Source organism: Ambystoma mexicanum, chromosome 12 (genome assembly GCF_040938575.1).
Source record: "Ambystoma mexicanum isolate Mex_15411 chromosome 12, UKY_AmexF1_1, whole genome shotgun sequence".
Taxonomy (NCBI): Eukaryota; Metazoa; Chordata; class Amphibia; order Caudata; family Ambystomatidae; genus Ambystoma; species Ambystoma mexicanum.
The window spans coordinates 307277719-307566076 of NC_090936.1; positions in this window are offsets into that span (position 1 = coordinate 307277719).

Consider the following 288358-nt stretch of genomic DNA (forward strand, 5'->3'; position numbering starts at 1 on the left):
GGCAACGTGCTCGACCTTGGAAGCAAAACGACACGAAGCAACACAGGTTCGATCCCCGGGTCGCCCTTAGAAACCTCTGGGTATTTAAGCATGTTATACATATGCAACTAAGACAACAACAAAAATCTGTAACAGCGCCTTGATGCCCCAGGGCTGTGTGAGCGCTGTAAAAATATAAATAAATAATAAACAAGTGCACTGAGGAGGATGCTAGACGATGGATAGGTCAAGGGATATGGCATTGTAGGATGTTTTGTTGCTGCAGGTTGACACTGGTAATACTAGGCACATCTAGTAGAATTATTGTGAACTAGCAAACAATGGTTTCATCATAAACCGCTAACATACATTGAGCAGGAAGCTAGATTATTTAATTTGACAGGTGACTGTGCTCTCACTCTGTAAGTGAGTGACCGAACGTCCTCCCTCTAACGTGGCTGCACTGAATCGAAACTTGATTCAGGTTTCTGTGAATATATTACTGCGTCACAACTTTTGCAAATGGGAATGGAACAATGATCATGCAAAGCTCATGCAAAACCGCCCGATTCTATTTTTTTACGTACCTTTCTAATAATGCCTAATTATTACATTTTAAAAAGGTATTTGTATGCGCTCAGAAGCCTTTCAACAATCACAGAGAAAACCATGGGAGAGGAAATGTTTGAGACGGCACGTAATCTTCCACTGCCACTCTCTCGGAGTGCAGGTGTGAATGGCACACTTAACGAAACAGGAGTGTCCGATAAACCTCCAACGGAGAAGATGAAAGAAGTAAAGATTACAGCCATCTTCAACTCTGCAGCCAAAGTGAAGGCTGCAGCCCAGGTTTTAAAAGGCACTATCTGCAAAAAGCTCCGCCTTGGGTACAACTCAAACAGTCTGTCACAAAAGTAACAGATTGCCATCTGCGATTGTGGGCGACTTTTTCATCGGTGCCTTCGACAAGTTATGCCCATCCTGCCCCTTATTGCCTTGCCCTAGACCTGTAAGCATTTCCGCTACTACACCTGCGTAGACGGCAGGTGAGGGGCAGAGCACTACAGGAAGAAACAGCAGTAGAACCACCCTCCACATTTACCTGGGAAGGGACACCCAGCCCTCCTCCAGCAACCCTCCTCTTCATGCCTCAGCAGTCATGCTCACTGTTTACATTCTCTGACACATAAAACGGTCGGGAGGAAACCCAATGGGCTGCGGCTGACATTTACACAGAGGCTTGCAGTGAGGGTGCTCACCTAGCTGTCTCCTGCAACCTGGGAGAATTCAGCAAGGGAGGTGGATTCGCACATGCACAGCACACCAGGCGTCAATTGCAAGGTGCCAGGTTCAAGTTCACCTTCACCACAGATGGGGACTTGCCTTTCCTGTGGCCAGCGGTTGGCCTCTTACAGAGGTGTCATGCACGTGACCACTACAAGGATAATTATCATTGAGGGCCTGTATTTTCAAGTACATGTCCCTCATGTCCTTACTAACATCAAAACTTGGGTGAAATGTCTAAATGTAATTAAGACATCTGTGTCAATCTTGCTTTATTTAAAAAAGTGAGGCTTGTTGGAAATGTGAGATCATGCATTTTTAATGATTTTTTATCTTTTGTAGCATATTAAATGTATGAAGATTAAAATATGTTTATCTTTATGAGCATTGTTCGTCTGTCTAAATTGATAAATGACAGTTTTTGATCGATGGTAAGTGTGGATTTTCACACCTGGCGTTTATGAAGGAGGCTAGCTGTTCTGTGGAACCCTCTCTATATACAGCAAATAACAGGAAAAAAGTGGTTGTTTCCAAAAATTAGAGAACTCCCGTCCCCTGCACACTGTCTGATATCTGTAAATACAGACCAATAATTATACCAGATAGTAAAGAGATTTTGCTAATAATTTGCAAAGCATTTTACAAATAGTAATTAATAACAGTAGGTCAATTTAAATGACAATTTCACAAGAAAATGTTATATCAAAAATTCAATGTATTATTATTAATGTGTATAGTACAACCCAACGCGTTTCGTGTTTTTCACTCTTCTTCAGGGGTAATAGCAAATTTCACCAAGTTTCTACAAAAACAAAGAAATATATATATATATATATATATGTTAGCATATTAAATACAAACATCTGTTGCAAATTTACACAAATAACTCAAAACATTCTTCAGTGATCAATAATTCAAATTCTAGAGTCTGAGTCCTATAAAGACAAGTATCTTATCAAAAATGACATCGATCCTACATGTCAGTGTTTCATTGAACAAAAAGTACTCAATAACTCATTTGTTGTCTAATACATCAAAAAGTACTCAATAACTCATTTGTTGTCTAATACATCCTTTTCAATAAAGGTTTTGGTGGTTTTATTAGAGTGTATGGTCTGGGAATGGTCCTACAGTAGATACGTTGGTTGAAAGATATTGCTGCACTCAGTAGGGGCAATATAGCACAGGGGTAAGAAGATAACTTACCATCCACGGTAGGATGATGAGAAAAATAATGAAGTAGGAAGAGGTTGTAGTAATTCCCAGTGTGCGGGCCATCCAAGAATCTTCATTCTCTAGGGCAAAGCTAAAAAGTTCAAAAATTACAGATAGTAAGGAAGGGATACCAGCAAAAGATGTTAGTTTAAAGGAGTATCTCTATTAACAAGAAGCAACTTACATGTAAAAAAATATAGTTACACTTCGAATCGCAGGTAATAGCCACCCCAGTTGAGGGATCCAGTTAGTGGGCATCTTCGGAAATACTATTTAGTAAAAAAGGTGCATGGTTGAACAGAATTCAACTAGAAGATCAAAAGAAGAAAAGAAAGTAATAAATTAAATGAATTAGTAGAGAAATGTTCATCTAAAGTTTCATAAATGGGTAGAATGACTTACTTGTGGATCTAGGTCCGAAGACTCGAGGGCGTCACGGTGGATCGCATCCACCAAACAAAGGATGTGATGCCACCATGGTGCCCTTCTGTTTAAGTACTGGCTGCACAGTGACACGAAAGCATGCATGCGCAGCAGTATCCGGAAGTGGTGCGCCTGTGTACCATTCTTAGGATGACCCTGTCTGGTTAGCGTCATACTCATGATGTAAGCAATGTACATGCGCGGTTAACGTCAAAACAGATGACGTATGAACGCGCATGCGCTATTTAAAGAAAGTAGCATATACTGATAAGTAAATGTCAATCTTTTGAAAAAAGGAATGGATGAAGTAAATTAGATGACGTATGACTGCGCATGCGCTGTTTAGAGAAAGTAGCGTATACTGATTAGTAAATGTAGATCTTTTGAAAAAAGGAATAGATGAAGTAAATTAGATGATAATAAATGGCTGAAGACGTGCCCGACAATCTTGTATAGTACAGACTAAGGTACAGATAGAGACTTGTACTGAGATGGTGAAGTAAATACTAAAAAATTAGATGTTCTTTAAACTCTACTTTAAACATACTGGGAAGAGTAAATATAATTAGTTACATAGCCTTCCTGTCCTGTTACAATCTGAATACATGCTCCAAATGTACATACAATACATTGGTGCAATCTGTCACATAGTCATCATTTCCTGTTCCATTCTGGATGCACACTCTAATTTTAAACAGAATTTATTTCACAAAACGCATGTTAAAATCGTATATGGTCAGTGTCATAACAATCAGAATACTTCTCAAATGAATGATATGTAGTAATATATCTTGTGGATCAGGCTATTAAAGCAAGAGGGAGCATGGAAAAGTGGAAATTAAAAAAAGTGATGAAGAGTGTTAGCAAAGAGTACAGCTTAACTGTGATGATGTCGGCTCTTGAGTACCCTAGGTAGGCCAAGTATGTAAAATCAATTTGAGATAAGCTGGATATTTCCTCAGAAGGTGAAAAAAGAAGATTTTGTAAAAAGGGGCCCAAGTAAAAATCTTCGTTCATCCCAAGGGGAGAAAGCGAGTAAAGGCAATGAATCCAAAAAAGTTCTCTTTGTGAAAGGATTTTCTGCAGATCCCCGCCTCTTGGGAGTGGGTGCACCACTTCTAGTAATACAACTCTCATTTGTGCCACCGTATGTTGATGATCTCGAAAATGTCTATAAACTGGTGATTTGATATTTTTGGTACCGATCACTGTGATGCTGGAAATGCATTGGAGGGACAGGGCCTCCGTATCCTTGTCCTTTACTGCTTTTTATCGTGTTCTGTCGTGTGCAGGAGTTCATGTGGGGCTCCTGGCGGTGCAGTTCTCTCTCTTGGTTTGGTGAACACACCCATGGGATACCCTTACGGCACCCATGGTTAGGGGTGCAACCCTGTGCCCCTAGTTTATGTTTTTGGGCACCTATGTGTGACCCACAGAGCAGGGTACGGGCTGGTGGCAGCTCCGTGCTGAATTGACTGGTGCCCTGAGCGTCCTCCATTTTGGGATGCTCAGGCCCTGTCATTGGAGTTGGTAGATTTCTGATAGAGACAAAATGGCCCCTATTGCCTTCCATCGCCTGTTACCTTGATCTTCCCGAAGTCCCGGGAAGCCCTGACTCTGTCCCGACAGGCTGTTGGGTGGAAGTTCCATATATGGTGTGTGGGGAAGTGCTGACCAGACTGGCTGGAGCCTTCCCAATGACCGCATGTTGTGGGTACGCCTGTGGGTGGGACCTGGGTGAATGGGGTGTGTGACGAATACGCATTCTGTGTTGTGGGTGTCTAGTATCTGGTGGTTGACACAATGACTGAGACAGCCCTGCCCAAAACTGGGATAAATGCAGTATGAAGTGTTGAATGGCTCGGTACTTGTCCCAATACACATAACTTGTTGTGAGTGTCTGCAGGGAAGTGAATGGCCTGAATGCACTGTGTGCCTGATTGGTTGCCTGCCTGCATGAATGCCCTTCATAGTGATTGGATGCTTCAGTGTGACCCAGCGGAATGAATGGGAGATCAACAGTATATCTGGGGACCTCTCACTGCTAGGAAGTTGACAGAAGTGTTCAGAGCTGAAGTCCAACTATGAAGAGTAACTGGAGTGAAACTGATGCTTGACCTTGCAGCCTTGCTGGAAGAGATGAATTGCTGTCACTCTCCTTCGCAATCTGAAAGCTGCAGTGTCTCCAAGGACTGACCCAGAGAGGACCTGGTAAGGCACCCTCTTCCCGAGCTACGAAGGACCGTTGTGCACCAGCTGACCTTTGCCAAAGCTCCCTGGTAGACAGACCTTCGACAGGCTGCCGACCCGATACAGGGACTGCTGCGGAACTCCAGAGAGAAGCACTCGGACTGTTGTCCGCCACTGTCGACGGCCGCCCTCGCCGACCGGAGCCGCCGTGCGCCCATTTGCCTAAGAACTTCATTGATCCAAGGACGCTCTCATCCGCATCGTCGCTGCTGTATCCTGCCAGAGAAGGCCTGACCGTCGACGCGCGGAGGAGTATCCGCCGTGGGTTTCCCGCCACCCAAAGACCACAGAAACGCCGACGACTCAACGTCCTTGCTGGGCCACAGTTCTTCAAACTCTTTGCAGTCCAGAACGATCAACACCGATGTGCCCCGCACGCCTCTTCCTTGCAGAAGGTTTACGCTTCCCCTTCAACGAGCACCGCTAGGAACGATGCAGCCACTTCACCGTCATAGCTCGACCAGTTCTCCATCGGACGTTCGACGACCCGTGACTCCTGCCTGAAAGGGAGGACACTCAAGATTGGCCATCGATTCCCCGACGACGAACGCTACAACACCAGGTACTTTGGGGTTGCAGAACTATTGGGAAGTCTAGTGTGAACAATATATGGACTGGGCTTGTATCTTTCTTCTACAGGTTACCCAGGTGGGGGATCTCCACACAGAACTTTGTCTAGGTATCGGGACCAGTATTCTGCCAATTGTTCAACCATCCTGCTTTCCTTCCTCTCTCTACTGCTGGTTTCCTCTTTATTTTGATCTGTGTGTCATTCTGACCGTATACTCTTTAATGAGATCTGATAACGTTAGTGGTACCACTCTAGAACTGTATATATTTACCATTGTTGATTTTTGGAGTACAAAGTGAGTTATCGTGATATTGTATATACCTTTGAATATTAATGATATAAAGACTGTGTTTTAACCAATACAGTGTGCGGACATTCCTTTGTGGGTGCTTGGGGACTACACTGTACTTAAGAACCAGCCTGCATCACCTACTGAGAATCTAGGCCTTGATTGCTGGACCACGTACCAATAATAGAGAATCTTGGCAGGTCCTCTGTGCCTCTCCTCTACCATATACAGAGCAGAAGTACAGACGGCCCCCACCTGCAGTCTTTACAATCACTGAAGAATGTTTTGAGTTATGTGTGTAAATTTGCAACAGATGTTTGTATTCAATATGCCAAGATATATTTATATTACTATCTGGTATAATTATTGAACTGTATTTACAGATATCAGACAGTGTACAGGGGACTGGAGTTCCCTAATTTTTGGGAACAATCACTTTTTTCCTGTTATGTATCCAACCTAGATGCCAAGGTTGAGTTCCCCCCCCGCACCTCATATGAACTTCAAAGTGCCTACATTTCTATACTACTTGACTAAATAATTAGCCTTGATTTTTATTGAATATAGGTGTGCCCCTGGGTTCTACACATTTTTCTTGGAATAGCAAAAAAGCCATGCAGAGAGTCACAAAGGCAGGCTTGAGTTGACCCTACGCAATATTTGAGGATTCAGTAGAATGCAGGCATTAAACGCAGCAGTAAAACATAAACATTAACTCCTCAGTGTTCGCAAAGCAGAAACCATACTGCTTGAGACCTCAAGCTCTTAGCGTATCCCTTAGACCTTGATTCGGGGGATTTGTACCTGCTTATTTCTTCTTCAGACACTAGATGCTCAGTTGACCTCACACACTATCAGAGTCGGGCTGGGGCCTCTCCTTGTCTCTTGTGTGAGTCGGCTGTCCTGTCAGAGGAACTCACACTGCCTCCTGCCTCCCTCTCTCAGTCTCTATGATGCATTGGAGATCACTTTAATTAGCAGCTGCCTAGATTCCGATCCGGGTGCCAAACCCTTGGGCCCGGCAGACCACCCCAGGCAACAGGAAACAAAACCGAATGTAGTGCCAAATGGCCTGCTCTGCTCTCTGCCTGGAGACCACATGGGTGCCAATGTGGAGGGGCCAGGCCATAGGAGACTGCCGGAGCAGATCAATTGGTGCAGTGGGGACGGACAATTGGTATGGGCCAGCCTGTTGTTATTTAGTTACCAGTAACAAAATAACAACAGGGCAGGCAGCCCCTTATTAGACAATAAGTAAAAAAAAAAGTTAAGACAGAGACAACGGATACACACCACAGCATGTGGTGGCAGGCAGCTGAGCCCTGCCATCACACCAAGCACATGACATCTCACATCTGCTGAATGTCACAGGTTTTGTTGCGTTAGATCTGTTCAAATTAACTGCACCTTAACTAAAGTTTTTTCAGTCAATTTCAAGGCTTTTGTTATATCATAGTTTTTCTACAGGCCGTGTTATCCCAATATGTTCTTTTAGAACCACTAGGTGGCCATGGCCTTTGGCCATGGCCACTATACATGCATTTTGGGTCTACCAACCAGGGTCTTAGGCCCTGGGCAGTGAGCATGGCCTTCAGCCATGCCCGCTGTATATTTTAAAACACTGCCGGGCCACTAGCCACGTCCTTCAGCCATATCCACTGTACATGTTCCCCCAAAATGTTTCTTTTTGACCCATTAGGTGGCCACAGCCTTTGGTCATGGACATTATATATGTCTTTTGGACCCACTAGCCAGGGTCTTAAGCCCTGGCCAGTGAGGATGGCCTTCAGCTGTGCCCACTGTTTATTCAAACTCACAACCGAGCCACTAGCCATAGCTTTCATCTATGGCCAGTAGCAACAGCCTTTGGTCATGAACGCTATAAATGTTCTCCAATATGTTTTTTCTGGACCCAATAGGTGGCCACAGTGTTCGGCCGTGAACACTATACATGTCTTTAGGGGCCAACAGGTCAGGGACAAAGTCTCTGGCCAGTAGGCACGGCTTTCGGCTGTTCATACTTTGTATTTTAAAACACCACCAGGTCACTAGTTGTGGACCTCCAGCTCACTGTTGCTGTAAAAATCAATTTCTTGTGTGTATTATTCCAATTTCTTTATCTATTCTTTTCAAAAAACATTTTTCCCGTAACCGTGGTTATAGTGGCAGTGTACTACAAATAACTGCGGCTATCTGTACACGCAAAGAACCACGGTTATCCGTAAAAAGCATGCAAAATCCTAAACTCTTCCCTGCCCTCACCAAGTGCCCCCTTCCTCTTGGCATTCTCCCCCACTCCAATCTTGTCCTGTTTCCCTCACTAACCCTCTCCCATTCCCCCCAAATACTCATCCTTTTTCACTTTCATTCCGGATCTAATTTTCTATCATACCCGCGATCTATACATAAGCAAGTATCGTGGAAGAGATGTTGTCTATTTTGAAAATGTGGAATGGGTTTAGCTAATAATAATAATCTGCTTACAGTATTGGCAAACTATTTAATGCAATCAGAGCATCCATTCCCATCTAAATGGAGAGCTGCTGTCTTATCAGATATGTCTGAAGCAAACATTTCGTTAGATCTCTTGCTTAGCAATCCAACTAAAGCTAAACTTAAATTATACCAATTGGATTGGCATCTTACTCAACAGAGTTGTTTACAATTGAAAGATTTTGATACAGCACTCTTTGGTCATAAAAAATTTCGACAAGCAGTTGACTATTTATTGAAATGCCCGTCATTCAATCTAAGAAATCAGATACTAAGGTTTTGTCTGAATTTATGGCCTACAAACCAAATCTTATTGAGAAGAGGTCTCATTGTAGTGGAAACATAGTATTGCCGTTTTTGTAAAGTTGCAAAAACCAAAAAAACACTAAAACATATATTAATTGAGTGTGTTGCTTTAGAAAAACAAAGAGAAGATATCATCAATAAATTAACACGATCACATCACATAATGCGCTCAAATGATGAATTATGGCATGAGCTATTTGCCACACCTAAAATATCACTAAGAATAGCTACTATTCAATTTTTAAACACAGTACTGTACACAATGTGCCCTGACAATTAGGTTGTTTGGTTGCTGTTGTAGTAATTTTATTTTTTGAAATTTTTAGATATTTTAAGTATTGAATGTTGCAAGGAAGTTGTGTGTGGCTCCTAACAAACCGAATGATTCAGTCAAATAACTCAGACAATGTCATTGTAACATATTTCATTTTTTTTCTTTCTTTAGTCTGCTGATCTATATATGTATTAATGCTATGACTTAATGCTTAAATATGTCTTTTTTCTTCCATATACACATTTTTGTTTTGAAAGGTTAATTAATTAACCAACCAAAATAAAAAAATAAAAAAATAAATCATACTCGCTTTTACCTGCAGGATAACCCTGCTTATCTGAAAACTTTCTAGCCCTGAACTTGGTCCTCAGCCCCCCCAAATCCCCAATTTCACATGGTGTCCTCTTCCCCACTCCCCACCTCTAGCCTGGTACAATTTCATCATTTTTCCTGCTCCAAATGACACTGTTTCCACTTTTCTTTTTTGACTTACTCTGATTATACCTGTTAAAACCACGATTATCTCTCACATCGAGCAAACAAAAAAATGGCAGCTTCCTGAAAAGCCCTGCTGATGCTTTGTGGGACACATTTCTGGCTATCATTTTGGGCGAAGGGGGCACCCTTGTCTCCGTCAAATATATTTAACAACTGCTGGATGGAATAACCCCAAACCCTCTCAGCCTCTCTGCTGCAAAGCTCTTAGAACAATATAAGGGTCTTAAGGAAATGAGGGCACCCTGTTCTCTGTCAAATCTTTTGAAAATGACTGGATGGATTTACCCCAAACTAGTCAAGGAAATTATGTGAACACTTTTTCTCTATGGGAAAATGAATGCGAATAGGATGAAACCAGCGTGTTTATCTTTTCGTAATAACATTTTCATTTTCTAAAGAATTGTTCGCTTAATTTCCATTTAAGTGGGGTTCTTGTCAAACTCTTTGTTTAGAAAATGTCATCTAAATCCATTCAGCAAGTCAAAATGTATTAGCCTCTCTCAGCCTCTCTTCTGTAAAAAGCATCAAGGCTGATATAAAGTTTTTTATGGAACAGCGGGCCCCTCCTTCTCTGTCAATTTTTTAAAAGGCTACAGGATGGATCTACCCCAAACCAGTCAAGAAATGAAAGTCAACACTTTGTGCCCAATTTGTTTCTTATTTGGTCCAAATCTGCCATGCTTTTTGCACACTATAGCTGTTCAAAAACTGCACTTTTTCTCTATGGAAAAATGAATGGGCTGAAAACTGTGGTGCTGTGTTTTCTTAATGAAGTTTTCATTTTATAACGCATTGTTCCAAAAATGTGCAGTCTGTGGGGTGGGGGGGCTTAACAAAGCTTTTGTTTCTAGAATTTCATCCAAATCTACCCAGCAAGTCAAAAGTTGTTGTTAGCAATAGAAATTTGGAACAAATGGCTGCTTTTTCATTTCTGAAAACCCTGTCAGCCTCTCTGCCGCAAAGCACCATGGGAGATATAGCTATAATTTTGGAAGAAAGGGGCACCCCGTCTCCGTCAAATATTTTAAAAACTACTGGATTGAATAACCCCAGCAATCCCTTCACCCCCTGGAAATCGAGTCATCGCTTTGTGCCCAACCTGTGTCCTGGGCGGGCAGGGAACAGTTTTTGATTTTGTACGTTTTTTATGGATAACTTCAGGGATCTGTAGTACATTGATAACCGCGGTTATGGGGAGAAAAGTGTAGCTTCTATTCCTCTCACTGGTTTGAATCTATGCTGTGACTCGTAGAGAATGTTTTCAATTTTTACATATTCCCCCAGCTGTTGGTAGATTAATTTCTCAAATATTTTCCCAATACAAGGTCTGTTGAAATGTGGACAGTAGTTAGCTTGGTCGTTTGAGTCAGGCGTTGTTTTTTTTAAGAAGAGATTTGATGAAGGCTGATTTGAAGGTAAGAATCATGGTTTCCTGCTTGATGGATGTATTAAGAAGGCATTGAAAGGAAGGATTAAGCCCCAGTTTCTTAGTTATCATTGTATAGATGTTGGGGTGTATATATCTTGCAGTGGCATTGTAGCCTAGGGATGGAGCACACAAGTGCTACCGTGATTGTGCCTTATTTGGGCATCACAAGATACCCAAAAATGTAATTGGTCATGCAGTCTGTTTTATAGTAGCCCCATTAGAGATCACTATCTAAACCATTTTTTGGGGGTGGCGTCCCCCCATTACCTCCATTATCACTTTGATTTGCTTTGCTCAAATAGCCCCTTTCCAAGCTACTTGCTTCTCTGACCCTATTATTTATCTTGGTAAAGTGACCCCTTGGTAAACTGCCTCATTATTTTAAGATAGGCAGCGCTTTTCTGTGATATTGTCTCTGGAGGATCATTCATGGGCAACGTGTTTGCCTTGGAAGCAAGATGAAAGGAGCAACAGAAGTTCGATCCCCGGGTCCGCACTTAGAAATCTCTGGGTATTAAGCACGTTATAAATAACATATCATATCATATTGCCACCTGTGGAACCAGTTCATTTGATTCAAGCATGTACTGCAAGGGTGGGACTCCAGTGGCAAATGTATAAATGTGCACCCAGGCAGCTGGCAATCCAGCTGTGTGATCTTTATATAATTGCTGTAGACCAAGGTTACATCCCTAAGCATTCATGATTTTCACAGATTTTCTTAAAACAGGAATGCATTGTTGTCAATGATGACACAAAGTGCTCCTACACCCAAAACGTAGTGATACGTAATGGTTCAGAAGTGCACCTAGAAAGCAAGCTGTTGTTGGGACATCGATTCTTATCAGCTTAATAGATATATTCCAACACCGTAGGGACATTTCTGGTGGCTCTATAGTTTCTGACTAACCTGATGAACCTGCCTCTGTGATTGTTTTATCTAATGCCATGTATTTCACATATGGTATGACTGGTAGCGTACACTCTTAATCACATATGTTATGACCTGTAGGAGATACTCTGTTGAGAACTGCTTCTACAACAAAGTGGACAGTAATGGTTGGGCCATTTCAGTCTTCCAGACACAAGCCCAACTGTGCTTTGAATGCACCACTATGGAACAAATGGCAACACTGGCAGAAATGGCAACAGACTGTGAGTGCTTGGATGAGGCAAACTTACGTTATATGCAACGTCATCTTTTCTCCAACCACTCCACCTTGAGTAGCAGTTTTCTGGTGTAATCCTTTGATATTTGGTGTATTGCCGTTGGAACAACACGTACACACTTGTGTCTCAATGATTGCACTACGGTGGCCCTGGGGAAAAGTTATCCCTTTATTCACACTCGTTTAGAGAAGGAAAAGGACAAAGGAGTAAACACATCCAGCCCTTCACATCCAGCCCTTGAAATACCTTGCTTTACCAGAAATGAGACTCAAAAAATGCATGCAGTGATATATCTCATTTAAAGCGGGGCTTAGACTACAGTTTAACCCAAAAGGCTCATGGCACTTTCATTAAATCTATAAAGCTGTGTTGCACTTTAATCCTCTAACATGGCTTGTTAGTTCACAGGACCTACACCTGTTATTGTAAGTGAAAGGTATCTTGCTTATTCAATAAATGGAAATACACATGTTTCTGGATGTGCACGCACAGTCAGCATTCTGGACAGATCAATAAAGGGATTCAGAAAAAGAATCGCACTTTGGGGTACAGCAGATGACAGAGGGATCGCCTACACACAACATTTCAGAAATGTTTTTATGTAAATGTTGATCCAAACAAAGAAATAGTTGGTAGCGACCAAGACTGCACTGCACATAACTATTAAGGGAGGATAACTTTAGATTAAGTGCTAATAGTGCTAATTACATGAAGAGGATCCTAGTCACTGACATTTGCCATAGTTTCGCCTTGCGTTTTACGCCCCTAGCAAAAAACAAGCAGTAATGCTAGCCACACTATACCTGCATTACAATAAATCCCAATGATTCTGCCAGGAGTTTATAGGTGTAAAGTATAGGTGGAATCCATAGCGATTCAAGAAAGCTTCTAGGAAGTGTTTCGCTACAGACAGACGTGTCCTGGAGCCAAATAAGTCAGTGTAGTGTCCTATGATTTCATCCACACGAATTTTTAATTCTGCTTCATTTAATTTTCTTTTTCGATTTTTGGTAACCATGGCAAAAAAATAACTAAATGCACCTGGGTATGAACACAAGCCGATTCTTCTCAGGTGATGCTGGAACACATTTAACCCAAAAAGGGGTACGAAGTTTGCATGCACTACAAAAAGCACAAACGTGCAAATAACTGACGTTCTTGGTGTTATTTCCAGGGAATAGGTCAAACTCTCCATGGAAACTCTGAGCTGAAAAAGTGCTCCTTGGACGCATTTATAGTTGCTGGTCGGGGGTCAGTATAGTATTGAGAATAGTCTACATTCCATGAAAAATTACTCAGACATAGCAGAGCAGTGTAGGTATCAGAAATGTGAGTTGGAGCGCCTGCTTGGAATCTGCACCTTCGTTAAATGAATAACAAGTGATCATGACAGACCCTTTTCTTCCTCAGTGTACCCCTCCACAGGGTGGGGGCCTTACTACTAGGATTACCTATGGCCAGTCTTAAAGACAATTCCCCTCATCCTCTTTAGGCTTCACTGGCATTGCAGGTTTGTGAGGGGTTTTGAACCTGTAGAGGAGGAGCCAAATGCCTCTACCAGAAGTTGTGACATGCACAACGCCAATAATGGTACCTATCCCACGAAGGATTCTCGAAACAAGGTGTCCATTGAGAAAGCCCTCCACGATGTACCCCTGGTGCCTGAAGAAGTGAAGCAGTGAAGGCAAAAGACTGGTGATGTCACATAAAACAGAGATGACACACCAAGAAGAGATGCCAAGGAAGAAAGTATATAAAACGTATAGAATCTGATTGCGAAGTAAAGAATTGAGAAACATTTCATGTGCGGAATGAAGTTTGCACGTGCAGAGTGCACTGAAGAAAATGCAAGCCGTTTTTTATAAATGTACAGATGCTGAAAGCAAGTAGACTAAGTAACCATGAAGGCTGGCTATACATAGTGAATAGACTGCAGGCAGTGTCACTATTATATATATATGTATGTAGAATCTGGATGTTCTACGTCGCATTTTAGAAAACTTGGACCTCAGTTGCAGAAAAGCTCAAAGTGTGCCTCAGTAGAGAAAGACAGCTGACAATGAAGGAAGATTCGAGAAGGATTGTCTGGCCCAGTATCAAGGGTCGGGGCAGCCAAGAAACTGATTATCTATTTGAGAAGATACAATGAACATGAGAAGCAAGGCAAGCTCCTGTTGAGGTGCAATGGATGCCGGATGCCGGAAACACGATGCCGGAAACACGATGCCGGAATCAGAGTATCTGAAACTCAAGAATAAACCTAGACTAAGGAAAGTGCAAGTGGCCATTTATGCCTACGGAGCCAAGGAACCACTTCTGTGCCTTAGCGCTTTCAAAACCTCACAAGGACAAGCATGATCGCATAATAATCCATGTTCTGGCTAGCGCGTCCTAAGTTTCAAGTCTGTTGACACACTACCAGATCATGGCGAGCACGTACATTTCACTGGCTGCCAAGGTCGCAACCAGTTTTCCGTGTTTTGTTCAAAGGGATTGGGAACTCAAGGAACGTAAAATCCGGCAACACATTGATCCAACCGTGAAACCCATTGCACAGCACATCAGAGGGATCCCGTTCAACATCCAACATCAAGTAGAGAAAGAATTAATTGCTCTAGTAAAGGCAGTCATAATCAAACCAGCATCGGGACCAATACCATGGGTCTCGCCAGTGGTCCCAGTACTAAAAGCGGAGCCCAGAAGGACAAATAAGACTGTGTGTGGACATGCAGGCACCCAACCAAACCAGCCATCAGTCACTGTGCATCACTGACATGATGCACCTACTCAATGGGGCCACAGTTTTTTCCTGTCTGTACTTGAACAAAGGCTATCACCAAATTGAACTCAGTGAAGAGCCACAGTATATCATGACATTCACCACTCATCTAGGTCTTTGTCACTTTTTTTTCAGGAAGCACTATGCAGGATCATCTGTCACATACCACACTGCATAAATCACAGTGATAATATTCTGATTTTGGTCATTCCCAGGAAGCTCACAAGGCCACCCTGATGAAGGCCTGCACAGCACTCAACAACGCCAACCTAACTCTGAACAAAGAAAAATGCAACTTTAATAAAAGCACACTTAAGTTTTTCGGCCACATTTCTTCTCAAAAGGGTATTCAACCTGACCCAGACAAGATCTGAGCACTGATAGAGGCTCCCCGCCCTGTGAACATGGCACAAGTGAGGTCATTCTTGGGATTGGCAAGCTACTGCACCAGGTACCTACCAGATTTTGCCATCACGATTGCACCCATCCTGGCACTCATGAAATAGGATAGACTTTTTTTTTTAATGGGGTTTGTCCCAGCAGGAGGCATTCGACAAAATAAGAAGGGACATGGCCACAGCTGTGTGCATGTCATATTTTGACCGCAACCTACACACAAAGTTACAGAGGACACCAGCCCGGATGGACTCAGGGCAGTCCTGGCCCAGCACTCTGGCAGTGAACACACAAAGGGAGGTAGAATCCTAAACCAGCAAGAGTCTCACGGAAGCAGAGCAGAAATATTCACAGACAGAGAAAGAGGCATTAGTGGTTGTATTGGCGTGTGTATGTGAATATTTCCACCTGTTCCTTTACGGAAAACCCCTCACAATCATTACGGACCACCAGACTCTCGTTACCATCTATGGGAATCCGACCGTACAAATGCCACATAGGATAATCAGATGGGGACTGCACCTACAGGAGTACAAATACAACATCCTACACAAACCAGGGAATGAAGAAAATCCAGCAGTCTTGCTTTCTCGCCATCCACTTGCCGGGTCCCAGTTGTCGGGCAGCAGACAGATGGTTACATAAACTACGTCATCCACCATGCATTGCCAGCAGCCAACTCCATAGTGGAGTTCACAAAATGCATGGCGGGAGACGTAATACTCTCACTCGCAACATCTTGCATCAGGAATGGTCAATGGAATTCTGCACCTACAGGAGTACAAATACAACATCCTACACAAACCAGGGAATGAAGAAAATCCAGCAGTCTTGCTTTCTCGCCATCCACTTGCCGGGTCCCAGTTGTCGGGCAGCAGACAGATGGTTACATAAACTACGTCATCCACCATGCATTGCCAGCAGCCAACTCCATAGTGGAGTTGACAAAATGCATGGCGGGAGACGTAATACTCTCACTCCACTCGCAACATCTTCCATCAGGAATGGTCAATGGAATTCTGCACCTACAGGAGCACAAATACAACATCCTACACACACCAGGGAATGAAGAAAATCCAGCAGTCTTGCTTTCTCGCCATCCACTTGCCGGGTCCCAGTCATCGGGCAGCAGACAGATGGTTACATAAACTACGTCATCCACCATGCAGTGCCAGCAGCTAACTCCATAGTGGAGTTGACAAAATGCATGGCGGGAGACGTAACACTCTCACTCGCAACATCTTGCATCAGGAATGGTCAATGGAATTCTGCTGAAGACTCTTTCCGAGCTAACCAGGCTATGGAGGACAATTATTCAAAACGCTCACCAAGGCCAAAGACAAGCTGTCCATATCACCCTTCTGTCCAGTACTAAAAGGAGACCATATTGTAGTACTGGGAACTCTCCATTAATGCATAGTAGACATTGCACATGAATGTCACTGTAGTATAGTATCCACAAAACATATCCTCTGGAGAAAAGTATGGTGCCCAGAAATGGACAAGATAATTGAGACAACACTGAAGTCATGGCATTTACTGTTGGATCTCCCTGGTGTGTAGTTGTGTTTGTGTCGACTGCCAGCGCTGTGCCCCCATACATGCATCCTTCCCAAGGTTGATACATCACAGTGTTAAGCCACCCTTTTTAATCTATCCTATCCTCTCAGTGCTTTGCCTCTGAACAGGTTTCTATCTCGCTCTGGATATCCTTCGGTTCCATCGGTCTTATTCTGGTTTTTACAACTTCCACAACACATGTTGTTATCACTTCCTCCTTCTTAAAGTTAATACCTCTACCGGACAGTAACGCTATAGCAATTCCTCTCTGAACAAGAGTACCAACAGCAACCCCATACACGTGTTTCAGCCTTGTTGGGCCTTGTCAGTGAGGTGAAGCTGTGCCTCTCTGAGCACAGTGAGCAGGGAGTCCATGTCTGGTTGCCCCCAGGTAACTCAGGGTGACCAATCCCAAGTTCCTTGCAAATATTTCAAAAAAGGTAGCAGGCGCTCCTCTCCAGAAAGAACATGGCATGATAACCTGTTCTGAGATGAGAGTTTGCAGCACACGCTTTTCTATACTGTACCTTTCACAGATGGGAAATAACCATTTGCATATCAATCTTTGTCCCGCCCACATGGGCAGTCCAGTACCGAAATGCTATGGCAATTCCTCTATATGAACAAGAGTACCAACAGAAACCCCATAAAAAAAGAATATCCTCTATTCTGGAACTACCTTCCTCAAAAGTATTCACCTCCTTCCTATTACAGGACTCTTAGCTCCCTCTTCTCTATTCTCTCCAGGTTTCTCTACCACTCCAGCTCCTGCTTTGCTCCAAAGTCCCATACGGATTGAAAGGTTGTCAGCATGTTATAGTGCTGTGGAACCTCTCCGGGGACGGGCTTTAAACAAGGGTCTGCAGCTGGGAGTTACATTTGTTGTAGGACCATGGTTGGTTAAGGTTTCCAGCTGCACTTATTTCCTAATTTTCCAAAGCAATCACGATCTTTATGAGTGGGTCCGCAAACTCAAGGGAATTTATGGGGATGTAATTTGCAGACCCACAGTATCCTGCAGGGTCTCTGAACTGCTTCATACCATATTTTGTACACGTGAACACTTCATTTTCATATCCCAGGTTGTTAGTGAGGATTGTTGGTGTGTCTGATTGCGGGAGGGAAACTGGTGGATTTTGAGTGACTTCCGCTGCTAAAGGATGGGCATCAAGGGAATATGACTAGGGGATACTCTCCATACGGCCCAGGGCTTATCATCCACTGACTGAGGACGAAACTGGCCACCTTAATCCCTTACCAGACCCAGTCAGGGTTTGCTTGGGGACATCATCACATAAACATAAACAGCATCCAGCCATATGTGTGGCATCCCAATCAGGTAAAACAGACAGGATTAGGAATGATGGGTTGTGTACTTCAAATCCAGGTGCAGGTAATCTAACACTTTTGTTAAATTAAAAGGGGTGGCGCTGTTGCCTGTTTCCTCGACATTGCTCTCCCTCCTAGGTTAAGGACTAGAATTATCTAAAGGTTTCAGGTGATATTGTAGTCAATTTTATCTCCATGGCATCAATTTCTCTTCCAAAGCAGTTCCTTTACCTAAATACTACTGGACAGACTTTCTATTTTCATCTGCTCTTGCGAAGCTTTCATTCAGCTCCAAAAACAGAACGTAAAGGGGGTATGTGTACGAAGTCTGTAAGTAAGGAGGTCATCTTTTGCAGCAGACTTGTAGTGACTTGATTGACACTATACTGGTGACTCTGAATCAGCAATAGCGTTGCTTAGATAGTGCAGTGCGTGCATTGATGAAGGCTGAGGGTCTGTCCAGAGCAGTGGATCCCCAGGTGATATGATATGATATGATATGATATGGCATTTGTAACGCGCCTATACACAGGTGTTTCAAGGTGTCCATGAACTGTCATGTACTTGATCTTAAATTATCAGTTCCGAAAAAAACATATACTCAAATTTCACGCCACAAACCGTGCAGATCAATATCTGCACTCAGGACTCTGGTATTTCAAGCCTGCACTCCTCGGTATCCGAGGTTTCATACCTGCCTCCTCCTTCACCCTACTAACAATCCACACTGTTGCTTTTTTGTACCACTGCAGGCCTGGAGGTTGCCAAATATGGTAGGTGCGGTCTATACTAGGCCTCTTTACATGGCATAACATTACATTACTTTGTAATTAAGTGTGTGGGAGTGTGCTGCCCATCGGTATGGGGATGTGTCCTTTTATTTTGCCTGTGGGCCAGCCCAGTTGCTGCAGGTGGAAGCAGGTCAGTGAGGTATCCTCGTGGCCTTCTTAAAGGAGCCACCTTATTGTCTTGATGTGCAGTAGAGTGCGAGATTGACAACGCACCAAGGCTGGAAGTGACCTCACCTTTAAAAGGTCATGGCAATTTCCATGACAGCTGAAGACACCCTCCTTTACAATATAAGATATTTAACGTTGTATAAAACAGAAATTCAACTTCAGAACTATTTCTAAAATTACAATTACACCTCGTTAATGTCTTTTCAGTGTGAACATGTGTAACATTTCAAAATATTTGTTTCCATAGATATTTTAAAAGGGTGTGCTACTTTTTCTGAAGAATTGTTCCTTGTTTTGCAAGAGAAGGTTAACAATGAACTCACTTAGAATAAGCGCTATACAGAAAAGGAGAAATTGTACGTGTGACCCATGAAAACCTTTTGAGGGGGAAAAAACGGAAAAAGAGCTGCCGAAAAGCCACCATGTAAGGAAGCGAGAGCCACGTGCTTTCAAAGCACACTATAAACATATTTGCTGCAGCGATAATCTGTGTCTGGAACACTTCACTTTCCAACAAGCATTTGCATTACTCACTCACGCAAAAACATTGTTTTAAAGTGGCTTACTTGCCAAGTCTTCGAAGACTGTATTTCTTCCTACGGGTCTTTTGTGCTCTTTTTGACTTGCAGTTTAGAAGGGAAAAAATACATTGCAAAAAGTGTTAAAGCAGGAGTCACAAGAGCAGAACTAGAATTGGTCACATCCTTCTATCAGATTGTCCGACACCGAAAGATAATAAACGTGTTAAACCCAAAACTGTTTTACCAGAAACAATATGCTATTTTTGTGTAACTAACTTTTTTGGGTCGTGTCTGCGTAACAGTTGTGGGAAATGCCAGTGTGTAGCGGTTGTCTGAAGTGAGCCTGCCCTTTTAAATGTAATTTCCTTTTTTTTTTACTAACAAACATACATTATAGATGTCGCCTTTTAAGGACATTCTCGTGTAAGACAAAAGACACAGGCATGTTTTCAGAACACGAGAAAGGGCCTGCCCATGTCTGTGTTTTTATAATGAAACACAAACTTAGAGATTGTAGGCCTGATTCAAGGAATTTTGAGCACGGTGCAAAGTGACTTTGCACTGCAAATGGGGTGCCCCGGCGGGAACTAGAAGCGTTTCCCCCCAGGGTGATTGTGGGCGCTGCGCAGGTACGCATAGAGCGCCCCTGGAGTTTATAAGGGGGCAGGGAAGGTTTGGGAGCAAACGACAGTTGGGACGAGCGTTTGTCCTGGGTCGCTGCTCCATAGCCTCCCTGCGTTGGGCCAGTTAGCTCCTGTGAGGCAGGGAGTGAGTATATATTGAGTGAGTTCAACGGGCGGGGAGTTAGAGAGTTTACTTTAAAAAAAAAAAGATATGTTACACGTGCATAGCCAGGGGTGCTGTAGATATAGCACCGCCCTTACCTTGTCTAGAGCCGCATCTCGGATCAGGCATTCACCGCGCACGCGTTAGGAAGGGTATCAGCATCGGGGTTGCTGAAGGGATTTCGGCGGCGAAGGTCTGTGGTTGCCGGAGCTCTGTACGGTTAAAGGAGCGCAGTTTTCCTCCGCGCAGACAGGGCGCAGTGCGACCGCCGTAAAGGGCCAGGACATTTCAGGATAATTTCAGGACCGTTTGGCGTGGAGGGAGAGGGGACTAAGGGCTCAGCTAGCACTATCCCCGGCAGCCTGCTCCGTGAGGCTGTTGCATGAAGTGTGTGCAGTGGCCACCAGGAGGCAGTGCAGAGCCCTTAAAGGGCAGCACTCGTATTAGAGAAGTGTCGTGAGGGGGCTGAGCTGGCAATGCACAGGCCAGCCAGCAGGGGCACATAGTGTTTTACCTTGGCAGGGGCATTTAGCAGAGTTCGCGGTTAGAGGTAAAAAAACAAAAAAATAAAAATAAAAATTGTGCAACATTTTTCGGGGCAGGGATTTATTGGATAAGTGTGTGGGGGGCCATGTCCCACTTCCATTTCCCTGTTGGTGAAGTAGCATTTGCTGGGTATTAAGGAGGTCAGTGCCTCCAGGCCATAGGGGCTCATTATACTACAGGGGAGCTTGCAAGTTGCAGGAGGGAGTCTGATATTGCTTCAACCGTTATATTTAGTTAGGCCCTGCATGGATTTCTATCAAGGCTCGGGGGGGGGCAGGTAGTTGGGAGGGCGGTAAGGGGCATCAGCACTAATTGGAAATAGATTTAGGGCCAATCATGGCAAGAAAGGGATCTGGAAAGAAGGGCTTGGTGGACGCCCAGGCATTGAGGGAGGCTCTGGATATTATTAACAGGGCAACAAAGCCCAGCTGGAAAGAGCAGTGGGGAAATTACGGGGGAAAAGGGGGCCACAGAGGTTAGGTCTCACACAGAGCGGCGGATGGGGCCCTTGCCTCAGTGGTGGCTTGTAGCCCTTCAGCAGGTAGCGGAGGGAGTATGGGAGAAAGAGGCCAGGATGAGCAGGGGGGAGGTACCCAGGAGAGCGTCCAAGAGTGCAGAGGAGGTAAATGAAGGATCAGGCAGTGGGTCGGGAGCCAAAGATCTGGTGGAGGCATCTAATGGAGTGGGGTTAGTAATGGGCACAAACCAGGCTAGAGGCGAGGTAAGGGGTGTCTCGGACCAGAGAGGAGCGGCGGCGTGGAGGGGCAGAGGGGGGAAAATACCTGCAAAAGAGTGCAGTTGGGAGGAGGAGGGAGAAATCCCCATTTGTTAGTGAGGAAAGGGGAAGGTGCAGAACGACCTCCCCATCTAGGAGAACTTCAGGCGGAGGGCATAGTGCAGCCCCTGTCGTTCCTGAGGAGGCGGTAGTAGAGGGCTTGAGAATGGCTCCTCCTGAAGAAGGCAGGGAGCAGGCTAGAGGGTGCAGCACGGCCCCTGGCATGGAGGAGCAGAGGGTGGAGGAGAGAACCCCTTGATCAAGAAGACATCAGAGGAGCAGCGGGGGGATGCCCCAGGCTCACCCGAAGAGGAGCTGCCTGGCCTGAGCATGCGCTCGCAACAACAATGGTATTTCAGTGGGGATGATGAATGGGAGGAGGAGAATGCTGGACAGTGGGAAGAGGAAGAGCACACTGGGTTACAAGGAAGGGAAAAGGGTGAGAAGGGGTTTAAGGTTTGATGGGTAAGGTCAGGTTGGGGGGGCAGAAATGCAGGAGGATGGCGGGAAAATTGGTTAGGGGAGTCTGCTGTTTTTTGTCCCCGCAGCAGGAGCCCAGGGAGAAAAGAGATGAGGAGTGTTGGAGTGGAAGCCAGGATGCCGTGGCTAGATGACGGCTGGGCAGAAAGAGGTGAGCTGGAACAGGAGTGGTAAGCAGCTTGGCAAAGGTTGGACACAAGGTGGGGGACAGGCAGGGAGGAAGCTGGGGCACGGGGGAGAGATGGGGAAGCAGGGTTTCGGGCCATTGGGGTCCTGGAGAGGGAGAAGAGGGTATCCTCTGTGGAGGTACAAACTGACGAGGTGGAGGAGCCTGTTGCTCCAGAGGTAATGCAGGTTCCAAAGGAGAAGGAGACAGAAGGTACGGGGAAGGACAAAAGGATGCCTTATATGGGCATTACTAAGCCGCTGGCCGCACATTTGATGGGGGTGACAAAAGAAAAAATATGGGCTGGGGAATTTGTGGATGTATTTAAACTACTGCACAGGGAGGTGAGGGTAAAAGAAGGGTCTAAGGAGGAGGAGAGGGAGTTGGCCACAAGACCAAATTGTGCTGGTCACGATTGACAATTGGACATCAGGTTTTATTATATATGCAAGTGTTTACTGCGAGAAGTTTCAAGAGAGGTGTGTAGCGCTGTTAAAATACATGGATGTAATAAGGAAGACGTTTATGAGTTTTGGGGGTTTCACTTGAGTGAGATACAATGAGGAGTTTAGGGTCAGGATGGGAGGATAGCAGGCAGTGTGGGGAGAGATTGACATGGATCTCTGGCTACAATGAATGGCGCCTACGAGGCCAGCACCAATGTTGCATACAGCGAGTGGTTTACCTGTGCCTTACCGGCCCTTTCATGGTCACCCTCCCCCGGAGGGGGTTAGGGGAGGAGGCAGGGTTCAGCCCTCAGCAGCATGTTGGGCTTTCAATAAAGAAGGCTGCACAAGGATGGCGGGAAAGGTCAAACACGAGTGGACGCACGAGACGGCATTCGATTACGCAATGTTTCCGATTAGGAGACAGAGGGAGAGGGCGGGGAACAGGGCAAAGAGTTGGGGGGAAGGCCCATACTCCAGTTAGAGTTGCGGTTTTGGAGGAGTGGTTCAGTTTGCCTGGACAGGGTGGGGCCCAAACATTTTGGGGAAAGGTTTTCGCAAGGGTTTAAGTGAGTTATCAAGGGCCAGGGGGCAGGGCGGGCGGATGCAGTTCAAACGCCAAAATTAAGGGGACAAAGTGTTACAGGGGCTGGACATTTTCATGTGCATGGGGGAACTTTAGCGGGTCGTGTAGAGGGTTTTCTTACAGTTTCAGTTGTGTAAGAGGGTGCATTGGCTTGACGATTTTCAGTGGGGTGGGCAGAGAATAGGAATGTCGGAGGTCGTGGAGGTTTTGTCAGACATTAATGCAGAAGTGGGGAGTGCCATGGGTGGTAGGTTATAACTGAAGAGCCGGTGGGGGTGTTGACTTTGCTACGGAGGTAGTTGGATGTGGTGGCCGTGTTCTCACGCTTGCCGCTTGACAAGGTGAGCAACCTTGTCAGGGTTGCTTGATAAGGTGATAGTGGCCCAGAATACAATAATGAGAGACATACAGAGGTTAAGGGGGTATCTCATTTAGAGTGTCTGGTAGTCGCCCTGGTATGCTTTTGGTGGAAAACATGGCTGAAGATGTGGCGGGTGCTAAGTACCCACATCACTAGGTGAGGGCGGCAGGAGCGGCCCTGGAGGATTGCGAGTTGGGATAGGAGTATTTGAAGCATGTACTGGGGTAAAAAAAGGGGTGTATCAGAGTTTTGTACTCGGGTGAGGGAGCAGTAGAAGAGCAGCACACAAAGGGATAAGGGGGCAGAGATGCTATGTGAAGTGTCTGGTTATATGGATTGGACTGTTACGTTGGATTGGAAGACGGGCCAGCAACATTTAGCTCATGCCCAGGACCGACAGAATACCACTTCCGCTGTGCGAAGCGCACTCAAAGCGGGAGTTAGGTATCCGTGTTTGGACTGGTGTATGGTACCTTTGCTACAAGCTTTGGCCTTTTTGCAGTGAAGTTTTGTGTTTAATTACTGGCGGACGACCATGGGAGCATTGCTGTGCAGCTGACAAGCTATGTTTTTTCACTCGGAGCAGTATTGGAAGACGGCCCTGCAACATTTGCATCATACCCAGGGCCAACTGAAAACCACTTCCACTGCACAAAGCGTGCACGAAGTATGAGTTAAGTGTCGGTGTCAGTGGCAGAGGCAGTTTGGCGCATTTCGATTCTCCAGGGTAAAACATTGGAATAGCTGTAAGGGTGAAAAAGGAGTATAGTTGACATTGTGGTGTTGCAGGTAAGCTGCACAGAAGCGGAGTAACCTTCCGCTCCCAAGCAGCCAAGTTCCAGAGCAGTGGTATACCTCAGTGAGCAATTCCATGTATCAGCTTTTCAATTGCTCTTGTGGATGTATAATTTATGAAGCACGATGACCCCCAGGCAATTGAAATTGACTATGTGAGAAATCCTGGGAGGGTGGTCAGACCAACCAAATGCACAGGGGCACTTTCAATCCTGTCCAGTCTGCAGAGCACTCTGATGAACCACTGTGGCAATGCCGTGAATGTATCATCTAGTCCTTGTAAGGACATGGTGGGGGTTGAGGGGAAGAATCTGTACAACCACCTTAAACGATTACACATTGTCATCTACAAGGATTAAGAAGAACAAAATTCGTTATTTTTTCTTTTTTAAAGGCAGAAGTGTTAGCTTGGGAGATTATCGTGATTCAACTACGCCTTTAGCATGTTTGGTAAATCTTGATACAGAGATACAGGCCCTGTTCACCCAGGTCTCCCTCATCAAGGGACACAATTATCGTATGCTTATCCAGTGAGTGATACGTCTTTGTCAGTCATCTCAGCAACCCCAGCTATCTTTGATATGCAGGAACAAGCTGGGGACGCAGTTGGCGACATATTTGAACCTGTTGACTCTTCGTCATCCATTCATACTGGGCATGTTACACAACATCAGACAAAGGAAGCTTGAAGTGAGCGCACCTTGTTAGCCTTAACATTTGTTATTAACCCACTGGTAAACGTTTTTGAACTTTTGAAGAGTGAGGTTTATGTCCATGCTGGTATACTCCTGAAAATGACGAAAGAACTTTGCAGCAGTGATTCCACATTAGTTGCTTTAGTTGACACTATTATTTAGGAGATATTAAATAATTGTGTCCTTGGAGAAATAGCAGGGATGAAGAAGGAATTGGCATACCATTCGTCCTTATTGGTCGACATCCATGATGAGGTAAAATTAGGTAGAGCACAGCTATAGCTTTGGTAAGTGCTTTCCAGACCCCTGTTGATCATAATGTATACTAAATCACCGACCGAGGTGTTGAGGGGGACCAAAGTATATTGAATGAAAGTTTTGGAAGAATGTTCCCAACTGGCAAGACTGCTTTGTGTATATCATGAAGAGGAACCTCTTTCTGACACTGTGAAAATGCTAATTAAAATTAAGAGAATGAAGTGAAGGCGAGGCAAAAAATGGAAGGGCGGAAGTGAGCAGGAGCAAAAATCGGATGGCCCCAGTAAAATTGCTGGTGACAAAACGAGCAAATTAACCTTGGCGCGAAGAAATGCTCTAAAGATATCCAAGTGGAACAGTCGTTTAATAAGATTGACAATACACAACATCTGATGGACGTGAAAGTAGCATGTCAAAGTGAGCTACTGTTGGAGCATCCGGTTGAAAATCAGTTTGACTCTCTCCAATCGAAGGAAACAGAGAGAGTACCCACAAATAAAAAATGTGTTTCATTTGTGAAAACCCTGCTGTATGTCATCTCAGACGCTGAATTAGAAGAATCCTGAAATGGAAATGGCTGGTTTAATACCGAGATTAAGGGACAATGTGCCTCATTACGACCCTGGCAGCCGTGGTATGAACAGTGCCGGTAAATTACAGGCACCATTCATACCAGGCTGGCACATTACAAGTGTGCTCGCGGGTGGCGGAATGCACATCTGGTCTGGCCAGACGTGCATACCGGCACCCGGGAGCAGACCAGGATGCTAACAACAGACCCGTCATGAATGGGTCATGTTGCCAAGCACTCAGGGGTTAAGGAGTGCTACCCCCACCGTTGTGGGGGCGGAGCGATGACACGGCGGGAGGAGGAAGGGAGAACGGGGTTTATGGGAAAAGGCGAGCTGAGCGCCAGTTAGAGTTTACGTTCGGAGAATAAAGGAAGCAAGTTTACAAGTCTCCGTGTGTGCGCGTCCTCCTTTACAAGGCCTCTACGAGGCAACACTGGCGACGAGGTTTATCCCCGTGCGCCCACAGAGTCCTCCGTGGCAATCCGCCGCTCCTCCTTTGGCTTTCCGCCACTCGCCGCGCCGCAAGCGCGTACAAGGCATCCGCATTGGCAGTCCGCCAATTTTCTCGCCCTGAATGCCCGGGCCTCCTCCTCCTACATCCTGATTTCCCACACGAGCGGGAGCCCTCTTCCTCCTCGCAGTACTTTCCTCAAGACGCCCTGAATGCCCCCAGGCCTCCTCCTCTTACATCCGGACATCCTCCTTCCTCAACACCTCCAGAAGGTCGTCGGTGGATCATAGGAGCCTGCGTGACCACCACACGCCCCTGGCACAGCACAGCACAGCGCAGGAAAGCGTTTGGACATCTGCTGCGACACCCCACACGTCGGAGGCCGGTGAGTCTGCCCGGGCCAAGCTCCGCTAGCCTACCCAAATCAGGCACTAAGTACATATTTTTCCGGCATCATGAGCACGCCAGCCTCCGTGTCAGGGTCCAACCCAGGGTCGCCTACGCCGGCTCACGTGGTGCAACCGATTCAACTGCGGCTACCACCCCCTTTCACCATGACCCCACAAGCCACGAAAGGACCCAGATGGACTGATTGGATGGAAGATTTCCAGCATTACGTCAGGGGATCTGGGGATGGAAATTCCCCCAACATCAGAGACATTTTCCTTAATCTGGTGGGGGGCGAGATAAAGACTGTGGTCAAGACCATCCCTGCAGCTGCACAGAACACTTTCAAGGACTTAATAAAGGCCCTAGACAAACTCCTCATCATAGAAGTCAATCGCGACTATGAACGCTACCTTTTCAACAAGTGCACTCGAATGCCACAGGAAACAGTTGATGAATTCATAACCCGCCTGAGAGTAAAAGGTGCAAATTGCCAATTCGACGCATTTTCTCTGGAAGAAGCCATAAGATTAAGGGTCATTGAAGGTTGCTTATCCCCTGCCCTCAAGAAACAGCTCTTGAAGAAACCCCTCTCCATCCAGAAAGTGAGCGAGCTCGCTCGCATACATGAGAGGGTCGATGCCCAAGCTACATCCATGGCCAGTCCAAGCAACCCCAAACACGACGCAGCGGAACTAAACGCAACCATACAACCATCTCGTCCAGGAAAAAGGGGGCCACAGCCATACAGAACTCAAAACATCCAAACACCCCGCCTACAGAGACAATGCTATCGCTGTGGGATGTCTTTTCCGCACGCAGGATCTTGCCCCGCTCTATCTCAACGATGCACAAACTGCGGAAGAGAAGGCCATTTCCACTCGGTGTGCAGGGAAGGCGTACCATTTCCTCCCGCGAGACCCCAAACGCCAGTCAGGACATTTGTCCGTCCGCCACCTCCTAGACACTTTCAACCCCGATACTACCAACAAAGCCAAGGACAGAGACGGCACGTCAGAGCCATTGACGAATACCACACGCCGCGATACCCACCACAGCCAGAGCAGTCTGATCGGACCAGATACTTCACTGATGAATAAGACCATCCACCAGAAGAATATGGGCCTGAAACTCTCTACCAGGAGGTGCAGGGAGCTGCATATGACATACCATATGACTCATACGACCAAGATGAGTTTGTCAACCTCATACTCGACACTGAAGAGGCCAGAGAAGCCCCGAAAATCCCCATCAAAATGGGAAATAGACAATTCCAATTCATGATTGACTCAGGCGCTACTGTTAACATTATGGGCGAACAGGACTATGCCATGCTACCGAACCCACCTGCACTTCAACAGTCCCGCTCAAGGATATTTCAGTGGGGCACCACCACCCCCCTACCGACAGTAGGATGTTTCACACAACGCCTTCTCCTGAATGCCCGGAAAGTAGACACAACAATACACATCATCCGGTCACTTGCTAGAAGCCGATGCCTGCTCAGTTATCACACGGCGTCGCGTTTGGGTTTAATCGAAATACACGTGAAGGCGGGAGACTCCATCACAGCAACCTCCGAGAGCATGAACGCGAGAGATACAGTTGGCGCCATCGCATGCTACCAGATGCAGAACCTGGTCACACAGGCTGACATCACAAGAGACTTCCCCAACCTCTGCAAGGGGCTGGGCAAACTCAAGGCCCCTCCCATCCGACTACACATTGACACATCGGTGAGGCCGGTACCGCAACATCCCCGGAGAGTGGGTTTCCACCTGCAGGTGGCAGTATCAGACGCACTCCAACAACTGTTGTCTGATGGTATCATTGAACCAGCCACAGGTCCGACACCATGGGTTTCCCCACTCGTGGTTGTACCAAAAGAGGGAGGAAAGATCCGTTTGTGTGTGGACATGAGGGTGGCAAACACTGCCATTCAGCGCGAGAGGCATCCGGGCCCTTGCATCGAGGACATGATCGTGCAACTGAACAACGCCCAGATGTTCTCCAAACTCGACCTCAACCAAGGATACCATCAGCTGGAGCTGCATCCGGAATCCAGACCCATCACGACGTTCGCGACCCATGACGGTCTATACAGATATCGGCGCCTGAACTTCGGCATCTCATCAGCCGCAGAAATCTTCCAAGAGGCCATCAGGCAGGTGATCAGACCCATCAAAGGCACACTGAATTACAGTGACGACATCCTCGTCTTTGGATCATCGAAAGAGGCTCACGACCAGGCTCTGCTCGCTACATGCGCAGCACTCCAAGAAGCAGGCCTCACCCTCAATATTGCAAAATGCCGTTTCAGCAAGACCAAGCTAAAATTTTTTGGACACATCTTTTCCAGCGAGGGTATGTTGCCTGATCCTGATAAGGTTGACACTATCACCAACCTGGAGGAACCGCGAGAGGTTGCTGACGTCCGCTCGTTTCTCGGCATGGCTGGCTACTGTGCGCGGTATATACCGCACTACGCGTCCCTCACCAACCCTCTACGGAAACTCCTCCAGAAAGAAACGGTGTTTGAGTGGACCCCTGCATGCCTCCAGGCTTTCTCCGACATTAAGCGGGCCCTGATGGAAGCACACCGCCTGGCATACTTCAATCCCGCATGGCACACTGAAATCGTGGTGGACGCGAGCCCGGTGGGCCTTGGTGCCATCCTAGCCCAAACCAGCGGGGCGGATGTCCACCCGAGACACGTTGTTGCATACGCGAGTAGGGCCCTGTCCACCCCAGAACTGGCCTACTCCCAGGCGGAAAAAGAGAGCTTAGCTGCCGTCTGGGCGTGCGAACATTTCCATGACTTCATCATTGGGAAAAAGTTTACTTTAATAACGGACCACCAAGCCCTGCTATCACTTTTTGGCAACCCGCAAACCAAGATGCCTCCGAGAATCGAGCGGTGGGGAATCCGTTTACAGGAATATGACTATGACATTGTGCATCGTCCCGGGGGTGACCTTAACCCCGCTGACTACCTGTCACGTCACCCAGTTGGGGCCCCACTGACCCGTGAGGGAGACATCGCCTATGTACAGTACATAGCGTCGAACTCGCTACCACCGGCGTTGTCCCTGGAGAGAGTTGCTGCCGCATCAGCTGCTGACCCCACCATGGCACTCGCCATCAGCCTCACTGTGAGAGAACGGGCCTCAATGACCGGTGGGGGGTGTCTGTACTCCCACTCCCTATATGGTGGAGGAGAGGCACAGGAGACCCCAGCCAAGATTCTCTATTCGGTAGCAATGGTCGAGCAATCAAGGCCTAGCTTCTCAGGAGGTGATGCAGGCTGGTTCTTAAGTACAGTGTATCCCCAAGCCCCCACAAAGGAATATCCACACTCTGTATTGGTTAGAACACAGTCTTTATATAATCAATAGTTAAGGTTATGTACATTTATCATAGTAACTCACTTTGTACTCTGGCAAAATCTACAATGGCAAATATTTACAATCCTAAAGTGGTACCACCCTAGATCTCATTGAAGTGTATGAACAATACTGTACAATGTCACACAGACCAATAGAGGGAAACCAGCAATAGAGAGAGGAGAGAAAATAAGAGGGTTGAGCAATAGGCAGAATACTGACCCCTACCACTAGGCACAGTTCTGTGTGGAGATCCCCCCCACCTGGGCAACCTGTAAAGAAGGATATAACACAAGCCCAGTCCATATATTGCTCTGTAAGTCTTATTCTCCCCTATAATGTTTTTACCCCCCCAATGTACCTGGTGGAGTCGAGTTGTCGAAAAGGCGTCGACAAACGTTGAGGGACTCGGTGTTCGGCGACGGGGAATCGACGGCCCTTCTTGAATGCCTTCCCTTTCAAGCGGGAGGCACGGGGCGTCGAACATCCGTCGACGAACGAGGTAGAACGATGTCGAAGAGGCGGCAGCTTCGTCCGAGCGGTGCTCGTCGGCGTCGGGGCGTCGGCGTCCTGCAAGGCGGAGGTGTGCGGGGCACCTCGATGACAATAGTTCTGGACCGCAAAGATTGTAGAGACGGGAGCCCAGCAAGGGCGTCGAGTCGTCCGAGTCTTTGAGGTCGTCGGGTGGCGGGAAACCCACCGGCAGGTTTCTCCTCGGCGCGTTGGTCGTCCTCGACTTTCTCCGGCAGGATAAGCGGTCGACGAAGCGGTCGAGAGAGTCCTTCAATTGAATGTTCTTAGGCAAAGGAGCGGACGGCTCCGGTCGTCGGCGGCACGGCGTCAAGTGGTTCCCACGGCTGGGCAACACAACTTCGACGGGCCTCCAGCAGTTTCACAAACCTCCGAACCCTGGTCGACGGCAATGGACTTCGATGGCGTCGATGTCCGGGTGCTTCACTTCGATCTCCTCGGCGGTCCCGTCTCGGGTCGGCAGCCTTTCGAGGGTCTGACTTCCAGGGCGCTTCGGCGAAGATTCAGCGGTGCTCGATGGTCCCTCGGAGCACGGGAAGAGGGCGCCTTACCAGGTCCTCTCTCGGATCAGTCCTCGACGAATTCGGCAACCTTCAGATCTGTCGAAGCAAATGCAGCAGCAAGTCTTCTTCTTCCAGCTGGACGTCGAGGATCAGCAGTTCCAGTTACTCTTGAGTGGAGACTCAGCTTCTGAACGCTTCTGAACAATTTCCAGTGGTGAGAGGTCCCCAGATATACTATTCTGTCTCTCATCCACACTGCTGGCACACACACAGCAGCCAATCACACAGAAGGGCATTCATGCAGTCAGTCAGCCAATCAGGCACACAGTGCATTCAGGCCACACTCCTCCCTTTCAGACACTCACAACAAGGAATGTGGATTGGGACAAGTACCCAGCCATTCAACACTACACACTGCATTCAGGGCAGTTTCGGGCAGGGCTGTCTCAGTCTTTGTCTCACATGCCAGAAACCAGACAACCACAACAAGGAGTGCATATTGGTCACCCACTCCATTCACCCAGGTCCCACCCACAGGAGGTACCCATAACATACAGTCACTGGGAAGGCTCCAGTCAGTCTAGCTGGGCCTTCACAACAACACCATATATGGAACTTCCACCCAACAGCCAGTCAGGGGGAAGGGACAGAGTCAGGGCTTCCCAGGACTTTGGGAAAAACAAGACAACAGGCAATAGAAAGCAAGAGGCCACAGGGGCCAACTCATTTCTATCAGGAATCAACTGATCCCAATGGCAGGGCCTGGGTATCCCAAAATGGAGGACACCCAGAGCACCTGTCACATTCAGCATGGAGCTGCCACCAGCCCATACCCTGCTCTGTGGGCCACCCACAGGTGCCCAAAAACATACACTAGGGGCACAGGGTTGTACCCCTACCCATGGGTGCCATAAGGGTATCCCATGGGTCTGTTCACCAAACCAAAAGAGAGCTGCACTGCCAGGAGTCCCACATGGACTCCTGGGCAGATAACATGACAGAACACACGATAAAAAGCAGTAATAGGACAAGGATTCAGAGGCCCTGTCCCTCAGATGCATTTCCAGCATCACAGTCGCCCCCCCCCAGACTGAGGTGGAGGGTGTCTAATCTCCCACGGGATAGACACCCTCATCCAGACGGTCAACATACCTTCTGGAAAGGCCATCTGCATTATCGTGACTCTTCCCTGGTCTGTGCTCTATGGTGAAGTCTAGCCCTTGCAGGCTAATGGACCACCTGAGCAATTTCGGATTTTCACCCTTCATCTGCATAAGCCACTTCAGGGGCTTATGATCTGTTTGGACCTTGAAGGTAGACCCGGTAAGGTAGGGCCTAAAACGCCTAAGGCTCCAAACTATGCTAAAACACTCCTTTTCAACAGTAGCCCACCTAAGTTCTCTACCCTTGAGTTGTCTACTGATGAATATGATAGGATGTTCTCTCCCTTTGTCATCTAACTGGGACAAGACAGCTCCAATTCCGGTGTCGCAGGCATCCGTCTGGACGATAAAGGGTCGGCTGTAGTCAGGCGCACTCAACACAGGTGCCCTACACAGACTTTCTTTCAAGCCATCAAAGGCCCTCTGACAGTCTTCAGTCCAATTAACCTTCCTAGGCTGTTTGGGTGAAGTTAGAGCTGTCAGGGGTGCAGCTATGGTTCCATAGTCTGCCATGAAATTGCGATAGTACCCAGTGAGGCCCAAAAAGGCTCTCACCTGGGTTTGAGTAGTGGGAGTCTCCCAGTTCTGTACATCCTGTACTTTACTGGAGACCCCCTCCTACCTCATGACCAAGATAGGTAACTTTCCCCTGAGCTATCTGGCACTTGGTGGCCTTGATAGTGAGGTTAGCCCTTTTCAAGGCCTGCAACACCTTATCCAGATGTGTCAAATGCTCTTCCCAGGTGGAACTGTAGACGGCAATGTCGTCTAAGTAAGCCACACAAAAGGCTTCCAGCCCACTGAGCGCATGGTTGACCAATCTCTGGAAGGTGGCAGGGGCATTCTTCAACCCAAAAGGCATGACCCTAAACTGTTAGAGTCCCTCAGGGGTGGAGGATGCCGTCTTTTCCTTGGCATGGTCCGTCAGAGCTATTTGCCAATAGCCTGAGGTGAGGTCAAAGGTGCTCACAAATTTGGCAGCACCTATGGTGTCCTAGAGCTCATCAGCCCGGGGCAATGGGTGCGCGTCAGTTTTGGTGACGGCATTGACTCCTCGGTAGTCCACACAGAACCTCCAATCCTTGGTACCCGCCTGGGAACTTGCCTTGGGGACAAGGACCACTGGACTGGACCAGGGACTGGTTGAGGGTTCAATAACACCCAGATCCAACATCTTGGCGACCTCAGCCTGGATGTGGTTCTTGACGGTATCTGACATACGGTAGCACCTGCTTTTGACAGGCACACTGTCACCAGTGTCAATTTCATGCTTACACCACGGTGTAAGGCCTGGCTTCAGTGAAAACAGAGAGGCGTACTGTTGGAGCAAAGCCCTACAGGCCCTCTGTTGCTCTGTTGTCAAATCTGGAGAGAGATGTACTCCCTCCACTGAGCCATCCTGAGGGTTGCTATGCAGCAAATCAGGAAGGGGCTCACTCTCATCCTCTTCTTGCCCTGAAGCTAGCAAGAGACATGAGACCTCTGCTCGCCTGTGGAAAGGCTTGAGCCTGTTGACATGGAATACCTGAGGGGCTGCCCCAGAGGCACCCATGTCAACCAGATAATTGACTTCGCCCATCTTGGAGATTATCCTGAAGGGTCCAGTCCACTTGTCTGCCAAAGCTCTAGGCTTGGTAGGCTCCATCACAAGGATTTCCTGTCCCGGAGTCCAATCCACTTGCGAAGCTTTAAGGTCATGCCAGTACTTATTCAATTCCTGGCTGGCCTTGAGATTTGCTGTTGCCTGACCCATCATTTGTGTCATCCTCCGCCTGAGGCCTAACACATAGTCCCCCACTTGCTTGGCGGGACCTGGAGGGGTGGCTTCCAAGCCTTCTCGGATCAAGGCGAGGGGCCCCCTCACGGAATGTCCAAAGAGTAACTCAAAGGGGCTGAAACCAACACCCTCTTGAGGTACCTCTCTGTAAGCAAACAGCAGGCATGGCAGGAGGAGATCCCATTTCCTCCTTAGGGGCTCCTCCAAAGCACCTAGCATGCCCTTGAGAGTTTTATTAAATCTCTCAAACAGACCATTGGTCTGGGGGTGGTAAGAGGTGGAGAACTTGTAGGTTACCCCGCACTCTTTCCACATGGTTTTCATGTAACTCGACATGAAGTTGGACCCTCTGTCAGAGACAACCTCCTTGGGGAATCCAACACGGGTGAAAATGCCCAGGAGAGCCCTGGCAACCACCTTGGCAGTAATAGTCCGAAGGGGTATAGCCTCAGGGTACCTGGTGGCATGATCAACCAAGACCAGGATGAACCGATGTCCACCTGAGGTGGGAGGATCAAGGGGACCGACGATGTCGATGCCCACCCTTTCAAATGGGGTGCCAACCACTGGCAACGGCTGCAGTGGGGCAATGACACTGCCTCCAGTCTTGCCAGACAACTGACAAGTTGGGCAGGTCCTGCAGTGGGACTCCACTTCTACTCCCATCTGTGGCCAGTAGAAATGGGCAGAGAGCCTCTGCTTAGTCTTCTTGGTCCCAAGATGACCAGCCAAGGGCACCTCATGCGCCAACTGCAGTAGGAAGGGCCTGTAAACCTGGGGTACCACCAACCTCTTGCGGGCACCAGGTTCAGGCTTAGTGGGCTCACTAACAAGGAGCTCACCCTCCCAATAAATCCGGAAATTCCTAGGCACCTCTCCTTGTGCCTGGGCCAGGGCCTGTTTCCTCAGTCCCTCGAGAGAGTGGCACTCTCTCTGTCCCTTACAGAAGTCCGCCCGGGAGGGTCCCCCTTCAGCTAACAAGCATTGAAGGTCGGGATGATCCTCCGGGTTGAGAACCTCTCCCACAGGAGAGTCTTCTGCCTCTTCTCCCAAAGGAGTTGAGTTTGGGTTTTCCACTGGACCCAGCCCGTCCGGAGCATGGATCCCAATGGGTGCTGTCGGAACAGCAGGAAGAGAAGGTGCTCCCTCCACAGAGGTGGCCTTCTTGGTCTTCCTTCTTCTTGCCTTAGGCCTCGCCTTTGGCTCGGGTATCTGACCCACAGCCAGACCCGGTGTCACCTGTGATCTAGTGACTGCAGCAGCAGTCATGGGAAGACCATCCGAGATCAACCCCAACTCTACTAGATCATTCCCTAACAAAATGTTAGCAGGGACATTGTCCTGAACCAGGACAGGAAGCTTCGCTGTCTTGTCGCCAATCATGAGTGTGACTAAGGCTACAGGTGATAATTTGGGAGGCCCACCAGCTAACCTGGTGGTTTGCAGAGGAGCACCTTCATAGTCCTCTGGCCTGAGCAGGGTCCTGTCCACCACTGTCATGCTTGCCCCAGTGTCTCTCAAACCAGTAGAAGGCTGGCCATTCAAGAGGACACTTCTCAAAAACCTACGGGTGTTCTGTGGGATAGTCGCCAGTACTTCTGCATACTGGTCCCAGGCCCCAAGGGACACTAAGGAAATCTCCACCGGAGCACCAAATGTGATCCCGGCAGAGGAGGGGAGGACAGTGGCCTCCACCTCAGACACGGGGTAAGGGTAGGTCAGGCTGACAGCCTGTACTCCAAGTGCCTTACCTTTACACTTGGGGTCACCCCTTCTGTGATCCAGAGCCCCACAGCCCCAACAAGCGCCAGGAGTGCGGGGTACGGTACTGGAACCACTGGGAGCCTGCTTTGCAGCAGGTGGACCACTACTCTTATTCCCACCCCCAGATGACTTATCCCCACTAGATTTTTGGGTCTTAGGAGAGGAAGGTTTTGGTTTACCCGACTGTGACTGCTTGGGGGACTCCTCAGCTTTCTGAGAGGCCCCCTTCTCTTTGTCCTTGTCCTTCCCACTGGAGTCCTTAGGGGACACCCGGTGGGAGACCCACTTGTCAGCCAACCTAGCCAGCTTAAAGGGGTCCAAAATGTTCTGGTCAGCCACATACTGACGCAGCTCTGGTGAACAGGCTTCAGAGAAATGCTCAAAAAACAAGAGGTGGGACAATTCAACAAAAATCTTAACCTTGTATCCATCGATCCACCCCATCATGTTCATGTGCGCTGCACTCACCCAGTCAACCCAAGACATATTCTCCTTTTTCTTAAAATCCCTGAACCTTCTAAGGTATTGGGTAGGTGTCTTGCCGAACTTGGCAATCAAAGCAGACTTCATACACTCGTACTGACCCCTTTCTTCCACACTCAGCTTCAGAATACAGTCATACCCGGTTTGAGGCACTCTGCTTAACAAACACTTCGCCCAATCTCTTTTATCCACATCATGAATCTCACAAGCCATTTCAAACGCTTCAATCCATTGGAGGATATCCGAACCCTCCACAAATACACCAACCAAATCTTTCATAAACTTGGTGGCGGGGGACCTGACACTCTCACTGGTTCTAGCTGAAGTCTCCACTCTAGCTTTCTCTAGCTGGATCCTCTGACATTCAGTGTCCTGGCTCTTGAGTTCAAGGTCCTTATTTTTGAGTTCAAGATCCCTATTCTTGAGCTCCACTTGTTGAGCCAACTCCTCTTTCTTAAGCTCAGCATCTATTTCCAACTTGCGGTATTCAAAGGCCAATTTCATCCTTAATAACTCAAGCTCTAAGGAATTGCTGGAGTTTGGAATAGAGGCAGCAGGAATGGCGGCATTCCCAGAAACAGATCCAGCAGAAACCCCAGGGGCAGAGTCCTCATTGGTTGCATTCCCCCCTTCATCAAGAGTTTCACTATCAGTCTGGTAGTCCACCAGGGCAGCTATCAGCTCAGCCCTAGACTTCTCCACAAAGTCTAACTCCCTAGCTTCACAAGCACTCTGGAGAGCCTCCAAGCTCATCCGAGTTAATTTGCCATTCGCAATAGACTCCATTGTTTGTAATGCAGTTACCTTGTACACAACTAAACCTTAATTTAATAAAGGGCAAATATCCTTTGTAAGTGGCACGGTTATACACTGATTCTTAAAACCATAAGCATCCCACCGCTTGCCACCAGTGTGAGAGAACGGGCCTCAACGACCGGTGGGGGGTGTCTGTACTCCCACTCCCTATATGGTGGAGGAGAGGCACAGGAGACCCCAGCCAAGTTCTCTATTCGGTAGCAATGGTCGAGCAATCAAGGCCTAGCTTCTCAGGAGGTGATGCAGGCTGGTTCTTAAGTACAGTGTATCCCCAAGACCCCACAAAGGAATATCCACACTCTGTATTGGTTAGAACACAGTCTTTATATAATCAATAGTTAAGGTTATGTACATTTATCATAGTAACTCACTTTGTACTCTGGCAAAATCTACAATGGCAAATATTTACAATCCTAAAGTGGTACCACCCTAGATCTCTTTGAAGTGTATGAACAATACTGTACAATGTCACACAGACCAATAGAGGGAAACCAGCAATAGAGAGAGGAGAGAAAATAAGAGGGTTGAGCAATAGGCAGAATACTGACCCCTACCACTAGGCACAGTTCTGTGTGGAGATCCCCCCACCTGGGCAACCTGTAAAGAAGGATATAACACAAGCCCAGTCCATATATTGCTCTGTAAGTCTTATTCTCCCCTATAATGTTTTTACCCCCCCAATGTACCTGGTGGAGTCGAGTTCCTCGAAAAGGCGTCGACAAAAGTCGAGGGACTCGGTGTTCGGCGACGGGGAATCGACGGCCCATCTTGAATGCCTTCCCTTTCAAGCGGGAGGCACGGGGCGTCGAACGTCCGTCGACGAACGAGGTAGAACGATGTCGAAGAGGCGGCAGCTTCGTCCGAGCGGTGCTCGTCGGCGTCGGGGCGTCGGCGTCCTGCAAGGCAGAGGTGTGCGGGGCACCTCGATGACAATAGTTCTGGACCGCAAAGATTGTAGAGACGGGAGCCCAGCAAGGGCGTCGAGTCGTCCGAGTCTTTGAGGTCGTCGGGTGGCGGGAAACCCACCGGCAGGTTTCTCCTCGGCGCGTTGGTCGTCCTCGACTTTCTCCGGCAGGATAAGCGGTCGAAGAAGCGGTCGATAGAGTCCTTCAATTGAATGTTCTTAGGCAAAGGAGCGGACGGCTCCGGTCGTCGGCGGCACGGCGTCAAGTGGTTCCCACGGCTGGGCAACACAACTTCGACGGGCCTCCAGCGGTTTCACAAACCTGCGAACCCTGGTCGACGGCAATGGACTTCGACGGCGTCGATGTCCGGGTGCTTCACTTCGATCTCCTCGGCGGTCCCGTCTCGGGTCGGCAGCCTTTCGAGGGTCTGACTTCCAGGGCGCTTCGGCGAAGATTCAGCGGTGCTCGATGGTCCCTCGGAGCACGGGAAGAGGGCGCCTTACCAGGTCCTCTCTCGGATCAGTCCTCGACGAATTCGGCAACCTTCAGATCTGTCGAAGCAAATGCAGCAGCAAGTCTTCTTCTTCCAGCTGGACGTCGAGGATCAGCAGTTCCAGTTACTCTTGAGTGGAGACTCAGCTTCTGAACGCTTCTGAACAATTTCCAGTGGTGAGAGGTCCCCAGATATACTATTCTGTCTCTCATCCACACTGCTGGCACACACACAGCAGCCAATCACACAGAAGGGCATTCATGCAGTCAGTCAGCCAATCAGGCACACAGTGCATTCAGGCCACACTCCTCCCTTTCAGACACTCACAACAAGGAATGTGGATTGGGACAAGTACCCAGCCATTCAACACTACACACTGCATTCAGGGCAGTTTCGGGCAGGGCTGTCTCAGTCTTTGTCTCACATGCCAGAAACCAGACAACCACAACAAGGAGTGCATATTGGTCACCCACTCCATTCACCCAGGTCCCACCCACAGGAGGTACCCATAACATACAGTCACTGGGAAGGCTCCAGTCAGTCTAGCTGGGCCTTCACAACAACACCATATATGGAACTTCCACCCAACAGCCAGTCAGGGGGAAGGGACAGAGTCAGGGCTTCCCAGGACTTTGGGAAAAACAAGACAACAGGCAATAGAAAGCAAGAGGCCACAGGGGCCATCTTGTTTCTATCAGGAATCAACTGATCCCAATGGCAGGGCCTGGGTATCCCAAAATGGAGGACACCCAGAGCACCTGTCACATTCAGCATGGAGCTGCCACCAGCCCATACCCTGCTCTGTGGGCCACCCACTGGTGCCCAAAAACATACACTAGGGGCACAGGGTAGTACCCCTACCCATGGGTGCCATAAGGGTATCCCATGGGTCTGTTCACCAAACCAAAAGAGAGCTGCACTACCAGGAGTCCCACATGGACTCCTGGGCAGAAAACATGACAGAACACACGATAAAAAGCAGTAATAGGACAAGGATTCAGAGGCCCTGTCCCTCAGATGCATTTCCAGCATCACACTCACATTGTCCAGCAAATGGAGAGATCACCATAGAGCAACGCTGGCACACCCAGGAGCGTGCAAACAAGAAATTGAAAGGTTGGCCAGGGTACACAGCGAATTGGCCGTCAAGGACAACGACATCCTCCTCAGAGGGTGCAAAATCGTCATCCCCGCCACGCTCAGGAATGAAGTGGTAAGCACGGCCCATGAGGGTCATAGAGGAGCAGAAAACACCAAGAGGCAGCTGAGACGCCATGTCCGGTTCCCGTTTCTGGACGAGGCAGTAGAAGAATGGGTGAAGAACTGCCACGCCTGTCAGTCCACAGCCCCTGCGGAACATCCACCCCCGCTCCAACACACACAGATACCCGAACGACCATGGGAACGTGTAGCCATGGACTTCTATGGACCCACGGAAGAGGGTGACTACCTTTTTCTCATAATAGATGAACACTCACGTTTCCCAATAGTCAAAACGGTCACCACCACTGCATTCCCCCAAGTAGCAGCGACAATAGAAGAAGTGTTCAGCGAGTGGGGGATCCCCAAGATAGTCAAATCCGACAATGGGCCCCCGTTCAGTGGACATGAATTTGGAACACTAGCAGAACATCTAGGGTTTGTACATACGAAGGTAACTCCTCGCCACCCTCAAGCGAATGGGATGGCTGAACGATTCATGGCATCAATCAAAAAAACGACACAAAGAGCCAGAGTAGAAGCGGTCGACCCACACCAGGCGCTGTGCCGACTCCTACGGGACTACAGAAACACTCCTCACGAAGCCACCAACAAGACACCTGCCGAGCTCATGTTTTGCTACAAAGTACGAACCCGCATACCGTACAACCCATCTGATGAGGAGCCGCTTGACATGGACGTGCTCCGAAGGGATGCAGAAGCCAAGGAGAGAGCGAGACGAGAGACAGACGCCCGCCGTCATGCAGTGATGCAAGACTTCCACATTGGAGACGAAGTACTCGTCCAGCAACCAACGCCCAGAAAGACAGATCCGCAGTTCCCATGAGAGTAACCGCAGTGAAAGGCACGATGGTGACAGCCGAGGATCAAAGTAGAGCTGTCACCAGGAACTGTCAACAATTCAGATACTACTCCAGACGAGAAGGAACAGAGCCGCTATATCGATCGGACTCTCCAGAGCCGCGAGACGACTTGTGGGTCCCACCAGGAGGAGACCCAGGAGGGACAAGCAGAGAAGTGAGGACCACAGAACTGCAAGAGGCAGGTGACCAAGAGGAGAGGCCACGGAGAACTATAAGAAAACCTATGAGACTTGTTGAAGAATGTTGATCTCGATGTTTGAATATATTGTTTGGGGGTGATGTTGCCAAGCACTCAGGGGTTAAGGAGTGCTGCCCCCACCGTTGTGGGGGCGGAGCGATGACACGGCGGGAGGAGGAAGGGAGAACGGGATTTATGGGAAAAGGCACGCTGAGCGCCAGTTAGAGTTTACGTTCGGAGAATAAAGGAAGCAAGTTTACAAATCTCCGTGTGTGCGCGTCCTCCTTTACAAGGCCTCTACGAGGCAACAGGTCAGTTGTTAGAATCCTCCGCATTCCCATTGAGCCCTATGGGGACTCAAATGGGAATGGGGATGTACCGGGTCCCGAAAAAGGGAATTACTGGGCCTGCAAAAGTCAGAATGGCCCGGTAATTCCCTTTTTTCAGGACCCGGACACGAGTTTGGAGGTTGCCATGCCGGTAATGACGGCATGGCTACCTCCAAACTCGTAATGAGGCCCAATGTAATAAAGCCACTTTGACTAGAAATTCTCTAGACCATGTACATTCTAAAGACTCACTGCCTCATCACGAGTTTGGCGGTAACCCTTAAATGCAGCGGTAACACTCTAACCGTTGCATTTAAGGTTCCGCCAAATCACAGGCTTGGCGGATTTAGCCCCAGCTCTGAGCTGGGGGCAAATCCACTGCCATTTAGCCGATTTTCGGCGCTATTACCAGCGGCGTAATACCGCGGCAGTAATAGCACCAAACATTCCCCATTGGGCCCAATGGGGAATGTGAAATTCCTGAATGCGCCCAATGGGGAATGGGGACTTACCGTTCCGCCAAACCCGTGATTCGGCGCTTATAGCGCCGGGGGGTTTGGCGGTAGGGGTGATAGCCCCAGCAGTAATACCGCCGTGTGAGCTGCAATCGATGCATCATAGAGGCAGTATTCCCTTGCAAGGATGATTTTCGAAGAACCATTTTTACATTACTCTATCACATTCCGGCCTTGAGGATAATTTCAACTAAAGACATATCACAAGTGGAACTTATCTCAAATGCAAGATTGGATATTGTTATTATTGACATCCTTTCCCACTTGGTTCAACACCACTTATTGTCCAATGCGGATATGTTTAGACACAGAGGCATAGATTTACGTCCCTGTGTAGCATTACAAAGGTTAGGGCCTCATCACGAGTTGGGCAGTATCCTGGCGGTATTACCGCCGGGATACTACCAGGGCTAATAGTGTTACTGACAACCCCCTTGGATCACGGGTTTGGCAGAATGGCGGTATTACTGCATGGTAATTGCGCCAAAAATCTGCAAATTCCTGGCGCATTTACATGCTGCCAAACCCGTGATTTGGCTGACCCTTAAATAGCATTACTGCCGCATTTAAGGGTTACTGCCAAACTTGTGATGCGGCTGTATGTGTTAAATCTTCATCCATAGGGCCTCATCACGAGTTGGGTGAGTTCGCCCTAAATGAGGCGGTAACGTAATAATTTAAGGCTCCACCCAAAGATGAGTCTGGCAGCATTTACCCCCAGCTCCAAGCTGGGGTAAATGTGCCGGAAAAATGCCCAATTTTGGGCGCAATTGGTGCAACGCTATTAGCACACGCTAATTGCGCCGAAAATGCCCCATTGGGTCCATTGTGTCTCGAGAGGATAGCTCAGGGCAACGTGCTCGACTTAGAAGCAAGATGACACGGAGCACCATAGGTTCGATCCCCAGGTCCGTGCTTAGAAACCTCTGGGTATTAAGCGTATTATAAATAAAGTATCATATCATATCATAGCAATGTACTCATTGGGGATTGGGGAATACCCATTACCGCCCAACCCTTGATCTGGCGCTAATAGCACCGGATCGGGTGGTGGTAATGCGATTAGCGCGGGTGGGATCCCGGTGGTAATATCGCCGGGATACCGCCCAACTTGTGATGAGGTCCATAATGTGTATTGGGAATAACAATCGGTCCCGCAATCTAATGAGTAACTTAAATCTTCTGAGCCCTATGGTGATGCGTTATGGGCCTTGAGATCTGGAAATACTTGGAGGAAAAAATGTAAATCCCCAAGATTAAGGCAGGGTTTTTAGTATTGTGTGCTGGAATACCCAGGGCTTTTCCATCTAGCTAATGAAGTTAATGCCGTTTCCAATGTTGGTGAGGTAGAGCTATTGCTATTCCAAGAAACCTTTTTGTCAGATGAAGTAAATATGGATGGTTTCTTGGTATGTGTCGTAGTCTGGCACGCGTGGTATGTTGGTCCGCTTCATGGAGCAACATTCCAGGCGTGTCAGTTTGTTTTCCACTGAAGCCCGCTGGCTGCTGCTGTGGCGGGGTCCAGAATAAAGCTGTTACTTCACCACTGCCTAAACTGGATTATATCATTGATGACAAGGACTTCTGGACCCTGCTCCCTTCCTCCATGCGTGCAGGGAAATCCACATTGGGAAGTGTCAGTCCGCATTGGGAGGTGTCGGCATTGCCTGGGGTGCCCAGGCCCCTGCCATCCGCCTTTCGACCGATTCTACCGGCACACGGCTTGTGCTTGCTGAGGTGAGGTGCATCACCTTCTTCTGCGGCTTGGGGCAGAGAGGGGCGATGCTACGATGTGTCCCAGCAGCGCCTGTAACTGATGGCTCTCTGATTGGATACCAGGCGTTTCAGCAGTTCCTGGAAGACTTATTGTCCAACCCACTCGGTGGGAGGTGCGGGCGTGGTCGTGATTCGTAGGAGCCCCGATGGGTGGCTGGAGGGTGTGGTTGCATGGGTCTTCAGAGCTGTTGGACCATTACAGGGCCTACATCAACACAGCTGTAGCAGCAGCCGGTGTGTGTTTTATCTCCAAGTCACAGCTGTCAACAGTAAGGATTTATGCCTAGTGTGCAACTCATCACAGCGAGAGGTGCACTGCACACACAGGACTGCAAGCTGTGCTGCATGGCAGGTACTGGTGCGATTTTAATCTTAAGCTAAATGTGCCCCGCGCTAAGTGTTTGGGTGCTTAGGGGCAAACCGCGGACTGGTTCTACCACCTGAAGCACTGCTCAGCGGAGCGATACACTGGGCACGTAGGTATTATAAGCTTCGCTAGGGTGAGTACTGTTTGATTTTAAACTAGCGTATCATTCCTGTGCAATTTATCAGGAGCATTGACAATCAGAAGTGGAAGGGGCTCATTTTTAAGGCGTTTAGGGACAATTGCTTGTTGGCGCTATTATCGAAAGCACTGACACCGCATAAAGCGGGGTGGCACGCACTAAGGACAGTTTCGATGTTCGTTGTCTATTCATTATTTGCTGCCATGCTGCACACTGCTGCCAGGCCTCCACCAGCGTTCTTGCCCTCGCCCGGTGAGCCTGCATCTCCATGGGATCAATCGATTGATGCTTTCAAAGTATATTTGAGAGCTGCTGGTGGTGCAAATTTTAGTGATGATGAGAAAGAGGCTGCGCTTCTGAATTGCATTGGCATGGAAGGCCCGCGCATATTCCGTCATTTACCAGGTGAAGATGTGTATATTCCTGGAGGTGCGGAAGGGGACAGAGTAGTCAGCGCTTATGAGACTGCTTTAAAAAAAACTGGAGGGGCAATTTGGCAGAAGGATTATTGTGGTGTTGGAGCGTTATCAGTTCTTTTCAAGAGCACAAGGTGTGGGAGAGTCCATTGATTCTTATGTCAGGGCATTACGTACATTGATGGTTACTTGCAACTTTACTGGTATCCTGGATGAATACATATGGAATCAGGTCATGATGAAAACCAGCAGCCAAAAAATTAGAGAGAGACTTTGGATTGAGAGAGATCCACCTGTAGAGAAAGTTGTGGAGATCGTTAGGGCTATTGAAGCATCGAGGGCCAGTGTGCAAATCATCACAGAGAAGGAGTGCTCAAAGGATACTGTACAAGTGGTATTACCCCAAAGTAGGAGGGGCAGTGCAGATGTAAAAAGTAGACCTGAAAAAGGGCACAACCAGGGTTGGAAATTGACTATGGCTAGAGCACCATGTAAAAAATGTGGTTGGTTCAGTCAGCAGACTGGTGCAAAAGAGTGGCCAGCTATCAGTATTGAGTGCCAGCAATGCAAATGTAAGGGACACTACGCACACATGTGCAAGGTTAATAGTTATGTGCAGTCGAAAGGCGCAGTGAGTATGGTAGTGTCTGATGGTAATGTGGTGTGCCAGGATGCCGGAGCATTTGATAAACTCAATCAAGGCGTGATATTACATGTGGATGGTACAACATGAAAGGGGCCGTGGGAGACTGTGTTAGTCAATGGTCAACCCTTGGAGATGTTGGTGGATTCTGGTTCACTGTATACCATGGTATCACCTGAGACATATATGGAGAAATTTCAAAGGAGCAATCTAGTCTGTGTCCCTCTGACATAAGCCCCAGCGCTTATGGCCAAGCACCCATTAAAGTATTAAGTTATGAGCAGGCTCACATCAAATTCAAAGGGTGGCACACTGTGGGGAAGCTTTACGGAGCCCTCAAAGGGGCTAGTGTTTTAGGGTAGAATGAGCAAGCTGCTCTCAATATTGTGATTCAACCGGGAAAGGAGGACTCATGTGAAGAAGGGAGTGGGCTAACCGCTGAGGCTTTGCAGTACACAAATCCAGATATATTCTCAGATAAGCTGGGGAAACTCAAAGGTTTTGCTCATCGCATTGTCCTTAAGAAGGGAGTGATACCAAAGGTGCACAAAGTTAGGAGCGTTCCGGTTCTTGCCAGAGAAGGTCTGAAGTGTGAGTTGGAGAAGCTTGAAGCAAAGGGAGTCATTGAGGAAATAGAGTGCTCTGAATGGTTGTTCCCAGTGGTGTTAGTGAGGAAAAGTGATGGGGGTTTGAGTGTGTGTGTCGAGCTCCCGGATTTGAATTCCAGCATATGGGTGGATTGCCACCCTTTGCCAAATATCAACGAGTTTTTGTTGACCATGGGTAGAGAAAAATGGTTTTCAACGTTTGACTTATCTGCAGCATACCATCAAATTGATCTACATGTAGATTTGCGGCCCTTGACTTATTTCATAACTCCATTTGGGGCTCACCATTTTTGCCGCATGCCTTTTGGCTGGGCATCGGCATCTGCGTTATTTCAGCATCTTATGCAGGAATTGTTTAGTGGTGTTACAGGTATGAGTTACTTCCAGGATGACATTCTGGTTTGGGGCAGTAGCCGTAAAGAGCATGATGAGAGGGTGCAAGAGGTTATGAAGGTGTTAAGCCAGAAAGGACTCACTGTGAAACTGTTGAAGTGCAAAGTTGGCCTGTCTAGTGTGTCATATTTTGGGCATATGCTCAGTGCTGGCGGTGTCAATCCCAAACCAGAACTGGTCAAAGTCATGAGGGAGACGCCTGCTCCCACAAAAAAAGATCAGTTAAGGTCATTCTTAGGGTTAACAGAATATTATGTGAAATGTATTCACAACTATGCAGAAAAAACAGCATCCATGAGAGTTCTGCTCAAGAAGTGTGCCAGGTTTGATTGGTCCAGTAGGTGTCAGAAGGAGTTTGATGTGGTAAAGAATGAGGTGGATTGTGCCCCGTGTCTGAGATCTTTTGATCCCAAATGTAAAACAGTGCTCACTGTGAATTCCAGTGAGGTGGGACTTGGTGCTGTGTTGGAGCAGCGGTGTGGTGGTGAAAATAGTCCTGTTGCGTTTGCTTCCAGAGCCTTGCGGAATGCCGAGGTAAGGTATTCAGTGATTGAAAGAGGGGCCCTAACAGTGACGTGGGCCTCCAAACATTTCAGAACATTCTTATGGGGTATTCCTTATGTGGTTAAGACAGACCACAAGCCGTTGGTACAAGTATTTTCCACCAGGGGCACCGCATCAGTTTCTCCGAGAATATCCAGACGGGTAGTGGAGTTACAAGAGTACAACTTTACCATGGAGTATGTGACCGGAAGGAAGAATGTTGTTGCTGACTGCTTATCTCGTTTACTGGCGTCAGGGTCCAATAGTGAACAGGAATTCTGTGAGGTGGGTGCGCAGGTTGCGACCAATAGTGAACAGGAATTCTGTGAGGTGGGTGTGAAGGTTGTGAGTATTCTTTCTGCGGTGGACAATGATGAGTGGATGGTCGAAAGTGATTAGGACGCCGAGCTAGGTTGGATCAAGGAAGGTTTGCTCAAGGGCTGGGATGCTGTCATAGGTAGAGCAGAAGGGAAAGGCTACACCCAGGTGCTGGATGACTTAGCCGTTGGGCCATGGGGTGTGTCTAGGGGTGACAGATTAATTCCACCTGTGAGTGTAAGGAGTAAGTTGGTGGCATTGGCACATGAAGATCATTTAGGTCGTTCATTAACTAAGAGAAGGTTGCGGGATGAATATTGGCGGCCAGCCATGGATCGGGAGGTCGAGATTATTGTCAAAGATTGTGGCGCGTGTGCACTTAGAAATAAAAGCAAGGTGGTGCATTTGCAACCAATTTATCCAGTGGAAGTTCCCAAAGAAGTATGGTCAAAGGTGGCACTGGACATTATGGGTCCATTTGAGTGTTTACAACCTGAGTATAGGTTTTTGCTGGTGTTAGTCGATTATACCTCCCGGTGGGTGGAGGTTGCAGTTTATGGTAGGGTGACTACAGAGTCTGTCATTGCCTTTCTAAAGAACATTTTTGACAGGGAGGGTGTGCCTGCCAGTATAGTAACGGATAATGGTGTTCAATTTGTTTCCAAACAAATGAGGGACTTTTTAGAGCGGTTTGGTGTGGAGCATCATCGCACTGTGTTTTACAACCCGAGCGCAAATGATCTAGTAGAGAGAGTTAATGGTGTAATCAAGAGTGCCATCCAGCTTGCACTAGCCAATGGTCTAGAATGGCAAGAAGTGGTTACAGAATATTTGTCTGCATATCGGAGGACCCCATCCGTTTTCACAGGGAGGACACCTTTTGAGTTAATGAGAGGAAGGAAGGCGGGGTCAAGGTTAAGGTCTATGGCATTGGGTGGAGGTGGCCCATGTAGCATGGATCTCAGTGGTTTGCAGCAAAGGCATTAGAGTGCCAGGAAGCTGTAAGATTGAATCAAACCAGTAAGAGGAAGTTACAAGTGAGTGTGGGTGATGTGGTTTGTGTCAGGAATCCCAGGTTTGTGCCGAAGAGTAGGAGTGTATTTTTGCCTCCATTGAGAGTTGTGAAGTGTGGGGAAGGGCATGTACAATTGGAGGATGGTTCAAGGTGGAGTATAAAACGTGTGGTGGTGCTGGATGGCATCAAAGATGGTGTTTTGAAGGGTAACCATTGGGAATATGATCCTGAGGGGCCTGCTTTGGATTTCCATCTGGTGTTGCAGGGGGGTGTCAGGTGAACGTTCCTGTGGAGAATATTGTGGGATAGTGTTTCCATTGATTTGGGTGATGAAAGGTGCGATGACAATGGGTGGTTTGATCAGGCAGTACATGAGGGTAATGGACTGCTCAATGATGTAGCACAGAGTGACACCAGTCGTCCTGTGAGGAGGTGTGGTCCTACCTTCAAGTTCAGAGATTCTGGGCCTCATTACCAGGTGGGCGGTAAGGGTTAACGGGCACCGGTAGGAGTCTGGTGCCAGTAAACGCTTACCACCCTATTCTGAGGGAGCGGCTAAGGGACCAGGGAGCTAATAACGGGCCCGCTATTAGCAGGCCCGTTATTAGCTCCATCCCCATTCCCATTGAGCCCTATAGGGGCTTGAATAGGAATGGGGAATGGTTCTCAGAATGGGGCATTACCTGGTCCTCCAAGGTTGGAATGACCCGGTAAGTCCATATTTCGAGAACCCGGACCTGGAATGCAGTAAGAGGGTAGCCATGGTGCTAATACCACCATGGCTACCTCCTACCTCGTAATGAGGCCCTATGTGTTTTAACTATATTGCAGAGGTCTTAATTTCCTTTAATGCCAACAACTGTATGTTATTTTTACTAGGTAACCATTTTGTTCGTGGTAGTGTATTGCTGTGTTCTTTTAATATTTTACTTCAAACCTAGTTGTTTCACATGCCATGTTATGTTGTTGTATAAAGTTATGTTATGCTGTGTTGAGGGTTAAGGGGGGAAGATTTGTCGTAGTCTGGCACGCGTGGAATGTTGGTCCGCTTCATGGAGCAACATTCCAGGCGTGTCAGTTTGTTTTCCACTGAAGCCTGCCGGATGCTGCTGTGTCGGGGTCCAAAATACTTCACCACTGCCTAAATTGGATTATATCAGTATGCCAACAAAGGGCATTGAGGAAGTTTAAAGGGCAGACGTCAAGCAGGATTGATTATCGCAGCCAAGAGTGATTGGCGGAATACATTTATTTAACATATAGCGTTCTGTCATGTATTTTGGCTGTGAAGGTTAAAACCTGCTGTGGTTTTAAGGTCTTAATGATTATTAACTTATAATTATCAGGCAAAGAGTCAGTATGAATTGTTGGGTCACTCGGAATAAATACTTTGGCTCTGCAAGGGACATGTAATATTGAAAATGTGGTACTTGCAGGTGATTTTAATATGAACTGCTTGGGAATTTGGAATCTGGGGTAGCTGAAACTCAGTGGAGCAATCCAACAAGTAGTAGGGGAATGAAGTGGGATCGCATTTTTAGGCAGTGGGAATGTGTTCCCATATATGGGTGTGTGATGGGAAATGTGGAGGGCAAAACTACTTTGCAAAGATGTAGGCCATGATAAACGTTCTCTTCGTAACTAGAAAAATGTTATGGTCTTGAAGAGCATCATTAGCCAAACGAGTATGATTTCGATTTCATAGAGGGTTTGTTCTGGAAAGGTACTTTTGGACTTTCAAAAGAAGTGCCAATAATAACCATACATGATATGATATACACAAGTGTTTCAAAGCGCAACAAGGCAGGAGAGTGGAACATGAAGGGGGGGACAAAACAATGATCTTACTAGGCCCAGTGATATTGAGATTGCGCAAGTGCAGGGGAGAGGAAAGGGGAACAGTGCAGAGGGGAGGAGGAGCAAGTGCAGGACATAGGATCTAAACATCATGAAACAAGAAGTGTGGCCAGCAGGTGGCAGTACAATGTTAAGTGCTGAACAGCAAGTGATAGATATTGTGGGTAGGGGGACTGTAGGGTTACAGATACAGCCCCAAGTGCAGGGTTGCCAGGAGGCAGTGCAGGTGTGCAGCTGAGAGGGCAGGGACCTGGGCCCATGTTTCAGAGGATAACCAGTAACCAGTGCAGTATCAGACAGGAGATCAGCAGGGAAGAGCAAGAGAGAAGGCAGAAGCAAATAGGAAAGTCTTGAGCTGTCTCCAGAACTGGAGATGGTTTCGCTCAAGTTTCAAAGAGGCATTGAGCCTGTTCCAGAGGGAGGTGCCTGCCAAAGAGAGAGCTCTGCTCCCAGCTCGTTGCTTGGAAAAGCACCTGAACCTCAAGGAGTTGGATTTGGAGAAGCAAAGGGTTTGAGTAGGAAGATACTTCAGAAGAGAAATCTGGAAATATTTTGGTCCCAGGCCCCAAAAGTCCTTGTGGACAATGTAAAGGGTCTGGAATTTGATCCTTTTAGCCACTGGGAGCCAATGAATGGATTTTCAGTGCTGGAGAGATATGATCCCTGGGCTTGAGGCCAAGGACAAGTCTTGCAGTCCTGTCCTGGATGAGCTGCAGAAGACGGAGAGTAGCGGTAGGCAGATTTAAAAAGAGGCTGTTACAGTAGTCAAGCCGGGAGAGAACCAGAGCTCTAGAAACAGTGAGCTTCTGGGGGAAGGAGAGGATAGGGAGGATACCTCTGAGAGGTGCAGTTGGTAGTTTGACTTCTTAGAGATGTCATAGATGTAAGGAGAGAAGGAGAGTGTGGAGTCCAAGATAACCCCGATTTTCCTAGCCTTGCATGTGGGGGCAGGAGGAGGGCCAAGGGAGGCCAGCCAGAGACTGAGGGGAAAGAGGGGCGCAGGTGTGCCCAATGAGGAGCATCTCTGTCTTGCTGGCATTCAGGCAGAGATCATTGGTGGTGCACCAATCTTGGATTGCTGAGAGACAATCCGGGATGGGAGTAGTAGAGGCAGCAGTGGGGAGCCTGGAAGTGAGGGGGGTGTCATCTGCATAGCATTGGAATTTGGTGTAGAAAGCAGAAATGCAGTGGGAGAGAGGTGCCAGGTATTGGTTGAACAACCAGGGAGAAAGGTTAGACCCCTGAGGAACACCGCAGGTGGAGGGAGAGATAGAGGAGAGGAAGTACCCAAGTTGGACCTGGGATGGTCGGTTAGAGAGGAAAGAAGTTAACCGGGCCAGAGCCTGACCAGTTTCACGCAGCCAGTTGAGCAGGATGGCATGGTTAACCATGTCAAAGGCAGAGGAGACATCAAGTAGGACGAGATTTGAATCAAGGTTAGGGAGCAGGTCTTCATGGATGTTCAGGAGAGCAGTTTCCGTGCTTCTGGCTGCTCTGAAACCAGACTGGTGGTCATGGAGACAACCCACAGATTCAGTGTGAAGATTAAGCTGGGAGATGGCCAGCTTTTCCAGGAGTTTATCCAGGAAAGCAGTGATAGATATCAGGCGATAATTAGCCGGAAGTGAGGAATTGGCTCAAGGGTTCTTGAGAAGAGGGTGCCCAAGAGAGTGCTTCAGTGGGGAGGGGAAGGTACCGGAGGTGAAGAAGTGGTTGCAGAAGTCAGCCAAGGCAGGGGCGAGGGTGTCAATGTGGTCCTTGATGGTTTTGAAAGAACAGGGAAGAACCTGTTTAGATGAGGTTTTCATAGATCAGACTTGTCTAGAAACCTCATCGGGGGAGATGAGAGGAAGAGAGGAAAGGCAGAGAAGGGGGGTTGGTGCAGGGGGGGTGGTGGGAGATGAGAGTATGGGGGAGAAGCAGGAGAAGCCGAGAGGGTGAACAGGATGTCCTGAGTTTTAGAGATGAAGTGAGAAGCTAGGGACACACAGGGGACCTGGGAATGGACAGGAGAGGTAGAGACTGCAGGAGGATAGTTCAGCCAAGTTGTTAGATGCAACAAAAATGCTGGCTTGGATATGAGCTCTCTTCTTAGTGAGGGCAAAAAGTTGGTATTGCCTTTGGAGCAGTCGACAGACCAGTTTGTCAGAGGGTGTAGTTGCCAACCCTTTCCTCTCAGCCACCTTACACTTGCGTTTAAGAGTGACGAGGTCTGAGTCGTACCAGGAGTTGCACTTGACTTTAGGCTTCATGCAGATCCTGATAACAGGGGCAAGTAAATCGATTGTATCAGAGATAGCAGAGTGGAGTATGGAAAGGGCTGTGTCAGGGCGTGAGACAAAGGCGCAGCAGGGGGAGAGAAAGATGCAACCAAAGCCTCAGCTGAAACACACTTCATGGGATGAATGACTTGGAAGGGGGGTGGCAGTGTGGGGGTAGGATTGCCCTGAGGAGTAGAGAGAGATGAGCGGAGAGGAGAAGGAGGTCACTAAAGGAGAGAGGATTGGTGTGAGGGAAAGAGAGGGGCAGGTGTGAGGAGATCAAAACATCCAGGTGGTGCCCAGCAGAGTGAGTCAGGCCAGAGGGAAAAATATAGAGAATGAGTCACACAGGTTGTCGAAGAGTCCTGTGGCATCACAGGAAGCATACAGGTGGATGTTGAAGTCTCCAAGGAGGAGGAGTTCAATGGTTGAGGCCAGGAGGGATTAAGAGAGGTCCGCCCACTCAGAGAGGAAGGAGGTGATCAGACAAGGTGGCTGGTAGATAGTAGCCACTATGAGGGAGTGGCAGGAGAGAGAGAGACTGCACACCAGGCATTCAAAAGAGGAGTAGGCCTGCATAGGAATGATAGAGGCACAAATCCACTCAGGGAAGATCAAGGCTACACCCCCACCATGAACGGTTGGATCTGGGGGTGGAGAGGATCTTGTAGCCATCAGGAAGGAGAGTGTCAAAGCTTGTGACAGAGGTGGCCGTGAACCATGTCTCGGTGAGACCACATACTTCAAGGTCGAATTCTTACAGGAGACGGCGATGTCAGAGGAATGTTTGATGGCTGAGCGAGAGTTAAGAGTGGCAAGGTTGTAGAGGTGGAGCCAAGTACCCCCACACAAAGCTCCTCCGCCATGTTGCATATATTTTGGGAGCCAGAGTGTGAGACACGTGCAATGCCAGTGAGAATACCTATACCAAAGAGAATCCTGGAAGAAAGATTCCCATTGAGGAAACCATGCATGCATACACGACAATATGATGGCCATTTGAATGAAATCCCATTAGAAGTGTGAAAAGCAAGCAAGGAAGCAGACTGGTGACGTCATACAGAGCAGAGATGACACACATATGAAGCGATTGAAGAATATATGCATTGTATAGAAAAAAAGGAGGATACCAACCATGCGCAACATTTTGTGCTTGGGATGAAGATGCTCATGCTACAAAAATAATGAAGAAGTTATCAAGTAATTTTATAATTGAAAAGTTGCAGCAATGCAACTAGACAAAGTATTTGTAAAGGCTAACTATGTAGTAAATAGACTGCGGCGATGCACCAACGTATATGTATAGGAAACCTATGGACTTTGGAGGATTCCACAACGCACTTTAGCAGAGCTAGATCCAGTGAAAGGAAAGTTTTTCAGTGTCACAGTTAGAAATTGGAAGCTGAACCATGGAAGTGAATCAAAGAAGGGGTTTGGCTGTCTTCACACCAAGAAGTCAAGGCCACCTTAGGCTGAATGTGCGCACAATGGTTACAGAACATGTGAAAGAAAAGAACTCCTGTCTTAAGTGAGGAGCGAGCACATTGAAGACCTCAGAGGTTCATCATTTAATAGTATTTTAAATGCAGCAAGACTCAAAAACATGGACTGCAGTCATGTGGTTGGATGATAATAGATACTAAGACAAGCTGTATCAAAACCGAGGAGACAGAGTATGCTATACTCCCTCATATTCTTCAGCACAGAGAACATTTTCTAAGCTTAGTTCAAAGCGTTAATTGACAGACAGACTGTAAGGGTGATGAAAGATGACAGGGCGAATTGCTGGGAAGCTATGGTTATGACCAGCCCACTAGCACCTGGATGATAGCCTGCATGCTGCTTGCATAGCTGGAATATTACAGAGGGGCACAAGGGTGCCACCCAATCATAGAGGGCCATGTAAAAGAGAGCCCTATAGTTTGTATAGTTTGTATAACCAATGGGACGTTGTGTATTTGATGACATTCGAAGAAACCTGCCCTAAGGGAAGGCTTAGTTTCCCCAGCAAAAGTTAGAGGCCCAATCACTTTCCTGACTAGTATGGAACATATACCTAGATGTTCCTTGTAAGGCTATCATCATTCCAAATAGGGTTTTGTAGTTTGCAAAGTAGGTAGACATCAATGATGACGTGATTTCATTATAAAAGTTGTTTTTAAGTGTTGCATTGAGTGTGAAGATCGAGTGAATGTGTTGATGTTAGTTGTAACTCCCTGTTTTAGATAATTGATATTAAAACAGTCGCACTTTGCCAATTTTCTTTCCTGACACAGTTTGGTTATTGATGTTTGAGTATATTCTGCATCTCCATCCCTCTCTAAGTATTGCTATCTCGTCTTAAAGGACTGGGTCGGATACCCCAGTTCATGTGGTAGCAGAGCTTATGGTTAAAAACCCATCGATTTAGTAAACTTTGGGGTCCCGGAAATATCAGACATCCTCCACCATTTAACTGAAAGGACATGAGTCTTCCTGTAGATAGCAGATATTAGTATAAACAACTTGCAAGTAAAGGTGGGATGAGTCCCTCGTTTTCAAACAGATCCCGTCCCGATTTCTACAGGAAGATGAGCGGACGGAAGGTTGAAGTGGCTGTGTAAAGGAGAAGCACTGAGTGGGAAAGAGTGATAATGGGTATAGAGTAACAGAGGGTTGGTTGATTGGGGCATTTTATTTTTTGGGTTAAGACGATGAGCGTCATAGTGTGAGAAGATGAACATCACAGTTTACGGTATATAGACGATGAGCGATTTATATAGTAAGCCCAGAGACCTACGTAAAGGACGTTTAGAAGAAGCTTGCCCTAAAGTCCAAGTGGACATATAGAGGCTAAGAACAATCAAGGCATCATTAAAGAGGAAAGCTCATACGCCATCAGAGTCATTTTTAGGGGCAGAAATAGTCACAAGGAGTGTGAACTAAAGTATATGTGGACCAGCCAGTCTGTCAATTTGTTTGTCTGCCTATATGTTGTATCAGATATATGTGGTAAAGAAAAGGAATATTGAGAAACAAGGAAGAAATACACTGGTGGAAAAATTTAGATTTGAAAAAAATGGATTATTGTCGAGCAATGGTTTTTATTGAATAAATAGATTGAAGTTAAAGTGAAATAAGAGGCTTGAAGCTGTGATGATTGGGGCATGCTCATATTGTATTATGTTTCTGGAAAGCATTTATTTTGTGTGAAATAAGATAAAATAAAAAAGGTGACAATTAATTGTGACCCAAGTTATGACGGAGGACATTACTCCGCTTATACATTTGTGCAGACAGCTGCCAAAATACGCACCCAAACTTAAGCAGTACAGTGCAGAATGGGTTAAGGGTACGGCAGATAAAATGTTCATGCCATGGTCACAATCGCTGTCTACCGAAGTTTTGCAACATATGATGACATATTTGCATGCAGCATTTACGGGGAAAACGTTAGAAGAAAGGTTAGTGAGCTTAGAGCTCTGGAAAATGTACCAGGAGGAAAGGGAAGACCCGCCTCTTGAGGACTGGATGCTTAACCAGTGCAAAGAGGTGAGTGAAGAGCCTTCTCTTCCCCCTACCACACCTGAAGTAAATGACGATAGTACAAAAGATGAAGGATTATATCCTTTAGGAGAGCTTAAAGCAGCGACAGGGTATAGTAACCCGACGTATAAGTCGCCTGCATGCAGCAGCGACAAGAGTTCTTAAAAGACTCCAGAAAGAGATGTGATTCCTAAAGTCCCAGGGGACAAGGAAAGAAGTGACCGACTAGGTATGTCTCTAGATATAGAGAGAGAAATAAAAAGATGGAAAGGAGAGAAAGATAAAGCTGACGAGATAGCGCTCATATGGAACGAATGGGCGGGCGGTCAGATATTGCTCAAACTTGATGGAAAGGGCATTGAAGAAGTAAGGCAAGAGGAAGATAAGGATGAACAGGATAAAAAAGACAGGGAACAAGAGAAACGATTGAAAGAGGATGAGGCGAAAAGAAAGAGTAGACAAAGACAGGAACAACTGTATCAAGATGAACAGTTGAAAAAAAGGGAAAGCGCAGAAGAGCAAAGGAAGTATGATAACAGGCAAAGAGCAATCGAAGAACGAGACAGGATAGAAAGGAAAAGAGAGGAAGAACATAAATTAAGGGAGAAAAGAATACAAAGACGTAAAGATGATGAAGTGCATAGAGCAAATGAGAGAAGAGAGGTGAAAAGACAGGAAGAACAAAGGGTTAGGGACGAAGCAAGGAAAACTAAGAGAGCTTGACGAGGAAATAGAACTCAAGAGAAGACAGAGGGCATGCGACATTGACCTCGTAGAAAAGAGTTAATGGAACCTAGCCAGTAGTAGCATGGGAGGACAAAGAAGAGTTCTTCCTGACACATGAACAAATACCAGGCCTCTCTAGAGTAGATTTAGAGGATCAGTTTGATATAAGACACATTGGAGAAAAAATCGATAAGGTTTATTATGACATGAGGACCAAAAAAGAATTGAAAGGTAAGGGAAAGAATGATCGATTTGAAGGTGCACAGCCACAAGGCAAAGAGGGATGTTTGTTTAGCCTCAAGCATAGAACTTTGTCTTTGGACAAGCTGAATCTGAATAGAGATGAGAAAGAGGGAAGCCACACTAGCTGGGGACAGGATATGTCAGACGAAGATAGAGAAACCTTCCGTGGGGAGGAGGGAAATGATGCATATGGTTTTGAAGAGTGTTCTCTGATAGACAGAAAAGTAAGATGGTCAGAACTAGACCTAGCTTAACCAAGGATGCCAGAACCACTGGCGCAGCTAGATCGACCTAAAGGACGATCCGATAGTGTGAGGGGGGGACTCACCACTGTTAAGGATTTCAATCAGGCAATACACCCGGTCTCAGCCTAGCATGATATGATATGATATGATAGTTTATTTATATAGCGCCTAAACAAAATGTGTTTCAAAGCGCTTCAAGGCAAGGGAGGGAACAAGGGAAAGTACAATGACATGAACCGAAAGGATGTGAAATTAACTATCGTACTCGGCCTGGCGACATTTCAGATAGTGCAAGAGCTAAGGCATAGATAAGGAAGGGAGGGGGAGAGTGGGAAGGAAATTGAAACAGACAGGCGAATACCGTACTAGGCCTGAAGACATTTCTGGTAGAGCCGGAGAAAAACAAGAGGTGAGGGAGAATGGGTGCATAAAGTTAGGGGAGGAACACAAACAAGCGACTATCATACTAGGCCTGATGACATTTTTGATAGTGCTGGAGGGGTGTGGGGAGGAATAAACCAGTAAGGGGAGGGGGAGGAGACAGAGGAGGTTGCTATCAAACTAGGTCCAGGGACAATTCTGATAGAGTAAGTGCATAGTAGAAAGTAAGGGGAGGAGATAGGAAAAGGGAGAAGGGAAAGGAGGAGAGAACAGAGAGTTTAGCAGTCAAAAGAGTGGAGAAGCAAGAGGGGAGAGTGATAACAATTGCAGAAGTCAGTAGTAACACATAATGTTGCAATCCAGGATACAAAATGAAGATGGGAACAGCATGATTCAGGGCCACCATGAGTACAAGATGCAAAGGAAGACCAGCATGAGAGTTGAGAAAGGGTGACGCACTGTGAATAAATAAAGTCCATAAAAGTCAAATCCGGCATTGGGCACAAGACGGTGATGATGAAACCAGAATTCATCAGGACAGACTCATGCGTAGGTTTGAGGGGGGCAAAGGAGGGAGCAGGGTAGAAAAATCAAGCAAAACAAGCAACACCTGTGTGCGAGAATGGTAGGGGCACAAGGGAACATCACGGGGGGACCAGAGGGGATGGGGATGGCCTGTGGGGACAGAGGGAGTAACAGATGTTGGTGTATGCTTACCTGCTGCTAGTTAAGAGCAGGAAGGAAGAGGCAAAGCTAAGAAGGTGGGTGGTGGTTAGGCCAGGTGACCTAGATCCACTTGCACCTGATCCCCATCAGGGCATGCAGTGCACAAATGAAATACCTATTTATGGTGTCTATAGGTTCAATATTCTGAGTGATATACCACTCATATTACACCCCTCCTCAAAATACCCCCAGGTCACAATGGACCAGGAATCAGGCTGGTTGGTAAAGGTAATATTTATTTATTTAGTTAAAATTCAAATCAAATATAAGTTTTAATATATGGGACAGCAATCACCAATGTGGTGACAATTTCTATGGGAGCAAAACCACAAAGATCCAAACAAACATAAGCTATAATATGAGCAACAGTACACACTTTAAATCAGAATGAAGTTTTGGAAATACTTTGAATGGGAAAACACACGTGTAAAACATTTACAAAATTGCGAATTCCCTCCTAAATTTCACTATGCGATTTTTAATATAAATGGGCCTAATATACTATTTCGGTATGGTTGTGGGTGTAGCTAACCGTCTTAGGTTTAACTCAGAGTTCAAATTAAGTCTCTGGCTATAAAATTGAGCAAGGTATGCAAGTTTTAACATGAGGCATTTTTGAAAAATAAAGGCGTGAAATTAAAAACAGAAATCAATTTTTACAATGACAATTATGCTCTAAACTAGGGTATTCGGGATAGTTACCAGTTTGAAACACAGTAAACTCCAGAGTGGTCCGTGGAAACCAACCCAAGCACCTCCGTGTCTGCCTTGGAGGACTCAGTCGGATTACCCGTGGGATGATTTTAAGGGTTCAGGATTTCACAAGACAAAAGGATTTTAAAGAAATTATCACTAGCACAAGGAATCAAAGCAAGGTTTCAAGACTGGTGCAACAATATTACCAGATCTTAAGTTAAAGAGAGAATGGGTTATAGATTGGGATGGGACAAGGCAAATATACTGTGGGTTACTAGGATTCCTATTGATACTTTCAGTCCACTGTAATTTAAGATTGGACCGTCAGGTTCTGGTCATCAAGGATCAGGTCTACAGGCAGCAGGGCACCTCTGGCGGAATTGGATCAGCTGGGTGGTTCTGGTCAATTGGACTGGCACCTCAGACTGGACTGGACTGGATTGGATTGACCCTTCTGGTTTCTGGACACCGTAGATCAGTGGGATGGCGAGTTTCAGCGGACAAGCATTAATGGTAGCAAGCCAGACTGGATCAGAATTATTTCCCTTAAATTTTGGGACGGTTTCAGGATTTGGGCCTAGCTGAAAAAGAGTTCAGCAAATGCCGAGTCCTCGGTTTTGCAAAGTAGTCTGGATCAGGACAAGATGAAGAAGTCAGGAACAGAGTGTCGTGCAGAAATCAGGAGGGAGTCAGGAATCAGTGTGTCCTGTGTGTTGTGAGGTTCCCTTATTTATCATGCCAGTGGCATCACTAAGTTTATGGTAGGGGCAGACGTACAACCCACACCCACAAGGCTAGGAGTGGTCAAAGGCACAATTGCCACCTTGCTTTTTGCTGGTTGGATGATTGCAAGAGTTGTCACATTTTATGATGTGACTTGGGAAACTCCCACAGTTATTTGGACCAAAATTTAACTTCCCCACAAATACATATTAATACACTGATGCCCTCTAATAAAATCAGACACATACATTACATATGTTGTGGGTTACATTTACATCCAACTCCCACGTCAGTGAGACCTGGTCTTGTCTTTCTATTGAAATTTCGCAATTTTAATAATAAAGGTTTGGCCTAACAATTCCTTACTTGCTACATATTTGTGCAATCACCCCTGGGACATGGATACACAATATTAGATTTGCAGCATTAATAGTCTCTGCGTAATTAGCGTTTTTGCATAACTTTTGTTCCTTATGCAGTAAGAAATCCTACCAAGTTTTCAACTGGCTAGCAAGAGTTCAAATTTATATGTATGCACTTTTCACTTATTTACTTATTCTTCCCACCAAGTTAAATGTCATGAAGTTCTGTGGCAAAATAAGCAATTTAAATTCAAAATCCATGTCAGTTTTTTTTTTCTTGCTTCACAAGTGTGAGCAACTGGCAAGTCCTTTGAAGTTCTATGAGAAGGTTCCTCCCGGAGAATGGAACATCCTGCCCCTTCCCTGTAGGGATGAGAGTTCAAGCCTGCCATTGTCTTTGCCTGGGGCCCAGACGAAAGTCTGATGCGGTCCTTTGTCATGAGTATTCGCTGCCTCCCCCCAGCAATTAGTCCTTCCCGTCAGCAGTGAAGTGTCAATCTGAAGTGTCAACCTTTCCCAGGCTGAGGACTGTCAAAGCCGAATTGTAATAGTTAATTCAACTCACGACTAGGTTTTAACTTTAAGTTAGCTACATCTTTCATTAAAACACATCAAAATGAACTTAGTTTATAGGGAATTCTTTACATTAGCAATCCTTTGACATTTCTTCAATAATTAGGCCTTTCAACAAAAACATTGCACTTTCTTCCTGGAAAAACACATTTAACTGAGTTCTTTTAAATCCGCTTTTCCTATGGAGCACATACATTTTATTCAGCACCCGTTCTTCCCTTGAGTGCTGGGATTTATTTGCAGTCTGGATACATGTATCCAGCCTTTGTTTAAAGTTTCTGACTACACAGCTGAAATTGTTACATGTTGCAATTTTAGCCGCATGTTTCCCTGTGGAACTGAAAACAAATGCTCCTGGGCTGCCTTTTCCTTAGATACACTTCAGGACTGCTGTCAATCAATGAGGCCCGGTTCCTCTGGCCACACTAAATGATCCTGACATTTCAGTACCCTTCTTAATCTCAATGATTCAATGGAAAATAAATGGATTTAGCACCAAAACAGCACTTTTGAAGCTTGCAGAGCTACATTTTCAAAGGCATTTTCGGTTTTCAGCACAATCCTGCTGCTCTGTTCCTTGTTGAATGTGGCAAAGCCCACTGGCATGCTCCTGCAGTGATAACTCTGTTTTCACCCCCACTTTGACTGTCCTTGACAACACAGTGAGCATCCAGATGTATGATGATATTCACAAGGTACAGACGTTGATCTTTTCCTATTTGCTGAAAGTTCATCGTCATTTTGTTTGGTGCGGAACAGCGCCTTTGTCTTTATCCGGAATCCAGTTGATCGTCCTGCAATCAGCCAGCAGCTTGTGGAAAAGATTTGACAGTTGCCAGAATATTGTATGAGACTGCCCAATTAAAGTTTGGTTTTTCCTTCCTTAAAAGTAATCATAAGCATTATGGGCAATATTGATAGCAATAACAATATGGCAAAAAACAAGAGACTACCATGACGTACAAGAGGCTATTGTTGCATATGTTGGACCTATTGGTATATAATATATGCATGCATTATGTTCATTATCATTCTACTTTCTCTTACAGTATGTACTATTATGTAGATTCAAATAAGGCAGTAGTTTCTGTGTATCTTCCTATGCAGCAGGAGGGTTCAGATGTGGCAAGTACAAGACCACTGAGGCCTTATGTGATTGTGCCTACTCCAGGGTGCACATGAAAGCCCATAGTCCTGTGACAGATAGGTCTAAGTTTCCTTTTGGGGGGAGGTCAGCATTGTAAGTTATTCATGATTCTTGATTAACTTCATATTATGCCAATAGAAAGAGACCTTATGTGACTGATACTACATAGTAGTGCATGTAAAGACACTGATTTCACTGATAAATGTCTCTATGATCCCCCCAGTAAGAAGGAACTATGAAGATATACTTCAGGAGATTATTATACAAGCTCATGAGGCAAGGAGACCTAAGAGAAATAAAAGGGAAGATGATCATGACTTGAATGATTATCTAGATAGCATAGCCCATCTGGGAAACAACATATGGTATCAACACATGAAAGAGGTAGAAAGAACGACCTCAGAGGAGGAATGCTATGTGTGTGCACTCCTGCCTTATAGCATGGGGAAGTTGAAGATATTGATATTCATAGCTATTGAAATAGATGTTCAGACAGCACACTGCCTATCTCAAATTGTACTCTGCTGAACAAGAGGTCAATTTATGGGCCGAACAGCCTATTTAGCATGGCCAACTGAATGGACAGAACCAGGCGAAGATGATTATGTTCAAGACACAAAAACAAGAGCAAGAGCCCATACTAAAAATCATGTGATAAGATACGAACAGCCTGGAGTGAAAGGGGCGGTCATCAGTTGGGAAGTAAACAGAAGACTTGAGAGTCCAGGAAAATAAGCAGAAGATATTCGAAGATGGAAAAACAGAGGCCAAATGCAGATTTGGGGATCTGTGCTTTTTTCAGATGGATGGGAAGAAGGAGCACTCATCTGCAGAGCGTGGGTAGTAATAGGACGTTACAAGCCAACTATTGACATTGTAGAGAATGGATGCAAACCTCTATGCCAAAGACTTGCTAGACTACTGACATGGGTCGAAGAAAAGGAAGGCCCTTACAGATAATGCCTTTAGATAGTGCAAAGCTATGTTTCAGAAATAATGGCACAAGAAAATTTGGAGAAAACAAGAAATGTGGTTGAATCTTTGAAGTGCAGGAATGAGCATTGGAACAGCAGTGATAATGGATCACTACCGGGTGTGTGGATCCAGAGCTTACATGAAACTACCCAAGGATTGGGGAGGACTATGTTCTATAATGAATGGTCATGTTCCAGCATTGGTGATTCCTAAAGGTGACCTGGATATTGGTGAATTTCCCAAAGCAGATGTTCACCTGAGAAAGAAGAGATCTGCTGAGCTCCTGAATCGAATGAAGAGAGAGAACTATTTCTCAGCCAAATCAATAGAAGCCTTTGATTGTATCCCATATGAGCACAGATTGTTCAGTAAGACTTCATCGATATTCACGATAATCTTCATGCCCAGGATCCAGACAGATGCAAATACTAAGTGGTTGAAAATAACCAGATGGGAACTTTTGCGGACAATCAACATGACCTTAAAGGGATTCAATGCTATCAAGGAAGAGCTGAGAGCCATACGACTGATGGCTCTTCAGAATAGGTACATCCTGGACATGATCACAGCTATGGATGGTGGTATTTGTGCCAAAATTGGACAATCATCTTGCACATTTATACCTTCTCATGACAACGAGAATGGCACCTTGATGTAGGCCATATCGATGCTGATGAAGTTACACGGCCAGATGATAGACAAAGTGGAAGACATTGCTGATGGTAGTTGGTTTGGATCACTCTTTTCGTGGGTTCCACATCGGATGGCAGACATAGTCAAGTTTCTTGGAGCCCTGATAGTAATGTTATTGCTTGGATTCTGTGTGATCAGGATGATAATCTCACATTGCAAGAAGACTGCAAAGAAAGTTGTAGGAATGAAGATCATGATTGATGTCTAATCAGGATGGAAGTCTAAAGAGTTGACAGAGGAAGAAATTAGAGATTATGTTAAGGCCAGCATCCATACTCCTGACTGAACAAAGTTTTTGTACCCGAAGAACCACAAGAAGTATGTGGGGAAGCAGATTTACTGCAGTCCAAGTGGACAATGCATGCTCATGTCATGGAATAAAGATGAGCATGTGAAAGCAGCAGGATGCCTGAAAGGAGTCATAAAGATATGGCTCCCAAAGAAGTATTTCTTCAGACGAGGATGTCTTGATGTAAAGACTGATGGGAAAGTGGTCATCAGTCGCTCTCTGAAACACTTGTGTATGAGCGTGATCGAAATAAAATATCAATATCAATACCAATGAATCGCCAGAGGGGGAGTGTAGAGGTGGAGCCAAGAACCCCCACCCAAAGCTCCTCCCCCAGGTTGCCTATATGTTGGGAGTAAGATTCCCATTGATGAAGCCATACATGCATACATGACAATATGATGGCCATTTTAATGAAATCCCAGAGGAAGTGGGAAAAGCAAGCGAGGAAGCAGACTGATGACATCATACAGAGCAGAGTTGACACACACATGAGAAGAGATTGAAGAATATACGTATTCTATTGAAACAAAGGAGGAGATGCCAAGCATGAGCAACATTTCGGGCTTGGGATGAAGATGCTCATGCAACAATAATAATGAAGAAGTTATCAAGGCATTTTATAATTGTACAGTTGCAGCAAAGCAAGTAGACAAAGTATTCATAAATGCTAGCTATGTAGTAAATAGATTGTGGCGATGCGCCAGCGTATATGTATAGGAAACCTATGGACTTTGGATGATTCCACAACGCACTTTAGCAGAGCTAGATCCAGTGAAAGGAAAGGTTTTCAGTCTGTTGCAGTTAGAAATTGGAAGCTGAACCATGAAGTTAATCAAAGAAGGGGTTTGGCTGGCTCAACGCCAAGAAGGCCTGAATGTACATATAATGGTTACAGAACGTGTGAAAGAACAGAACCTCTGTGTTAAGTGGAGAGCGAGAACATTGAAGACGTCAGAGGTTCATCATTTAATAGTATTTTAAATTCAGCAGGACTCGAAAACATGGTCTGCAGTCACGTGGTTGGATGAGAATAGATAGTAAGACAAGCTGTATCGAAACAGAGGCACAGAGTATGCTGTACTCCCTCATATTCTTCAGCACAGAGAACATTTTCAAGGCTGAGTTCAAAGCCTTAATTGACTGGCAGACTGCAAGCGTGATGATAGGGCTAAATGGTGGGAAGCTATGGTTATGACCAGCCCACTAGCACCTGGAAGATAGCCTGCGTTCCGCTTGCGTAGGTGGAATATTACAGAGGCGTACAAGGGTGCCAACCAATTATAGAGGGCCACATAATAGAGAGCCCTATAGTTTGTATAACCAATGGGACATCCTGTATTTGATGATATTCGAAGAAACCTGCACTAAGGGAAGGCTTAGTTGCCCCACCTGATGTTAGCAGCCCAATCACTTTCCTGACTACTATGGAACATATACCTAGATGTTCCTTGTAAGCCTATCACCATTCCAAATAGGGTCCAAAGTCAGAGGGTAGCCAGGTGACCAATGCAGTATCAGACAGGAAACTGCAGGCTAGAGGGAGAGAGAAGGCAGAAGCAAAGAGGAGATGGTTCTCCTCAAGATTCAGAGAGAAAGGAAGGCTGTTCCAGATGGAGGCCCCAGCCTAAGAAACAGATCTAACCCCAACTCGTTGCTTGGAGAAGTGACTGCCCCTTAAGGAGCAGTGGAGCAGTGAATAGCTTGAGTAGGAAGGTATTTACGAAGAGAGAGGTGAAGGTATTGAGGTCCCAGGCCCCAGAAGGCCTTGTGGACAATGCAGTGGGTCTTGAACTTAATCCTCACAGCCACTGGGAGCCAACACAGAGATTTCAGTACTGGAGAGATATGATCCCGGGGCTTGAGGCCAAGGACAAGTCTTGCAGTCCTGTTCTGGATGAGTTGCAGATGGCGGAGAGTAGAAGCAGGCAGATTTAGAAAGAGGCTGTTGCAGTAGTCCAGCCTAGAGAGAACCAGAGCTCTAGAGACAGTGAGCCTCTGGAGGAAGGAGAGGAAAAGAAGAATACCTCTGAGGAGGTGCAGTTGGTAGTTTGACTTCTTAGAGATGTCATAGATGTGAGGAGGAAAGGAGAGTGTGGACTCAAAGATGACCCAGAGGTTCTTAGCCTCACAGGTGGGAGCAGGAAGAGGGCCAAGGGAGGCTGGCCAGAGAGTGACAGGAAAGTAGTGTGCAGGTGTGCTGATGAGGAGAATCTCCATGTTACTGGCATTAAGGCAGAGATGGTTGGCAGCACACTTCTCCTGGATAACAGACAGAAAGGCAGAAATGAGAGAAGGAGAAGAGGTGGCAGAAGAGAGCCTAAAAATGATCTGAGTGTCATCCGCATAGCACTGAAAGTTGGAGCAGAAAGTGGCAATGCAGTGGGCGAGAGGTGCCAGGTATTGGTTGAACAGCCAGGGAGAGAGGTTAGGCTCCTGGGGTACACCACAGCTAGAGAGTGAGATAGAGGAAAGGAAGGACCCAAGTTGGACCTGTGAGGGTTGATCAGAGAGGAAATATGTCAGCCTGGCCAGGGCCAGGGCCTGATCGGTGATACCCAGGAGATATCCAGATGCATTAGAGTGGTTTTGTGCAGTCTCAATGGCCATGGCTAGGGTAGGTCGATTTAACTGAAGGAAGGATTTTTTCAAAAAAGGGGGTAAGGAATTTGTAAGTTGTTCTAAGGTAATCATCTCTGTAAATTCTTCTAAGGACTTGTCATTAGTCAATAGATAGGGCCACTATGTTTTTGACACGTTCACCCAGCTCTAAAGGAGTTTCTCCCGGATATAACCTAATGGCCCGTAATTTCTGCCGATAAAAATTGCAGGTCTGCCCCACTCTTTTTTTATACTCTTTTTATTGCTTTTTCGTAAACAGACAATCAAAAAAAAAAGGAAAACTGCAACCTTCACATTGAATATATGTGTGAAGCAAACACACAAAAGGAAGCTTGATTATGCTAGGTACAGCGGGGGAAGCATTGCAGTGTAATAATAGACTTTACATTATGTTGTATCGGTATCTCAAGTCCAGTGGAATCATCTCACCATCAGGCCTTCTCTACCCCCCTTTGTGAATGTTCAAATTAAGGGCATACGATCAGTTTGCCCTCATGTCAATTATATGGCTGTCGCTCATGTTCTGGGTGCTTGGTCGGATTATGAGTGTGAGCGTCCCTTCTCTCTTTGTTGTGATGTGTGGTGTGTTCACTAGTTGTAAGGGTAATTACTTTCTATGGTTCTTGGGTTTCCCACTCATCTTGACTCAGCAGGTAATGGATGTATGGGTCACATATATTGGATGGTGCTGAGCGATAAGATGTTAAGCCCCTGAACCCTGTCTCCATATCATTGCACCTTGTTACATCAGCTTGCCATTCTTCTATTTTGGGGAACATTGGGCTCCTCCAGTGTATTGCCACCCTTCTTTTTGCCAGCAGCAGTAGTAGCCCAGTTAGTCGTCTCCTACTCTTGGGGATAGATTTGGTGCATCCCAGGAGAGCAGTCATAGTATTAAGTTCTAGTTCCTCGCCAATAATTTCCGCTATGGTTTTATATACCGCCTTTCAGAAGGTATGTACTGTAGGACATCCCCATGCCATGTGCAGGAAATCTGCTTGTGAATCATTGCATCTGATGCAATTGGTGCCTGCCCCAGGGAAGTAGCTATGAATCTGGACAGGGGTGTAGGAAAATTAGTGTAGGTATTTCCAGTGTATTAGTTTATATCTGTTTAGAACCCACACAGCAGTATTTCTTATTTTTATTTTTATTTTATTTTAATGTGATATAGTTTTATAAACAAAAACTTTACACATGATTTCATAAAATTAACCAATTACATAATACAATAAATACCTTCATCATATACAATTATCAAATTACACATTTCATTTTCATCTATTCTTTCGCATAACTTCATCAGATAACTCAATTCACTTTTCATACTATTAGATACAATATAAAAGTGTTCACTACCTTTAATTTCACATAAACCTGTATTAAATAAAATAATAGATAGAAAAAAACATTTTTAACCGTAAAAATGTAATTTATCAATCCATCCATTGATCCGATGTTCATTAATCAGTCCCTCCCTTAATTGTTCTTGAATACTGGCTCTCTCCCAAAGCCTTATAGTCTCCACCCCTATAGAAAAGGGTTACTAAGCATCGATCACCAATCACCAATAATTCTTTAGCAGACTTTGAGTGGGGGAATATCTATTCTTCGAGTTTTCCCTTAACCATATGCCATACTCTGTATAGAGTCAGATGTAGACTTGCATTCAAGGTATTAATACACATATACCAAAAATCTTTCGACTTGATGTGATCTAAATTATGGACATAACTACTATAGTGTTTTATATAATTTGGACTCAATATGGGGCATGGCATAAGGACGTGTCTCGCTGTTTCGGGTGAGATTTCATTCTTACACATCCTACAAAATCTTGTTTGGGAATGGCCCGTACAGGTCCTATCACAGTCAACACAGGTAGATGGTTAATACGCAAGAGTAATATAAAGCGTCTTAAATTATCCGAAGGGCATAGGTTTAGATATCCTTGTGCCCTTCTATAGGTGTAAAGTAAATGGGATATAAACCCATAACTGTGTAGGCTTTCCAGATGTTTAAAGTTGTTTTGCCAGTCCCAAATATTTAATCGTTCCCCCGTTTGGGCTTTCAAGTATTCAAAGTTATTACCCCAGTTGGGTGTCCCCTCGATCATCTCAAATAGAGTGGTCATTTCTCTCACAAGCTTAACCTGTTTGTTCCCAGTTATGTCCTCTTTCACAGTCATCAAAAGTTGATTAGTACTGTTCATATGCATCTTAATGAAGAGGTCAGCTCTTTTCTTTAAGACCAATGCTTTTAGCGAGAGTAGGCCTAATTCTAATCTCAGTATCGCCATCGGTACTCCCTGTGGTAAACCTAAAAGCTTGCGCCAGAATTTACATCCAATATTTGGAGCCAATCAAGGTTAAGATCGACCAAGGCTTCCAGTCCATATATCACCATAGGAACCAAACATTGGATGTAGAGTTGGCGAGCCGCCCAGATAGAGTAACCACTCTGAATGCGAGAAAACGTACAAATCAGAGCGGTTAGTTGGGCCGCTTTTATTTTACGGTTTTGCACACACGATTGAAATTCCCACTAGAGTCACATTCCATGGCTCACCTTACCCTGACTAGACAGTATCAATTCTGTTTTCATACAGTTAATAATGAGTTCATTCACTTTTGCATATTCCCAAAGCCTCTCAGCCGAGCGGAGGATTCCACTAAACGTGTGGTCAAAGATGACCACATCATCCGCATAGGCCATAACTAAGCAATGTTGGCTGCCAACTTTCGGGGGACAATTACGTACCGTGCGTAAATATTCAGGGATATCAGAGACGAACAAATTATACAGTGTGGGAGCAGTTACGCATCCCTGCTTCACCCCTCTGATTTGTTTAATTGCCCTGGTGATCGATCCACCTCCATCAAGCCTCAGCTGAACAGAAGTATTCTGATGCAAGAGTTGTAGGTAATGGAGCAATCCTTCAGGGCATGCCATTCCCCTCAGCTTCATCCACAATTGTTCTCTATTAACTGTGTCCAAAGCCGCCTTAAAATCAATATATAAGGCATACAAAGGAGGGTTATTAGCTGACAGGGCTTTATCTCTGAGACTATTCATAATTAATAAATCATGCGTAGTGGAGTATCCCGTTCTAAATCCGCTTTGAAAGCGCTCAGGATACCTGAATTTTCTGCCCAAGTCTGCAATCTCTGTAAGAGTAAAGATGCGAATAATTTACCTGAACAATCTAGCATCGAGAGCAGACAGTAGTTTCCCGGATCGGATCTATTTCCTTTTTTAAATACGGGTACTAGAATTGCTTTTTGCCAGGTCTCCGGTATTTTCCCCTCTTGTAGCATTTTTTCGAAAAGTATTTTTAAGAGGTTTGCCCAGAATACTGGGTTTTTGTTCATAAGGAGATTAGAAAGCCCATTCGGGCCAGGTGCCCTTGAGGCTTTGAGTTTAGAGATCTTATCTATGAGCTCTTCTAAATTCACCTGAAAGGGCATCGGAGCTTGTATAGGTATACCAGCTGTTTCAAGATTAGCAACCCTAGTCCCATTACGTTTCTCAAGGAAATTAACTCATTCCTCTGCATCAATCGGGTTTATTTGCGGAGTTACCCTACTACCCCTCGCGTCCCCCAGAAGTGCCCAAATATTACGGGAATTTCTTGAGCAAATAATCCTCACAGTCTTTTGCCAACATGCCAGTTTTTTCGCCCTTTTCCGTTGTTTCAACCATGATCTATACCTGTTTTTTATCTCTTTAGTCCTAGCATGAATAGTAATAATGGATTTTGTGGTAGCTCTGATTTTACGTATCTCCCTTCTAAGTATGCATTTAGCATCTCTTATTGTCTTATCTTAGGTCTCAGTCACACCCTGTTCTCTAATAACCAATAATGATTGTTTGGTTCTATATTTACCAGTAAAGTTATAGATCCACCCTTCCAAATCCTCCATAGATAATTTAACAAACATATTATGATGATTATTATCCCAATCACCACAATCCCGGCAAGCTCTAGAAATGTTTTTCTCTGACCATATTAGTCGAGAGATAGCGTGATTGACAAATAGACTTCCCGTCATCATTTTAGGGGGTGATTCAATATAACTATTCATGGTTAAACTGAGACCGTTATGATCACTCCAATCATTCTCAACCACTCTCATATCATTAACCAGGGATGCCACCTCTGCACTAGTAAAACAATAGTCCAGGGTACGATGCGCCACACCCTCTCCCCATGTGAAGTGACCCGGATGGTCACTCATGGTTCTTCCATTTAGGCATTCCAAATCCCAACTCTTCATGAAACATAGCCACTTCTTTCCTTCCTCATCACTGTTGTTATGCTGCATAAGAGGGTACGGGTATAGAAATGTATTATTGGTCGTACCTCCTTCTCCCTTGATAAGACAATTAAAATCACCTGCAATGACAATGAGATTGCTTTTACATTCACTCTTCCAATAACTCAGCAAATCATGCAACCTATCTTGAATTTGGTCACTCACAGATGCATCATGGGTGTTATAGAGTTTAATCAGCAATAACTTAACCCAGTGGTTCTTAATTAATATGACCACCTCCACCGCATTAATGTTATCCTCTAGTTTGGTGGGTATTTCTCTTGATGTTATGGTCTTGGCTACCCCAATCATCAGTCCACCAAATGGTCTTCGCATTTGCCCTTTTTTGGCAGGAGTGTGGTATAGTTTAAAGCCATCTATCACAATCGGAGCAATCAGCCAGGCTTCTTGTAACATAAAAAAAGAATAGTTCATAATAAAAGGTAGTGACCCATTAGTTGCAGTAAAATGTTTAAAACCCCTAGTGTTCCAGGACAACAATGAGCAAGTTCATGGTTTGTGTATAGCCATGGGCAGAGCCTCGGCTAACCATTTAAGTGTGTTCTGAATGTCACTCATTTGTACTTGCTTACCGGTAATTAGGGGAAGTTTGATTTTATCATTAATTTTTGTAGACTTAGATTTATCCTTAATCAACGGATCTTCATCCTTAGGATTAACATTCCCCCCCAGCCGCCCCTGCGCTAGGTTGTCTCTATATTTACGAATCAGCTGTGCGGAAGCCAAAACCGTACAATGCAGCGCCATTACATTTGGATTGGTGCTACACAGTGGTTCCACAAATGAGAAATCCTCTGACCTAATAACTCTTAATTGAGGTATTAAGTGAAGTTTTTCAAGCATAGACTCTCGTGGTAACCACTTGCCGCCACATTGCTGATTCAAGTTCTTCATGATGCAGATCCTGTTTTCTTCTTTAATTTCATCTCTGGCTGGGATTGGGCGTACCTTCTCCGAGTTCGTGCTTTCATAAGTACTGTTTAGACTATTCCTTTGCGCAATGGAAAATTGGTTATTCATAGCAATAGGACTATCTATAAGAATAGAGTCTTGGCTATCATTACTCACTGCTGATATTTCTTTGGACTTCTCCGGCAATATCCAGCTCGTGAGTGTTCCCGGGCCCTTACCTTGGAGTTTCTTCCTTTTCAGAGCCCTTTTTTTTGCCTTTTTAGATTTCTGCTGGGGATTCGCTGTATTGGGAAGTGGTGAAGCCACCTCCACTGGAACGTTTCTTAGAGCCGCTCTCTTAGCCATTCTGCGCTGTTTTTTGGTCAAGTGGATATGATCTTCTTTTATAGGGGGCTATCCCCCCTCTGTATTAGTTGGAATTATCAATATATCAGGCTCCTTAATTCCTTCAGACTCCTCTTCCTGGGATGAACCTGGACCAGCTAAATTCAGCTGCAAAACTGTATTTACATGTATTTTCCCACATAGTTTTAAGAGGATTTTTAACGCAAATTGCAAGGAAGATAAAGACGCCTGCAAAACGGCAATCGCGGCAGAGTTCAGCAGCGATAATTAATTAGATTGATCAGCATCGTGTTTCCCAGGCTGATCAGTATCAATCAAAAGATTAGGTGATTCAGACAATCGGCCCGAGCAGAGAGACCCCAAGGCGGTATTTTCTGGCTGCAATACCTGAGCCTCAATTGTCATACTTGCAGCCCTCGGAGTGAGTCCCTTCCCCAGCACATCAGTGTTTGTGGGGGGGGGCATTGATTTCTGTATGGACAGACACAAGTCTAGTAATGAATTATTATCTATGTCATCAAAATTTGTCAGATCCAGGGGACGACTGCCATTGTGGAAAATAGGGTGCGTCTCCTCAGTATGTTCTGTGGGGCGTACTTGTGGGATTTTTTCGAATAATGCCGGAATGGTGCCTCTAGCCTTGGCTGGGGAGTTCAAACTGTCCCCTCCAGGCACTTATTAACAGGCATCTTTGAATTATTTGTCTTACCTTTCCTCAGATTGTAAGACATTTTAGCACTGCTCACTTTTGGTGGCATAATAACTCAGAGAGAGTGGGTTCTAGAGTAAGCTAGTGGGATCAAAGGAGATTTTACTCCCCCGCAGTCTCCCCTAGCTTGTGCGTATATTAAGATATAATAACAGCACAACCAGGCTAGACCCACCACAGGGGTCATGATGCAGGGCTTCTTATCTTCTTATAAGCTACTGATAATGCCCCACTTTAGGCTATAAGCATTAGAGGGTATGTAGCACCCGCCAATATCTCCACTCCAGCAATGTCAACCCTCCACGCTCCGTGCCAGCATTCAAACTCACCCGAAGATTTATATATCAGGCCGGGTCAGGCAGGGTCGAGGGGGCACGTATCTTCCTAAAGCTGCACCGTACCTCCGTAAATAGAGTGGAATCCCGTTACTGGCAGAGACAGTCAGGAGGCCGCAGTGGCAGCGGGAGGCTGGCGGCTCCGAGGCCAGTGTCGGCAGGGAGCAGGTAGCGGGAGCGGGAGGTCGATGTCAAGCGCTGGCGCTGACTCGCTTTGCTTCCTGCGTCCTTCAGACGCTGGCTCGTAGTTCCTCTGCTCTCTCACACCATGCACCACGCAGTAGAGGAAAGGACCTCACGGTTCTCACGGACTAGCACGTCAAGCCACACCACGTTCAAAGCTCACAATCCCGTATACAGAGCTGAGAACTGGCTGCTTCCGACGTTCAATATTGCTTGCTACAGCAGTATTTCCATTCCCCATCAGACATTTTGTGTCCCAGTGAGTGCTCCCACTCCACTCAGGTGACATGACTATTGGCTTGGATTCCTGACACATAGCGTACATGACCGAGACCACCCTCTCGTGTTGCCCCCCTGTGTGTGATCATCCTATCAAGTATTGGTGCCACTATTGCCTGTTCTGGAAAGGTTATTAACATCTTCTGGAGGGTTGTTTTCAGCCTAAAGTATAATAACACATCCAGTGGGTTGAGGCTCCCCCTTGTCTTCAGCTCTTTTAATATTGAATCTCCTCTAGGGGAACAGGTCACAATATTTGTGTACTTCCAGACTCCGCAGAAGATAACAAAACCTTTCTCTGCGGTGAGTGGGATACCTGGGGAAACACGACCGGCAGTTCCAGGGTGTAGAGTACCTCCGTCCTTGATTTGTGGTCTATGCGTTCCCAAGCGGAGCATGTGAGCTCCACCATATTTCTAGCTCCACATCCCCTGTTGGGGGCAGTGACAATACTGGATCGTAATAGAAATGGAGCCGCCAGTGTCCTTTCTATCTCTATGTGTCAACTCTCTTTTTGAGCTCCGAACCAATAAAGGGCATACTCTAGGAAGCAGGACCATTTTAACTAGGGAGACCTTGCCATATAGATTACGTGGCAGATTCTTCCACCTAGTAACTGCCTCCTTTGCCTGGTTACGTACTTTTTGGTAGTTACTTTCAAATATTGTGGCCGTGTCTCGGGCTACTGTGATCCCCAGGTAGCGGGTTTGTGTGATATTCCATTGGAAGCCTCATCTATCAACATACTCTTCCACACCTTCTGTTAGCAGAAAAAGGATTGAATTGGTTGCGTTAATCATGAGACCAGAGAAGAACCTAAATCTGGCTACCTCCTCCATCATAGGGTCCAGGTTCCGCTCCGGGTCCCTGATGAATAGTAGCATGTCGTTAGCATATAACGAGATGACCACCATGTGTTTGAAGAGCTAGATGCCCCTGTGGATGTGAGACTCCCTTACCCTACCCACAAGGGGCTCAATCGCCAGGGTGAACAAAAGCCGAGAGAGAGGACACCCCTGCCTCGTACGCCTGCTAAGACTTATTCCAAGGGAGAGTCGGCCATTCACTTTTACTTTGGCTGTTGGCGACTGGTAAAGTAACTCCACCATAGCAACATAATGCTCTCCTAACCCCATTCTGCACAGGACTGTTAACAAGAAGGGCCACTCCACTGAATCAAATGCTTTGGTGGCATCTAGTAATGCAGCTACTGCACAGTCCTTCTCATCGACTGCAGAGATCAACCCAAACAGCTTCCTTATCCCAAAAGACGTGCAGCGGCCCGAGATAAATAGAGCCTGGTCAGCTCTTACAATTTTAGTCATTAGGGGTGCTAGTCTAGAGGCCAGTACCTTAGCTAATATCTTGTTAATATCTTGTTATCCAAGTTAATGAGGGAAATCGGTCTGTATGATGCACAATCATTAAGTGGTTTGCATGGCGTGGTTAGCACTTTTAGTAGAGCCTCCCGTAGAGATTCTGGAAGTCTCCCCTCCCGAATACTTTGATGGTAGATATGCTGGAGATGTTTGCCCATCTTGGACGCATAGTACTGATAGAATTCAGCTACAAAACTGTCCAGTCCAGGGGCTTTCCCGGACCGCAGAGATTTAATGGCTGACAGCACCTCTTTCAATGTTATAGGACAGTTTAGTCCCGCCCTGTCTTCGTTCGTACACCAATACAGCGCTGTCTGGTCTAGGTACTCCTCTAGTTCTTCTTGGGAGGCCCTTCAATGGGATGAATACAGGTCTGCATAGAACCGACTGAACTCCTGGGTTATACCAGCGTCATCGAATCTCTCTACCCCATGTTCGTCTATAATGGATGTGACTCATCCCTTGTGTGTTTCCAAACTCGCAGCTCTTGCCAGTAACCTGCCTGGTTTTTGCCCCTCTCCATATTGCCTCACGGCTGCTCCCCATCACAACAACTTTGCCTCCCTGCATGCCTGCATCGTGAACTGCTCCATGAGCTGCTTAATTTCGGCCTGTTGCCCGCGGGTCACTGGGGTCCCAGCCACCTGTAATGTGCTTAAGCGAGACTCGACTGAGCCCAGCTCTCGCCTAATCTGTCGAAGCATGCTGACCTCTTTAGCGATACATTCCCCCAGATCACACATTTCAAACTTTTCCAGAGTGTCCCCGTTGACTCCACCAAGCCCACGTTAATCTCAAAGAAGGTATTGATAGCCTTTGCAACATCATTGTGGAATAGTATATCTGTCAGGGCATCTCCCTTGAATCTCCATGGTTCTCTCTCCCTCTGCCAGACAGTTCCACATCCAATAGCACCTGGGGCGTGATCGGAGAGGGTGCGGGCCAAGATGGCGACTACCTTAATCTACCCCATTAGTGCCTGAGATATCAAGAGGAAATCCAGACGTGATGCCGAGCCATGGACCGGGGAGTAGAAGGTGTATTGTCGCACCCCCCTGTTCTTAAGTATCCACAACTCTTCTAACTCCCTCTGACCATTCTTGCCATCTCATTCTGGCTCTTTGTCGGGGATCGGACCAGGCCTGACGTGCGATCCAGTATTGGGTCCATAACCTCATTAAAATCACCTGCCCAGATTATGTCTCCTGCTGGAGCTTCGCCCAGTTGTCGGGTGAGCTATTCTAGAGTTCTGACTACGTCTTGAGTAGGCCCATAATAGTTAACCAGGCTATAAATGTGGCCCTGTATCGTGCCCCGTACTGTAGGACCCCTCCCCTCGTCATACCTGATTATGGAGATTAGGTTGAATCCTACCGTGCTATGAATGAAAGTGCACACCCCTCTTGCGTAGGAGGAGTAGGAATAAAAGTATCTGTGACTTCCCCAGTATTTTCCAATATTCACTTTGCCAGCTGATGTGAGATGCGTCTCCTGCAGGAACGCAATTCCTACAAAAGTCTCTTGCCTTAGAGGGCTGGCTAGAGGGCTAGCTGTACAAAAGAAAACTATTAAGGCATTCTTTTGATGTTAGGCGACTGCTCTTTGTCTCTTGGATCCCCCTCAGCTGGGTTCTGATCCTTCTTTCAACGTTAGCCTCCCTCAATCGGGTTCACTATGGACTTTCACCCAAAATGTATCATTTAACAGTCTTATTGTTCTTTCCACCAACTATCCATTGCAGACATCCCTCAGGCATTGTTCACACTTGTCATCACAATGTTCTTGGGTATATCACTAGTTACTCTTAATTCACAGGCATCTCTCGGTCGGGTTCACATTTGCCAGCATTGTATACATCTCTCAGCCGGGTTCACATTTGTCATCGCAGAGTCTCTTAGGTTCTTCTCTCTTTTTAAGCTTGGGTCTTAGTCCCCAGTCAGGCTTCCCTTAAAGTCCCTAGTCAGGCTTCTCATAAAGACCCAGCTAGACTTCTAATAGTTCTATTAATCTCTGGTTTTCGGGTGTGCCCTTGTTGCCCTGATTTGAAGTCATCAGGTTTACATTTGCCCCTTTCACAGGTCAATCCATTTTCTCTCATGTGTCAAAGACTTTTGAGTGTACAAGGGGTTTTTCTTGACCCTTGTAGGACCACTTTGACAGTTTACACTAGCATCTCCTAAGGCCTCTTGCTGTTTGCAGTTTCGACAGAACAACAAAACCCCAAAAAGGCTTCGAATGAGCGCCCCTGCAATGCCTGACCCCATCTGCTTCTGAACCTTTTGATAGGGTTCCTTTAAAGTTCAATTACACAGTTTCTTTGTTCCACAAGGTTGCTGCCGGCAGCCTTGGGCCAAGCACAGTTCGGTTTTATTATCTGTCTTCTCTGACTCACATGCTGTGCTGAACTGTTGGTGTTTCTTGTCTCGGGAATCAAGAATAGCACCACAGTGGCATTTGCTTTTCCCTGCTTTGACTATCAGCGCAGGAGGGTTCTGTGTGCCATTGACATCTGTCACACCACACACCAGATGGACTTCTTGGTCTTATGATTTCCCTTTCAGAGGTTTTGTGGGTCTGTGGTGAAAAGGGCAAGGATAGCTCCCTCCTCATCATCCCTCCAGGTCTCTCCACTTTCCTCCTCCATTTGAACTGCCGGTCCGGACTAGCTGTTTCCCTGTGTGTACAGCCTTGCTGGAAGTGTGCTTTCGTGCTCTGCCTTTTATCCCTGTCGGGAAGGGAAAGGGCAATCAGGTGTGCATAGTTATGGTTAATTGCCTGACTCTGCCTGACCCTTGCATTGTGACATGTCAGGTAAACGGCTCTGGTTTCTCACAGAAGTTACCGACTAAGCAGCTCCACTTCATGTTTGCATGTGTTCGCCTGGGATTCCCGAAGCAGGCAACCTACAGTGACTTATAAGGTAAGGGTGGTGTGGGTGAGGAGTGCAGCCATCACTGCACCAGTAAACCCCCCACTTGTATTGCCTAATTATCCAATACCTATTTTCATATAGCCTAACTGTGTAACTGGTATTTCATTATAATGCCACACTGTTGAATCTAAGTGAGTTTTGAATCTAGGTGCTTTTCCCCACTACTGTATATTTTAAATATAGGTACATTTTCCTACTGCTGTATATTTTGAATCCAGGTGCTTTTTCCCATTGCTATGACATTTGAATCTATGGTGCATTTCCTCACTACTGTGAGTTTTAAATCCAGGTACATTTTCTTCCACGCCTGTGCATACTAAAAAAACCTCTGAATGTTTGATTAGATGGATTGTTGCAGTTTGGAAAAATGGTGCATATAGTTGGACTTTTGGGGGTAGGAAATTTGCTGTATTCAGATGGATTGTGGGGGTCGGAAATGTGTTACACTTAGATGGATTGCTCGAGCAGGAATATGATCACACTCAGATGTACTGATGGGACAGGAGAAGCGTTACACTTAGATGGATTGTCGGAAGAATGTGCCATACATAGATTTTATGTGAGGGATTGGAATTATGTTACACCTATATAGGTAACTGAGGTAGGAAATGTGTTATACGTATTTATGAAAGACAGGCAATGAGTTACACTAAGATGGATTGTAATAGGATTGTTATAGGAAATGGGTTACTCTTGAAGAATTGTGAAGTTTAGCACATGCTTGCATTTGCAGCAACAGTTTAGTTTTAGTAGGCTCATTTCCCTTTTTAATCCCTCCATTACACTTAAAGATCCTACCTCAGCCTTGGCATCCTAATATTGCAGTTAGTAGACAACTGTTAGGAGCGTACATGGAACCAGCAAGATATCTAGTAAGACTGTAAAGGTAGCCTGCCCATGGTGTCTACTATTCTAAATGCTATGATAGCCACCTGGAAGAAACACTTTTCCTTTGTATAGATGCCTTTTTTCCACAGACTTTCGGATGATAAAGCAACCTCAAAGATAAGTTCCATCAGTGTTCTTGGTACCTATAAATGCATGACTTTTGTGGATGTTCTGCCGCCGTAGGCACAGCTATCCATCCACTCACAGTAGAATAAAGCTACGACCTACGATAAAATTCAGGCTTGCTGGACACTTAGGGGCCGATTCAGGGAACAAATGTGTGACGAAAATCTCAGCGCATGCTGGCGCACACGTGCAATTCAAGGAAGGGCCTGCACGTGTTTTTCCCTGGATGTGCACCAAATCCGTGTGTGGCGCACACGGGGGCACACGTCATTGCAACATCCCGAACGCCATGTGCGATGTGCACAGGGAAAGCGCACAATGTTTGTGCACACACCAAAAAGGGGGCAAGGACACGGGGCGTAACACGTGGAATGGGAAACAACGCATTAAAAAGAAGGCGTAACTGGGGAAGTACTGCAGGGAAATAGATGGAACGGCCAAATGCACGTGAACAACACGTATTCATGGAATCGAATACGGGAAACATACGCACGCTAAAAAACACACACAGGCGTCAACACGTCCACCACAGGAAGGCAGGCGTAAGCGCCCCCGCGCACAGTATAAAAGTGCGCGCAAACAACAAACACGTATATACAGCTACAATGAATGCACCATTTGTCGCAGCACTGATCGTTGGACACCGCAGGAGGAGGAGAATAGCCAGGGCTATGTGTCTGGGGTGTACGAGGCCAGATGGATGAAACTACGTTGATGTGTGTGCATGTGATCAGTATGAGCCATGATGCATGTGAGTTTCGAACCACCATCGTATGTTTCAACAGTTCTTTAGACATGAATGCAATTGTTCTTTGCATGCGCCATGCCTGTTGCTGCATGTGTGTTGCCTGCACTGACCCATGTGTTGTGGAGGTACATGATGGAAGTGATGTTTGACAGTGCCACTCATGTGCTATTGCTTCTTGTCTAGGGGACTATTGTACAGTACCCTGATGCTTGTGTTCTATGTCTCCCTCTACACAGCGGCGAGTGAAGAAGAGGGCGGAAACAGAGCTGTGGAGCAAAGCGGCAGGGATTCCTCCACCGGCCGGCGACGCAAGGCCCAGTCACCCTTCCAGGAATTACCATCATCCGGGAGCGAGGGGACTGGTGCTGCCTCTGCCATTACGGCTGCAGCGGAAGGGGTGGGTGAGCCCCCACAGGGGCTTGCAATGGCGGAAGACGGTGTGGAGCCATCTAGGTTGGTGGTTTCCACAGAGGAGGAGGAGGCCGCTACTGAGCCGCGCATGGGTCCTGGTGGGGGTGGTACCACTGGTGCAAGTGGTGCAGTCCAGGGGCAGGGGCAGGAGTCAGCACAGATCACCGTGGAGGGGCCTGTGCATGTCACTGTCCCTGACACTGTGACTGCACCACCATGCACCAGCAGGAATGCCCCATCCCAGGCCCATCCACAGAAAGTGGGGAGGTCCACGTCATCTGACACTCCTCTACCTGCAGACAAGGGGACCCATGACCGTATGGATACCGTCCTGATTGGTGTTGCGTTGCGCACGTGTGACATTCGTGATGATGTGCATGCTTTCTGGGGGGAGCACGCATATCATCAAAAAGAGCTGCGTGCCAACATGGCCCAGTTGGGAGGGTCCTTGGTCGGGAGATTCGTACGTGTGTCGAGCACTCTGGCGACCCTATCCTCCTCTGTGGAGACTATGTGCCAGTCGTTCCCCATGCTGTCTTCTAGCCCAGATGCCACCAGGGCCTCCTGTGGACCTGCCTTGACCAAGGCAGCCAGCTCGGTGGAGATTCCATCCCTGCCACATTCAGGAGTCAGAGGTCCAGCAGGGGTGGATACCCCAGCAACTGGACCCCAGCAGTTGGAGGATGTGATTGCAGCATCGGGAGAGCACGTGCCCTACGGCGCCGGTGGATTCCATCAGCCTGGATGTTGTCATGCTGGCAGAGGCAGTTGCATCAGAGGCAGCGGCATGGTGACATGTGGGCTGGCTGGGGGGCATGTCCAGGGTGGATGGGCTACCTGCGGGACATGGCCAGGGTGGATGGGTTGCCTGCGGCGCATGGCCAGGGGTGCAGGGTAGTCCCCTGTGGTGTGGGCTGCCTGCAGGGCCTGGGGAGGTGGGGAGGGCACACCTGGGAGGACCCACACTGCCAATTCGTGTGAGAAACTCCCCACGCACCCCTAGGAATACATCTACCCCTCTCGCTCTAGAGTAATGGCGCCTGGAACTCCCTGCGCACCCCTCAAAATACACGTGCCCCGCTCGCCCAGCAAAATCACGTGTTAAACTCCCCGCACAGCCCCACAAATACACGACCCCGCTCGCCCAGCGAAATCGCATGTGAAACTCCCCGCACACCCCCAGAAATACACGTACAACGCTCGCCCAGCGAAATCATGTGTGAAACTCCCCGCGCACCCCTCAGAATACACGTGCCCCGCTCGCCCAGCGAAATCACGTGTTAAACTCCCCGCACAGCCCCAGAAATACACGACCCCGCTCGCCCAGCGAAATCGCATGTGAAACTCCCCGCGCACCCCTCAGAATACACATACCCCGCTTGCCCAGCGAAATCACGTGTGAAGCTCCCCATGCACCCCAGGAATACACGCATGCAGCCCATCCACCCCCAACATTCCCCACAGGCAGCCCATTACCCCAGTACATGCCCCACTGGCTGCCCACACCACAGGGTGGATTTTTACACGTGATTTTGCTAACGCGAGAGGGGTACGTGTATTCTGAGGAGTGTGCAGGGAGTTTTACACGCGTTTTCGTGGTTGGGGGGCTGTATGCTGGTCCACTGGCCTTTGCACCATGTACTGGATTTGTGCGCTGTTCATGGCGCATGGGGCGGGGTTGAGGGCGTAACTGGCACGGCTGCAGGGTCGCTGCGCCACTCTGCGCCATGGCTGGTTTTGGATGTTAAAATCCATGAATACGCTGTGTGCTGAAATGGGTTTTGCCGCACGCGGCTGGCGCAGACTGCCGCACGCGCACACTGTGCGCCAGCTGCATGCGCCACTTGTGCACCGAATTCTATGAATTACTCCCAATATGTTTTGAGGCCTGCATACACCAAACTATGCCTGAAGAGCTTTAAATTAGTACCTATGACAAAATTGTGCACAAGGGACACTTGGCGAATCTCTAGCTCTCACACCATCACCTGACCTCTCTCAGCACCCATCCACTTGCCTGATCTTCTTTGGTTGTTTCTACTGGAGCTTGGCCTGCTCGCTAAGATTTATCATGCCCAAATGAACACACACATTCTAATCCTACTCCATGATCTCCAACACTCTAACTTCGGTCCACCGAGGGCACTCCCACTACCAGTGCTTTGAGACTATAAAAATGGAAAAAGGTGGTATATAAATGACAATATAATACAATACAATACTATAGTTACTTTCACCCCCTCCGAGTTAATAGCATTAATGGCAGCTTTGATGTCCGCCCAGATCTTCTGATGTCCACACATCCCAATCTGCTTATGCAGATCAAGGAAGGCATCATAAAGGGCCAGAACATGCTCACCCAGAATGCCAACTTCTGCAGCAGTGAGATTGACAGTCCTCAGCCTCGCATTGGGGGTGCTGTTCTATGTTCCAGACATGGTGCGCCTGAGGCTGGTGTGGTGAAGCTGGGGCCTGACAATGTGTGCTGTGGAGCTGTGTTGGTGGTTTCAAGGTGTGGAAGTCCTAATATGGCAGATGAGGTGGTCACAGAGCCTGACATGATAGCCATAGGAAAACGATATATGGCGGGAATACCATGAACTCCAAGGCAGTGATAGTGGTCATTAGCCAGTGAAACACTACCAAGAAGCAGGGGATGTTGAATATGGCACAAGACAGGAGTAAGACAAATGAACATGTGTCTCCCGTTCATGCAAGAGGCAGCAGTGTGAAAATCAGAGGAAAGGCCCACACTCCTTTTTCAATCAAGACACAGATAGCCTGAGTAAATGCCTGCATGCAGAGATGTTGGCCTCAAGTGAATTCTGCTGTCAAGACACAGATTCCTTGATGCAATCTCTGCATGATGAAGGGATATCCACCACCATTAGCTAGATTCCTTAAGGTAATATCTCAACATGCATTTGAAGACATCAAGGGTCAGCATGCAAAATGACTCTTTGGTTAGTCGGGACATCCATCACCCTGACATTGTAGCAATTGGGGGCCTCATACACACACCCTTCTCATGAGTGGCATTAGACAATGAGGACCAGGCAACACCATTGTGTGTTCAGAGTGCACCATCCTAGGATCCACCACAGAATGGGGGTGGGCCATGCCTCCACACACCCCTATGCTCTTGCCACCACCACCCCTTGTTTACCACCCTCCCCCTCCTCCACGGTAGTCAATTTTTCTTTGCCCTTACCAAAGTGGACTGGTTCATTTTTATTTGTATTCATTCAAAATGGGCTGTGTTATTCTTTTTTTGTCCTTGTCTAGGGTGGACTGTGTAATTCTTTTTTGTCCTCATCCAGGGTGGACTGTATTCTTTTTTTTTGTTGGTCCTCATATCTAGGCCATTGTGCTCTCCAGGCCAGTGAGTCACAGAGTGCAACAGCCTCCAACATATAGGTGAACAGTCCATTCCACATTGACGTGTAAATGTGCTTTCTGTCAGACTGACTCCTTTAGCTGGCCCAAATATACATCCAATGTAATTTCAGGTGTCTGATGCAATCAGATATGTAATCAGTGATGTTGTATATGATGTCCTCAGTGATGTAATCAGTGAAGTAATCTGTGATGTCATCACTGTGGTCATGAGCTGGGCAAAGAGGGTGCAATGTTAAGGTGGCTTTTCCTGAATTGTCTGCTGAATTTCTGAGGGTTTGTTGTCTCAAACATTCATGTTAACAACCGTGCAAATAATGTTTTCCACTGAATTTCTAAGGTTTTGTTACAATGTATTGCTCACCTTTGGCCGTGACCACTATACATGTTTTCCGGGCCCACTAGCCTTCGACCCTGGCCAGTGAGCACGGCCTTTGGTCATGCCCAATGTATATTTGAAAACACTACTGGGCCAGTAGCCATGGCCTTTGGTATATGTTGCCCCGATATGTTTCTTTTGGACCCACTATGCATGTCTTTCAGGCCCACTGGCCAGGGATTTTGGCCATGTCCTCTGTACATGTTACCCCGATATGTTTCTTTTGGACCTACTAGGTGGCAACAAACTACACATACAATGGCATTGAACTACCCATGCCTATGCAATTTACCCGGCATTAAAATCCCCAACTCTTCCCTGTCCTCACAGGCAGTCACCAAGTGCCCCCTTCTCTTTCCATGGTCCCCCCACTACCCTCAATTTCTTATTTCTTTCCTGACATTCTCCTTGCCATTACCCCGTATCATGGTTTGCTGTGTGTGCCGCATTTCTGTTCTCCGAGGTGTAAGGTCAATATATATAAAGGTTGTAAGGAGCAGAGGGGCACTGCCATGTCTCTGTCGAATATTTTAAAAACTATTGGGTGGAATTCATCCAGACCAGTCAAGAAAATTCAGTCAATGCTCTATGCCCAAATAGTTTCTTATTTGGTCCAAATCTGTCCAGCGGTTTCCAAGCTACTGCTGTTCACAAACAGCACTTTTTCTCTATGGTAAAATTAATGTGAGTAGGTTGAAAACAGCACTTTTATGTTTTCTTTATCACTTTCATTTTAAATAAATTGTTCCTAAAATGTCCATTATGGGGCTGCCCTTGACAAAACTTTGGTTTAGAAAATGTCATCCAAATCCATCCAGCAAGTCAAAAGTTATTAGCCTCTCTCAACCACCTCTATGCTGCAAAGCACCAAGACCGATATAAAGGTTTTAAGGAGCAGGGGGCACCCTGTTCTGTCAAATATTTTAGAAACCACTGGATGGAATTACCCCAAACTAGTCAAGGAAATTAGGTCAACACGTTGTGACCAAATTGCTTTTTATTTGGTACAAATCTGCCCATTAGTTTTCGTGCTACGCCTGTTCAAAAAGTGCACTTTTTCTCTATGGAAAAATGAATGGGCTAAAAACTATGAAATTGGGGGACTTTGTTTTCTTAATATTTTTTTATTTTATTATTGTTAGTTCCCGAAATGTGCAGTTTTGAGTGGCTCTTGACAAACATTTGGTTTTGAAAATGTCATCCAAATCCATCCAGCAAGTCAAAATGTATTAGCAAGGAATTCTTTCACAAAATGGCTCCTTTTTCATTCTGAAATGCACCTCAGCCTATATGCTGCAAAGGACCATGGAAGGTATAGCTATTTTTTGGGGAGAAGGGGGAACCTTCTTTGTCAAATATTTAAAAGTAAAGGATGTAATAACCACAAACCACAAATAAAATGTGTGTCAATGCTTCCTGCCCAAGTTATTTCAAACCATTCCAAATCTATCCAGTGTCTGTGAGGTTGAGAAAAGATTTACATTTTTTGGATATGCGAAAATGAAAGGGGAGTAGGGAAAAAGTGTTTTTCTCTTTTTTCTCAATAGCATTTTGATTTTGTGACATCTTTCCCAAACTTTCCAATCTGTGGGGGCGTAAACAATTGTCTGCAAACTTTCAGCCAAATCTGTTGAACAAGTCAAAATCTATTACCAATAAATGTTTGCATTTCCTATTGTACTCCGACTCACCTTAACTATAGGGCAGCTACCACCGCCCTATAACAATATGCCCTAATATGGTTTAAATTAAAGAGCTGGTATTTTCTCAGTGCTCTCTGAGAGACCATTTGTTTGCCTTTTGCTGAACTGCATTCTGGTATTTGTATTCTCCCAGTCAAGATGGGGGGAATAATACCACAATTGTACACTTTTTGCCTAACATAGTTCTATAAGGATTTATATATTTGAGTCAGAATATGGTAGTGGTACTTTTCAAAGAATCTTCATAAAGCAGAGTATTGTTGAAAGCCAGACATAGACATGGAGGAGAGGAGAGAAAGTGATGAGAGGGCAAGTAAGTTATGAGTATTTGCCCAGGATGTGGCAAGAGAGGCTGCATTCCTGGACACTGGTGCAGTTATTTGCTGGCTATTGGCCGTTCAAGAATAGTATAACAAAATTAATTTCATTGTGAGAGCAAGGAGTGGATGTACCTGAGATGAACGCTGAGCCTCTTCTCAGCCTGTACTCACGGCATTGCGAGCGTAGCTCACGCTGACCCGCGACCTGCATCCTGGAGGAGGGTGACTTCCCTGGGCCATGTGACGGATCACGTGACAACTTCCTGCACTTAACGGGAAGCGAACCACCCTTGCGGCATTAAGCCCGTCGGGGTCAAGGCCACTGGCTGTTGTGCGGATGTTAGGCGCTGTGGGGCACCCTCAGAAAAAAGAAAACCACGAGGTGTCCCGAGTGGAAGGGTGCCACCCCAAGACTCTGGTACAACAAATCACGGTAAGATTCATTAACTGTGTAATAGATACATCGCGAAAGAAAGAGTTCTTGTATACACTGAAGAAAAAACAATCGAGTTACCCTCAATCCACTTATGGCCACCAGCCCCCCTACCAGGCATTGTATGGAGGAAGAAGACGGGCGCTGCTTACGCAGCTCCAAAAAAGGGGGTGGGGAACCCATTCATGGTGTGACGGCCACAACTAAAGGTTATGGTTTACAAACTACCAGGACGCTTAACTCATGTCCGAAGCGAGCAGACCTTAGCCACAATCTTGCAGGTTGCCCGCGACCTAGGCAACGTATTGCAAAATAACAACTTGACGACATCCCCAGAAAGTCTTGCGTCACTGCCAAAAGAAGTCAACAGAGAGGCACAGTCGCCGAATGTCTCCTCGATAAACACCGTTTCCTCCGTCGCGCCGCAGCTTCCCAGAGGGGAGACGGGGCGGGGCAGAGCCGATGCTGTTGAGAAAGTCACGGCGTTGCGTGCCGGCAGCAAAGAAATATGCCCCGGAACAAAACAGAAAGAGACATCGGTCGATTTTTGCCGACCAGGAATAGTGTTAAGAACGAGTGTGAGGGAAGTGGCTCCGGAATGTGGTCGCAAGCAGGAGCCCACAACCGCAACAGAAAATCCCGGGGCATGCGGACACAAGAAAGATCAGGCTGAAGCAAAGTCAACGAGTTTGACGGTGCCAACTGGCGACCAAATAGCCAGGGAGACCAATGAAAAAACCAAGTGGAAGCCGAGCATGCTAAGCAAATAGACTCAACATAAGAAACAAAACAGCCTACGAACCAAAATAAATGCCCCCAACAAGAATGTGCAACAGTCAACTAAAGGTGGATCAAAGAACAGCACAGGCCCAGCAGCCGCTAGAAAAATCAACACTATGCGAATGCTGACAGACTTCTTTGAAATTCAGCTCTCAACAAAATCCAAAAGATTCAGTGAACTTTCAGACGCCGAAATGCTTGCGGTGGTAAATGACACCATGCCACATGCAAAACAACGGAAACTTGACCATATAATAGAGATATGGCCAGATCCAGAAACAGACACTGAAGCACAGAGCCAAGAAATAGTGTCAGAACCAGTGCCAAATGAGCCAAACTCACCCAAGGAAAATGTCGCCAGTAATAACAGGGGAGCCACAAATGACAATCTGACAAAGGAAGCTCAACGTGGTGAAACACAGGCAAAGACAAAGGAACCAGAGGCTCAACACGAGCCACTCCCATAACAAAGAGAAGCATCTGCCAGTCCCACATTACAAGGTCAGGACCCATTGTCTCAGTCCCCAAAGATAGGAGGAAGCAAGACGGCAGGACCGGAAAGTCATGAGGAAACAGAAAAATCAGCAAGCCCAAACTTGGCAAATACAACACCAAGTAACCAGCAGGGCATGATAGAACAGGAAGCACAATGCAAGCAGAATAAAAATAAGTCACATCGAATATTCTCAGAGGACTATGTATCACCATCGAAAACACAGAAAGCTACCTGCTTGCTGCATACTACTAGAAGGAGATATAGTGACTTTCCGCATACATATGGTAGAAGTACGGCTTCGCAAACACCCAGCACATCACAGGATCCTGCATCGAAGAAAACTGACCTGCTAAGCATAGTGTCAGCCATAACCATCGCCCTCAATCCCTTCTGCAAAATGAGGCAATAAATAACACATCGAAAGATCAACAAGTCATTTTTGCCATGATTTTGACAAAAGTTCTGCACTTAGAAGGGTATATAACAGCAAATGAGAACAATCAAAACAATAAAGAAGCGATGGACCAGCTTACCAACAATCTGATGGCCAAAATCGCAACTATATGTAATGGGTCAGTACAGTCTGAGCCGAAAGACAAGAGAAATAACAGCAATGAAGTCGGAACACAGACAAAAACAATTATCGATTTAACAGCGGAACAGAAGTCGCCAAAAAGTGTTGAAGTACAGACTCAATCAAGAGATACAATGGACACATATAGTACCAATGATAAAGCAACCACGGGCAAAGTAAAACAGGCTGCAAAGGTGGTCCTGGTATTAAACAAAGCAAATGCAAACAAGTGTGACAATGAAATCGCAGAATCAATTTACGGAATTTTTGACCTAATCAAGCCTAAGGACAAAGGCGACGCTGGCACCGCAAGAACCTTAATAACCGACAACCTAGATTCATCAAAGAACATGCACAATAAACACAATGTAGAAACAGTGGCGAGGATGAGCACACGGAAAGGAGCCACTTTACCGCCAACAGACAAATTATGGCAGAGGACTCCCCAAAACACAGTGTCGGACAGAGAAAATCAGAAAAAAGAAAAAAAAAACAAAGAAAAGCCAGTGCCAGTAAGCCAATCAGAGGCGGCAGATCCTGAAGACACCCTAATGAATTTGAAGACGCCAGAACAATTCAAGCAAACAACAGAGAAGAGCCACAGATCAGTTTTTGAACCATCCTCAATTGTGAAAGACAACAACAACAAAGTTCGCAAAAATCGCGACTTTGAAACTCTTGAGGAGAAACGAAACCGTTTGATCTATCACTTGCAAACGACTGAGACGAACAAGCCATATGAACAAAAACATAGCTCAGAAAGAAACATAAATACAAAATCGAAAGATCTGAATAAACATAAAAGCAGCAGTGTGGAAGCGAACAAACACGTAAATCAGAAGCAAGGAAGAAGAGAAAGCACAGAGGGGAAATCGAGGGCTAACCGCCGATTACAAGAAAACTCACAAGTACCCCAACACGAAACAAAAAGAAAACAGCAAAGGGAAACCTTTGAGAGGCAAGCACCAGTGCAAAAAAAAACAGCAGCATGGCACAGATTGCTACAACCAAAGATTGTCCCGCTACACAAGCCACACGAGGGGCAAAGAAGAGTGAGACAAGTCTGGCAAATCAAATAAAAAGAAATATTTTAGGTAGACACTTAAAATGACACAAAGGAACAGCAATAAAGAAGACCTCATACTAAAGAGGAGAACTGTCCTGGCCATACTGTACCAAATTCCTAGCTTGAAAGGGCTATAAACGGAAGACATAAAAATAGTGGAACCATGGCATAATCGAAAGGGGGCAGTGGCATTGCTAAATCTTGATTCCACCACGGTGTACAAAATGATACAGAAATATCAAGATGACATCTATAAACATGGATACCACATAGAAGAAGCATTGGCACGAAAACATCAAGAAAATACGGAAGGAATCACAAGACACCAGGAAATTGCAATTAGAGACAGAAAAGCAAAATCAGATGATAAGGCATACTACGAGCAACAGAAAAAGGAAAGTCCACAAAAAGAACACAAAAGAACAAAGGTGTATAAACCAACACAGAGTCATCACAGAGCAGAGGATGCAACACGAAACATCGAGCGCCCAACAATTAAAAATGGTTTATCCCAAGGCAGAACACGCGAGGAAAAGCAAACGACAAAAGAGCAGCGGATTTACAACAATGAGAGTGTGACGACAAGAACAATCATACAAAAAGTAGACAATAGCCCGATAGGACAAAATCAAAATGCTTCACAAAGTAGCAAAACGGGGTTATGGGACTGGCTCCTGAAAGCACTTGCACTGCACCGTAAGAAATACCCATGCTTGCGGGCAGAGACGGCGACAAGCGACCTGACTGAAGAACGACCAAAAGAAGTAAATCTATGCTCTTGGAATACACAAGGGCATTCACATTTGACGGTGCCAGGGGGACCAAATCTTGGAGAATTTGATATCATATGTCTCCAGGAGACATGGCTGCAACAAACCTCAACGATGGAAGGCTATCAGATCATTCTAGCACCAGCCGCCAGAGGCTGCAAAGGGCGACCAACCTCAGGGCTGATGACGGCATGTCGAAACGGATGTGGAGTATCAATTGAAAAAACAATAACCGCAAATCAATCAATTTTGCCAGTAATACTTTCCTGGCAAGATGCAAGGAAGCAAAAAGCAGAGATCACAAAAGCCATTTTAGTCAACACCTATTGGAATCCTGCAACAATAAGTGCAAAAAAATTAATTGCAATGTGCGAGGAGGCAATTGACGTTGCCACATCTGAACATCTAGTGACAACAATCCTCGTATGCAGAGATTTAAACGCAACCTGTAAGGCAACAAAAAATACAAGATCAACCGTAGCCCCTCATGATATAGAGCAGCGAGGCAAAGAATGGCTCAAGTTTACCAGCTCGCGTGGGCTGCATAATCTGGACGATGCATTTCCGGACGCAAACACATTACCCACGTGGGAGCGTGCATTCTCTGCATCTACGATTGATTACATCTTCGTCTCACAGCCGTTACTACATATTACGAATGACTTCAATGTCTGGCGCACATCAGCAAGTGACCACAATCTGCTAGAAACATCGTGGCACTTAGTAACCAATAATAACACTCAAACAAGATTCCAAGTCGAGCCTGACGCCCAAGATATTCAAATTAAAATAAGCGCCAAGGATATCATCAAAGTGACAACAAAATATAAAGCAGCCTTACACGCAGAATCAGAGAATGCAGTTGATTACCACACAAGTGGCGCAAAAAAAGAAGTGGCAATGCAACAAAATGGGACACAAAACATGTATATAATAAAGAGTTAATTGAAAGAAGGCGTGAATATAGAAGAGCGTTACGAGGTGCATATGAGAACACACTAGCAGAAGTGCCCAAAATCATCATAGGCATTAAGACAAGGTACAAAGCATGGGTGAGGGCGCATAGACATAAACTGTACCAGGCTGATGCAGAACAAATCACAAAAGCACTCATCACGAACAATAGCAGAGACTTTTGGACCCTGCTAAGAGACACAGGAAAAACGTTAGACAACCAAATTCTGAATAACATCAGTCAACATATGTGCGAACAGCATTTTGAAACAGTCTTCAAAGCAGCGACAATGGACAACAGTAGTGAGCAACAAATGGAAGCAGCAGTTTGGGTCAACCTAGGAAGTAAAGAAGACATTCTGGACGTAATTAAGAAGCTAAAAAATTCAAGAGCCCCAGGCCTAGATAGCATCTCCAACGCCGAATTGAAAGCATATCCAATGGAATGGGCCAGCCTCATTAGTGCCATCTTTCGCTGCTGCACCGAATCTAGAGCAATACCCAAGTCGTGGACAAAAGCAATAATCATACAGATTTACAAAAAAGGCAATTTAACGGATCCAATGAACATTCGTCCTATAGCCCTATTGGACGTCATAGGCAAGGTATACGCTGCACTATTAATGAAGAGATTTCAAGTGTGGGCCATTTCGGCAGAATGTAACGACGATTTCCAAGCTGGTTTAAAAAAAAAATGCAGGCACGACATGTAACATCTTGGCCTGCAGCATATTAAAAAGTAAAGCCCTGCAAAATAGGTGCAGTCTGTTCGTGGTCTTCATTGACTTCACTCAAGCTTTTGACCGAGTAGAGAGACCACTCTTATGGAAAAAGCTAAATGAGTGGAATTGCCCCGATGACATCCTGGCTCCGATACAAGCTCTTCACCGCAACACCACAATGAGAGTGCGACTCAGTCGTGAAGGCGAACTGTCAGACGAAATTAACAGCACACGTGGAGTGAAACAAGGGTGTCCGCTGGCTTCCGCTCTTTTTTTTGATCTACATCGGCGATATGCAAGAAATTGCAAAAACAGTAAGAGCTTTTCCACCGAAACTTGGAACGATGGAAATTGGGCACCTTCTGTATGCTGATGGCCTCACCATATTCGATCAGACGTAAATAGGGCTACAACGCAAACTCAACGCTTTAGAACAATATGCTATGGGCAACTACTTAGAAATCAATATAAGCAAAACAAAAATCATGATCCTCCAAAATCATAATAAAAAACCTTGAACTGGCAGCTGGGTCAAACAAAAATTGAGACTGTGAACACGTTTAAATATCTTGGAGTACTCCTGGACAGTTCATGTGAAGAAGACACAATGCAATCCGAATTATACGCGAAGATGAACAAACTAGCGTCACAAGCAAAGGCCATCGACAGCAAATTCAGAAAGTACTCACTCGTGCCAGCACTAAACTTCTATGAAATGAAGGTTGTGCCGGCTGTTACATATGGGTCTGAAGCAATGCCCGCGATCCCTAAGCGAATGTGGGCAAAACTGGAGGCCTTGTTCTGGCGTAAAATACTGAAACTACCCAACTCTACACCAGGGGCAGCCATTCGTCGGGAACTAAGTCTCCCGTCATTGGAATGCATAGTGACCTGCAATACCATCATGCTTTTCAGAAAGACCAGAATGGACAGCAGCAACAAGATAGTCAACATGATAAAACTTGAAATGGACACCAAAAGTTGTGTCATGATGATGGCATGGCAAGAGGAAAATCTTGCGGTGCTACACGAAATTGCATCTGGCGAAGAAGAACTTATCGGTAACCCATGTAAAGTGCTACGAAAAATTAAAGATGCAGATTGGGCAAGGACAATAGATATGTCTGCCAAATTACAGCTTACCTCTCATTTGCCACCCAACACGCTGAAAAGAAATGAGCTGCAATATTTCATAAAGCAATTTCCGAACAGACAGGCTCGAAACCTAATCTTACGAGCACGACTTAATCTACTAAAAACAAATGAGATATTACATATCAAAGGACAAGCCCAAACAAACGGCTGTAGATTCTGCGACAACACCATATATCCCATAAAAGAGACTATAAGACATTTACTCTTGGTATGTCGAACTACTGCAACCAGCAGACAGCATTACTTACGGCAATTGGGTGGTTTTGACATCCTACATGAAGAAAACACATGGTGGTGCACACTCATTATTGGAGGCGATAAAACTACCTGGCAAATTGCTTTGGCTAAAATGTTAGAATTCATTGAGCGAAACCTACTCAACGGCAATGCCTGTGAACAAGCAACAAGTCAAGTGTAAAAAATAAAAACTGCTAATGAAACTGCAACACTAAGATAAGCACTGACTCACTGTCAGGAATCGCCAAGAAAGTATTGTATTGTAAAAATCTATTTTGATTAAACAATTAAAAAATAAAAAATAAAAAATAACAAAATTCTTGGTATGGAAAACATTATGGTATAACAACTTTATTTAAAACAAAATTTCGTTTCAGGGACATTAAGGTGAAAATGTAATGCAACAAAACCCCTGAAATTCAGCTAAAGCCACCTTAACTTCACATCTCCTGTTGGGCAGCCTATGACCACAATGTAGACATCACAGATGGCATCCCTGATGACATCACAGATTACATTACTGGTGACATCACTAAATACCTCATCTACAACAACACGAATGCCATCACTGATGGAATCACTGATGACATCACTGGTGACATCACTGATTACATCATATCTGGCACCACTGATTACATCTGTGATGGCATCAGACATAATATCATTTAAAGCTTTCGTGAACTAAATAAATATTTAGGCTGTGGCGTTAGTGTTTGAAAATATACAGTGAGAACGGCCAAATGCCATAGATAGTGGCCCCTTAATGTGTTAAAATAAACAGTGGGCATGGTCGAATTCCATGACAACTGGCTATGGCTGAAGGCCATGGCTAGTGGCCAGTTAGTGTTGTAAAATATACAGTGGACAGGGCCGAAGGCCATGGATAGATGTCTGTTAGTGTTTACAAATATACAGTGAGCACGGCCGAAGGCTGTGGCCACTGGCCATGGCTGAAGGCCACGGCTACGGCCCCTTAATGTGTTAAAATATACAGGTGGTTTGGGGGGTGGCTGAAGGGCGTGGCCACTGGCCTTGGATGAAGGCCATGTCTAGTGGCCCCTTATGAGTTAAAATATATTCAGTCGGCATGGCTGAAGGCAATGGCTAGTGTCGGGTTAGTGTTGTAAAATATACATTCCATTGTAAAATAGGCCATGGCTAGTGGCCCCTTAATGCTTTAAAATATACAGTGGGAACAACCAAAGGCCATGCCCACTGACCATGGCCGGTTAGGGTTGTAATCAGCTAGGCCATCAGTGATGTAATGTCATAGATTATGTAATTAGTGATGTCAAAAACGACAACTACTCAGCGCACCAGCAAAATAATACATTTACTCACATGAATGCCCAAAAATTTTGGCACTCAACTGGTAAGGTGCAAATAAAATCTTTATTATTTAAGTCCATTAAAATATAAACTTGCCATTTGTCAATTCAAGGAGAGGCCATACAAAACATCACTTGTTATACCCTAACGAGGGCTATGTCAGGCAAAATTACAACATGTATAAACTAGCATTCAATTTCAAAACATAGAGAGCCCAGAGCACATCACACGATTTCCAAAGTGCAAACAACATTGAAAAAGGACAGTAATACAGAGTGAATTTCTTTATTTACAAATCCATCCTCTCACAAGGAACACCCATTGAATACTACAGTAACGTCTTCAACCAATCAATCTCAACAGAGAAAGTGCCACAATCCTTCAAATCAGTATACATCAAGCCGCTCGTCAAGGATACAGCAGGAAGGAAATGTCGCTGAATTAACATCTTCTGGCACAAATGTTTAATAAGCTATCTGGAGTCCTCAACCATACCGTACCAATGGACCCTAAAATACTCCTATTGGGCATGCCTGATGAGAACACTGCTAACAAATGGGAGGGGTTAATTCTGTTGACCGCTGCCACCCTGATAAAGCACAATATTGGCCAAAAAGGGGGTGTCCCTGAATGTCCGGCCTTTGACCAATGGATCGCCGATATGGACATGTGTGCCGCCACGGAACATAGAGTATATGCGGCTAGAGGCTGCCCAATAAAAGCCGAGAAAATTTGGGGAAAATGGGATTGGATGGACGAATAAGGGACTGAACAGAATGATGATGTAAAGTGCCCACGTGAGGTGTATACTGTTGATTGATCACAGGGTGATATCCTATAAGACCAATATGTGCGATGTTAGATTTGTAACCAAATGTATGGTCTGTATTTGTGCTTTTGTTTCTTGTTATTATTAAAACAATAAAACATTTTATTAAAAAATGGATACAGCAGGAAACATGGAGGACCTCTCCAACTACAGACCTATCTCAAACATCCCATACCCAGCTAAACTGCTGGAAACACAAATATCTAGAACCAAGAATTCATAGAGGAGCACCGCCTATTAGACCCGGCACAAGAAGGCTTTAGACCAATGAGAGGAAAGGAAACAGCACTTCTCTCAATCTGGGATTACCTAAAGGGAAATGCAGACTCAGAAAACAGTGCCACTTTGATACTTCTAGACCTCTCCGCAGCATTTGACACAGTTAACCACACCAGCCTCATCATGGGATTGGATGAAATTGGAATCACTGACAGCGCCTTACTATGGATTGAATCCTTCCTAACAAAGAGAACAGAAACGATATGGATCAAACCTTTCAAATCCAAGAGAATCCTCATGCAGAGTACCACAAGGATCATCCTTCTCCCCATTATTATTCAACAGCTACCTGTCTCAACTAATCAAGATCATTGAAAGACACGGCCTGACCTGCTACAATTACGCTGAAGACACACAAATAGTCTACAAAATACAAGACACACAAGAAGAAAACACAACATTACAGAACTGCCTTTGTGAAATATACAACTGGATGAACTCAAACTACCTCAAACTCAACCCAGGCAAAACAGAAATAATGATCATCGCAAAAAACTAAGAAGACAACCACTACATCCCATGGCCAACAGAACTTGATACAACCCCAGCCCCAACGTCGATTGTAAAAAACCTGAGAGTGCTGATGGACAATTAACTTACTCTAGAGCCACAAGTAAACGCTCTAACTAAGAAATGCTTCTTTCTCCTGTGAGTAGTAAATAGGATCCTACCATTCCTGTCATTCACAAACAAAACACTCACAGTCATCGCTCTCAGCATTTCCAGAGAAGACTATGCCAATAGCCTATATTAGAGCATGCCTGAACGATTTCTGAATAAACTCCAGCGCACATAAAATGCGGCGGCCAGACTGCTCCTCAAGCTACCTTAAAGAGGACACATCACATCAGCGCTGAAAACACTACACTGGCTACCAATAAAACAGCGAATCAAGTTCAAATCAATGTGCCTAACACACAGTGCAATCCATGACCAAGGCGCAGAGTTCCTAAGGAAAAAGATAGATGTACATCGCACAGCAAGACCACTCAGATCCTGCAGCAACATCCATTTGGAACCAAAACAGTACAACAAAAATAATTTGGAGGATCCTCTTTCTCCCACTTCGCCCCAAAAACCTGGAAGGAGCTACCAAAGAACATATGTAACACAAGAGATCGCCTCCTATTCAGAAAACTCCTCAAATCTTGGCTCTTCACCCCTAAACTAGATAGAATGTCTAAAGGGGCACAAACACAGCTGAAACAATGCTGAGAGAGGAAACAGATCCTCCTTTCCCCCTAAGATATTGCCCATCAACAGAAGGGAAGAACAATCTACGGCACACCATCTTACCAATCAAAAGATAGATAAGCTAGAATCATACCAAAGAATGATCACGAGTGATCGGAATAGAAGGGTAAGGATTACTTATCGATAACACCTTGGCCTACACAGTAAATACAGGCAGCTATGGACCATCGACAGGAAATAGAAAGGAAGTGAGCGGGAGATTGTAAAAGCACAGCACCAATACCAGAGTAGGGGGACAATACTCACCCAAGCAGGTGCATTAAGGTCAAAACCAACACAGCTGGGAGCTTGCCATAGACAGGAAAGAAAAAGAGAAAGAATATGCCTACCCCATAGAACAAGAATTACAAGACTAAGGGCCTCATTACACGGTAGGCGGTAGGGGTTTACCGGTACTGGTAAGGGCACCGGTACGGTAAACCCCTACCGCCTTACTACGAGTTCTCTTTGCGGGACCCGACTTTAACGGCTGGTTTTACCAGCCGTTAAAGTAGGGTGCCGCAAAGGGACCTCGGAGCTAATTACGGTACCGCAATTTGCAGTACCGTAATTAGCACCTTCCCCATTCCCATTATGCCCTATGGGGGCAAAAATGTGAATGGGGAATTACCGCCCCCGCTCACCTTGGAGGAGGGCGGTAATTTCACCATCCACCAAGGCGGACACGGTAAAATACCGGCGGCAACCATGGCGCTAATAGCGCCATGGTTACCGCCTACCGTGTAATGAGGCCTTAAGACACATATAAGCCACTAACCCAAAAGCTCAAATTTCTGAATACTTAACTCACGCAAAAACCCACACAACCACTCCCTCACATATCAAACTGCACACACTTCAGCATACCATCAAACAAACAACACATAAGTCGCACCAACAGCACACAGGACTCACATCAATCCGATAGTCACACCCAACCTCAGCACACAGTGAAAACCGAACTGAAGTTGCCAACAGGACACACCTTTCTCACTTTCCTACTGCCTCTTCACCCTACTATCCCACCCCCGCCTTCTTTTTTGCAGATCCGCCTGAGTGCCAAGGGACCAATTCCGTTGGTGACAGTGCACGGTACAAATACCTTTAACATTAACATTATGTTGCCGGTGCAGAGTGCTATCTTGTAACACATTTCTTACACAGAGAACAATAATCTCAATTATATAAAACCATCCACATTTGTGTGCATAAGTAGCATCAGATGTGCAAATTCTTCTCACATTATAAAAAAAAAGAATCACGCTTAAGAATCATTGTGATTGAGCAAGGCTACATACTCTAATAATTTGGCTGGGGTACCTCCGCAAATCAAAAAAAGATCATCAATAAATCGCAAGCAAATCATGACATCATCCACAAACTCATCAAATTGTGGAGTCCAGGCTACACATTCCTTCCTGTAATGGACATTTTGCCTGGCTCGTATTTAATGAGGACATGAATTTCTTGATTTTTTTGGTTTGTGCATTAAGCACTTTAAGCGTGATTCATTTTTTTTACAATGCGAGAAGAAAACCACCGGCCCTACATATGTCAGTGAACAAAAAAAGAATGAGCCAGACATGTGATGTCATCAATTAAATTTGTGATGTCATCTTTGATGTCATCAGTGTTAGTCTTAGCAGTGCACAGTGGTGGTGTGAGTTATGGTTGCTTAGCTTATCATAACTGGCGAATTTCTGGGGTTTTTCGGTTTTTCTTGCAATCACAGAATGGATAGGTTGTTGTAAGTGCAAAGTAACTGTAACTTTCCTGTAACAAATGTTTTTGCACTGAAGTTGCTGGGTTGTTCTTAGGGCAACTGAAGCATATTGTCCCTTCAGCAACGTTTTTTCACTGAATTTGATAGGTTTTTAGTAGGCCACTGTAACCAGAACCTTCCATTAGCATAGTTTTTTCAGTAAAGGGGATATGTTTGTAGTAGTGCAACTTAACCATAACGTCCCTTTAACAATGTTCTTTGTTAGTGAATTTCATAGGTTTTTAGTAGGGCACTGTAACCGGAACGTTGCTTTAGCATAGTGTTTTCTGTAAAGATTATAGGTTTTTGGTACTGCAACTGAACCATAACTTCCCGTTAACAACGGTTTGTCACTGCTTCCTTGGCTGCCCTCATGATGAACTTGTGAAAAGGCCAAATTCTCTGGTGTATGTATCCATTTGTGCTACCCCTTCCTTTTCCTAATAGTGTTGGTGTATCTTAGCAATTACAGATGTACATGTTAAGTGTTGGTGACATTGCACAGTGAATTTGTGCCGCACAGTACTGGCGGAGATGACTGCAGGTGGGCAATATGGACGTTTCCATGGGAGACTGCACCTAGTTGGAGTATATGCAATCACACTGCAGGCATCCGTAGGACTCCATTAGTGGCGGCATGGCTGCATCTTCTAATGCACTTCTAATTAGTTGTCTGAGCGCACTTGTATCCATTGTACAGCTATACCCATGCGTAGGGATAACCTCTGTGTGCTGGTAACACCGCCCCTGTCACCAGCCCTCAGGATTAATATGGTAGAATACCGCATTTAAAGTACTCCTGCCAACTACATGGGTAGCTGAGCAAACCTACCAATGTATAGCTGCAACACGACTGGCTGTAATAGGCCCACTGGTAAACAGGGAACAGCAACCTCCAGTGTAACGTGGGTGTTTTAAATGTCACATTAATTTGATTGATGTGCTGCTTGCCTTTCCATGACCCGTGTAACAGACACACCGTCTCTGCACTGAACACAGTGATGAAAAGTGTCAAGAAGTCACCTGCTGGTCGTACAGTTGAAGAAAACATGTAACTGCAGGTGTGACAATTTGTAGTGAGTCTGCAAAATGGCAAAGCTGGTGTGGCTTGGTCACGCACATACTAGTTCATGTGAAGGCAAGTAAGCGAACAGCAGAATCTTCACAGCGCTAACAAAGTCAGTGGTGGTTAGAAAAATACTGTAGCCGCATGGGTCGCACTGAATAATTATCTTCCTGCTACACGTAATGAAGCTGTGTTTCGCGATGTTGTAAGCATTCTTGTATTTCAGAATGTATGCATCTCTGTGAATGCTAGTCCTACGGCTAATGGCGTAGCATGAAGTGTTTGTACTGCATGTGACAACAACTGAAATGGAAACTCAAGGGACCAGTGGGCAGGGTACTGCCCTTCCAACAATGCAGTAGGGTTATTTCATGTACAGCATTTTCCACATCTGCTGCGGCTAACAACAGGGGCACTCCTGTAGGGCAGCAGAGCTCTAAAACATACTTGCAGACCATAAACCGCGCTACAGACCCTTAGTCGGCAAAGGACATTGTATTGTGCATGTACTGCAACGTGCTACTCTAGAGAGGGAAGGTATTTGCAAGTGTGTGTGTGAAGAGTCCATCCGGAACATGACAATGACTGGCGTCTATGTAGGTGAGGGCCACCCAATATTCCCTCTCTCTGCACGTCCCCTATGTTATCCATGCAGGTGCTGCCCCTTCCGTACCGGGACTTGCCTGCCGTTCCTTCTGTGGCATGTGTTAGAAGACCAAAATAAATACAAATGAACAGGGCAAGGAAAAAAGGGAAATAAAGAAAGCTCTTTTCAGAGTTGAACAATGGAATTGCCAATGAACGGATTCAGGGTGCGGCGCACCGTATACTCTCCACACAATGGCGCAAAATAAAGGGAGACATGGCACTGTGCAAAACTCTGTAGTGGAATCGGGTAGAAAGGAGTTCTCAAAACCCCCAAAAGGAGCACTCATTACCTTTCCTGAAGCTGTGTCAAGCCAGGGAACTCTGCCAGCTGATGTTCACACATCAAGAGCTGCCTACACTTTAATGCTCGAGGCCGAGTCTGCTTGCTCAGATCAGAGAAAGCGGGGTCAATATGAGGTACCATGCAATGCACTAAAAATCAAGATAAATATCAAAGAGCCTTTTCACATTTGATGTGGCCTGTGACATTCAATCAGGAGAATTCAAAACCACTTTATTTTATGGCTTGGCGAGAGGTGGTCACTAGAGACCGAAGCTTAGAGTGGATTCTCGAGCAGGAAACTAAAATATATGAAGTAAACTCTCTTGAGAAAAAGGAGGGTAGGGGGGTGTGGCCAGGCAGCCATGGAGTAGGCTGCATCTTCACGGAGCTCCGCGATCCGTTCAGATGATCCTGGAAACGCGAACTAAATGGCGGAGGGCCGTCACACCAAAACAACTGTATGGACGAGTGAAGGAGCAGGGAGGAAGGTGTGCGCATCAATTAGTAAATCGCGCCACGCAAAAAGAAGATCTGCCGTGTGGATCCCAGCAGCGTGAAGAACAGCAACAAATGCAAGATGGCGGCGGCGCCGCAACAAAGGGCCCTGAATCAGCAACGGAACGAATACTAGCGGGGCTGCGAACGGAAGCTCAATACGCTCACGGAAGTAGGCAGCCGTGCGGCTGAGGGACCGAGATATCACGGCGCATGAGCTGGGAATCAGACACTGGTGGCAAGCCCGACCTCCTGAGGCGTACGGAGGAGTTTGTAAGCGGGATCGCACAGCACGACGAGCAAAGCGAGGTGGCTCGTTGTCGTGCGTGCACCAGGAAGGCTGCCGTCCCGGCACCCAAGGAGATCGGGAGGCGCGGGAGTGCATCACGGGTGCCCCTCCCAGAGCACGAGCGGCAGCGTGTGTACGCGCTGGGAGAGCGTTGCTGGCAGAGGGACACCCGCAGGTGACAACTGTAAATGAGGTGAGGTGCACTCACAAGGGGGCTCCAGTGCACGCACAAACAGACCAAGGGGAGGGAGAGCTGGAAGCTGCCTGGAATCTGTGATTGCAGCTTACGATCCCCGGAAGAGGGGGGCAAACAAAACCCCACACACCACGTGACATATTTAAGTGATCACTGCTGTAAATTAATAACACTTAACCAAAGCCTGAAGACAGGCTAACCTACCAAGTAGTGGGAAACCGCCCCTGAATACAGGTGGACAATAACGGCTGTAATTGGTGGTGTACTCCCCCCTGCCGTGCTCGGCCAAGGAAGAGAACTCCTGGTAGAGTGGACAGTGTGGCGCAGGGCCCCGTCTCCGGGACGCTGAGAACAGCGAAAAGATCAGTCATGGTGACCCTATGATGCATAAACTGGCCATTGGAACGTATTAACTAGGGAACTGAATGAATAGGCCCCAATGGAAGCGCCATTGCGCCTATGGTAACATTGAGGAACGAATAAGGGGAGCCGTTGGTACCATGGAGAGCTAAGATGACCAGGGGGCCTATGAGAAGAACAAGAAGTGAACAGTGGCCATCACTAAGCAAAGTAGGGCACGCACAGCGGGCTTGAGCGGCCGGGGACATAGTCGGTGGTGCATTGCACATAAGGAGAATGGAGGCTAGGAGACTATACCAAGGGGGAGCGTGGTCTCTAGGATGCAGTGAGACGTTCTATACGTCGGAGGGCACAACCCACTCTGAACTTGGAGCTTAGCAAACATAAGCTAATGCCAGTGCTCCTCTAAGACGGCTAGCCCATACCTGGGGAGGTACATTGGTGCCGTGCCTATACAGAAAAGTAGGATTGCACATCTGTGGCCAGTCAACCTCGAGGGCATAACTGAGGCTGCAAGATGACAGGGCGAGGGGCTGTGAGTAAAAACAAGAATAAGCAACCCACGATGGAGGCATTCGCCAAAGCGCAACAATCTCCAGCGGCCATAACGTTTAAAGTCTTGATAGCACCAGGGGAGAGCGCTGCAGCGACTGACAATCATCAGATAGTAGCGGCCATAACGGAGCTGCGAGATTCATGGAGGACAGCGATGTCGGAGCTGCACACTTCTCTGGAGGCTAAAATAGACGCAGTAGGCATAGAGGTTACCCTGCTGAGGCAAGACGTCAGGGGGCTGGTGGAAAGAACGAGCAGCCTGTTAAGTGTGGTGAAAATTAACACGGACACCAGTACCAGCAACGTAAATGAGATCCACGTACTCAAACAACAGGTAGCTAATCTCGAGACTCGGGCGGAGGAGGCAGAAGGGAGAGCGAGGAGAAACAATATCCGTGTGGTGGGACTGCTGGAGGGAGCGGAGTGACAGTACCCGACAGACTACATTGAGAATCTGCTCTTACAGGAAATAGGGGCTGAAAAACTCTCGCAGCGGTTTGCGGTGGAGTGCGCACACAGAGCCCTCATGAGGAAGACTAGGCCCGGGGCCCCTCCCCGAGCGATCATCGCCAAAATACTGAATTATAAAGATCGCAAGAAGATACTGGAGTACTTTCGAAAAGGAGGGACAATTGAAAGGAGGCTTCGTGCGGCTGGCATAAAGTACATGCTTCTGTACCCTGCAAGATTGAAGGTGGTGCACAAGAGCAAAATGCTTTTTTTTGATTCTCCAGAAGAAGCAACAACATGGCTGGACCTGCAGGGTTGCCCAGATCAAGACTTGGAGCAGGCGCAAGAGGAACACGATAAATGACTGGTACACTGTATGCATGCTTATAAGACGCGAGCACCTTAGTTGTGCATAGACGAAGATGGATACTGTTGGGTGTGACCAAATATGGCTAACATATAGTTAAGATACTATTGTCCCGAACAAACTTTAAGGACTGGAATAGAGCAATAAGTAAACATACGTAAACTGGGTAGCTATGCGTATTTAACCTGAAGCGAATAGGAGCGGTAACGTGAAGCACCCTACCCCCGATTTATAGTTGTAGTAGTAGTAGGCTAGCTACTAGGGCGGTCTCACCCTGCGGAGCTTCGAGTACAGGCAAAGGCCGGAAAGGGCTAGATGCGGGGGAGCCTGAGATCCAGGGATGGAGCTGGGCAACCGTTAAGGGGAGTGAAGTTGGGGCAGGGATGGGAGGCGGGAGGGGGGGGATGTGGGGAGTTTGGGGTGTTTTTGGTTAAGGGGAGTTCAAAATTGAGTAACGAGTCTATGCGGACTGGAATGGAATTTAGTGGCAGACTGCACCTGTGGGAGGTGGAATGGAATTCGAACAAGCCATGGGAGACCTTAAAATAGTCAAATTGAATGTACGGGGGCTCAACAGCTACTTAAAGAGGAACAAAGTTATGTTGTACTTGCGTAGGCAAAAATAGATATTGCATTGTTGCAGGAAACCCACCTCACACGAGAAATAATGGATAATATAGCTGGGAAATGGAAGGGAGTGATGGTGGGCTCATCATACTCTGCTTATGCGAGAGGAGTGCTTATTTGGGTGGTGCCACATGTCCCTTTCCAGCGATTGCAAGTGATAGCTGAGATGGACGGTAGATTGGTCAGACTGAGGGGACTGGTGAAAATAGGGAGATAAGTATAGTCAATATGTACACCCCGAACCAGAACACAGCGGCGTACTTTAGAACATTATGTAATAATTTGAGCGCATGTATGGGAACCACGATGATCTGGGGAGGGCACTTCAACTGTGTGGTGAACCCAAGACTGGACAGATCGGATGGGAAGATGGATAGACCGGCCCCTGCGGCCAAGGCGCTACAGGCATTGCTGACGGACTTTGGCCTGGAAGATGCATGGAGAGTGAACCACCTCCAGGAGAGACAATACTCACACTATTCTACCCCACAGCAGTTATCCATGAGATTAGACTATGGGCCTCATTACAAATCAGGCGGTCCGGAAATAATGGTGACGGTAAACCCGCCGCCACCGTTGTTTCCGGACCGCCTGATCCCGACTCCTGCAGGCAGGAGGTGATGTTCCCGCCGGGTTTGACCTGGCGGGTTTAACACCACCCGCCTGCAGTCGGACGAGGAAACACTGGCAGCATCACGAGATGCTGCCGGTGTTTCCATGATCCCCATTCCAATTGAGTCCCATAGGACTCAATGGGAATGGGGATTTACACCATTCCGCCTCCGTGATTCCAGGAAAACCGGGATTGTAATGCCCCGGTAATTCCGGGAATCACGGAGGCGGAATGGTAATACGAGTCCGGCGGTAACCAGGCGGTTTTACCGCCTCAGTTACAGCCGGACTCGTAATGAGGCCCTATGTCTTTACCTCGCCTGAAATGATAGCGGAGATCACGCAAATAGAGTACAAGGCTAGGGTCCTTTCGGACCACTCGCCCCTGATTCTTGCATGGCAATACTGCCCCCCAAGAGCGAGGATCCTGACATGGCGTCTACGAGCGGAAGCGCTGAGAGACCCCTTCTTTAGGGAGGACTTGAGGGAGGAGATTGTGAATTATTTTGAAACAAACACGGGGAGTGTGGACTCGGCGGGTACACTATGGGAGGCCTTTAAAGTAGTGATAAGGGGAGTAGCCATAGCAAAATCCAAGGGCCTACAAGGTGGGATTCTAGCGGACCTACGGGAGACGTAGGGGAAACTGGAGGAGGCTTTGAGGGGTGGGGATGATACTGCAGAGAAGGCGGAATTGACACTCAAGCTACAGCAAAAATGCGCAGAATACTGGGACAGATTATGTAACCTCAATTATAAAAAATATGTAGAGAGACAGCATGCGGGTGGTGATAAGCCGGGAAGACTTTTGGCGTGGCTATACAAGAGCAAAACTCCCAGAGTCATAATCAGGACCATAGAGAGAGAGGATGGTAGCGTAGCAGACACCCAAGAGGAGGTCAATCAAACATTTATGGACCATTATAGGGTATTATATGGAGAAGATGGCGGATGTAGTCGTGCCACGATAAGAGAAGCGTTGGAGGACATAGGATTGCCAAAGATAAGTGAGGAAGAAAGAGAAGAACTAGATGCACCAATTACCTTAGAAGAGCTAGGGGAGGTGGTGAGGCAGCTGCCCACTAGCAAGACCCCGGGGACTGATGGACTCCCGAGTGAGTTTTATGAAGTGTACAAGGAGGAGGTCCTTCACCCATTGCTAGAAATGCTAAACGAAGCATTTGAGACGGGATGTTTGCCCGAATCATTGAGAGAGGCCGTCATAATACCGCTCCCCAAGCCCAACAAACCCGGGCACAGTTGCGGCTCCTACAGACCCATGTCAATGCTGAATCAAGACAGCAAGATACTGACAGCTGTCCTAGCAAATAGACCAAAGAAGGTCATTAGCAAACTAATACACCCAGATCAGACGGGCTATGTCCCAAACAGAAATATTACCAATAATCATAGGCGGCTCCATAGAATTGTCGAGAGTGGTGGTGAAAACGATGAGGATTTGGCGATTGTGTCTTTGGACGTAATAAAGGGCTTTGATTCAGTTAAATGGCCATGGTTGCTGGCGGCCCTGGAGTGTTTTGGGTTAGGGCCCGGATATGTAAGGTGGGCAAAGATATTGTATAGTGAACCATTGGCTAGGGTTAAAGCAGGATCTGTGATTTTGGGAAGATGGCAGCTCAACAGGGGCACCAGACAGGGATGTCCGTGGTCCCCAATGCTCTACATATTGGCCCTGGAACCTCTTGCAATATACTTGAGACAGCAATATGACATCATAGGCATTGAGGTAGAGGGGGAGAGACACCTGATTTTCCTGTACGCTGATGACATGTTGCTGTATTTGCGATACCCAGAAGAGAATCTCCAGTACATCTTGGAAGTGATGGAGAGATTTACTGGGTTGCCTGCTATAGCGGTGAACCCCCAGAAGTCCAGCATGTTCCCTTTGGGGAGGTACATAGGGATCCCAGCAGAGCGATTGCCTGTATTACAGGTACCATGGGCGGTCAGCACATTTCAGTACCTGGGGATCAACATATACCATAATGTGGAAGAGGAGCATAGGTGTAACACAGAAGTAGTTATTACAAAAATTTAGAAGTGCATGCAATTCTGGGCCAGGTTACCCTTAGCAATGATGGGCCGGGGAGTAATGCTAAAGATGGTGGTTCTGCCAAGGCTTTTACACTATTTTGGGAATATACCGTACATGATCCCTAAGAAGTTCTTCACCAAACTTAATAGCATGTGTAGGGATTTTTTGTGGCATGGCACGTGAAATAGAGTGGCGTTATGGAAGCTACAGAACTTCCATGACAAAGGTGGGATAAAACTGCCCAATTATGAGGTGTATTATGTGGCAAGTCAATTGCAATACATTGCCAAATGGCTTTCTGATGAGGAAATCTCAGAATCTAGGCTGTTTGGGCAAGATTGTGTACCATTTTACTTGAAAGAAATGATGTGGGCGCCCAGGGCGGAAATGACGGGGCGCCCTAAAATGCTGCTATTAGGGTGGAAGATATGGCGCAGGGCATGCCAGATGATGGAGAACCCGTCCCCATGCTCTCCGCAGGTGCCACTGGTTGTATTAATGGGGGCAGATGTGCAGCTAAGAATGACAATCAGGAGCCACTGGGAACCGGTCGGGGTGGCAACAATGGGAGACATCTAGGCGGGAGGGCTCTAGTATTACCTTCAAGGAGCTGCAAGAAGAAACTGGGTTGCACGAGGGCCAGTACATAACATATTACAGAATGTTGCAGCGAATTAAGAACATATGGCCTGAAACAGTGTTGGAAGAGGAACCAGATGCCACCATAGATACGATATATGACATAGCAGAAGGGGGTCATGATATTTCCAGAATATATGAAATGTTGATGTCTAAAGTGGGGAAGGAAGTCACGCAGTTGAGGAGGGGCTGGAAAATAGAAGTTGGTGCCCCGATGACGGATGGGATGTGGGAAAGGGTGCAGGGGTATCATAAGAAAGTGTCTATGAATGTGAAACTGAAACAGTTACAACTATATGTTACGCATAGGGCATACATGACACCTGGGAGGATATCGAGGTTTGAGAACGCAGGACGGCAGGCATGCCCCAAATGTGATGAAGAGAACGCGGGCATGGTTCATATGTTCTGGTCATGCCCGGTCATTGAACGCTTCTCGAGTGCAGTAAAAGAGAAGCTGGAGAAAAAGGGGGTTAAGATCGTAGTGGACACAGTGTGGGCCTGTTTGTTGGGGGAGTTCCCAAGATCACGGAAGGTCAAGCATGTGAGCCAACTGAAGGACCTGGCTTATGTGCTTGCAAAAAGGAGAATTGCCATGGGCTGGAAGTCCTGCCATATGCCAAATGTGGAGATGTGGTGGAGGGAATTACAAAAATGGGCCGAGGCAGAAACCATGGTGTGGCAAGAGGCTAGTAGCACAGGGGGGGGGGAGACTGAGTCCCTGATGGCCTGGAAACTATTGATAGCCGAGTTGTTTGGGTCAATTGAGGACCTGGCAGATGCTGTAGAAGGGGAGACTGTGCCAATGGATGCAGAAACGGAATGTTAAAAGACATTGGGCCTCATTACACATTATGCGGTGAGGGTTTAAACCCTTACCACCTTACGAGTTCCCTTTGCGGGACCCGACCTTAATGGCTGGTTTTACCATGCAAGACCACGGTGTGTAGATACGTTTATTGAAAATGGAAATCAACAAAGTGAACAGTATTAGTCCAATAAGAAACAGAATGTAACCTATGGCCCTCGCCATTATGTTCATTCCTCTCCACAGGTAGACAATGGACAGAGGACGGTCATCCCACGTTGCCCACCTCCTCTGTCGTGGGAATTCACGGGAAACACAAACAGAAATCAGGCTCCTGAAAGTAGTCAAAACAGGCCTGATCAATATGAATTCAACCTGTACCGGCCTACAGCACAGAAGGATGAGTTTAGGGATATGACAGATTCCAGTGCTTAGAGGCACAAGTGAAAATGTTGGCTGAGCAGATAGGAAACCTGTGTGCAGTGCAGATCCAGTTGCCAGTCCTCCTTGATTTAATCAAACATGTGAAATAGAGGACTCTCTATGCATCTCTCATAGATATACTCTTCCTCACAAATTCTGAATTTTTCCAGAACCAATAACTGAGTTTGTCCAGTGATGCTATCGGTAGAGTCCCAGGTGTTGGGTCCTTCTTCTAAGTTTAGGACATCTATTATTGCCTCTTCATGTTTCACCAATGAAGGGTTTCCCCACAACCTTACCCAATAATGGCTGAAATGCAACCACACTTCTAATATTTCTTCAGTCCAATTCTCAGTGTAAAGATAGAGATGGTGTACTTCTGGATCAGCCCAGAATCCTGGTTAATAAATAATTTTCGTTACAATCAAATTGTTCAGGGCGCATTGAACCTGTATTTGTGCACCATGTCAGCATGCTTGCCTAGTCTGCAGTTTATAAATATCAATCTAGGGGTTTATAGCCCCATTCCCATTGGTATTTTGAAGTTGTGCTATTGCAGCTGAGTAACGGGATAGTACCAGATTGCTTTTAGAAATGTGCTGACCCCAAAAGCACAAACTGCACATCATGACACCCAAATAGTCATACAGCACTACTTGTTTGATCTCATTGGGTTCACTGATTCCAATACTGACATTAGATTTGGCTAATCTCACCTTTTATGTTGTAGAAATCATTGATTGTATCATTGATTGGTTAATCTCCATTCCCTTCTTAGTACAGTATTCTTTAAACATATATAAGTGTTTCTTCAAACCTTTCAGGTTTTAGAACATACAACTGTGACAACCACAAACAAAATAAGATGTATTTTTGATGTGCCTAAAGAGTGAGCATCAGTGGGCACTTATACACTATACTGAATCAAATCATTAGCAAAGAAAAAAAGGGACATAGAAAGAAACCATGCATGCCTGACACCCTTTTCAATCTTCAGTGATGTAAGTAAGTCTGCAGGTGAACTCCACTGCCTCAGTATGCAGCGTAATAATAGCCCTCAAAGGGGAAAGTGGTACATCAAACCTGATCAGTTTTTTTCATAGAGCTATTATTGGGACCCTGTAAAATGTTGCATTCAGATCTATAAATAAAGTATGTAGTTTAACGCTTTATAATACAACATATTTTTGCAAACGAAGATAAAATGCCAAACATTGGTCAATTTCACTAATCCTTGCTTGGAAACTAGCTTGATGATGCCCTATTACCCTAATATCTACCACCCAATTATTTAATGTATTTGATAAAGCCTTTGCATAGATTTTTCCTGCACCATCTAAAAATGAGATTTGGTGGTAATTTGTTGGATTTCCACAGTTCCATTTTTTTAAATAGAGCTACTATTTCTGGCTTGGACCATGTTGAGGGTACACTTGAGAGAGCAGCAAAATAACTGAATGCAAAAAAAAAAAATGCAGCCCAGAACCGGATTTCATCTTTAAAAATACCAACAACAATTATTTCTGGGCTTGGTGATTTGTTACATTTTTGGCAATTGATGGCTATGAAAACAGTTTCCCTACTATAAACTGATAGTGCATGATCCTGCCAATAATACTAAAATGTATAATCTATTTTAAATTTCTTTCTATTTTCAGCACATAGATTTTTAAAATGTTCAAACCATACGTTCTTGGCAATACAACCTTCTAATCAATTACTTTCCTCACTTAAGTGACCCGTTGATACTATTTTCCAGCATGTCCCACTATCCTTCTACTTAGCTGCCATAGTTAATACAGACCACAGCTATTGCAGATATATCTTTCTTTTTTCCTGTTAGATTTTCATAAATACTGTCTCTGTTGTTCCACGATATCTTGAAAAAAAAAGCAGTCCCAGAATTGTGGAAAACAGCTATAATTGTCCCCATTTTTAAAAAGGGGGACAGGTTGCCACCAGCCAATTATCGCCCCATTGCTCTGCTAGACTCTTGCAATAAAATCTTCTCCTCACTGGTTTTAGAACATCTACATATGTGGATGAAAGATCCTGACAGAGTAGACGAAAACCAAGCTTGTTTCCAGAAGGGGCTGGGAATTATGGGAAATAGTTTTATGCTATCCCTTTTACAGAAGGTGGAGAAGTAGTCAAAGAAATCTCTTTATATGTGCTTTGTGGATTTAACATCTGCCTTTGATAATGTGAATAGAGATATCTGGTGGGAGAAACTTTGTAGATGGGGTATATAAGTAACTCATGGTGACAAGTAATACAGACACAAGTGATCACAGTTCAAGTGTGTTTATTGAGCAATTAATGCAGGATGGAAAAACGCCTAATCTAAATCTAAATCTAAGATGGGAGCAACTGTCGACCATCAAATGAAAATAAGGTAGTCCTAGTGGCATTGTGTAAAATATAAAGGGGCCATACTAAGAAACCTATTGCCAAACCTTACAACTAATACCAAAAGGGGTGTGGGATAGTTCTCAAGAAAAAAAAAATTGTTCTCAAATAATATGTCAGGATGGCGGCAGCCTGACTCTCCCTTCCCCATGACTCTCCCTTCCCCATGTTTTATGCGCGGGATAAAGTGGGATCCTGGGGCACAGCACAGTTCTCAAACTTTCCCCAACTCCAGAAAACAGTTTCCGGTTTCAGCTACTCTGAAGCCTCGACGGCCAAGTCTTTTTTCAACAAAAGCCTCTTGCCTTCGAGGATCAGTAAATTGGCAAACAAACACAAAGTTCCTTTTCACGTTTTCTTTGGGTGATGGATTCACCCCTGGGTCCCCCTCTTGCGGGCGCTGATCCTTCACAAAACAAATTCCATAAATCACTAACAGTTCCCTCGGTCTAGCTCAGACTTCAAATGACAAGTGGGACAGTGTACTTCTCCTGTCTTACAAAGTCTCTTTAACAGCTCACTGTGAACCTCCCTCTCTAGGGTTCACTTGCTCAGGGTGATAATGGCTCATCCATGCGTTCCCCTCTTATGGGCACTGACCCTTGAGAACACTTTGGTTGATAGTTGCACCCCCTGGATCTCCATCGGCCGGGCTCGGATCCCAAATGACAAGGGGCCGCTTCTCTTTCCCTTGTTTTGTAATATTTCTTGCTTCACAAAATCTTAATGTCTTTTTAAACAGTCCCAGCGACATCCCTCGGTCGGGTTCACGCTTGTCAACACACTGTTTCTTGGGACTTTAGACTTTGCCCCCTCTTCATCAGCATCCCTCACCCGGGTTCATTGGTGCCAACTTCACATTGACATTTACCATCAATGTTCACAGGCTTCACTTCCCTTACTTTCTCTACAGTTCTTAGGTCAAAGGCTTTAGACTATAAGGGGATTTTGTTTGACCTCCTCTGTGACCACTTTGAACTATCTTGGCAGCTCTCCTACAACCTTCTGGTATCTGTAGTTTCACTCAGATGGGGATCGATCAGAGTCTCTCGAATTAGCACACATGTGGTGCTGGTTCCCTCTGCAGCTGGTCTCCCCTTAACACTTTTACAGTTCTTTGAACTTGGTGTAACTGGCCACATTGCAACTTTCATTCACCAGTAGTCCCCTCGACTCACCAGCTGTGATGAACCACTTGGCTTTCCTGGTAACTGTAGTCAAGGCTGGTACCAAGGTAGTAGGAGTATCCCTAGCTCCCGCTTATCAGCGTCAATATGCTCTGTGTACCATTGACATCTGTTGCAACACACTTGGGCTATTGTCCTCATTCTTACAGTTCCCTCTGTGGAGGTTTCAATGGGCTAGCCTCAAAACAGGCATGGTTGTGTCTCTCCTTGTTAGCCTCTCGATATTCGCCGCCTTTTGCCGCCTTTCTCCTCCTCTTGAATTGCCAGGCCTGGATAGCTGTCTCTTCATGCGGTCTGCCTTGCTAATACTGTGCTCCCTTGCTCCACCTTTATCACTGTGGGGAAAGGAAAGGGCCGTCGGGTGTGTCTGATCTAAGTCAATTGCCTGACTTTGCCTGACCCTTGTGTCGGGACATGTCAGGTAAACAGTTTTACTACAAGTCAGTTGTTTGTTACATGGTAAAGAAGTGTTCAAGTTAGAAACACGGGATGGTAGAGTTCCTGAATATCCTACGGGGTAGGATGGAGAAAAGGTGTTATTTGAAATAACAGCCTTCTCGATAGGGTTCTTGATAAACTCAGAAGGGGGAGATTGGCAGGTGTTGCCAGACAACGGGAATGATCAGGGTTATTATTATGAAAAAAACAAGGGGGTTTGTGGGGACGGTAGTCTTTTATCGGAGCAGGTTGGGAGTGCGGGAAATAATAATTAAAGGGAGGGGGTGAAGAATGACCGAGAATGTTTGGGTAGGTAACAAAAAAGCAGGGATTCTGGGAGTTGTGGTTCTTGAGTAAAACAGAGTTTGGGCTTCTGTGGGATTTTCCAGATATGGAGAGGTCGTTGGATTTACCTTTGGGTAGAGGGATTCAATGGATGGAACGGATGACGATGGGGAATAGCTAATAAAAGCTTCGGGAACTTTTTTCCCCTCACTATCCTTCGCGTGATGGTACGGCATCTCACCTGGAGTATTTCCCCAAGCATATCCCCGGGCTCCCCTACCCAGGTGGTCCTCCTCCACTGGTCCACCCCCAGGAACTGGATCCAACCTCGATGGCCATGTCCTGGCCACCTGAATAAGGGATTTCTGGGCTCTACCTTGGAGAATACCCTGGGGTTTCTCAGAGGTATTTTGAATAATCTTCTTGAGATACTTAGAACTTTACTTGCAGGTTCTAAGGTGATGATCAGATAAGACGATAAAGTTTCCCTAACCAATTGGGTCTTCCCAGTGAGTATGCCAGGGCTGTGTGCTTTGGATGCTTATATGCAGGGAGGAAAAGCCTTTCCACCTTGACTTGCTGCTGACCTGGTCCTATTTGACCAAACACTGATTGGTCGCCAGCATTCAATAAATACCCTGGGTAGTTTAATGGTGAACTGTGATCTATCCATCAATATTTCTAAAACAAAAGTAATGTTTTGTCCCTTCCCTCCACCCATCCCCCTGGTCTCCCGACCACCCCATCCTTTCTCTTCTCCTTCTCTCCTATCACACCGGACAAGGTCACTAGGGCTGTCCGCTCTATGAAGGTCTCCTCCAAACAGGTCTCCACCTGTTCTTCCACAACTATTAAGGAAAACATTGGCCACTTGCCCCTGCACTGATGACTACAGTCACTCTCTTGCTACTGAGTCTTTCCACTCTTCCCTCAAGCACTCCCTTGTGTGCCCCCTACTGAAATAGCCTTCCTCCGACCCCTTGTGTCTGGCTAACTACTGCCCCATCTCTATGGGCCGCATTACGAGGAAGGCGGTAGGGAGTTAATGGGGCCGGTAGAGCTGCCAGCCCCGTTAACCCCCTACCGCCTCATTACGAGGTCTGGTCGCGGGACCCACTAAGGACGCCCGGGAAAACCAGGCATCCTTAGCCAGTCCTGCAAGCAGACCAGGATGCTAACAACGGGCCCGTCATTAACAGGCCCGTTGTTAGCATCATCCCCATTCCCATTGAGCCCTATGGGGGCTCGAATGGGAATGGGGATGTGCCTGGTCCGGGTTCCCTGAATGGGGAAATACCGGGCCTTCCAAGGTCAGAATGGCCCGGTATTTCCCCGGACCCGGTACCCGGTATGTGGGTAGCCATGCCGCAAAAAGTGGCATTGGTTACCTCCATCCTCATAAGGAGGCCATATGACTCCCTTACTTGGGCAACTCCTGGAAAAGCTGGTCTTCCCCCAACTGGCCCAGTTTACTGAGCTCATTGGCTGCCTACACGACCACCAATCTGGATTCTGAGCATCTAGAGGCACGGTCACTTCTCTTCTGAACACCTGTGAAGAATTGCTCACATCTCTTGACACTAACCCGCACGCTGTCCTTCTACTTGATCTTTCCCCTACATTTGATATGGTCAACCACTCCATCCTCATAAAATGGCTCCATTATTTCTTTGATATCTTTGTGCGGGCACTGGACTGGCTGACCTTCCTCACTGACTGTCCCTCCCAGGTCATCCTGGGCTCTTTCTCCTCTCCTACCTCTATCTCCAACGGTGGTGTTCTCCAGCGCTCTAACCTCTGACCCTGGCTCTTTAACGTCTATCTTGCTCCTCTTGCTCACCTTATCTCCACTTCCAATGTTATGCAGATGACAACCAACCCTTCTTCAAACTTCCCTCTGATGCTCTCCCTACACCCTCTACCATTCTTGACCGCCTATCTGGTCCTGGTGTGCCTCCAATGAGCTCTGCCTCAATGCCAGCAAGACTGGGATCCTTCCTATTGGGACTCCCCCTCCCTCTTTCCTTCCTTCACTCTGGCCACCCTCTGAGGGTTCTCCCCTTTCTCCTACATCTGAAGCCAGAAACCTTGGAGTCATTTTCAACTCTTCTCTCTCTTCCTCAATCTACTGTCTTCCTCTCTCCACCCCCTCCAGCTTGTCTAGAAAGGGGTGTGAGATTTATCATTGGCCTCAAGCCCAGGTACGATATCTCTCTATCCATAAAATCCTTTTGCATCATCCATAAGGATGTCTGGGGCCACGGACCAATCAATCTACAACTTGCTCTCACAAAATACTTTCCTTTACGCTCCTCTGGCTACAACTCTCTGTGTGTCTGGTGCCTCTGGAACAGCCTACCCCTTCCTCTCCGTCTCATATAATAAAAGTGTGCCATAAGCAAAAAAGTGTATACGAAAAATAAAAAAATCAATACCAGTGCCCTGCTTTCAAGATGAGTTATGAGATATTGAAAGATGTTTTTTTTAAAAATAATACACCATAATTTATGCACTCATTTGGCGACAGGAATGTTTACACATTGGCTGCAATGTCAGCAGCATCTAAATGACCCTTGCACCAAATGACTGGCACCAAATTGGCTTTCTCTCCATTTTGGCCATGCTGAAAGGGGCTCTGCAGCCAAAGTAGTGTGCCAATATGTGGCATACTGCATTTAGCATGAGAATGCAGATGTAGACCTACCATGCCTCACCATCCCTGGGAATCGCTCCACCTTTTACCAACAACCCCAATTCGCTCAGTACCAGTTTGCCCCATATCTCCCAGGCCCCATGCTACCACAGTCAGTAAAATACCCAGCACCAAATGAACAACGGCCAGTACAATACCTGGCACCAAATCTCATCCAGTCACATATGCAGCTGTCGTCTGCTCAGCTGTGAGATGAGAACCACTTGCCAGAGGGGACAATAACTTACTACACAGGAGCAAGCATGTTTGGGGACAATCCCTTCCCACTCCCAGGTACGAATGGTCACCCACAATAGTACAGGCTACAGGGAGCTCTGATGTACCCAGTAGTTTCAGTAACTGCCAAAACAGATGAGGAACCGCGAGTGGGAGTGAAGCAAGGAGGTCAAACATTTTCTTTTTTGGTGTACACAGGGGCTACCAACTCCTGTGTTAGGAAATTAAGGTTTCCTTTGTCGGACAAAACAGTGGACACGCAGCGATTTTCTGGGGCTTTGGTATCAGTTCCTTTCACCGAAGACTTACCCATCACGTTAGGCACACAGGAAGCTTCAGCATCTTTATTGTATTCATGAGACACACCAGTCAACCTCTTGGGCAGGGACCTCATGGCCTAGCTGAATATGACTATCTAATTCAAAGAGGAGGGTATAGTGTGTTGTACCCCAGGCATGTACCATACCAGGGCTGTAGTACTAATACAAGCACTCTGAGTTAAAATGCCCTCTGGGGTATACTGCTCCATCTAGATTTGTTTCTTATGGGTAACAATTGTATTTGGATGGGTGCCAGAAATTAAGGACAAGATTTGGCACATACCTGCCGAGTTTCTATTCAGAACAGCTTTCCCCCAGGAAAGGGCACCAGGTACAATTATCAAGATATAGTTGGAAGCAGTGATCACCAAGGCAGACATTGTAATCCTATTTGGTTTTGACAAAGAAGATCTTGAATGGTGCACAGTTTTATGGATTGACCCAACTCAGTTATTGAGGGATGTGTCCAACAAGCAGCTGTTCGCTGAAACAGAGGATGAGGGAGAAATATTTGTAATTTCCATACCTTGTCAGATAATTGTAGAACAGAGAGGAGTAGCCCTAACTATGCTCCTTGTCGAGTCATTAAGACCCCAAATGCAGAGGAATTTAAAAAATGTGCCCAGTGAGCTATGGACCAGCAGCCGCCACATTGTAGGGATATTAAAGAACATAGGTGTTTTTTGCATCCAATTGAAACCAGGTGTATGTTTGCCACGAGTAAAGCAGTATCCCATCCCAAAAGTGGAGGGGATTTTGACACTATTGTAGCTTGGATCCAGCAGGGCATGATACCGCAATCAGAAACACCATGTAACATGGCTGTATACTCTGTTAAAAAAAAGTGAAAGGGTCATATTGGAGGATGGTTCAGGGCCTTTGCCTGTTGAATAAAATTGTATAGGCAGATTTCCCAGTGGTCAACAACCTTGCCACCATCCTTTATAATATCCCCACAGAAGCCACTAATTTCACTGTAGTAGATATCAAGAATGCATTTTTATCCTTCCCTCTACGCCCTGAGTCTAAGCCCCTCACAACATTTGGTTATAGGAGCCAGAGATTCCATCAAACACATCTACCACAAGGGTATTGTGAATCCCCTAGTATTGTTATCAATATTTTAAATTGACTTAGGAAAGGGACACGTGGTAGACAAAGAGAAACTGCAAATTTGCAAGCAAGAGGTTGTGTACTTAGATGGATCAAATTATCATTAAGTTAAAGAGTAACACCAGAAATAGCAGCAGCAGTACACCACACACCACAGCCACAGCAAAACAGATGCAACAGTTCTTGGAATTATGTAACTGTGTTGGAGAATGTATATTCAGCTATTCTACTTACACCAAACACCTATTGCAAGGGTTGATGGAAGCACATAAAGTTAATGGATTCATTGTCTGGACAGATGAGATGACCCAATCATTTCAGAAACTTAAACATGTGATCTGTAATGCACCAGTTTTAGCAACACCAGATTAGAAAAATTCTTCCTGTTCCCACATTGAAATGGACAAGTGATGATGGCTGTTCTCACCCAACGAACATCCATGGGACATAAGCCTTTGAATTATTACAGTGGGCTCCTATACCCAGTCATGCAGGGACACTTCCCATGTGAGCAGGCTCTAGCAGCCACTGCTTTCGCACTACAGAAATCATCCACCATCACCATGGGATGCCCAGTCACTCTCTATGCAGAGCATGCAGTTTTTGCAATGTTAGAGAAATCAAAATCTACTCTCACCTCACAATGAGCATCAAGGTATGTGGTAATTTTGTCCAACCCCACCATTCACATTGTCAGGTGCCACACTGTCAATACAGCAACATTCATTACAAAGCTTATACAGCCAGATGACATAGTGCATGATTGTGCTACATATGAAGACCTTACATAAGACATTATCCATGTTAGAGAAGACGCACTCACGGAGGGGAACATACTCTTCGTTGATGGTTTGTCGATGATCAATTAGAACAAGGGATGAAGACAGATGCAAGCAGCAGTAGTTAGTCTTTAATAAGGAAACTACCAGCTGTTAGCCAAAGGTCAACTGCCCACACACCACTCCACACAGGCAGCAGAGCTTGTAGGACTAATAAGAGCATTCAAACTATCTCAAGGGTGTCCTACCACCATTTACTCAGACTCAGAATATGTCACATTTACCGTACATTCAGGTCTATCCAGATGGCGTAGGAGAGGGTTCAAAAATCAGAAGGCATGCCAGTGCAGCATGCAGCTGTACTCTCCAGGTTAATTGATGCATTAACACTCCCTACAGCAGTAGTGGTAATTAAGTGTGCAGCCCACACAAACAATAAGAACCAATTGCTTATGGCAACAGTGCAAAAGACATAGCTGCAAAAGAAGCGGCATACTTAGACAATTCCAATACCACAGTATCACCAGAGGCTGTGTTACAGCAAGTAGAACTACTCTCAGTTCCTTACAATGCAATCCCTTTGGCCCAAATGATCAAACTACAAGCACAAGCTCCCCACAAGGAGAACGATTTATGGACAAAGAGAGGGTGTTCATTGTTCCCCACAGATCTAATATGGAGACAGAACATTCCAGGGAAACCAGTTATACCCCAAGCAATACTTACCATTGCCCTTGAGTGGTTGCACTTCCTGGCACACACAACCAAGCAGTACATTGCAGTGGATTTACAGGAAAGTTTCAAAAACATATTGATGATTTCATATCCAATTGTATCATGTGCAAAATGTACACCACTGGTTGCACATTCAGGACCATGAAAGCCACATTGTCCCACCCCTCAACGCCTTTCCAACACTTGCACATTGACTACGTGGAGATAGTTAACATATGCAGCAACTTTCATTATTTGATTCTTGTTGTGTGTCCATACTCCCGATGGCTTGAAGCAGGTCCCTGTGTTCACCAAGATGCCAAATCAGCAGTCACATTTCTAGTACATGAAGTATTCCCCCAATAGGCAACATGTGATTTCCTCAGATCAGACAACAGGGCTCACTTCTTCATTGAGATGTTTAAAGATATCTCTGCTTTATTCGACATGAAGCACAAATTGTGCACAATTTACCTCCTCCAAGCCAATGGAATAGTGGAGCGCCTAAATGGTTTATTGAAACTAAGACTTGTTAAGTTATGTTATACTCTACACAAGAGCTGGCTACGCTGTCTGACACTTGCCTTGTTTCCATTAAAAAGCAGCCTAATTCTGATAATCACCTTACACCGCATGTGATAGTCACTGGCAGGAGGCTGCATAAACCCCTTGCATCCGCAGGCACAGCCTTCGATGCACATAATTCTGCTGAAATTTTAGGTGATGAATTTGGGGGGTATTTTAGGGAACTAACAATTTATCAGATTTATATCTCATCAGATTGGGATCCACCAAAAAGAGCATGCTTCACCAGTGACCAACTCATTGCATCAATAGCAACACTTGTCACAGCTACAGTAATGGCAACTCTTCCCAAGATATCGTGTTTGGGTACGGAACTGTGTGCACAAGTGGAAGGAGCCTAAATTCACGGCTGTACACAATGGGCCTCATAATGAACCTGCCAGTCCAGAAACAATGGTGGCGGTAAATCTGCCGCCACCGTTGTTTCCAGACCGGCTGATTCCAAGTTCTGCAGGCGGGAGGAGTCACTCCCGCAAGGTCTGACTTGGTGGGAGTAACGCCACCTCCCTGCAGATGGAAATGGAAACACCGGCTCTGTCACAGACGGAATCAGTGTTTCCATTGCCCCCATGGAGTCCTCCATGGGAATGGGGATTTACGGAATTCCACCTCTGGAATTACTGCATCACTGTGTTGTTATGCCCCAGTGATTCCGACAATCATGGAGGTGGAATGGTATTTTGGGTCCATCGCAGACTGACGGTATTTCCGGCACAGCTACCACCAGTCTCGTAATGAGGCCCAATGTCATCTATGCCACACCCACAGTCAGTGGCAAGAAGCCATGGATCCACATCAGCAATGCCAGAAAGGAGAAGAGCTTGACCCTCCTCTGCCAACAGCAGGAGAAAGAAGAGGGGGTACTAATAAAATGAGTGATATTTCTTTTTTTAATTGAAATTTTTATTGTGATTTTTACAACACCAAATAGGATGGAGCAAACAAATCCACAGCAAAACCATGAATAAAGACAAAATGTCAACTCCCATCCATTTCGAAAACTCCACCAACCACAGTCCACCACTTACCCCCCATCCTGTACAGTGAATTAAAACCTCTTTGCCCATAACAACAGAAAGCTTCATGTACGGTACAGAAAAAAAAAGCATAGCTTATGCCGATCAAAGACATATCCCAGATGATGCAGCCCATTACTAGACAGTAACTCCATTCATGAACAGGGAAGGACCAGACCCCACCCCTCCAAGCAGACACCATCCCACAGTTTGTCACCCTTTTTCCTATGGCAAAAGGCCTCAAGAGGGCTTAAACCTGCTACAAAAACCCACTCCATTCCATCTCCATTCCCTGTGTCCATGAATGGCTGTGGTGATACTTTCCATTACATAAATGTTTTTTGCTGTGTTAACCCACAATGGTATTCCCCCTCCTCCAGGCCAAACAGTGCCAAAGTAGCAGTGTCCGTTCTAGGGAAACACCATCTATCTCCTTTAACCATCTAAGCACTTCTTCCCAATAAACCTGAACCTTAGAATACCTCCACCACAAGTGCCAATAATCCACCTGTACTCCACAGTCATGCCAACAGAGTGGACTCACTCCAGAAAACATCTTGAATGAATGATAGTTTATTTGTATATAATGAATGAATGCATGAATGAATGATAGTTTATTTCTATAGCGTCTATACAGACATGTGTTTCAAAGCAATTCAAGGCAAGGGAGGGAGCAAGGGAAAATACAATGACATTCATACAAGACCTTGAGACAATAAAAATGTGAAATTAACTTTCGTACTAGGCCTGGCAACATTTTAGATAGTGCAAGAGCTTTGACAATGATAAGGAGGGGAGGGAGGGGGAAGGAGATGAGAAAAAACAAGCAACTGTCGTAATAGGCTTCACAACATTTCTGGTAGTGCTGGAGATTGACAAGAACTGAGGAGGAGGAACAAAACAAGCGACTATCGTACTAGGCCTGATGACATTTCAGGTAGTGCTGGAGGGGGAGGAACAAACAAGTGCGTGAGGGGGAGGAGACAAACAAGCTACTATCGTACTAGGTCTGACGATATTTCTGATAGAGTAAGTGCCTACAATATAGTGGGGGTAGGGGGAGAGGAGAGAGGGAAAAGGATAGAAAGAGGAAGAGCAGACTGAAAAGCCATGATTTTGGTGAAAGAGAAGAAGAGGCAAAACCAGTGAGATACAGTGTTAAAGAGTGTAAAAGCATGTGGAGAGAGCACATCAGTAAATATAGAACACAAAATGTTGTAGGAGAACAGCAGGTGCAAGCCAGTATTCAAGTAGTAGATGGGCATAGCATGATTCAAGGCCACTGTGGTGCTAAAGGAAGTCTAGCATGAGAATGATGAGATTCGGGATGGGTAAACCAACATGAGCCCAAATAGTCAAGTAAAAAAAATCAGCAACAAGGCGGTGATGGTGTCACCATAAAGTGTCAATACAAACTCCCACAATGGGCGGAAAGGGAATGATTGATGTAGCGGGGGATAGCAGGAGAGGGCTACCATTGGGGAGGGGACAGCAAGATGAAGGATTCAAGCATACAGGCATCACATGCATACAAAACGGATGAGGCAGTGAAATACAAGAGGCAGGCATACAGGCATCTTGGAAAGATACACAGGATTGTACTGCCAGAGATGCAATAATTGTATAGCATAGAGCTTGTGCTGGCAAGCAATCAAAACCTTAAATGCTCTACTACACATGCTATACCATAATGCCCCATCCAATTCCGAGCCCAAATCCCTTTCCAACCTACACCAACAGTTTATCAGTGCTCCCCTTACCAGCCCCTACCATGACGCCATACAAAAGAGACTTAACCCGTTCATCTCCATTTGAGAATCATTAATTTTCTCTGTCAGAGTGAGATCCCACTACACCTCTGCCTTCCAACCATCAGCTGCAATCACCTTGTTCAACTGCAAATACGAAAACACAGACAAGTTCCCAAGTCCCAGGGCTTCTTCCAATTCAAAATGGGAATAAACTGTCCACTCTTACACAACTGTGTGACTGTCAACAAACCCACCTTGAACCAAGTCTGAAACCTATCCAAGTTTGAGATATGTTCTCCCACTCCCAGGGCTCACAACTGACTCAATGGGGAAGGCCAAGTCATTACCCCCTTCATCTCAAGCCCCTTTGACCAAATAGACCAAACAACTCTGGGTATGGGATGCTTCCTTAACCTTCGCAGTATCCGGTTCCTTGGTGCCCTCCCTCACAGTGGCTGGTCAAAGGTAGTAATTATGCAACCAGTCCACTGATGCTCCACTTGTTCCATCAAATGAGGTACCACAACCCTAAAATGTGCCGCTGTATAATACAAAGACAGGTCCGGAAATCCCACTCTCTCTTTCAGAAGTGCCAAAATGTCATATGCCACTCGCACTTTCTTTCCCTGACACAGGAACTTTAATAGACGTCCCTTCACTTCCCTAAACTCTGCGCATCCTTGTCTCCCTCCTGGTCAAAGGGGAATGAAATAGATTTGCCCCTGTTACATTTAAACCCTGGGAACATCCCATATTGTTCAATCAATTACACTCCAGCCGGGACCAATCGCAATGGGTTAGGAAGGTGCAATAGGATTTCATATTCATATAACCCCAATGTATTTTCCACGTCCCCACCCATATACCTTCCACTCGCAGATCCTACATTAACCTTTGGGCCAGTGGTTCCAAAGTAAGTGCAAAAAGATGTGGCGAAAGGGACACCCTTGTCTCGTAGCCCTAGCTAAACCAAACCACCGGGAAAGACTCACATTTGCTGCAACACATGCTTTGGGGTTCAAATACACAGCCATATTTCCATTCAGCACCTTATGCCCAAATGAAAACGTGCACAGAATTTGCTCAATAAAGGCCCAGTTAACCCTTTTGAAAGCCTTCTCTGCATCTATAGGTAGCAGCATGGGATTGCCTCCCTTCTGCAGAGCCCAATCAATTAGATGCAGAATTGTCTGTATTGTGTCCTCCCCCTGAAGCCCTCTTATAAATCCCACCTGGTATGAGGGGACCAGTCTAGACATATATGCATCCAACCAAGAGGGAAGGACTTGTGTAAATATCTTTGCACCACATTAAGAAGAGATATCGGCATATCGGAGCCACAGAAAATGGGATCAAAAATGAGCCTGGGGAATACCCCGATGACACAAAATGATTAAAAGATTTCACCAAATGAGGGACAAGTAAAGCAGAGAACATATTATAAAACCCTGACATGTAACCATCTTCACTGGGGCATTCCTCAGTGGCAACCAGAGAATAGCATCAACAATCTCCATACGTGTTATAAAAGTGTTGATACCTGCCGCGTCATCAGGTGCCAAGACAGGGGGACAGACCCTGTTAAGGAAAGCCTCCAGCACAGCGAAGTCCACCCTCTCCTCCCCAGCATACAAATCCTCATAAAAGGAATCAAAGATATCAACAATACCCTCAGAATTCATTTCCACTCGACAATCAGTTCCCTGTATTGCGTTATCCATATTTTTGTCTGCTGTCCATGAAGGCGGGCCGCCAATAGTGCATCCGCCTTATCCCCTTTTTCATAGTACTTGATGTAAAAACTTGAGTTTTCTAACAATCTACCTTCCTCTACCAACCGCAGATTTTCACTTTTATCCCGAATGTCCTCTATCAAAACCCCTACACCTATCACTGACTTCTGTATTCCCTTCTCCGGAAAACCAATCGCCTTTTGCAACCTGTCTTCCAGCAAAGTTATTTTCCTCTTCCACCACGCACCTTCCCTAATCAACAGTCCCCTCCATGTCACTTTAACAGCGTACCAGACAGTGCATAAATCCACCTCCCTGTTTTGTTAATCAAGAAATATTCCTTTATGGCACCCTCAAATTCTTCCCTAAACGCTGGATCCTTCCAAAGCACTACAGCGAGTGTCAAACATTTAGGGCCTCATCAGGGCCTGGGCGTTATCCCGGTGGTAATACCGCCAGGATACCGTCAATGCAAATAATGTTACCGCTATTCGGTCTAGTGCAATTTGCACCGGATCACGAGTAGCGGTAAGGTGGTTAAGTCCCCTTAGTAATTAGCACCACGAGTATAGCACCAGAAAGGGGAGGAATGTGTAGATTTTTACCTCCAGCAAAAAGTTGGAGGTAAAACTTTAAGCATTCTACCCAACTCATGATTGGGCCAGCCATTAAATGTGGTGTTAATAGGCTTACCACTGCATATAAGGGCAACCGCCCAACTCCAGATGAAGCCCTTAGACCCAACAAAGAAATTCAGCCAAACCAAATTATGGTCCAACCAGCTAATCTGGAGTATCTCACAACTCAATGCACTAATCCAGAATTCTCTTGACACTCGAACATAATCTATGTGAGTAGACATCCCCTGAGATGGAGAGTACAAAGTAAAAACGCTATCCTGAGGATGAAACAGTCACCACACATCACGCAAATCTTGAGAGTCAAAGCAGGCCTGCAGTCCTCCATAACATTCCGGGGAATCCCTTCTAGGACCTGTCTATCAAGCATCAGGTCAACCCACATATTAATATCTCCCTCCACTATCAGACTGCCCTTACAATCTCTCACAACTTTTGCAAGTGTTGCCGTCAAGAAACTCAATTGTCCCTGATTAGGGGTATATATCATCACAAACGTAATCCATATCCCCCAAAAATTTCCTGAGACTATGAGTGCTCTACCATTTCCACTGTTCCATGTCCTCACCTTTTCCATCCTAAGTCTCTTGGGGAACGAGAATCCTGACCCCACCCTTCTTGGAATCACTGGATGCCCAGTATACCTGTCTAATAAGTCCACATGGGACACTCTGTTCCTCCCCCTGTAAAAACCTTTATCCCCCCACTCATGTGACATTCAATCCCTCCCATTTAACATCACTGGTCTAGGACCAAACCCCCACATGTTCCCGGACCACCAGGAAATTGCAATACATCACACTCGTATAAGAGCCCCCTCCACAACCAAATAATCAACAACACTCCTCAGGAAACACCTACCTTGCCCCTGCCCTTGTCCGAGTCCAGCACAACTACCACTCATGCTCCCAACTCTCAGCATCCTATGTCTCCGGTGCCCCTTCTTGACCACCAGATGGGACCTTCAGACTTGTACCCTGCTAATCACCTTACTACCCCACTCCAAGGCACCAATACAACCCAAAAATGACCAAAGGGACAACAAATAATGAGGTGTTAAAATCACTCAGGATAATTTGCCGAGGGAGAACAGGGCATCCCTCCTCACCTTGTCAAGAATTCTCATATTTTCTTAGTAGTGGAAGCGTGGCAGCACCAACCGTGGCCTCTTTCCCCCTCCTCCAGCATGGTGCACCATCTCTATCGTGGATTCGGCCATCATATCAGTATCATATAGGAGCTTGCCCACTTTGTGGATTGACAACTTGATGTCTCTTTCCGTTTCTCACTGTTTCTCAGGGAAGCAGAAAAAACAAAGGTTATTTCTCCTTTCTGGATTTTCAAAGTCATCCATTTTAAGAGTAATTTTGGCTTCCCTTCGTTCTAATTATGACAGCTGCATGTCGATCTGGAGTTCAACCATATCAATAGAGGATTGAGTGGATTTAGATATTCAGAGGTCTGTTCGTATCCAACGTGTCGAGACTGACCCCGATATAAGTTCAGATCCCTCAGATTTCCTCCAGGAGGGCTGATATATCCTTCTCTGTTGACACCGTATCCAGGGTCTGGGGGACTAGCTCTTGCTCTTGTCAGGGTTGGTTGACGCTGGTGAAAGAGAACCTCCAAAGAGACATTTTCCAGTCCATTAGGTGGATGAAAGCAAAGGTAGGAGCTGTAACTGACTTAGCCCTGGGCAATTCCCTGCAGAGAGAGGCTGGGGTGGGTGGCCTGGCTAGCTATGGGGAAATTCGATAGTGTATCGAAATACAGTTCCACAGTGTGCCAGCCAGCCCCTAGAGTGGGAGTAGCAGACCCAGCTCCCTCAAGACTGGATTTAAAGTCTCACCAGAAATGCAAGATCTCAATGCTTACAGCCTCCCCAGTAGCTCAATTGGGGACAGGGCACAACCTCTGCATAAGGCCGCCCCTCAAGGCCAGATTCCCACCAACTCCCAAGTGACCATCCCAGGTGAGGAACAAGGAACTCCTCCTGTGCAGCCCGGCACCCTCCTGGGGAACACCACGCGATGCGCATAGAGTATACGAGACCACCACAGGCAAGATTGCCACCAACCTGGGCTGCCCAGTGACCACTAATGTTGGATGGCAAATACCATGGGGAGCAGACCTATCTGGGGCTGGTTGATGGGCCTGCTCTGGTCAACAGCAGCACCCCAATGCAGGGGCACCAAAGTTTTTGTGTGGGTACCAAAAACTCCTCACCTCTCTAAGCACACTGCTCAACCCCAGGCTAAAGATCCACCGGACCACCAATATCCAATCCAGGAATGCTTGAGATCAAAGGCTCAGCAAACAACACTCAGGTGCAAGCTGCACACTGGAAGGCCCATATCAATCTGTATTTGCCACTGAAAGTGGAGATCCCAGCCCACCTCGGAGTCCTGGAGCACACACAACACTCCCCTCCAGCTAAGCAAAAGGACTGGGGCCTCACACCTCCACAAACGCTTGGCGCAGCATCTAACAAGGCTACTGCAATGAGGGGCTATGCCCGCTTTATCCATGCAACTTCTAAAACGGGGGAGCTGCAGTGACCCAGCCAAGCGATGGGGTCCAGCCCTGCCTCCTCCACAAAGTCCTCAAGGGAACAGGCAGCCAAGCCTACAGAATCCATGTACTGTACATGGACCTGCGCCCCAAGCTACTGCCTCCTCTCCCCATCGCAGTTGGGCTTACGTGCTGTGGAGGCAGTGCCTGAAACCGGCTCCTGCAGCTCTTTACAGCCACCAACGGCACACTTCCTCACAAACCACAGGACAGCAAACAATTAGATGCTCCACACTGGGGGGCCTAAAGGATGATCCCCGGCCTCCTCCAGTCACTTGGTTGTTCCTCAGTAATTCTCTAACATAGGATTGTGCCCACAGTGCAGTGTCCCATATCTTCAAGGACCAGTTAGGAGCCAAGGGCCCCGAGCCAAAGGCCCGAAGACGCACCACAGCCTTGAAGAATTGCTGTTCCGTGTCAGGCTGTCTAGTTTGTTTTCCTCTGAACCTTCCTTCATGGATATCTCATCTCGCCGGAGGCCAAACTTCTTCAGATTTTCGCACTGCTGTGTCCAAAGTGCTCCCAAAGGGTATACATGGCTCACACCATCCCAGGGGGCAGAGGGGCATTCGAAGTGGGGGATCAGATCACATTTGGACCTGGTGGAAAAGGAGCTCTGCGCTTAGGCTTCCACCATCCGTGCACCCTATGGTGGCCTCCAGTGACATTCCTGATTAAAAGCAATACATCCATTTGGGCTGTTGGATATTAACATTTCTCCACAGCCTCCAAATAATACTGCCAACATTACTAGGTTCATACCTTACATTGTTCTCCTCTTCTGTCCTATGTCTTTATCTTTGTTCATGGTCAAATTCAAATGGTTTCTTTCTAGGGGTGGGTCCAATAATGATATTAACATTGCAAATGTACCAGTGAATATTAATGTTTTAATGATTAGAATTAGGAGGGATATTTCAAACTCAAGTTTTATTTTAGGTAGATCTAAGGATGTAAAGCACTCGTGGGAAAAAAGAAATTGAGTGGGCCTTCATTTGTTTGTTCATTGATCCCATAAGCAACAGCCACTCCTAGATTGTTTATACCACAAGGGATACCACCAGAGGTGGTACATTGTTTAGTGCTCCTGGCCTCATGTAGGGTGTGAGGGCTGATTCAGGGACACAAGGTTCAAGTATATTGGGTGAAAGTTAACACAACAGTAAATGAAGATGACTACATAAAATTGAAAGAAATGACAGAGAGAGATAATTTGAAGACTATTATACTTCACTATCGAACAAATGGACAGGAGACGAATGGGGTTGTTTTTATGGTACCACCCACGTTCTGGTGTTCTGATGAAGTAGAACAAGGACCATTTCACTGATACAGATTACAATTACAGATAAACAGTGCTATTTTCTACAAAATTGAATGGGTCAAAGGGCTGATTGGGTGCAAAGCAGTAGGGATTTTTGGATTACCAAAGAGTGCAGTACTACAAATAAATGAAACCTGTTTTTCTGTCTGGGAAAGATATAGTAAGAGCTGGATTTGGATAGATCAATATAAACCCCTGACAAAGATCATGGAACGTACATGTTTTTCCTTGTGAATCAGAAGCAATAGCATTGTGTTTGTAGGTACTAACGAGCTGTCTGACATGACGGTCGATCTACCTGACATCCAATGGGGCACAGCAGCACTCATGGACTTTTTATGGGTATGTGGAGGGATGGCTTATATGCAATTGCCACCATCCTGGAGAGGAATATGTGAGAAGACTGCAGTCCCCATGTTAGTGATGCCAGACGTTTACCTCACAACAATCAGCAAACACTTAATGACCAAGCCTGTGTACGAAATGCTTTAGCAGGAATGGTGCCTGACGTAGCAACTACCTCTCGTAAGGACTCCAGTAATAAGATCAACAAAATACCTGATGAATATAGATTATTTAATAGAGCCAAAAAAATGTTTTGCCTCCATTTTTGCTTCTGGGATACAAACAGCACCCAATGCCAAATGGCTCCAAATAACAAGGTGGGAAATAATACAGTTGGCTAGTGAAAGCAAACATCGGCTGAATGCCATAATGGAAGGAATTATGCGATTAGGCTCTACACTCTTCAGAATCACTACTATGTTTTAGAGTTAATAACTCCATTGGAAGACAGAGTTTGTGCTGATTCCTGTTCTTTTTTTGCTGCTTGTTGTTGTCTATACTTGTCAACTAATTGAACAGAACAGTGCACTGGCGAAGATCTGCCTCGCATGGTTAGAATAGAACATCCAATTGGTCCACCAGGAACACATTTCAATTGCCCGAATGATCCAGAAAATTACATTGAAACGTAAGTTGATTTAACAGGGGTTGGGGATTGCTGTTTCTTACCATGCAGCCCAGAAGTATATGGCAGAGATTTGCATAATGTCAGTAAAGTGTGTGTACCAAAAAATCCTTTTGACAAGATGAAACAGAGAGGGGCATAGTTAATAAAATAACTAGAGGCAGGAATGCTAATATGCAAATGCAATGCTCCAAATTTAAAGGGAAATACAGTCTTGCGAGAATACTAAAAATGTGAGGGTTTCTGCCATTTTAATGTTGGTATCGTTGCCATGTTGTTTTAATGTCTCTGCCATTTTTTATTAGGCCTCGTTTCTGCTGCATCCAAGAGAACCTTCTAAGTTGCCATGTGCACAACAGGATAGCAAGGCAGTGCAAATATTAATCATATTATTTATTGTTTCAGAGATGAAGTTCCTGTTATCCTTTCTCAGTTAGCTTTTCCCACGGAATTTGAGCACACAGAATAATAACGATTTATATCTTTAGCATTAGTCAGACGGAAATACATTAGTTGCAAATGACGTGTTCTAGTTTAAACTAGGCATCGGGTTGAGGCACTCCCAAAATACTGAATCAGGCTTTGGATCGAGTGCCCTCTAATGAAGTCCTTGGACTGCTTAGAGGCATGTAGCACAAATAATACAAGACATTACTTCTCAAAAGTGGGACCTCTGCTATTTCTATGAGCATCTCTCTTTCTCAAGCAAGATGAATGTCCTGCAAACTAACAGTTTATGTCCTTTGCCTAGCTGACTAATGGGACAGCAACATGTATCAATGTGGTGGTTGCAAAGATATGTTTCACAGTGAGGAAGCTGCAAGGTCTGTGAACAGTCTAGGGTGCCAAGATGTCTGGTGTCATAGGAAAGGATGTTAGCATATCTGATATTGTTGCCATGAGGTGCTGATTTCATTTTTACTAATTGCCCTATTAGGTCGTCTGCAGGGGGTGGATTTGGAATGTCACATGTAATGTACTAACCAATAGAGTAGGGTAATGTATGTTGAGCTTTACATCTGTAAATGGCAAGAGCCAGTAGGAGAAGAGAGATTTGCATTTATCTTATCTCTGGAATATATTGTAATTTTGTGGGTTTTTTCTACAACTACTGTGGCCCAATATGAGCAGGTCAAGAGTCCTAAGCCTTTTGGTCACTTCAGACTGATTCATCTCCTGGCCTATAATTACATGCATTAAAGAGCTGTCTTTCTGCAATTTGTGCACGTTGTTAATTGTTTCCTGGATTTATTTGAGTCAAACAGGGGTTCTTATAAGTCAACCGGGTTCTTTAATGTGGACTATAGAAATACCCTTATTACTTGTCTAGGGTGCTCGGCAGCATTCAACTGGACTTCTTGGTGCTTTTCTGAGGTCACACCAGTGTTAAGATGGTCGAGTCATGATGCCTCAATGGAGAATCAGCATCAAGTCAGCTTTGAGGTGGGGCCTCTCTGCGGACTGACTCAGCTCTAGTCAAGTTAATTGTTCCCAGCAAGTCAATAGTAGAGTTGAGTCAAAATCATGCATCCGCTAGGCCGAGTCGGCATTCGATTCAGTTCAAGTTGATGCTTGTGTTTGGTTGAGCAGTCGCACATGCTGCAGCAAGGTGTGTGCCTGCACAGCAGCATGCCAGCGGTCTAGTCACAGCATATGTGTGCCACAGAGGGTCGAGGCAGTGTTGAGACAAACTAAACAAGCAGGTAAGTGGTTCAAATTTTGTGGAGTGATAAAAGCAGTGGGTACGGAGATGACATTTTCTATGAACCTTCTGTATCCACATCTATGGCAGAGAAGTTTGAAATTGACTGTATCCCAAACAGATTTGGAGGTGTATCCTTGTTGTCTTGAAGTCCATAAATGAATCAACTAAAGTCATGCCCCCCTATGCTTCCACCCTTATAAAGGCAAAATGCTTCTGCAGTTTGGTCCAAAGCAAGTCTGTTGTCAGGTCTCCAATTCAAGCTGCTGTAACATGTTTGCCTTCAGATGTCATAACTAGAGTGCTTTGTCTGCAGGAAGTGAGGCAGGGTAGGACATAGAAGGAACACAAACAGAATCCAAGATGTTGGAATGGATCACTTGCCCTAACCCTTTCTTCACAGCTCTGCCTAGTTCAAAAGGACTCCAGTGATCTGCACCATGGCATGAGAGTAAATTGGTTATATCAAGACTGTTTTGAAGCCCTCTTTACCAGCGGACCTCCAGGGGAGAGGTCCTCTGCTCTGAACCAAGGTGCCATCTTGTTCAGGGGAATCAAAAGAGCAGTTTACTGAGGCAGGGTGCCACATGGTTGTTGTGGCGACACCCAGGCCAGCCTGCTATTACACACCAGCCCTGTCATTATTGCGAAACTGCTTAAGCTGACAATAGGACACAGAAATGTTGTGTCTGTATAATTTTGTGATCACAGTGGCCACCATGCCATAATCAGACATGGCTTTTATTTACAATCTAACTTGCCAACAAGCTAAGTAGGGTATACAATTATTACATTTTGAATCAGAGTTGCAGACTTTGAGAAACCAGAAGGTGCCTCACCCACTAGTCCCCAGGGATCTGTCATTTAGATGGCCAGGACACAGCCATCACTTTTGGATCCAGTTACTGGGGCTGGACCAGTGCAGGAAGATCACCTGGATGCGAGGTCTTCGTGGAGTGGGATACCAGATGATGAAACAAGGTATACCCTTCCCTGTAACATCTTTACGCCATCCTACCAGGAGGGATATTTAGGAACTCTACTCCCCCTCCCATCTCACGGACAGTCCACTGTAAGAGAAAACAGAGTCACACCCGAGCAGTATACCCGACGTGTCTCAATACAATGGTCAGGCGAGGTCCGGCAATTACTGACCGTCACACACACCTGACTTCCATTAAATTTCCCCCATACGGATAAGAGGCGCAGGATGAGAGCACACTCTGAGCAAGGCAAAGCCTGCAACACTCTGAGCAAGGAAATGCATATGAGGAAACAGCAGTTTCAAGATGGTGGTTGAACGAGAGAGGAAAGATGGAAACACAGAAGGGGATCGCAAAGAGGGAGGTTCCCTTGACCTTTTCGACAAGGAACCATTACTTTCCTGAAACCTCGAGAATAGTAAGCGTAAGACCAGGAGATACCTGGGGCCCTCCCACGTCATTAATCAAGGCAGGGAGAATCACCAGCCGCGGTGGTACCATGCTTGGCTCCAAGAACAAAGTAGCATCAGTGAAATCAACACAGACGGTGAGTTGGGGAGAGCGATACAAGACTGGTCTGTGTTGAAGCCAAGGGTGCAAGCAGCAGCATGCAGCATTGTATGGTGAGAGCTGGAATTAACATTGTTAACACGCCTGTAATAAGAGACGCAAGCAAGGTTGAACTGCTGATGAGTGACTGAACTTCAAAGCAAGATATAAACCTTTGACAGAGTGATCCAGCACCACTTGGTGCTCAGTTGAAGGTCTTTGTGAGGTTTTCAGCTGAGAAGTGGCAAAAGTAAAAGTGGGAAATATATCAAGAAGATAACGAGAGACTGTGAATCAAAGTGGGCCTGCGACGGGTCAAGCAAAGTCCTGTGCACAGTCGAAGGTCTGAGAAAGAAGATTTGGTCTGGGCGCAGCGGAGGGAGACCAGTTGAAGTTTCTGTGTCCAAGTGGGTCTGAGCCGAGCGGAGGGGAAAGCCGGGGTGAGCAGTAAATCACCCGAGAAGCTTTATGTGTGAAATCGTAAGAAGAAAGGAACTTTAAAGTTTGTTGTGTTTCATCAGGCCCTCTGAAATAAGAAACATTGAATGGCAAAGAGACTTTGGCACAGAAGGCTGTGATGTTGAAGTTTTGAACTGCATCTTTGTGCTAGAGAAGCCAGAGAGTGTGCTAAGCTCAAGTGTTCCGCCTTGTCCCATGTTGAAAACCTGGGGAATGGAAGCCAACAGCTTGAATATCCTGACATATAATTTCTTGAACACTTTTCTTTTGCATAACATTGTTTCCCACACTATTTTTATTTAGAAGTAAGGATTGGCAATAGGTTTATTAGTATAGGCCCTTTTATTTTGACAGACTCCATTAGGACTGCGTGATTATTGCTTGAATGCCGTAGATTGCTCCCATCTTTAGATTTAGCATTAGGTAGGCATTTTTCAAACCCAATTGAAGTTCAATAAACACCCTTGAACTATGATCACTTTAGTCTGCCTTACTGTTTGATACCATGCCTTCCTTACAAGACAAATACAGATCGACCTCTGCCTTTGTGTTCCAGCAGCGGTCAGGAATGCACATTTAAGGTTTGGACCTACCCTGCTGTGACAGTAGGCAAGTTGCTGGAGATATCAGTCAGGAGACAGTCACAGTCACATTAAAGACACATGCTGCGTGCACTATGATTTTGGCATGGAGCATTACGAAATGGGGTCTGAATAGCAGATTTGCCTTTCACCACATCAAACCGGGGCTCTGGAATTTTAATGGAACATTAAGGTCTTTGATGAGAGTAGAGAGTGACCTTGGCTACAGAAAAGGCCACAGTGTAATTGGCGATTTTATAGCACACTGTTTGATAGATTGGATGAGGCAAAGCGTTTTTTTTATTTCTGTGAAATGGTTTTAACACAACAAACCGTACATCGTTTTTTATATACAAATGAAAGAAGAGAAAAAATAAAGAAGATTTTAATTTTGTATCTTGCCTGATCAGTTCAATAGGAATGATTAAAGCCATTTTAGTGCAGCACCTCTACTCTATATGGTCACAGAGGCAAACAAAGATTACCTTATTGCTGACATTATAATCAGATGCAGACCAATCAGTGTTCCTGGAAACCTATCATCAAAGATTGGTATGATTACTTCACTTTTGTTTACAAAACCTGATTCTGTGGCCTGAACCCTGATTGGTTATCATGGAAACTTCACTTTATTTCCGAGTTTCAAAGATTACTGTCCTCGTCAATATTTTCTCTTTATTGGGTAAGCTAGTTATGATGTAGTAGCTGTCCAGAACCTCAGCATTCACATCATGTGTATTATTTATTTTATTGAATTTATAATGCGCCTAATACTGTACCTGAGTTCGGTTTCTAAGCACTGCACGGGATTTGAACCTCTGTTGTTCTGGTAGTCTTGCTTCTAAGACCAGCAGTTGCCTCTGTGCTATCCTCCGTTCTTTTGTAGTTATGAAAAAATTATGGTATTTGTTTGGAGGGCTACAAATCCTGTCACTAGGCATGTGTAACAAAGTGTTGTCAATGTAATGCCTGTTACATCCGCGGTGACGCAAGGCGTCTGAATAAAGGTCCCGCCCCCGCTCCGCGGAGGCATTTCCGGGGCACAATAGTAGCACGAAGGTGTCCGTGTCTTCTTTGCTCCTCGCAGAGCCGCGCAGCAAGGCCTACCTCTCCGGCCCAATCCTCCCTGCTTCCCGCCGACGCCTCGGCCAGAACCAGGGATCCAACAATGGCGACGAGGGAGCAAACACGGCGGCACACGTAACGCCGACACCCAGTCATTGAAGCCCCTGAATAGGGCGACATTTTTGGAAACGCGGTGGGGGCACACAAACTCCCACACACCCAAAAAAAAAAAAATACTATTTTTTTTTTTACTCTATCTCTCAAGACCACAATTCCTCCCATACATCAACAAATCCCAGCCACATTGCACAACACCTCCAGGCAGCCTCCACGCCATGCAGTGGGAGTTTGGATGGGGAGAAGGAGCACCATCTACCCCAACACAGGAACACACGGAAAGGAAAACAAGGACACTCTGAGGAGCACCACAAGGTGAGAGTACAGCTGCCACACGTGCGCAATGACTTTAAACATGGCGTCAGGCACATCCACCCCCAGGCCCAGCACGCCATCAGAATGGCCGTGAACCTGTCACTGTCAACGCCGGAGGCCCGCCCGCAATGTGGTTCAACCGCTGCACTCTATCCTTTTGACCCATATACTGACCCATCTTCGGTTGGCCCACAATGGCAGTTGCGGTTGCAGAAGTTCGAGATTGCAATGGAATGCAAGGACATTGCCACATCGAGAAAAATGAGGTCCCACCTATTACTGAATGTGGGGGATGAGGTATTATGCATCTTCAATTCACTGGCAATCACGGATGGCATTGACGTCTACCAGCAAACGAAGGATGCCCTAACGGCCCATTTCATGCCCCAGCTCAATCCGAATTATGAGACATTTATTTTCTGCACAACCATCCAAATGGAAGAGGAAACACTGGATGCCTACCACACCATACTACGGAAGCTCGCAATATCATGTGAATTCACTGACATAGAGAATGTGATCTGACGCCAACTCATAAATGGGATTCAGTCAGAAAAGCTGAAGAGAATGGTGCTGAGCGAGAAGGGGATATCCCTGACACGAATCCTTGAACTGGGCCGCCAGAGGGAATTGGCTCATGCTAGGGCGGCACACATGGGCACGATCCTACAGAAACTACAGCCGGCCCTCACATCAGCAACTATGGCCCAAATCACGAATCGCCAATTCTCGAGGGTAGAGGCCAGTGGCTACGACACGCACCCCAAATGGCAACACCGGACCTCGGGACCCACGGAATGTGGGTGGTGCGGAGGGCCTCGCCACGGACGACACAACTGCCCGGCTCAAGGTACAACATGCGGTGCGTGTGGCAGAAAAGACCACTACGCCAAAGTATGCAGGTTGTCAGGAGCACCACAGCAACCACCGCAAGCATCCCAAGATAAGAGCGCAGGCAAGAAAAAGAAACAGGCCAGCGCCCGACGCTTCGAGACCACAAACTCCTCCACAGAGGAGGAAGGCGATGACGCAGCACACATCCAACAGGAAGCTGCAAATGAGCATTGGAAGAAAGGGAAGATAGTCTACCTGGTGTCGGCCCTCAACTACGGAAACACCACAACGAAAAGGAAGCTGAGAAGACGCAAATGCCAGGTAGCGATCCAGGGCTAGAACATACTAATGACCATAGACACAGGCGCATCCGTGAATGTAATGCTACTGACTACGTTTAGAAAACTACAGCCCCAACTGACCCTGAAAGCAACAGACACATTACTGTTTGCATGCGGGTGCACAACCCCACTGCCCATAGAAGGCAGGTTCCGAACCAACATCAGCCAAGGGAAAAAATCACTGCAGTCAAAAATCTCTGTGGTGAACGCAGGCATCGAATGCCTCCTGAGTGGTGATGCTGCAGAGGACCTGGGGCTGATCAGTTTCATTTGGAAAGTGACTGACACACAAGAGATCGACAATGTATTAGAGAGATACCCAAACCTTCTTAGGGGAATCGGATGCCTAAAAGGGAAGTCAATCAAGTTACACATCGATGAATCAGTCCAGCCGAGAGCAGTGCCACACAGAAGGATGCCGTTTCACATACGCAACCAAGTGGAACAGGAACTGAGGGCATTGGAAAAAGCGGGCATCATCGAGGAAGTAACTGGGCCCACTCCATGGGCCTCTCCCATGGTTGTCACCAAGAAGCCCAAACAACCAGGGAAGGTCAGGATATGCATAGACATGCGCCTCCCCAATGGAGTGATAAAAAGGGAGCGCCACATCACCCCGATCCTCGAAGAAATCGTGGCAGACCTCACTGTATCCAAAATATTCTCAAAGGTCGACCTGAAGGCTGGATATCACCAGCTAAAACTACACCGGGACTCCCGGTACATTACAACATTTTCAACCCACATCGGCCTACGCAGGTACAAGCGCCTAAGCTTCGGGATCTCCTCGGCAGCTGAGGTTTTCCAACAAACAATACAGGAGGTGATCCGCGATATCCCGGGAGTCTTAAATGTCAGCGAAGACATTCTAATTCATGCAGGCAACAAATAAGAACATATGTGAAGGCTCCATATGCTACTCACCAGGTTGGAGTGTGCGGGTCTGACGATACACAAAGAAAAATGGGAGTTTCTGAAGGAAGAAATCTTGTTCTTTGGGTACACGTTCAATAGCACCGGAGTGTCGGCGGACCCCCAAAAGGTGGCAGACATCCAAGCTGCCACACCCCCCACAACACCGACAGAGGTGCACAGTTTTCTAGGCATGGCCACCTACTGTGGAAGGTCTATCCCAAACTTGGCCACACTTTCGGAACCTCTTCGTGAACTCACAAAAGTCAGCACAAAGTGGGAGTGGGGGCCCACATGCCAAGAGGCTTTCGAGCGCATCAAGGCTTCACTATCGGCAGAGACCACCATGGCCTACTATGACCCTACACTACCGACCGAACTGTACATGGACGCCAGCCCTGTGGGTCTGGGGGCCATTCTCATACGGGTGGCAAAAAGGGGAGAATCAATGCCGATTGCCTATGCATCCAGAGCTTTGACACCGACGGACCAACGTTACTCCCACATCGAAAAAGAGGCGATAGCTGTACTATGGGGCTGCCGCCACTTGCATTTGTATCTGTACGGCAGGAAATTCAAAACATACACAGACCACAAACAACTGCTCCCAATATTCACGGGCACCTCATCTCACCCCCCCTGCCAGGATCGCCAAGTGGCTACTACATCTCCAACAATATGATTTGAACTGTCATATCAGCCAGGCAGTGGCAACCCGGCGGACTTCCTGTCGAGACACCCGAGAGAGGCAACACTGAGGGAAATACACATGGCAGAAGAGATGGAAGAACACATCTGCCAGGTAATTCACACCATGAAGCCACGAGCAATTGGACAGGAAGACATAGTAGAGGCCCCGCAAAGTGACCCATGCTGCAACTTGGTGAAGGACACGATTATCTCCGGGGAATGGAAGTCATTCCTTCGGAACACCCACAATAGGACAACAGAAGCCAAAGAATTCCTCACAGGAATCTTTGCAGTCCGGCAGCACCTCTCCATCACGGAAGAAGGGCTCATCCTAGGAGGAACCCGAATCATCATCACTCCAGGCCTACAGAACAAAATAGTGGCGTTAGCACATGAAGGACACCAGGGCATCGTAAGGACAAAAGCCCGGATAAGACACCGTGTGTGGTTCCCCCAAATCGACGGAAAAGTTGAGCTGCTTGTCAACACCTGCCTCCCATGCCAAATAACGGGGCCTCCACCCAATCCGGAGCCCATTCAGTCGGCGGTGCGAGGGTCCGCAAGTTGGGACGCCATAAGCATGGACTTCGCCAAAATACAGGAAGGCACCCACATACTGATGGTGATTGACGACCACTCCAGGTACCCGGAGGTCGAGATCGTCAACTCCACGGCAGCAGAGGTGCTAATACTCGCAATCGAAAAGATGTTTGCAACCCATGGCCTACCAAGGAGCATCAGGAGCAACAATGGCCCGCATTTCCAAGGAGAAGAATTCAAAAAATACCGCATGGAACAGAACATCCGCTACCACCACATAATGCCAAGATGGCCGCAGGAAAATGGTGATGTGGAACGGTTCATGCGAACAATAAACAAGGTATTACGCATGTCGTGCTTCAATGCTAGCCCATGGCAGGTGAACCTATACTGATTCCTATGGAATTACAGAGTCACACCCCACAGCACAACAGGAATACCGCCAGCAGACCTAAGGTATGGCACGATCATTAACTCCTCCATACCACACCATCCGAGTAGGAGCACAGACAAGTTCGACCATGAGCGCACCGAACAAAGAAGAACAGGGGCGAACACTCACATGAGCAACAAGAGGAATGCCAGACAGTTCGACCACCGAGTCGGTGATCAAGTGGTCATGGTGAGGAATCCATCCAGATCAAAATTGGACACCCGATATGACGCTGCCCCATGGACAATAAGCAGACGTCAATGCACCGTGATAACTGCCAAGAGGGGGTAAAGATAAGTGACGAGAAATGCGTCATGGTTCAAGGCAGTGCCAAAGAATCTGTGGACACATGGCGAATGTCCCCCAGAGGAAGGAGGGGATCCGCCAAGGGATGAGGGACATGAAAATCCAGACAATGGAGAAATCGGAGACGACGGAACAGAAGAACCACCGAGTGAACCAGAACTGGGTGAGCAGAACAGAGAAGGTGAGCTACCCAAGGGGAGACAGGGGTTTAAACCCAGGGGTGGGAGATATGGTCTAAGAACTGCAACCCGATCTCCGGCCAGACTCAGAGACTATGTATGGCAGAGGACCCCATTGGAGAAACTAAAGGGAAAGGGGGAAAGCCCTGTTGGCTGAGAAATGTTTAATTGTTATTGTTCAGTTTAAAATAAAGGTGGAATGTTACATCCGCCTTGCGTCCCACTACGCATTGATGTAAGGTGTCTGAATAAAATCCCTGCCCCCGCTCCGCGGAGGCAGTTCCGGGGCACGATAGTAGCACGAAGGTGTGTGTGTCTTCTTTGCTCCTCGCGGAGCTGCGCAGCAAGGCCTACCTCCCCGGGCCAATCCTCCCTGCTTCCCTCCGACACCTCGGCCGGAACCCGGGATCCAACAGTGCCCAATGTTTTTCTAATTAGGCCAACTGGGCAATGGTGTACTGTCAGGAAGTCATCTTACGAGAGACCATTTGTATGAGTTTGTGTCTTGTGATGGGATGGAATTCACCGAAGGAATTCTAATGTCTGGCGCATAATGGTCATGTGGTGTTGATGATGTAAAGCTATATCATGAAGCGGATTAGTTGGACAGTAATCAAATGGTTTGAGGGTGGCTTATATGAGTCAGGATTGGACATTTGTTTACTTGTTTTGTAATGCTACGCTATTATTCTTTGGTATTTCAGTTTGAAGGTACTCATTTTCCCTACCCTTTTAAATATTTATGCCAGGTTTTGTATGTCAATTTATCCTTTTCAAAATGTGATTCCTTCCATGTGCATTTGAATTTTTCTTATGATGCTGTCTGTATTATTGTTATTCTTTTTCTGTTCAGTGCGAGAAACGAAGGTGCTGGTGAAGGACTCATCTAATAAGGTTTTAGCAGGTCTGCATCAGAAGGAAAGGTATTGACTCTAATTGTGCTTTTGCGTTATATCTTTCCATTAAATGTAATGGCTGCCATCAATAAGAACAGTTGGTCTGAATTGTTGGGAGGTTTAGCTATTGCCTACATGAATATCAGCCATGAATAACAGGCTTGGAGCTTTGAATGTGTCAATCCTTTAACCCACTCGATTAGTCAAATTAATGAGGAGACATTGGGATGGTCTATTACATGGTTCATCAATCCAGAGTGTACAACTGCAAGAGTGATGGTTGCGTTTGAATTCATAGTGTGTTTTATAACAATGTGTTGAAGGCAGGCAGGAACTAGTTCTTATGGGGTTGCACCATTATTTTTAAGTGTAATAAGGCACCCTCCTTTACCTGGGTTAATGTTTCTGATGTATTAAAGATTTCAAATTCAGTGGCGGCCACCAGTTTTGCGAATTGTGAGAGCGCCATCAGTAAATCACATATCTTTTTACCAATTAATAACAAGATGTGTTCCTCCATTACGTTGTACGAATTCTTCTCGTCTTTTTATAGTTTTGCTGATATGCCTCTAACGTTATTGTGATACATTTTTGATTCAGAGAACTATCAATACATTGATATTTTTGAATTACCTGGAATGGTGGTGGGAATTTGGATTGTGTGATACCGATTTTGATGTCTCTGGGCGATGTATGTACCTCTGAAGGGGTCATCTGCAGTAAGATGGGCACATATGTCTTCTTTTATGTAAAAGTGTCAGTCCTTTGATGTAAACAATTTACATTAAAGGACTTCAGATTTGTATCTGTAACTTGGATTATGATTGTTGCAATGTTATAAATACGTATAGTATATTGACAATTTGTGGACATATTTTAATGTATTTATGTATGTATGTATGTATTTGTAAAGCGCTCACTAAGGTCAAAAGTCATATAGGCGCTACAGGTGGCAAAAAAGGAGACAGTTCACAGAAGGCGCATAAAATTAAAATAGGTACGTTTTAAGAGCTTTGCGAAAAATGAAGTAGTCACTCATTTGTGGGGGCGAGGACAGAGAAGGAGTGTCCGCCAGCCTGCACCCTGCAGAATTTTAGGATTTTCAGCAGAGTTTGTGAGGCCGTGCGGAACAGAATAAGAGGAGTGTGGAGAGTCAATTTAGATTAAAGATAGGCAGTGCCAAATTTGTAGACTGCGATGCACAACACATAAAATCCTGAAATCAATGAGGCTTTTCAGGGAAGCCAGTGAAGTTGCTGTAACAAACAGTGAGAGTGTGAGAACCTAGGGGCACCCTAGTCTAAGCGAGCACAGAATTCTGCAGAATCTGCAGATGCAGGACCAGGAAGGCCAGTTGACCAATATAGATTCCATTGCAGTAATCAAGAGAACCAATGTTGGAAGAGGTCACCATTTTACAGTGCACCTCGGATGGTAGGAAAGGGAGAGTCCTTTTTAAAAGCTTCAATTAAAAAGAGCCTGCATTGCAGACAAAGTACATTTGAGCTTCTTGTGAGCCTGGCGGTATATGTTTTACCCCAAGACTCTTAACTGATGCACTTGGGACAGGACAGGGCTCCAAGGCATCCAGCCAGTACTCCGTATTCTAGACTGCGTTGGAATCAGAGGGACCAATCATGAGAATCTGCTTTGTACCCATTTAGTTTCAACCGATCTTTAGCCATTCAATCACCAATAGCAGACAATTTCACAGTTTTGATGGAGGCTCAGATACAGATATCACCTGCATAGGTGTAAAACACACCTCATATTCCACAATGAGGTCGGCCAGAGGACAGAGATAAAGACTGAAAAAAAGAGGGTAGAGAGAAGATCCCTAAGGAACACCACATGTTAAAGCTAAAGGTGTAGAATAGAAAGGAAACAGAGATACAACTCTGGTGCATTAGGAAAGAAGAGAACTAAGAAAGAGAAGAACCAAATATGCCCGAACTTTCTGGGCAATGGAAAAGGATACCATGATTTATAGTATCAAAGGCCGCAGAGAGATCAAGGAGAATCAGTACTCTGACCTCGCCACGGTCCTGAAGTAAAGCAAAATCATCTAAAATGGAGACCAGGACTGACTCCATGGCTATAAGTGGCCTGAAACCGGTTTGGAAAGGGTGCAGGGAATGCTGTGACTCAAGAAAATGAGAGAATTGAGGGGTAACAATAGCTTCAATGAGCTTCATAAGAAATGGAAGACGAGATATAGGTCAATAATTAGCTGGTAAAGCTGTGCCCAAATGTGGCTTCTTTAAAAGCGTGAATACCATAGCATGTTTTAAGTGAGCAGGAATCACACCAGTAGTAAAGGAATTGTGAAGAGCTGTAGTGAGCAAGGGAATGATTTCTTAGGGGAGGGACTGAATAACATGGAGGGGCATGGGATTAGTTGGAGAAGCAAATTTGAGCCTGTGTAGGGCACATAGACAACCTCATCAGTAATTGATTCAAATTGAAACAGCTCAAAATAGTCCTCCAGAATGGAAAATTATGCCAGTTGTGTGGGAACCAGAGATCTTGGGCCAGCAATAGCAATAAAATGACGGATCTTGCAGATCTTCTCCACAAAATTTGTGGGGATAGAGTTAAACCAAGCTTGAGAACAGGAAGTGTCAACTGCTGGCAGAGGCAGAGCAGAAAGTTCCCCGGCAACTCTAAACAGTTGCTGCTTTAATTGTATTGTGTAAGCAAAACAGGGCCTGTTAATAGATCTGTTTAAATTCAAGATCATAATCAATGCACCACTTGCATTCTCCACATCGACAGGCTAGTTTAAGTCCTCTGAGGTCCGTAGAAAAAGAGTGAGCTGAAGGTTTAGAACGGCTAACGCTGGTCTTAACTGGGGCCAGTGTATCCGCTGTGTCCAGCAAGGCCTTAAGTAAAGCAGTGCAGGGATCTAGATGATCTATCCCAATGAACCGAGTTGTGCTTGCCATAAGGTAGTCCACCACAGAGGAGGGACAAATCTTATCTCAGTGACGTTGGGATTGAACATTTCTGGAGGGTCGATGAGGGGTATAGGAGAGAAATACAATAAATGGAGAAGGCAATGATCAGACCAAGGGACCAGAGTGCAAACAGCCATCAAGGATTTGACTGAAAATATCAAGTCAAGAACATTTCCCAAACAATGAGTAGGGAAGTGACTATGTAAATGGAGAAAAATATCAACCAGCTTGGCAATACAATTATTTTGCATGTGATTCAGTGGGATTGTTGGAACAGACCTTAAAATCTCCCATAAAAATGAGCTTAGGGGAAAGGTCAAGGTCTGAAATTAATTGGACAAAATCACAAGCAAAACTAGCAAAATCATGAGGAGGCAGGCGATAAACCAGTAGAATGTGTATGGAAACATTAGGTAAAACTTGAAGCCAGAGTAAAAATGTTCACAGGGCACATTATCTGTCAGTAGGATCAGAAAGCAATTTATAGATGCTAGATGGATTAAGTCCAGACCACCCCCTATAGCGGGAAAAGCCCTACCAAGATGTAAGATTCTATAGTTTAAAGATAGCATCTGCATGATATCAGTGTCTGTAGGTGTAAACCAAGTTTCTGTAAGACATAGGATGTCTGGTAAGGAGTCTTCTAAAAGTGTATGAATATCCTCCCGATGGGCAACTGCTGATCTGGCATTGATCAAGGAATAAGTAGGAAAGGAGGCTGGAAAGGCAGAAATGCTACAGGGCTTGGGTACGGAATAATTTACCTCAGCATTACCCTCTGCCATTCCGACAACTTTAGTCGGGAACCTGGATACAGGAGCGTGAGGGCAGAGAAACCTGGGCTGCATGCAAGTATCAGGCGTGGCCAAAGACAGCATCTTGCTGCGTGCATACTGCTGCGAACTGCTGTCAGCTGCAGCATCTTGGCATGCTGTAATGGCCCAACACTTCCCATCACTCGCCCACCCAAAAATAAATTGGGTGTTGGCGGAGCTTGAGCAGAGGTAGAGCAGTCTTTGCAGTCCATACTGCCTCTGTGCTCCAGTCTGTCTACCATTGCAGAAATTTTGTGGGAAGACCCATGAAACCTACCTGAGACCACGGAGCGGTCGTGGAGCTTGAGCAGAGGTAGAGCAGTCGTTGCAGTCCTTGTCAGGACTGAAACGGCTGCTAGAAAAATGGACCTGGACGTTCAACAAACATCTTTGCAACACTTGGCTATGAAATCGATGAATGAAGGAGAAGACGCTGAGAAAAGACTTCTTAGAAGTTCATGGACAATGCAGCTAATTTGTGACCCAGTAACCCCCAGGCAAACTGCCAGATCACGCCTGGCAGGTATATCAAACACCCGTATGGCGCCATCTCATCGAAACACTTTCAACATACCAGGCGAGCAACTCTGCCTTGCCAAATCACCAGCGAACTTTGAGAAAATGCAAAAGAAGACGCACAAGTGGACACCCATCATGTATCAAAATAGCTTGCTCAAGCAAAATCTACAGCGAAAAATGCAAAGAGCAATCTACAATCACCAAAAGAGAAGCTCTGCGACTGGAAGCAAATTGACACAATGGCCACCACGGCCCCACGAAACCAGCTCTCTCCCGGAAAGCGACCCAATGCAGCCGGTCGAAGGACGAGCTGCGAGGAATTCTCTCAAGCAGGCTCAGTCGGGGAACGTGAGGCCAGAGGAGCACCACAAAACCAAAATCAAATTACAGGAGAAACAGAAATACCTGAAATCTCACCTACCTTAGATGAGCAGCCGGTCCGTCCCTCGTTGAACGAGGAGACACACCGCGGCAAGTCACTGGATTCAAGCCAGCAGGAAGAAGCCCTGAGGCCGCTGGAAGGCCCGCCGGAAGGCCCTCACGATACAGAGCTTGGGCAAAGGCCACTCCCCCACGGCTCACTGGGTCCGCAATGCACACAAGTGCCTGCCAAGATGGCCACGTCCGTGGTGGTCGATGTACAGGTACACGCAGCCCAAAATGCTGAAATCCCAGCACCTCCAGAAGCCTGTCTCCATCCCGCAGACCAGCACAACGCTCCTTCTCCTCCAGAATCGGAGAAGTGTGCAGATGCAGGAGCACCCCTAGATGAGCAAGAAAAGCTGCACAATACACAAGACACAGAAAACAAATCACTGGGGGATAATCTGAAATGCACACCAACTGTGATGGAGATAAAAAAAATAACCTGGGACACAAACAACTTTCACGTTCAAAAAATAAAAGAGTGGATAACTCCACAGTACGGAATCACAGAAAACCCCACACAAACACCACCTCAGATAAAACAAAAAACAAGCCACGGGGACAACCAAAAACAAAAAAGGACAAACCTGACTCAACAAATGAATCTCTAATAAAAACAACATTCTGCAACTCCCTAAAAGACTGATTCTCTAGACAGGGGAAAAGAAAACACGATGTTCCCACAGAACTGACGGACGACGAGATCCTGGAAGTCTTAATGGATCCCGCCAGCACACAAATCTCGCAAAACAGTGCCCACAACCTGTGAGAACACAGAACACACCAATAATAATCCTCTCGGATCCCCCCACCACTGCAGTCCAACGATGACTCCCCACAAAAGCCCCCACTGAATGAGAAACAAAAATTAGATTCAAAGATGACTACAGACAGAAATATTCAAAATCCAACAGTAAATGCTGACGACTCTCCACCCTCTGGGAAAATCACGTTTCCCCCTGCCAACGCACCACCAGCCCCATCAGAGGCACCACCGGAGGTGCAAAACAAAGGCGATTCCCCTTTCCTTAACATTCTTTTCCCTAGCCCCAACGTAGAGCAGTACAAATGCAACGATCAACCCCACCTACTGCCTTGTTTTGAAGACGAAGAAGACTACAGATACCTACAAACCCAAGATCCATGAGAAAGGCCCTTGCATCCCAGCCACGCAGGAAAAAATTACTTTCACAAAACCAATCACTTGAAAGACTAACATATGAGCCAGCTCAAAGCAGAAAGTACCGCAATAAGGAGAACTAACACCCAACGAAACCCCAACAAAATAAAACGACATGCTGTCAATAATGTCGGCAGTCACAATCGCCTTGGCACCTTTTGGGAAACCATATGAGTCCCTAAACGATACTCTAAAGGAACACACAACCCTTTTCGCACTGATGCACACCAAACTGATCTATTTGGAAGGTTTTATCACTGTCAAAGAAAGAGAGACTATGGAAAGCGGCGTTCCATCAGCTTTAACAGAAAATCACTGTACAAAGCAAGTGCACCCTCCGGGCTCGTCCAACAAACAACAATCAATCACGGAAATGCAAACAGACCCTCCTCCTCGCCCTCCACTGTACAGATTTGCAAGCAACCAACAAGATCCCCAAAATGAAACAAACAAATCTGAAAGCTTAAAATGTGCTTCCACCAGTAAACAAAAACAAGCAAATCAAGCATGCATCATCATTGAATCACCAATAAAAGTCAGCCCACCCCAGAATTCCCGTTGGGTACCAAAGGACCGCCTTGAAATTTCGGGCCAAAAAATTCAAAGAATTTACCTGGTTGGAGCACTCAAAGCAAGACCTCTACCACAGAGAGGACACAAAACGACAATTCGCTTCCACCCAACCAACAAAGAATGACCATTCAAACATCTCAAAAGTCTTCACAACATCATGTACAGAAATCCCCAAGAACAGTGGAAGACTTCATGGCAGATAAAAACTCCATGAACATAACCATGCATCTCACACCCGAAAAAGGAGTAAGCAAGAAAGCCCCTGAAAATGAACCAGAATCACTGCGAAGAACTGGAAGAAAACCAGCATCTAAAAAACACAGACGGAATAGCTGACACACGCCTCCACCGAAATCATGGGAGAGCTCAAGAACCCCAAGAGATCCGTTCACACCAAACAACAATAATCAGGCATATCCTGTCAGAAATATCGATCAGAGGCAAAACCAGAAAACAGGACAGTGGACAGAAGAAACAGATACTGCACCCATCTCCGGGAAGAAATGCACCAATAAGAGACGAGGAGCCTAAATCAACAGGTCGCAGAAACTTGCAACTTTCCCATACTCTTCGCCAAGGGACCACGACCTGGACTAGCAAAAAACCTGTTCCTCATCCGCAAATGAAGAAGCTGGTCCACCAACATTTTTTATGTTAGAACAAACTCCAAAAGAATTCAGAAGCACAAACATTAAATCAAGGAACAATTATGAAGATCCTAAGAAACATCAGGTTCCTCAAATACTTAAGACCAGACAACATCATCCTTGTGGAGCCCTATCACAAAGCTCAGAAAGCGAAAGCTTTCTTACACATAAAAGAAGCCACAACAGCTATACCGACAAGGAGGGCCTGGATGACATACTTCAAAGAGGATACATTCTAACAGAGCTCCAACCAAAATCACCCAACATTGATCAGCAAACTGCACAAAAATCAGCAAGATCACACAGGGTACATTACAGGTCTAAAACTGAATCAAACTACCGGTCAGGCAACATCTTCCCAAGATTCCAAGACCAAATGCACAGAAGCAGGAGCCCAGACAAGCAATCCACAGAGTCGATCAAAAAGTCCAGACAACTGGCCAGAGAAGGACCATACCAAGTAAATGACTACAAACGCGATAAAGAAACAGAAACAAATAGAGCACCTGAAATAACAACAAAAACACAACAAAAAGTTCTATCATTTGCCCCAATCAAACAGTTTTGGGCTTGGCTACCAGAATAAGCACCATCGACAGTAAACAAATAGCAACCATGGATGACACAGGACAAGAAGAAAATCTGAAGCACAGCAAGATTGAAATTAACAGCAACAATACTAAAAATGGCTTTGTGGAATACCCGTAGCTACAAACATCTGACGACAATAGGAGGAATCAACTTGGGCGATTACGACATCTTAGCTCTCCAAGAGACCTGGCTGACAACAACACCATCAATGGACAGATTCTCAATATAAGTATCGCCGGCAACAAGGGGCCAGCTAGGCCGCCCATCAGCCGGCCTCCTGATTGCAGTTCGTTCGGGCAGCGGGTTGTCTATTCAAAAACAGTTGTCCTCCTCTCAAAGCTATTTATCAGCTCTGGTGAAGTGGGACCGACTTGAGTCAACTACGTGGAAAATCCAGGAAACTTCAATCGCCATAATTACTACATACTGGAATCCAAACGCTTTCACGGACGAGAAATTCTTAAGGACAATAGAATCAGAAATCGACGAGATACAAGCCAACTCCGAAATCTCACTAATAGCCATTTGTGGCGAACTAAACGCCAAGTGCCCGAGACCGAAACCTCTCTCTTCAACGAATAATCCAAAACTCTGGGGTGACTCCAGGGGTCAACAATGGCAGAAACTAATGTTCTCGAGAAACTTCCACAATACCGAACAGACCTCACCAAAAGTGCTTCAAATTCCTACATGGGAGAGAAGTAACCAAGAAGCAACCATCGATTACATATTCGTCTCTGAGGCAATGCTCAATCTCGTGACATCTTTCGAGATAATAAGATCCAATGCCAATGACCATAATATTCTGCAAATAACATGGGCTTCTCAAAGATTTCTAAATCCAACAATGGCCGACAAAGTCGAAGTCACAAATCAAGGAAACCGGCTAAGACTAACAGCAGAAAGAATAGAAGAGCTGACATCAAACTATAAAACCAAGCTCGCCGGAAGCAACAACATGGGATCAGCAAAAATTGACTATCAGCCCCTACTGATACCATCTCAGGCCAGCCCCTCAAAATATCTTCGAGGCACACAGTCGGCCACTCATCTCTACGACAAACTGCTTGTGGAGAAGCGCTGAGACCTATGGAAACTAAAGCGTTAGGCCACCAAATCCAAATCAGCTCCACTCAAAAAAAGTTCTAAGAGGAGTCAAAGAAATATGCATCCTGGATCAAATCTTATTGAATAACACTCTATCAATATGACTCAGAGGAGATGCTATGGAAGGTGGCTGGAAGAAACTCCAGAGAATTTTGGTCCCTTGTACAAATGGCTGACAAACAACAAAGCCCTATGCTTCCAAACACTGTGAGCGATGAAAGATGGAAGACCCATTTCACTACCCTATTCCGAATTCCCACTCAGGTACACATGCCTTGTAAGCCCTCTCACATAACCCGCTGGGAAGATCTCTCAAACAAGGATGACATAGAAAGAGCGATCCAAAAACTAAAATCCTCTAGAGCCCCAGGCCCGGATGGGGTAACAAATATCGACTTAAAAAACCACCCAGCAGAAAGGGCTTAATTTATCAGCCTGGTCATTAAAGAATCAAGCCAAACAAAGACAATACCAAGATCTTGGACCTCTGCAGTAGTTGTACCAATCTTTAAAAAGGGGGACAGATCCGACCCTTGTAACTTCCGCTCGATAGCGTTGCTGGACACAATCGGGAAACTGCATGGCTCACTCTTACTAGAAAGTTTCCAACATTGGGCAAAAACCTCTCCTAGCGTGGACCCGCTTCAAGCCAGCTTTATGAAAAACACCGGAACAGCAGTAAACATCATGCTGCTGAGCATCATAAAAGCAAACTAAGAGCCTGACAAACCAAGGTCTTTATGGCCTTCGTCGACCTAGCACAAGCCTTTGATAAGATCGATCGTGCTCTGTTATGGTCCAAAGTCAAACCCTGGAACTGTCTGAATCAAATCTTGGAGCCAATTATAGCACTCCACTCAGCAACCACAATGAGAGTTAAGCTGAATCAAAACGGTGCCCTGTCAGAAAAAATCTCAATCCACAGAGGAGTAAAACAAAGCTGCCCCCTAGCACCCGCCCTATTCACTGCCTTCCTCGGAGACTACAAAGACTCATGCAAAGAGATCAGAACTTTCCCACCAATAGTCGGAGAGTCTACGGTTCCTAGGCTTCTTTGCTCTGATGATATTATTCTTCTGGATCAGACTCTGATTGGTCTGCAACGCCAATTGAACAACTTGGCCAGCTAAATCTCAAAAAACAACCTTGAGATAAACAAAGAAAAAAACAAGATCATGTTTCTTGAAAACACAGCAACAAGAAAAAAAACTCACCAATGGAACCTTGAAAACACCAAAATTGAAGTAGTTAAAGATTTCAAATATCTAGGGGTAATACTGGACAGCACAGGCCGCGAAGCAAAAATGCAGAGCTACACATGGGAAAAGACTTGAAAACTCACCTCCCAAGCCCGCGCTATGAACAGAAAGTTTGGACGTTTTTCACTGATCCCAGTGAAAAAGTTCTACAAGGCTAAAGTGGTTCCATCACTGACATATGGAGAAAAAGCCCTTCCCACAATTCCATCGGGTATTTGGGCAAAAATGTAAGGCTACTTCTGGCGGAAAGTGCTGCACTTTCCAAAGTCAACTGCTATCCCAGCAATTATAAGAGAACTATGCATTTGATCACTGAAAGCAACAGTAGACATGAACGAAATGTTCACATGAGGAAAGTGATCATCCCAGACTCAGCACCTCAAGAAACCAAGAACTACAAAAAGGAGGTTGCAAATGCTATCAGCTTGGGCAGCAGAGAAAAAACAACTGGAACAGATTGGATGCTCCGAGGAGGAATTATCTCAAAACCCAACAAAAATTAATTAAAAAATGGACGAACATGACTGGATTGAAACCCAAGACCGGTCACATTCCAATAAACTACTTACTCATCTGCCATGGCGCAGCAGAAAACTCAATGAAACTGAACAAGTTTTCAAGAGGTTCCCGAATAAAAGATTGAGACAAACATTCATAAGGACAAGGCTGAATCTTCTTCCAACTAACGAAAGTCGAGCACAAAGGGGACTATCGCTGACTTCCACCTGCAGACTCCGTAAGGATACCTCTAAAACTGAATCAGTCTGACATCTGCTGATGAGTTGCCCGGAAACCTTAGACTTAAGAAAAGCGTATCTCAACCCACTCCTAGAACCATTTACCCTGAATGAAGAAGAATCTTGGTGGAACCGTCTAGTGAGTGGAAAAAAAACAGCTGGACAATTGCGACGGCAAAGATTCTCAAAGCTGCCCTAGCAGAATGCTCCAAAGCAGAAAACCAACCAGTTGTGCCTGAAAATGATCGAGAAGAAAACGTGGCAGTGTGAAGCACTGGACCAGCTGAAATGCGAGAAAAAAAATAATCTTCTGGCAACTCTAGAAGTCGCTCAAAGGGAAACATTTTGTAAAAATCAATAAAATTGATAAACACAAAAAAAAATTAAAAAATGGAGTGTTTTCACCGGCCTTGCCGAAACAAAAGGTTGAGAGATATGCATAGTGAAATGATAGATGCCACACCAACTTGGAAGGTACAGGAAGCTTTATTGTGGGTTTAACATAGCATACTAAATAACCCCACCTCTCCCAAGCCAACTGCCTCCCCCAAGCGTAAACATTCCTAAAACAGAACTATTGTACATCATAATCCCCATACATTCTATTCATTTCTTTACTGCACAAACCAGCTTACATAACACATCCCCCTCCCTTATATACAAACACATTTCAATATCAACAGCACAATATATACAAAATAATAACACCTATAGTAGCAATGAACTATACAATGAAAGCAAAGTTATATAAGCATCTATGTCACCATTTCAACATCACATCTAAACAAATAACTAGCAGAATGATAAGAACTTTATTTCACCGACTTTATCATTCCACTCCTATCTCACATGAATACTTCACTCACCTATATCACCAACCTTTTTAAGTTTAGCTATCCTTGACATGTTCCACACTTGGCTACTTTCCAATCTGAAAGCTCCTTTGAGCACTTGCACCACCTTCACAGGATCAGAATACAATGGATCTCCTTTTTCGATAGCACACCCTTCTTCACCCGTACCATGTCAACAATCTCCACAACATTTACTTTCCTTGAAAAATGTTCATTGGTTCTCCTCATCCATCGTTCTTTCCATTCATCCATTCTTTTTCTAATCTCTTCCACAATTCCACCCTTTTCCCTAGCTCTCCCCAACCATGCCGGAGACAATGTAGTATTAGGTCTCCTACCTCTCATGAGTTCAAATGCACTGATCCCCGTTTACACATGTGAGGCCATACACAGAGCATACAAAGGCTCCTTTATTGCCACCTTTCTATCCCCTCCACACACACCAGCCAGCCTAACAGCATCCATAATGCTTCTATTCAGTTTCTCCACTAATTCCATTGCTCTGAGGTTGATACAATGCAGTGCGCTTATGCTTTATACCACACTTCCTCAGATATTCCTTGAATATGCCTCCTATAAACTGCGGAGCATTATCAGTAAGTATTGTTCTAGGCAAACCCTCCCTTTCAAATACGTCTGGGGGAATAAATTCTACCATACTTTGATCTGTTACATCCTTTACCACCTTGAACTCGAACCATCGCGAAAATATATCTATTAACACAATCACAAATCTTTCACATCCACACCCCAAATCCACTGATCCAAAGATATCCATAGCCAGATCCTGCCAGACACCTTCCGGTACCTCTACTTTATTCGTCGGTTTCAATCTAGCTTGGACATTTTTCCCTGATCTAGTGCCTTCTTCACACCTCCCAACAATTCTTTCCACATCTCGATCTCATCCTGGCCACCAACAATCCACCTTTATGGCTTCCTTGGTTTTAAAAATACTGATATGACCCTGATGTCCCATTTCATTAAACCTACTCCTCAATCCATTTGGCACCACCAACCGATCCCAACGATACACCAATCCTTCCTCCAAACTCAATTCCAATCTCAGTTCCCACAACGCCCTCTCCTTACCACTCAACAATTTTTTTTCTGGCCAACCATCTCGCACAAACACAACTATTCTCCTCCACATTTCGTCTCTTTCCAGTGCCCTTACCCATTTGTCCTTGGGTATTATTCCTTCATTGATGACAAATACCATATCAGAAATACTATCACTCACATTATCCTTACCTGTGGCACTTTCATCCGCTCTCAATCTCGAAATGTGATCTGCTTGAACATTTTTCTTACCAGGTATAACTTCAATCCTAAACTTATGGTATTGTAGCCTAGTCACCCAGCAGGCGACCCTCCTTGATACCTTGTCCAATCCTTTACTTTCAAAAATGGCTTTGAGTGGTATGTGGTCCATCCGCAGAACAAACTCCTTACCCGACCCAAAATTTCTCAATTTCTCGATGCCCCAATGACACACCAGAGCTTCTTTTTTAAGAACCGAATAATTTTGTTCAGCTCTTCTCAAAATCTTTGAGGCATGAGTTAACACAACTTCATTTCCATCAATATCGAGCTGAGACAACACAACACAACACCGATACCTGAATCGCTCGCATCCACTGACAAAATCGTTTCCTTGCTCATATCAAACATAGCTAAAGATTTAGAAATGTCAATTTTCCTCTTTATCTCACAGAATTCTTTCTCACACTCCTCATCCCATTCAAAGACCAGTCCTTTCTTTAATAGGCACCTCAATTTCTTTACTTCATCAACATAGTTTTCTACAATCCTATGGTAAAATTCTATTGTTCCCAAAAAGGATCTCAATTCAGCTTTATCTCTCGGAGACTGAATTCTCTTGATACCTTCAACCAAATCTCTCTTAGGCTTCAATCCTTCCTCAGAGATTTCATGGCCCCCACCTTGGTAGCGAATACACACTTCTGACCCCACAGAGTTATTCCACGTTCTTTGAAAACATGCAACACCCTTTCCACATTCTTTTAAAGCTCATCCTCACTCTCACCACATATTATCACATCATCTTGGAAACAACAAACCCTATCCATTCCTGTCAATATCTTATCCATTACTTTCTGGAATACAGATGAGGCAGATATTAGTCCAAAAGGCATGTGCTTAAACTTGAATATACCATCATATGTAATAAACACTGTGTTTTCTTGATTCTCGATCCAGGTCAACTTGATGGTATGCACTTGCCATGTCCAATTTGGTAAAGAACTTGGAATTTCCAATGTGACTCAACAATTCCCCCATATTTGGCAAACGATGGCGAACAGCTATGACACACTTGTTTAGTTCCCTTAGGTCTACACAAACCCTCAACTCATCACTAGGCTTCTTTACCACCACCAAAGGCGAAAACCATTCCACCGCTGTTACGCTCACCTGACTCCCACGGAGGCGCTGGCCTGGTTCGTGCTGCTGTGACCTCTTCTAAGGTGATGCGCAGGGTTCAGAAGACGGACTGGACCGGGCCCCCAAATCTGGCTTGTCTGGCTCGAAGTATCCTTCTGTAGGCGAAAATAGGGGATTAACTGTCTGCGGGGTAATGCAATCGGCCTCCCACTTTCCCCTCTCACCCTCCTTGAAACCCTTCTGTGATTTCTCGTAGCGTCTCACCTTAGGGTCTGGAAGGACGAGCTCTCCATCCTGCTTCTGATGCAGGGGCGCGTTGGTATCCAGTTACTTCACTGGATTTTCGGATTGGTGAGAACCAAACTTGCTTGGCTTCCAGGTAAGTTTTTTGATAAGAGGTTCCCCTTGTGTCCATGCATTAATGTACTAATGCTAGTGTCTTTTTCCCCATAGGGGCCGGGGTACGGAATGCCGGGGAACAGGCACCGACCCGAGATGAGAAACGAAATCCTTGTAGAAATCAGGTAAGTCTTTAATGAGCGTTTTTTGGTAATGTCTTTTCATTCGCTCATTAACGCTGATGTCTCTTTTTCCCCTTAGGGGCTGGGGTCCAGAAATGCCAGGATGCGGCGCGGACCCGAAATGAAGAGGGAATGAATCAACAGGTAAGTCTTAACATGGAGATTTAGCTTTCCTTATTCCCTTCTCTCTCTCACCTTTTGTTCTGGTCTTTTTCTCCCTAGGTGCTGGGGCGTGACTGCGAATCCGGATGATCGCTGCTGAACATGGAGGCGCCCTGTAAAGGTGAGTGAAATGCGGCGCTGCAGCGATCGACGCGATGAGCTTTTAAATTAAAGTCTTCCTTTTCAGGATTGTCGGCGAGATGTCTCCGGGATGCGGATTTAGCAGGTAAGGACTTTTCCTTTTTCTGTTCTCTTCTTCTCTTCCTTTGCAGGTGATCCAGGATGCTGGCAGGTGTGGCAGAAGTCAGGATGCAGGAGCAGACACGGTGAGCGTCCAGCTGCTAGATGCAGAACAACGCGAAGCACGTGTGGCTGTTCGGGTGGGGTTTAAATAGCCTTGGAAGAAGTTCCAGGTATGTATCCTTCCTCCAATCTGGTATGTATCCTTCCCCGACCACGCCCAGATGGTAAATTAGTCCCACAGGTAAAGTAGTTCCTTTCAGGCCTCAAGGAGGCCGGGATCCTGCAGCATGGTCTGCATCAGGTAAGTGCACCCAAGCATTCCCATAATGAGCCTGGCGCCATAGGCGCCAGGACACTGTCCAAAGGGCCCCTATATGGGGTTGCTGGGTCCTTCCTTGGGGACTGGATGTCCGCTTTCGGGGACGCCGGGCTTGAACCGGCTCCCCGGGAGCGGGCATCATGACAGCACTCCCCCCCCCAAGGCCCCTCCCAAGGTTGTTCCCTCCGGGGGTTTTGGTTTGTCTGGGAAGAGTCGGTGGAATTTCCTGACTAATCGAGGTGCATGCACATGGTCGCTGGGTTCCCACGACCTCTCCTGAGGTCCGTACCCCTTCCAATCAATTAGGTAGAACAGTTTTGACCTAAACATTTTTGAGTCTAAAATGTTCTTCACTTCGAATTCGGGCTCCCCATCTATTAGAATAGGTTCTGGAGGTTTGAGTAGTCGGGTTCCGGGTACCACTGGTTTCAGAAGTGACACATGAAAAACAGGGTGACTTCGCATACTAGCTGGTAAATCAAGTTTAACAGCCACTGGGTTAATTATTGCCGTAATAGAATAAGGTCCCAGATATTTTGGGTTAAAAGTTCGAGGCCCTTTGAATGGTAAATGTCTGGTAGCTAACCACACTTGATCCCCAATCTGATACGGAGGTGCTTCACTCCGATGTAGATCAGCATTCTCCTTGTATTTTCTCTTGGCTTGTTGTAAATGCGTAGTTGCCTCTTTGAAGGCTTGGGTAATTGTAGAATGCAGATGTTCTACTGCAGGCATTCAGAGGTTCTGAGGTGAGTCAAGGTTTGAGGTTCGAGGGTGATGCCCAAACAAAGTATAAAAAGGACTGTGGCCAGTTCCAGAATTATTATATGCGTATTCGGCTATCCAAAGAATGTCTTTCCAGTTGCTTTCAGATTGCTGTAACATACACCGTATGTACTGTTCAAGGGTCTGATTTGTCCTCTCGGTCTGACCATCGGTCTGAGGGTGGTGACTGGTAGATAATCTTACGTCGATCTGCGCCATTTGACAACATTTGCGCCAGAAGTGGGAAATGAATTGGCTTCCCCGGTCAGAGATTAGTATAGATGGGAATCCATGTAGCCGAACAATATTTTCGAGGAATTCTTTGGCTAGGACAGAAGCTGAAGGTAAACCTTTCAAAGGAATAAAGTGGGCCATTTTAGAAAACAAATCCACAATTACCAGAATAGTATTGTACCCCGAACAAGGAGGCAGGTCCGTAATAAAATCCATTGATAGGGTGTGCCAGGGTGCTGGTGGTATGTCTAGAGGTTGAAGGAGACCGGCTGGTCTTTTCTTTTGACTTTTATTTTGGGCGCAAATACCACAGGACATCACAAAAGATTTAACATCTTTTCGCCAAGAGGGCCACCAAAATTGTCGTTTCACCTTTTCCTCTGTCTTGGCAATACCGGGGTGTCCCTCTATTAATGTATCATGATAACCGGAAATAACTAGTTTGTGTAATTCCTTATGTGGCAGGAATAAGCGTCCTTGGAAATAAGGTAAACCATTATCTATGGTAAAGTCTGATGCCTTTTGTATCCATTCCTGTAAGGTTGTAGGGTCCAGGAGTTGTTTCACTCTGGCTTGAATGTCTTCAAGCGTCTGTAACAAAGTCATGCCTAGAATCCTCTGTTCGGGAATTATTGGTACTGGTTCTGAGTTTGTATCATATTCTCCCATTCCAATTCGGGATAAGGCATCTGCTTTGCCATTCTTGCAGCCAGGTCGATAGGTAATCATGAAATCAAATTCAGCGAAAAACAAAGCCCATCGGAGCTGCCGTGATGACTGAGCCTTGGCGGTTTTCAAATACTGTAAATTCCGGTGATCAGTGATCACTGTGATGGTATGTCGAGCGCCAAGCAGATAATACCGCCAGGCTTTAAAAGCGGACTTAATGGCTAACAGTTCTTTGTCCGTGATTGCATAATTTAACCTCGGGTGCCGAGAATTTTCTGGACCAAAATGCTGCGGGATGCAGTTGGTTGGTTTCGGGATCTCTTTGGGACAGGACAGCTCCCATGGCTAGGCTGGATGCGTCAGTCTCGACGGCATAAGGGAGATCTGGACGCGGGTGTTTCAATATAGGTGCAGAGGTAAACTTAGCTTTTAAATCCTGAAAGGCCTGCTCGGCTTCTTCAGACCATTCAAAACGTTTATTTTTCCTCAAGAGTGCAGTAACGGGTTGTACCACGCGTGAAAATTCCGGGATAAACCTGCGATAGAAATTGGCAAAGCCGAGCATGCTTTGAACCCCTTTTACAGAGCTAGGTGATGGCCATTTGAGGATGGCATCCACTTTTCTTGAGTCCATTCGGACTCCTTTGGGTGTCAGGATGAAACCTAGAAACTCGACTTCTGTGGTATGGAAAACACATTTCTCCAATTTAGCAAATAGTTTGTGTTGGCGCAGTTTTTCAAGTACTGCCCTGACGTGTTTTCTGTGATCAGATCCCGAAGAGGAGTACACCAGAATGTCATCGATATATACGACAACACAAACATCGATGAGTTCCCGAAGGACATCATTCATGAAGTATTGGAAGGCAGCCGGCACGTTAGACAATCCGAAAGGCATCACCTGGTACTCGAATAATCCGTATTTAGTACGGAAGGCAGTTTTCCATTCGTCGCCTTCTTTAACTCGTACCAGATGATAAGCCCCCCCGGAGATCTAACTTGGTGTATATGCAAGCGTCCTTCACCTGGTCAAGGAGTTCAGGGATCAGAGGCAGAGGATAACGGTTTTTAACCGTTATCTGGTTCAATGCGCGGTAATCGATATAAGTTCTAAGGTCGCCTTCTTTTTTGGGCACGAAGAACAAAGCCGAGGATGCCGGGGACTTTGACGGGCGAATAAAACCATTAGCTAGGTATTGATCCAAATATTGTCTCAAATGCAGATTCTCAGGTTCGGTAAGGGCATATATCCTGCTACAAGGGGGTTGTGCACCGGGCACCAGATCGATTTGGCAATCGTACGATCTGTGAGGAGGTAACGTGTTGGCCTGTTCCTTTTGGAAGACGTCCTGAAAGTCTTGGTATTCCGGAGGTAGTTGCATGGCGGCAGAGGTTACAGATGCTAGATTAATCTTCAGGTTTTCTGGGTAGCAGGTTTGTGTACAATCCGGGAAGGTTATTCTCTTAGCTCGCCAATCAATTCGAGGATTATGTGTCTCTAACCAAGGGATTCCAAGAATAACCTGAAACTGTGGAGCCTTGATTACATCAAACACAACACCCTCCCGATGGCCGTCGGGACCCATAAGAGTCACCTCTGTAGTGGAATGCGTTACCGGTCCAGAGGCAATTTCAGTTCCATCGACTGTGGTGATGACATCTTTGCTGGTTTTAGGACGGAGAGGGAGGTTAATCCTAGAGACCAATTCACGATCCACATAGTTTCCAATAGCCCCACTATCGATGTATGCCTTTATTGCATGCAACCGCTTAGGCTGTTCTGGATCTACGAGAACCATTGGCACAATGAAATGCGAGGTCTGAGAGTTAGTTTTCAAGCTCGGCAAGTGGACCCCTACACTTGTCGGGTGGAGTCGTTTCCCGAAACAGAGTCTTCATGGTTTTTATCAGCGGCTCCTACCGCCTTTCGGGGCGGTTTTGCCGGGCAATCTCGTAGAAAGTGTCCAGAATTCCCACAATAAAGACATAATTTTAACTGTCGTCTGCTTTCACGTTCCTTTTGAGTTAAGGGTCCTTTAACCCCTCCAATTTGCATAGGCTCAGAGACATCAACTCTTTTGGGATTAGCATGGGTCTTGACCAACACCCGGGTCTCAAACCTTGACCGATCTACTTTTCTGTTTTGAAGTCTGTGATCCAATTGGACCACTAAGTCTATATACTCTGTGCATTCTTGGGGCGGATTTACAACTTGGGCCAAGACATCTTTAAGTTCTCCGCGAAGGCCTCGATAAAACAACGTGACTCTTTTATCCTCTGGCCATCCCGTTTCCACAATTAGTCTATTAAAGGTTGCAATATAGGATAGGAGGTCCTGATTGCCCTGTCGCAGGGATAGAAGTTCATCATCCAGAGCCTGCCCCTGAGAGTGTCGAGCAAATAACCTTTCCATGCTTGCTTGAAATCTTTGAAAATCACGGAGAATCAGGTCATCTTGAGTAACCAGTGGAACTGACCAATCGGCAGCGCAGCCGCTGAGATATGACAATACAAAGGCTACCTTGGTCTGATCATTAGGGAAGGCCCCAGGTCTGCATAGGAAGTGCAAACGACACTGATTCATGAATACGGCGAATCGTTTGGGGTCCCCAGCAAAGCGTTCGGGTGGGGCCAGCGGCATGTTTCCAGGTAGATTAATCTGCACAGGGTTTCTGGAAACCACAGGAGTGGGGTTCCCTCCAGAACCGGGTAAAGGAGTTTGCCCAGCTTGACCTTGCAAAAGCTGTCTGGCCAGGTCATCAGTTCTTTCCTTTGATATTATTAATTCCCTCCTGAGGGCATTAGTCTCTTGACGAGCAGCATGTACTTCGGCCCGTAATTCCCCCAGTAATTGGGCCAACTGATCAGTCTCAGAACTTTCCATAGCGCCTGGGTGGGAATTTGTAGGAAGGCTTTGCGTTCTGTTACGCTCACCTGACTCCCACGGAGGCGCTGGCCTGGTTCGCGCTGCTGTGATCTCTTCTAAGGTGATGCGCAGGGTTCGGAAGCCTGACTGGACCGGGCCCCCAAATCTGGCTTGTCTGGCTCGCAGAAGTATCCTTCTGTAGGCGAAAATAGGGGATTAACTGTCTGCGGGGTAATGCAATCGGCCTCCCACTTTCCCCTCTCACCCTCCTTGAAATCCTTCTGTGATTTCTCGTAGCGTCTCACCTTATGGTCTGGAAGGACGAGCTCTCCATCCTGCTTCTGATGCAGGGGCGCGTTGGTATCCAGTTACTTCACTGGATTTTCAGATTGGTGAAAACCAAACTTGCTTGGCTTCCAGGTAAGTTTTTTGATAAGAGGTTCCCCTTGTGTCCATGCATTAATGTACTAATGCTAGTGTCTTTTTCCCCATAGGGGCCGGGGTACGGAATGCCGGGGAACAGGCACCGACCCGAGATGAGAGGTGAAATCCTTGTAGAAATCAGGTAAGTCTTTAATGAGCGTTTTTTGGTAATGTCTTTTCATTCGCTCATTAACGCTGATGTCTCTTTTTCCCCTTAGGGGCTGGGGTCCAGAAATGCCAGGATGCGGCGCGGACCCGAAATGAAGAGGGAATGAATCAACAGGTAAGTCTTAACATGGAGATTTAGCTTTCCTTATTCCCTTCTCTCTCTCACCTTTTGTTCTGGTCTTTTTCTCCCTAGGCGCTGGGGCGTGACTGCGAATCCGGATGATCGCTGCTGAACATGGAGGCGCCCTGTAAAGGTGAGTGAAATGCGGCGCTGCAGTGATCGATGCGATGAGCTTTTAAATTAAAGTCTTCCTTTTCAGGATTGTCGGCGAGATGTCTCCGGGATGCGGATTTAGCATGTAAGGACTTTTCCTTCTTCTGTTCTCTTCTTCTCTTCCTTTGCAGGTGATCCAGGATGCTGGCAGGCGTGGTAGAAGTCAGGATGCAGGAGCAGACACGGTGAGCATCCAGCTGCTAGATGCAGAACAACGCGAAGCACGTGTGGCTGTTCGGGTGGGGTTTAAATAGCCTTGGAAGAAGTTCCAGGTATGTATCCTTCCTCCAATCAGGTATGTATCCTTCCTCGACCATGCACTGATGGTAAATTAGTCCCACAGGTAAAGTAGTTCCTTTCAGGCCTCAAGGAGGCCGGGATCCTGCAGCATGGTCTGCATCAGGTAAGTGCACCCAAGCATTCCCATAATGAGCCTGGCGCCTATGGCGCCAGGACTGATGTCTTTTATGAGCCTGGCGCCATAGGCGCCAGGACACTGTCCAAAGGGCCACTATATGGGGTTGCTGGGTCCTTCCTTGGGGACTGGATGTCTGCTTTCGGGGACGCCGGGCTTGAACCGGCTCCCCGGGAGCTGGCATCATGACAACCGCCTTAGCCAGTTCAATAATTCCAGCACTTTTCAACTTTTCCAGTTCCTCATGCACAGCATTTCGCATGGTCATTGGAACTGACCTTAATTTGGCGCATACTGGAGCACTCTAATTTTTTAGTACAATCTTGTGCACCATTCCCGTTAGGCAACCCACCTTGTTTGTAAATACTTCAGGGTATTTCTCAACCAAACCCATTTTATTCCCACATGAGAAACTTGTTGCTCTGTGTTCGGATCTAGCTTAATGCCTAAACCTTTTTGCTCCCTCAATCCCAACAGCGTTTCCCCTCTCCTTAACGTATATCTTTCCCTTAGTTACTCTACCTAGGAGCTCGAAATCAGTCATACAACACCCAATCACATCTATCCTGCTACCATTGTACCCACCAGGTTTTTTATAGGATGGGGCCAGGTCTTCAACCTTGCCACCTACCACATTCTCATACACAGTTTGAGACATCAGCGTTATTTTAGAACAAGAGTCTGCCAACATTTTCACTGATTGACCATTCACACTGATCCACGCAATGGGTTGTCCACAATCATCTTCCTCCTTGCACTTCACCATGTGGACCGTAACTACTGAAAGTGAGAGACCCGCAAATAATGCTGGTATATAACCCGACAGAGTCAATTAAAGTACATCCCAGGAGGGAATGAGACCAAGACCAAGTGAGAGTGATATTAAAGGCTTTTATCTAAAATTAGGTCAAGCAGAATCTACTCTGCTCACGCCGAGAGCACTCTGCAGGAAACCTGTTACAGTTTGATTATATTCACTAACAGCTTCATCACAGTGGGAAGGCCTAGGGGGCATATGAAAGGTTGGGAATGGACACTAAAGGTAGGCACCTAGGGGTGCTATAGGGTTGGAGTCGACTGATTGGTCCGAGGGCACATGATGAGGCGACGTGGTGTCTGGGGTCAAGCGGTCAGTTGGGCTCATCAGCTTGGTATTCCATGTCGACTCTTTATGTATCCTTTGACATTCTAGCTGTGTAACTTTTGCCCTTGTGGCCACATTCATTCAGAACTCTGATCTATGTGTCTGGTCGGAAAGCCTGTACCTTAACACTTGTGAAAACAGAGTTCAAAGGCAGGTTATTTATTGCTAGTCATGAGGTGATCATCTCCCACCAAATGTAGTGCTCCCCTTGTTCAACACTTCTGGATATACTGACTAGGGAGCAGAGCTCATGGGGTCATTGTATGGTCGGTGGTGTCCACTTGATAACAACAAAGGGAATTTAGAATAGATGGCTGAGATGGCTAGGTCACAAAAGGTACATATCATGATAGGCATTCATTTCATTGTGGGGGTTCAGTGATCGAATGTCCAAACATCACTAACTCTCTGTTGACACCCAGATGACTTAGAGGGAATCAAGACCCCTTCGTTGTCTAGTTCCATATCATTTAATAACTCGGGGTCTTTCAGAACACAATTTAACATGCGGCTCTTAACATGTGGCTGGCTGTTTTACACTTGAATCACACGGTGTTTAGAACATGTGTTATCTTCGTTTAACTAGGCCTTCTCATTATAACGAAAGGGAAACAAAAGATCAATCAAGAAATAATTCAGAACCAAAACATATCTTTGACTCAAAATTCACTTATTCATAAACGTGCAGGTCGCAGTTGGAGGTCTAGGGGGACTGGGAGCATGGTTAACTAGGAGTGATTAATTTCTGCATTATACTTATGAGACACTATACTTATATTTACATTCAGCCGTATCAAAAGTGAGGTAGCATGGTGCTTGTGCATTCAGATTTACATTTGATTAGACATTGTAATGTTGCAACTATTGTTATGAGCATTTCAGAATTATAGATTGGCATAAATCATGTTTTCAACATAGCAGGTTAGCATAGGAACTTCCAGTTACACATGTATATGTATATAATTGTTTACTCATAGGCCTCCTTAGCTATTGTCAGGTTCATACAGTTTTGCATAAGAAGAGAAGTGCGCTTACTTTTATCCATGTTAAAGGGAAAAATAGGCTCACCGGTTTAAGGGTCTTTTTCAACTGTTGGTTTTGCCCTAGAGGGCACTAGGATTATGTTTTTATGTCCAGGGTCTGTGGGGTGTGGGGCAGGTTTATAGAGACGGATGGCTCTTGCCTTGGCCTCTGCTCTGGGTTGCATCTGAGTCAATGAAGGGAGTCGGAAAGCAGATGATACAATGCGGATTTTGTTGCATTCTTGCAGCCAGCCATCTCATGGGAACCAAGCAGTTGTGGAGACGGCACAGGGGAGGAGGCGGTGGGGCTTGCTCGCTGTGTGCGCCTAACGGGGAGGGCTGCAGGCTGGAGTGAAATCTTCATGGCCATTTTACTATTGCAAAATGGAGTCAGTGGCTTACAAAATGGAATCTTCGTCACCTCTGGTTTTGTTATAAGGGGTGTACACAAGGGGGTCACGGCTCCTAGGGATATTCTCGTACGAAAGGGTTCACAGTTCCTAAAGGTGTTCCCGCACAAGTGCTCTGGGGCCGGGGCCCTGAACCCAAAGCAGCCGTGGATGGGCCTACCCAGGAAGTGTAGGAATAAGGGATGGGGGTCCAAAATGCCCCCTCCTTCCACTCACTAGCTCGACTTCCCCATCATCATCGTCCTCAGACGAGGCTTTGCTGCTTTCCTCAACATACATCACTTTTCTACCATCACCTATTGCATAATTATTACAGCAATTTTCAAAGTGTCCCCACTTTTTACTTTTCCCACAAATTGTTCTTCTCACTGGGCATATCAGAGAGGTAGATAAATGCCTTGCACTGCCACATCGGAAACATAACTGTTCCTCCCTTTTTGTGACTTTTCCCATGGTTTCTCTTTGCATTACTTTATTTCCTCCTCTCTCATGTGTAGCTTAATTTCTCTTTACATCCTTTCCCTTGCATTTCTTCTTTCCCGTGCGAAAAATCTTTCTTCTGATCTACCACTCTCAAAATCTCACCCACATGAGGTTTCACCTCCTTGACCGCAAATTTTGCAACACACTGCAGGGTATGTTCTACCCTCTTCGCTATCCCTATAACCTCTTCGAGATCTGGGTCATCTTTCAGGCATATCTCCTCATGGATCCTATCATTTGAGCAGTGAAGCATAAACTGGTCTCCGATGTGCTCATCCAATTTCACTCCATATTTACAGTTCAAAGACCGGTGTCTGAAAGCAGTAATACATTCTTCCACAGTCTCCCCCTCCTGTTGTGCCCTCATACCAAAATGGTATCGTTCTAGAACAGTACTAATTCTGGTCTCAAAATGCTTATCCATCTTCAACAAAGCCATGTCAAAGTCATTTCCACCACCTTCCACATCCAGTTCTCCAATATACAGTAGTGTTTCATATATTCTTTGACCTTCATAACCTATTAAGTGCAATAGCATAGATACTTTGCATTCTGCAGAAATCCAATTACCACATGCCGCCTTCATGTAATCAGAAAACCCTTCTTCCAGGGACCCCACTTTATTTGAGGGTGTCCCGGTGTGGGCATAAACAACTGAGGGCCTGGAACCCTCGTCATTGCCATTAGGAGGGGATCACACCAGATATGTGGAGTATTTACTAATTAGTCACACACAACTGCTGAAATGGTACCCAACACCACTGTATGACACTGATGGGATAGTTAATACCCCAAATAAAATATCACGTTATAGTTAATCATATAGCATAGCGTGTGGCAAAGCAAATGCAATGTATTTGTACCAAGCTTGCCTGTCTAATCACCTTCCCAAAAGGGCCCTGGGCGATGCGTTGCTTTGATCAAGATTTCGCCTCCCCAAATGAGCCATAGGTGAAGTGTTGTAGTCCAGGACAAGTCCCCTACTTGAACAGGCTCCAGGCGAGGCGTGACGCTCAATGCGCAGCTCGCCAACCCTTTCCAATCAGCTTTATCTTTCCAGAGAAGTGTTGTACCCCGCCTGTCTTCCGTAGTGCATCACGGATCGACGTCACATGGTTGACACGTGATCGGCATCAACAAATAGGTCCTTTCCTCTGATGCATCTTCTCCGTAATGGATCCGATAATCCAACGGGCCTGAATAGAAGCAGAGCAGTATGTGGCCTCTTGGGACTGCGGTCCACAGACTACACGCCTGCTGCATCCCTGCGTGGGCGGAGGGCAGGGCTGTCAGTCCTGCGAGGCCACTGCACATATGACTTCACGGATCTCGGCGGACCTACACGGGCAGCCGGGCAAACACCAAATGGTCCTCCAGACTCCCCCCTGCAGCCTGAGGGGCTCGCCCATCGTTGCGGTATAGCGAGGCATGCTGGGGCCATCAGCAGGAGGCCTGTCTCCAGCCAGTGGCACAGGTAGGGGGAATCAGCGAATCCAAATCCAAACCAAATCAGCATATTTGGAGCGGCGGGGGTCTTGACATCCTCGTTGCCAATGAAATAATAGATGCCACACCAACTTGGAAGGTACAGCAAGCTTTATTGTGGGTTTAATGTAGCATACTAAAGACCCCCACCTCTCTCTTCTGATCTCTCAATCCAACTGCCTCCCCTCAAGCGTAAACATTCCTACAATAGAACTATTGTACATCATAACCCCCATACATTCTATTCATTTCTTTACTGCACAAACCAGCTTACAAGACACATAGGTCTTGCTTTGTACCAGTGCAGTTGATCTTATGTATTGACAGACAAACCACTCATCTGTATCTCCTGCAGCAAGGCACCTGATGGGTCAAGATTGGCGAAGTTGGGAGTGAAACCAGGTTGATGGTTACTGGGCAGACTTCTAAAATCTCTGCCAAAAATAATACAGATATTCATGTTCACAATATATTCACTTTTTCACTCAGAGAGATAAATTGGGGTTTGCCTCTAAATGCTAATACACTAACTCAAAGTAGAACAATTGTTGCTGAGGAGAGGTGGGCCATTACCCAAAATCTTATTGATACCTGCAAATAATTTTAAAGTAGTTTTTTGACAGGGTGTGGGCTCAGTGCATAGTGTTAGAGCCCAGTCTCCTGCGAAACAAAGATGGCCACTGCCACGGGAAGTAGAAAAGAGACTAAAGGCCTCATTACAAGTTTGCCGGTACAGTAACAATGGTACGGGTATGCTTGCCGGTACCATTGTTGCGGTGCTGGCAAACTACGAGTTCTGCTCGCAGGTGCCTTTGCGCCCACCAGGACTCACCTGCCAGATGGACTGGCACCCGCGAGCTGACCCTGCCGGATGCACCGGGACCATTTTGAATGGTGCTGGTGCATCTGGCCTCCCCTTTCCCATTGAGCCCTATCGGTCTCGAATTGGAATGGGGAGCATTTTTTACAGACGCCCGGCGCCCGGGAATGGGCAAATACCGGGTCTGGCATGGCCGTAATGACCCGATAATTGCCCATTCCCGGGTGCCTGTAAAAAAACGACTCTGGTTTTACTGGCACGGCTACCGCCAAAGTCGTAATGAGGCACTAAGTCCTTTTTTTATTTCAATGGCAATAACAGCAGTGGAGACCAGTGGCTGGATGGAAAAGGCACCCTGGGCAAGCAGGTAAGCCAGGTGCTGTGGGGAGTGGAAGTAAGGTTGAGGGAGGCTGTGAGAGTGGGAGGCAGAGTGAGATGGGGTGGGTGAGGGGAAGAAAATATTGATGATCAAGGGAGGCATTCAGGTGGCTGGGATAATGTAGACAGCTACTGGCAGAGAACACTCACAATGCCTGAGTGCCCTTCGACCGGTAGGCAATAATAAAAGAAACACAAACTACTAATGTATTTCTCCTTGCTATCAGCACCGGTAAGAAAATAGATTGCCAGCATGGCACAGACTTAGAACCTAAGCAGACCATGGACGTCATTTCACCAAAATGCCAAGGGTAGAAGAAGTGACATCACATGGCCCTTGACCTCTGATGACATCACCGGAAGGGATGTCATTTGTCCCCACCCTAAAGTGATATCACGGGAAGCAATGGAACACGACCTTTCACCCCTTCACAAAACAGGAAGTGGCATCACATAGCATTATTCCTAAGTACACTACGAAAAATATGGTTATGATATCACTATAATGTTATATACATTTCATACAAGAATGGATCGCCATATGTATCGTTACGATGAGTGTGCATAGGCCCATATTACTGAATTAGTGTGAATGCAAGCAGACGTTCATGGCCAAATTATAATGATGTGTTATTATATAGCACTTACGCTTAAGCACTTCATGTAGAACAAATATACATACAATATCACCCAACCTGTGGTGTTGGTACTCATTTATCGACCTCAGAAAGATACAAGTTTGAGTTGAGGTGTTTAAGAACTAAATCAGTGACTCACCCCTTGAAGTGTGCCTGAAATAAACCGTTAATCAGTCTAGCAATTATTGTATAGAATTCCAGAAAGACAAATTATTTGGTATTCCTATTCTTTCTTATTTATTGTCACTGCTGAAAGTGTAAGACTTGTTGAACCCCTTTTTTTAAGAGGCCTGAACAAGAAAGCCAGCCTCTCCAGATGCAAAGATCCACATGGTGCTGGCCACAGACCAGGAGCTTGCATTTAAAAAAAACATTTTTTTCTAGGGGTAGCAAGGGAGACCACAGGGGCAGCAAGGGGGACCTCAGGTGTCACAGTTGTGACCCCTGGCGACCCCTAACTGACGTCCCTGAAGCAGACATTTCTATGTACAATGAGTACATGATCCTTTTACCACTCCCTACATGTATCTTTAACATTAAGTAAATATTTCTTAATTACAACCTGCCATGAAATGAAAGCATTCTTTTGTATTAATTGTAAGGTGACAATCAGGCCTAGCATAGGTTAGCAATAATGCTTCTCGTGAAAGGCTCCCCAAGTACTGCCTCTTATAATGAAATACAGACCTTTTGTGACCCCCTGTTCATAGTTTTTGCAAAGTATCCCTACATTCCACTGAGGGGTATGGATCCTTTGACGTCATATGGAATGCTTGCCTTCCCTGATGTGGGGCTGGTTTCTAATAGTGTGTAGGTGTTGGCTATTAGATGAAATTATTAGCATCGGATTAGAGACAGGAGAGAGATGGCATGTGAGGAGGGACACACAGCCTGAGGTTGTGTTTGGCTATGTTAACACCCATTAATTGCTCATAACATGCAACATAACATTGACGAAAAAAGCACTAAGACCAACTCTGCAACAACAAACAGAAAAGAAAAAAAAACGCTAAAAACTGAAAATGCTGCGCAAACGAATTGGATCAAAGGAAAGACAAAGTGCAGAAAGAACAAACCCAACTGAACACAACCGAAGACTCACAACTGCAGAACACACTGCCACAGACAAGAAGGACAACAGAATCAGTGCAGAGAGAAGAGAGAAATCCCTTTACCTAATATACACAAATAAACACTCATGGGAATGAGCCGACCTAATGTACAAATCAAGAACGACCAACAAGCAAACACAACCACGCAGAAGAAGAGCGGACAAAGCTAGCAATAACAAGAACATAATTGACGCCCTAATTCCTTACATCACCAAAACCAGAGGACCCTCCGCTCGACAGCCACAAAAATATAGAAGAGGAGCCTGATTAAAACAAAAACCCAAGACTGAACCTAGAAAAGCTTTATGATAACACAGACACAATTGTACCAACACCACAACTAGAGATCAACCTGGAATGAAACTTTAACACCAGTCAAAAGACAACACCAACAATTAAGCACAAACCAAACTATACCTTTAAAATCCACTGCAACCTAATAAACGCAAGATCCATGTCAAAACACTCAAAAGAGATCTTTGACCTTCTCTGCGACAACAGCATCGACATCCTATTCATCACAGAAAAATGGTAGGATGACAACTACAAAATCACATTCCACAGCTGCCTCCCCACCAACTTCAAATGCCTTCAGTTAAACAGGAAAAATAAAAAAGGAAGAGGCCTCACAATAGCATTCAAAGAACACCTCAAAGTAAAAATAGCCTAACCTCTTAACATCATCAACTGCGAAACCATGGTCATACACCTATCAGCAAATCCAAAAACAAATATCAAATTCATACTGGTTTACAGACCACCGACATATGATGCATCCTTCGTCGACCACTTCATAGAAGCAATCACCAACATAGCCATCGAACACGAACATCTAATAATCCTGGGGGACTTCAACATTTGGTTTCGAAGAAAAACAAGCCAACTCTCAAAACTCACTAATTGGGCAGCTAACAACCATGAAACTACAACAGTTGGTCAAAGGGGCAACACACTCAGCAGCATGCACCCTTGACGCAATCTTCGCCAATAAAAAAAGTATCAGCCGGGCACCACTGATACAAATACTTTGGAGTGACCATCTCATCATTCCATTTGTGATCACACTACCAACTCTAGTCAGCATCCATTCCCTCAAGATCCCAACCAGCACAAAAAGAAACTGGAAAACCGTCAAAGCAAGCAACCTAATAGAAAAACTGGAGATGGCCAAACCTTCAACAGTAGAATTGGAGAAGGCAGACCTAGACTGGAAAGTGGAGCTACTCCACAAATGGATTACTGATACAATCGAAAACATTGCCCTGGAAATCCATTTACTCCCTCAAGAAAAAGAGCAATGGCAAAATGGTTCACCCCACTACTAAGCACCATGATAAAGAACAACAAGAAGCTGGAATTTGAATGGAGGAAAGAATAAAACCAAGATACGAAAACCCAGTTCCAGAAACAAATCCGATCATATAAGAAGGAAATTCAAAAGGCAAAGAGAAAGCATTATGATGACAGAATCACCAATGCCACCAATGCACAAAAATAAATGTTCAACATCATAAAAGAAATGAGAAACCCACCAGGTTGCGACAACACTCCAACCCCCTTAGAGAAACTATGCAATGACTTGGCAGACCATTTTCAAAAACAAAATAAACGGCATCTGACAAATCATACAAAACAGACCAACCAACCCTAACGCTCAATCAACCAGACTTGACGAGGAGCCACAGCGCAAACTCCAAAATCTCCTGGAAATATCAGTAGAGACACTCGTCAAGCTGGTAAAACACAGGAAGAAAGCAGGATCACCCATGGATCCCAACTCCACTGACATCTACAAATCAATCCTCACACAAGGAACGCCATCAGAATATTACAGAAACCTCTTAAATCTGTCGCTCACAACAGGAACTGTACCACGATCCTTCAAATCAGCATACATCAAGACACTTTTAAAAAACACAAGTGGCGACATTTAAGACCTCTCCAACTACAGACCGGTCTCAAACATTCCCTACCCGGCAAAAACCCTAGAAACATACGTATACATATTAACCCAAGAATATGTAGAAAAACACTACTTGCTAGACCAAGCACAAGTCGGCTTCAGACCCGCAAGAGGAACAGAATCAGCACTACTATTCATCTGGGACAACCTAAAAACAAACGCAGACTCCAACACAACCTCAGCTCTGATTCTGCTAGACCTCTCGCTGCCTTTGTCGCAGTAAGCCACGACACCCTAATCAAAAGATTGGAAGATATAGGTATAACGGACATGACACTACTCTGGAGTAAATAATTCCTAACAGACAGAACAGAAACCGTATGGATAAAACCCTTCAAATCCACTCCACTAGTTAACAACTGTGGAGTACCACAAGGATCCTCACTATCACCACTATACTTCAACATCTACCAGACTCCAGTAATCAGGATCTTCAATAAATACAACATTACATGCTACAGCTATGCAGATGACACTCAAATCAACTACAAAATCGAAGAGACTCAAGTCAACCACTCAACCCTAATAGAATGCCTAAAAGAAATCTTTGACTGGATAAACGCCAACAACTTAAAAATCAAACCAGGAAAGACAGAAATCATGATTATATCCAAAAACCAAGAGAACAACACCTACATTCCCTGGCCGACGGAAGTAGTTAAAAACCTGGGAGTCCTAATGGGCAACACCCTAACCTTAAAACCACAAGTAAATGCAATAATTAAGAAATGCTTCGTCCTCCTTCACACAACAAGAAGAATCCTACCTTTCCTCTAATTCACCAACAAAACACTGACAATCGTCGCCCTCATCATTTCAAGAATCGACTACGCAAACAGCCTCTACCTCGGGATGCCAGAATACCTCAGAAATGACAAAGCATACAAAATGCAGCAGCCAGACTCCTCCTCAAACCATCCCGAAGAGACCATATCACTCAAGCACTATGAATACTGCATTGACTCCCAATCAAACATAGTTTCACGTTCAAAATAATGTGCATAACACAAAGGGCAATCAGAGGACAGGGAGCAGAATTCCTACAAAAGAAAATAACTATCTACAAGCCAACGAGAATCCTCATATCAAGCAAGGAAATCCACCTGGAACCAAAACCATACGGCAAGAAAAAACTTGGGGCTCCTCTTTCTCTCACCTGGCTGCAAAAACCTGGAACAATCTCCCAAAAGAAATAACTAAAACAATCAAACAGGAAACACAAAGAACAGATTGACAGAATATATGATGGCACAGACAACACCCAGAACCGACTAAGAGAAACTCCTACAAGAACAAGAGAGACGACGCTAGGTGGCATAGAACATAAGCGACAAACCCATGTGGACAGAAATTAGCATACATGCCCAACACTACCAACAACCTTAACAACTCCGAAAGGACGTAGGATACGGCATAGCTCGCAAGTAAATCAATCTATAAAACTAGGTTACAGCAAAGACAAACTGGGATAAAAGGGCTGGCCGAATACAAAGATGGAAACACGAAAGTAGCTAACTTAGCATATTGACAGAGAGACAAGACAGCCTTGTTGCGCGGAAACTCAAATCACTGAAAGGAAACAACCATCTCTAAACCATGAAGGAGACACAATAGATATATGCATCTCTCCTAACAAGGATACTAACTAAACCAACAAAAAGAAATACTGACGACCTCACCATTCCTCACACACCTCTCACACTCTAACCAAACACAACCGCACCTCTTAAAGCCACAGCAACCCGCAAGCACTTCACCACACCGCAACAGCAACCACACCACACAAACTCCCAAACAACAGCACATGATGGACTCAGAACCGAATAACACACCAATATGCTTGGCGAACGGTGTTAACTGAACTGAAGCTGCCAACAGTACTTTACAGCTCCCTTGCTCTTCTCCAAACGTTGTCCTTCTAGGACGCCTAACCTACCCCCCCTTTGTAATAGATCCCCAGGAGACCACTCTGGTGGTGATAGTTACAAATATTCTTTAATCTTAACATTAACATGGACTATGAGCAGCCCTGTCACTGCCTATCCCTGCCCAAACCCTGCCCACAGTGGGCTTTATATTCACTGGGCTGCCTGCTTCGGCTGCTTGTAAACCAATATAGCGGCCATCTTGCAACAGCAGAGAGAACAGCACAGCAAACAAGATTTCAGATTGTTTTACATACACACGCAGAATATTGCTTCGTTTGAGCATACAATTGTAATTGCAATACTAAAGTATCTCATTACTTATTGCCCTTTGTAAAAAAAAAAAATCAAATGTTTACTATAATGTACAAGGTTTGAAACACTTTCGCACGCATTCATTATTTAAGGAGAGCCTTCTGATTCATAATTCAAATGGAAAGTGATTATTGTTTTTGTTTTGTTTTTTTTAATCTGGCGAACATATTACAGTAAATTTCAAAGCACCACGCAGTACGTTAGTAATGAAACTGGCAAAGAGGCAGTTTATTTCAGTACGGAATTAATCTAAGTAGAAACGCTTTTTATGTTACGGGCGGCGGCAGTAAAACTATTTGTACCAGAAAGAGTAATTAGGGGAAGCAACTCAGCCCCGTAATGGAGATGGCACGGCAATCCACACAGTGATGTTTTTGGATTAAAAGGGAAAGGTAACGTTCACAGTCGGATCAGCAAAACAAACAAGCATCTTGTCACACTGTTTTCCTACCTGCTCTGCTTTTTTCTAAGCACAACAACGTTTGCTTCCCTTGCTTCTCCGGCAGATGTTTGCTAAGTATTGCTGGAGATCCCTGCTCATCCTTCATTCGGAGGTGTTGAAGCAGCTTAGTGGGATAATGACCAGAGGCTGGGCTCTGATGCAGGTCGTGGGAAAGTTCGTGGTAAAGCTGATACAGAGTGACACGCTTTTCAAGACTCCTGACATTACTAGAATGACTAGAATGCTTGCTAGGTACAGTGCTTCGTAGCTTCCATGTCATGGCAAAAGGGAAGCATTTGCTCCAGGGCTCAGCATGACATATTCAGATTTGAATCATAACATGGCTGATTCTACTCTTCACCCTAATTACAATGCCTATGCGTTTAGAGATAAAGGAGCTAATTTGCATAATTTGAGAAATTTGACGGCAGGATGCCGTTCCGTTTGCAATGGATTGTAAACAGCTCCCAGATGCCTTAATTGTCAGCAATTGCACGGCAGAGTGGAAAACTGCACTTTTGCACTCCGCCGTGCAAAGTGAGTAAACGCTGCCTGGCATGCTCGAATGCCAGGCAGAGTTTCCTTTTCATTGCGAGCGCTGCTTGCCATGTTAGCGTGGAAAGCGCACTCACAATTACAATTAAACCTCTGTAAGGGGAATATTTAATTGTAAATGCACCTGCATGGCAGGCAGCATGTACAATGGATTCCCATGAGCCTGAGACCACTTGCTTTATATTGGTGGATAAAGCAGGCACACCGTATAGGTATCTGCAGCTTTTGTGCTGGCATGCAAATCCATGCTGGTGCAAAAATTATTTATAACATTGCGCATAGCCCATCAGCATCAAGGCGCTAGTTTCAGTGTAGTAGTGGTACACTGGTAAGGTGAGGAGAAAATGTCAGTTGAATAGATGAGTCTTGAGCTGCTTTCTCAAGGCGTTGTAGGAGGATTTGCTTCTCAAGTGGGAGGGTAGCTTGTTTCAAATTAGCCCTGAGTGCATCGAGGGACTGTTAAAGGAATATGTCTTAGTTGTGTATTTAATAACGCGCTTAATACCCACAACGGGGATCGAACCTGTGTTGTGTCGTCTTGCTTCCAAGGCGAGCACGTTACCCAGAACGGGGATCGAACCTGTGTTGTTTTGTGTCGTCTTGCTTGTAAGGTGAGCACGTTGCCCCTGAGCTAACCTTCTGGGAGGCTAGAGACACCTGCTCCGAACCACTTGAACCTAGGCATGACTAGGCACTGTTTGTATGCAGATCTTGCAATCCTTTCTGAGGCGTTTTTTTGAATTTGTCCGCTAGATAGGTGCATCATTCGACAGACAGCAGTCGGTGAAGGACAGAATCGTAAAGTTTATTCTGACCAGGACTGGGAGCCAGCGAGCAGCTTTTCTGGCCTCAGAGATATGGTCCCATTTGTCAATGTCAAGTGCCGCCCTTAGGGCATTGTTTTGGATTATTTGGCAGGACATGGGGCCTCATTACGAGGTCAGCAATAAGGGGTTAACGGCGCCGGTAAGGATGCCGGTGCGTTAACCCCTTACCGTCGCATTACGAGGTCCCTTAGCGGGAGCCGCTAAAGGACCAGGCAGCTAACAACGGGCCCGTATTAAAGGGCCAGTTGTTAGCTCCCTCCCCATTCCCATTGAGCCCTATGGGGGCTCGAATGGGAATGGGGATGGGTTCCCTGAATGGGGAAATACCGGGTCCTCCAAGGTTGGAATGACCCGGTAAGTCCCCATTCAGGGAACCCGGACCCGGTATGCGGTATGGGGGTAGTCATGGCGCTAATAGCACCATGGCTACCTCTATACTCGTAATGACGCCCATGGTCAGCGAGAAGTCAAGGTAGACATCAAGGGTCACGATGGAGGAGGCGACAGAAATGTTGTGGTTGTCAATGATGAAGGATTTGTACACCTGAGGTAGTCTGGTCATGCTGGCAGAGGGCCCGATAACGAGAAGTTCTGTTTTTTCATCAATGAGGCAGAGGCTGTGTGGGGCCATCTAGGATTGGGTAGCTTCATAGATAGCATTTTGATTCTGAGGGTGTTCTTAAAATGGTCACTTGTGAGGGGGATGAGGATTTGAATGTTGTCTGTGTAGTTTGTGTAGGAGATCCCAAGGACATCAATGGTACGGTACAGGAGGAAAAGGAGGAGCTAATGATGGTGTCAAAGAGTGGGGGTAGGGGGTCAACACATTCCTTAAGCGAGGCATCGCATGTGTCCCCCTTGCAGTGTGTTGGTTTGAGTCCAGCAATAATGTTGGCGAGGGTGGCTGTGCTGATCAGTTGGAACTTCAACAGAGGGATGTTGTTAAGGGCTGGAGATGATGGGTGACAAGCCGTTAGTGTACAAGATTGCAGAGCTTTTATTTTGACTTATAACCGAGGGATTCTGCCTGTGATGGTGTCTTGGATCTTGTTGCACCAGGCATTGTCTTTTGTGATAGGGGAGGGTGAGTAGATGGGGTTTTGTAGCTCCTGGAGAATGAGATGCAGCACTGCAGATTTTTTCATTGTAGGTAGATTCTTTCAAACTAAGGATAAGGGGTTTGTATTGGAGAGACAGCTTTGTTAGCCAGTGTAGTGTTTTTTTGCCAGGTAACTTCGGCTGTTCTTTTGGCAGCTTCAGCAGCACAAAGGTCAGGGGTAAACCACGAGTTGCGATGGGTTGGGTACTTGGATGTCTTGACTTTAAGGGACGTCAGGTGGTCGATGGTCTTGTGGAGGAGGGCGTTGTTGTGATCCACCAGGGATGTGGGTTCCTGTGTGGAGGGGACTTGTAGGTTGATCAAGGAGATGATTTAGCTACTAGTCAGGTTGCATGAGCTGAAGGCAATGGTGCTGGTAGGGACCGGCTCTGTCTTAGTGTGTTTGCTGGTTTAGGGTATGGTGAAGACAATGGTGTGGTGGCCTGACCAAGGGCATGGTCGATTAGAGAGGATGGAGATTTTGCTTTTGTGGTCTAGCAGCCAGTCGAGGATGCGACCATGGGAGTGAGTCGGTTCTGTGATGAGTTGGCTGCAGCCAAGAGCTGCCAATGAGGCAGATATGGCAGTGGTGTCTGTGTAGGTAGGGTTACCGAACCTGTGGTTGAGGTCGCCCAGTACTAAGAGTTGCGTGAATTGCTTGAGATTAGTTGTGATGAGCACAGTGAGATCATCCCCGAAGCTAGCTATGGGGCCAAGTGCGCGGTAAAGGAGGTGGATAGTGTGTGTGGCATTTTGAGAGCATATTATCTTGGCAAATAGTGATTCGCAGTTGAGGAGCGTGGTAGAAATGGAGGCATACAGCATAAAGGAGTCCTTGTAAATAAAGGCCATTCCGCCACCATTTCCTTCTGCTTTATCACATTAGAGGATGGCATAGCCAATGGGGATATCAATAGAAGCGGCTGGCCCAGTCATGAGAGTGTGCCAGGTTTCAGTCAGGGCTAGGATGTACAATTCATCTCCAGTGATGAGGTCCAGGATTTCATGTGGGTGGGCAGTGACTGACCTGGTGATGATGAAGGCGCATCATAGAGGTAGTTTGGTGGGAGGAATAGTAGGGGTGGGACCATCTCTGATCTGAGGTTGGATGCAGGGTGATGCACTAGGTGGTGATGTGACAGCTGTGCTATGGCCTATTGCACGTTGCATGGCCCTACATGGTGGGTAGATTAGTGGAGGGGGTATGTAGCAAGGAGGGGTGTGGCATTGGAGGTTGGCATTCCAAAAATTAGTCTTTGGGGGCTGTGCGATCAGGACCAGTGCAGTGGGTCTTGCAGCCTGCTGAAGCTTGTATTCTGGCCATGAGTCAGGGCAGAATTTTTGGTGGCGTCATGGTGGTTGTATGGGCTATGACAAGGGGGGGCCTAACAAGACAGGGTGGGAGATGTTTGACAGGTTTTTTGGTCCTGTGTTGGGACTCGCATCTCTGAGGGGACCACTGTGGGTTGGGATGACTAAGTGGTGCTGGGCATAGGTAGCCATCTGGTTTAGGTAGGTTGTGAGGGTGTATGGGAGAACCATGAATGTTTGATGGTGTATTGCGGTGAGACCCATTCAGTGGGCTTTAGGAACAAGGTGGCGGCCTGGGCCTGTGGTGTGGGTGCTGAGATGTTGCTAATGGTGTGTCAGGCGTTGACCAGTAAGTAGGTATTGTATGCTCACAGTTGGATGTTGAAGGGAGTGGGGAGGGTCATGTTAAGACAGTTGAGTGCACCATGTCTGCATCGGAGGAGGATACGGCCAGTGACGGGTCTGCATACTGAAAACACAGCTCTGTCAAGGTGGGGCGGAAGAGGCTTGGTGGCAGGGACACGCCAGCCAAGGTGATTGTTTCTGCGGAGGTATGCTGCAATGGGTACGTGTACTGTGCCTGCCTGGCAACACAGTCAGTTGCGGATCGCTCAGGCAATGCTGCGGCGGGTGCTCCAGTCGAATGACAAGGATCAAAAGGGCAGTGAGCTAGCCATGGAAGCAGCAGGGGCAGGAGTCTGGTGGGTCATTGCAATAAAGTGGATGACACATAAGAATATGTTGATAAAAATAAACAAATCCAAGCCAGAGCACGTGCGGTGCTAGGCGCAATGGGTTTTCCTGGGGAGGTGAGTTGTATAATGAGGAGCTGTTTCTCAGTAGGATGGTGAAAGCAATCTGGAGCCTCGCCGGTAGAGATTGGCTGTGGCACCATCCAACTTCCTTGACTGCAGAACTTCACTGTGGGCCGGCTGAGCCCCCCGGCATGGAGGCAGGGCTACAGGTGTTGGGACCTTCATCCAATCGCAGGGCAAACACGGGAGGGCAGGCTCGGAGCCAAGTGGGGTCAGCATATCGACGGCAGCCATCTTTACCAGTTGCTGGGGTTCGTAGGTAATAGTCGAAGTTGTGCAAAGTTTGAATCTAGCAGGCATGCATATGCCGGTCCCTGGTTGTTGAATGGGACTGACTGAGGCACCATCTAACGGCCTTGACTGCAGGCCTTCACTGTGGGCCGGCTGCAGCTCCTGGCTTTGAGGCAAGGCTCCAGGTGTTGGGAGCTTCATCCAATTGCAGGGCACACGGTAGGTCAGGCTGGGAGCCAAGTGTGGTCAGCATATCAGCAGCGGCCATCTTTACCAGTTGCTGGGGTTCTCAGGCAGTTGAAGTTGTGCAAAGATCAAATCTAGCAGGCATGCATATGCCGGCCCCTGGTTGTTGAATGGGGCCGACTGAGACACCATCTAATGGCCTTGACTGCAGGCCTTCACTGTGGGCCGACTGCTGGAGCATTTGTATGGTGGAGAGGAAGGAAGGTGGTGGAAATGTACGTTGCATTCTGCCGCTTCTCTCCACCATACAAATGATTGCAAATGAGCCTTGGCATGAATGGAAAGCTTTAAAGCCGCTTTTACGCCTTCCATTCATGTTACGGCTCATTAGAACATGAACTCATAGTGATTTCAGTTTTTTCTGTGTCTGACTTAAATGGCCTTCATTTGTTAGTAAAAGATAGTTTTTTGTAGTAAACATTTGGTAATTGTAAGGTACCAATATAATTGTATAGCCTAACACAAAAAAGACTTTTGGCTGAAGCACCACTTTTAGATAGGTGCACTAAAGTGGTTTCAGCCAAGGCAAAGTCAACTTGTTTTTCTTAGTGAGGTCAAGCTTGGACCACATCTAAATAAACACTTCTGCCTGTCTAAAAAGGAAAAAATTCCACTAATGTAAAACAGTGAGCTAACTGGTTGGTTATAGATTTGTATGCAACTTTGAAGACATCATCATCGCCAGCGATGAAGCATGGTGTACATACATCTGAAAGGCCTTGCTCGACAAAATTGACTCACTTCAAAAGAAAAACCACCCAAACCACTTCTGGGCTCCCCTGCCTTTCACTTATGCAATGTTTCTGAAACTGAACTTGTAGTCATCCTTAAGAGCCTTGAACCATTCAGGTGTAAAGGTGACATCTGCCTCGCCTCCATCATCAAAGACCGTGCTGAAGCTTTAACCGCCTTTATCACCAGCTTTATCAATGCTTCCATCTCCTCTGGCTTAGTCCCCTCTTGCCTGAAGGAAGCCTGGTTTCTCCCATTGATAAACAAAAAAAAAAACACTAGACCCTTCAGACCCCAACAACTACCGCCCAATCACAACAGTCCCCTTTCTACTAAAATGTATTGACAGGGCGGCATACATTCAAATACAGCGCTAACCTGAAAACAAACACATTTTGGGCATGCACCAATCAGGCTTCCATAAAGGCCACGGAATAGAATCAGACCTGTTGGACTTAAAAAAAAAACAACTTGATGCAATCAGAGATGAGGGATAGCCTGCCCTTCTCTTGGACCTTTCAGTCACTTTTGACGTGGTCGACCACAAAATCCTATGCCATTACCTGACCTCTGCTTCCAACTTCTCACCAAAAGCCATGACTTGGGGAGCATCCTTCTTGACTAACAGAACAAGCAGACAGTTTGCTGAATTGGCGTGTGCACCCTCAGCACCCATCTCATGTGGAGAGCCTCAAGGTTCCTGTGTTTCTCACACCCTTTACAATATATTCACCAAACCTCTTTTTGACCTACTGAACTGAATCGGCATATCGTACACAAACTATGCCGATGATACCCAAATCCTCCTACCCTTCTCAGGCAACAATATTGAAGACTCACACATGTTAAACACAATTTACACATCCACCCAAACCTGGATGGCTACAAATGGCTTCTGAATGATGAGAAGACAGAGATCCTGATGGTAGAGCCTCCAGCGGTAATCAAGAAACAAAATTCACTATGTTCCACCATGAACATTGACTGCCTGCAGATCCCAGTCTCCTCCTCAGTGAAGACCTTGGGTGTCTATCTTGATGGTACTATCTCCTTGACACGCCAGGTAAACGCCATTGCTTCTTCCATGGCCCTTACTACTAAGCTGCTCAAAGCTCTCTATACCATTTTTATCTCCTAAAAGCTGCCTCACCTTTGCTAGAGCTGTCCCTGGGTTGAGGCTAGATTACTGTAATGTTTTCTTTTCCAGCACCTCCTCACACAACAGACGCAAGTTTAAGTTTTTTTTTTAAGTGGTTTTGTTGGCATTGGTTATTATTTATAAATAACATTCACATTTTGCAGCTCAAATCAGCAACTTTATCAATTATGTATGTGATCACTGGTTAACTGTAACAAGTAACTTTAAACAACAACAACAAACAGTCTTCACCATTAGGACCATTCATGAGGGCAGTCAGCCGATTGCTTCAAGTGCCCGTCAGTGCTGGGAGCAATTGCACCTATCCAACCCCTGGGTCGTTTTGCGGGCATCTGAGTTGTGGGGCCAGTGTTTTGTAAGTCTCAAGTAACTCTGTGCCGGAATCTACCCATTTGTGGGGGTTTATCATCCGATGGGTGAAACATATCCCAGATCAGTGCTTTACAGTCCTCGTATGCAGGGCTCTCTCGCCTTCAGCCTTGGAGAGTCCGTTCTCCCACACCCTAGTTTCCGCCTCAGTCCAGTGTTCCATTTTGATGTGCCATCTAGCGTATTGTGGGCCTCCTGTTGTTTTCCATGCCATTGCAATGGACCTCTTGGCTAATACACATGCCATATCCATTCATTTGACCACATGTCTGACTTTTCCTATTATCAGGTAGGCCCCCAGGAGGCATTCTTTTGGTGTCCATTCATACCACGTCACATCAGCACTCTTGAAGGCCTGTTCTATCCTTACCCAGAAGCTCTGTACTTTCCGGCACCCCCAAAACATGTGTGTCATCCCCGCATCCTCTGACTCACACCAAGGGCATAGTAGGCGTGTGCCTTTGCAAAATTTTGCTATTCTGTTGGGTGTCATGTAGGTCCTGTATAACACGTATAGTTGGATCAGCCTGAATCAGGCATTCCTGGAACCTCCCGGGGTAGATTAGGATCCTCTCCCATTCCCTATCAGTAATTTCGATTCCCAGGTCTGTTACCCACCATTGTTTCAGACTGTCACTTTTGGGGATGGGCTGATCCGATAGTAGATTATATATTCTAGACACTGGCTTCTCTCCGTCTCCCAGGTTGTTCAGGAGCGTCAAGGATGGCCCGGCTTCAGGTTCCTTGGGCCATTCTTTCCACTGTTTCCTTGCAGCCTTTCTAATCCTTTGATACCCCAGGAACTGACCTTTGGGCAATCCATCCTACTCACTGATGGATTCAAACTCCCTGAACATCCTTTCCTCATACATGTCTCCCCAGGTATATATGCCATATCTTTTCCATTGTTTTACAGCTGCCAGGTCTGCCCTGACTGTACAAACGTCTAAAGCAATCAGTGTCTCAGGAGAGTAGGGGTGTTCACGATGTTCCAGCTTCTGGGCCCTGTTCCAGATTCTCCTACATAACATTACAATCATTGGGGCCCTCCCCAGGCATGTCAGTGGGATCCACAATATTTCCTTTAGGTGTGAGGGCGCCACCCATTGTCAGATCAGCTTTGTTTCCGAGGTGGTCTCGTCTGTGAGCCATTTGACCACAAAGCTGAGTTGTGCTGCCAGGAGGTATTTCTCAAAGTTTGGCAATTGTACCCCCCCAGCCTTATACAGCAACTTAAGCGTGGTCAGTGATATTCTGTGTCTGGTGGGACCCCATAGTAGCTCCTTTAGTAGTATTTAGAATAGGCGAAAGAAGGAGGCCGGGATGTAGTAGTGGACATTGTGGAAAAAATATAAAACCTTGGTAAAACTATCATTTTGGTGATAGCAAGCCTGCCCATCATCGACAGCAGCAATTTGGACCAAACATGTGTGGACCTCTGCAATCCCTGCATTGTTAGTATAGTGTTGCCCACATGCATTAGTTCCGGAGTGTGCCATACATTTATCCCCAGTTACCTGAATGAGTTCAGCTGCCACCTGATCCCCACCTTCGGAAGGTCCATATCTGCTCTCCCCGCTAATCCCGACAGTGGGAATATGCAAGATTTTCGTCTTTGCTGAATGATATCCCTGACACCTGAGTAAATCTCTCCAATATGTCCATAATTACTGACACATTGAGGTGTGGGTCGCTTAGGTACAGCAATACATTGTCTGCATACAATGAGACAATGTGATACTCTTCCCCAACTCTGATCCCCTCGTCAAAGAATTGCTTCCTGAGGTATACCACGATCGGCTCTAGTCCCAACACATAGAGCATTGGCGACACTGGGCAACCCTGTCTGGTGCCCCTTTGAATATCCCAGGCTGCAGACACCCTTCTTCCCGTTTTCACCCTGGCCACAGTTGCTTCATAAAGTAGCTTGATCCACCCGATTGTAAAACCAGATATTATATGAAGAGGCCTGGTATGTTATCATTAGGAATTCATTACTCATTTAGGGATTCGTTTATCCATCATTACATTCTGATAAGTTATTCATTAGTTATCCATATATTATTCAGCCATTTGGTTTGCTAGAGAAAGAGGCCTGTTGTATTAAGTGCCTTGTAGAGACATGTAGAGATAGACATGTGTTATTATGTATTATGAATGCAATTAGACATGCATGAGTGTGCACTTAGGAGTATGCATTGAGCCATGGTATAGCGCTTGGTTTGCGAGAGAATGAGTAAACACTAGAATGCATGAGGCCTCTGGTTCCTGAGCCATTCTAAAGAGACACACAGAAGAGCAGCACTACGGTTCTGTGAAGATTATTTTGAGTTACACTGTGAGCGATTGGAATGTGTAAACAGTTTCTTGGCAGACAGAGATAAGACAGTGACTCTTGCCTGAGTAGAGAACGGAGAAGGAGGCTTTATCAGCAGGCCCTGGATAGCTAGCAGACAGGAAGGTGGGGGCATTTGCAGAAGGGAGTGAGTGCTTTGCACAGAGACAGGCACAGAGAGAAAATTTAGCTAACTAAGAGCTGGCAGTGAATAAGGGAGATGGGAGGATGGTGTTTCGTAATACAGTAACACAGACAGGAGAAGGCCATAACAGACAAGATATGATGTACAATGTCACGATGATAGAACACACTGGATTAGAACAGAACAAGACATTTGTATACAAACTTTCAGGCGATTGGCTAGATAAATTCTTGTTTGACAGAAAGAGAGTGAATCTTAGCTTAGAGAAATGTAACCATGGAGAAAGAGTACGTAATTTGACACTATAACTGGGAGCCTGAAATGAGAAGTAGAGGGGTTGAGAGATAGAGGCGTTTGGGAAGCTTTTGGAGATGTACTTTGAGAAGCGTTTCAGATGCAGCTTGCAATGAGATTGGCATGCACGGACCAGCTTGGGAGAGATTGAGGGCAGACCGAGATGTTGGAGCAGCTGGCAGGAGATCAGATGAGCCCTGGCAGAGGCTTGAGGAAGTTTGAGTGGCCGGCTGCAATGGAGCTGGAGAGGAGAGAGACAGGACACATTCAAGATTGGGAAGCATGCACATGCAGAGGGGTGTATTGCTGATTGAGTATGAGGCCTAATTGATCTGAATAAGGCACGTGCCAATGGGGAATTAGGACAGACACTCACACAGAGCTGTTGGTTTGATAGAAGGGGAAATCAGACAGGGATTGTATTAGAGAGAGAGTGTGATGTGTGGTGCGGATTGGAGAGGAATGCTGAATGCTGACACTTGCCATATGTATTTTGCTATTAGCATTATAGATCCAGCAACACTGGATAATTGATATTAGATTGCTTGCATGGAGACCAGTATGTTTTGCTATAAGTGCTTATCATGCCTTTCTGTGCATGAATAAATGTATTCCATTGTTATAATTGAGACTGACTTGTGTGATTTCATTTGTATCCATTGTTATCTTATTTCTCATGTCATTTCTTACTGTTTTATTTGGTTTGTCGTGCATGTTGTATCTTGTGTCCATAGCATAGTAACCTAGGAGTAACACAGTGCACAATCACCCTGTGATACATTAGCAGGGGGGGCCATAGTGGTCCACACCCCCTGAGGTAGATTTGGAGACTATAAAATGGTCGCCCATGTGGGGCTAGGCCAAAGGTAGATTTGTTTTCAGTTTGACAAATGGCGCTCAACGTGGGGCCCTTCCTTCGACAGCTGATATCGATGAGGGCTGGAACAGATGTGTAGTCTGCAGATTTTTGGCAGATGACTTCTGATCCACTGATCATCGATTTGGCTGAAGGCAAGGTTCCAACACGATGTTTGCGTGTGCAGCTGTGTTATCTGTTTGTTTGTGGGAACGTTTTATGTTTGGTGTTTTGTCTTGGTGGGATGTTTTGAATTAAAGCATGCTTTGTCCACAACTTAGTTCACCATAGTAAGGGGAACATAGTTGTCTGACTGTGACTTTGTTTGAATCCAGAATTGTATTGGAATTGATCCAGAGCAGTTTTTTATTACTGCCAATTTTGAAAATGTTTGTACATCCATTTGACCAGGCTAGAGAATTGTTTGATCTTGACGACGCTTGAGGTATTTTGTTTGCAAATCTGCAGAGACTGACACTTTTTGTAAAATCTGACCATTGTTTGGAATTCAAGTGGTTGGAATGTGTGCACATATTTTGCAAGTTGACGACTGTATATGAATGTTTAGAGAAGTCTTGAAGCTTGTTTTTGAAACTCACTTAAGTTTCGTGAGGTTTGGTTGAAGAAAAATCCTGAGGGTGAATTAATAATAGAACTGCAGCATGAGCTCATTTCTTAGTGATTTGAAAGCAATAAGAAATCGGTTTAGACATATGCTTGATGCCTGGGATATTTTGCCGGCACCAACCATAGTGATGGAAGGGAGAAGAGTTCCTATGGGAAACCCAGCAGGGGTAATGCACGATGTAGTGCATGGAGAAAATTTGAATATTGTTCTTGAGGAGAAAGAGTTACCTCGGGCAATAATAGAGAGAGTGTGACCCAGACAGTTTGTTCCACTGATAGTGCAGCAGTAATTGAAAAGATTGCTGCAGCAGCAGAGCAACAAATTGAACAAGATGTTTGCCACAAAGAGAAAATGGAAAGTGCATTTTTGACAGACATGTGCTGTATGCCTACAGAAATGCACAGAGGGATTGCCTATGAAGATTTGCATTGTGTAAAAGTATCATTGGAGACACCTTTGCAATGAAGCAGTTATGTGCATGGAGACAGTTTTGTGAAGCATTTGCATTCTAGATTTGTGGGAAGAGATGAGATGGTTAAAATCTTTGATTTAAATGGTAATGGCATTTGTGATGGCATTTTTGGCAGAATTTGTGATGAGAGCAGTGTTTTGTCTATGTTAGGGACTGAACATTTTGTTTTGTCTAACGACATTACAACTTGGTTAGCAAGCGAGATGGAAAGTTAATCGACTGCATCATGCTAATTTAGGATGTTCTGAGATGTTGCATTCTTTGAATATTTTGAGTTTTCCGAGTGAACACATGGAGAGAACGGGTGTTTACGTTATGATAACAATGATGCAGAAACATTGCGCGGCATTAGCAGACTGTTATTTTGGAGAAGGAGTAGGCACAGAAGGGAAGGACTGTTTAATGAATCTGAATTTCATTGCACATGCAGGAAGCAGTGTCCATTTGAATGAAATGCATTTGTTTTGTCAACATGGAATGCAATTGAGTGAAATTAATCTGTTTTGTGAACATGGATGGATTCAGAGTGAATCCTTGATGTTCAAAAGGGAGATGGATTGTGTGACTAGAGAAGGTTTTGCCATAGAGAATAATACACCGAGGAATACATTTAGCAATTTTCGAATTTGCTCTTTTTTGAACTATGTGAAATGGATTGTCCTGTTTTGTTTTGAGAAAGACAGAGATAGCTGGAGAAATGCATCATGCAGTATGGAGAGACAGACATGTTAGACAGAGTTAGGGATACACTGATACACTGGAACTGATACATGTACACTGATATTGGGCAGACATTGAGAAACTAACCTTGACGTCTTTTGAGAGACATTGGGATTTTTTAGGCCTATCTATGTACACTGAAGCTCAGTGAGAAATGATGTTTTGTTTTTGGCTTGAATACACCTGAATCTGATTAAACTGATACTTGCACTTTTGTTTTACTTGCATGATACTTGGCAGACACCTTGACCGAACCGAGACTTGCAGACCGTGAGACATTGATTGACCAGATCGCACTTGATGAATTGACCATACGATGATTGACAGACTGCAAGATTGACCAGACTTTGATGACTGTTTGTTTGAAATTAATGAAGGCTGACCATCTGACTTTGCATTCTGGCTGCCTTGATGCCACACTGAAAGACATTGTTTTGTCACTTTGTCACCTTGTGATGTGACACTATTTGACACCTACGCTTTGCAGGAGCATTTCTGGGGAATACCGACCGACTGGTTTAAGTCTTGGGGTGTAGCTTTGTCAATGGCTGTGCTCTGAGAAGGTACTCAGAAGAACTGTTTGCTGCCTGATTTCCTGGCTAACAATTGAAGTGCCATGGGAAGTGAAGATCCCGACTGACTGTTTTGAAGGTTGACACCTTGCAGCATTCTGTGCAAAAAGTGAAAGATGTTCAGCAAAGGAGAGAAACTGTTTTGTGGGCTGGTTTGTAATCTGAAGCGAGAAGAGAATCCATTCGGAATGCCTTACATTGTGAACCGGAACAAGTCAAGCTTGGGGCTAGGGAAAAGGAGAGAAATGCAAATGAGCAGGAAGACACACTCTGGTAAAACATTTGATTTTCTGGTGCTAAATTACGTTTGAAGAGCATTGAAGTTCTTTGTCTCTTGTGGGAGTGAGCGAGAGGTCATTGATCTGACACCATTGTGCTTTGAAATCAGCACTTGCATCCAACGTTGGCTGGTCCCTCATGTGAAGAGCAGGGACAGGCATGGCATGGCATGACCTGGCATGGCATGGAAGGAGTGAGCCTAATAGTGCTCTGAATCTGATTCTGAATTTTGGCCAATGTGAAGGGCCATTGCAATGCCATTGCATTGCCACTGAAGAGTTGCCATCTTCATTGTTTTGCTTCAACACTCTGAATGAGTGCAACTATGAATGATACATCGGTATCAAGAGGATAGATAGTGAGAGTTTTGGAGATAGGCAGATTTGAGGGCGGCACCAATGGAAGCTTGCAGCAGTGAGCATGATTTTCTCTGAAGAAACATCTGTCACCTGTTGTGACACACTTTGTTGACATTCCTTTGCTGAAACCTTTGCATTGGCACTAACCCGTACTGACTTTGAATTTCGCACAGATGTGAGGACACACATACTGTTCTGTTTGGCTACAACATGAATTGATCTGAATGATCTGATCACAGACTGACATGCTGTGAGAGACTTGAATGAACTGGGAATATACACACTGAATGTATGCATTGATCTGTAATGAATTAACTTGGCCTGTTTGGCTACTACACATTTGAGTCTTTGACATCTTGACACCTGTGAAAGTGAGATATTGGGCCTCTTTATAACTCAGGCCGTCCGGAAATAACGGTGGCTGTAAACCCGCCGCCACTGTTGTTTCCGGACTGCCTGATCCCGACTCCTGCAGGCGGGAGGTGTTGTTCCCACCAGGTCTGACATGGCGGGTTTAATACCACCCGCCTGCAGGCGGACGAGGAAACACCGGCAGCATTACGAGATGCTGCCAGTGTTTCCATGATCCCCATTCCCATCGAGTCCTATAGGACTCGATGGGAATGGGGATTAACACCATTCTGCCTCCGTGATTCCCAGAAAAGCGGGGTTGTAATGCCCTGGTAATTCACTGAGGCGGAATGGTAATACGAGTCCGGTGGTAACCAGGCGGTTTTACAGCCACGGTTACCCCCGGACTCGTAATGAGGCCCATTGTCATTTTGTGCTTGACACACTGAAATTGAATACATCTTGATGTCCACAGTGCACATGCATTGATTCTATGCTTCATTTTCGTTTTGAATACATTCTGCTTGTAGGGCCATAGTTGGGTTCACACTTTTGACTTGACTTTTTGCTTGAATTGCTACATTAGAGATTGCAATAGAGATTTGAATATGTCATTCTGAATTCTGACACGCTTGCAGCTATGCATTTGAGATTTGAGTTTTAGCTTGACACTGATAGAGTTCAGTTTTTGCATTTTGAAGTTTTTGCATTATGGAGAAATGTTCATAATAGAATGCCTTTTCCCTTTGCAATTTTGCTTGTTTTTAGCATGCCACATTGTATCTAGTGATGTATTATCTAATGATAAGAGGAGAGATTTGTAAAACCAGATATTATATGAAGAGGCCTGGTATGTTATCATTAGAAATTCACTACTCATTTAGGGATTCATTTATCCATCATTTCATTCTGAATAGTTATTCATTAGTTATCCATATATTATTCAGCCATTTGGTTTGCTATAGAAAGAGACATGTTATATTAAGTGCCTTGTAGAGACATGTAGAGATAGACATATGTTATTATGTATTATGTATGCAATTAGACACGCATGAGTGTGCACTTAGGAGTATGCATTGAGTCATGGTGTAGCGCTTGGTTTGCGAGAGAATGAGTAAACGCTAGAATGCATGAGGCCTCTGGCTCCTAAGGCATTCCAAAGAGACACACAGAAGAGCAGAGGCAAGGTTCTGGAAGATTGTTTTGAGTTACACTGGGGCGATTGGAATGTGTAAAGAGTTTCTTGGCAGACAGAGATAAGACAGTGACTCATGCCCGAGTAGAGAACGGAGAAGGAGGCGTTATCAGCAGGCCCTGGATTGCTCGCAGACAGGATGTTGGGGGCATTTGCAGAAGGGAGTGAGTGCTTTGCACAGAGACAGGCACAGAGAGAAACATTGATTTTTAGCTAGCTAAGAGCTGACAGTGAATGAGGGAGATGGGAGGATGGTGTTTCATAATGCAGTAACACAGACAGGAGAAGGCCATAACAGACAAGATATGATGTACAAGGTCACGATGACAGAACACACTGGAATAGAACAGAACAAGACATGTGCACACAGACTTTCAGGCGCTTGGCTAGAGAAGTGCTTGTTTGATAGAAAGAGAGTGAATCTTAGCTTAGAGACATGTAACCATGGAGAAATATTATGTCATTTGACACTATAACTGGGAGCCTGAAATGAGAAGTAGAGGGGTTGCGAGAGAGAGGCGTTTGGGAAGCTTTTGGAGATGTACTTTGAGAAGCGTTTCAGCTGCAGCTTGGGATGAGATTGGCATGCACGGACCAGCTTGGGAGAGATTGAGGGCAGATTGAGATGTTGGAGCAGCTGGCAGGAGATCAGATGGGCCCTGGCAGAGGCTTGAGGCAGTTCGAGTGGCTGGCTGCAAGGGAGCTGGAGACGAGAGAGGTGGGAAACATTCAAGATTGGGAAGCTTGCACATGCAGAGGGGAGTATTGCTGATTGATTGAGTACGAGGCCTAATTGATCTGAATAAGGCAAGTGCCAATGGGGAATTAGGACAGACACTCACACAGAGCTTTTGGTTTGATAGAAGGGGAAATCAGACAGGGATTGTCTTAGAGAGAGAGTGTGATGTGTGGTGTAGATTGGAGAGGAATGCTGAATGCTGACACTTGCCATATGTATTTTTCTATTAGCATTATAGATCCAGAAGGACTGGATAATTGATATTAGATTGCTCGCATAGAAGCCAGTATGTTTTGCTAGAAGTGTTTATCATGCCTTGCTTTGCATGAATAAATGTATTCCATTGTTATAATTGAGGCTCACTTGTGTGTGTTCATTTGTGTCCATTGTTATCTTATTTCTCATGTCATTTCTTAGTGTTTGATTTGGTTTGTTGTGCATGTTGTATCTTGTGTCCATAGCATAGTAACTTAGGAGTAACACAGTGCACAATCGCCCTGCGATACATTAGCAGGGGGGCCATAGTGGTCCACACCCCCCTGAGGTAGATTTGGAGACTAGAACATTGTTGCCCATGTGGGGCTAGGCCAAAGGTAGATTTGTTTTCAGTTTGACATGATGAATTGCTGACCAAACCCAAACACTCTAAAGACAGCTACCATCCATTCCCAATATATGGAATCAAATGCTTTTATTGCATCCAGTGATACAGTAGTATACTGTTCATGCAGTCCAGTAGTCTGTGCCATGACATGCTGTAGCCATCTCAAGTTCATAGCTGTACTGCGGCCTGGTATGAAGCCATTTTGGTCTCCATGTACTATCGACCCTAAGACCTTTGATAGGCATTTAGCTAATATGGTAGTCAGTATTTTGACGTTGTAGTTCAGCATTGCCAGTGGTATGTATGAGCCACACTTGTGGGTTTATTGGGTTTAGGTATCGGGACCATTAGTGTCTCCCTCATGCTTCCAGGTAGTTTTTATTTAGTGTATGTCTCTTTAAATACTTTGTGTAGGATCGGGGTTAGTACTGAGCTGTACTCTTTATAGAATTCAGGGGGTAACCTGTCACTCCCCATGGACTTGCTAGCAGATAATGTTTTGATCGCCTTGCCTATGTCCTCTGCTGTTATTTCCCCATCCAACATTTCACGCTCTGCACTGTCTAGTGTGGGCAAGCTGATTTCCTCTATTGTGTCTGATGTCACTCTGCGGTACCAGCATGTCGTGGCTGTACAATTGGCTGTAAAATTTCTTAAAAGAGTCATTAATTGACAATTGCGAAGTGTGAGTCGCACCTGTCTCGTCTTTAATTTTGGTGATCATGTGTTTGGGATTTTCCCGCTTGCACAGCCATGAGAGGAGTCTGCTTGGCTTGTTGCCCTCTGAGTGTATTCTGGTAGACGTTGCAATGTAGTCAAACTTGGAAACTCTGGTACAGGCCCCCTGGCAATTATCCCTGGCAGCTGTTAGCTCGTGCTCCACTTCCTTTGTTTTTTGGGCTCCTCTCCCGCCTCCAAATACTTCCTCAGTGATCTTCTGATGCCACCTGCGCTAGCAATGACCTCCCCTTTCACTACCAATTTCATTGCGTCACAGACTGTGCTACAGCTCTCTACGCCACCCACATTCTGTTTGACATACTCCACCAGTCTGTCCCAAAGACCTTCCCTGAAGGCACAATCCGACAGTGCTCCCGCTGGCATATGCCATATTGGTATTGGTGGTATAGGGCCCCATTTCTTCCAATCAATAAGCAGCGGTGAGTGGTCCGATATTGATCTGCCCAGGTATTTCACTGATACAACTTGGGGCAGGTGAATTCTATCCATCAGTAGGTAGTCTATTCTGGTATATAGCCCGTGAGGCACCGAGAAGTAGGAACATTCCCTGATTTCTGGATGTAGATCCCTCCACACATCAACTAGGTCTAGATTAGCTATGACTTTGTTCAATGTCGACTGTGTCAAGTTCCCCCCCTCCTTCGGCGGGCTGGACCTGTCTAGGGTGAGGTCTTGATCACAGTTAAAACCCCCCCACAGAGGAAGAAGCAATCACAATAATAGACTAATCGCCCACTCAGCGTGCTTAGGTATGCCTGGCTTCCACAGTTAGGAAGGTAGGAGTTGACTATGCAAACCTCAAGTTGTTCAATGCTGCCCTTGAGTATCTGGTACCTCCCCTCTGTATCAACTTCCTGTGATTTTAGGCGGAAAAGTAAATTTTCATCTAACCACGTGTACACACCCCATGCAAACTTAGAGTATGGTGCACCAAAGCCTTGTCCTCCCCAGTATCCCTCTACCATGCTATTGCTATCAGCAGTGAGGTGTGTCTCCTTCAGTAGTGCAATCGAGACCCTTTTCCTCCTCAGGAAAGACTTAATTTGCTTCCTGCGCATGTAGGTGCCCATACCTCTAACATTCATGTCAGTATCCTTATATCATGCAAATTAAGAAGGGGGGTCATGGGAGTCTCTCTTCCAGACATTAGTCCTGGTTTCGAGAGACTTACCCAGAGTCTTTAGCTCACTATCTTTCACAGAGAAGAAATATCCCAAACATATCAGTCTTTGTCCTGCCCTGGGGCAGTCCAGCACCGAAATGCTACGCAATTCTACTCTGAACAAGAGTACCAACAGCATCCCCAGACACATGTTTTGGTCTGGTTGGACCTCGTCAGTAGGAAGGAGCTGTGCCTCTCTAAGAATAGTGAGCAAGGGGTCCACGTCTGGATTCCCCTAGTAACTTAGGGTGAGCCCCAAAGTTCCTTAAATATGCAAATCGACAAGGGGGGTCCTGGGAGTCTCTCTGCCAGACATTAGTCCTGGTTATGAGAGACTTACCCAGAGTCTTTAGCTCACTATCTTTCACAGAGAAGAAATATCCCAAACATATCAGTCTTTGTCCTGCCCTAGGGCAGTCCAGCACCGAAATGCTACGCAATTCTACTCTGAACAAGAGTACCAACAGCATCCCCAGACACATGTTTTGGTCTGGTTGGACCTGATCAGTAGGCAGGAGCTGTGCCTCTCTAAGAATAGTGAGCAAGGGGTCCACGTCTGGATTCCCCTAGTAACTTAGGGTGAGACCCAAAGTTCCTTAAATATGCAAATTGACAAGGGGGGTCCTGGGAGTCTCTTTGCCAGACATTAGTCCTGGTTATGAGAGACTTACCCAGAGTCTTTAGCTCACTATCTTTCACAGAGAAGAAATATCCCAAACATATCAGTCTTTGTCCTGCCCTAGGGCAGTCCAGCACCGAAATGCTAGGCAATTCTACTCTGAACAAGAGTACCAACAGCATCCCCAGACAAGTGTTTCGGTCTGGTTGGACCTCCTCAGTAGGTCTTCTCTGTGAAAGATAGTGAGCTAAAGACTCTGGGTAAGTCCCTTGTAACCAGGACTAATGTCTGGCAGAGGGACTCCCAGGACCCCCCCCGCCCCCTTGTCAATTTGCATAATTAAGTAACTTTGGGTCTCACCCTAAATTACTAGGGGAATCCAGACGTGGACCCCTTGCTCACTATTTTTAGAGAGGCACTGCTCCTCCCTACTGATGAGGTCCAACCAGTCCGAAACATGTGTCTGGGGATGTTGTTGGTACTCTTGTTCAGAGGGAGAATTGCCAAGCATTTCGGTGCTGGACTGCCCCAGGGTAGGACAAAGACTGATATGCTTGGGATATTTATTCTCTGTGAAAGATAGTGAGCTAAAGACTCTGGGTAAGTCCCTCGTAACCAGGACTAATATCTGGCAGAGGGACTCCCAGGACCCCCCTGTCAATTTGCATAATTAAGTAACTTTTGGTCTCACCCAAAGTTACTAGGGGAATCCAGACGTGGATCCCTTGCTTACTATGCGTAGAGAGGCACAGCTCCTCCCTACTGATGAGGTCCAACCAGACCGAAACACGTGTCTGGGGATGCTGTTGGTACTCTTGTTCAGAGGAGAATTGCCTAGCATTTCGGTGCTGGACTGCCCCAGGGCAGGACAAAGACTGATATGTTTGGGATTTTTCTTCTCTGTGAAAGATAGTGAGCTAAAGACTCTGGGTAAGTCCCTCCTAACTAGGACTAATGTCTGGCAGAGGGACTCCCAGGACCCCCCCTTGTCAATTTGCATAATTAAGTAACTTTGGGTCTCACCCTAAGTTACTAGGGGAATCCAGACGTGAACCCCTTGCTCACTATTCTTAGAGAGGCACAGCTCCTCCCTACAGATGAGGTCCAACCAGACTGAAACACATGTCTGGGGATGCTGTTGGTACTCTTGTTCAGAGGAGAATTGCCTAGCATTTTGGTGCTGGACTGCCCCAGGGCAGGACAAAGACTGATATGTTTGGGATATTTCTTCTCTGTGAAAGATAGTGAGCTAAAGACTCTGGGTAAGTCCCTCAAAACCGGGACTAATGTCTGACAGAGGGACTCCCAGGACCCCCCCCCTTGTCAATTCACACATGGGTCCCACCATTATCCACAAGCCACCAGTGCTGGTTCTCCCGCAGGTCAAAGGAGACACGAGCTTCCTTTTGCTCAGCGTTTACGTTGAGGCACAGTGCAAGACGCCTCCCCTCCCCCATTTCAGTGCTAAATCGCGGCTTCATCCGCCATCTTGCCGGGTAAGAGCGTCTGTTCGGGAGCCTCGGTTTGCAGCCAAGAAGCACCAATTTGTTCCTATTTTCATGCAATCGATGACAGGAAGGCTTTGTCCGTGCATGGCTATCAATGCCCTAGTTGTACACCACCATTGCTTTAAGTCACAAGGATCATTGCCAGGATCGAGACGGGAGCTCTGTGTAGGCATGTCTCACTCCATGAGCCTCAGGCCATGCCCCCACCAGATGCAGGTTTCATGTGATCCAGAAATATGCCATACGAGCTGCCGTTAACATTCCAAAACGAGAGCGCATCTGAGTGGCAAGAAGATATGCTCACTGCCTGCCGATCCATGAATGGATCATATTTAAAACTTTATCCATTACACACAGATGCCTCTCAAACTATGCTCCACCCTGTCACAGAAGTTCACAAATGTCCAGTCATCAAGCCCACTGAGATTGGTGCACGCACATTGGCTCGTCCAACCAAAGTTCCAACAAGCCAAAGGCAGCGGGCAAGTTTCCCCACTGTGGCAGCAAGACAAAGGAACTCTCTTCTGCCCAGCCTGAGAGCGGAACAATCATATTGGGCCTTTAGAAGTGCCTTCAAAAGTTGGTTGTTCAATTAAGGCCACCAGGAGCCTGCTATCATATGTTCCCCTTCCTGACATTCGCTTATGTCTAACTGCTCTGCAACAGTGCTTGGTGCCCCAGGGTTTTTGCAAGGGTTATAAATGTAAAAATAAATAAATGTGTACTTATACCTAGAGGTCTATCATTTATCCTTCCCCGCACAATACATATCTGCATTTTATTCATCGTGCTTTGAAACGGCAAGCCTTGCACCAAGTGATGTATGGCATTATTGTTTAGTATGTAATGGCTTACTGAACAGTATTTTATCCATGACACATCTGCGCTTTACTAACGGTAACTCACTGGTAGTAGCTTATAGAGTCGCTTGGTGGTTTTAACACCTACTGCAAACTGAGAAGTGTTGCGTTAGATAATTCCAGGTATTTGCAACACTTATAAACTGAAGATATGCTCCAATTAGCACTGAATAAATAATATTTCTTATTGTATAGTAGATGAGTGTTAATACTCCATGCTTTACGTGTGAAGTTTTTATCTTCATCAATAGCATGCTGCACGGTCACTAGCCAGAAAGCAGGTTTAGCCAGTTGAGTACCTGCTGCAGAGATCCATGTATAAACTGCAGGTCATAGATTCCAATCTTAGCAGGATCAAATACTTCCTTTGATATTGGTAAAATGAGATTTCATAAGCTACCTAGCTTTTATTTTCATCACCGAAGCAACTGCATGTGTGCATTTTGAACGCATTGTCAATGTTATAAGTCTAGAATTATATATTTTTTTTTATTGTCTTCAGGCACCTGGTGATTAAAAGGAAATGTATATATGATAGATTAGACTGAACAGGTTATCTGTGAAGCATACATCTCAGAACCGATAATATTCTAGCACTACGACAGAAACATACCAAATACAAATGTCCTATATATTCTCATTATGTTGCTCAGTTACCGCAAATCTGACCAGGTATCTTTCGGACAGGACAGAAAGTAGTGCGCCACACCGTTCTTTCATATCACTGGCTGCCACCCCTCCAGTGTGGGAGGAGCAGCATAAGTCCACTTCTGTACATCTATTCGAAAATTGTAGGCCAAGATGAACACATCTGCGTTTCACAACGAACATGCTGCCAGTGTCGCCAAACAGACAGCAGAGGGATTGGTCATAATACGTACATTAGTTATTTCAGCCCAAACATTACAAACGCCAGTCCAAAAATCCACTAATTGTGGACACGACCATCATATGTGCAATATGCCAGCTTCTAGATCATTACACCTTGGACATCTGCCCTCACAATCTGTTTTAAATAGTTTCATCTTGGCAGGAGTATAACGTATCCTATGAATTGTATGAGGTGAAATTTGGGATTTAGTGATTTGCTTGGCGAGGTTACACGTGCAGGGCCACTATACAGACAAAATATTTACGTGTAGATCTGAAAACCGTATGATTCTTGCTTGAGATAATATCCTCGGCATGCTTTGCTGTAGCATTTAATGTTGATAGAAGTTTCTTGCTGCATTTCGAGATGGCAATATATGTTATACATATAGGGGAGAAAGTTCGGCAGGAAATGAAGAACAATGATCCTGAATGCTGATGCATTAGACAATACCAAATGGAGCAAGACAAGTGCATCCCAGGTTCGAATCTCTATCTCGTGCTTAGTGTCATGCACGACACAGGTGGCGGCTATGGAACCGCTGGCGCTATGGCCCGCCATAGCCTTTCCCGTTACGTTTCCTTTTTACCGGTTTAGTCGTTGCACGCAGATGCAGCTGGGTGTACTTATTCCACCACTTCCGGGTTTCGGACGCGTCACAACGCTTCCGGTATCCTATCCGTATTGTTGCTGTTCGCTATGCTGTGTTTTCCCCAGCTTTGTACTCTTGTTCCCCAGTCCGTACTTTTCTGCCCTTCACTGTTCCATTTCTGTCTCCTATAGCCTTCGTCTCTTCTTGTCCTTCCAGCCCTTCTTTTTCCTTTGCCTTCTGTGGTTACTTCCTTGTCATTCTTTCCTAATTTGCTCTTCTTTTGCCTCCCTCTTCCCCTTGTCCTGCCCTCTCGAGTACCTGCTCTCGACGAGTCTTCATATTGGACTCTGCCTCGCCCTGTTTCTTACTGCTTCCACGTGTACCAGTTATCGGCCTGACATATGGATTGATTTCTCTTACGATCTACCACCACTGTTTGCCTGTGCCACCCGTCTTCCGTATTGCTTCGGCCTCACGTGGTGCACCTCTCTCTCCAGGGACATTCTGCCATCTCTCCTTGGATTGAGTTCCGCCTTGCCCCGCACTTGCCTCCAGAACTGTTCTGTCTACTGAACCTCTCCAGTTGGACACCTAGGTCTCTCAGGGGTTTTTTGTGCCTTCGGGCTTTTTCCCCTTCTCGACGCTCCCGGGGGTTTGCCCTTTGTCACCCCTGCAGGTGGCACAGTGGCATCCTTCCGTGGTCATCCTTATCTCCTCAAAAAAAAGGAGAGACCCAGAAGAAGAGAAAAGAAGGGTTCCAGGAAAAAGGACAAAGGTGAGGAGTTAGGGGAGGGGCGTGATTCGGAGTCTACCCTTTCAGACAAGGATATCACTGATTCCAGTGACAGTTTGCGACGCCAAACAGAAATCGAGATGGCTACACCGCAACAAGTACAGGATCTTGCAGCTGCTGTACAGAATTTGAATTTGGAAGTGCAAAACCTTAAAGCAGCAAATACCACCTTGCAACAACACATGGCAGAGAGGGAACGACCCTCTGCAGATCTACCTCCGCTTCCCTTGGTGTCAGGCAAGTTTGATGGCTCTCCGAAGAGATTCAAAGAATTCCTGGATGCCTGCAATTTACACTTCTCTTTCCGTCCCCAAACCTTTGCCTCCGATCACGCCAAGGTGGGGTTTATGATTACCCATATGACGGGTAATGCCCTGGCATGGGCCACCCCTCTAGTTAACCAGCCGGACCCAGTACTGCAGGACTATAGCGCATTTAAGGCCCTGATACAGCAGACTTTTGCGTACCGAAAGTACCTTTATGGCATCAGAAGACCTTCTTGATATTCGACAAGGGAATTCTGACCTGCTGATGTACATTACAACCTTTAAACAAGTAGCAGCTGAAGCAGGTTGGCAGGAACAGGCTCAGTATGCCATCTTTCAACGTGGGTTGAGAGAAGACCTTAAAGATGAACTGGCCTGGATTGAAAGACCCACATCTTTTGCCGATCTCCTCACAGCCACCCTCCGAATAGACTTCAGAATAACAGAACGACGCATGGAAAAGAAGAAGACCAAGCTCTACGGGCCCCCTCCCTTGGAAGCTCACCCGTCCACATCAGTGCCTTCCTCACGTCAGAGCAAAGAAGAACCTATGCATATTGGCACAACTCGAGCTCTGCTCACCCCGGAGGAACGTAAGAGACGTAGAGATGGCTGCCTGTGCATGTATTGCGGGGCGTCCACACATTTGTTAAGAGACTGTCCAGAAGTACCGCCCAGACGATCGGGAAACGATCGCCCTCAGTAAGTGTTGGGACTCACTTCCGAGGGGCCAATCCAAGTCCTTATGCAACTCTATCGGTATCCTCATCAGGGACATCTGAAGATTCATGTCTGATGGTGCTTACAGTAACCCTCAAATTAGAGAAGACCGAAGTAACAACTCTGGCTTCACTTGATTGTGGTGCAGCTGGCAACTTCATAGATACTCATTGGGCCGAACAGAAGGGTGTCAAACGAATAGCCAAACAAGAAGACCAGAAGGTGGAAGGAGTAGATGGCGAACTGTTGAGTTCTGGCATGATCACCCACACCACTGAAGAACTCACCTTGTCGATCCAGCAACACTCAGAAAGGATCATCTTTGATATCATCAGGGCGGCCCACTTCCCTCTTATCTTGGGGATGTGCTGGCTACGCAAACACAACCCTAACATTGATTGGTCGAAGAACTTACTGAGTTTCCAGTCCACCTTCTGTAAATCGGAATGTCTGCCAGAACCCAAATTTGATACAGTCAAACCTGTGAACAGTTGTGAGACCAAGGCCGTTCATTGCTTGCCACATTACCTCAAGTAGTTTACTGAGGTAGTGACTGAAAAGTTACCCATCGAATTACCCCCACACCGACCGGAGGACTGTTGTATAGATCTTACTCCAGGAACCTTGGTGCCCTTCTGTAGGATGTTTCCACTTTCTTCGGAGGGAAGACATTTTCTCAGAGAATATCTGGACAACAACCTGGCAAATAAGACCTTCGAAGTCCCCAGCGGGGGCCTCCTTGTTTTTCATTCCAAAAAAGGAAACAAAAGAATTGAGGCCATGTATCGACTATCGGGCTTAAACAAAGTGACCTTTAAGGATCGATATACTATGCCATTGATAACGGAGATCTTACAAGCGGTCCAAGGAGCTACGGTATTTACCAAACTTGACTTAAGGAATGCGTAACATCTGCTCCGCGTACAGACAAGAGACGAATGGAAGACCACCTTCAGGACTCCGTTTGGGCTCTTTGAGTATCAGGTAATGCCCTTTGGGTTAGTCAACGCCCCATCCATCTTCGAACGTTTCATAGACTGTCTATTCTCAGACCTACTGTGCCAAACCACATTAGTTTATCTCAACGATATCCTGGTGTTCTCCCATAATCCAGAAGAACACGAAGAACACGTCAAGGAAGTCTTCCGAAGACTTAGAGACAACCATCTCTCAGTCAAACTCACTAAATGTGTGTTCTCAGCCACGTCCATTCCTTATTTAGGGTTTATCCTCTCCAGTCAAGGTATCGCCATGGACCCCCGCAAGGTGACTTCTATTCTTGATTGGCCATCAACTACCTCGGTCAAGGAAATCCAAAAATTACTCAGCTTGGCGAACTTTTATCGGAGATTTATACCAAATTTTTCACAGAAGATCGTTCCCATTACGACTCTTCTGAAGAAGTCATCGGACCCATTCCAATGGACGGCTGAAGCTGAACACAGTTTTGGTAGTCTCAAAGAGGCCTTTTGTACGGCTCCCATTCTTCAACAACTGGATCAAAGCAAGCCCTTTATCCTGGAGACAGACGCCTCGGCAGCCGCCATTGGAGCTGTCCTTTTACAGGAACATTAAGGGGTGGAACACTCTATCTCCTATTTTTCGAAAACCCTCAATGCTAGCCAAAGAAACTACTTGGTCATAGAACGCGAATTACTAGCCATGAAATCGGCTTGTTTGGAATGGCGCCATCTCCTACAGGGAGGTAAACATCCATTTATCATCCGGACCGATCACAAGAATCTGCAGGTATTGAGGCAATTTGAGTGCTACAATACACGTCAGGCCCGATGGGCTCACTTTTTTGCCCAATTTGATTTCAACATAACATACATCCAGAAAATCTGAATGTGGTGGCAGACTGTCTTTCCCGTCGATGCGACTACCTGACAGAATCAGAAACCTCTCCAGAACGGATGTTTCCCCTAACCAAGTGTATCGGAGTGGTTTCTACATTTTTGAGGCAAATAAAAGAGGCTTCTGGAGGACAATTCGAGGTAGACAAGCATCCTAAGAAAGTGACATATGAGATCAGAGACGGTATTTATTTTGTAAAAGGTAGGCTGTATCTACCCACTCCAGCCTTTCGGAAGATGGCATTTACCTGGTGCCATGACTCCAAAATAGCTGGCGTAGAGGTGGAATGGGCACTCTAGAGTACCTACAAAGACATTTTTACTGGCCTGGGATGAGAGAAGATGTAAACCACTATGTCCGGTCTTGCATACTCTGTCTTCGTAACAAGGCTTCACATCAAAGACCGGTAGGATTGCTGGAATCATGTGCCGTCCCAGATGGTCCTTGGAGCACCATTTCCACTGACTTTATAGTTGAGTTGCCCCTATCTCATGGATGTACATGTATAATGGTGGTGGTAGATTCATTTACCAAACTGGCTCACTTCTCCCCTTTGCCTGGTCTTCCATCCACAGCAGAAATGGCTGAGGTTTTCCTTAAAGATGTCTTCAGGATACATGGGATGCCAACTAAAATAATATCAGACAGGGGCAGCCAATACACTTCCCGATTTTGGAAAACCCTATGTGACAGGTTGGGAATAGAAAGAGCCCTGACTTCTGGATTCCACTCACAAACAAACGGACAGACCGAACGCCTTAACGGTACCCTCGAACAATACCTGAGATGTTTCACTAACTCCCAACAGGACAATTGGTACTCACTATTGCCTTTGTCGGAATTCTCTTATAATGACTCTGTGCATTCTGCTCTTGGGATAAGTCAGTTTTTCTGCACTTATGGCTACCATCCCCGTTCTGTCTTACGTGTTTCTGAGCATACCACTAACTTGCCCTCTATTGATTCCTCATTGTCCCTCCTCAGAGAAATCCACAAGAAAACTAGGGAAAGCCTTAGGACAGCACAAAAAAAGTTATAACACGCAAGCCGATAAACACCGCCAACCAGTCCCTGGGTGGGAAGTGGGTTCTAGAGTGATGCTGTCCACAAGATACTTACCTCGATGGACTCACCCCTCCAAGCTGTCCCATAAATTTCTAAGGCCTTATAAGATCATCCAGAAGATCAACCCGGTGGCCTTTCGTTTACGGCTTCCTCAAAGCCTTCGCAGGGTACATCCTGTCTTCCATGCTTCACAATTGAAACCTTTCCACAAAGATTCTAGGTCTCGTCATCCTAAGAGAGCCACATTACCACAGGACTCTACCCTGAATGAATTTGAAGTATCCCAAATCTGCGACTCTAGATATTGCAGAGGGAGGTTGGAGTATTTGGTACGGTGGAAAGGCTTTCCATCGTCCGAGAACTCCTGGGAACCCATCTCACATATTACAGCCCCTTTCCTGCTACGCAAGTTTCATTACTTCCATCTGGGTAAACCTGGGGGAGGACATTTTAGGAGGGGGCATACTGTCATGCCACGACACAGGTGGCGGCTATGGAACCGCTGCCATTATGGCCCGCCATAGCCTTTCCCGTCACGTTTCCTTTTTGCCAGTCTAGACGTTGCACGCAGACGCAGCCGGGGGTACTTATTCCACCACTTCCGGGTTGTGGACACGTCGCAACGCTTCCGGTTTCCTATCCGTATTGTTGCTGTTTGCTACGCTGTGTTATTCCCAGCTTTGTACTCTTGATCCCCAGTCCGTACTTTTCTGCCCTTCCCTGTTCCATTTCTGTCTCCTATAGCCTTCGTCTCTTCTTGTCCTTCCAGCCCTTCTTTTTCCTTTGCCTTCTGTGGTTACTTCCTTGTCCTTCTTTCCTAATTTGCTCTTCTTTTGCCTCCCTCTTCCCCTTGTCCTGCCCTCTCGAGTACCTACTCTTGACGAGTCTTCATATTGGACTCGGCCTCGCCCAGTTTCTTACTGCTTCCACGTGTACCAGTTATCAGCCTGACTTATGGATTGATTTCTCTTATGATCTACCACCACTGTTTGCCTGTGCCACCCGTCTTCCGTATTGCTTCAGCCTCACGTGGTGCACCTCTCTCTCCAGGGACATTCTGCCATCTCTCCTTGGATTGAGTTCTGTCTTTACCCGCACTTGCCTCCAGAACTGCTCCGTCTACTGAACCTCTCCAGTTGGACACCGAGGTCTCTCAGGATTTTTTTGTGCCTTTGGGCTTTTCCCCTTCTCGACGCTCCCGGGGGTTTGCCCTTTGTCACCCCTGCAGGTGGCACAGTGGCATCCTTCCGTGGTCGACCTTATCTCCTCAAAAAAAAGGAGAGACCCAGAAGAAAAGAAAAGAAGGGTTCCGGGAAAAAGGACGAAGGTGAGGAGCTAGGGGAGGGGCGTGATTCGGAGTCTACCCTTTCAGACGAGGATATCACTGGTTCCAGTGAGACTTAGAAACTACTCCGGGTTTTAAGCGTGTTATAAAAGAACAATTATAATTAATTATAATATCCCTCACTATAGATTTCGCTAAAGACGAGTCTACAAATTGACAATTTTAGTTTAAGTCTGCTTTTCCATTTATATTAACAGCTTGCCAGGGCATCTTGGTCGACTTATCTTGTCGAACTCATATCCAGAAACTGCGATATGGGGATGTTCCTTTCATGCAGCTCTGTAACCTTCATTTTGCAAACACGTTTCTTTCATGCCACTAGTGTAATTCTAATTGGATGAAAGAGACAGTCTAGCTTGTATTTCCCAACTATCAACAATCATCTATTGTTTGCATTCCCAGCTGCACATTCCTCTAATTTAACATGCAGTATAACCATGTCAATCCAGTATCAGTATGTAGCACATTTAATTTTCGCCATTATGTAATATAAATCAAAATCAGGCGCCACTAGGCCTCCCATTGCACATGGCAATGATGGTTCTGTCCATTTCCTAACAGCAACCGACTTCGCAATACATTCTGTGAGCAAATTAGAGAGTTCTTTAAAGAATGCCCTGCCTGGCCAGATAAAAAGCATTTTGAAACTTATATAAGAATGTTGCTAGGATAACCATTTTAATCAATGAAATTCTGCCTAAAAGGGACATGAGCAATGTATTCCATTTCAACAGTTTCAACTTACATTGATTGATCTAGGATACATTATTGTGCACATGAAGAGAATCACGAGATCTAGACATAATTTCACCTAAGCATCTGAAAGGATTGTCAGCCCCTCTAAACTCACCTAAATAGCAGGGTACCTATGTCCCAGTAGTTAGACGGAACAATTCCAACTTGGTACTATTTACACAAAGGCTGGTGTTTTTACCAGAGTTAGACACATCTTGCCCAATCGGCTCTATATTTTCATCTGGATCTCTCACAAACAGGGACACATGGGGCCTCATTAGGACCCAGGCGGTAAGGGGTTTACGGCGGCGTAAACAGCGCCGACCCTTACCGCCTGAGTACGAGGTCCCTTAGCGCCATGGAGGTTTTAACACCTGCTTTTAGCAGGTGTTAAAATCCATGGCGCTAAGGGACCATGGAGTTAATTACGCCACCGTAATTTACGGTGGCGTAATTAACGCCTTCCCCACTCCCATTATGCCCTATGGGGCAAAAATGGGAATGGGGAAGGGTAAATGGGGATTGGGGACTTACCGCCCCGCCAAGGTCAGAATGGGGCGGTAAGTCCACCAACCACCATGGCGTAAACGTAGTTTACGCCATGGTGGTAAAGTCACGGCCCAGGCGGTAACTTACCGCCTGGGTCGTAATGAGGCCCATGGTCTGCATACAGTTATATAGTATCAGTAGCCCCCTGTAATCTTATTCCCTTGTGTTTATGCTTCTGTGCCATTAAAAACACTCCTGATGATGTTTCTAGACAAGTCCTATCTATGAAAGTGTCATCAAATCAGGTGCTCCCCTGCTCCTCCAGAACCATCAAGGACCACATCGACACCTTTGCTCTATCCTTGGCTGAACTTTGCAATCACTCATTTGCCACTGCAACTTTCCCCTCCTTCTTAAGCACTCCCTTGTGCACCCCCAACGGAAGAAACCTTACGCCGATCCTTCCTGTCCAGCAAACTACCGGCCAAACTCTATAACTACTTTCCTAGACAAACTCTTGGAAAAACTGACCATCTCCCAGCTTACTCTACATGTCAAATCTGTTGGTTGTCTTCATGACCATAGGTCTGTCTTCAGAGTTGCCAGAGGCATGGAAACTGCTCTCTTGAAGACCCATGAAGATCTGCTCACTAATCTCGACTCTAGCCTTCCACATATTCAAACATGCCATCCTGATCAATCGTACCCATGATAACCTTGGTATCACGAATCAGGCCCTAGCATGGTTGACCTCCTTCTTCCTGGACCGTCCCTCTCAGGTCCAACTGGGGCCCTTTCTCTCCACCACCTCTCTCTCCACCTGTGTTCACCAGGGCTACAACCTCTCACCCTGACCTTTCAACATCTACGTGGTGCCTTTGGCCACCTCATCTCTACCTTCTACTCTAACATTCAGTGTTATGCGGATGACACTCATCTCTCTGTCAGGCTCCCTGCTGTCTCCTCTCCTCTCTCGCTCATTCCTGACTTTCTCCACAATTCAGGGATGGTGCACCTTCAATTATCTCTTTCTCAATGCCAGCAAGACTGAGATCCTCCTCATTGGGACCCCTGCTCCTGCTTTCCCTCTTTAACTCTGGCCACTTTTTCTTAGGCCTTCTCCCTGTGCCTTCCTGTGAGGTAAAAAACCTCAGGGTCATCTTTGACCCCACTCTCTCCTTCGCTCCTCACATCACGGACCTCTCTAAGAAGTCCCACTACCAGCTGCAGCTCCTCAGAGGTATTGTTCCTTTTCTCACTATCCCCCAGAAGCTCAATGACTCCAGAGCCCTGGTTCTCTCTAGGCTGGACTACTGCAAAAGCCTCTTTCTCAACCTGCCTTCCTCTACTCTCTGCCCTCTGCATCTAATTAAGAACAGGACTGCAAGACCTGTCCTTCGCCTCAAGCTCAGGGATTGTATCTCTCCATCCCTGAAATCTTTCCACTAGTTCCCATTGGTTGTAAGGATCAAGTTCAAGACCCTCTGCTTTAGCCACAAGGCTTTCTGGGGCCGGGGCCCACACTACCTCCAACTCTCTCTTCATAAACATCTTCCTTCCCGAGCCCTTTGCTCAGCTACCTCCAACTCTCTGATGATCGGACGCTTCTCCAGGAACAGAGAGTGGGAGGTAGATTTCTTTCTTCTGCAGGCGCCTCCCTCTGGAATGGCCTTCATGCCCCTCTCAAAATTGAGCAGGACCACCTCAGGTTCTGGAAGCAGCTCAAGACCTTCTTTTTCGCTTCTGCTTCCCCTCTTTCTCTCCTTTATTTATTTATTTATTTAAAATGTGTATATACTGCGCCACATGTCGAAGGCCTCAGAGCACACAAATGAACAATACAAGACAGATAGGAACAAATAAGGATAAGAGCAAAGGATTCATTGTCAGATGCGCCAAAGAAGACCTATCGAATGCAGGGTTGAGTTAGTCATGTGAAAGGTTGCTGACCTTCCTGTCTGCTGCTCTGACTGGTCGCCTGGCTACCTTCAGAGACCAATGGGCACGAGTCTCCTACACAACCTGTTAGCACTCGCACTGCCCCTAGACCCCTGCTCACTTACGGGTTGTATCTGTAACCCTGCAATCCCCTGCCTCCATGCAATACCCAGAGCTGGTTCCCCTGGCTGCACTTACTCAGAGCATTGCTGCCCTGATTGCACTTTCCCCTTTCCCTCCTCCTGGCACTTCTCCTCGCCCTCCCCCCCTGCACTCGCATGATCTGAATGACAAAAGGCCTAGTAATATCATGTGTCTTGTCCTCCCTATGTCTCGATACCTTGTCTTGTTGCACCTAGAAACACTTGTGTACAGGCAAGTTATAAATGGCTGTTTATGTCATATGTCATATCATATCAATTCACCCAAAGGTTCTACAACTAATTTTAAAAGGGGGGAATCCGTGTCCCATACCCCTTGTGAGTTAGAATGCTGGTGACAACAATTTGTTTGTGTGCACCCTTAGCATATTGGTGCGAATATAGCAACTTAATATAAGAGATAAAATAATATCCAAACCCTCATTTTTCTAGCACAGTAAATAGACACTTATCGAAGTCCATTTGCATATCTAAAGTAATAGCTACAGCCTTGGTGTGTTTAAGAGACATAAGGCCTTATTACAAATCGCCCGGTATGGAAACAACGGTGGCGGTAAACCCGCCACCACCGTTGTTTCCATGCCGGGCGATCACAACTCCTGCAGGCGGGAGGTGATTTTCCCGCCAGGTCTGACCTGGCGGGTTTAACACCCCCCGCCTGCAGGCGGACGAGGAAACACAGGCAGCATTACGAGATGCTGCCGGTGTTTCCATGATCCCCATTCCCATTGGGTCCCATAGGACTCAATGGGAATGGGGATTAACACCATTTCGCCTCCGTGCTTCCCGGAAAACCGGGGTTGTAATGCCCCGGTAATTCTAGGAATCACGGAGGCGGAATGGTAATACGAGTCCGGCGGTAACCAGGAGGTTTTACCACCACGGTTACCGCCGGACTCGTAATGAGGCCCATAATGCTAAAGGTTCTACACAGATTGGAAGTTGTGGAACAACCTGGGATGAACCCAGACTGATCAGGATAAACCAGGTAGGGCATTGCCTCCATGAATCTAGTAAACATTATTTTAGTACACATTTTTGATTCAACATTTAGAAGAGCGAGGGTCAACTAGGAACCGCGATCCTCTGCTGGTTTACCTGGTTTGAGGAGTTAGATTATAGCTTCATGCAACTACTCTGGAAACCTTTTTTACATTAATGACTACAATTTCCTGATATTCTTTATAAAATTCAGACCACAACCCATAAGATTCTGGTGACTTACAGTTTAGTAAAGCTTGAATTGCAGCTTTAGACTTATCAGTTAAAATTAGAGTCTCAAGCTCATGAGACTTTTCAGCTGAAAGTGTGGAAACCAAACTTTGATCTGTATAGTTTGCTACGTCATCAGTGCCAACCACATTACCCAAAGAATATACATATCATCAATATCAGCATATGTATACACTGTTCAACCATCTTCTGTCCTGATGCAAGTAATATTTACATCCGTCCCTGCATGACTTACTGATCGGGCCTGGAGTCAACCAGGCCTATCTTCTTCTCCGTAATGCCTTGCCATTGCAGGCTTCTCCCAAAAAGTTAATTCCTTTTGGGCTGGCAGACTAAAATCATCTAACGTGGTTTTAATGTCCAAACTCAATTCAATGAGGAAGTGTGGTAATAGATGTACCTCAGTTGAAGCTCGTTCAATGTATACTCAGCACATTGAATATCCTTTCTAATTGTCTTTAAAACTCTGACTTCGGTCGACATGGCAATCCCACATAGGTAGACTTTGAACCCCTGCCTAAGTGTGCCAGAGGAGGACACTGAACCATCTATTGTCTCAAAAAATAGGTTGAAATTGTAATGCATATTATTTGCTAATGCCCAATCTAGCAACTCAGGAGGTTTACATCCCCAAGATGGTTTATGATGCAATCCTTGAGCTAAGTTAAGAACCAGTCTTAAAGGAGAATGGGAAGGATATCACATGACATCACTGTACTAAGGGGCCGGGAGGAGAGCTCAGGGTCAACACGTTTGCCTTGGAAGCAAGACAACACAGAACAACACAGGTTCAGAATCTCAGCCCTGAGTTTAGAGAGTGGTCTCTGGTGTTAAGTGCTTTATAAAAGATGAATATATTAAGGGGCTGAGAAGGTAGTAACCAGACAACAATGCATGTATACATGTCGCGAACCATGGAGTAAACAAAGCATCCTCTCACCACATAATGTAGGGTTCTACAAACAAACAACTGTTCATGTTCCGACATTGCATTTAATAAAGCACACCCTGCATCGGTTAGTGTTCTACCTGTACAACCTAATGATACAGTCCTCATCACTACCAACATGGGTTAGCCAATGCAAATATTGAAAATACACATCTAAAAATTAGGATTGTCAACATTTGGGAAGTACACATTCACTAGGACCTCCTCTATATGATTAAGTCTACCAACAGTACCAGCCAGACAAACCAAACACATTACAGACATAGCCTAATTAACACTACTACACTCCCACCATGCACATCCTAACATCATACTACACCAATACAGCACCAACATTACACAGGCACTTGACAAAATTGCATCCCTCAGATTACAAAAACCCACAAATCACCACAAACCATGGTTCAACAATTCCCTTCTCTCTATCAAACAGGAAGCCAGACACCTAGAAAGAGCCTGGTAAAAGAATTTATGCCCCACAACCAGGATACACCTCAGACACTCCTGCAACAAATGCAAAACAGCCATATGCATTGCCAAAGCCACCCATTACCCCAAGAACTCCAGTCTACCACCAATTATACCCAGAAACTATTCAACATCGTCAAGTCCCACTCTAAACCACCATCCACACCTTCCACATGCCCATCCACTGCAGTATGCAACTTTCTCATGAACTACTTCAACTCCAAAATAACCAGGATCAGGACAGCCCTTCCCTCATCACTCCCACTCACACCCCCACTCCCAAACATCCCAACACAACGGACAACTTCCACCTCATCTACCCCATCAACACTAACACCTTCATCACTGTTACTGGCAAAACTAAAGAAAACCTGAACACTTACTTGATTGTGCATATCAACTTCAAGTTCAAGTTGTATCCAGTTTCATCACCACCCTAGCTCCCAAATGGCTCAAAATCATCAATTCCTCAATTTCTGTCTTTCACATGCTACTATCCCCACTGTACTCAAATGTGGACACATCTGAACCTTCCTCTAAAAACCATCTCTCAACTCCACACTCCCTGAAAAGATCTGCCCCATTACTATCCTACCATACCTAGCCAAAATCATGGAACACTTTTTCACTACCCAACTGCAACAACACATCACCACAAATAACCTACCCAACCTCTTCCAATCTGGCCTGGACACAACACTGATACTCTTCAAATCCTCATTGACCTCCACAGCATCACAGACAAAGGACACAGAGCACTACTTGTACTCTCTGCAGCCTTCGACACCATCAACCACACCATTCTACGAAACATCCTAGACAACCTAGCCCACAGGATGAATCTCTCTGGCACCGTACTTCACTGGTACACCTCCTTTCTCACTAATAGGATACTCTGTGTCTCCTTGCCCAATTATAGAGCAGACCCCACCCCTGTTAAATATGGAGTATTGCAAGGCTTCTCCCTATCTCCACTCCTCTTCAACATATATGCTGAATCCTTTGGACAGTCCCTTAGCAAATCCAACATCAAGTTCAACCAATATGCAGATGAGACAAAAATATACTTACAAATCGCACAACCTTCACAACTTTGTACCTCAAAACCTGTCTCTCTACCATCACCAACTGGGTGGCCACCCACTTCCTCAAACTCAACCCTTCCAAAACAGAATACCTCCTCATCTCTTTCTCCCAAGGAATAAACCAAACCTCAATCCCTGGATCCAAGAACGATCCACACACAGGCCACACATATCCCTCTCCACACTTGTCAAATACCTTTGCTTCACCATTTACCCCCACCTTTGTTTCACACACTACATAGCCACTGTCACCAAAACATGCAATCTACAACTACACCTCATATGCAACATCAGACATATCCTTCCTCCTGATGACTCCCACACCGCAGTCCAAGCATTGGGTCTCTCAAAGCAGGACTATGGAAATGATCTCCTCACTGGACTCTCCACCATCACCCTTGCTCGCTGCAAGCCATACAAAATGCAGCAGCCAGACTTACCTCCACCTACTCAAACATTCCCACATCATCCCGGCTCTTGCCCAGCTCCATTGGCTCCCCAAACCCCAAGGAATTGCCTTCAAAGGGCTCTGAATTGTATTCAAAGCCAACCAGCTCAAAACTCCATCTTACCTTCATGACAAACTCAAACCCATCATCCACACAAATACCAGACAAGCCTGATAACACTTTCTGTGCATTCCAATCTGCAAGCTTGCATGCACACAAAAACAAGCATTTGCCCACTGGGCACCCATGGCATGGAACACCCTACCTCATCACGTACACACTGCATCCTCCAGCGCCACTTTTAGAAAGAGCCTCAAAAACGTTATGGTGGGTTAAAAAAGGCTTGAATAAAAACCTGTGAAAACAGAATCAAAATATTGAGGCTGAGTACCCCAAAAGGAAATACACCGAACACGGGTTACAAAGGAACATACAAAGAACTTTATTCTATACTGAATCCAGTTACAAAAACAGAGCAAAATCAGATAGCTATCGGCCCTCAGTACAACACAACAAACTCCAGCGTGGTTCAGAGTGTTCAGTGAGAGACGTTGTACTTTAGAATGCATTCGCTTTTTATACACTTGGCGAGCACGATGTCCAGCCCCACTTCAGGTTAATATTCCATGTAATACATCACCGATCTAGGGTTCGTGCCAAGTCTCGAACAACCGCATATAACTGGTTTGCTTTTAATACATGTATCAACAAACCTATACAATAACTATGTATTCTAAGATTTTCCATGCAGCCTTCTCAAACATTAATACAATGTAGTAAAACAAGTGTTCTACGTTTGGTATTTGAATACGTTGTTTCAACATATGCTTGTGGATTAGTTTCGTTGCATGAGTAATCCTTTTACACACAGGTCAACGAAGGACAAGGTCTCAGTTCACGACCTCAGCAAGTGGCCTGCAGGCAAGTTACATATTAGCTATGTACAGAGGTCAAGACGGCCATGTTGAATTTTGGAATGACATCGCCCACCATTTTAACTCACAGGGTGACTTTTACAAAGCGAATCCTAAAATGGCGGATTGGCCTAAAATGGCGGCTTACATTGATTTAAGGTCAGGACCTTGCAACACGGTTTCTCTTGCAAGCGACTTTTGAGCAGCTTGGCGTAGGCCAATATACATATATTTATTGCAATAGGAGGCACGATATCATTTCTCTTTTGAGAAACCTTTCACCTGAAATGTGAAAGTAGGATATCCCATTCGAGCTAAATCACATGTTCCACAACTAGCCATCAGTGGAAGTCCACCTGATTGTCTATCGTACTATTCCTATCCTTTACTGAAAACATGCTGTAACTTCTTCTTTCAACTCGCACCTTTTTAAACTTTTAACCATGCAAGGCTCTCTGAGGCCCTCTGGGTGGGGCTAGTGGTAAGCAAAATTCACAAAAAATGTAATGTGCAATGACATAACGACCCAAATGTATCTTTTTAGTAAGGCAGATGAAATGTTGCAATCTATGTTTAAGGGTTAGAACCCACAATTGTTAGCAAACCCTGAAGCTACCTCTGCCAAGGCATGCATTTGCCACAAACAAAAAAAGTTGCGCCACATAACGATATGCATACACATCTAATTTTCAAACCATTACAGGATTACCTAAATATCTCCCATTCAAGTTATGCACCTAATTTCAGCATAATTTTTAATGTAACACTGACGTAGTATGAGATGGCAGTGTTATTTCATATGCTCTGTTTAAAACATCTGATCAGTCTCTTTTACATACTTATATAGCACAGAGAGAGGAATATATAGCACATAGGAACCACCACCATGTGCTATTTTCCAAGCTCAATACAAACCCCAAGATAGAGCCCGTCCCCACCCTCAATGCACCCCAAACCTGTATAACAACCATCCGCTTTTGCATATCAGTTAACTGCATGCAAGCCAGGCAACTTAAACTTTCAGTCACATTTTAAATAGCAGACATTACTAAACCAAGAATTAAAGGTGTATGTATCAGAAAGGGAACACACAACAAATACATTGTATGTCACTAAGTCCATCCTCAAAGAAGTCACTGGTTCAAGGCCAGTTCGTTTCAGAAATTGGTTTCCATGAAGGAAGTTGCTTTGTTGGGAATTGTAAAAAATAATGTTTTATTATCAATTTGAAACCGAAGACGTGCTGGAAAAAGCATTGTATTTTGGATATTCCTCTCTGTGAGAAGCTTGTTGACACCCAGAAGGAGCGTCATTCATGTTGAATCGCAGTCGAGAGTTCAGGTTAGAGGAAAATAGTATATGATTCAGAGTGAAGATCTTTCTTCTCACTTGCATACTGCACAATTAAGTCTCTCTGCTTATAGAGCAGTATGTACACAATGCTAGGATGAGGAACATTTTTAGGTTTAAGTTTGGAGCTATTGATCTATGATCCCTTTCAACTGTGAATTGTGATGAAAGTATTGAGTTCCCAAGAATGTTTCTTAAAATACCTTCCACCACCTGTTCCGTGTTACTGTGCAAAGCAATTTATGGATTCCAATCATTCAGACATTATTTCAGAAAGATCTTGATTGCAGATCATCGTATTTTGCCTTCACATATTTCAGCTCCTCAGCAATTTTATATATTCTCTACATTATCCTCTGTGTTGCTGATTTTCCATTCTGTGTTGGCTCGATCATTGGCTGTTTTTTCATTCCGCTTACTATTGATGGAGTCAAACCCCCTTCTGCATTGAGGTAAGTATCTGTTGTATATTGAATGACGTTGCTTTATCTGGAGTGTTTTGATCAGTCTGCTTACTTGTATCATGGTATGAGACAATTTCTGCTTTGGGCGTTAAGCTGGTAAAATTATCTAGGCCGCTTTCTTTTTTTGCTCCTGAATCTACATATTTTTATTGTATTTCTTTTCTATTATGCACTATGCAAAGCTATGCTCAAATTTACACATTGTTGCTCTAGTTTAGATAATCAGGTGTGTGCATTACTGAACAATCCATGCTGATGGATATGCAAACATATAGTAAAGCAGTGATGCTTTAAATGTTCCACTCTGAGCTTTCCTGTAAATCCTGGGGTTACCCTCCCCCTTTCAACTGAAGTCCATTATAAACTCCCTACCAAGGAGCGTTCATGTGCCACATGAGATATACAAAGGATAGTCGACAACACTCATGGTAAAGTGCATTGCAGTAACTCTCACCTCTTCATCTAGAGAGGTGAGCGTGTCAGTCTATCTGGCAATCATGTTTTGTCCCACTGTGGGCTCCCACAGCTCGCTCCAGTGAGAGAAGAGCAACGCTACAATTCAATTTGCTGGGACTACAGATGTTGATAGAATGGTGGGTGGCCAGGCATGTACCAGCTTTTGCTTGATCGAGGCTGCAGAGCAAAAGCACCGCTCTGTCTTCAGCAATACAGGATCAGCCAGTGCCCTTGCAAAAGCTCCTCCGCTCCAGATACACCAACGTACCTGACAGAGAGAAAAAAGTACTGAAATATCGCCTGGGTTAGTCACTAAATTTCCTTCAAGTTGCCATTATACAGAGTTCTATTCAAGAGCATCCATCTTATATGGTTACTCGGCAGCTCCCCCTTGGTTTATAATTTTAAGGGCATAGCTGGGAGTTATCCCTGCAGGGAGCTGTTGAAGTTGCCTTTGAGAGTCTTATTGCATTTACAGACGTTGACCAGCACTTGAATTGTACTCTCAGTTTACCTCAGAAGAAAACACAATATTTTCTTTTTTTATTTACTTGTTTGGATTAATTAAAGATTTTTCAAGGAATGTGCTTATAACTTTCTTTACTTTCTGTAGTTTCAACACAATGGGCGTCATTACGAGGTGGGCGCAAAGGATTACTGGGCCCTGTTAAGGACATAGGTGCCGGTAATCCCTTTGCGCCCTATTCCGAGGTCCCTTAGCGGGTCCCTTCCTTAACGCCTGGTTTTACCAGGCGTTATGGACGGGGCCCGTTAAGGGACTTCAGAACTAATAATGGTACAGCAATTTGCGGTACCGTTATTAGTGCCTTCCCCCTTCCCATTGAGCCCTTCTGGGGGCTGAAATGGCAATGGGGAATGGCTTTTTCAATGGGGATTTACCGGTCCCGCAAAGGTCGAATAGACCGGTAAGTCCCCATTGAACAAGGGCGGACTCGGTACCGGTTTTGGAGGTAGTCATGGCGCTAATAGCGCTATGACTACCTCCAACCTCGTAATGAGGCTAAATATCATATTTACCCCAAAAGGTCACTTACATTGTCCTAAAGGGGCACACACGTGGTATACAAACCTCAGCATATGTTTTGTTTTGCCAGAGGAGTGTTTAAGAGGTGGCCCTTTTCCAATCTGATAGCAAGATAATTCTATAAGTGAGATTAGTGTCCTGGTACATGACTCATTGACTTGCTTTAGCTATGTTAACTGAATCTATCTAAACTAGTCTTATTATAATATTCAGCCTTAGTGTTCTAAGTAGCCATATGACTTATCTAGCTGGGCATGATGGAATCTGACGCTGCTGTTCTACCTGGGTGTAATGGAATATGGGACTGCCAAGGTAACTAGGAGTATTGGAATTTGGCACTGCTATGCTAAATGGGCATTAGGGTAGTTGGCACTTTGGTAAAGGAACGTTAAGGATAATGCAACCACTTTGATAACTGGCCATGATAGTATCAGGCCATACTGTGCTACCTGACTGACTGGCCTTCTTTTGCTCTGCTAATGGAACCTATACAATACAGTCTTATTGTGATAACTGGTTATCCTGTAATTCAGCCTTACTGCTCTAAGTAGCCATAAACAAACCTATGACTGTGGACCTAGCTGGGCATGAGGAAAGTTGCCACTGCTATGCTAACTGGGCATAAACAAATATAGCACTGCAAAGCTAATGAGGAGTATTGCAATTTTGGCACTTCTATGCTATCTGGGCATGTTAGCTTCCACTATGGTAAATGAACACGATGAACAATGGAACTCCTTTGATAACTGGACATGATAGTATCAGGCCGCTCTATAATACCTGAACCTAGTAGGTCCTCACACACCTTTGCTAAATGGGTGTAATTGAATCTGGCAGTGGCTTTCGAATGGAGCACAATTCGGTTGGATAGCGCCGTGTTAACTTCAAATAATGGAAACTAATATTGCTCTGCTAAATGCTCACGATAAACCAGGCACTGCTATCATAACTGGGCCTGGTGGTATGTGCACTTATTGTCCTGAGCGTACACAAATCAAGCCTTAGTGCCTCATCACGAGTTGGGCTGTAGCCCTTAAATGCAGTGGTAACGGAATTACCGCCGCATTTAAAGGTTGGCCCTATCACGAGTTGGTCTCTAAATCGGCTGCTTTACCTTAAGCTTTTTTCTGGAGGTGAAAATCCCTGTTTTCGGCAGCATTACAGCCGGCTGTATTAGCCCGCAGTATTAGCATCGAAAATTCCCCATTGGATCCAATGGACCCAATCAGGAATGGGGATTTACCGTTAAGGCCCACCCCGTGATCCAGTGGTAATACCACCAGACCGGTCGGAGCTAGGGTTATTACGGTCAGCGGTATTACAGCCGGGAATACAGCCCAACTCGTGATGAGGCCCTTAGTATGGTAACTGGGTCCAGCAACACTCATCCAAAGACATAATGCATATTGTCACATGCTAAATGGCCTGGGTAATATATTGAGATACCAAGCTAACTTGGCATAATTAAACCAGACACTCATGTGAACATTGGAATTATATAGCATTCCACAGCTGTGCTAACTGGGCACAATGGCGCCTAGCATTATTGCTCTAAATGTGTGTAATGGAGTCAGGTACAACTGCACTAACCGAACATAATGGATTTATTTGTTAACTGGGTATACTGAAATCTGGCATGTTTATGCTAATTGAACAACATGGCTTCTTGCTTTGCTGTTCTAAGGAGATATAATATAAATTGTACTACCTTGGCATTATAGTCTTTGGCTTAGTATGTCAATTGTGCATAATAGAACCACTCAGCAAGTTTTTTCTCACTGAGCATAATGGAACCTGCCCCGGTTTTGCTAAATGAGTATTGTGGAATCTGGCACTGTTGTTTTAATTGACATAATCAATCGTACCTTTGCTCTGCTTACTATGTATAACGCAACATGGCACCACTATGCTAACTGGGCATATCCTTAACAATGGTGTGAATAACTGGGCTTTGGATGGCAATGAGTAACTAGCGTTATGATATCAGAATATGGCAGTGTATCAAATGCCTTGCCTTATGATATTAAGCCTCAAGGGGTATAAGTGTCTGGTTTGTTGATGGCAACACATTGGGCATCATTACGAGTTATGCCAGTAAGGGAAAAATGATGCCGGTATGTAAATACCGGCATCATTTAACGTTCGGTAGCATTCTGACCCGCAAACCCGGTATTAACGGCACCGTTATTTACGGTGCCGCTAATAGCGGCATAGGCGCGTACACGCGCCTCTTCAGGTAGTAAATACCGGCATGCCGGTAATAGGGGGCAATCACAACCCACGCAAACATGCAAATACCGGCATCGCGAACACGGTAACAACGGGCTGCATGATGCCGGTAAAACAGGCATCGCGGACCACCCGCAAACAGCAACCAAGATACAAGGCAGCTGCCACAGGTGCACACAATCCCCACAGGTGGAGTAAAAGGAGGCTGTGCCAGTATGAACTGAGCACACCCACACACCACAACCCCCCCCACAGGTGTAGGCAATGCAGAGTGGCCCAGTACAAAAGGAGCACACCTACACACCACACCCCTTCCTACACCAAAATGCTACCACTAGCATTTGCAATCATGGCGCAGAAGGACAAGCCTATACTGCTACAACTACAGCAACAACAGCAACAACAACAACTACAGCAGCAAGGACAGGCAGCACAGAGGAGACGCAGGAGGAGAAGGAGGGTGAGACAGGCCCAGCAATTACCACCAGCACAGACACCAGCGCCTCGTAGGCAGCCACCAATCCCTCGCACCAGACCCAGCCCATTCAACCTAACCCCTGAACAGATCCACACCCTGTACCGGTTGGACCGTGACACCATCACCACCATAGTGGACATGATACAGAACGACATTGCCAGCCACATACAAATACGCACTGCCATCCCCCCACTACTGAAGGTGGTGTCTGTGCTAAACTTCCTGGCCACAGCCACAGCCACCTAGCAACACAAAGTGGGCCAGCTGCATGGCATTTCCCAACCACTACTCTCACGCATGCTGAACCAAGTGCTGGATGCCCTCCTGAAGCACGCAAGCACCCACATATCCCTACCACGGACTGGCCAGGAGATAGCCGAAACCAAAGTAGGCTTCCATGCACTGGCAGGCATGCCCAATTGTGTCGGCGCCATCGACTGCACCCATGTGGAATTGGTAGTCCCCCGTGTCATATAGGCGGTGTACCGCAATCGCAAGCAATACCACTCCATCAATGTGCAAATGGTATGTGACTCCAGCAAGATCATCACCCATTGCTGCACCCGATTTCCTGGATCCACACATGATGCCATGGTACTGCGCAACTCCACGCTACCCCGTCACACGGAGCGACATGCTGGACCACGTGCCTGGCTGCTCGGTGAGTTGCACAACAGGCTCATGGCCATGCTGTGGGGTACTCATGTGTGCGGATGCAGAAGGGGGGGATAGTTTACCAGGGTGGGAAAGGGGGGGTTAAAAGTACACCTGGGTGGCAATAGCCAGTGAGTGGAGAATGATTGCAGAGCTAAACACTCCTCACCTGGCACAGCCAAACTGAAAATGACACATCACTGGGCCACATATCACAAATAATGCAAATGGCTGACAACAAGTAAGAGGCACAGCCGGGGCACCATGGTGATGGCAAGCAATGCATGACTGAATAGGATGGCAACTGTGCCAATGCAGCCAGTGTGACCATGCATAGTAAAGAGTATACAGTATGAATTGGAGGCTAAACATTGTCGCACTGCCACAGCACATCTGCCTCAGCATGCATGATTACACCCTGCATCATCTATTCAACCCCATCCAGTGTTCCACACCTCTTTACAGTATACATTCCATATAGGTGACTATTTGGTACACATACAGGGACATGTGCATGTTCACACCTAATAGCTGCTGCCATGACTGTGCTCCCTGAAGGTGTCAGTTCAGAGTGACACACACCTATTTGTATCTGCTTGCAGGTGATGGAGGATATCCCTTGAGGCCGAGGCTACTTACCCCTGTGCGGAACCCGCAGAACAGCCATGAAGAGGAGTACAATCGTGTGCACACTCGTACCCGTGTTGTGATTAAGCAGACCTTTGGCCTGTTGAAGGCACGGTTCCGCTGCCTAAGCAGGTCTGGTGGGGCACTCCTATATAGGCCTGAGAAGGTGGCAAAGATCACCATGGCCTGTGTCATGCTGCACAACATGTGCGTCCGAAGGAATGTACCACTGCCACCTGACATTGACATGCATGGCCCAGGTGAGGATGAAGGGGATGGAGACGGAGGCGAAGGAGCCCCCCTGCCAGTACGTGATGCACAGGACGGCCATGCTGTACGCCAAGCACTAATTGACGAATACTTTTAAGACACAGGGACCATGAATGACTTTTGTCAGTCAGACACTGGGCCAATGTGAACATGCACAAAGGGAATGTTGTAATTTGGACACTGAACACCGTAACACATTAAATGGATGCACACCAAAAATAACAATGTCCAGCCATGGATTGTTCTCCAGAAAACTTGTGTATTATATGAAAGTGCAAAACTGTGCCCACTCCCCCCTCCCACAATCCACCAACAAACTCCCTCACCCACCGCACAGATCCCAAATGTCCCCATGTGTGCAACAAACAGTGTTGCCTTCACCAATGTTACTCCTCCCATTTTTTCCATTTTTCAGAAAGTCACTTTTTGGCGACTTTTGGGTCTGGGGGTGCCGTGGCCATGCGCCGTGCGCTCCTGCGCGTTAAGCGCACAGGGCTTGATTGAACAGAGGTGGAAGGTGTTGACGTGGTGGAGGTGTCAATTGTCAATCCCCTTGCAGACCCATGGTGTGGCTGCTGCACTTGCCTGATGTTGGCAGTAGGGCCTCGGTCAGTGACCCCATGCACATCCTGAATGCAGACGTGGACGCCTCCACGGCAGCTGTATTTGCAGCAATGGCCGTGGCTATGGCCTTCATGTCCTCATTACCGGCAACAACCTGTTGCCGCATAATCTGCAGCATCTCGTCTTGGTGGGCCTCCACCCTTGACAGACGGACCTCAAAGGGGGTTTCTGTCGCAGGTGTACCGGTGGCTGGTGGGGTGGTGGAAGGCAGGGTGGTGGAAGGCAGGGCGGTGGAAGGCAGGGTGGTGGAAGGCAGGGTGGTGGAAGGCTGGGTGGTGGCAGGCTGTCATCCTCGAAAATGCTGATGTCCGAATCTCCTAGGTCGGAGTCATGGAGACATGGGTCATCCAGGCTCTCTGTCTCCGCAGGGTGGGAAGGGGTGCCAATGGGTGTTGGGCTGGGCGAACCCGAAGATTCTTCGGCCTCTTCGACCACCTCTGTGGACACGACATCCGTGGTGGCCGGCGGTACAGTTGGCACTGTCGCAGCAGGTGCGCCCTGCAGAGATGATGCCTTGCGTGGCATGCTGGGAGTGGTCGCAGGCAATTGTTTGGAGGAGGGGGTTGCGGTGGCCCTGGTCCCTTTGCGTGCACTGGATGTGCTTGCCCCCCTGTCCTGGGTTCCACCTTCCTCATTGGTGCCTGGAGGATAGAAGAGATGAAGGTCATCAGTGAGATTGCCAAATGGCAGCTGTGATTTGTTGCAGTGTAATATCTTGATACATTCAGGCATGATTTAATTTCTGTTGTGTGGCATTTGGTGTACTGAGGGGACATGTTGGCAATGATTGCATGGCTGGTGGCAATGGATTGTCTAGGTGTGGAGGGGGGCATGGGCATGGATGGGTCATGTTGCACCTCTGTTGGGTTTACATATTTCCTGCAGCATGCGTGTGGTGCAGGGGGTGGCAATCAGTATTCTGTTGGTGAGTTGATGTTGCCTTGGGTAAAGGAATTGCCTTGCCTAATTGGACCCCCACCTCACTTGTGTCACATCATGTTTTGTTATTGGTGGATGTGATGGTTCACTCACCTTCCTCTGTTGTAGTAGCTGCCCCGAACTCCTGCTCTCTGATCCCCTCTATGGATTCTGGGTCGATGAATCCACTTGCAATCTCCTCCCATGTGGCGAGCTTAACAGGGGAGTGTGTGCCACTGCCTGTCGCCATTGCGGCCCTCCGGTTCTCCGCAAGGATCTTCCGGACACAGAGGCGGAGGCCGTCCCAGCGCTTTCTGCAATCCCGGACACTCCTTGGGGTGCTCCCCACTGCTGTTACCCTCTGCGCAACCTCCTGCCACACCTGTTTTTTACGCGATTGGGCCGCATGCTTCAGGTCCGTGCTTCGGATTATGTCAGCATTCTGTTGTAGGGTGTCCGCTAGCATTGTCAATTCAGCATCTGAAAAGCGCTGCTTCCTCTTCCTTTGTGTGCTTGACATCCTGGTTGTGTATTGGCACTCAACAACACTGGTGTAGTGGTAGTAATGGAGGATGGCAATGGATTGTGTTTTTAAAGATGGCCGCCGGCCCATTTCCCGTTCCTGCGCGATGATGTAATTTCCGGGTCCGTTTTTTGCGAACACAGTAATAACATGCCGGTATTACCGTGCCGGTATTTACGGGTTAGTGTGAGGCGGTAGCGCAATGGGCGGGCCCCGCGATGCCGGTATAGGGGGCTTGGAGGCCCTTTACCAGCATGGCGGTATTGCCACTACCGGCATGGGGGAACGTGCGCGCTCGCGCACTCGTAATGACCCGCTATTAGCGGGTTCATACGTGCACGGACACGCTCATTCCAGCATGCCGGTAATGAACCCGGTTTTACCGGGCAACTCGTAATGAGGCCCATTGTATTTGATACAATCGGCCTCATTACAGGTCTGGCAGTCCGGAATTAACAGTGGTGGTAAACCCGCCACCACTGTTAATTCCGGACCGCCCGATCCCGTGTCCTGCAGGCGGGAGGTGATCTTCAGACCTGGCGGGTTGAACACCTCCTGCATGCAGGCGGACGTGGAAACACCAGCACCATCACAAGATGGTGCCAGTGTTTCCACTTCCCCATTCCCATTGAGTCCTATGGGACTCACTGGGAATGGGGATTTACACCATTCCGCCTCTGGGATTCACAGGACACCAGGGTCGTAATGCCCTGGTATTTCCAGGAGTCACGGAGGCGGAATATAATACGAGTCCGGCGGTAACCAGGCGGTTTTACCACCACGGTTACCGCCTGACTCGTAATGAGGCCCAATATCTTCCATATTGTATGTATACCAGAATATATAGCAGACAATCCTTTAAATGGTGAACCTAACTGGGCTTATCCTGGCACCAGCTGCTAAATGGTGAGAGTGCTGAGGCAGGCCATGCTGATGGCTTAAAACATAACTCCCTAATACCTTTAACGTGTATAAGAGCCACAAACAAAAATACACTTACCACTACCAAGAAGCCCATAGCAGCAGCACATCTGGAAATGAAGCCAATTCTTCTCTTCATTGAGCTCCACAAACAGCCACAGCAGCAGCAGTGTCAATGCTGAGCTTCTGTGTCACTGGCACGTTCAAGCTTATAGTAGGCATGCCGCAAGGCTTGTCAGAGCCCACCTGCACCAACCTGCTGGCACGGTAGCTATATGCACCACATCACACCTCCTCCCCACCAACCAGCAAGTAGTTAATTCCACCAGCACAAATGTGTATGTCATTGTCCACTTCCTCAACACTTCATCTGCATTAGACTGCACATATGTTGCACAGGAGCCTCCTGGCCAGGGCACAGCATTTAAACAAGTATATATTTTGATGTGCATCTAAATGACCTGCGATGCAGATCAGGGATGTAATTTCACCAAAATGCCAGGGTAGCAGAAATGAAATCACATGACCCTTGACCTCTGATGACATCACAGGACGTGATGTAATTTGACCACACATCGAAGTGACATCACGGTAAGCGATGGAGCACAACCTTTTATCCATTGTCACAACAGCAAGTGGCATCACATAGCATTGTTTCTAAGTACACTATGAAAAATATAGTTAAAATATAGGGATACAATATCACTGTAACATGATAAACATTTCATACAAGAATGGATCACCATATGTATCTGCAACCATAAAAACAAGCTATAGCTGCAACTTGCGGAAAGCAAGATACATATGGGCCTCATTACACGGAAGGCGGTAATGGTTAACGGCCACCGTTAATGGTAACGGTGACCGTTAACCATTACCGCCTTACTACGAGGTCCCTTAGCGGGTTGGTGCTTTAACACCTGCTTTTTGCAGGCATTAAAAACCAACCCGCTAAGGGACCTCGGAGCTAATTACGGCACCGCAAAATTGCGGTGCCGTAATTAGCGCCTTCCCCATTCCCCTAGAGCCCTATGGGGCAGAAATGGGAATGGGGAAGGGCAATGGCGGAAGGGGGATTTACCGCCCCACCAACCTTGGAATGGGGCGGTAAATCCCCTTTCCGCCAAGGTGGTGCCGGTAATTTACCGGCATGGTCCAGGGTGCTAATAGCACCCTGGATCACCGCCTTCCGTGTAATGAGGCCCATAGACCGAAATGGATGCTTATTTTACTCTATCTGGTCAATTCATGGAATTAATGTGCGCCGAAAATTCCCGCGCAGAGGTGCCAAAACGTGCGATTCGCAGTAAAAGTGCGAAAATCACAGTGCAACTGCGAAAATCGCAGGGAAACCAGCGCACATCGATTCATGGAAGTCCGTGCGCAAGAAAAACATTGGATGTGCCCTGAAAATGTGCGCGGCGCACGCCAGCGCACAGGTCATCCAACAGCGTGCGGCACGGCCACTGCGAAATCGCACATAGCGCGGCGCACATCACAAAAGTAGGCGGAACACGGGGCGTAACACTCGGAATGGGGAACAACGCGTGAAAATATGGGCGTCATGGGGGAAGTCCAGGAGGCAAGTGCGTGGAACACCCACACGCTCACCTACAACCAGTATTCATGGAATCGAATAGCGCAAACCAGCGCACCGTAAAAGACACGCACAGGGCCAAACAAGTACGCCACAAGAAAGCAGGCGGTAGCGTCCCTGCGCCTGAAATAAATGTGCGCCAAAATGTGCGCTAACAAAAAGCACCCATATACAGCCATGATGAATGGTCCATACAGTGGCCCTCTAGGACAAATGAGATGCACAGGGGTATCAACAAACATGGACACCCGCTCCGCTGTGTGAAAATTAGCGTGTGCGTCGTGTATTACGGGGTTCGTAGGAAGTTCCACACGCGATTGGCCTGGGCACGTGTATTCCGAGGTGCGCGGGAAGTTTCACACGCAAATTTGCAGGGTACATGTATTACGGGGTTCGCGGGAAGTTCCACACGCGATTGCCCTGGGTCCTGTGTATTTCAGGGTGCGCGGGAAGTTTCAAATGCAAATTATCAGGGTACGTGTATTTCGGTGTGCGCGTGAAGTTCCACACGCAATTTCAGTAGGGTACGTGTACTCCAGGTGCGCAGCAAATTCCACATGCGAATCCAGCAGCCTACGTGTATTTCTGGGGTGCCGGGAAGTACCACACATGAATTGGCCATGTGGGTCCTCCCAGCTGTTCCCTCTACACCCTCCACAGCCCCTGCAGGCGGCCCACACCACAGGGGACTACCCTGGCCCCTGCACATGTCCCGCAGACAGCCCTTCCACCATGGCCATGCCCGCCAGCCAACCCACATGTCACCTTGCACTACTGCCCACCAACGCATGACTCCCAGCATCCCCACCCCCCAGCATCCAGGGACACCCTCCACCAGGCCCCCACTCATGTCTCCCAGCACCCCCACCCCCCTGCATCCAGGGGCACCCACCACCAGGCCCCCACTCATATCTCCCAGCACCCCCACCCCCCAGCACTGTGGGGCACCCTCCACCAGGCCCCCACTCATGTCTCCCAGCACCCCCACCCCCCAGCACTGTGGGGCACCCTCCACCAGGCCCCCGCTCATGTCTCCCAGCACCCCCCACCCACCTGCATCCAGGGACACCCTCCACCAGGCCCCCACTCATGTCTCCCAGCACCCCCACCCCCCTGCATCCAGGGGCACCCTCCACCAGGCCCCCACTCATGTCTCCCAGCACCCCCACCCCCCAGCACTGTGGGGCACCCTCCACCAGGCCCCCACTCATGTCTCCCAGCACCCCCACGCCCCAGCACTGTGGGGCACCCTCCACCAGGCCCCCGCTCATGTCTCCCAGCACCCCCACCCACCTGCATCCAGGGGCACCCTCCACCAGGCACCCACTCATGTCCTCCTGCACCCCCACCCCCCAGCACTGGGGGGCACCCTCCACCAGGCCCCCACTCATGTCTCCCAGCACCCCCATCCCCCTGCATCCAGGAGCACCCTCCACCAGGCCCCCACTCATGTCCAACTCATGTCCCCCTGGACCCCCACCCCCCACCAGTCAGGGGCACCCTCCACCAGGCCCCCACTCATGTCTCCCAGCACCTCCACCCCCCTGCATCCAGGGGCACCCTCCACCAGGCCACCACTCATGTCTCCTTGCACCTCCACCCCCCAGCATCCAGGGGCACCCTCCACCAGGCCCCCACTCATGTCTCTCACCACCCCCACCCCCAGCAGTGCAGGGGCACCCTCCAACAGGCCCCCACTCATGTCTCCCTGCACCCCCACCCCCCACCAGTCAGGGGCACCCTCCACCAGGCCCCCACTCATGTCTCCCAGCACCCCCACCCCCCTGCATCCAGGGACACCCTCCACCAGGCCCCCACTCATGTCCTCCTGCACCCCCACCCCCCAGCACTGTGGGGCACCCTCCACCAGGCCCCTACTCATGTCTCCCAGCACCCCCACCCCCCTGCATCCAGGGGCACCCTCCACCATGCCCCCACTCATGTCTCCCTGCACCCCACCCCCCTGCATCCAGGGGCACCCTTCACCAGGCCCCCACTCATGTCTCCCAGCACCCCCACCCCCAGCACTGTGGGGCACCCTCCACCAGGCCCCCACTAATGTCTCCCAGCACCCCCACCCCCCAGCACTGTGGGGCACCCTCCAACAGGCCCCCACTCATGCCTCCCAGCACCCCCACCCCTCCACCAGGCCCCCACTCATGTCCAACTCATGTCCCCCTGCACCCCCACCCCCCACCAGTCAGGGGCACCCTCCACCAGGCCTCCACTCATGTCTCCCAGCACCCCACCCCCCTGCATCCAGGGGCACCCTCCACCAGGCCCCCACTCATGTCCCCCTGCACCCCCACCCCCCAGCACTGTGGGGCACCCTCCACCAGGCCCCCACTCATGTCTCCCTGCACCCCCACCCCCCACCAGTCAGGGGCACCCTCCACCAGGCCCCCACTCATGTCCAACTCATGTCTCCTTGCACCCCCCCCAGCATCCAGGGGCACCCTCCAACAGGCCCCCGCTCATGTCTCCCTGCACCCCCACACCCCACCAGTCAGGGGCACCCTCCACCAGGCCCCCACTCAGGTCTCCCAGCACCCCCACCCCCCTGCATCCAGGGGCACCCTCCACCAGGCCCCCACTCATGTCTCCCTGCACCCCCACCCCCCACCAGTCAGGGGCACCCTCCCCCAGGCCCCCACTCATGTCTCCCAGCACCCCCACCCCCCTGCATCTAGGGGCACCCTCCACCAGGCCCCCACTCATGTCCCCCTGCACCCCCACCCCCCAGCATTGTGGGGCACCCTCCACCAGGCCCCACTCATGTCTCCCAGCACCCCCACCCCCCACCAGTCAGGGGCACCCTCCACCAGGCCCCCACTCACGTCCAACTCATGTCCTCCTGCACCCCCACCCCCCAGCACTGTGGGGCACCCTCCACCAGGCCCCCACTCATGTCTCCCTGCACCCCCACCCCCCACCAGTCAGGGGAACCCTCCACCAGGCCCCCACTCCTTCCTACCACCCTCCTACCCCCCAGCAGTGCGATTCGCCTGTGTACATGTATATCAGGGTTGCGCGTGTAGTCTGACACATGATATAAGCAGGGTACGTGTATTACGGGGTTCGCGGGAAGTTCCACACACAATATCAGCAGGGTACGTGTATTACGGGGTTCGCAGAAAGTTCCACATGCGATTTCAGCAGGGTACGTGTATTTCGGTGTGTGCGCGTGAAGTTACACATGCGACTGTGCCTGTGAGAGTGGGGTACGTGTATTCCAGGGGTGGGCGGGATTATTTACTCGCCACTGGGCCTGGGAGAGCGTGTTACCTGTATTCCTGGGGTGGGCGGGAAGATTTACACGCTCGCCTACAACGCGGCAAAAAATAAAAGGACCAATCCTGAAACACGTACGCCAGCATGAAGCAGGCGCACGTCCCGCGCAGCATAAAAGAGTGCGCAAACAACAAACAAGCTCAGACTCCAGGATGAATATACCGTTCCTAGCAGCAGTGGCTGTGGGATACCGCAGGAGGAGGAGAAGGATAGTCAGGGCCAGAATCTTCACACCCAGAACCATCCTATTTGGTATGCCAGATGACCAGGTGTATGGGAGGTACAGGTTTCCACCACACATAATACTCAACCTGGTCAGTCAGTGGGAGGATGACCTCACATCACCCACCCTGTGCTCCCAAGCACTCAGCCCCCTGGAGAAGGTCCTCAATGTACTGCACTTCTTGGCTACCGGATCATTTCAGAGGACAAGTGCCATAGTGGGGGGGGGGGGGTGTCACAGGCCATGCAGTCACGGTGCCTACACCAGGTGTTGGCCATCATCACTGCACACCCATCAGTCCGCAGGCATATATACCTGCTCAGAACACCTGCAGAAAGGCAGGCTGTCAGCCAGGATTTCTACAGGGTGGCACAATTCCCCAAAGTGCTTGGTGCCATTGATTGCACCCATGTGGCTCTACGTCCCCCCAGGGCATCTGAGCACATCTATAGAAACCGCAAGCACTGGCATTCCATCAATGTCCAGGTAGTATGTGATGCCAAGGGAATCATCACCTCAGTATAAGCCAACTATCAGGGTCCACCGACGACAGCTTCATTTACAAGATTTCAACCCTAAACCGGGACATGGAAGCTGGGTGGCATGGCGATGCATGGCTGCTTGGTGAGTAGAAATGCCACAGCACACGCATGTATGACAGTTACAGAGTAATGCCAATACCCCACTAATGATACCCATCACCACCTCCCCAGGGGACAGTGCCTACCCTCTGAGCACACACATGATGACGCCAATTCGGAACCCCATCACGCCTCCTGAGGTAAAATACAACACAGCCCATATTGCAACCCGGGGCATAGTGGAGCGCACATTCGGAGTGCTCAAGTCACGCTTTCGCTCCCTTGACCGTTCTGGCGGGCAGCTGTTATACGCTCCCCCAGTAGTGTGCAGGATCATAGTGGCAGCATGTGTCCTGCACAATGTTGCAACACGCCGGGGCCTGGCTGTGGACATGGTGGTGCCCCCACATCCCCAACCACATTCACGCCCGCTGCGTATGGGAGGGGAAAGGGCACGGGGTGAGGCAGCCCGTACGCAGCTGGTGGCTAATTACTTCACATAGGAAGCACACCCTGTGGAGTGCACACAGCCCTGGCACATACCATCTGACAATCAATGATGACTCAATCTGACAATTATGATGAACAAAGGGACAGTCAACTGTCAGAACCATAGCAGCCTGAGATTGTTCATCTGGAAGTGTCACAATATGTGCATCCCTACCTACACAAACACCACCAATGCAGTGTCATCAAAAGACACATTTCCATGCAGCAAAAAGGAATACCCACTTGCAAAATACAACATGAGAACAGTGCCATGTCACCCAACCCCTCCCCGGCACGGCCACACAACACACCCTGGCATGTCGTGCAATGTGAGAGCAAACAAATTAATCCCCACAACATGCCCCAAGTGTCACCAAGTACAGTGTCCCTAATGGAAACTGGCCACACATGAAATGCTCACAGTAATGCAGGACCAACAACACACATTACCAAATACTTACCAAGAATACCAATCACCTACACAACCTCCAACCTACCAAAACATGACAGTACAGACTTATCACTACCTGATAATGGCAGCACTTCGAACACTTCCAAGTATACAGTGTTAGCGCCACGCAAGAGTGTAGGTGCACTGCTTAGAACAATGGCTCCAGTCGCAAAGTAGACCGCCTTGTGAAGACATGAGAAATGGACCTGCAAATTAGGAGGATGAGATGGATGCAGAGGCACATATCAATACACCATGCAGTGTACAATACAACAACAATATGCACTAGGAATGTATACACAGTATTGACTACAGACTGCCCACAAATCAAATGGGAATCCAACGTCACCGTGTACGTCAATGTCACTTGGGCACACCCTTTGCAAGCCCATGGAAACGGGAAGCAGGAGGGGTGTGTGTCACACAAACCCAAGCATCTGACCCAAATTCAGGACAAGCCTGCATGTGCCCAGCCACAATACAGCGTATGCCCACGGGAGCCACACAAGGCAACACACTGTCCAAAAACAAAAAACAAAAATATATATATATATATATATATATATATATATATATATATCAAAAATGGCCATTAATGGGTCCGGGGGGGTGGGGGAGGCCACCCAGGAGGTCCCAGGACAAGGTGCACACCAAAACCCACCTGTGTGGATCTTGCGAAAAAAAAACATCTCCATGGGCTCATGGCCTGGATGGCTACCCTATTGTGAGAGATTCGCTGCTGTCGCTCTCCTCACCCTCTGCAGCTGCATCAGGAGGTGGTGGCACTATGGGAGGCAGCCCATGCAAAGCCCTAGTCTGGTCCTCCATGGCAGCAAGCATGCGGGTGTGGAAGGTCTGGTTCTGGAGGATAATTGTGCGGAGGTCCCCATGCAACAACTCACGGGATGCCCGGACCTCCTCCCTAGTTGCCTGCATCTCAGCTGAGAGTGTACGTGTGAGCCGCTCCAGCTGCTGTTCTGTCCTCGTGTTAGCTGAAGCCTCAAGCTCAACCAGAGTTGCCCTGAGCTGACAGAGTTCCACCCTCAGTGCTTCCCTGTGGCCCTGGGACTCAATGGAAATGGCTTCCCGCAGAGTCTCCAGTGCCATCGGCCTGTCCCTGTTGGACGCCAACATGTCCTCCCTGTGTGACTGGCTAATGGAGTCTGTTGCCTGCTGTAGTTGTTCAATTAGCCTTTCTTGGGGGACAATGGAAGTGGCCACCCTATCCATGGCCTGAGCCATCATCTCAGTTGATGCTGCCTGTTGGTTTGCCATACCGTATATGGATTGCTCCCATGCGGTATTGCCTGGTGGCGTACGGCCACCGCGTCGGCGGGCACCACACCTGTCTGGGGCAAGGCAAACTACGCCTTGCTGTGCCGGCACTGCCTGAGGCTGCAGGACTGCATTCCCCCTCTGATCTGCTGGCCCAGGAACAGGATCAGATGTAGCGGAGTGTGACCCTGCATCCATAACCACCAAAGGCTGACCTAGCAACACTGACATCCCCATTGAGGGTTCGACCCCTGGTGCAGGTGGGTTGGACAGTACAGAATCCCTCCCAGAGACACTTACCTGCGACGGCACATAGGTCTCATCATCCGAATCGACACATGAATAGAGCTCGGGGGAGGTGCACCCAGAGACACCCCTTGAGATGACGGCCTGCAGCAAGTGTGGGTTCTCACCCACCACCACACCACGTCCCTCAATGGTGCCGGTCGGGCCTGAGACCCCTCCTGGGTCTGCACCATCTCCACAACCCCAGCAGTATCAAGTGCGCCATCCCCTGCAAAGACATGAAAGAAAATAAATGGGAACAGGCATTAGCAACATGGAACACAATTAGGGCTGAGAAGCAACAGAAACAGTACTTCATTGACACATGACTATAACCCTCCCATGCATGCACTGTCACTGCGTATGAAGGGGAGGCAAATGGCACACATTGATGACACCAAGATGGAAGACCAACACATTTGCTGCATGCTGCCTAGCAGTGCCATCACACATTGGCCTGTGATTGGCATGTCCAATACACATACATGACACATGCTATCACACAGATGGCATGTACCCTAGCCATGTCACACATGTGACAATAGGACTGAGAAATGCCTAGTGAAAGTGGTGGAATGCAGACAATCAGCCTGAATGAACACAGAATAACATGCAACTATGTTGTGGCAAGATGACAATTCAAGGGCAACTGGCGTGAGGTTGGGCTGAATGTCTACTGTTGCCAGAAGGGATACTGCAACACCCAAATCCTGGTGCGCAGAATGTTTTGGATGAATCACATGGGTGACACAACCCACTCAGGCACACACCCCCTCACCTGGCACTCAATCAGAAGCACTCACACACACGCCATGCACATGGATGACACACACATGCATGTGCACTCACTGGACAATGACTCGTAATCTGGCAGGTCTCCCACGCCTTGGATCTGTTCCTCCATGACGTAGATCCCAGCAACATACTCATGTTGGAGTGAGTTCTATGTCCTCTGCCGGAGACCCACCTCCAGTCACTAGAGTTGCGGCATGACTTGAGGCCAGCTTTTTCTTTGCCCTGCGCTTAAGGTCATTCCAGAGCGTGTAGCAATCATTAGCTGTGCGCCTCACGAATCCAAGGGCACTTATGAGTTCCTCAATGGTCTGCCAGTGTGCCTGACATTGTGCAGGTGTGGTCTTGCATCCTGCAGTAATCACCATTTCACTGTCATGTGTGGACACATACTCCACAAGTGCATCAAGTTCGACCCGATTGAAGCAGGGCTTCCTTGGTGGCCGGACTGTGTAGCCGTGTCTGGGGCATCAACCTGTACTGGACGAGCACGCTTCCTCTTCCGCTTGGAAGGTGGTGGTGATACTGAGTGTCCTACGCCACTCTGGACACTAGGGACAGGAGCCTCGGTGGACTGTGGACTAGGAGTGTGGGAATGAACACTCACCATGGGAGTTGGTGCAGGCATTAGCTGAAGTGTGATGTGGTCAGCAGGATGGACTAGGACTGACACTGTCCTGGATGGGACACTCAGAGCTGGGGTGGATGGAGCCGCAGCTGCCCCTGCAGCCTCCCCACCCTGCCTACTCGGGGCAGCAGATGACATAGCTGCCACTGATCCACGTGGGCTGGTGACACCAATGTGCACCGCCACACGTGGCCTAGACCTGCTGACCTGGAAGTCAGTCATGGAGTCACCCAGTGCCAGGTCTGGTGCCACATTGGGCTGGTCCAACAAGGGCTGAGCAGGGATGGTGTCAGCCACGTTACCCTCAACCAGGGGGGGGCATGGGTGTCCCTGACTGGTCACCCACACATGGGGGGCTAGGGGCACCCTGCAAGTCCTGGCCACGTCCCCTACCGTATCCACCACGGCCACCTCTTGTGGCTCACCCACCTTTGCCACCCTTACCGCTTGCTCGCCTCCCAACCATGGCACTGATGTTGTTGTGCGTATGGGAGTTGCAGTAAACTATTGTCCTGGACAATTGGAGGTCAAAGGGGTAGGGTACTAGATGGAATTCGTACCCTAGTGCTCTAGCAAGGCTGTATGTGACCCCTGGGGGAAGATGATGGGTCACACAACGCACAGGCACCCTGAAAAAGGTAGATAATGTGCACGCAACCCCTCCTAGACCACGTGCATGGAAAAAAAACCTGCACTACGCTGTGGCACCCAGAAACACAAAAATGAACGTATGTGTGTCACACGCAGCCTAGACTGACCTTTGAAGGGGTAGGCAATACACGGGGCAAGCACAGATGTCAAATACGTGCGCAACTCACCGTCTGCCAGGAAAAATCGCGTGTAAAATACGCAACACCCCCGCCAAAAGAAGAATTGTACGCTATCTGAGGAGACAGGACAGCAGGAGAAGTGAACGCTGTTTGAGGAAACAGGCCCAGGAAAAAGCCAAGAAGAGAAAAAGCTGTCCCAGGTAACAGGGAGTATGAACTTGGAACACCGTGACGTAAATCGCGTGTGAACCGACAAGAAGTACAGATTTCACCCACTCGCCCTCCACGAAAAGCACGTACAAGGAAATGGCATTCTACACATACCTTTTAAACATGCCCATACGTTCAGCGTCACTTCCGCGTGTACGCGCTAAGGCCCCATCCTCCAATTACATGCGCTGACACTCTGACGTGCAGTCATTGGACGTGTAACATGCACCCGAGTACAGGGAAACGCCCGTGCACGCACGTCACAGACGCGCATACGCGCTGTTGACCTTTGGGCCAATTAATTCATGTACGTGTGCTGACACGCTAAGGCGCTAAGGCCCTTTCCTCGAATTACACGCAGACATGCTGGATTTTCACGTGCCAAATCACTCCGTATCAAGCTGGCCACGCGTAAGCACACGGGAGACCATGCTCCTGACCAGAAGGCCGAATTACTGCCCCCCAGACCCGCGAGCATGCTCCCACCTGCCATCTGCTGCTGCCTGATTGCCTGCTGCCCACATGCCCTGCCATTTGCTGCCTGCACATCAGCCAGGGGTGCTGTTGCTGTGACTACCCCTGCTGGAACCGAAGACTCCCGACTGGGATTCCATCGCTCCACAGCCCAGCCCCAGGACCCAGTTGCCCAACCACTCCTGCCTCTGGGGTTGTGATGTCGGGCACTGCAACATCTGGCACCACTGACAACCCCCAGCCAGAGAGGCGGAGGGGCACCAGCTTCACTGCCACCAAAGTTGGTGTCCTGGTGGAGCAATTCCTCGGGCAGTATGATGCCCTCTTCGGAAGTTCCCGCGCCGACAAGGAAGGACGGACTCAGATCTGGACGGTCATCGTGACTGCCATCAACGCGGAGGGGGTGGCAGTCTGCGACTTCCAACATGTCAAGAAGCGCTGGGAGGACTTCAGGTCCAGGACCCTCAACAAGGCCCGGTGCCTCTTGAAGGCAGCGGATGCTAAGGGGCGCCGGGGCCACTTGTCGGAAGATCAGATGAGGGTCCTGGACCGCATATCCCCAGCGCTCCACGTCCAGGTCCTTGAGAGGCAGACCCGTCTGGAGTCGAGTGGTAAGTGTACATGCATCATGATTGTAAACTGTGCGTGTGGTGATGTGCCAGTAGTGTGTAGGTTGCACATCTGTTTGTATGGGGCCAAGTATGGGTGGGGGTGTACAGGGCCGTGAGGCTAACACATGCGAGGGCTGTCATGTGTGAGACATGGATGGTGCTTGTGTGTGTAGGCTTGCATGCCAAATGCAGTTGTGTGGGCACAAATGTTTTGATGAATGTGTATGTAAGTAGGCATGTTCGTGATGTCACGCATGTATGTGGTTTTCAGCTGCATGTATCAGCACTGTGTACATGTGCATGTGTGTGTATTTGACAAGGGTGCAATAGTGATGCAACATGGATGCATGTGACAGCGGGATGTGGAAGCCTGATTGGCAGATGTGACATGGATGCCCATCTGAACACTGCAACAGTTGGCAGAGGCGTACACATGCATGCAAGTGTGGTGGTGTATGTGCATATGTAGTGCACTCCCTGTGTTGCATGTGATGTCTGGCTCACCTTTGCCTGCTCAAGCTGTTGTATGTGTATGGATGGTGCTGGCAGTTGCGATATGGCTGTGGTATGGCTCATGTGTGCAAGTTGAAATGACATGTGTGTTGGCGATTGTGATGCCATGTCTGAGCTTTGCCAATGCCACTCATGTACAACTGTCATGTGTGTATGTGTCCATTGTACAGTGCCCTGATGCCTGTGTTTTATTTCTCCCTGTCTGCAGCGTCAACTGATGAAGAGGGCGGAGAAGGTGCTGTGGAGCACAGCGGCAGGGATCGCACCGCCAGCCGGAGACGCAAGGCCCGGCTCCCCTCCCAGGTTGTGATCTCGACGGGGAGTGAGGAGTCCGGTGCCGAGTCCCAGGCCGCTGCTGCTGGGGGGAGGTCCAAGAGGCGGAGGTTGGAGTTGGACTCCTCGGCAGCAGAAGGGGCAGCTGGGACCCCACAGGGCCCAATGGGGGAAGATGGCACGGAGTCATCCAGGTTGGTTGGGGGTTTGGTGGAGGAGGAGGCCGTGCAAGCAACAGAGACGGGGTCTGGAGGTAGAGATTCCACTGGTGCTAGTGGTGCAGTGCAGGACCAGGGACAGGAGGCAGCACAGGCTGCCACGGAGGTGCCTGTGTGCAATCCTGTCCCTGATCCTGTCACTGCATCATCTTGCACCAGCAGGGATGCCTACGTCCAGCCCGTTTTCAGGCAGGGGATGAGCTCACAACGACTGGCCTTCCTCTGCCTGCGGACGTGGCTATCCGGGTCCGGGTTGAGCCTGTCCTGACTGGTGTGGCGTTGCGTCAACGGGCCATGCGAGGTGACCTGCAGTCTTTTCATGAGGAGACTGCACGTCATCTCGAATGGCTCGTAGACCACGTCGGCCTACTGGGACAGGTCACCCAGGCCGGATTCCTCCGTTTGATGGGGCTTGCTCAGACCCCCTCCTCAACTGAACCCCCTATGCGCCAGTCATCCTCCGTGCCATCTTCCCACCCATTAGTCACCTGGGTGCCCTGTGGAGCTGCCTCTGACGGTGCGGCCAGGCTGGTGGAGGAGGCATCCCTGCCACAGTCGGGAGTTGGATGTCCAGCAGGGGTGGCCACATCAACGACTGCACCCCAGCCAGTGGAGGATGTGCAGGCAGCAGGAGGCAGTGCATGGGCAGAGGCACAGCAGCAGCAGCAATGAGGTGGGAGCCATGATGGCTCGGGGCCTTCGACATATCGGAGGGGCAGGCATCGGCCGGAGGGCAGGAGGACCCAGGACGGGAAGTGTCTTCCGTGTGGCAGCGGTTGGGCCACGCCATAGATGCAGAGCGGCAGTGGGCGGAAGAGGCACGGCTCACGATGGTCAGGGCGGAGAACTCCATGCGGAGGGCCCTGAGGTCGGCCAAGTGCCTCGAGGCAATCTGCAGGGAGTTGGAGGTGAACATGTCGACGGCCCTGCGGACCCTCGGGGCCATGGAGGAGGACCGCCTCCGGGACATTGAGCAGGAGTTTGATGAAGCCCTGGCCCGGAACATCCGGAAGTGAGCCGTCGGATTAGCCCGCTGCCCTTGTAAATAGTTGTGTAGTTAGTGTTAGGTTTCCTTTGGTTTTGCATTTGTTTTGGACCTTTTCGACAATGGGCCACATTTTTGTATATAGTTTTTTTTTATTAGGTAGTGTTATTAGATAGGTTTCATTTCTTCTGTTGGGATCATTGTTAGGGAGAATTATCTGTTTAGGCTGAATTTCCTAACCTAGTGAGTCCCCCAGCAGCTTTGCTGGATTTCTGGAGTTTGTTTTTTTCCATCCTGCCAAGAGTGAGACTCTTTTTCTCCCACTCTTGGACATGAATGTGTGTAATTCCTTTGAATGTCAATGGCCCTCATTAGGACCCTGGCGGAGAGGGTTTTACGCCGGCGTAGTGCATGGCGTACCTCTCCGCCAGACTACGAGTTCCCGTAGCGCCATGGATGATTTTTACGCCTGCTTTTTGCAGGCGGAGAAATCCATGGCGCTACGGGATCTTGATGTTAATTACGCCACCGTAATTTACGGTGGCGTAATTAACGCCTTCCCCACTCCCATTATACCCTATGGGGCAAGAATGGGAATGGGGAAGGGTAAAATGGGGATTGGGGACTTACCGCCCCGCCAAGGTCGGCATGGGGCGGTAAGTCCGCCAAGCACCTTGGCGGAGTTGGCAGCTTTGCGCCATGGACCATGGTGCAAATTGCACCATGGTCCTCCGCCAAGGTCCTAATGAGGGCCAATGTGTTCTATGGGCTATGGGGTCTTTTACTCCATAGGGTCTCATATGTTTTTCTATGTGTGTTACCCCGCACCCTACGTGCCGTAACACTGGGGCGTCCTCGCGGACCTCCATCATAGACTCCATACCCGGGGACTGACTACTGTCTCCCCGGGCATGTAAAGTCACCATTGGCTTTACTAGACCTACATTTACTAACAGAAAAAGTACAAACCATCCTATTGTGGACAGACTAGTAGGGGTAATTCGATTACTCCTGGGTCTGTTATTTGAGGGGGCACTGTCCCGTCCCCCCTCGTCGAGTTTTGGCTGGTGGCAGTGGAAACAACTTGTTATATTTGACCCCGAATATAACCCTATGGGATTCTTCCCATTGTTGGAGATTGATACTGTTTCTCGTTAATCTCTAACATACCTCCGGTCTACTTATCTTAAATAAGTCTATCGGATGGTATTTTCTGCAAGAACTCGGCTTTTTAAAATGGCATTTGTGTTCGTCTCTGTGACTCCTAAACCAAAGGTTGAGCCCTTTGTTCCACTTTTGGCGGGCTTCTGTACAGAGACCCTCCAAAGTGGTGCCATTCTGTCTGGGTTACCAGAGGGGTGTGGGAGGGGGTTTAGGCACCCTGGACCGAGTTGCCTTGCCAACTCCGGTCGCACTCTTGTGTGATTGGCCCAAGTGGTGAGCCTCCCCGCTCACCACTTAGCGTGTTTTGAGTGACAGCTAGGCTGAATGAATGGGGGTTTTCTGCATAAAAGCAACGCTTTTGGGACTGGATCTTCAGAAGTCGCCACAGGACCTAAGAATCCGACAAGGGTAAAGCTGAGCCGACCTGCAACGATGACACCTCCGGTGGAGCCCTGCTGAACCGACTCACCACTTCCTGACGACAGAGGAGATCTCCCTACCGGAGAGTCTCTTCCCCTGACTGGTGGGAACAACCAGTCCCTTTTTGCTTTTTCTTCCCCTCAGGACGCCGTGGTCGAATTGCCCGTGCAGAGTACCTCGGCAACCGGATAGCCACTACCCCTGTACCGCGACCAAAAGGTGGTGCCTTGTGACCGAGCACTCCGTGGCTGGTCTCTTTCCTGGTGGTGCAACGATCTTCAACTTTCCTTCGACGACGAGATCCTCTCTTCTCTTGGCAAAGACCGGACTTGCACCCACCGCCAGGAACAACTGCCCCCGCCGGAGCTGTCTCTCCACAATAAAGGTACTGTGTCCGCCTGGCTTCCCTTGTTGCCGGATAAAGTGAGGTGTCTTAATCCTCGCCTCTCCGTAGGGTCGCCTCCAAGCTTTCTCTAGCGTGTTGTTCTGAACTGGTCCAATCTGCCGATAACAATTTGCTTCAAAGACTCGAACGCATTTCCCCTAAGATACTATTTGGGACATATCGCCTCGCCTCTCTCCGAGTGGGCCTGGCCTCTGAACTTTATGATCTGCCACGGTTCTTGTCTTCTTGCCTTGCATTTGTCCGTTAAGTATTGGAACCGTGTTGATTTCGTAACCTGCTTATTGTTCTCTCCCGTCCTAACGAATACTAGAGTGCCATCTAGGTTGAAGCATACACCTCTGTCTGCAAATAAGTGATGCTGGTAAAACCTAGACTTGTCGAACTATTGTTAGGGGGATTGATCTTTTTATTCGTAGAGTAATTGTAATTGAAGTGTTTGCCGTAATAGTGCCAGAGTGTTTTCTATAGATGTGTCGTTATAAATAAATACCTTTATATCTTTACACCGAAGCCTTGTTGCGTGTTTGCTTGTCTTACTGTGAAGAATTGCCCTATGTTGTATACTCCACATACTGCCTAACTCTTCTTGAGGGAAGTCTGACTGCTCAGCCACAGCTACCAAGTGAATCTGTGTGGTACAGACTGCTACCAAGTGGGTTTACTGCCAAACACCTGTGGTCCTAAATCTTTTGCAGTGGTCCCATAGGGAACTGCACAGGTTTCCGCCTAACACTGGTGTACAGCGGTGGGATTTGTATCGAGTATACAGTTTAGAGTGCTTTTCGACGCTTTAGGATAACTAACCACAAAGCTTAGCACTAAAAAGCAACTTTCAAAAACATGTCTACGATGGAAGCTTACAGTCAAGAATCCTTGTCAGGTGAAAATACTGAGAGTTTGCGAGCTCTCTGTAGGCAAGAGAATCTTTCTGTAAGGGGCAGGAAGGTAGAACTAATAGAGAGATTGCTAGTGAACCAAAGTCTGGGTACTGGTTCAGAGGAACAAATTTCACCAGCAAATGTAGATAACAGTGATGGTGTTGATCTAAGTCGTAATTCTGATGATAGTGATGGAGAGGCTAACAAAACTGTCTCCCCTGCTCCTCTACCTGCCTTACCAGCTGTACCTACGGGGCCCATACCAGGTCCCACATGTAACCCTGCTTATTTTGAACTCGAAAAAATTAAGCTCAAATTAGAATACAAATGGTTCTTGGCTCAATCTGAACGAAACCAAGAGCTCGAGTTCAGACGGATGAATGCCCAGGCTGAGCAGAAGCAAGCTGAGTTAAGACTCAGGGAAATAGAACTTAATCACGGGTTAGAGATGATAAAGTTGTCTATGGAAATTGCTTCTCTCTCCTCTGGTTCCTCTAGGAGCTCCAGTCCCAAAAGACCCCAGATGCCGAAGGAATTAGTGGGTATGTATGAACCGAGATTGGATGTGTTGGATTGGTTAAAACTGTTTGAATACAATCATGGGCTCCAGGACATCACCGGGAACAATTTACTTCCCTGGTTGTTCTCTAGGCTCCCTCCTGTTGCGACTGATGTGGTAATGGAATTGGGGGAGGCGGATAAGACGGATTACGAAAGTGTGAAACTAGCTTTTATAGCTAGATTTGGGAAGACCCCTTCCCAGTATCTTAAGAGGTTTAGAACCCTCAAAAAGCATGATGGTACCCCTTGGGCTACCTGGGTGAGTGAAGGGTTGAAAAACTTAGAGGGATAGATTAAGGGTTACAAAGTGAACACTTATGAGGGTATGAGGAATCTTTTTATGTTGGAGTCTATTTATGATGCCTGTTCTCCTGAGCTCAGGCAGCACTTGGCTGATTCGAAGGAATTGGATTCCCGGAAGCTAGCTAAGGCTGCTGACTTGTGGGTTGCCAACAGGGCTATTCATAAAGATTCTAGGGCAACTCAGAAAAAGGATGAGGGAAAACAGCCTAAAAAAGACTCAAAAGAGAATTCTAATAACTCAAATTCCAAAGAGGGCCCCAAACAAAACCAGAAGGGTAAGCCACAAGGAAGACCACAGCAGAATAGTGTGTCTTCTGGTGCCAAACCGGAAGGAGGCCAGAACAAGCCACCATTCCAGAAAGCATTCGGTAAATGCTTTGTTTGTGGCTCGACTGACCACGTGAAAGGAGATCCCAGATGTAAGGGTAAACCTTCAGGGGTCCAGCTTGTCTCCTTAGCCTTCGCTCCAGAGGAGGAAGTCCAAATGGCAAGTGGAAACCTTCTACTGCTAGCTGATGAACCCATTGGAGTCTCAGCCAGCGTTTCTTTAGTATCTCTGGGGTTGTGGGAACAACAGAATTTAGATGTCTATAATTCTATCCCCGATAATACTAAAGAGTATTATAAAGACAGTGTCCAGGTGAATGGTCAGGAAACTCCTGCCATTAGGGACACTGTGTTAGGGAGAATTCTCTGTTTAGGCTGAATTTCCTAACCTAGTGAGTCCCCCAGCAGCTTTGCTGGATTTCTGGAGTTTGTTTTTTCCATCCTGCCAAGAGTGAGACTCTTTTCTCCCACTCTTGGACATGTATGTGTGTATAATTCTTTTGAGATGTCAATGTGTTCGATGGGCTATGGGGTCATTTACTCCATAGGGTCACATATGTTTTTCTATGTGTGTTACACCGCACCCTACGTGCCGTAACACCGGGGTGTCCTAGCGAAGTGGAAAAACACTGCAGGAGCTGCCACACCTGCCAGACCTCTGGTAAGGTGGGCTCCAAGAATGTGGCACCTTTAGTGCCTCTCCCAGTTGTGGGAGTCCCATTTGAGAGAGTAGGGATTGACATTGTTGGTCCCCTTGATCCTCCAACCTCCTCAGGCAACAGGTTTATACTTGTTGTAGTAGACCATGCTACTAGGTATCCTGAGGCAATTCCTATGAGGACTGTTACAGCTCCGGCTGTGGCTAAGGCCCTCCTTGGTATTTTTACTATGGTCGGGTTTCCTAAGGAAGTAATCTCTGAAAGGGGGTCAAACTTTATATCCCACTACATGAAAGCCATGTGGAAAACCTGTGGAGTTACTTACAAGTTCTCAACAGCTTACCACCCACAAACCAATGGGTTGGTAGAACGGTTCAACCAAACCATGAAGAGCATGAGAGGTGCTTTAGAAGATCCCCTTAAGCGTAACTGGGACCTTCTACTGCCATGCCTTCTCTTTGCTTATAGAGAAGTCCCTCAGGAGGGAGTAGGTTACTCTCCCTTCGAGCTTCTCTATGGTCATCCCGTCAGAGGTCCATTGGCCCTGATTAAGGAGGGGTTGGAGAGTGCTCCTTCCCCCAAGCCAGTCAGAGTGACTGGCTATGTGATAGGTCTCCGGAGGAGAATGTCACACATGATGACGGAAGCAAGCGATAACTTGAAAGCTGGACAAGCATTGGTCAAGCATTGGCACGATCAAAAGGCTAACATGGTTGAGTTCGCTCAAGACCAGCTCGTTCTCGTTATGATCCAACAAGGCAGAGGGCCTTGCAATACAAGTGGATGGGACCCTTCAGAGTTGTGGGTAAACTCGGAGAGGTCAACTATCTGGTGGACTTGGGCAATCCCAAGGAGGCTCCGATAGTCTTTCACACCAACCGACTCAAAGCGTATGTCTCAAGACCCGATGTAGGAGCGTTGCTTCTAGCATCATCCGAGGAAGAAGAAGAGAGTGAAGCTCTTCCAGATCTCCTCAGAGGCTTACCTTTAGATGAAAAAAGTGAAGGAGTAAATCTCTCCTCCAATCTGACACCCGAGCAATAAGAAGAGTGCAAATCTATGTTGAATCAGTTTGCCTCTCTGTTCTCGCTTTCACCAGGCTTGACCCCTTGGGTCCAGCATGACATACTCACTGGTGACTGTCTGCCGGTCAAAAGCAGAGGATACCGAATGTCAGAGAATGTACAAACCCACATCAAAGGTGAGGTCAGCAAGATGCTCGATCTCGGGGTAATAGAGCCCTCTACTAGTCCATGGTCTAGCCCAGTTGTGTTAGTACCAAAGGCCGGATCTAAAGAACTTAGATTCTGCGTGGATTATAGAGCTCTTAATGCAGTCACCAAGACTGATGCCCACCCTTTGCCAAGAACAGATGAGTTGGTGGATAAACTTGGCGCCGCCAAATTCCTCAGCACATTTGACTTGACGTCAGGCTATTGGCAAATAGCCCTGACAGACCATGCCAAGGAGAAAACTGCATTCTCTACCCCCGTTGGCTTATACCAGTTTAAGGTAATGCCTTTCGATTGAAGAATGCACCTGCTACGTTTCAACGGATGGTAAACCAGGTTCTGAATGGGATGGAGGACTTCTGCATGGCATACTTGGATGACATCGCAGTGTTCAGCAATTCCTGGGAAGAACATGTAACCCACCTGAGAGATGTTTTGCAGGCTCTTGGACGAGCCAATCTGACCATAAAGGCGAGTAAATGCCAAATTGGACAGAGTAAGGTAGTCTGTCTTGGACATGATGTAGGAGGTGGAGAAATAAGGCCTTTGCTCAGTAAGATTGAAGCTGTGCAAAATTGAACAACACCTACTACTCAAACCCAAGTGAGAGCCTTCCTAGGCCTCACTGGGTATTACAGGAATTTCATAGAGAACTATGGGACCATAGCTTCTCCACTGAATGTCATCTCCTCGCCCAAATTTCCTAAAAAGGTTAGATGGAACGAGGAGTGCAATCACGCTTTTGAAAACCTGAAAAAGGCTCTTTGCCAAGCCCCAGTACTCAGAGCTCCTGATTACCGCCAACACTTCATTTTGCAGACAGATGCTTCAAATGTAGGGATAGGTGGCATACTCAGTCAACTGGATGGGAAAGGTAGGGAGCACCCTGTTTGCTTCATCAGCCGCAAGCTGAAGGATCCTGAAACAAGGTGGGCAACAATCAAAAGAGAGTGCTTTGCTATCGTGTGGGCTCTGAAGAAGTTTAGGCCATACTTCTATGGTTCTACTTTTGTCATTCAGACTGACCACCAACCCTTGAGATGGTTAGTGCAAATGAAAGGGGAAAACCCAAAGCTATTGAGATGGTCGATCTGCCTGCAAGGGTTTGATTTCACCATTGAGCACAGGTCAGGGTGTCACCACCAAGATGCTGATGGTCTCTCTAGGATGTATGTCATTGACTAGAGGTATGAGGTTCATCCAGGAGTGGATTAAATCCTCCTGTCCCTTAGTCTGGGGGGTCGAGTGTTAGGGAGAATTCTCTGTTTAGGCTGAATTTCCTAACCTAGTGAGTAACCCAGCAGCTTTGCTGGATTTCTGGAGTCTGTTTTTTTCCATCCTGCCAAAAGTGAGACTCTTTTTCTCCCACTCTTGGACATGAATGGGTGTAATTCCTTTGAATGCCAATGTGTTCTATGGGCTATGGGGTCTTTTACTCCATAGGGTCTCATATGTTTTTCTATGTGTGTTACCCCGCATCCTACGTGCCGTAACACTGGGGCGTCCTAGCAGACCTCCATCATAGACTCCATACCCGGGGACTGACTACTGTCTCCCCAGGCATGTAAAGTCAGCATTGGCTTTACTAGACCTAAATTTACTAACAGAACTAGTACAAACCATCCTATTGTGGACGTACTAGTAGGGGTAATTCGGTTACTCCTGGGTCTGTTATTCGAGGGGGCACTGTCCCGTCTCCCCTCGTCGAGTTTTGGCTGGTGGCAGTGGAAACTACTTGTTATATTCGACCCCGAATATAACCCCATGGGATTCTTCCCATTGTTGGAGATTGATACTGTTTCTCGTTAATCTCTAACATACCTCCGGTCTACTTATCTTAAATAAGTCTATCGGATGGTATTTTCTGCCAGAATTCGGCTTTTTAAAATGGCATTTGTGTTCGTCTCTGTGACTCCTAAACCAAAGGTTGAGCCCTTTGTTCCACTTTTGGCGGGCTTCTGTACAGAGACCCTCCAAAGTGGTGCCATTCTGTCTGGGTTACCACAGTGGTGTGGGAGGGGTTTTAGGCACCCTGGACTGAGTTGCCTTGCCAACTCCGGTCGCACTCTGGTGTGATTGGCCCAAGTTGTGAGCCTCCCCGCTCACCACTTAGCGTGTTTTGAGTGACAGCTAGGCTGAATGATTGGGGGTTTTCTGCATAAAAGCAGCGCTTTTGGGACTGGATCTTCAGAAGTCGCCACAGGACCTAAGAATCCGACAAGGGTAAAGCTGAGCCGACCTGCAACGACGACACCTCCGGTGGAGCCCTGCTGAACCGACTCACCACTTCCCGACGACAGAGGAGATCTCCCTACCGGAGACTCTCTTCCCCTGACTGGTGGGAACAACCAGTCCCTTTTTGCTTTTTCTTCGCCTCAGGACGCCGTGGTCGAATTGCCCGTGCAGAGCACCTCGGCAACCGGATAGCCACTACCCCTGTACCGCGACCAAAAGGTGGTGCCTTGTGACGGAGCACTCTGCGGCTGGTCTCTTCCCTGGTGGTGCAACGATCTTCAATTTTCCTTCGACGACGAGATCCTCTCTTCTCTTGGCAAACACCGGATGTGCACCCACCGCCAGGAACAACTGCCCCCGCCGGAGCTGTCTCTCCACAATCAAGGTACTGTGTCCGCCTGGCTTCCCTTGTTGCTGGATAGAGTGAGGTGTCTTAATCCTCGCCTCTCCATAGGGTTGCCTCCAAGCTTTCTCTAGCGTGTTGTTCTGAACTGTTCCAATCTGCCGATAACAATTTGCTTCAAAGACTCGAACGCATTTCCACTAAGATACTTTTTGGGACATATCGCCTCGCCTCTCTCTGAGTGGGCCTGGCCTCTGAACTTTATGATTTACCGTGGTTCTTGTCTTCTTGCCTTGCATTTGTCCGTTAAGTATTGGAACCGTGTTGATTTCGTAACCTGCTTATTGTTCTCTCCCGTCCTAACGAATACTAGAGTGCCATCTAGGTTGAAGCATACACCTCTGTCTGCAAATAAGTGATGCTGGTAAAACCTAGACTGTCGAACTATTGTTAGGGGGATTGATCTTTTTCTTCGTAGAGTAATTTTAATTGAAGTGTTTGCCGTAATAGTGCCAGAGTGTTTTCTATAGATGTGTCGTTATAAATAAATACCTTTATATCTTGTTGCGTGTTTGCTTGTCTTACTGTGAAGAATTGCCCTATGTTGTATACTCCACATACTGCCTAACTCTTCTTGAGGGAAGTCTGACTGCTCAGCCACAGCTACCAAGTGAATCTGTGTGGTACAGACTGCTACCAAGTGGGTTTACTGCCAAACACCTGTAGTCCTAAATCTTTTGCAGTGGTCCCAGAGGGAACTGCACAGGTTTCCGCCTAACAATCATGGACCCTGGATTGTTTATCTGTATATAGTTGACTGTTGGATTTTCATTTTTTTTAATGATTTACCCATGGAGCAATGGTTTTCGATTTTAATTTTCCATTGGATTTACTTTTGTGGACTGTGACTTTGGACACCTTTCCTTTGGATTATGATTTGTGGTTTTGCATTATTTCACGGACATGCTGTTTTTTCTTTTTTTAATTCCCATTTTTGTTTGTTTATTTTTGATTCAATTTATGTTGCTTTTAATACATATTTTTTCTTCAAACTTCAATGTGTAATATCATCTCATTGGTTTCATGCATATCATGATATGGGTTTTGACATTCACTGACACCCATTCGGTGTATGTGAGGGACATGTGTTCATTTCCAAAGCTGCAAATGGGGTTCTATCATGTTATTGCCATTTCTAAGTGGGTGGATGCAATACTCGGGTGGGTGTTTGGCATTTGGAGGCTGACCATAAGGGCCAGGGATCTAGATTGTGATGACATGTTGGCTGTGGGGGCCTGGTGGAGGGTGCCCCACAGTACTGGAGGGTGGGGGTGCTGGGGGACATGAGTTGGACATGAGTGGGGGTCTGCTGGCAGGTGCCCCACAGTGCTGGGGGGTGGGGGTGCAGGGGGACATAAGTGGGACATGAGTGGGGGCCTGGTGGAGGGTGCCCAACAGTGCTGGGGGGTGGGGGTGCTGGCGGACATGAGTTGGACATGAGTGGGGGCCTGCTGGCAGGTGCCCCACAGTGCTGGGGGGTGGGGGTGCAGGGGGAGATGAGTGGGGGCCTGGTGGAGGGTGCCCTGCACTGCTGGGTGGTGGGGGTGCAGGGGGACATGAGTGGGGGCCTGGTGGAGGGTGCCCTACAGTGCTGGGGGGTGGGGGTGCTGGGGACATGAGTTGGACATGAGTGGGGGCCTGCTGGCAGGTGCCCCACAGTGCTGGGGGGTGGGGGTGCAGGGGGACATGAGTGGGACATGAGTGGGGGCCTGGTGGAGGGTGTCCCACAGTGCTGGGGCGTGGGGGTACTGGGGGACATGAGTTGGACATGAGTCGGGGCCTGCTGGTAGGTGCCCCACAGTGCTGGGGGGTGGGGGTGCAGGGGGAGATGAGTGGGCGCCTGGTAGAGGGTGCCCTGCACTGCTGGGTGGTGGGGGTGCAGGGGGACATGAGTGGGGGCCTGGTGGAGGGTGCCCTGCACTGCTGGGTGGTGGGGGTGCAGGGGGACATGAGTGGGGGCCTGGTGGAGGGTGCCCCTGACTGTTGGGGGTGCAGGGGGAGATGAGTGGGGGCCTGGTGGAGAGTGCCCCACAGTGCTGGGGGTGGGGGTGCAGGGAGACATGAGTGGGGGCCTGGTGGAGGGTGCCCCTGGATGCAGGGGGGTGGGGGTGCTGGGAGACATGAGTGGGGGCCTGGTGGAGGGTGACCCTGGATGCTGGGGGGTGGGGGTGCTGGGAGACATGAGTTGGACATGAGTAGGGCCTGGTGGAGGGTGCCCCTGACTGGTGGGGGTGGGGTGCAGGGAGACATGAGTGGGGGCCTGGTGGAGGGTGCCCCTGGATGCAGGGGGTGGGGGTGCAGGGAGACATGAGTTGAACATGAGTGGGGGCCTGGTCGAGGGTGCCTCTGACTGGTGGGGGGTGGGAGTGCAGGGAGGCATGAGTGGGGGCCTGGTGGAGGGTGCCCCACAGTGCTGGGGGGTGGGGGTGCAGGGGGACATGAGTGGGGGCCCGGTGGAGGGTGCCCCACAGTGCTGGGGGTTGGGGGTGCAGGGGGACATGAGTGGGGGCCTGGTGGAGGGTGCCCCCAACTGGTGGGGGTGGGGGTGCAGGGGGACATGAGTGGGGGCCTGGTGGAGGCTGCCCCTGGATGCAGGGGGGTGGGGGTGCTGGGAGACATGAGTGGGGGCCTGGTGGAGGGTCCCCACAGTGCTGGGGGGTGGGGGTGCTGGGAGACATGCATTGGTGGGCAGTAGTGCAAGGTGACATGTGGGTTGGCTGGGGGGCATGGACATGGTGGATGGGCTGCCTACGGGACATGTGCAGGGTAGTCCCCTGTGGTGTGGGCCGCCTGCAGGGGCCATGGAGGGTGTTGGTTGAACAGCTGGGAGGACCCACACGGTGGATTCACTTGTAGGACTGGCCGGCACACCCAGAATCCACATAGGCTGCTGGATTCGCGTGTGGAATTTCACTTGCACCTTGGAATACACGTACCCTGCTGAAATCGCGTGTGGAACTTCCCGCGCACCTTGGAATACACGTACCCTGCTGAAATCGCATGCGGAACTTCCCGCACACCTTGGAATACACGTACCCTCCTGAAATTGCATGTGGAACTTCCCGCGCAGCCCGAAATACATGTACCCAGGGCAATCGCGTGTGGAACTTCCCGCGAACCCCGTAATACACGTACCCTGCTGATATCGCGTGTCAGACTACACGCGCAACCCTGATATACACGTACACAGTCGAATCACAATGCTGGGGGGTGAGCGGAGTGGTAGGAAGGAGTGGGGGCCAGGTGGAGGGTGCCCCTGGATGCTGGGGGTTGGGGGTTCTGGGAGACATGAGTGGGGGCCTGGTGGAGGCTGTCCCTGGATGCAGGGGGATGGGGGTGCAGGGAGACATGAGTGGGAGCCTGGTGGGGGGTGCCCCTGGATGCAGGGGGGTGGGGGAGCAGGGGGACATGAGTGGGGGCCTAGTGGTGGGTGCCCCACAGTGCTGGGGGGTGGGGGTGCAGGGAGACATGAGTGGGGGCCTGGTGGAGGGTGCCCCTGGATGCAGGGGGGTGGGGGTGCTGGGAGACATGAGTTGGACATGAGTGGGGGCCTGGTGGAGAGTGCCCCACAGTGCTGGGGGTGGGGGTGCAGGGAGACATGAGTGGGGGCCTGTTGGAGGGTGCCCCTGGATGCTTGGGGGTGGGGGTGCTGGGAGACATGAGTGGGGGCCTGGTGGAGGGTGCCCCTGGATGCAGGGGGGTGGGGGTGCAGGGGGAAATGAGTTGGACATGAGTGGGGGCCTGGTGGAGGGTGCCCCTGACTGGTGGGGGGTGCTGGGAGGCATGAGTGGGGGCCTGGTGGAGGGTGCCCATGGATGCTGGGGGGTGGGGGTGCTGGGAGACATGAGTGGGGGCCTGGTGGAGGGTGCCCCTGGATGCAGGGGGGAGGGGGTGCTGGGAGACATGAGTTGGACATGAGTGGGGGCCTGGTGGAGGGTGCCCCTGACTGGTGGGGGGTGGGGGTGCAGGGAGACATGAGTGGGGGCCTGGTGGAGGGTGCCCCTGGATGCTGAGGGGTGGGGGTGCTGGGAGACATGAGTGGGGGCCTGGTGGAGGGTGCCCCTGGATGCAGGAGGTTGGGGGTGCAGGGAGACATGAGTTGGACATGAGTGGGGGCCTGGTGGAGGGTGCCACTGACTGGTGGGGGGTGGGGGTGCAGGGAGGCATGAGTGGGGGCCTGGTGGAGGGTGCCCCTGGATGCTGGGTGGTGGGGGTGCTGGGAGACATGAGTGGGGGCCTGGTGGAGGGTGCCCCACAGTGCTGGGGGTGGGGGTGCTTGGAGACATGAGTGGGGGCCTGGTGGAGGGTGCCCCACAGTGCTGGGGGGTGGGGGTGCTGGGAGACATGAGTGGGGGCCTGGTGGAGGGTGCCCCTGGATGCTGGAGGGTGGGGGTGCAGGGGGACATGAGTGGGGGCCTGGTGGAGGGTGCCCCTGGATGCTGGGGGGTGGGGGTTCAGGGGGACATGAGCGGGGGCCTGGTGGAGGGTGCCCCTGGATGCAGGGGGGTGGGGGTGCGGGGGACATGAGTGGGGGCCTGGTGGAGGATGCACCAAAGTGCTGGGTGGCAGGGGTACGGGGGGACATGAGTGGGACATGAGTGGGGGCCTGGTGGAGGGTGCCCCACAGTGCTGGGGGTGGGTGTGCTGGGGGACATGAGTTGGACATGAGTGGGGGCCTGCTGGCAGGTACCCCACAGTGCTGGGGGGTGGGGGTGCAGGGGGACATGAGTGGGGGCCTGGTGGAGGGTGCCCCACAGTGCTGGGGGGTGGGGGTGCTGGGGGACATCAGTTGGACATGAGTGGGGGCCTGCTGGCAGGTGCCCCACAGTTCTGGGGGGTGGGGGTGCAGGGGGAGATGAGTGGGGGCCTGGTGGAGGGTGCCCTGCACTGCTGGGTGGTGGGGGTGCAGGGAGACATGAGTGGGGGCCTGGTGGAGGGTGCCCCTGACTGTTGGGGGGTGGGGGTGCAGGGGGAGATGAGTGGGGGCCTGGTGGAGGGTGCCCCACAGTGCTGGGGGGTGGGGGTGCAGGGAGACATGAGTGGGGGCCTGGTGGAGGCTGCCCCTGGATGCAGGGGGGTGGGGGTGCTGGGAGACATGAGTGGGGGCCTGGTGGAGGGTGCACCGAAGTGCTGGGGCTAGGGGTGCAGGAGGACATGCGCTGGTTGGCAGTAGTGCAAGGTGACATGTGGGTTGGCTTGGGGGCATGGTGGATGGGCTGCCTGCGAGACATGTGCAGGGTAGTCCCCTGTGGTGTGGGCCGCCTGCAGGGGCCGTGGAGGGTGTAGAGGGAACACCTGGGAGGACCCACATGGGCAATTCACGTGTAGTGCTCCCCGCGCACCCCTGAAATACACGTACCCTTCTGATTTTGCATGTGATACTTCCCGCGCACCACTGAAATACAGATACTCTGATGGAATCGCGTGTGATACTTCCCGCGCACCCCTGAAATGCACGTACCCTGCTGATTTTGCATGTGATACTTCCCGCGCACCCCTGGAATACACGTACCCTGATGGAATTGCGTGTGATACTTCCCGCGCACCCCTGAAATGCACGTACCCTGCTGATTTTGCGTGTGATACTTCCCACGCACCACTGAAATACACGTACCCTGATGGAATCACGTGTGATACTTCCCGCGCACCACTGAAATGCACGTACCCTGCTGATTTTGCGTGTGATACTTCCCGCGCACGACTGAAATACACGTACCTGATGGGATCGCGTGTGATACTTCCCGCGCACCCCTGAAATACACGTACCCTGCTGATTTTGCATGTGATACTTCCTGCGCACCACTGAAATACACGGACCCTGATGGAATCGCGTGTGATACTTCCCGCGAACCACTGAAATACACGTCCCCCGCTTGGCGTTTGCTGTTTGGCTGCCCTGTGAACTGGTCCAGGGTTAGCGCAGCCCTTTGCAATGATTTGGGAATTTTGAAGGCTTTTCCTTGCATGAGGGCGTTCTTGGGGGCGTAACTGGCGCTGCTGCAGGGTCGCTGCGCCACTCTGCGCCACAGCTGGTTTTTGAGGCTAAAATCCAGGAATACGCTGTGCGATGAAAAGGATTTTATCGCACGCGGCTGGCGCAGTGTATCGCACGGGGACACTGTGCGCCAGCCGCGTGCGCCACTTTTGTGCGAAATTCTATGAATTACCCTGTAAATGCTTTCTGGAGTATTTTGTCTGCATTGTGAATTTGAGGTGTTTAAGAACAGACTAAGGGCGTAATTCATGGATTATTTGTGCCAGAAAAAACGGGATTTGTGCGCCATTCTGCCCGCAAATCCTTGTTTAACAAATGGGGATTTGCGGGCAGAATGGCACACGAATCCCGTTTCTTTCGGCGCAAATAATCCATGAATTACCCCCTAAATCAGAGACTCACCCCTTGAAGTGTACCTGAAATAGGTGTGCAGTCATAATATCGACTGCAAAAAAGTCGAAAACAAAAATGTTGAAAAAAAAAATGTCGAAAAAAATAGAATGTGTTTTTTTTTATTTGTATATTTTTTTGGGTTTGGGTAGTAAAAATAAACAGGGGGCTGGGGGGGAACACCCCCATTAAAAAAAAAAACATTCAAAATGTTTTTTTTCAACATTTTTGTATTCGACTTTTTTGAATTCGACATTATCACTATGAACCCCTGAAATAAACCTCTAATGAGTCCAGCAATTATTGTATAGAATTCCATAAAGAAAAATTATGAGTTATTCCTATTCTTTCTTATTTAGGGTCACTGCTGTAAGTGTTAAACTTGTGGAACCCATGTTCTTTTAAAACATTTTTTTTAAAGAGGCTGGAACAAGAAAGCCAGCCACTCCAAAAGCAAAGAGCCACATGGCGGTGGCCACAGCCCGGGACCTTGCATTAAAAAAAAAGTTTTAAAGTGTTTTTAAAAATATTCTTTTAGGGGTAGCAAGGGAGACCAGTGCGACCCCTGGCTTCCCACAAATGACGTCACTGATGCAGACCTTACCATTGGCCACTGCTGTGCATAATTCCTGGGTTTCATGCATGATACCGAGGTGATATGTAACAGTACCCAGCCAGGTTACAAGGAGATCTACAAAGGGCAACAGACCTGGAAACTGGAAACGTACACAGAATGGTGAACATAACAGTATGCAGAGGGAAACCATGAAAAGGGACAGGAGCGAAGAATAGGGGAAATATGTTGTAATCATATCGTGCATGAAGACTCCTATAATCTTCATGTTTTTCATCCACATTATCCTGCCCCCATCACCCTGGATGGCAAGTGGCCCAATATGCATTGTTAGACCTTGGGCCATTGAAGACCTTCTGTGTTACCTACTGGAACTTTTATGACCATTATCACAATGGGAAAATGTAACTATAACTTCCAGAATGCATTGTAACTAGGCAAAACTGGCACCGGCCACTGAAATAGGGGTACTTTACACCTGTGTCTCGTCCCACACACATCACTGGTAGTGCCGATTGGAGAATTGCCAAAAATATGTGCATGACGGGTGTCCAGTTGATTATCTGCCCCAATTCCAGCATATGTCCTGCTATATTAGTGAAAGACATATTGGGCCTCATTACTGTAAAGACTGGTAGGGGGTGCCTGTACTTCCGCTCTCTATATGGTAGAGGAGAGGCACAGAGGACCCCAGCCAAGATTCTCTATTATTGGTAACATAGTCGAGCAATCAAGGCCTAGCTTCTCAGGAGGTGATGCGGGCTGGTTCTTAAGTACAGTGTAGTCTCCGAACCCCCACAAAGGAATGTCCACACACTGTATTACTGAAAACACAGTCTTTATATAATTAATATTCGAAGGTATGTACACAATCACAATAACGCACTTTGTACTCGGAAATCCACAATGATAAATACATACAATTCTAAAGTGGTACCACCAATGTTATCAAATCTCATTAAAGTGCATCAACTATACGGTTAAAATGTCACACAGCTCAATAACGAGGAAACCAGCAATAGAGATAGGAAGGAACGCAAGATGGTTGAAACAATAGGCAGATATCTGACCACTACCCTTAGGCACAGTTCTGTGTGGAGATCCCTCCACCTGGGCAACCTGTAAATAAAGATATATAGCACAAGCCCAGTTCATATATGGTTCAATAGTCTTATTTCCTCCTATTAAGGTTTTACCCCCCCAATGTACCTGGTGGAGTAGAGTTCTTCGAAGATGCGTCGACCGATCCTTCTTGAGTGACTCCCTTTAAAGCAGGAGCCACGGATCGTCGAGAGGCGTCGAGGAACTCATCGTTCGGTGTCAGGGAATCGACGGCCCTTCTTGAGTGCCCTCCCTTTAAGGCAGGAGTCACGGGTCGTTGAACGTCCGACGGAGAACAGGTTGAACTACGGCGGTGAAGTGGCAGCTTCGTTCCTAGTGGTGCTCGTAGACGACGGATCGTTAGCGTCCTGAAAGGAAGAGGCGTGCAGGGCACCTCGGTGACGATAGTTCTGGACCACATAGAGAGGATGAACGGTGGCCCAGCAAGGGTCTTTAGGTGGTGGGAAACCCACCGGCGGATGCTTCTCGGCGCGTCCACGGTCGGGCCTTATTCAGCGGGATAAAGCGGGCGATGATGCAGACGAGAGCGTCCAATGATCAATTGAAGTTCTTAGGCAAACGGGAGCACGGCGGCTCTGGTTGGCGATGGCGGTCGTCGACAGTGGCGGACAACAGTCCGGGTGCTTATCTTTGAGTTTCCGTGGCAGTCCCCGTCTCGGGTCGGAAGCCTGTCGAAGGTCTGTCTACCAGGGAGCTTTGGCAAAGATCAGCTGGTGCACGATGGTCCCTCGTAGCTCGGGAAGAGGGCGCCTTACCAGGTCCTCTCTGGGTCAGTCCTTGGAGACCGAGCAGCTTTCAGATTGTGAAGGAGAGCAACAGCAATTCTTCTCGTCCAGCAGGTCAAGCTTCAAGGTCAAGCTTCAGTTACTCCAGTTACTTGTCGTAGTGGACTTCAGCTTCTGAACAATTTCCAGTGGTGAGAGGTCCCCAGATATACTATTCGGTCTCTCATCCACACTGCTAGGTCACACTCAGCAGCCAATCATCCAGAAGGGCATTCATGCAGTCAGTCAGCCAATCAGGCATGCAGTGCATTCAGGCCATCCTTCTCCCGCTCAGACACTCACAACAAGGAATGTGGATTGGGACAAGTACCCAGCCATTCAACACTACACACTGAATTCAGGCGAGTTTCAGGCAGGGCTGTCTCAGTCTTTGTCTCTCATGCCAGAAACCAGACGACCACAACAAGAAGTGCATATTGGTCACACACTCCATTCACCCAGGTCCTGCCCACAGGAGGTACCCACAACCTACATCACCGGGAAGGATTCAGCTAGTCTGGCCAGGCCTTCACAACAACACCATGGGCCTCATTACGACCCAGGCGGTAAGTTACCGCCTGGGTAGTGCCCTTACCACCATGGTGTAAACTACGTTTACACCATGGTGGATGGCAGATTTATCGCCCGATTCCAAGGTGAGTGGGGCGGTAAATCCCCATTTCCCATTTTACCCTTCCCCATTCCCATTTTTGCCCCATAGGGCATAATGGGAATGGGGAAAGGCGCTAATTACGCCACCGTAAATTACGGTGGCGTAATTAGCACCAAGGTCCCTTTGCGGCATGGGTTTTAACGCCTGCAAAAAGCAGGCATTAAAATCACCATCCCGCAAAGGGACCTTGGAATCAGGCGTAAAGGGTCGGCGCCGTTTACGGCGCCATAAACCCCTTAATGCCTGGGTCCTAATGAGGGCCCATATGGCACTTCCACCCAACAGCCAGTCAGGGGGAAGGGACAGAGTCAGGGCTTCCCAGGACTTTGGGAAAACAAGGTAATAGGTAATAGAAAGCAAGAGGCCGCAGGGGCCATTTTGTTTTCCATCAGGAATCAACTGATTCTAATGGCAGGGTCGGGGTATCCCAAAATGGAGGATACTCCGCGCACCTGTCAAATTCAGCATGGAGCTGCCACCAGCCCATACCCTGCTCTGCGGGCCACCCACAGGTGCCCAAAAACATACACTAGGGGCACAGGGTTGTACCCCCCACACATGGGTGCCATAAGGGTATCCCACGGGTCCGTTCACCAAACCAAAAGAGAGAGAGCTGCACCGCCAGGAGTCCCGCATGAACTCCTGCGCGGAAAAAACACGACAGAACACACGATAAAAAGCAGTAAAGGACAAGGATATGGTAGTCCTGTCCCTCCGATGCATTTCCAGCATCACAGTCGCCCCCCGCAGACTGAGGTGGAGGGTGCCTAATTTCCCACGGGATAGACACCCTCATCCAGACGGTCAACATACCTTCTGGAAAGGCCATCTGCATTATCGTGACTCTTCTGTGGTCTGTGCTCTATGGTGAAGTCTAACCCTTGCAGGCTAATGGACCACCTGAGCAGTTTCGGGTTCTCACCCTTCATCTGCATAAGCCACTTCAGGGGCTAATGATCTTTTTGGACCTTGAAGGTAGACCCGGTAAGGTAGGGCCTAAAACTCCTAAGGCTCCAAACTATACTAAAACATTCCTTTTCAACAGTAGCCCACCTAAGTTCTCTACCGTTGAGTTGGTCTACTGATGAATATGATAGGATGTTCTCTCCCTTTGTCATCTAACTGGGACAACACAGCTCCAATTCCGGTGTCGCAGGCATCCATCTGGACGATAAAGGGTCGGCTGTAGTCAGGCGTACACAACACAGGTGCCCCACACAGACTTTCTTTCAAGCCATCAAAGGCCCTCTGACAGTCTTCAGTCCAATTAACCTTCCTAGGTTGTTTGGGTGAAGACAGAGCTGTCAGTGGTGCAGCTATGGTTCCATAGTCTGCCATGAAATTGTGATAATACCCAGTGAGGCCCAAAAAGGCTCTCACCTGGGATTGAGTAGTGGGAGTCTCCCAGTCCTGTACATCCTGTACCTTACTGGGGAGAGGTTGAATTTGACCCCCTCCTACCTCATGACCAAGATACGTGACTTTCCCCTGAGCTATCTGGCACTTGGTGGCCGTGATAGTGAGGTTAGCCCTTTTTAAGGCCTGCAACACCCACTCAGATGTGTCAAGTGCTCTTCCCAAGTGGAACTGTAGACGGCAATGTCATCTAAATAAGCCACACAAAAGGCTTCCAGCCCACTGAGAGCATGATTGACCAATCTCTGGAAGGTTGCAGGGGCATTCTTGAACCCAAAAGGCATGACCCTAAACTGGTAGAGTGCCTCCGGTGTTGAGAACAACGTCTTTTCCTAGCATGGTCCATCAGAGCTATTTGCCAATAGCCTGAGGTGAGGTCAAAGGTGCTCACAAATTTGGCAGCACCTATGGTGTCCACGAGCTCAACAGCCCTGGGCAATGGGTGCACGTCAGTTTTGGTGACGGCATTGACTCCTTGGTAGTCCACACAGAACCTCCAATCCTTGGTACCTGCCTGGGAACTTGCCTTGGGGACAAGGACAACGGGACTAGACCAGGGACTGGTTGAGGGTTCAATAACACCCAGATCCAACATCTTGGCGACCTCAGCCTGGATGTGGTTCTTAACTGTATTTGACATTCGGTAGCTCCTGCTCTTGACAGGCACGCTGTCACCAGTGTCAATCTCGTGCTTACACCACGGTGTAAGGCCTGGCGTCAGCAAAAACAGAGAGGCATATTGCTGGAGCAAAGTCCTGCAGACCCTCTGCTGCTCGGTTGTCAACTCTGGAGAGAGCTGCACTCCCTCCACTGAGCCATCCTGAGGGTTGCTATGCAGCAAAGCAGGAAGGGGCTCACCCTCATCCTCTTCTTGCCCTGAAGCCAGCAAGAGGCATGAGACTTCGGCTCGACTGTGGAAAGGCTTGAGCCTATTAACATGGAATACCTGAGGGGCTACCCCTGGGGTTCCCATGTCAACCAGATAATTGACCTTGCCCATCTTGGAGATTATCCTGAAGGGTCCAGTCCATTTATCTCCAATGCTCGAGGCTTAGTAGGCTCCATCACGAGGACCTCCTGTCCCAGAGTCCAATCCACTTGCGATGCTTTAAGGTCATGCCAGTATTTGTTCAATTCCTGGCTGGCCTTGAGATTTGCTGTTGCCTGACCCATCATCTGTGCCATCCTCTGTCTGAGGCCTAACACATAGTTCCCCACTTGCTTGGCGGGACCTGGAGGGGTGGCTTCCAAACCTTCTCTGATCAAGGCAAGGTGCCCCCTCACGGGATGTCCAAAGAGTAACTCAAAGGGGCTGAAACCAACACCCTCTTGGGGTACCTCTCTGTAAGCAAACAGCAGGCATGGCAGGAGGAGATCCCATTTCCTCCTCAGGGGCTCTTCCAAAGCACCTATCATGCCCTTGAGAGTTTTATTAAATCTCTCAACCAGACCATTGGTCTGGGGGTGGTAAGAGGTGGAGAACTTGTAGGTTACTCTGCACTCTTTCCACATGGTCTTCATGTAACTAGACATGGAGTTGGATCCTCTGTCAGAGACAACCTCCTTGGGGATTCCAACACAGGTGAAAATGCCCAGGAGAGCCCTGGCAACCACCTTGGCAGTTACAGTCCGAAGGGGTATAGCCTCAGGGTACCTGGTGGCATGATCTACCAGAACCAGGATGAACCGATGTCCACCTGACGTGGGTGGGTCAAGGGGACCGACAATGTGAATGCCCACCCTCTCAAATGGTGTGCCAACCACTGGTGATGTTTGCTGTGGGGCAATGACACTGCCTCCAATCTTGCCAGACAACTGACAAGTTGGGCAGGTCCTGCAGTGGGACTCCACTTATACTCCCATCTGAGGCCAGTAGAAATGGGCAGAGAGCCTCTGCTTAGTCTTCTTGGTACCAAGATGACCAGCCAAGGGCACCTCATGCGCCAACTGCAGTAGGAAGGGCCTGTAAACCTAGGGTACCACCAACCTCTTGAGGGCACCAGGTTCAGGCTTAGTGGGCTCACTAACAAGGAGCTCACCCTCACAATAAATCTGGAATGTCCTAGGCACTTCTCCTCATGCCTGGGGCAGGGCCTGTTTCCTCAGACCCTCGAGAGAGTGACACTCTCTCTGTCCTTTACAGAAGTCAACCCAGAGGATGATCCTCTGGGTTGAGAACCTCTCCCACAGGAGAGTCTTCTGGCTCTTCTCCCACATGAGTTGAGACGGGGTTTACCACTGGACCCAGCCTGCCCGGAGCATGGATCACAATGGGTGCTGTAGGAACAGCAGGAAGAGAAGGAGCTCCCTCCACAGAGGTGGCATTCTTGCTCTTCCTTCGTCTTGCCTTAGGCCGCGCCTTTGGCTTGGGTACCTGACTCACAGCCAGACCCGGGGTCACCTGTGACCTAGTGACCGCAGCCGCAGTCATGGTAAGACCATCCGCGATCAATCCCAACTCTACTAGATCGTTACCTAACAGAATGTTAGCAGGGACATTGTCCTGAACCAGGACAGGAAGCTTTGCTGTCTTGTCTCCAATTACGAGTCTGACTCGGGCTACAGGCGATAATTTGGGAGGCCCACCAGCTAACCTGGTGGTTCTCAGAGGAACACCTACATAGTCCTCTGGCTTGAGCAGGGTCCTGTCCACCACTGTCATGCTTGCCCCAGTGTCTCTCAAACCAGTAGAAGGCTGGCCATTCAGGAGGACACTTCTCACAAATCTACAGGTGTTCTGTGGGATAGTCGCCAGTACTTCCGCGTACTGGTCCCAGGCCCCAAGGGACACTAAGGAAATCTCTACAGGAGCACCAAATGTGATCCCTGTAGAGTAGGGGAGGACAGTGGCTTCCACCTCAGACATGGGGTAAGGGTAGGTCAGGCTGACAGCCTGTATTCCAAGTGCCTTACCTTTACACTTGGAGTCACCCCTCTTGTGATCCAGAGTCCCACAGTCCCAACAAGTGCCGGGAGTGCGGGGTACGGTACTGGAACCACTGGGAGCCTGCTTTGCAGCAGGTGGACCACTACTCTTATTCCCACCCACAGATGACTTATCCCCACTAGATTTTTGGGTTTTAGGAGAGGACTTCCACTGGAGTCCTTAGGGGACACCCGGTGGGAGACCCACTTGTCAGCCAGCCTAGCCAGCTTAAAGGGATCCAAAATGTTCTGGTCAGCAACATACTGATGCAGCTCCGGTGAACAGGCTTCAGAAAAATGCTCAAAAAACAACAGGTGGGAAAATTCAACAAAAGTTTTCACCTTGTAACCATCAATCCACCCCATCATATTCATGTGCGCAGCACTCACCCAGTCAACCCAAGAAACATTCTCTCTTTTCTTAAAATCCCTGAACCTTCTAAGGTATTGGGTAGGTGTCTTGCCAAACTCGGCAATCAAAGCAGATTTCATACAATCATTCTGACCCCTTTCTTCCACACCCAGCTTCAGAATACAGTCATACCCAGTCTGAGGCACTCTGCTTAGCAAACACTTAGCCTGATCTCTTTTGTCAACATCATGAATTGCACAAGCCATTTGAAATGCTTCAATCCATTGGAGGATATCCGAACCCTCCACAAACACACCAACCAAATCTTTCATAAACTTAGTGGCTGAGGACCTGCCACTCTCAACTGGTTTCACTGAAGTCTCCACTCTAGCTTTGTCTAGCTGGATTCTCTGACATTCAGTGTCCTTGTCTTTGAGTTCAAGGTCCCTATTCTTGAGCTCCACTTGTTGAGCCAACTCCTCCTTCTTAAGCTCAGCAACCTGCGATATTCAAAGGCCAATTTCATCCTTAATAACTCAAGCTCCAAGGAATTGCTGGGGTTCAGAATAGAGGCAGCAGGAATGGTGGCATTCCCAGAAACAGATTCAGTAGAAACCCCGGGGGCAGAGCCCTCATTGGTTGCATTCCCCCCCCCATGAAGAGTTTCACCATCGGTCTGGTAGTCCACCAGGGCAGCTATCAGCTCAGCCCTAGACTTATCCACAAAGTCTAATTCCCTGGCTTCGCAAGCACTCTGGAGAGCCTCTAAGCTCATCCTAGTCAATTTACCATTTGCAATAGACTCCATTGCTTGTAGTGCAGTTATCTTGTACACAACCAAACCTTAATTTAATAAAGTGCAGATATTTTGTGAGTGGCACGGTTATACACTGATTCTTAAAACCATAGGCATCCCACCATTGCCACCAGTGTAAAGACTGGTAGGGGGTGTCTGTACTTCCGCTCTCTATATGGTAGAGGAGAGGCACAGAGGACCCCAGCCAAGATTCTCTATTATTGGTAACGTAGTCGAGCAATCAAGGCCTAGCTTCTCAGGAGGTGATGCGGGCTGGTTCTTAAGTACAGTGTAGTCCCCGAACCCCCACAAAGGAATGTCCACACACTGTATTACTGAAAACACAGTTTTTATTTAATTAATATTCGAAGGTATGTACACAATCACAATAACGCACTTTGTACTCGGAAATCAACAATGATAAATATATACAATTCTAAAGTGGTACCAGCAATGTTATCAAATCTCATTAAAGTGCATCGACTATACGGTTAAAATGTCACACAGATCAATAACGAGGAAACCAGCAATAGAGATAGGAAGGAACGCAAGATGGTTGAAACAATAGGCAGATTTCTGACCCCTACCCTTAGGCACAGTTCTGTGTGGAGATCCCCCCACCTGGGCAACCTGTAAATAAAGATATATAGCACAAGCCCAGTCCATATACGGTTCAATAGCCTTATTTCCTCCTATTAAGGTTTTACCCCCCCATTGTACCTGGTGGAGTAGAGTTCTTCGAAAATGCGTCGACCGATCCCTCTTGAGTGACTCCCTTTAAAGCAGGAGCCACGGATCGTCCAGAGGTGTCGAGGTACTCGGCGTTCGGTGTCGGGGAATCGACGGCCCTTCTTGAGTGACCTCCCTTTAAGGCAGGAGTCACGGGTCATCGGACATCTGACGGAGAACAGGTTGAACTATGGCGGTGAAGTGGCAGCTTCGTTCCTAGTGGTGCTCGTCGACGATGGAGCGTTGGCGTCCTGCAAGGAAGAGGCGTGTGGGGCACCTCGGTGACGATAGTTCTGGACCGCAAAGAGAGGATGAAGAACTGTGGCCAAGCAAGGGCGTCGGGTGTCTCTGTGGTCTTTAGGTGACGGGAAACCCACCGGCGGATGCTCCTCGGCGCGTCGACGGTCGGGCCTTCTCCAGCGGGATAAAGCGGGCAACGATGCAGACGAGAGCGTCCGATGATCAATTGAAGTTTTTAGGCAAACGGAAGCACGGTGGTCGTTGACAGTGGCGGACAACTGTCCTGGTGCTTCTCTTTGGGATTCCGCGGCAGTCCCCGTCTCGGGTAGGAAGCCTGTCGAAGTTCTCTCTACCAGCAAGCTTTGGCAAAGATCAGCTGGTGCACGATGGTCCCTCATAGCTCGGGAAGAGGGCGCCTTACCAGGTCCTCTCTGGGTCAGTCCTTGGAGACACAGCAACTTTCAGATTGTGAAGGAGAGCAACAGCAATTCTTCTCATCCAGCAGGGCGTCAAGGTCAAGCTTCAGTTACTCCAGTTACTCGTCGTAGTGGACTTCAGCTTCTGAACAATTTCCAGTGGTGAGAGGTCCCCAGATTTATTATTCGGTCTCTCATCCACACTGCTAGGTCGAACTCAGCAGCCAATCATCCAGAAGGGCATTCATGCAGTCAGTCAGCCAATCAGGCACGCAGTGCATTCAGGCCATCCTTCTCCCGCTCAGACACTCGCAACAAGGAATGTGGATTGGGACAAGTACCCAGCCATTCAACACTACACACTGCATTCAGGCCAGTTTCGGGCAGGGCTTTCTTAGTCTTTGTCTCTCATGCCAGAAACCAGACAACCACAACAAGAAGTGCATATTGGTCACACACTCCATTCACCCAGGTCCCACCCACAGGAGGTACCCACAACATACATCACCGGGAAGGCTCCAGCTAGTCTGGCCAGGCCTTCACAACAACACCATATATGGCACTTCCACCCAAAAGCCAGTCAGGGGGAAGGGACAGAGTCACGGCTTCCCAGGACTTTGGGAAAAAAAGGTAATAGGTAATAGAAAGCAAGAGGCCGCAGGGGCCATTTTGTTTTCCATCAGGAATCAACTGATTCCAATGGCAGGGCCGGGGTATCCCAACATGGAGGATACTCCGCGCACCTGTCAAATTCAGGATGGAGCTGCCACCAGCCCATACCCTGCTCTGCGGGCCACCGACAGGTGCCCATAAACATACACTAGGGGCACAGGATTGTACCCCCCACCTATGGGTGCCATAAGGGTATCCCACGGGTCCATTCACCAAACCAAAAGAGAGAGAGCTGCACCGCCAGGAGTCCCACATGAACTCCTGCGTGGAAAACACGACAGAACGCACAATAAAAAGCAGTAAAGGACAATGATACGGCGGTCCTGTCACTTCGATGCATTTCCAGCATCACAATTATGAATTTGGAGGTAGCCTTGCCGTAATAAGGGCATGGCTATCTCCAAACTCGGGTCCGGCTCCGGGTCCCGCAAAAGGGGACTTACCGGGCCCTTCTGACCTTGGAGGGCCTGGTAATTCCCTTTTGCGGGACCCAGAGACGGTACGTCCCCATTCCCATTTGAGCCCCCATAGGGCTCAATGGGAATGGGGAGGATGGTAGTAGCGGTACCGTTCATAATGGTACCGTTGCTACCATCCTGTTCTGCTTGCGGGTGCCGCTCTGCACGCCTGGTCTGACCAGGCATGCAAAGCGGCACCTGCAAGCAGAACTCATAATGTGGCGGCGCGGTATGAACGGTGCCGGTGCCTTACCAGCACCGTTCATACCGTGGCCGCCACTGTTGTAATTAGGCCCATTGACTCATGAAATTCAATTTGACATTTTACAATGGTTACTAAGGATAGCCATGCCTGCAAGGGGTGGATTGGCCGACAAAGGAACTCTGGACATTTCCTGGTCGGACTCTGCACCAAGGTCCTCTATTGAGTGGGAACCCTGGTATTCTATTCCTCTAACCCCCTCCCCCAAGCACCTCTAACCTCTTCATTTCATCTCTCCTTATCCCCCACATCCTTGTGAAGTAACGTACTACCTTTAATCCCTGTATATAGGGGTACATGTGCTTATAAATCACCAATTGGGGCAGTTATTTTCAGTTTCTTGTGAGAGAACCCCCAAACCCCATTTACTGGGCATGCTCCCACAGGGTAATATGGTGCTACTTTGAAAAGCATTTCCAGGGCCACTTTTGGTTCCCTGGCCACCCCTGATACCTACCATGACTCATGACATCCATCAGATAACCACAAACAATTCAGGAAATAGCTTACAATCATTCCCATAGGCAACCACATAACCTGTTTCACTTATGTGCTGGGTATAGAGGCAGCACAGCGGGTGCGCACAGCGGGTACGCCTACAGCGTCCTGGCAGCACTCTAATGGCAAGCCCATCTGTGCACGTCTGGGCTCCATCTGATTCCTGGGCCCGCCCTTCCTTTTCTGTCCCAGAGTCGCCGGCCATATGGAGGTACACTAGTAAAATCTTGTGCCAATTACCCCACCTGACCTATTGGCTGGCTAACTAGGATTGTTGTAAAAGTGAGGACCCGCTTCGACAGCAGGCTTAGGCCCCCTGGCGTTGTCTGGATGTCTCTGTGATGCCCCTTCCCTTGCACAGCATAAACAAGACATTTGCGATCTTTTGGAAATACATTCCGGTATGGTTATATGTGTTACAGAGACATGGCTCTCGGATAGCTCTGCCCCTGACTTGTGCCCGGCTATTCCAGAGTCTTATGCTATTTTACATGCTGATCGCCAAGCACTTGGGAGGGAGTGTGGCTTTGATTTTCAAGCAACAGTTTAAGTGTTCCACAGTTATAGTTGTGTGTGAATTCGAGATGGATCAACTATCCCCCTCCTTATGATGCTTCTTTTGTGACTGACTTCACTGATGTTGTTGCAGGGCTTCAGTTGAAATACCCTTGTTTGATCATTTTGGGTGATTATAATCTCTGGCCTGATTACCCCACAGATGTACTTGCCGCTTATCTTTTATCTTTTCATTCGGACTACCAGTTGTCCCAATTGGTGGTGGGTCGCACGCACGTTCACACTCATATGCTTGATTTGATTTTTGCTGGGAACAACATAGATGGAACTTGCGCTGCAGACCAGTGGTCTGGTCTGACCATTATTTTAATCCCTTCACCTTGATCATTTCCAATTTTAGCACTCACCGGAAGCTTAGATGTTCTTCTTCCTGGTCTGAGGGCCGGGTGGACTCCACTGTGCGTGCCACTCGCGTTATCAACCTTTTTGACGCGGCTTATGCTATGCCAGTTACTGATCCTCTATCAGCCTTACACTCAGCCTTTGTGCTGGTGGCTGATAAGCGGGCTTCTGTGAAGTATTATAACAAACTTTCAGCCCCTTGTTTTACAGAACATCAGCCTTCTCTTAAACTTTTATATAGGCGTGCTGAACGTCGATGGTGTCCGGCTTATTCTGATCTAGATTAACAACTCCTGAAGGCGCAGCGGCTAGCCTATCATTGTGCTATTAAGGATGCCAAAGTGGCCTAGTTCTCCAAATGTATTGGGGATGCACAGAATCAACCCAAGGAATTTTTCTCAGTTGTTAGGGAATTGTCCTAACCTTTTAGAGCTTTTACTAAAGTCACTGGCTTCCAGGCACTTTGTGATTCTCAGGCTAAGTTCTTCTTCCCAGAAGATCACCAACAGTTGAATTGCTTCTCGGATCTTCAGGCTGATTTCAATGCCCCTGCCCTGTCTGTGCCACCCCCTTGCATCTCCCCGGGGGCATCCCTTTGTAGTTTTGCTTTGCCCAGCGAGGGTCAAGTCTTGCAGATTGTAAGCACTCTTGAATCCGCAACTCCTCTTGACTCAATTTGCCTGCAGATTCTTAAATCTAGCACTCACGAGTTAGTATCTTATTTGATGGATTAATTACTCTCTGCAGGCCGGGTACGGGGTGTGTGTACAGGCCGGGGTTATCCCTGCTTTCTGTAAACATGCAGTGGTGTCTCCTTTGCTGAAAAAGGTGTCCCTGGATCCAGCCATACCAGTTAACTTACGGCCTATTCCGGTGCTGCGTAGCCTACTTGAAATCTCATGCCATTCTGGATCCCATTCAATCATGGTTTCATCCAGTGATGTGCACAGAATCAGTGTTAGTTTCGGTCATTGACAATCTCTTCCTTCTTTTAGATCAGGGCGGTGTGGGTGTCCTCATTTTGTTGGACCTTTCAGCAGCATTTGTCACTGTGGACCATGGGATTCTGTGTCAGCGCTTGAGAGAGATTGGCATTAGTGGTTTAGCCTTTGACTGGTGTCTTTCTTTTTTGTCAGATAGGATGCAGTCTCTTGCTCTAGCTTCTTTTTCTTTCTCCTCTTTCTCTCTTGCCTTTGGTTTGGGGTTCCTTAGGGGTCTGCGATTTCTCCTCTCTTGTTTAATATCTATTTGCTTCTCCTGGCTAAAATAATGAATGCCCATAGCTGTAGATTTAATTTGTACGCTGATGATACGCTGATGATACGCAACTGGCTTTGCGGGTAGATCTTGAAACAGTACATGCTGCTATCGGCCTTAAGAACTGTCTTTCTCATATCAGAGCCTGGATGCAGAAAAACTGGCTCAGGCTTAATGCTGAGAAGACCGAAGTTATGGTCCTGGGTGCTGATTCCTGAGAAAGGTTGCCATGGTCAACTTATTTGTGGCCCTCTTCCTGTTTTAGTGGTATATAGATTTAATCTTCTCTCTCAGTTCAACCTCAGGTGCAGGCTAGATGTAGTGGCGCCCAACTCAATCTTAAGACTTTGAGAAAAATTATTCCATTTGTGCCTGTTAATTTGCACAGGATGGTGGTCTCTACAGCAGTAATGGGTTATTTGGACTATTGCATTGCTACCCTACTTTTGCAACCAAAAAACTGTTCTTCAGCATTTGATAGTGGTTCAGAATTTGGCAGCTCTCCTAGCTGTGGGGCTCCCTATCTTCGTGCAGACTTTGGCTGTTCTTTGGAAGCTGCATTAGCTCTCAATTGACAATCACATCAAGTTTAAAGTCCTCTACCTGGTCCACCCGGCCTTGTGGAACTCCCGCCCTTTATCTCTTTGGAACATCATGGACCATCTGGGCTTTTGAAAAGCCCTGAAAACCTTTCTGTTTAATCCTTGACTACGTGTTGAGTATTCTTACTGGTTGTTGGACCCTCTGCCCTGAGAGTCCATAGCGCCAGGATACCTTTTGGTCATAGTGCACTTATATATGACATAACATAACATAACATAGCACAACACCACCAGAGCTGTATCAAGAGAGCATATGAGCTCCTGAATGCCAGGTTCTGTTGCCTACACCAGACAGTGGAGAAATACTGCTGCACAGCCTGGAGAAGGTCGCAAACTTGTGAGAGCATATTGTAATCAGTCATGTGTTCATGCTTCCACATGGAAACATTGTACCCAAACACTCTGATGAGAAGGATTGTGAGGACCTCATGCCACACTAGAATGGGCCTGCAGGAGGACATACTGGCTGCATCATCTGCCAAGAACACTTTACATTTTCTCTCTCACTTTTTAATAAACTAACAGTACATAAACCAATATTTCACAACCAAAAGGACAACCTGAATAATTATTTTTAGGCTAACGAGCCTTGATTGTCTTCTTGACAGAATCACCCCTCTCCACACACCACCCCATCCCCAACATCTCCCTCCACCCACCCCACCTTCTGAACAACCGCTCCACTCACTATCCCCTACCCAACAACCTCCTCTGCCCACAATCCCTTCACCAAATGTCTCAAGAATCAAGTTAAATGTCTATGTCCTGCGTGCTTATGCACCTCAAAGATTAAGGGTGTATTATTGGACCGTTGGTGGTACCTGTGTTGTGTGCAGCTGTATGCTGATTCCTTGTGGGGGTAGCAGAGGTTGAACAGAGTTCTCAAAGACTCCATGTTCGAGCACCATTAAGGACCATAGGAGAGTTTGGCAGTCTGCGGCAGTCCACACTGCAGTAAACACCTCGTATCCTGTTGAGGTCTATTTTCACTGCTGACTGAGTGAGGAGGAGTCAGCTTTTAAAACCTGCCACTGGCCGTGGTGTGGCCTCGGAGTTCGGCAGGAGAGTTTGGCAGTCTGCGGCAGTCCGCGGTGGGAGATGGCGTCGGGTCGGAACCTGGAAGAAGAACCTGTAAGGCGTCTTCGCAGCTACCATCAGTGGACGGAAGAAGGTGAACTGGACCACCATAGCCGTCTGAGATCAGGGCCCTCAAAAAGAGGTAAGACCCCACCAGAGGATAACCCTATGACACAAGGCAAACAAGAGCAGCGGGTGTCTCCCCCCCGGACAAGACTCCACAACACCCCGCGCATCCTAAAGTGAATGCTTTTTTGAGCACCTCCAACTTAGACTCAGTCGGTATGGCATGCCTAGCGCAGGTGGACCCAAGGTCGCCTCTGCCGGGAGGCGAATGGGGAGGTGAGGGAAACACAGGGGGATAGAAAGGTGAGAACACTCCCCAACCTGGAGATCCAGACTCTGGGAGCATGTCGAGGGAGAGAATTATGAACCTCCCCTTATGGGACAGGGAGGAGAGTCAGAGAGGTATGGCTCTCCCCGGCTTAGAGAGGGAGACGGCTGAGAGCTGGGAGAAGGTGGGAGGAGATCATAGGACGACTTCGCCTGTAGGAGAAAACGGAGTCACACCGCAACCAGATACAACGAAGGGGAACAGTTCCTTTGATCTGCTAGGCGAACCCGAACAAGGGGCTGCCGGAGACAAGTGAATAACTGAAATTATTATTCACCCAACACCTGAGGTAGAAAACCTCCAAAGTCCACCTTCAGTAGACAAATCTAATCACTGTCAGGACCCAGCGACTTGGGGGAATCCCCACACTTTATCAGACTCCCTGCTTACAACAGATGGTGTTGTAAACTTGGAGGAGAAACAGGATCTGTCTCAACTGACAGAAAATCCCTTAAGCTCCACGAACAACGAGGCCACGAACAACGAGGAGAGGCAAGATAATTTAAGGAAATAAAAAAAGAAAACCGCCCCTAAGAAAGCCCAAAAAAAGTTGAAGCCTAACGCGCTGAAAGCCGTAAAACCCAGCATAAAGAGCAGCCTAACACATCCACTGATCTTTACAAAGAAAAAAGGGAAACGACAGAATCCAACGGAAATCGAACCTAAAGAAAAACGGACATACATAAAAATCAACATGATGAGCAAAGCAGCTACGATAAGTCAACCAACAGTCCCACATTTCTTTCTGAAAAAACAACATAAAAAGAGCCAAAATTTGGGTGAGCTTTCAGATGCGGAAATTCTACAAGCGGCAGACATAGACCCCAGGGTACAACTGCCAGGGCTCCAAGTGTTTTCATGGTCTGGTCTGTCCAATGACCTAATAAAACAAAGCACTGGACATGGTCCCATTAACCAGATTGAATGGAGGGCACCTAAGGAATGGGACCTCGCCCGCCACTGGTGGTGGAAGAAACAGGCAAAGATCTCCTGTCGCAACAACCGGAGGAAACCGCTGCTAACACAACGAAACCTAACGGGGAGGGAGCAACGACGCCGATAAGAGTGCCAGAACCCCCAGGCAAAGAAAAGGTGAATGAGCCAAAGCCGATAACTCAACCAAAGGAGAGGGCCAAAAAGGGCGAAGCCGGTCCCACAGCAGGAGATCAGGGTGGTGAGCTGGAAACCCAACTACACGAGATCAGGGACAAAAAAGTGGATTGTACAACTCTGACGAAATGCCTCCCCAAAGAGCAGACACCTTTGAGGAAAAAGAAAGACCTGAAACCTACAAGCAAAGTGGGCGAAAAAACACCAAGCCCAACACTAATGAACAATAATAAAACTGCTGACCACGACCCTAATGACTCCATCATAATAGGTGTAAAGGAAAACAAATCTAAACAGACCCCTTTCAAATCACCTACAAGAAGAAGAACTTCTGTAAGACATACGGAATCCCTGCAAAAAAAGAGACACCTACAAAAAAACGGATTTAATGGTAATAATGTCTTCTTTTACAATTGCGCTAACACCCTTCTCAAAACTCTATGAGTCACTTAATGACACGCTTAAGGACCATACCTCATTACTAGCTATGATGCACACTGAGATGACCTTTCTGGAGGGCTTCATTACTGCCGCACCAAACTTAAGGGAGCTCTACAAATCCAGTCCCCCTCCAAAACCTGATGAAGGAATAGAAAGAAAAAAACACCTGAAGGACCAAAAAATCGAAACAACCATAACGGAAACAAGGAGCCAAAGCACGCAAACAATGCAATGGAAAGAAGGACAAAATGATAAACCTTGCACAACGGATGGACCACAACTGGAGACAAATGCCATAAAGGAGAATGATCATAACGCTGGGGCGAGGTCGGCCTTGAGCCGAGCCTTAGAATCATCTTCATACATCAAGATCGAGCTCGAAACAAAAATTCAGAAAGAAAAGAAACCCCCAAACAAAAACTTAAACAATCGGTTACAAAAAGGAAAACCACCAACGGATGTGTTGTCCTGGAAGCGAAGATGACAACTGAAATAGGGTCTTTCCTTAAAACACAGGAGGCACCTCGGCAGACATTACAAAACTCAAAGCATTGTGTTCATGCAGACGCAGGGAAAGAAAGCCACTGAGAGAAGGCGGGTAATATTTGAAGCAACAGAATCTCAGGCAAAGACATCAATAGAAGCTGAAGAAGAAACGGAGGAGGAAGCAGCACTTTTGGTGTTAGCTCAACGGGCATCTACAAACAATCTTCCCCAAAACAACAAAATTGAACCAGAACAAGGGGAACCTTGCAGTCGCTTACCAACCAGGAGAAAAGTGATCATTGACTTAGAGGAAACAATTAACCTGTCGGATTTATCCCAATATTCTGCAGAGGAAGCAGATCATGAGATACAGTGCACAAAAGAACACATTCACCAAGCACAAAAGATGTCAAGTAAGTCCAGCAATGCCAACCTTAATGGACATTCCCCACCGTTTATCTCGTTAGAGGACAAAAGAAAAAAAATCAACAACGACGATAGAATGAAACGGGATTGCATGATACCACAGGCAAAACGCAGCCCGAGAAAATCAATAGACAACCAAACATCGGATAGACATCAAAAAACACAAGATGATAACAAAAGTAAAACGCATTCGAGAGAGAACTCAAACATGAGATCACCAAGAGAATAGTGGACACAAAACCTTAGAGAACATGGGAAACATTCACAAGTCTCGAGAAATAGAAACACAAGCAATATCCCTGCCAAGGATGACAGAGTAATCTATAAAGACAAAATAAAAAGTGTCAGAAACTTTTGTCTCGAAAGCATAGGAAAATCAGACTTTGAATAGGAAGAACGTAATGACATTGTTTCAATGCATATCGTCTTTAAGAACAATCATCTCAGCGGACATCAAGATCATAGAATTTGGAATAAGAGGTCAACTGGACAGTGTTTACTTACATATTCCTTCGCCTGTGGTGAGATCAATGATAATGCAAGCTGTTGACAATTTTTGGATTCTGGGCATCAAGTTAACAAACTACAGCAATGCTAAATAAAATTGGGAGAAAACATCACAAGAAAGATCAGAGAGAAAAAAACGGGATGAACTTAGGGGGCGACATCAACCAAAACCTAATACAGGGTCTGCAGAAACATCCCCAAAGGGAAAAGGAAGACGAGATGCCCATGTTCGGGAAAAACTCTCAGAATCAATCAATACCAAGAAAGCTTCCAGGAGGGAGGAAGAGCAGACCCGGGAAAATCACCGAAACAGGATGGGGCCTGCGTCCCCCCAACAACCAAACAATAAAAACTTTGAAAGATCCTACGGGGGCAGGTCGTTTTCCTAAAGGCCCATTATCGAAAATAAAGATAACATTCAACCCAGAAGAAGGCGAAAAAAAGAACTATCGCCGTCAATCCTGGAAACAGAATGGAACCAAGTGAAAGAAGGCCAGAAATGGAGGTGGATCTCTAAGGTGATTAACCAGAGTAACCGTAGTTAGCAAACCAAGAGCAAGGGACCGAAAGTTACTTCAGCAAAGGAAACAAGGAAGAAGGTCTCAGTCCTGAAGTTTGACTCTTGGAATACGAGAGGCTTTAAACATCTGTTAAAACAAACTGATGTACGTTTAGGAGTCTTTGATGTTCTCTGTCTCCAAGAGACATTGCTAAGAGATCAACCAACAATGGACGGCTATGAAACATACATTTCCCGGCAGCGAAAGGGTCTTCAGGTAGACCCTCATCGGGCCTTCTGACAATGCTGCGCTCAAAAAAAGAGCTACGAGTAACAAAAGTATTGGAATCATTACTATACTTTCAAGTGTTACATCTAAAATGGGAAGTGAAAAACCAAAGAATATCAGAATCAAAGTCAGAAGACATGTTAATAATTAACACTTATTTGAATCCCTTGGCCAGAAGTGATGATCAGTTCATAAAACAAGCTAACAGCATCTTGGATAAGATTGACTCTGAGTATCACCCTAGCCATCTGATTATATGCAGAGATCTGGATTTAGAATATCCAAAAGTGAAATGGAATAACCAAAATCATACCACAAAGACTGCAGCTATAAAAAGAGGAACGAAATGGGCCAAACTAATGAAAGCAAGGTCCCTGCAAAACCTTCATTTGCTGATAGAGGAAGAGGACAACCAGATACCAACAATGGAAAAGGATCTCTCCTCAGCCATTCTAGACCATATTTTCGTCAGTCACGAATTTCTTACTTATATCACTAACGTCCGAGTTATGCGTAAAGAGAACAGTGATCATAACCTGCTTGCATTTGAATGGAAACCTCAACATGAATTAAGAAAAATAATGGAAATGGAGATCGAAGAAACAAGCGGAAGAATAAGATTAAAAATAAAATCAGAAAATATAAGTACGCTAACCAAAATATACACAGAAAAAAACTCTTACCAAAAAGAGAAGAAGCCTGACTATGATCAATGCTTAAATATCTACAAACATAGACTCAGTAATTCTACAAAAAATGGTTGTGACCTTATTCACACCTATGATAAAATCCTAGTCGAGGAACGGAAAAAATTAAGGAAGGTACAGAGACTAGCAAACAAGACCCTGGAAAATAAAGCTATAGAAGCAGCACTCAAGGCAAAAAAAATCCTATATGAACTGGCTGAGGTCACATAGAGCTTTCATGCTCCAAACAGATGCAGAGCATATGTTAGGATTGATGAATGGGAGCAAATCAAAAGACTTCTGGTCACTGATTAAGTCAACATCGAATACTCCACTGAACGTAATCCATAACAACATAGGAGAAGATAAGTGGATCGATCATTTTGCTAAGCTCTTTAAAAATCCTAACAAAGAGATGAGGACCTCCAACCATGGAACGGAAACAAAATGGGACCTCTCTACCGATACAACATCAATTATAACAAGAATCCAAAGATTGATCACTTCTAGGGCACCCGTTCCGGACGGCCTGACTAACGCCCATCTAAAAGAATCTCTAAAAAACTGGGCACTATTTATTAGCAAAGTATTCGATACCATCATAGAAACTAAATCCATACCTAGATCCTGGAAAAAAGCTATCATAGTCCCAATTTATAAAAACGGTCCAAGACAAAACCCAAAGAACTACAGACCAATAGCATTGTTAGACATTATTGGTAAAGCATGTCCACCTTCTGATCTCATGAAGCTCTTCATGGAGAGTATAGAAAGCATTTTTCCGTTACTTAAAAAAGGTCACCTAGCCACAAAAATAAAAAGAACCACACCCTCACATATTATACAAATATATTTTGAGATTCTGGGGTGAGGATACTTACCTTTATAGTTTGTGGGATTTTGCTGCCACCTGCTATAGGGCCGCTATCAACAACTCCTTTTTTAGTTTGTGCTATTAGATGGTGCTTTAGCCCCACCTGTAAGCCAAAACTATTGCATTAGAGCACAGATAGGGAGAAATGGCATATGAGGAGGGACAACAAGCTTCTAGGTGCTGTTTGGTTATTTTCCCACCCATTGAAAGCCCATAGCCATGCTAATCCTAATGGCCATTCACGCCCTCTTCCTGCCCCTCCCCGGCCAAAACACCTCCTTGTGAGAACTGTTTGAGCTCACTTTAATTAAGCCTTATCATCAAGCTTTGCATTCGAAGTGCCTTCCACTTTTTTCTCAACGCAGTACTCTGAGAGTTAATGACTTAATTGGTGCTGCAAGAGCACTAATGGTGTAATTTAAAATGACTTAACCGGGTCTGCCTTCAGCCACTCGATAAGTATTGTGCCTGTCCGTCACTGAAGTCCTGTTAAAAATAAGCATTTGCAAAGCCAACAGTTTTGGCCAGTGTGTAACTATTAGGCATTTGCCAGGCAGTGCTATTAGATGCCCAGGTGCTCGCACCATTTTTCGCCTGCTCCCATCAATATCCATAACACTACGGAAGTGCCTGGCACGTGCCATTCTCATGAACCAACCAAACTGTTAACATTCACACTACTTGTTTTCGAGCAAATTCAGCAATGCAATCTTGTCACCCAAATCTACATGCGCAATGGCACTACCTGTGTGACCATTATTTGTACTAGAAGCAACTTAGTGGCAGGTAGGTATATATTTCAATGAACAGAACATATTTTTTCGTTAAAAAAAGTACTCAGGAGGGTAGATGAGGGAAGGGGCATGACCCTTTGTATATATACACTGTGATAGTATTGCATTAAATGAGGTCCTTATTTATAGTTAATTTACCCCACAATGTGCAAAAGTGAAGAGAGGTCAAGAGTGCACTGATGATGGAGAGCTACTTATCAAGCTCCCACTAGTTTTGGACATGTGTATCGTAGTGAGTGAATTGATCAAAATAAATAACAGGTTCATGCATACACACACTCACAGCAGTTTCATTTTATGAAAAACTGAAAATCCACCAAGGCTCAGAGTTCACATGGCTCCTTGTTATAATTTCCCAGTGGAAGAGCGGAGCACACTCCATATCAGTCAAGCTACAATACAACTTGACACCAGTTCATTGAATGCAGTCAAAAGGTTACGCTGAGACTGATAGTTAAACTGGAGTCTGGGGGCGGAAGTCGGGGGAGGGACAAGTTGCACAGTATTGTAACACTGAAAGGACACAGTGTGTCATAACAAATTACTGTTCGTTTGCACCAACAGCACGCTCAGATTAAGACGAGGAAGCAATGCTGACAAGCAGGACTTGCAAGATTACATAATGAGGGGGCAGGCAGATTCGGCAGAGCCGCTTCATTCAATTATAGGACAAGGCTTTTAATGTCGCTATGTGCAACTAAAGCAATTTTAATTACTTAGAGTCAAGTCTCCATTTAGAATGATTCGGAAGCAGGAACATGTTTTCATAGAATTTCTCTGGAGAGAAGCTGAATATTAATAAGGTACTCGGTTGCAAGTCATGCTAAAATGATAAAATAAAGAAAAAGGGGCTTACAATACATGATTCATTTTATGTCATGAATAAGGATAGCATAGAGAGTGATTATGAATACATTCCTAGATGGGTTTGTAATAATTTGTTGATAGTAAAATAGTGTTTACTCAAAAAATATTACATGGACGCTTTAGCGTCCATGTAGTTATGGTTAAGTTGGTGTTTCCATAGGAAGAGCATTTTTTGGGTGGCTTATAACTTCGCTCCCTCTGGACGAATCCTCACTAAACTTTGCAAAAAAAGTATATGGCCCATTCTGAATTTTTTTGCAAAGTTTGGAGAGGTTCGGTTCAGGGGGGCAAAGTTATAGGGGAGTCCCAAAACATTTGTTTTTTCCCATAGGCATAATGGGAAAAAACTTTGCGCACGGCTACAGCCCGAACCGCTGGACGGATTTACACCACATTTGCGGTAGGAGCGGCGGCTTGGTCCAGAAAGCGTGCTTTTGCAAATTTGGTGTAAATCCGTCCAGTAGTTTTTTAAAAAATGACCAAAATGTAAGGCAACAAATTAGTGATATCTGTGTTCGCTTCGCGGACGGACTTCCCTGTTCGCTCTGCGGACAGCACCCCGATTGGCCCATGGGCTTGCGTCATGTCCGCGAACATGCAACGTGTTCGCTGATTGGGCGGTGTGGTGCGTGATGCGCGTCAGATTTTCTGTCGCGCCCGCCATCTTGCATTCGCCGACGACCGCGGACAGTGCGGTGAAACTTGAATTAAAAATTGTATTTAGTGGCGTGTGTTGGTGTGTAAGAGTGTTTGGGGAGGGTGGGGGAGTATGAGATAGGTTCAATGTTGTATTTTTTTATGTGCTAGACGCTTTTGTTGTGTTCGATTTGTCTGCGGACAACACAGCTGTTCTGGAATGTTCATAAATAAACAGAATGGATTCAGTGTGAAGTTGAAAGTGTTCTAAGAACACTTGTGGGGTCTTGGAATGTTAGAAGGGGGTGTCCTGGAGACGTTGTGTGTATTGTTCGTTGGCAAGCTGAAAGTGTTCTAAGAACACTCGCGGTGTCCTGAAATGTTCGTACTCAAAGAAAATGGGGGTGTCTTGAGGACGTTGTCCGTATTGTCCTCTGGCAAGTTGAATGTGTTCTAGGACCTTCCTTGTGTCCGCGGACATTAAAATGGTTGCAATGCTTGAATCTATGGGTGTGACATAGCCATATGCCATGCACCCAAGTGTCTATGCCCTGGCCAGAAGCTCTGCAGCATATCACAGTCATATGCCACGCACCCAAGAGTGTATGCCCTGGCCAGAAGCACCGCAGCATATCACACTCATAGGGGGTTATAACTTTGGGTCAAAAACAAATTTATAAGGAACAATGTTATAAGCCAGTATGGGTGTGATATGCTGCGATGGTTGTATTTATGATGTTATATTTACTATTTGGTTTAGTAACGGGAGTCCATGTTTTTCTTGTTCATTTCTGTGATAAAAGAAAATAGCTTGTTAGTATTAGTATTTTATAAAGAGTTATTACATTGTACAATCAACATTTGTTCTTTTTTTTTTACCCTCATATGTAGTCGATGACAAACGAGAGTACTGTGCAATTTGCTCAGTTTCTGTGTTTGTTACTAAAAACATTGGGTCTGTGGGAGAAAAAAAATCCATGTTGGATTAAAAAAAAAACTTTTTCTGTTATGCTACAGTTTATTTGTTTGTTTGTTTTCAGTGTTTACTTGTTGTTTCTGGCTAATGCTTTATACATTGGATTGTTCCAGTTTTTGGGAGCAGTAAGATATTAGGTATTTGTTTGGATATTGTACAGTTTTGGAGCAGTTAGATACCAGTAGGCATATTCTAACTGTTTATTTTTTTATATAATTTCGCGGTATTGATTTATCTGTTTGAATATTTCTAAATTTTGGGACAGTTAGATACCAATTGGCATATTCTAACTGTCTATTTTTTGATTTATTTTAGTAGTCCTAATTTATCTGTTTAGTTGTTGTAGCATCTTTGGGCAGTTAGATAGCTTTTGGAATATTGTGACAGTTTATATTTTTGTTACTACAAGTGTACTTATGGTTTAAGTACAGTTTAGTTATCAAATTTTGGTTTTAAGAACATTAAATGAGCATTTGTAAGATTTGCTGGTAATCTCTGCTTTAGAGTAATGGTACTATCATTACATTCAAACCATCCACATTTCTTTTTTATATATGCAGTGTAGTGTCCTGAGTTGGTTGTGGCTCCTGCGTGGTAGATGATACCTATTGTTGTGAAGGTTTTCCTACCAAGTGATATTTGACCATGTGTGAATACAGTCAGCTTGCAGTTGTTTTTGGTACCATCTGCATTGTAACGTAGAAGCATTAGTATTACGTATTTACTATGTGTTTGTATTACTAACGTGGAGCGATTATCTGAATTGCAGGTGGAACATAATCTACCGTGGTTTGCATTTTGTACAAGTTGCCGAAATGGAACGAATTCACAATTAGGTATGGATATATACACAAAGCGCTCATTGGGGATTTGTTCTTGTGTCACATTGTTGCAGAGAGGGCATGTATGTTTCCACATGTATGAAATCTGGAAGATTTCATTTATAGGTATGTTTTTGTTTTCCAGTACTTGTAGTAAGTACATTAGACATTCTTGTGGTTCTTCCTGTGAGTTTATAGTGAATTTCACCATTCCAGCACAGTAGTCCAATTGTTGTCTTATTCCAAAAACACTATACGTGTTGTCAGGATTGTTTGCTGCATTTCTGTGAAGTACTAACATTTGCAAACACAATGGGTCTGAACTGTGTAAGTAAATGTTCTCAACAATTGGTGGAAATTGAAATAGAATATTCATTGCTACATTTGCGTAGCAACTTACACCGACTATATTTGAGAGATTAAATGGACCATGTAGTTCTGTATCGGACTGCTTTTTTTGGAGTTTGTCTTCCTTCTTTGAAGAAGTACCTGGTTTATTTTCCCTAATTGATTCTTTTTTGATTGTGGTACTTGATGAAGTTTTAGTTTCTTTTACTCTTTGTGGAGGATTTGCAGTGACATCCTGTTGCATTTCTGTTTGATTTAGTTTTCTTTTAAAACATTTTCCTTTTTGTGGAACAGGATATGTTTGTAGATGGGGGGTGTATAGTGAACGAAGTCTATTGTATTCTAAAATGCAAGGAATATCAGCGTTTATTTTACTTGCATCAAAGTTGATTAGAAATAGACCGTCAAGTGTACGTAAGCGTGATAGTGCTACAAAGCTCATGCCTTCTTTAAAGACTGTGTTACCAATGTCTATCATTGCTTTGTCTAAGGTAAGACCTTGTGATTTATGAATGGTGACTGCTTATGAAAATTGTTCTCTGCGTACATACATGTCTTTGAAGAGAAGGAATCGAGCTGTTGAGCGTCCTATTCTTTTAACTTCTGAAAGTTTGTCAAAAAGAATATTGACAAACTAAATTTTGTTGTCACGTGGGTATGTTTGAAAGCCAACAACTGTACCCAGTGCTCCATTAACTAGTCCTTGGTCTACGTCAAGGTTAAGTTTCAGCATTACTCTGCAACTTAAGGATAATTTTAATATCTTTTCCAAGCCTGCTGTGTTTGAGATTGAAGGCTGTTTGTGCCTTCCTAAGAGATTTTGGCATATCCTCTTTTCACAACAAAAATATTATGTTTCGTAGTACATACATTTTTCGCAGAGATGGAGTCCATCTTACTTATGCTGGCAATCAGATTTTTCTGAGAAATGTACAAAATGCATTGTGACCTTTTTTTAGAAATGCAGCATCTATTTTGAAGTAGGTGTTAAGTATTTATAATTTTTGACATACAAACACCTCCCAAAGGCTCTTTTCAGAGCCACCACTTCCTCCCAGAGAAAAAAGCAATGGTTACAATAGGGCAGCACCCAAATTGTTTTTATTTTCAGGAACTGTCCTCGAACTTTCAAGAAATAGAAAGGGCCCTGCATTCTTTATCGTTACTTCTATTTTTTAACTGTGAAAGGCGGCTCTGAAAAGAGCCTTATTTTTTTTTTATTTTTGTGTTTTTTTGTTTTTTTACACACGACACACTAGGAGAGGAGGGGAAAGGAGGGTAAAGGGGGGGACACCAACCACAGGGATAAGAAAGGGCGAGCTGAGAGAGGAAGATGTAGAGTGGGTTTTATTTGGGTAGTGAGCAGGTCTTCTCGTGCTCTGAGACGATAGTCTCAAAAGCACTCCGAAGACGCTCCCCCCTACAGAGTACTGTGTCACAGTACATACATACAACTGTGACCCTCGAAAGGTAAGGGTCATCAGAATTCTGTATGGCCTGTGAGGCAGCTTGAGGAAGACGCTGTCCCACAGAGGTGTTCCTTGTGGTGACAGGATCAGAAACGGAGGATGAAGTAGAGGCAATCAACCTACTACGCTCTTCGCAAGGTACAACCTTGTGAATGGCCCTAGTGTGGAATGAGTTCAGGTGTCGCTTCATGGTCGTAGTCCCAAAGCTATACGAACCATGCCTCCCGCGACTGAGTACCATTTTGCACTTGTTGCAGGTGACACGGTTCACACGAGCCTTAGGACCATTCCCATGAACGGTAAACAACCGCCACACCCAAGAATCACGCCGTGGGCAGCTAGTAGGGATTTCCTCTACCTCATTCTCGTCATCCTCTTCTTCCTCCTCTGTATCCTCACTCCTGTTCCCCTCTTCAGGCCCTTGGGGAAATGGTGGTGGTGGAGGGTGTGGGGGTGGTGCCGAGGCAGATGTAGCACCATGTGGTAATAGTCGAGCCATGGATGTCATAGGCTTGGAGATGGAAATCTCAAAATCTGCAAGGTATGCAGCAAAATTCAGTGTGCTCTGTGGAATAGTCAGAAACACAATGAGAATGCGCTCTAGGGCGTGGTCTTATATAGGGGTACTTGTGCGCGGGTCGCGGACATGCGCGCCGTCCGCAAGACAGATCGAACATCAAAAAAGGTTCAAAAAGTCAGAAAAACTATGTGGAAAGTTAGGATTAGTATGTGGGATTTGTGGTATGGTGATTTTTTAATGAGAAATATTGTGGATTACTTGGAAATGTACTTTTAAACTGTTCGGGGACACGAACAGTGTCCGCATTTAGAGCACAAGATGAGCGTGGGCGCGGTCACATGATTGTTTTGTGAGCATGTTCGCTAAGGTAGCGGCTGTCCGCAGGACACCCAATGTACGGACATTGTTTTGCGCATGCGTGTTGATGTTCTACGGACAGTGTTCGGGTCCTGAACTCCTTAAAAGTGCGTCACATGTAAAACGAACAGTTACGGACAGCCGTTTTTTCTTAGCACAGTTTAATTTATTTGCTAACAATACGGACAGACAGAGCGTTTCAAGCACACCTCCATTTTCGTTTATTTACGAACAATTCAGGACACCACGAGTGTTCTTAGAACAGTTTCTGCTTGCTAGCGAACACTACGAACAGGCATAGTGTTCTTAAGGACACCTCCATTTTCGTTTATTTATGAACATTTCAGGACACTACGAGTGTTCTTGGAACATTTTCAACTTGCATGAGAACATTACAGACAGATGTAGTGTCCTCAGGACAGTTATATTTTCGTTTCTTTATGAACATTTCCGAACAAACGCGCTGTCCGTGGACACCTAAATTGGTTTCATCACAAAGAACTGAAAGTAATTACAACAGAATATAAGAAAAGTAACTTTATTTCATATATATATACAATTATGACTGGGAAGGTGGGGCAGAAACGGAAACAAAAACAGGATAATTAGGGACTTCTAGATAACTGGGATCAGGTGAAGAATGGAAGGAAAGCTCATTGAAACGCTTTGGTCCATAGACAGGGTTTGGGGTTAACTGAGTGGGATAGGGTGAGGGGGGACAAGTGCAGGTTGGACAATGGTGTGCTGTTGGTGGGTTCACATGATTTTCCACAAAGTTTTTCAAATCCATAAAGTTTTTCATAAGGTCGTCCATTTTTTGATTAATCTGTTGTAGAGTGATATCCTCTGATTGTTGTTGTGAGATGCTTGGAATTTTTGTATGGTCTGTAATAAAAAAAAATTATATGTTAAATGTATACAAAATAATATTTATTAATTGGTTTATATAGTAAAGTGTGTACCATTAGGTAACATTTCCTCTCGTGGGAAATGCTCCTCTAGCCAGTCGAGAGTACTACACATATCTGTGAGAAAACAAAAAAGTAATATGTTTTTTTTTTCTAATATAGAAAGTTTATAAATATATGAGTAAAAAGAAGTGCACTTACTATGTCTGGTGAGATATGTAATCAGTAGTCTATACGTCTGGTCTTGCTGTTGGTTGTGGAGCGTCTGTGAGGTAATTATGGTGGAAGCCACTTTATCTTCTTTTGGTATATTCCATTTTAAAACATATTGTATTTAAGTGAATGGTTAGTGTGTTACATATATGGGTTACATTACTTTGTAAGTGTGCTGTTTTGTGAATTTGTTAAATGTTCCTATGTTATGATATAACTATTACACATAGCCCCCCAGAGTTTTTAGGTGGTGGTACTGTTGTCCGAACATGTCTGCGGACCGTCAAATTCAGTAGAAAGGGTTCAGTATGTTCCATATTATATGTACATAAAGTCAAAGTTATTATTGTTAAGTTGTGCTACTAAAAAACTATGAAATTCAGTAAAAAAACTTTGTTAAAGGGACGTTATGGTTAAGTTGCGCTACTAAAAACCTATGAAATTCAATGAAAAAACTTTGTTAAAGGGACGTTATGGTTAATTTGCACTACGAAAAACCTATGAAATTCAGTAAAAAAACGTTGTTAAAGGGACGTTATGGTTCAAAGTAAAACCGAAAAACCCCTGAAATTCGGCAGTTATGGTAAGATAAGCAACCATAACTCGCACCACCGTGCACTGATAACACTAACACCCAGAACATCGAAGATGACATCACAAATGTCATTGATGACATTTTTCACTGGATATATATATATATATACAAAAACACAGGTCTTGAATGTAATGATCAGTGAGGCAGCAAACAAGAGAATCCAACATTATGACAGAGGTTGGAGCACAGCAGATGTTTCTGTTGGTGAGCACTGAATCAGGAGAGTGCCTATGTTATGAGGGTAGGGCCCACCATCCACAGAGTCTGGCGACAGGCACTCGCATGACCTGGCAGTGTGTGCATATGTATATATGTGGTGCCAGGGGTTCTTTCTAATAAAATAAGTGAGCGTGTCTGCTCCTGTAGTCTTATGCAAGGATGTTGCTCTCTTTGGTTGACACCTACAGGGCAGTGACTGGCAAGAGCTCTCTCACTAAACATGTTGTTTTTGTTTGGGATTACTATTACTGATTTTATGGATTGCTCCAGTGTCTGATCTTGTCCTCTTTCTATTGGCTTGGAAGGTTCTGGAACGCAATAGGCTCGTTACAGGTCAGACCAGGATCGTAAAGGACTTTCCACTTGATTGTGCGTAGGTGGAGTCTAGTAGTTTGTGGTGGGCTGCAAAGAGATGCCAAGGAATAGATGGTTGTTGGGTGTGATCATCACTGATATTGTTCCAAGATTAAAATGTACACAAATCACCCAAGATTGTCAAGAGGATCTGCAGGAATTTTCTTTCATTGTATCAAAAATGTTGTTGCTAAGGATCCAGCAATTAGCAGCCATCAGTAAAATAAGCTCAAAAGCTGTCCTTTTTCCAGTATCTCCAGCGAATCCCGGCCTTGAGAACAGGATGGATTTTTGATGTCGACAAAACTCTTACAAATTTGTGGCTGCCTTCATGGGGCCTCATCACAAGGTTGGCGCTAAAAATCTGGCCGTACCGGCATGGCGGTAATAACATGTCTGGCTTGGCACCAACCCGCAAATAGCGGACGATCAAGAGTGCGCGAGCGCGCGCATCCCTGCATGCCGGTAACGGCCGTACCGGCATGCCGGTAATGACCCCCAAACCCCCAGACAGCGGCATCGACCAATACGCACAGAACGGCTCCGCCTTCGGCAACCCCTAAATACCGTTACCGTTATTAACATAGTGCAAATAACGGGTGCGTTAATACCGGACCCAGAAGTAACGTCATCTCGCCGGAACGGGAAATGCCATGGCGGCCATCTTTAAAAACACAAACCATTGCCATCCTCCACCTACAGGACCCTCTACACCCCAGCTCCCAGGCCACCACAGACAACAAGTCGAAGACCACCCGGAGAGGCACTGCCCGCCTGCGCAAACCACGTTTTACGGACGATGAGCTGAACATGTTGGCCGACACCCTTGTGGCAAATGCTGAAGTGGTGTCCTGCAACGACCTCAGGCGTCCAGCCCAGCTCAAAAAAAAGGCCATCTGGGAAGAAGTTGCCCAGAAAGTAAGTGCAGTCGGCACCACCGCACGCACAGTGCGTGATTGAAAAAAACATTGGGACGACCTCAGGCTGAGAGTCCGGCACATATTGTCGGCTAATCAGAGCCAGGGGCTGGCAACAGGAGGAGGACCACACTCCCCACTGAAATTGGCCAGATGGGAGGAGACCTGCAGCTCCATCATAGACGTGGAGTCCATCGAAGGAGTCGGTGAAGCAGAGTTTGGCGTGCCAACATCGGCAGATGAAGGTGAGTGTCCCTACTGAAACAGTAAAAATAATCAAAATCATCCTCCCCCAAATGTGGCTGCTACACCAGCCAACAAATGGGCCATCATGCACACCTACACATATCCATGTACACATTCTGGGTCTACCACCATCCCATCCCAATGCATGTTGCGGTCATACACGAATACACACACAAGACATGTTTTATGGGCATGTGCCACCCAGGACGACTCTCCCAAAACACATCAATGTCCAACTGCACCCAACAATGCATACATGTGGACACGACTACGCTATCAAAATCCACTCTTGAACATTGCATGTACACAGTCCCCTACAAAGCCACGAATGCAACTGATCAGATGGTGCCACATGTCCAATGACTAATGCATGCACAATGCAAGTGGAATAATCACTGATGTCCTGCCATTCTCTGTCCCACACAGGTACGGATGCTGACAGTGACGAAGCGCAAGGGAGTGCACAATGCACAACACCATCCAAAAGGCCTAGGAGGCAATCTGATGGCACAGGTCCATCAACCTCAAGTGGACCAAGGATGGGCCAAGTGGGAAGCGGGCCAAGAACCGGTTCAAAAACAGCACCACAGACAAGCACACAGGACGAGCTGACACCTGCACCTGCATCCATGGTCACACCATCCACACTGGCTAAGGACACAGCTGGCATGGAGGAAGGCACACATTCTGCTGCTGCCAGCACAATTGGGGAGATGGCTGCATCAGCAGATCATAGTGTTGATGAGGTAGCTGAGCCGGACAATTAGGGCGATGCAGGACTTGTCCACTCAGAGCCTTTAGTGCACACACCAAGCCTTAAGGCCACCCCACAGAACACACCTCAGCAGGACTCATCCGACCAGGGCAGCCATGGAGAGTGGTCTCCGGCCATGCACAGCCCCATGATTCATGCTGGGCCACCACATATCACCCACTGACGACAACCCACACTGCCATAGGGACCTTGAGGGACATCTCTCCAGGATGGAGGCCCGGCAGGAGGCGATGCAAGGCTATGTGCAGCAGTACCTTGCAGAAGGGGAGACAACACGCCGTATTATCCAGGACAGCCCTGCGGCCGTTATCCAGGCCATTAGCTCAAGTGCACAGCAAGTGCGTGATGGCTTCAATGCCTTGGGTCAGATCCTCACCAGGATTGCTGACCGCATGGACCAACGGCAAACCCTGCCCCTTGGATCACAACCATCTGGGTTATCCGCATCATCCACGCCAGCGAGCTCGAGGCAGACCAGCCCCGTGCGCATGTCCCTGCAGAGTTCCCGCCGCTCAGAGATCCAACCCCCACCTCCAAAGGGGGCTCAACAGTAGCAGGGCCACCCTGCATAACCTCTTTGGGTATACATCCAGACACATGTCGTGCCATAGTTGACTTTGGGTATTAGGGGGTGGGTGGAGGGTGGTGGTGGGTGTAGTGTGTAGTACTGGGGTGTTTGGGGGCATGTGAGTAGGTTGGGGGAGGTGGAGGGGTGGTGGGGTGTGGATTGTTGAATCATGTTGTACTTAATTTCTCACAAATCCCATCCCAATGCATGTTGCGGTCATACACGAATACACACACAAGACACGTTTTATGGGCATGTGCCACCCAGGACGACTCTCCCAAAACACATTAATGTCCAACTGCACCCAACAATGCGTACATGTGGACACGACTACGCTATCAAAATCCACTCTTCAACATTGCATGTACACAGTCCCCTACAAAGCCAGGAATGCAACTGATCAGATGGTGCCACATGTCCAATGACTAATGCATGCACAATGCAAGTGGAACAATCACTGATGTCCTGCCACTCTCTGTCCCACACAGGTATGGATGCTGACAGTGACGAAGCGCAAGGGAGTGCACAATGCACAACACCATCCAAAAGGCCTAGGAGGCAATCTGATGGCACAGGTCCATCAACCTCAAGTGGACCAAGGATGGGCCAAGCGGGAAGCAGGCCAAGAACCGGTGCAAAAACAGCACCACAGACAAGCACACAGGACGAGCTGACACCTGCACCTGCATCCATAGTCACACCATCCACACTGGCTAAGGACACAGCAGGCATGGAGGAAGGCACACATTCTGCTGCTGCCAGCACAATTGGGGAGATGGCTGCATCAGCAGATCATAGTGTTGATGAGGTAGCTGAGCCGGACAATTAGGGCGATGCAGGACTTGTCCACTCAGAGCCTGTAGTGCACACACCAAGCCTGCAGGCCACCCCACAGAACACACCTCAGCAGGACTCATCCGACCAGGGCAGCCATGTAGAGTGGTCTCTGGCCATGCACAGCCCCATGATTCATGCTGTGCCACCACATCACCCACTGAACACAACCCACACTGCCATACGGGACCTTGAGGGACGTCTCTCCAGGATGGAGGCCCGGCAGGAGGCGATGCAAGGCTATGTGCAGCAGTACCTTGCAGAAGGGGAGACAACACGCCGTATTATCCAGGACAGCACTGCGGCCGTTATCCAGGCCATTAACTCAAGTGCACAGCAAGTGCGTGATGGCTTCAATGCCTTGGGTCAGATCCTCACCAGGATTGCTGACCGCATGGACCAACGGCAAACCCTGCCCCTGGGATCACAACCATCTGGGTCATCCGCATCATCCACGCCAGCGAGCTTGAGGCAGAGCAGCCCCGTGCGCATGTCCCTGCAGAGTTCCCGCCGCTCAGAGGTCCAACCCCCACCTCCAAAGGGGGCTCAACAGTAGCAGGGCCTCCCTGCATAACCTCTTTGGGTATACATCCAGACACATGTCGTGCCATAGTTGACTTTGGGTGTTAGGGGGTGGGTGTAGTGTGTAGTACTGGGGTGTTTGGGGGCATGGGAGTAGGGTGGGGGAGGTGGACGGGTGGTGGGTGTAGTGTGTAGTACTGGGGTGTTTGGGGGCATGGGAGTAGGTTGGGGGAGGTGGAGGGGTGGTGGGGTGTGGATTGTTGAATCATGTTGTACTTAATTTCTCACGAATACACCAGTTGAGTGACAAACATCACATGAGTGGACATTGCTGATTTTTTGTATGTCAATTTAATGCTTCATGGTGATTCGTGCACATGTGTCCACACAACCAGTGCCCACAGTTCACAACACATGGCACCCTCTGCATCAAAGTCATCAGAATGATTGGTCTATGACCATTTTGCGCACTGCGCAACCCTCATGTGTTTCGCGTCCTGGCCTATGTCCTACTTCTACTCCTTCCTCTCCTTCTACTTCACCAGGTGGTAGCAGCTCCACGTCAGGTGGCAGGGGTATGCTCCACCAGATGCACATGTTATGCAGCATTGCACATGCCGTGATGATCTTGCCCACCTTCTCAGGACCGTATATGAGTGCCCCTCCCGACCTGCTGATGCAGCGAAACCGTGCCTTCAAAAGGCCAAACGTCTGCTCAATGACCACACGTGTACGTGTATGTGGACGATTGAAGTCCTCCTCGTGCCTGTTCTGTGGGTTCCTGACAGGGGTGAGTAGCCACGGCTTCAGAAGATATCCAGCATCACCTACATGGGAGCAGAAGGAGGTGTGTGTGAGGATGAGGCTCAGTTGACAGGTGTGCTCAGCCTGTACATCATTCAAGTTCATATGCACAATCTCATCATTGGCAGGAACATCCACATGACTGTCAGCCCTGTACAGTGCATGCCAATCCATAGAGGGAGCCTTGTGTGACATACACGACCTAGGGTCCTAGGATTTTAAACCACCAGGCCACCCAATGTATGTCTTGGCTAGGGGCATTTTGCATGCAAATGTGAGGGCTGTGTGTCGGCGGATGACTTAAGAAACTAGCATTCCCCTCAATCCATCTGCCCCCATGGCCCAGAGGGCATTCCCCCATTCCCCTTGCATATGCATGTACCCCCCCAATCCATCTGCCCCCATGGCCCAGAGGGCATTCCCCTTGGATATGCATGTACCCCCCCAATCCATCTGCCCCCATGGCCCAGAGGGCATTCCCCTTGCATATGCATGTACCCCCCCAATCCATATGCCCCCATGGCCCAGAGGGCATTCCCCTTGCATATGCATGTACCCCCCCCCAATCCATCTGCCCCCATGGCCTAGAGGGCAGACTCACCCAACAGCCAGCCACTTCGTACAACATCTCCTTTAATGTAGCGGGGTAGTGAGGAGTTCCGCAGCGCCATGGCATCATGCATGGATCCTGGGTATCTGGCACAGCAATGTGTTATTATCTGGCTGGCATCACAAACCATCTGCACATTGATGGAATGGTATAGCTTCCGATTGTGATTGTGGAACACCGCCTCCACGGCATGTGGGACTACCAGCTCTACATGGGTACAGTTGAGGGCACCAATTACATTGGGCATGCCTGCCAGTGCCTCCTGTGGTGTCCTTGGTAAAGATATGTAGGCACTTGCGTGCTTCAGTAGTGCATCCAGCACTTGGTTTAACACAACAGAGAAGCATGCATGGCCCACTGTGTGTTGGTAAGTTCCTGTGGCCAGGAAGTGGAGCACAGATGCCACCTTCAGCAAAGGGGGGATGGCTGTGCGGATGTTGATCAGGCTCACCAAGTCATCCTGTATTAATTCCACTATGTTGGTGATGGTGTCTCTGTCCAGGCGGTACAGGGTGTGGATCTGTGCTGGGGTTAAGTCAAATGGATTGGCCTTTATACGTGGGATTATTGGCTGTCTGCGGGGAGCGACTGCCTGCACTGGTGGGATTTGCTGGGCATGTCTCACCCTCCTTCTCCACCTGCGCCTCCTCTGTGTTTCCTGTTGTACTGCCTGCTCAAGGAGTATCAGTGCAGGCATGTCCTCCAGGCCCAGTATGGCAAGTAAAAGTGGTAGCATTTTGGCTTGGAAGGGGGTGTGGTGTGTGGGTGAGTTCCTATTGTGCTGACCCTGACTCCATTGCCTCCACCTGTGCTGATTGTGTGCACCTGTGGCACTTGGTTACACAGCAGTTTGCTGTTTACGGGTGGTCAACGATGCCGGTATTGCCGGCATCATGGTGGCCCTTCTTACGGCATCTCGATGCCGGTATGTACTTGTACGTGTGACTCGTCGTGTCCCCTTCTTTGCGGCATGCCGGTATTATGGCCTCCCCAACAGTGCGCATGCCCGCATGCCGGTTCGGTGGTGCACGGCCACAGCGGGTCCTTGACAATGCCGGTAGCAATGGCATCTAGGGTCATGATACACCGGCCCGGTAATGGATGCCGGTATTGCCTTACCGGTGCCGTTCTTACCGGAGCGCCAACCTTTTGATGAGGGCCACGGTCTTGTGCTATGATTTATGATACAATCAGGACTTATGGTTCTCATTATGTATAAGGGTTTATTCATCTGGCTCATCCAGCCAATTAGAACCCTCTCAGGGGGTTCATTGCGCTACTCTGACTTCATACAGCCAATCCGAGGTCACGAATCGACAAAATGAAGTTTTCCCCTCTTTATAAGACCCAGCTCACTTCCTTTTCCTTTAAGGGTTTTGCTAGGATTTAAGAGAAGGCGTTGCACAGGTCATCCACACATTTGGAGGGAGGTTGGTGCATTTTTGTGCTGTTAGGATCTTTCTGAGATGATTTGAGGCATGTTATCAGTTTGTTGTTCATCGTTTGTTTAGTTGCTTGCTGGCTAGTGCATGACATAATATGATATGGCATTTATAACGCGCATATACACAAGTGTTTCAAGACGTGACGAGGCAAGTAAGGGGGAACAAAGGGAAGATAGAGACAACAATCTTACTAGGCCAGGTGACATTGAGATCGCGCAAGTGCATTGACGAGGGAGAGGAAAAGTGCGAGGGGAAAGGGGATGAGGCAGTGCAGTACATGGGATCAAACAGTACAAAATAAGAAAGTGTGGCCAACTGATGGAAAGTGCAAAGGGTAAGTGCAGACATCAAGTGTCCAGGTGCTGGTAGGGGGACTGTTGGGATACAGCAAACAGACCCCAAGTGCAAGGGTTGCCAGGGGGGCAGTGCAGGTGTGCACCTGGTGGGGTAAGTACCTGGGCCTGAGATCAGAGGGCAACCAGGTGACCAGTGCAGTTTCAGTTTCAGCCAGGGGTTCAACAAGGGAGAGGAAGAGAAAAAGCAGAAGCAAAGAGGAAGGTCTTGAGGTGCTTCCGGAACCGGAGATGGTTCTCCTCGAGTTTCAGAGAGGCAGGGAGGCTATTCCCGAGAGAGGCCGCAGCTGAAGAAAGAGATCTACCACAAACTCATTGCTTGGAGAAGCGACTGACCCTGAGGGAGTTGTAGGCGGAGGAGTGAAGAGCTTGAGAAGGAAGATATTTACGAAGAGAGTGTTGGAGTTATTGAGGCCCCAGGCTCCAGAAGGCCTTGTGAGCAATGCAGAGGGTTTGGAACTTAATCCTCGCAGCCACTGGGAGCCAGTGTAGAGATTACAGTGCTGGACAATACAATCCCTGGGCTTGAGGCCAAGGACAATTCTCGCAGTCCTGTTTTGGATGAGTTACAGAAGGCGGAGAGTAGAAGCAGGCAGATTTAGAAAGAGGCTGTTGCAGTAGTCCAGCCTAGAGAGAACCAGAGCTCTGGAGACACTGAGCTTCTGGGGGGAAGGAAAGGAAAGGAAGAATACCTCTGAGGAGGTGCAGTTGGTAGTGTGACTTCTTCGAGATGTCAGAGATGTGAGGAGAGAAGGAGAGTGTGGAATCGAAGATGACCCTGAGGCTTTTAGCCTCACAGGTGGGAGCAGGAA